This window comes from Bufo bufo, chromosome 1 (genome assembly GCF_905171765.1).
Source record: "Bufo bufo chromosome 1, aBufBuf1.1, whole genome shotgun sequence".
NCBI classification, from domain to species: domain Eukaryota; kingdom Metazoa; phylum Chordata; class Amphibia; order Anura; family Bufonidae; genus Bufo; species Bufo bufo.
Genome location: NC_053389.1, coordinates 504,039,444 through 504,327,801, shown reverse-complemented (window position 1 = coordinate 504,327,801; position 288,358 = coordinate 504,039,444). Strand labels below are relative to the sequence as shown.

At 41.6% G+C, this 288,358-nt stretch overlaps 1 protein-coding gene across 1 annotated transcript; it reads left to right on the top strand.

The window, feature by feature from the left end:
• The first annotated feature begins 47,796 nt into the window (after positions 1 to 47,796).
• Positions 47,797 to 255,897, top strand: PDZRN4 (PDZ domain containing ring finger 4). Its single transcript, XM_040415734.1, has 8 exons — positions 47,797 to 47,865; positions 202,367 to 202,620; positions 203,449 to 203,551; positions 221,618 to 221,716; positions 224,160 to 224,222; positions 241,413 to 241,514; positions 248,480 to 248,596; positions 254,380 to 255,897. The coding sequence occupies exons 1-8, from the start codon at positions 47,797 to 47,799 to the stop codon at positions 255,895 to 255,897; spliced, it is 2,325 nt and encodes a 774-aa protein (XP_040271668.1).
• Positions 255,898 to 288,358: the final 32,461 nt, after the last annotated feature.

Below are 288,358 nucleotides of genomic sequence, written 5' to 3'. Positions count from 1 at the left end.
GAGCCACACAAGAAAGGCAGCAGAAATTAGGTAGGTTAACAAGTGGCTCAAGAACTGGTGCAGGAAGGAGGGGGTTTGGGTTCCTAGAGAACTAGGACGACTTCTCTGTTGGCTACAGGCTCTATCATAGGGATGGGCTACACCTCAATGGGGAAGGGGGCAGCTGTGTTGGGGGAGAAAATGGCTAGAAGGTTGGAGGAGTGTTTAAACTAGGGACTGTGGGGGAGGGTAATTACGTTATAGGATGGGAAGATAGTGCAGATAGAGACCGGGGGTAAGAGTAGTGGGACTGGGGGAAGAATGGAAAGAGGGACTAGAACAGGCTCAGGAAGGAGGAAAAGTGTGGGGTAAAAAATATACATAAACCTCTTAAATGTATGTATACAAATGCCAGAAGCCTGACTAATAAAACTGTGAACTGGAATTAGTGATGTGGTGAGGAGGACTATGACATAATGGGAATAACTGAGGACATGGATAGATGATAGCTATGACTGGGCGGTTTAATGTCCAGGTTATAATCTGTTTAGAAAGGATTGCCCAAAACCGAGAGGGGGAGGTGTCGGCCTTTGATGGAAAGTCCTGTCTAAAGCCCACAGTCCGAGGAAGATATAAGGTGGGCCATGAACATGTGTAGTCACTGTGGGTAGAAATTACATGGAGTTAAAAACAATAATAAATTACTAATCAGGAGTTTATTTATAAACCTACCTAATATACCAGAGTCCCATCAGAAAATCTACTACTAAACGAGATAGACGAGGCGCAAATCATAATGAGGTTCGTTATTATGGGGGGACTTTCAACTACCCAGATATAGACTGAGAAACTGAATCTTGTATACTCATAAAGGAAAATAGGTTCTTGGCAATAACCAAAGACAATTACTTTTTCCCAACTGGTTCAGGACCCGACTAAAGGTGATGCCATACTGGAACTTAGTATTAACAAATAGACCTGACAGAACAACAGATGTGCAGGTCAGGGACACCTGGGAAATAGTGACCATAAAATAATAACCATTCCAATTATCATTCAAAAGAGTGGAACAAAAATACCAAATTTCAAAAAAGTTACATTTTAGCAAATTAAGAGAGGCATAGGCCTAACTTACTGGGACAAAGGTTTGTCCCTAACTTACTGGGATGTAAATGGGATAGTTTTAAAAGCATCCTAAAATCTCATTGTGAGAGGTACATACCTTATGGGAATAAATGGTATAAGGAACAAGAAAAAAAACAATGTGGATAAATAGAACTGCAAATAAAACAATAAATGACAAAAAGAAAGCATTTAAATCACTAAAACAGGAGGGTAGCGAGGAAGCACTGAAAAACTATAAGGAAATTAAATAGAATATGTAAAAAAACTAATAAAAGCATCCAAACTAGAGACTGAGAGATTACCGTATTTTTCGCCCTATAAGACGCACTGGCCCATAAGACGCACCTAGGTTTTTGAGGAGGAAAATAAGAAAAAAATTATATTTTTAACCAAAAAGGTGTGCTTTTGGTGGTTTTGAACTAATGGTGGTCTGTGCATGACACTACTATGGGGGATCTGTTGGATGGCACTGTTATGGGGGGATCTGTGGATGGCACTGTTATGGGGGGGATCTGTGGGTGGCACTGTTATGGGGGATTCTGTGTATGGCACTGTTATGGGGGATCTGAAGGGGGGCACTGTTATGGGGGATCTGTGGATGGCACTGTTATGGGTGATTCTGTGGGTGGCCACTGTTATGGGGGATCTGTGGATGGCATGTTATGGGGGGGATCTGTGGGTGGCACTGTTATGGGGGATCTGTGTATGCACTGTTATGGGGGATCTGAGGGGGGCACTGTTATGGGGGGATCTGTGGACTGCACTGTTATGGGGGGGTGATCTGTGGATGCACTGTTATGGTGGGGTGATCTGTGGATGCACTTTTATGGGGGGATATCTGTGGATGGGCACTGTTATGGGGGAGATCTGTGGATGGCACGGTTATGGGGGGTGATCTGTGGATGGCACTGTTATGGGGGGGGTGAGTTATGATGGATAGCAAATGTTATGGGGGGGGTGTTCTGTGGATGGCACTGTTATGGAGGGGGATCTGTGGATGGCACTGTTAGGGGGGGGTGATCTGTGGATGGCACTGTTATGGGGGGTGATCTGTGGATGGCACTGTTATGGAGGGGGATCTGCGGATGCACTGTTATGGGGGGTGGATCTGTGGATGGCAACTGCTATATATGTGTCACGCACAGATCCCCCACCCCATAACAGTGCCATCCACATATCCCCCACCCCATAATAGTGGCATCCACAGATGCCCTAATATACCGGAGCTTAACCTGTGGGAGGGGCCGTTGGCATGCAAATGCGGCGGGGCCGGTGCGGTCACTGTACTCCGGCCCCGCCGCTCACTCACTTCCTTAATGCCTAAACCTTTTATACTAATAACTTTAATTGAAGTTCCGATCCCCAGCCCCATCTGTTATACTTACTAAATGTCCTGTAGCAGGCAGAGCAGGGCGGGCGGCCGGCCGTAACTCACTGACGTCACGTGCCTGCGCCGCCTACTTTATGAATGAAGTAGGCGGTGCAGGCATGTGACATCAGTGAGTTACGGCCGGCCGCCCGCCCTGCCTGCTACAAGACATTTAGTAAGTAGCACAGATGGGGCTGGGGATCGGAACTTTAATTAAAGTTATTATTATAAAAGGCTTAGGCAATAAGGAAGTGAGTACAGTGACCACACCGGCCCCGCCGCATTTGCATGACACCGGCCCCTCCTCCCTCCCACCTCCCCCCTCCAGCTGATACATCGCAGACTGCGATGTAAAATGGCAGCATTCGCCCCATAAGAAGCAGGGACATTTCCCCCCTACTTTTGGGGGGGAAAAGTGCGTCTTATGGGGCAAAAAATACGGTAATTGCCAAAGAGAGCAAAACTAACTCTAAAATGTTCTGCAATTATGTTAATGGTAAAAAGTATAAATCTGAAGGTGTCGGCCCTCTACAGAGTAATAAGGGGGGAGTTGCAGAGAGCGATTAGGAGAAAGCAAAGCTATTTAAAAAAAAAATCTCCACTGTATTCACTGAAGAAAATAAACTGTCAGATAAAATGCAGAATGTAAAAGTTAATTCACCATTAAAAGTGCCCTGTCTGACCCAGGAAGAAGTACATCTTAGAAAGATTAAAATAAACTAATCGCCAGGACCGAATGGCATACACCCCCGTATCCTAAGAGAATTAATGTCATAGCCAGACCCTTATTTCAGATATTTGAGGACTCTATACTGACAGGGAGTATTCCACAGATTGGCGCATAGCAAATGTAGTGCCAATATTCAAAAAGGGTCCAAAAACAGAGCCCGGAAACTATAGGCCGGTAAGTTAAACATCTGTCGTGGGTAAACTGTTGGAAGGTTTTCTAAGATATGCTATCTTAGAATACCTCAATAAAAATATGCAAATAACACCATATCAGAATGCCTTCATGAGGGATCGGTCATGTCAAACTAATTTAATCAGTTTCAATGAGGAGGTAAGTTCTAGACTTGACAGTGGCGAATCAATGGATGTCGTATCTGGACTTCTCCAAAGCATTTGACACTGTACCACATAAAAGGTTAGTATATAAAATGAGAATGCTTGGACTGGGAGAAAATGTCTGTATGTGGGTAAGTAACTGGCTAAGTGATAGAAAACAGAGGGTGGTTATTAACGGTACACACTCAGATTGGGTCACTGTCACTAGTGGGGCACCTCAGGGGTCAGTATTGGGCCCTATTCTCTTCAATATATTTATTAATGATCTTGTAGAAGGCTTGCACAGTAAAATATACATTTTTGTAGTTGACACCAAACTGTGTAGAGTAGTTAACACTGAAGAGAACAGAATACTGCTACAGATGGATCTGGATAGATTAGAGGCTTGGGCAAAGAAGTGGCAGATGAGGTTTAACACTGACAAATGTAAAGTTATGCACATGGGAAGGAATAATGCAAGTCACCCGTACATACTAAATGGTAAAACACTCGGTAACACTGACATGGAAAAGGATCTAGGAATTTTAATAAACAGCAAACTAAGCAGTAAAAACCAGTGTCAGGCAGCTGCTGCCAAGGCCAATAAGATAATGGGTTGCATCAAAAGGGGCATAGATGCCCATGATGAGAACATAGTGCTACCACTTTACAAATCACTAGTCAGACCACACATGGAGTAGTTCTGGGCTCCTGTGAACAAGGCAGACATAGCAGAGGCTGGAGAGGGTGCACAGGAGGAGGGCAACGTAAAGTAATAACTGGATAGTGGGCCTACAGTACCCTGAAAGATAGTCATCATTAGGCTTATTCACTTTAGAAAAAAAACTACTGAGGGGAGATCTAATAACTATGTATAAATATATCAGGGGTCAGTACAGAGATCTCTCCCATCATCTATTTTATCCCCAGGACTGTGACTGTGACAAGGGACATCCTCTGCGTCTGGAGGAAAGAAGGTTGTACACAAACATTAGAAGCGGATTCTTTACGGTAAAAAGCAGTGAGACTATGGAACTCTCTGCCTGAGGAGGTGGTGATGGTGAGTTCACTAAAAGAGTTCAAGAGGGGCCTGGATGTATTTCTGGAGTTTTAATAATATTACAGGCTATAGCTACTAGAGATGGGTCGTTGGTCCAGGGAGTTATTCTGATTGCCCTGATTGGAGTCGAGAAGGATTTTTTCTCCCCTTAAGTGGGGAAAATTGGCTTCTACCTCACAGTGTTTTTTTTTGCCTTCCTCTGGATCAACTTGCAGGATAACAGGCCAAACTGGATGGACAAATGTCATTTTTTTGGTCTTATTATACTATGTTACTATATAACTGCACCGCACAAGGGGCAAATAAGACGTAGCAATATTTCCTTGTAATAAACCCTGTTAATGGCTGTGTCAAACAGCACTTGCACACCAATAACAAGAACGGTTGCTGGAATTACAGAGCCGTATAATGGCAATTTGGATCCCCAGTCAGTGCAGCAAGGTGTCAATAGGATTGTTCCTTTTACCCAGGCTGTAACCTCCCCTACTGAACCCTGTTCTGCTTCAATACTGTGGAATGATTCCTCTCTATCCTTTCCTGAACTTCTATACAGCAAAATAAAAGTTTTAAAGTCTTTTCTTCCATTGTCCCTAGCGCCTGCTGACGTCTCTCCCTGCACTAAGTACACTGGAAAATGGCTGAATCCAAGATGGCTGATGCTATATATAGGGCTGTGACATCACAGGGCTGGCTGGCTGCTTATTGTATGCATGCATGGCATTATGGGTGATACCTCGTTCCCAGACTTCCTTGCTCATGTCCAAAAATGTGCAGCAGCCCATTTTAGAAAAAATCGTGATTCGTCTACCACGAAGCATGAGGAAATTCAGATTCGGTGCGAGCCCCAAATTTTTCCTGAATTCAAATTGAATACAAATTTGTCAACTTTGATTCTCTAATATAAATGTGATCAATCCCACAGTGGGATTAAAAATACATGTTAAATGTAGTTTTATTGAAAAGAATTGTCCATGGATGGATATATATATATATATATATATATATATATATATACTGTATATATATATATGTTACAAACTGACAAGCATTCTATAGTTTCATTCTCTAGTTTTCTTTTCTGTTTTTGAATAATATATTAAAATATCTTGTCCATAGAATTCTGTAATTCTTTTAACTACCTGTTACAATCCAGTAACATCTGGTGTAGGCTCCAGACCAGTACGTTTAGTGCAGCATGTTGAGGCTTGGGCTCTGCCCAGACAATGAGCTGGGTCAGCATCGTTGCAGACCTAAGCACCTCTTTGACAGCTGGCATGGTAACAAAATACCAGCCAATCTGAGTAGTAAAGACACATTTAATAACATTAATTTCCTTCTGTAGCAGACGGTGAGGTAACAACGAGCCCGGTTGATTGGACAGCGTGAGACGTTAAGCTAATGATGCCTTGGCAATGCACCGAATATTCCTCAAAATGGAAGTGATATTTAAAGTAAACCACTGCTGCTATGGGATTGTTTTAGGATGGGCACATTAGATTTACATTATTAGAGAACATTTTGCAGACAAGGATTTCAAGTACATTGCAGTATTATAAATTTCAGATTATAGTTTATATTGCCCATTATATGCAAATATCATACTCTGATGCTGATGGTTTCTTAGCTATACAGCTTTAAATACAAGCTTATGAAAGATCCTTAATAGTCACTTATTGTAACACTTCAATAAAAGTCAATGTACACATTTTACAGTACAACATGTGACAATGTAAATTGTATGGTATCGTTATTAAAAAAGTATTTTTTTTTTTACTTTAAAATCCAATCTTCAACTAAAATCAATTCATGAGATCTGTGTTCTGTAGTCAGAATACAAATGGATTATCAGGTGATGTAGCGTTGCTTGTTGAACCATTTTAATGTAATTTTGTTAACCATTTCTAGAATATAGTGTTTTACATAGCATCTATATTATTCATTCCTAGGTAATAACTAATTCCCAAAACTAAGGCACAAATAACAGTTTTACAGTGTGAAATGTGGAAAATAGAACACACAAAAACAAATGAAGAACTGATTAACAGTGTTGAGCGAACCCGAACTGTAAAGTTCGGGTCCGTGCCGAACTTTTACGATTTGTGGTACCTGGATCCGAACTCGAACTATGCCTTAAAAGTCCGGGTTCGAGTTCAGTGTTTCGGGCATTTAATAAAGCTTGTTGAAAGACTGCAGGGGCAGCCAATCAACAAGTTTTTAAGATGTGTGCCCTTAGAAGCAATCACAGCCAGGCCTAGTAATGGCATGGCTGTGATTGGCCAGTGAATCATGTGACTCAGCCTCTATATAAGCTGGATCACGTGTAGCACTGCCCATCAGCTCTCAGTAGTGAAGGGACAGAAAGCTGGCAGCTGAAGTGACGGACAGTGTTAGTGCGATTTTTTTGTGGGTGCAATACACCATCTTTGCACCCCTGACACAGAAAGCTAATCATAAATCTGGCTGTTAATTCTGTGGGTGACCTACAGCGATTTTGTCCGTGGATGCAATGCAACATTGTACTTTGCACCCCTGACACACAAATATAATAGTTAATCCGTCTGTTAGTTAGGTGCACATCATATACTCATTTATTGCGTGAAGTACACCTGCACTGCATATGCGACAGGGAAATTGATATAGTTAATCCGTCTATTAGTTCGGTGGGTGACATATACCCTCTTTTGGTATGAGATACACCTGCACTGCATATGCGACAGGGAAATTGATATAGTTAATCCGTCTGTTAAATAGGTGCACATCATATACACATTGTGGGGTTTCGCTCTGGTAGATAGGGTAAGCGGGCGCCGTACAGATGCAAAATACAAGATCTTAACTCAAAACGTCAGTGTTTATTCACATTTGAGGCAATTGCACAAAACAGCACGTAACTTTGCAGTCTTGGTGTTAATTCACACACAATGGAAAGTTCATATAACATAAGTCACCTTGCTGGCAGTTCTGCCTCCAATAGTCTATAGCAGGCTTTAAGGGGCCTTTTTCCCCAGCATGTGGATCTCAGATCTCCAGCACAGCACAAAGCTTCAGATCCCCAAAAACTGAGACATCTCTGCTGAGCCCAGCTGCCAATTTAAGGACAGCCATGTGCTGCCAAAACCCGGACAGGCACTTAAACTCCGGTCCGGTATTTGACCTCACCTGGCTGAAAACTAGCCTAGCCGCACATGCTGGGAGGAAAATACCTTCCTTGCCATACACAACCCCTCACTGTGTCACAACCATTATTGTGTGAAGTACACCCTGCATTGCATACCTGACAGGGAAATTGATATAGTCAATCCGTCTGTTTAGTTAGGGTGCACGTCATATACCCATTTATTGCGTGAAGTACACCTGCACTGCATACGTGACAGGGAAAAAACATAGTTATCTGTCTGTTCAAAGAAAGAGGAGAGCATCAAATAAGGGACATGGCCCCTGGTTGTGGGCTGCTGGGGTTGGTGGAGCTCCTGTTGCAGGGAGAGGACATGGTCGATCTGTGCCAGCTACCCGCCCAAATGAAACACCTTCCTCAGGTGCACGTAGGCGGACAGAACATTCAGCGTTATTTTGTAGAACCCGAAAACCGACGTGAACGAATGGTGAGGCCCAGAAACAAGTAGAGGTGGTAGTAGATTGGGGGGCTTACAGTGCCTCCAGTTCCTTCACATTGTCTCCCCACTAGTCCCCTGCTGAAAGCGCAGATTGGCACCTGCAGCCCATGGGCATCTGACTTTCATCTCAACCCCTTGCAAATCAGCCAAGGAGTCCTGAGCCCCAAGTCATGCAGCAGTCTCATGCTTTTTGATGACTCTTCTGGCAGGGTTTCCAAGGGCCGTCCACATAGCCCTGCTCCAGAAGTGGAAGAGGATTGAGTGCACTGATGCCCAACCACTTATGTTTCAGGATGTGGACATGCGGAGGACCACCACAGCACATCTCTGATGACGAAAAACAGGTGCCAACTGCTGCGGCTTTTCTGACAGTATGCAGACCGGCAAGGAGGGCAGGGATGAAGAGTGGGTGGAAGATAATGTGGAGGATGATGAGGGTCCTATACCCCACATGGAATCAAGTTCATGCGAATAACGTGTGCAGTCGGAGGAAGAGGCGGTGGTCACACAGCACCAGCCGCACAGCAAAAGAGGGAGCATTGTGCAAAAGTACGCCTGCTACTGCCCACCGTACCCAGGGACTGAGTACACCAAAGCCAGCTCCAAGGAGTTCCCTGGCGTGGCAGTTCTTCAGACAATGTGCTGACAACAAAACGCGAGTGGTTTGCACACCTGTGCAATCAGAGCCTGAAATGAGGCATAAATGTTCTAACCTGAGCATCACCTGCATCAGTAGTGATGAGAGCAGGGGCAATATTCAAATTCGCGATATTTTGCAAATATTTGTAAGAATATTTATCATATATTTGTGAATTCGCGAATTCGAGATTATTTTCTTGATCCGCGAAAAATCGGCAATGTAATATTCACAGTAATACGTGCGAAATACAGGCGTGGGTCACTATAGCTAAATTTTCCAAGCTGCTAGAAGTTTCCTGAGACTGGATGAAATGGTTTGCACGGCAGAACATTACAATAGCTTTCTATGCAGATAGAGTCCTTCAATATATTCACGATTGCCAAATAGGCACTAATGATGCAAATATTTTGGCGCAATACGTGCAACTTCACATTTTAACAGGTCTGACTACTTATTAGTGATTGGTGCACTAAGTATTGTTGTGTACTTGTGACATCACAGCACTATGTATGTATGTATTGTAGGACAGTGCAAGGGGCCGTCATTGATGGAAGATATGTGTCACCGAGGTTCCTGGCCTCGGTGAGGTAAGAGCTGGTAATTTTAATTTTCAGCGGCAGCTAGTGCTGACGGACACTATTGGTTATTTAGTGTGGCTGTAAAGCCAATCCGGGCTGGCTCTTACTGGGAGCAGCCAAAGTGGGCCCACGCTCCAGGCCAGGTTTTGGTTAGGGATAAAAAAAAACAGCCAGCAGTCTCAGCTGGGTGTGGATTATCCTCCATTTCACAGTGAACCTGTGGAGTCTCTGTGGTTTGAGATCTGCACGATGTTTGTCGTACTAAAGGGCTGAGAGCTGCATTGCTGGGAAGCTGGCCCTAAAGCCTGTTGGGGACTGCTACTGCCAAAACCGTTGATGAGGTGAATGCTTTTTATTCTGTGGACTTGCCATGGTGTGAATGAACACCAGGACGACAAACTTTTATTTTTGTTTATGTGTGAATAAACACTGCACTGTTTAAGTCAAAGACTTTGTTTTTGCCTCTGTACTGCGTCCGCTAATCTGCCTACCAGAGCGAATCCCCACAGTATGTATGTATGTATGTAGCATGTATGTATGGACAGCAGAACCTATCAGCTACACTATATCACTATCTAACCTACAATGACTATCTCCCACTAACTATCTGTATTATATATTTAAGCTAACTAACTAACTAACTAACTAACTAACTATCTAGTGTATTGACACAGCAAAGCACAGAGCACAGCAATAATACTGCTATCTCTCTCAGATCTGCAAATTACTACATACAAGGGCTGCTGGGGAGGTTCTTATATAGTAAGGGGTAGGCAACTTTCCTATTGGTTGCTAGGGATGTTGCTAAGCTCAGACAAAGACATTGCAGCCTTCTCATTGGCCCACAAGCAAGAAGGAAGGTTACTGATGAAAACAAAATCTAGAATATTCGAAATTACGACTATATATCACTATATACAAAATATTTGCAAATTCTCGAAGTGCCGATATTCGCGATTAATATTCGCTATTTGAATATTCACGCCCAACACTAATGACCAGGCATCTGAATGCAAAGCACGAGCTGCAGTGGAGTAAACACCTCACAAACCACAAAAGATCTCAGGCTCCTCCTGGTTCCTCTTCTGCTTTAGTCTCGGCCTCTTCCTCCCCCTCTGGAGTGACGGTGGCACCTGCCACCCCGCAAACAGAGGATGTGGCAGCAACGCCACCACGTCCGTCACCATCACCAAGCATCTCCACATTGTCCCATGGAAGCGTTCAGCTGTCCATCTCCCAGACACTGGAGAGAAAGAGGAAGTACCCCCCTACCCACCCGCGTTTCCTGGCCCTGAATGCCAGCATTTCAAAATTCCTGGCCTTTGAAATGCTCTAATTTCGTCTGGTGGAGACAGAGACTTATGGCGGTGGCTGTCCCACAGTACATGGTTCTCAGCCAGGCACTTCTTTTCCAGGCGAGCCATCCCCGCCCTGCACAACCAAGTGGCGGGCAAAATTAGGTGTGCACTGTGCAACGCCATCTGTGGCAAGGTCCACATAACTACCGATTTGTGGACTAGTAAGCACGGGCAGGGACATTATATCTCCCTATCTGCACACTGGATAAATGCAGTGGCAGCTGGGCCTGAGACGGATAGCAGTTTGGCGCATGTCCTTCCACCACTGAGGATTGCAGGACGTTTCTCTTTGCCTCCTGTTGCCTCCTCCTCCTACTCTGCTTCCTCCTTTACTGCCTCCTCATCTGGTCAGCGTAACACCTTTTACCACCAACTTCAGCACAGCCAGGCGGAAACGACAGCAAGCTGTTTTGAAACTCATCTGTTTGGGAGGAAAACACCACACCGTGCAGGAGCTGTGGACGGGAATGGAACAACAGACAGATGAGTGTTTGGTGCCACTGAGCCTCAAACCTGGCCTGGCGGTGTGCGATAATGGGCGAAATCTCGTAGCAGCTCTGGGCCTAGCTGGTTTGACGCACATCTCTTGCCTGGAGCATGTGCTGAATTGGGTGGTGCAGAGGTTCCTGAAAAATTACCCCGAAGCGCGAGTACAAGCACACTCTGGTAGACATGTTGCTGATGGCATTCCCACCTGACACCGGGGGCTCAGTGGAAGCACAAGGCAAAGGCAGAGGAGGAGGAAGAAGCCGCCAACGCAGCTGGGGCACCGCCAGCACCTCAGAAAGGAGGGTTAGCATGGCCGAAATGTGGAAAAGCTTTGTCAGCACGCCACAACAACCAGCACCACCAGCTGATATGGAACGTCTTAGCAGGAGGCAGCATTTCAGCAACATGGTGGAGCAGTATGTGTGCACACTCCTACACGTACTGAATGATGGGTCTGCCCCCTCAACTTCTGGGTCTCCAAATTGAGCACATGGCCTGAGCTTGCCCTTTACGCCTTGGAGGTGCTGGCCTGCCCTGCGGCCAGTGTATTATCCGAACTTGTGTTCAGCACGGCAGGGGGTGGTGATCACAGACAAGCGCAGCCGCCTGTCCACAGCCAATGTGGACAAGCTCATGTTCATTAAAATGAACCAGGCATGGATCCCACAGGACTTGTCTGTACCTTGTGCAGAATAGACAAGTATACCGGCCGCACCCAGCCATTGTTATAGTCTAGCGCACTTTCTCTTTGTTTTCTTTTTTATATTTCCCAATGTTTTGGGGTCTTCCCAAATTTATAAAAAAATAAAATACTAAAATAGTGTTGGCTACCTCCTCCACCACCACTTCCACATACACCACCACGTCCATTGCCTCCTAAACCTTCTATTCCACTTTGACCTCCGCATCCTAGTTCAAGATCATAATTTTTTACTTATTATTAAATTCTATGTTATTTTAATTCATTGCCCTATCCACACTTGTTTGTAGGGCAATTGTCCTGCTCTTGCCCCTATTTTGCTTCCTTTTGCAGCCCTCTAGACCTTTCTATGACTTTTTTTAGAGCCATTTTAGCCATTTTAGTGCCCCAAAGTTTGGGTCCCCTTTGACTTGAATTTTGCGGCGAAGTTCAGTCGAACCCGGCAAACCCGAACTTCCAGGTGTTCGCTCAAACCTACTGATCAACCATAAAAGCCATCAAGCTTACAAATTTGAGATATGCAATGAACATTTCATTTTTATAATATGATAGTGTGAGCAAACACTTTTACTTTTCTCTTGATGACACTGTATGAAAGATGTCTGCCAAATAAGGATACACCACAGAATACTGGTTTCATACATTTTTGGATGATTCACCAATGCCCTATACCCCAAACCAGAAATGGACAAAATGTATTTGTATGGGATTTACGTTTGTGGAGCTTGAGTCTAACAATCTACTATAGACCACAAATATGAATATGCTGCTGAAAGTAATTTTCATGCCCCTTAGGCCTCATGCACACGACCGTTTTTTTTTGCGTTCCGCAAAAACGGGTTCCGTAGTTCCGTGATCCGTGTCCGTTTTTTCTTCCGTGGGTCTTCCTTGATTTTTGGAGGATCCACGGACATGAAGGAAAGTCATTTTGGTGTCCGCCTGGCCGTGCAGAGCCAAACGGATCCGTCCTGACTTACAATGCAAGTCAATGAGGACGGACCCGTTTGACGTTGACACAATATGGTGCAATTGCAAACGGATCCGTCCCCCATTGACTTTCAATGTAAAATCAGGGGTCCCTATTATACCATCGGATCGGAGTTTTCTCCAATCCGATGGTATATTTTAACTTGAAGCGTCCCCATCACCATGGGAACGCCTCTATGTTAGAATATACCATCGGATTTGAGTTAGATCGTGAAACTCAGATCCGACAGTATATTCTAACACAGAGGCGTTCCCATAGTGATGGGGATGCTTCAAGTTAGAATATACTGAGAACTGTGTAATAACTGCCCCCTGCTGCCTGGCAGCACCCGATCTCTTACAGGGGGCTGTGATCCGCACAATTAACCCCTCAGGTGCCTCACCTGAGGGGTTAATTGTGCGTATCATAGCCCCCTGTAAGAGATCAGGTGCTGCCAGGCACGAGGGGGCAGACCCCCTCCCTCAACAGTTTTAAATTCATTGGTGGCCAGTGCGGCCCCCCCTCCCTCCCCTGTATTTAACTCATTGGTGGCCAGTGCGGCCCCCTCCCTCCCCTGTATTTAACTCATTGGTGGCCAGTGCCACCCCCTCCCTCCCCTGTATTTAACTCATTGGTGGCCCCCCTCCCTCCCCAGTATTATATTCATTGGTGGCCAGTGCGGCCTCCTCTCTCCCCCACTAATTAAAATCACCTTCCCCCATCATTGGTGGCCAGTGGGCCTCCCCTCTCCCCCCCTAATTAAAATCACCTTCCCCCATCATTGGTGGCCAGTGCGGCCTCCCCTCCCCCCCCCCCTAATTAAAATCACTTTCCCCCATCATTGGTGGCCAGTGCGGCCTCCCCTCGCACCCCCTAATTAAAATCACCTTCCCCCATCATTGGTGGCCAGTGCGGCCTCCCCTCTCCCCCCCCCCCTAATTAAAATCACCTTCCCCCATCATTGGTGGCAGCGGAGAGTTCCGATCGGAGTCCCAGTTTATTCGCTGGGGCTCCGATCGGTTACCATGGCAGCCAAGACGCTACTGCAGTCCTGGCTACCATGGTTACTTAGCAATAGAAGCATTATACTTACCTTCGCTGTCTGTGGCCAGCCAGGCGCTCCTCCTACTGGTAAGTGACAGGTCTGTGCGGCGCATTGCTTATAGCACAGACCTGTCACTTACCAGTAGGAGGAGCGCCTGGCCGGTCACAGACATCGCAGGTAAGTATAATGCTTATAAAATTGCTAAGTAACCATGGCAGCCAGGACTGCAGTAGCATCTTGGCTGCCATGGTAACCGATCGGAGCCCCAGTGATTAAGCTGGGACTCCGATCGGAACTCTCCGCTGCCACCAATGATGGGAGATGGTGATTTTAATTAGGGGGGGGAGAGGGGAGGCCGCACTGGCCACCAATGATGGGGGAAGGTGATTTTAATTAGGGCGGGAGAGGGGAGGCCGCACTGGCCACCAATGATGGGGGAAGGTGATTTTAATTAGGGGGGGAAGAGGGGAGGCCGCACTGGCCACCAATGATGGGGGAAGGTGATTTTAATTAGGGGGGGAGGGGAGGCCGCACTGGCCACCAATGAATATAATACTGGGGAGGAAGGGAGGGGGGCCGCACTGGCCGCCAATGAGTTAAATACAGGGGAGGGAGGGGGGCCACACTGGCCACCAATGAGTTCAATACATGGGAGGGAGGGGGTCTGCCCCCTCCTGCCTGGCAGCACCTGATCTCTTACAGGGGGCTATGATACGCACAATTAACCCCTCAGGTGCCGCACCTGAGGGCTTAATTGTGCGGATCACAGCCCCCTGTAAGAGATCGGGTGCTGCCAGGCAGCAGGGGGCAGTCATGTACACAGTTCGTAGTATATTCTAACTTGAAGCGTCCCCATCACTATGAGAACGCCTCTGTGTTAGAATATACTGTCGGATCTGAGTTTTCACGAAGTGAAAACTCAGATCTAAAAAGCTTTTATGCAGACGGATCAGCGGATCCCTCTGTGTGAAAGTAGCCTACGGACGCGGATGACATTCTTGTGTGCATCCGTGTTTTTTCACGGACCCATTGACTTGAATGGGTCCGTGAACCGTTGTCCGTCAAAAAAATAGGACAGGTCATATTTTTTTGACGGACAGGAAACACGGATCATGGACCTGGATGTACAACGGTGCATTTTCCGAGTTTTCAATGGACCCATTGAAAGTCAATGGGTCCGCAGAAAATCACGGAAAACGGAACAACGGACACGGAAGCACACAACAGTCGTGTGCATGAGGCCTTATTCAGATGCCTCAAAATTGAAAGCTATTATGGCGTTCCATGAATGTGATTGTTTTTGCAGCAAGCACATGAGTTTTTGCAGGACCCACGTTATCATGGAGTGTATGAAACCTGCATCTGCTTATAGCACTTGTCAAAGGTCTCAAGTCCCTATGTAGTTCAACATTAAACATTTCACAAGAAAAGTCTGGCGACAGGCCCACGTACAAACTGCAACAGAAAAGTTTTCCCACTTCTGTGTAGGACCTAGCAGGGAACAGCCTATTCACCTAATATTGACAAGTTCTTGACCCCAGCTGTGATAACATATAGATATCAGTGCCAATTGCTGCAAGCTCCGGAGGAGCAGAGTAGAGGATGGAACTGGTAGTGACTGTGGCTGTAACAGTCAATCACAGTGACAATCTTCACACTGATGCTCTCTAAGGCCAGGGTAGTATTAGGAGTATGCACGCTTTCTTCCCTCAGGGCACACCCTGATGTCAGGGCTTCTGTCTAGTGGTATTTGTGGTGCTTTTGATACTGTAAGTTTGGTGTAGGTGCAAGGCATGAGGTGCAGGGTGTAATGGCCAGTGTGTGATGTAGGAGTCAGTAACCAAACCAGTTGTAGGAAAATAAACATACTTAAGTGCAGAATGGAAGTTGCAGTACATACAATGGTATCAAAACACAATTCTAAATAATTCATAGTAGAAATCCTCCCAGATAGCAATGTATGGATTTGAGTAAGAAATCTATGTTCTCAGAGTCTCTCTTTGCAGAATATATGGCTGGCTATATTACTCTGCAATGGTGGCTGTAATTTCCAACTGAGGGAGGCAGAGTTTAAGATATGACTGGCCTGGTCATGTCCAAGTGTGAAGGGTGTATTAGCAATGTCCCTCTCACTGCAGTAAAGTGTCTCAGCATTAAACAGAGAATATCTTACTGACTGCCTCCAATGCTCAGCCAAGAAGACTTTAAACCTTCTTTGCTCTTAGTTTTTTTCTCTCTTTTTCATAAGTACTATAGAAATGGTGAGGTCTTTCTCTCAGTAGATAATCCTAAAATATGGTGATTCCTCTGTAACCTTGGTCTATTTCTGTGAGGAGTGGAGCATATGTAGCAGCTTCCTCTCTCTTCTTTGCTAGCTAACTACTCTATTAGACTGAGCTAGAGGCAGATCCAGGATCCACACCTAACTTCCTGCAGGGGCGGGGTGGTTAACTCTGTCTCATCCATACAAAAGCTATGCTTGGTACATTACAAGATATAAACATATTAAATAACATTAAATAGCATTACAGAACAAAACAATTTACAAGTACTCAGTTCTCGGGTACTAAACATTAACATACAAAAACTTATAGAATATGGTCAGCCATGTATTGGTGTCAGTTATAGAAAAATATAGAAATTTTCTTAACTTTTATTTCAGTAGATTAGTTACTATACATTCATATCTCTATAGGTGTATTTCAGAAGTTATTGAAGTATTTCATAGAAAATCCTTTCAATGGATAAAAATGACCTAAAATACCTTCTAGATGATCATGGCAGGTGTACATAACTATGGCATTTTCTGTGTTGCTTGGTAATTGGCTTTCAGTAGCTTATCTCTGTGTCCTGTGACACAGATTTTTAGTGCATACTACAAAAAAAGACTATTTTATGAATACATTTTAAGACAGTTCAGACATTTTGACATCCCATGCTGTTCTATTCCTTGATCTGATTTCATACTTCAAAATTAGCACATCTGACAATTTTCTCACAGTCTCTCGCGGCACAAGTCCTTCAAAGGCAAATGCTTTTTGCATTTTTCTGTATGCATTTAATCTAGGTGAAAATGAGTTCATTTTGAATCATTCTGTTCTAAAAACAGAAGTGGCATTTGTGCCATCCACGAACATGTAATAAATGATTGCTCTAAGGAACAAATACATCTCATAGAACTACAATGACAGTTTCCAGGAAGTTCTGACCCAGCTCCTGAAAAATGCTTGACGCCTTAAGTCTATCTTACACCAGATTTACTGAAGGCCTTTGATCGCTAGTTGTTAATGGTGATGATGGCTTCAACTAAGCATCTTGTTGGCTATGATCCATCCTCGTTACTACACAATTAATACTGTACACTTTGATTATTTGTTTCATTTTAAAACTATTACACCGCGCAACAATGAGTTTGCTACTGAGAGAAAAACATGTGATTTATACTAAAATGAGCGCGCTGATTCCAAATATGAACTCGGAATTTGCCTGACACATCTATATTTTAACCCCTTAAGGACTCTGGGATTTTCTATTTTTGCGTTTTTGTTTTTATATTCCTGCCTTCCCATAGTCCTAACTTTTTTATTTTTCCATTCACAGAGCCTTATGAGGGCTTATTTTTTGTGGAAAAGTTGTTTGTGGGACTATCTGTTCTTTTCAGTGATACCAATTTGAAGTGTGTGCGACTTTTTGATCGCTTTTTATAAAAAAAAATTTGTGTAGTTGTAGTGAAAAAATGCCAAATTGGCAGTTTTTTGTTTTTTTTTTACCATTACGCCATTTGCCATATGCCATTAATATTGGAAATTAATGAAAGGGGGGTGATTTGAACTTTTTTTTTTTTTACTCTTTTTTAAGTCACCTTGGGTGACAATAAATGGCAATCATTAGATTGCCTATTGTGTTCATTGATGTCTATATAAACACCATTGAACACTTCATTTGCACTATACCAATACAATGCTGCCACCTAGTGGCCTGTATTGGTATAGTCATCTAATAGGCACCGAAGCCTGCTTGAGGCTTCAGCCTATTAGATCAATGTAATAGATTCCCCAATCTCAGCTGGGGAACGCTGTGACCGGAGCAGAAGTGCGTGACTTCTGCTTTCGGACTGCGCAGATGCCGTGGTCATATTTGACCATGGCATCTGAAAGGAAAAATGTATGCGATCAGCCATACATGTGCCGCGAGTCTCTGCTATTTGAAATTTAAGATGGATAAACGTAAATGTGTTAACGATCCAGACAATTTCTGCTACATATGTGGCAAATATACTACTTATGATCAGCGGAAGAATCTGACAAAACGAGTGCGTCTTGCAGCTTGGGATGTATTTGTGCTAGTAGTACAGAACTTCCTTGGGAACAGACGAGCTGCAAACTGTGCTGAATTAGTAGACAACATGCTTACAGCATATGAACAACTTGGCTGCCGAATGTCATTGAAAGTGCATTTCTTATATTCCCATCTTGACTTTTTCCCACCCAATTTGGGACACGTAAGTGACGAACATGGAGAGTGGTTCCATTTCTACAATGGAGAACAGGTATCAAGGCCTGTGGAATCCCAACATGATGGGGGACTATTGCTGGTTTTTGCAATGGGAAAATATGACCGTTCACAAACGCAAAAGCAGATGCCTGAACCACTTTTAACAGTACTGGGCCTTGCTCAAGTAAGAATTTTAAACGAGACGAGAAAAACTAGACTTTTTCATACACTGTTTACTATGCAAACTTTGTATGTACACTAGAGCAGGTAATTGTTGGAGTAAAACTCGTTCTGTTCAAAATTATTCAATGGTTTCCAAGTGCTTAATTAATTTAGGCATACTTATGCATAACAAAATTTTGTGACATGTTACAACAATTCTGACTTCGGATTTGTAATCCGCACACTTGATTTAGTATAGGACAAATGTTTTTTGCCCAGTAGCAGACGAAAAGTTTTTTTTGTTGCGTGGTGTTATAGGCAGTAGATGATTACTGATCTTTGAGAAACCAGGTCTTGATGTTGTTGAGATGCTCTTAGAAGTAGCAATTTGTTAACAATTATCACTCATTAAATTAATTTGTGCTGCACACATTAGAGAGAAGCAAGGCATCCACTGTGAATTTACATTCTGGAAGCCAGTTGTAATTTGTTCTCTAACTGTGGAAAGGCATTGATCAGATGTGCATTGTATCTTTTAAAGGGACATTTCCATCAGAAAGTGTGATTTTGTTTAAAACTAAATATTCACAGAAAACTGCTTTTCTTTAACCCCTTGCTGATGGAGCGATCTTGGAGCCATAGCTTTTTTATGTTTCCCTGCACATAGCTATATGAGGAATTGTTTTTTACAGGAAGTGTTGTACTTTCCAATCATGCCATTTAATATTGCATAGGATGTAGTGGGAATCTGGAAAAAAAGTCCAAATGCAATTCTGCCACAGTTTTATGGGTTTTGTTTTTATGGTGTTTAGAAATGAGCGAATTGAAGCTGACAAAGTGGAATTCAATCTGAATTTCAGGAATTATTAGATTCACACCGAATCTGAATTTCCTCACGCTTCGTGGTAACGAATCACATTTTTTTCCTAAATTGGCTGCTGCACATGGAAGGACATATAGTAAAGAACTCTGCAATCCAATCAGCAGCCAGCCAGCCCTGTGATGTCACAGCCCTATAAATAGCCTAAGCCATCTTGGATTCAGCCATTTTCCAGTCTACTTAGTGAAGGGAGAGACGTCAGTATGCGCTAGGGACAGTGCTAGAAAAAACTTCATTGTGCTGAAAAAATGATTTACAAGTACAGTGAAAGATTATTCAAGGTGTAGGAAAAGCATAGGGAGGAATCATTCTGCAGCATTTATGTTGAACAGAGTTCAGTAGGGGAGGTTACAGCCTGGGTAATAGGAACAATCCTATTACACCTTGCTGCACTGACTGGGCACCCAAATTGCTATTATACCGCTCTGTAATTCCATCAAACCGTTCCTGTTATTGGGGAGCAAATGCTGTATGATACAGCCATTAACAGGGTTTATTACAAGGAAATATTTCTATGTCTTATTTGCCCTTGTTTGGTGCAGTTATATGTTCTAAAGCATTTTTTGGCTTGTATTAGTGGTAAAAGAAGAACTTATTAGCGATTGTGTCGTGAAGTGCGAAAATTACAGCCCCTTTTGTCGTGTATTAGTGGCAAAAGAAAAATATATTTGCCGTTCAGCTATATGTTATAAAGCCTTTTGTGGCGTGTGTACAGTGGCGTAGGGATCTCCATAGCAACCATAGTAGTGGCTATATGGCCCTACGCCACAGGGGGCCCGTCCGGACCGCATTCATATTTTTTTATTTTTTATTAACACACGCAAACACTACAAACAGGCAGCCAGGCAGTGGCGTAACTACCGGGGAAGCAGCTGTGTGTGACAGTTTATTTTCAAGTTAGTTAAATATCGATTCTTAATGTTCAGGGCCCCCTCGCTAATGTGATCTAATCTTACTGTCTCCTAAAGTCTTCTGATGTGTCTGGGATTCGAACCCACAACCTCCAATGTATCAGTGTATCAGAGGCAAAGCATTTACCCACACAGCCATAAAGGAGGCATTGCAACTGATTGAAAAAATATGAGACTTCTACTGTTATAGCTGGCTAAGTGTACATCTGACAGCTGCCCCAACACACCCAGCACTGCTATATCTCTATATGACAGCTGTCCCAGCACACTCAGCTCTGCTATATCTCTATATATCTATATATGAGCAGCTGTCATGTGTATAGATGTACACTTAGCCAGCTATAACAGTAGAAGTCTCATATTTTTTCAGTTAGCAGCAAGGCTGCTCTTATGGTCTTGTGGTTAAGTGCTTTGCATCTGATACAGAAAATCATGGGTTCAAATCCCAGCAGAAACTTTTCTGAAATACAAGCACTGACTCCATATATGGACATACAGGAAGAGGCTGCATCGCATCGCTGACATGGAGGTAAGTAGAAGTGTTTATAATTTTTTTTTAATACCCGACTGTTACTGACATGGGGGGAGCGGGGGGCACTTGATACTGGCACATGGGGGGAGGGGGGTTGGCACCTGATACTGGCCCCTGGGGGGGGGGTTGGCACCCAATACTGGCACATGGGGGGGAGAGGCACCTGATACTGGCACATGGGGGGGAGAGGGGTTGGCACCTGATACTGGCACCTGGGGGGGGTTGGCACCTGATACTGGCAAATGGGGGGGAGAGAGGCACCTGATACTGGCACATGGGGGGGAGGGAGAGAGGCACTTGATACTGGCACTTTTTTTTGTGGGGGAAGATGGCACTATGATACTGGGACAGGGGGGAGGAGAGAGGCACTTGATACTGACACCTGGGGGGGGGGGGAGGGGGGTTGGCACCTGATACTGGGACAGGGGGGAGGAGAGAGGCACTTGATACTGACACCTGGGGGGGGGGAGGGGGGTTGGCACCTGATACTGGCACATGGGGGGAGGAGAGAGGCACCTGATACTGGCACCTGGGGGGGGAGGGGGGGTGGCACCTGATACTGGCACCTTGGGGGGAGAGAGGCACCTGATACTGGCACCTGGGGGGGGGAGGGGGGTTGGCACCTGATACTGGCACATGGGGGGAGGAGAGAGGCACCTGATACTGGCACATGGGGGGAGAGGGGTTGGCACCTGATACTGGCACATGGGGGGGGAGAGAGGCACTTGATACTGGCACTTTTTTTGTGGGGGGGGAGATGGCACTATGATACTGGGACATGGGGGGGAGGAGAGAGGCACTTGATACTGGCATGTGGGGGGGGGTTGGCACTTGATACTGGCACATGGGTGGGTTTGGCACTATGATACTGGCACATGGGGGGAGAGAGGCACTTGATACTAGCACTTTTTTTGTGGGGGGGGGAGATGGCACTATGATACTGGGACATGGGGGGGAAGAGAGAGGCACTTGATACTGGCACATGGGGGGTTTGGCACTATGATACTGGCACATGGGGGTGGGAAGGAGAGAGGCACTTGATACTGGCACATTGGGGGGGGAGATGGCACTATGATACTAGGACATGTGGGGGGGAGGAGAGAGGCACTTGATACTGGCACATGATGGGGGCATCTATGGGGACACTTACTGGCACATTATTGGGGGGCATTATGGGGGACACTAGGTCGGCAGCCTATCAGAGGCCGGACACTGAGGGGCATCTACTGGGGCACTATATATGGGGCATTTTATACTGGTACATTATGGGGGGCACTAGCAGGAAGGGGGGAGAGGAGCACTATGGGGAAATTTACTGGGGGCACTATATAGGGGTATTTTATACTGGGACATTATGGGGGCACTATGGGGACATTAGCTCAACTGGGGGCATTACAAGGCGATATTTTTCCACTGTCACATTATAAAGAGAATTATTTCTACTGGGGGGGGATTATGGTGGGCTTTATTACTCCCCCATGGTATGACCCCCTAGTAGCAGCACCAGCCTCTCCCTGTTCTTCTATCCCTCTGCCCCTTCTCCAAATCCTTATTATGAAATCTTTCTCATTAGGATAAAGCACAACATCAGCTCCGCCGAGCCCCCGGCCAAGTGTTGAAGTGGCGTCCGAGATCCCCAAGGGTCAAGTAACTGTAAGTTTTCATATGAAATATGTTTATATTATACACATATAGCCTACACTGTGCCACACAATATACAGTATACCGCTACACTGTGCCCCACAATATACAGTATACCGCTACACTGTGCCAAAGGAGTGGGGTTTACACAGGAGGAGGGAGGTGCGAAGCGCGCTAGAGGGGCCCTTACAAATATTTGCTGTGGGGCCCAGTCACTCCTAGTTACGCCCCTGCGTGTGTAAGTGGAAAAAGAAAAATATATTTGCCGTTCAGCGGTGCAGTTATATGTTCTAAAGCCTTTTGTGGCGTGTGTAAGTGGAAAAAGAAAAATATATTTTCCGTTCAGCTGTGCAGTTATATGTTCTAAAGCCTTTTGTGGCCTGTATTAGGGGCAAAAGAAAAATATATTTGCCTTTCAGCGGTGCAGTTATATGTTATAAAGCATTTTGTGGCGTTTAAGTGGAAAAAGAAAAATATATTTGCTGTTCAGTGGCGAAGTTATATGTTCTAAAGCCCTTTTTTGTGTGTATTAGTGTGAAAAAAGGGCTTATTAGCCGTTGTGTAGTGAAGTGAGACAATTGCAGACTTTTTGGGGGTGTTTTAATTTCCTTTTTATTTATTTGATCTAACAGCATTTCAGACAGAGAAGTGCCAGGCCCTGCACAGGGGAGTGGCAGAGGCCTAAATATTTCTGGCGCAGGCAGAGGTCACAGCAGAGTAAGGAGCCGTGGCAGCAGGGGTCACTTCGAGAGGCCTGAGCTCCCAGTGTCAGCTAGCGGTCGTGTCTTGACCAGCAATCCAACTGTTCTTGAATGGTTGACTCGATCTTAGACTTCTTCTCAAGTGACATCAGACACCCCCAGCCAAGATACAGTAGGATCGTAAGACACAACCCTTAGTTGGCATGGCCTGGGAGCAGGCCCTGTGCCCTCACCTGTCCTCAACCTGCCTCTGTCCTTTTCTGTTCCCTCAGCCAGAGTATTGTATGCTGTGGTCTCAGCTCCACTATACAGTGAGGATAAGCTACTAGAAGAAAGTAAGCAGCTACTGGTAAGCCAAGATGTTGAGGATACATCCGCCACTTCCTCCACTAGGCAGGCAAGTCGTGATGAGGAGAGTGACGTGGGAGCTGGTGTTGCTAGCAGTCAGGCTCCTGACCCAGAGACGGTTGAGGAGGACATCAGTGATGTGCATAAAGTACTCAATGATGACGATGTAGCTGATCGCACTTGGGAGCCGTGCTTCATCATCATCGGGAGAAGAGGGTGGCAGCTTGCCCGTGAGACAGCGGCGAAGCCAGCAAGTTGCTAGTGTGGCAGGGAGTCAGCAGGGTGGCAGCAGTGGGAGGTTGGGAGCAAAACATGCCCGGGGTAGACCACCCGCTTCGCAGGAGCCTACCTGCTCAAGAAATAGCAGTGCACGGGTTCATGGAGGCAGCGGAGTTACCAGTCAGTCAGTGCGTAGTGTTGAGGGTAAAATCACCTACTTGATGGTCTGGCAGTTTTTTGTTAAGCCGCCGGAGAAGGGGAACATGGCCATATGTAGAATCTGTGGGCAGAAGGGGAAGCATGACCAGGGTGCCAATGTTGGCACCACGGCCCTGCGTCAACATATGCAGCGTAACTATAAAGTGGCCTGGGAAAACTGTGGCTCTGATGTGGTGGTCCAGCCTGCCGCAGCAACTGTTGCGTCACCCAGTGGTACGCAGCCTATTTCAGGCAATCAAAACTCCACCACCTCCACTAACTCCTGATGTTCCTGCTCTTCGCCCTGCTACTCCTCGTCATTCTGTCAGCAATCGATCACCGAAGCGATTGCCAAGAGACAACAGTATGCGTACACTCATCCAATGGTGCAGAAGCTGAATGTGCTCCTGTCCAAGTTGCTGGTCCTGCAGTCCCTCCCTTTCCAAGTGGTGGACTCTGCACCTTTCAGAGAACTGATAGCTTGTGCCAAGCTGAGGTGGAGAGTCCCAAGCCGTCATTTCTTTGCCAAAAGGGCAGTATCAGCCCTGCACACACATATAGAACAGAAAGTGGGCCAGTCCTTGAGCCTGTCGGTGTCTGCCAAAGTACACGGCAGCACCGACGTGTGGAGCTGTAACTATGATCCAGAACAATACATGTCCTTTTCGGCCCACTGAGTGAATGTGGTTCCTGCACAGTCACATCAGGAACTTGACCAGGTGATGCCGCTTCCGCTTTCACGTTCTCACGCCGTTGGTCCAGCGCTGCGTCAAGAAGAGCTGAGCCACGCGCCCTGCATGGCACACTTGTTCAATCTGGTTGTCAAGCGGTTCCTGAACTCTTCCACCCATCTGAAAGACATCCTAAAAATGGCCAGGAAACTTTGCATGCACTTCAGCCTCTCGTACTCCGCAAAGCACACCCACACCCAGAACGGCATCCCCTAACATAGGCTGATATGCAATGTTTCCACCTGTTGGAATTCCACCCTGTATATGTTGGATCGACTATACAAACAGAGAAAGACATAAACGATTTCTTGACGATCCAAGCGGACAGGAGTACTCCCCTGTGTAACTTCAATGTCAGCCAGTGGCAGCTCATGCGTGACACCTGCCATTTGCTCAGGCCCTTTGAGGAGGCCACGTTGTTTGTCAGTCGCCAGGACTATGGGATGAACGATGTCATTCCACCTCTTCATGTCCTGGAACAGATGCTGGTAAATCTGGCTGGTCAGGGGACTGGAGACGTGGCGCCTAGATCTCATGGCAACATGAGCCCTGTGGGGGCTGAACTGGAAGAGGAGGACATTAAAGCACAAGCAATGTGTAGTGAAATAGGTGGTTTTTCCACAGGTGACAGGAGAGGAGGAGCAGGAGCAGCCAGAGGAGCTACAGAGCGATGAGAAATAGGAGGCAGAGGACCCAGAAACACCTTAGCAGTATGCAGTAGAGATGGAGGCAGGGAGTCCCTCCAAGTCACTTGCACAAAAGGCCCGATGCATGCTCACTTGCTTGCATAGTGACAGCCGAATTGTCACCATTCGGCAGAGGGATGAATTCTGGTTCTCCACCTTGTTGGGTCCAAAATGGGGGCCTTTTTTACACCCGCTGAGAGGGAGGACAAACTGAACTACTATAGAGACATCCTATATAGTCAGTTGGCCGCTGCCTATCTGCGCCATCGCCCATCCTCTCGCAGGTCTGCGCTCATGTTCCACTGCCATGGCTGCTGGGAAGGGGTGGGGTGCAGTAGCAGTACCAGCTCCATCAGCAACAGCCTGAGTCTAGAGTCGCTCATGTGCAGCTTTCTTCACCCGCATATTGAAGAAACTACTCACCAGCAGCTAGACATAGAGCAGAACTTGAACCAGCAGTTGATGGCATACTTGTAGTGTACCCAGCCAGCTGTCATTGAAGATCCGCTGGACTACTGGGCAGCCAAACTGGATTTGTGGCCGCAACTGGCCGAGTTTGCCCTGGAAAAGCTGTCCTCCCCGGCCAGTGGTGTGGCATTATAGCGGGTGTTTAGTGCAGCGGGGGCCATAGTTATCCCAAGAAGAACTTGCCTGTCAACCCAAGATGTGGAGAGACAGATTTTTGTCAAGATGAATCAGGCGTGGATCAGCCAGGATTTCCACCCACCAATGCCTGATGCATCAGACTAGATCATCCATGGTGCCACACAAACACTTTGACAAAAGAGACCGGTTTCTTCTGGCTACCTGCCTCAGCTACTATTCTGATGCTGCCACCCGCCTGATGCCACACATCTGATGCCAAGTGCTTCTTCTTTCACCCACCATCTTCAGCTGGTACTGGTATTGCCACCCACCTCATACACACTATGTAAGCTTGCCACTCTGTGGCCTCTTGATGCTGCTGCCACCTCCACACTATGTCACCTTGCTATTTTGTGGCCTCCTGATGCTGCTGCCACCTCCACACTATGTCACCTTGCCACTCTGTAGCCTCCTGATGCTGCTGCCACCTCAACACTATGTCACCTTGCCACTCTGTGGTGTCCTATTGCTGCTGCTACCTTAAAACTATGTCACCTTACCACTCCTGTGGTCTCCTGATACTGCTGCCACCTCCACACTGTGTCACCTTGCCACTCTGTGGCCTCCTGATGCTTCTGCCACCTCCACACTATAGCAAAAAATGGCCACAGGGAGAGAAAGGCGCTCATAGGTTGAGTATGTCAAATAAACAGTGTCCTCCAGAGAAAGGCAGGTTTAATTAAACTCACCTGTTTAGGTTGCACCAATATTAGGCGCAACCACAATGAAGGCCAACTGGGAAAAGTAGCTAGTTGGTACTGCCGATTGAGTCCGAAATCTCCTTAGGCGGGGGCCAGACCGCCAGCCGGGTGAACAATTGTACTGAAGCTCCACTGGACCATGAAAGATCTTTTATGTAATTACTAGTGAATACTTATATTATTATTATTTTTTTTTTCTATTAGCATGTTACTCTAATTTATACCTTCTTTTAGACTTGAAAAAGGGGTCCGCTGAACCCCGAAACGCGTTGTCTTCTAATAAATTTCTTGACATTCAACACCTGGTTGTGATCCTGCGCCTCATGTCCTCACGTCCATAAGCCCACCTGACTTTCATGGTCCAGTGGAGCTTCAGTACTATTGTTAACCTCCACACTACCTTGCCACTCTGTGGTCTCATAATGCTGCTTCCACCTTCACACAATGTCACCTTGCCACTCTGTGGTCTCCTGATGCTGCCACCACCTCCACACTGTCATTGTGCCACTCTGTGGCCTCCTCCTGATACTGCTGATGCTTCCACACTGTGTCACCTTGCCACTCTGTGATCTCCTTATGCTGCTGCCACCTCCATACTATGTCACCTTGCCATTATTTGGCCTCCTGATGCTGCTGCCACCTCCACACTATGTCACCTTGCCACTCTGTGGTCTCCTGATGCTGCTGCCATCTCCACACTATGTCACCTTGCCACTCTGTGGCCTCCTGATGAAGCCGCTACCTCCACACTGTCATTGTGCCAATCTGTGGCCTCCTGATGCTGCTTCCACCTCACCACTATGCAATAAGGCCACTCTGTTGATGTCTCAAACTGTTCCCACTCTCCCCACTTCATGAGTGGAGCGCTATTTTGTCTTTCAGACTGGCTGACGTCATCATTTATTTGACCCTTTTTCTGATCTGTCAGAAAGAAGGAAAAAATAGACGCACAACGGATCCTGTCTGTGTAGCAGCTGTAAGGCTTGTATGACCCCATCATAGTAACATGGTAACATAGTTTATAAGGCCGAAAAAAGACATCTGTCCATCCAGTTTGGCCTGTTATCCTGCAAGTTGATCCAGAGGAAGGCACAATTGGCTTGTGATTTAGTAGCCAAAAGCAGGAGTGGGTACAAAACACAGAAGACATGCAAATATTCCATTTATGCGTCATCTCTGTTGTGGATCCACTCCTGTTTTTTTGGGCATTAGCAATACTAATGGGTTATTGATCAAATGCTGACCGAGTGAAGGCGGATGCTCAACAGACAGAATCCATTTTTTGAGGGCTATTGTTCTGACGGATCAGAGGAAGGACAAAATAATCAGTGACATCAACACAAACTTACTGCTGACACCCTCTTGACTCTGTCGGGGGGCTCTACTTGTATAAGCGTTTAATAGACCAGGTTCTGTAGACATCTATGTGGAATCAGCTTACGACGGTGTAAAAGAAGTGCGCTTCTTCTTGGCGCTAACATCAACCTGTAAGGCTGAGTTCATACTTGAGTTATTTGGTCAGTTTTGGCCCAGTTACTTCCCAAATAAGTGAAGTGTGCTGTGATTCTAAGAGCGACGCCTGTCATCTGCATGTCATACTGACTCACAGTATTATTTTGCTACCACAGCAGACTCCCTATGAGTGTTACTGCATGGCACAGTGTTCTACACCACTATAAAGACTCTCTGCAGCCAAGAAATAGCAATTTTTTAACGTGATTCGCAGTGAATAAATTCAGATCGAACCACATTTTTTTCAGCAAATTTGGCAAACTGGCCGAATCGAATTTTTAAAAAATTTGCTAATCTCTAGTAGTGATGATAACATTTCTTCAAATTTTATTTGGCTTCAATTCAGCCAAATTGGTCAGGTAATTTGATTCTGGTCCAAATAAATTTGACTAGTATCAAAAGTGCCTCAATTGCCCTAAAAAGTTGTAGCTGACACATTCAGATCTCCTAGGTCTGTATGCAACTCATTTTAAGCTCTTTAACATCAAGCCAGCATTATTAATCTTAAAGAGACAGCTATATACAACATATGGCTATAGGTAAAAGCATGGCTGATGGTGGTAACAAACTGTCTCCTTAACCCCTTCAGGACACTTTTCACCTTCAGGACGCAGCCTAATTTTGCAAATCTGACAATCTTTATGTGGTAATAACTTTAAAACGTTTTATTATCCAGGCCATTCTGAGATTGTTTTCTCATCACATATTGTACTTCATGACAGTGGCAAAATTGAGTCAAAATATTTCATTTTTATTTATAAAACAAAATACCACATTTACCAAAAATGTTGAAAAATTTGCAACTTTCCAAATCTCTATTTCTCTACTTTTATAATAGCTAGTAATACCTCCTAAAATAGTTATTACTTGACATTTCCCATATGTCTACTTCATGTTTGTATTATTTTAAAAATGACATTTAATTTTTTTATTTTTTTATTTCCAAAACCCAATTTTTTCAGGACCAGTTCAGTAATGAAGTCACTTTCTGGGTTTTACATAATACAAAACAACCCATAAATCACCCCAGTTTAGAAACAACACCCCTCAAGGTATTCAAAACTGATTTTACCCTTTAGGTGTTCCACAAGAATTAAAGGACAATGTAGATGAATAAATTACAGAATTTCACTTTTTTTGCAGATTTTCCATGAATTTTTTTTTCCAGTAACAAAGCAAGGGTTAACAGCCAAACAAAACTAAATATTTATTGCTTTGATGCTGTAGTTTACGAGTCTTACGACCACATATGGGGTGTTTCTGTAAACTGTTGTACGGGGACACGGCAGGGCGCAGAAGGAAAGGAACGCCATATGGTTTTTGGAAAGCAGATTTCACTTGGATAATTTTAAGTTGCCATGTCACATTTAAAGACCCCCTGATGCACCCCTAAAGTAGAAACTCCTAAAAAATACTCCATTTTGTAAACTACGCTATAAGGTGGCAGTTTTGTTGGTACTATTTTAGGGTAAATATGATTTTTGGTTGCTCTATAACCAAAAAAAGCTGTTTTGACACCGTTTTTATGTTTTGTTATTTACAACATTCATCTGACAGGTTAGATCATGTGGTATTTTTATAGAGCAGGTTGTTACGGACGCGACAATACCAAATATGACTACTTTTTTGGGTTGTTTGTTTCCGTCTTACATAATAAAGCATTTTAAAAAATATATATATTTAGTGTCTCCACATTCTGAAAGCCGTCGTTTTTATTTTTTTGGCGACTGTCTTATGTAGGGGCTCTTTTTTTTTCGGTATGAGATGACAGTTTGATTGGTACTATTTTAGGGTGCATATTACTTTTTTATCGCTTTTTATTGCACTATTTGTGATTTAAGGTGACAAAAAAATTGCTTTTTTGACACACTTTTTATTTTATTTGTGACATTTTTATACAGCATGTTATTTTAGACGTCGCAATACCTAATATATATACTTTTTTTATTTATTTAAGTTTTACACAAAAATAAAATTTGTGAAACAAAAAAGAAATAATGTTTTAGTGTCTCCATAGTCTGAAACCCATAGTTTTTTTTTACTTTATAGGCGATTGTGCTAGGTAGGGGCTTATTTTTTTGCAGGATGAAGTGACGGCTATATTGGTACTGGTCTGGGGGTCATACGCCTTTTTGATCGCTTGGTGTTGCACTTTTAGTGATGTAAGGTGACAAAAAATGGCTTATTTTAGCACAGTTTTTATTTCTATTTTTTTTTACAGTGTTCACCTGAGGGGTTAGGTCATGTGCTATTTTTATAGAGTCGGTCCTTACTGACGTGGCAATACCTATTATGTATATATTTTTTATTTATTTTAGTTTTACACAATAACAGCATTTTTGAAACAAAAAAATATATGTTTTAGTGTCTCCATATTCTGAGAGCCATAGTTTTTTTTTTTTTTGGGCGATTGTCCTAGGTAGGGTCTCATTTTTTGCGGGATGAGATGACTGTTTTGATTGGTATGATTTTGGGGTGCGTATGACTTTTTGATCACTTGGTATTACACTTTTTGTGATGTACGGTGACAAAAAAAGGCTTTTCAGACAACGTTTTTATTTTATTGATGTTCACCTGAGGGGTTATGTCATGTGGTATTTTTATAGAGCAGGTTGTTGCAAATTCCGCAATACCTAATATGTCAACTTTAAATTTTTTTTTTATATTTAACACAATAGTAGAATTTTTTAAACAAAAAATATCATGTTTTAGTGTCTCCAAAGTCTGAGAGCCATAGTTTTTTTATTTTATGGGCGATTGTCTTAGGTCAGGGCTCATTTTTTGTGGGGTGAGGTGACGGTTAGATTGGTACTATTCTGGGGGGCAAACGCCTTTTTGATTGCTTGGTGTTGCAATTTTAGTGATGCAAGGTGCCAAAAAAAGTTTTTCTTAGCACAGTTTTTATTTAATTTTTTGGACGGTGTTTACCTGAGGGGTTAGGTTTAGAGATGTCGCGAACATAAAATTTTCCATTCGCGACCGGCGAACGCGAATTTACGCAAATATTTGCGAACGGGCGAACCGGGCGAACCACCATAGACTTCAATAGGCAGGCAAATTTTAAAACCCACAGGGACTCTTTCTGGCCACAATAGTGATGGAAAAGTTGTTTCAAGGAGGCTAACACCTGGACTGTGGCATGCCAGAGGGGGATCCATGGCAAAACTCCCATGGAAAATTACGTAGTTGACGCAGAGTCAGGTTTTAATCCATAAAGGGCATAAATCACCTAACATTCCTAAATTGTTTGGAATAATGTGCTTTAAAACATCCAGTGTGTGTATACGATCAGGTATGATGTTGTATCGATCAGGTAGTGTAAGGGTTACGCCCGCTTCACAGTGACAGACCAAACTCTGACAGACCAAACTTCCCGTTTAACGCACCGCAAACAACCGCAAAGAGTTGTCAATAGTTGACACACTCATGACATAAATTTTATTCCTCTATGCTTCAATCTTGGTGTAGTGATAACTGTGCTCATGCGCACGTTCGGGAGATTGCAGGCGATGGCGGTTTTTCAAAGCCTATGGTTGTGCTGAGGTAGTCCAGTGACAGTTAAGTGACCCAGAAAACAATGATTCTGCAGTGTGGGCCCATTGTTGGCCTAGTAGGCTTTAATGATCACCTTAGATGATCACAAAGAAAATTTATGTTTTTTCTATGCAAAATTATCCAGCCGATCGCTTTTGGTCTGTTCACAATGAAGCAACGACCTTATCATCTGGGGTGTGCCAACATTGCCAACACACTCATAGAGGTGATCGCTTCATTGTGATACGCAAGCCCCTTCACCACAACAAGGTAACGATCACGAAGGGGAATTGACACATGTATGTGCCTTTTTTTTGTTTTGTTTTTGCAGCCACAGTGCAGCACCAGAGGCCATAAAAATTAGGCATGTACACATGCCTGAAAAATTTGGTATTGTTGCAGCCGTAAAATTGATGTTTTCCAGGCAGAAAGTGTACTAAAACATTGCGGCTTGAACCCTAGTTGGTGGCGGAGAAGTCACGCAAGTCATCCGGCATGCAGAGATTAAATACAGCAGCGTGGGGACCAATTTTAGCCCAAGGCATCTCATCAGGCCTTTTTTAGTCAAATGCATCCCCCACTGTCAGTCCCTTCGGGATCCATGCCTCATTCATCTTAATAAAGGTGAGGTAATCTAGACTTTTTTGACCTAGGCGACTTCTCTTCTCAGTGACAATACCTCCTGCTGCGCTGAAGGTTCTTTCTGACAGGACACTTGAAGCGGGGCAGGCCAGAAGTTCTATCGCAAATTGGGATAGCTCAGGCCACAGGTCAAGCTTGCACACCCATTAGTCAAGGGGTTCATCGCTCCTCAGAGTGTCGATATCTGCAGTTAAGGCGAGGTAGTCTGCTACCTGTCGGTCGAGTCGTTCTCTGAGGGTGAACCCCGAAGGGCTGTGGCGATGCGTAGGACTTAAAAAGCTCTGCATGTCCTCCATCAACAACACGTCTGTAAAGCGTCCTGTCCTTGCCGGCGTGGTCGTGGTAGGAGGAGGATTACTTTCACCTCTTCCCCTGTTAGATTCCCGTTGTGCTGTGACATTACCCTTATACGCTGTGTAAAGCATACCTTTTAACTTGTTTTGGAACTGCTGCATCCTTTCCGACTTCCGGTAATTCTGTAACATTTCAGCCACTTTCTGCTTATACCAGGGGTCTAGTAGCGTGGCCACCCAGTACAGGTCGCTCTCCTTCAGCCTTTTTATACGAGGGTCCCTCAACAGGCATGACAGAATGAAAGACCCCATTTGCACAAGGTTGGATGCCGAGCTACTCATGTCCCGTTCCTCGTCCTCACTGATCTCATTGAAGGTCTATTCCTCCCCCCCCAGCCACGTACAACACCACGGGTACCAGATAGGTGACAACGAGCACCCTGGGATGCCTGCTGTGGTTGGCCTTCCTCCTCCTCAAAGCCACATTCCTCCTCTGACTCCTCTTCTTCAGACTCTTCTTCCAGCATTGCCGCAGGTCCAGCAAGCGATGATGATAAGGCTGTTTCTTGTGTTGATGGTAACCACAACTCTTCCTCTTCACGCTCATCTATGGCCTGATCCAGCACTCTTCGCAGGGCACGCTCCAGGAAGAAAACAAATGGGATGAGGTCGCTAATGGTGCCTTCGGTGCGACTGACACTGGTTTGTCACCTCCTCAAAAGGACGCATGAGCATTGCGCATGAGCGTCCAGTAATGTGGCAAAAAAATACCCAGCTCCGCAGAGGCTATCCTAGCACCCTGGTCATACAAATACTTTTTGGCGGCTTTTTCTTGTTGGAGCAGGCGGTCGGACTTTAGGAGTGTTGAATTCCAACGTGTCGGGCTGTCGCAAATCAAGCGCCTCACTGGCATGTTGTTTCGCCGCTGAATATCGGAAAAGTGCGCCATGGCCGTGTAGGAACTCCTGAAATGGCCACACACCTTCCTGGCCTGCTTGAGGACGTCATGTAAGCCTGGGTACTTATACACAAAGCGTTGTACGATCAGATTTAACACATGTGCCATGCATGGCACATGTGTCAACTTGCCCAAATTCAATGCCGCCAACAGATTGCTGCCGTTGTCACACACCACTTTGCCGATCTCCAGTTGGTGCGGGGTCAGCCACTAATCCACCTGTGCATTCAGGGCGGACAGGAGTGCTGGTCCGGTGTGACTCTCTGCTTTCAGGCAAGTCAACCCCAAGACGGCGTGACACTGTCGTATCCGGGATGTGGAATAGCCCCATGGGAGCTGGGGGGGTGCAGTTGATGTGGAGCAAGACGCAGCAGCAGAAGAGGAATCAGCCGAGGAGGTTATTAAAGAGGATGGAGTAGGAGGAGTAGAGGAGGTTGCAGCAGGCCTGCCTGCAAGTCGTGGCGGTGTCACCAACTCCGCTGCAGAGCCACGCATTCCATGCTTGGCAGCCGTCAGCAGGTTTACCCAATGCACAGTGTAGGTGATATACCTGCCCTGACCGTGCTTTTCAGACCAGGTATCAGTGGTCAGATGGACCCTTGCCCTAACACTGTGTGCCAGACATGCCATGACTTCCTTTTCCACAATAGAGTACAGGTTGGGGATTGCCTTTTGTGAAAAAAAAATTCGGCCGGGTACCTTCCACTGCGGTGTCCCAATAGCTACAAATTTTTTGAAGGCCTCAGACTCCACCAGCTTGTATGGTAAAAGCTGGCGGGCTAAGAGTTCCGACAAGCCAGTCTGTCCGCCTGACACACACTGGCAGGCAACTGCAATTATATTACAGAGAAAAAAAATCAATGACTTTTTTATCTGCAAGGTACTGTGCCACCCTATATGAGTGGTGGGCAGTGGGCACAGTACAGTCTGTGGGCCTGACACTCAAAAGCAGGCAACTGCAATTATATTACAGAGCCACCCTAAATGAGTGGTGCGCACACAGTACAGTCTGTGGGTCTGTGGCCTCTCACACACGGGCAGGCAACTGCAATATATATATATATATATATATATATATATATATATATATAAAAATAAATAAAAGCAGACTGATGTACCAGCCCTAAAAAGGGCTTTTTGGGGTGCTGTCAGGACGCTGTCCTTACAGCAGATGAGTCTTTGAGGACTGGAGTGGACACAGAACACTGGCCTAGCTAACGATTTCCCTATTAATTCAGCAGCAGCAGCACTCTCCCTGCTCTAACTAACACTGCAGCTTCAGAATGAATCTAAGAGGGCTGCCGTCCTTGCTTCTTTATAGGAGGTGGGAGGGTCTGGGAGGGAAGGTATGCTGATTGGCTGGATTGTGTCTGCTGACTGTGAGATACAGGGTCAAAGTTTGCTCAATGATGACGTATAGGGGGCGGACCGAACATCGCATATGTTCGCCCGCCGCGGCGAACGCGAACAAGCAAAATTCGCCGGGAACTGTTCGCCAGCGAATAGTTCGGGACATCTCTAGTTAGGTTATGTGATATTTTTATATAGCCGGTCGATACGGACGCGGTGATACCTAATATGTCTACTTTTCTTATTTTCCCTATTTTTTTCAAACATTTTTTACTTTATTTGGGGAAAAGGACGCTTTTTTTTTTTTACTTGAAACTTTTATTTGTTTATTATAAACACTTTTTTTCATGACTGGTGTTTATATAAATACTGTCTGAACTGAAAAATGGCTGATGCCATTTTGAGAAATTCACCCAAATGGAATTGCCAAAAATGTTGGATATGATCAGAATTTTTGGAAAAAATTTAATTCAGTTCAGTTTGGTTTAGAATTTTCATTTAGAAACTTAAATTAATTATGAATGGATTTGTTCATCTCTAATGGTAGATACAAATATCAACATAAATAATTTTGTAACCCCGTATACTGCAAGTGGTGCCAGGAAGCATTATAAGTATAGTAGAAAATATATTAAACATAATAATGATGGAAATAATTATAAATATTATGGTATTATACATTTTATGAAATTCTAATGAAAAATAAAGATGACCAATAAAATTGTTCTATAAAAGAGGGTTACGCTTTCCCTTACCTAGTAGTGTTGCTGCAATGAAAAGTAATTTATTGTGAATTCAGTTTAGGTCAGCTAGGGGGCCACACACACTATTAAATGCAGATGAAAGCTGTAAGAAAATGCACGAGTGATAATATATCCTATTAAAATAATTTTTGAGTTCCATGATTAAAAAGGACTTCAATACTTATATTTATTGCATTAACCTCCTTCAGTTGTGAAACATTAATGCAGCCTAGAAACTGTTAATGACCAATAAGTAAAATCATGATTAGTTGGTCACCTCGAGGTAAATGGTAAGTGATCATAACACAGCAATGAACATAAGCTATGTTTGTGGTGGATGCACACTGGAATTATTAGAGAGGAGAATGTATAATGAAGCAATTTGCACCCATTCCCAATAGCTTTCCAATATTTTTCACTATTGAGCTGCTGGTAGGTAAAGGGGATATGTATTCTACAAGGAAATTCATTCTTACTATTGTAGATACTGCTCATGCTTATTGTACAGTAGGGACGTCGCCAGGCCAAGACATTTGGGGATTGAGCCCCGGATGTTATGGCTTCTGGCCCGGGCCACCATCAGGGCAGAACTGGTGGTACTGTCATCAGGGGCCTGTTGAGAATGCTTAGGGGGGCCTGGCACTCAATATAATGACTGGCTCAGCTGTAGTCTATGTTTACTCACTGGCAATGGGGCCTGGAACTATAATTGTACATCATGCTGGGTCCCCGTCAGAGCGCTCATCAGAGCAGTGTCACATCCGGTATTTTCTTATTTATGAGGCCCTGGCACTGCCCTACTAGTATTCTCTAATTACTAATCAAGTGGGCGGAGTCTGACTAACATCAGGCTACATCTGCCCAATTCATTAGTGAATACTAATGAGGGATATTTCTGGGGCCTGATAGATAAGAAGATCGCAGACCAAGCAGATGTGATGCTGCTGTGATAAGTGCTCTGAACGGGGCCTGGCATGAAGTACAATTACAGTTCGGGGCCCTATTACAAGTGAGTGCAGATGGGGGACATTATTGGGGGCAGTAGGGGGAATTACTGTAGCAACTATAGGGACATACTGGGAGGTATTACTGGGGGGGCACTGTGGGAGCATCATTATTCCCAGAGACACAATAGGGTGCATTAATATTACTGGAGGCAAAATAGGAAATATGATTACTGGAGGCACTGTGAGACATCATTTTTACTGGAGGCACAAAAGGGGGTGTTAATAACACTATGGACACTGTAGGAGCATTATTATTACTGGGGCACCATATGAGTTATTTTTATTATCTGGGTTACTAATGGTGCATTTTAAATACTGGGGCACTATGGGGTGATTAATATTGCTGGGGGCACTATATGGGCATTAATATTACTAGGGAATATAGAGGGCACTATAGGGCCTTATTATTATTGGGGGAAATATGGGGGTATTACTATTTCTGGAGGCACTGTCAAGTGCATTATTATTACTGGTAGCACAGCTGGGGCATTGGTATTGCTGGGGGCACGATAGGGGACATTTTACCTATTGGGGCTACTATAAGGGGACATTTAAACTACTAGAACACTGTAGGGGGCATTACAGGGGGACAAACTATAGAGGCACTATAGGAGGACATTAGACAGTAAGCACTGGGAGTCCTATAGGGGACATTGTAACTACTGGGGACACTATAAAGATCAATAAATATTACTGGGGCACTATAAGGGGGCATTAGACAGTAACTAATGGGGGAACTACAGGGTGACATTATTTATAGTATAGGGAGTCTTATTACTGCTGGGTGCACTATGGTTGGCATTATTATTTGGCACAATATGCAGGGCACTATCATTAACAGGGGCACTCTTGGGGAGCAGTATCATTTAAGGGGGAATTGTAGGGGGTCACTATTACTAATGAGGGCACTCTGGGAGAGAATTATGGCTATTCATATGACTTTTATATTACTATAGGGGGACTAATCTGTATGGCAGTATAATTTCTGTGGTATATTTTTTGGGGCATTGGGGAGCACAGCGGGCACAGTATTGAGGTCAGCAGCAGGATAATTTTGTTGTGGCACCAGGGTTGGGAGCATAATGATAATAGAAAATTAAGAAACGTAAGATGTGCGTGTGTCAAATTCTGTTGTCATATTGTCATGGGCCGAATGGAGAAGATGAAGAAAGAAAACATCTACATCAGAGGAGACTTTTATATCATACTTAATATGCAAATTAGGTCACATTTTGTGCGATGAAGGCATCACCGTTGCTCTAGTTGCACCCAAGCTCAACTCCTTTCTGTGGACAACCCATCCCTGGCTGCTTTGATTGACAGGGCAAGGCAGTGGAAAAGCTGTAAACCAGGCCTCCTGCCACTTCTAACTACATCCATGTCTACAGGAAGCAGATACAGTTTAAAACTATAGTGGAGCAGGAAGCCATTTGCTCTTTGCTTTTCCATTCTCTGTGATAAGCAGCTTAATGCTCTGAAAACATCATGCCACCTGCGTTGTACCACTGAGAGCACAAGATATCCCCTACCAGCACAGCTGGTTGACATCACTGCATTGTGCCACCTCTGTTTGTGAAGGATGTAGAAGGCAGGAGGTATAGCTGGCATACTGCATGCACATGCACAGCTCTCTGATTGGGAATGGGTAATTTGTGTAAGCATCACTTTTTAAAATTTTTATTAGGGGAAGAGGGAGCATAAAAGGGATATTTATTCTCGGGGTTTAAATGAGTTTTACTGTTGTGTGGGGTCTAAAGAAAGGAGCACTATTTGTAGATCCTAAAGGAGGCTCTATTACTGTGTAGAATTTACCGGGGCATTATTAATTTGTGAGAACTAAAATCACAATTATTATATGAGACTTAATGGATTCATGATTACTGTGTGGGACCTAAAGGGGCAATCTTACTGTGTGAGATCTAAAGGGGAAACTTTTACTGTGTGGAACCTAAAAGGGGTGCTATGTTTTGCCTTGACTACTGTGAACTTACGCCATGGCTTTGCCTTTTCTCGCCAAGTAGGTACAACAATAAATTTTTACACGACTGCAAAGTTTGAATATAACCATTATGTGTTTATTGAATGCATAGATATTGTAAGACAATTAACATTGCTAGTGAGGAGGTCCCACTCATCAGTCCTTTGCACTGGGCCCTAGATGTGTGTCATTTAGTCGGTGTACCCATTGGTATTGACTTGTATAAGCCAACACAGCCCTCAATCAGCAACAGCTATCAAGAGATATGTAGAGTTTAAACATGCCACCAGTGCAAATAGCTACTAACCATCAGCTCTATATGATCCTGCCTAATTATCCTTGTGCAACATGTAAGAGACTACATGGGGCACCTGCCTGAACATCATACATTTTTCAGTTATTTAAAGGGGTTTTCTGGGAGTATAATATTAATGGCCTGTGGGAGGTTCAACTCTTGGCATCCCACCAGTCAACTACTAGAGCCCCAAAGTGCACTGGCCTCATTATTGTTTACTTTGCTCTACAGGGTGGGCCATTTATATGGATACACCTTAATAAAATGGGAATGGTTGGTGATTTTAACTTCCTGTTTGTGGCACATTAGTATATGTGAGGGGGGAAACTTTTCAAGATGGGTGGTGACCATGGCGGCCATTTTGAAGTCGGCCATTTTTCAATCCAACTTTTGTTTTTTCAATAGGAAGAGGGTCATGTGACACATCAAACTTATTGGGAATTTCACAAGAAAAACAATGGTGTGCTTGGTTTTAACGTAACTTTATTTTTTCATGAGTTATTTACAAGACCACTTATAAAATGTGTTCAATGTGCTGCCCATTATGTTGGATTGTCAATGCAACCCTCTTCTCCCACTCTTCACACACTGATAGCAACACTGCAAAAGAAATGCTAGCACAGGCTTACAGTATCCGTAGTTTCAGGTGCTGCACATCTCGTATCATCTGAAGGCAATCGTCTATGCTGTGAAGATACGAGATGTGCAGCACCTGAAACTACGGATACTGGAAGCCTGTGCTAGCATTTCTCCTGTGATGTTGCTATCAGTGTGCAAAACTTGTAAATAACTCAAATTTTTCAGAAAGTTTCAAAAACCCAATTTTTAGGGACCAGTTTAGGTCTGAAGTCACTTTGCGAGGCTTACATAATAGAAACCACCCAAAAATAACCCCATTCTATAAACTACACCCCTCAAGGTATTTAAAACTGATTTTACAAACAAGGTATTTTACAAGGTATTCCACAAGAGTTAATTGAAAATAGAGATATAATTTCAAAATTTCACTTTTTTGGCAGATTTTCCATTTTAATAATTTTTTTTCAGTTACAAAGCAAGGGTTAACAGCCAAACCAGACTCAATATTTATGGCCCTGATTCTGTAGTTTACAGAAACACCCCATATGTGGTGGTAAACCGCTGTACGGGCACACGGCAGGGCGCAGAAGGCAAGCAATGCCATACGGTTTCTGGAAGGCAGGTTTTGCTGGACTGTTTTTTTTTACACCATGTCCCATTTGAAGCCCCCCTGATGCACCCCTAGAGTAGAAACTCCATAAAAGTGACACCTTCTAAGAAACACACCCCTCAAGGTATTCAAAACTGATTTTACAAACATCGTTAACCCTTAAGGTGTTCCACAAGAATTAATGGAAAATTGAGATACAATTTCAGAATTTCACTTTTTTGGCAGATTTTCCATTTTAATATTTTTTTTACTTTTACAAAGCAAGGGTTAACAGCCAAACCAGACTCAATATTTATGGCCCTGATTCTGTAGTTTACAGAAACACCTCATATGTGGTCGTAAACTGCTGTACGGGCACACGGCAAGGCGCAGAAGGAAAGGAATGCCATACGGTTTTTGGAAGGCAGATTTTGCTGGACTGTTTTTTTTTTTCACCATGTCCCATTTTTTGTGATGTAAGATGACAAAAAATGGTTTATTTAGCACAGTTTTTATTTTTTATTTTTTACGGTGTTCATCTGAGGGGTTAGGTCATGTGATATTTTTATAGAGTCGGTCGATAAGGACGCGGCGATACCTAATATGTATACTTTTTTTTTATTTATGTAAGTTTTACACAATAAAAGCTTTTTTAAAACAAAAAAAATGATGTTTTAGTGTCTCCATATTCTGAGCCATAGTTTTTTTATTTTTTGGGCGATTGTCTCAGGTACGGGCTCATTTTTTGCGGGATGAGGTGACGGTTAGATTGGTACTATTTTGGTGGGCAAACGCCTTTTTGATCGCTTGCTGTTGTACTTTTTGTGATGTAAGGTGACAAAAAAATGGTTTCTTTAGTGTTCATCTGAGGGGTTAGGTCATGTGATATGTTTATAGAGCCGGTCGATACAAACGCGGCGATACCTAATATGTATACTTCCCCCCCCCCCCCTATTTTTTTACCAATTTCTTTTTTACTTTATTTGGGGAAAATTACGTTTTTGTTTATTTTTACTTTAACCTCCTCAGGACCGCCGTACGCAGGATTGCGTCTTTGCGGCGGTCCTGTTGTTCTGGGTGGACGCGCCGGTGCGTCCTCTCGCGAGACGCGAGATTTCCTGTGGACGCGCGCACACAGGCGCGCGCGTTCACAGGATCGGAAGGTAAGCGAGTGGATCTCCAGCCTGCCAGCGGCGATCGTTCGCTGGCAGGCTGGAGATGTGATTTTTTTAACCCCTAACAGGTATATTAGACGCTGTTTTGATAACAGCGTCTAATATACCTGCTACCTGGTCCTCTGGTGGTCCCCTTTGTTTGGATCGACCACCAGAGGACACAGGCAGCTCAGTAATATGTTGCACCCAGCACCACTACACTACACCCCCCCCCCGTCACTTATTAACCCCTTATTAGCCCTTGATCACCCCTGATCACCCCATATAGACTCCCTGATCACCCCCCTGTCATTGATTACCCCCCTGTCATTGATCACCCCCCTGTAAAGCTCCATTCAGATGTCCGCATGATTTTTACGGATCCACTGATAGACTGATCGGATCCGTAAAAATCATACGGACGTCTGAATGCAGCCTTACAGGGGAGTGATCAATGACTGTGGTGATCACCCCATATAGACTCCCTGATCACCCCCCTGTCATTGATTACCCCTCTGTCATTGATCACCCCCCTGTAAAGCTCCATTCAGATGTCCGCATGATTTTTACGGATCCACTGATAGACTGATCGGAACCGTAAAAATCATACGGACGTCTGAATGCAGCCTTACAGGGGCGTGATCAATGGCTGTGGTGATCACCCCATATAGACTCCCTGATCACCCCCCTGTCATTGATTACCCCTCTGTCATTGATCACCCCCCTGTAAAGCTCCATTCAGATGTCCGCATGATTTTTACGGATCCACTGATAGACTGATCGGATCCGTAAAAATCATACGGACGTCTGAATGCAGCCTTACAGGGGAGTGATCAATGACTGTGGTGATCACCCCATATAGACTCCCTGATCACCCCCCTGTCATTGATTACCCCTCTGTCATTGATCACCCCCCTGTAAAGCTCCATTCAGATGTCCGCATGATTTTTACGGATCCACTGATAGACTGATCGGATCCGTAAAAATCATACGGACGTCTGAATGCAGCCTTACAGGGGAGTGATCAATGACTGTGGTGATCACCCCATATAGACTCCCTGATCACCCCCCTGTCATTGATTACCCCTCTGTCATTGATCACCCCCCTGTAAAGCTCCATTCAGATGTCCGCATGATTTTTACGGATCCACTGATAGACTGATCGGATCCGTAAAAATCATACGGACGTCTGAATGCAGCCTTACAGGGGAGTGATCAATGACGGAGGTGATCACCCCATATAGACTCCCTGATCGCCCCCCTGTCATTGATTACCCCTCTGTCATTGATCACCCCCCTGTAAAGCTCCATTCAGATGTCCGCATGATTTTTACGGATCCACTGATAGACTGATCGGATCCGTAAAAATCAGACGGACGTCTGAATGCAGCCTTACAGGGGGGTGATCAATGACAGTTGGGTGATCACCCCATATAGACTGCCTGATCACCCCCCTGTCATTGATCACCCCCCTGTCATTGATCCCCCCCCCCCCCTGTAAGGCTGCATTCAGTCTTTTTTTTGGCCCAAGTTAGCGGAATTTTTTTTTTTTTCTTACAAAGTCTCATATTCCACTAACTTGTGACAAAAAATAAAATCTCACATGAACTCACCATACCCCTCACGGAATCCAAATGCGTAAAATTTTTTAGACATTTATATTCCAGACTTCTTCTCACGCTTTAGGGCCCCTAGAATGCCAGGGCAGTATAAATACCCCACATGTGACCCCATTTCGGAAAGAAGACACCCCCAGGTATTCCGTGAGGGGCATATTGAGTCCATGAAAGATTGAAATTTTTGTCCCAAGTTAGCGGAACGGGAGACTTTGTGAGAAAAAAATAAAAAATATCAATTTCCGCTAACTTGTGCCAAAAAAAAATAATTTCTATGAACTCGCCATGCCCCTCATTGAATACCTTGGGGTGTCTTCTTTCCAAAATGGGGTCACATGTGGGGTATTTATACTGCCCTGGCATTCTAGGGGCCCCAAAGCGTGAGAAGAAGTCTGGTATCCAAATGTCTAAAAATGCCCTCCTAAAAGGAATTTGGGCCCCTTTGCGCATCTAGGCTGCAAAAAAGTGTCACACATCTGGTATCGCCGTACTCAGGAGAAGTTGGGCAATGTGTTTTGGGGTGTCATTTTACATATACCCATGCTGGGTGAGATAAATATCTTGGTCAAATGCCAACTTTGTATAAAAAAATGGAAAAAGTTGTCTTTTGCCAAGATATTTCTCTCACCCAGCATGGGTATATGTAAAAAGACACCCCAAAACACATTCCCCAACGTCTCCTGAATACGGCGATACCAGATGTGTGACACTTTTTTGCAGCCTAGGTGGGCAAAGGGGCCCACATTCCAAAGAGCACCTTTCGGATTTCACTGGTCATTTACCTACTTACCACACATTAGGGCCCCTGGAAAATGCCAGGGCAGTATAACTACCCCACAAGTGACCCCATTTTGGAAAGAAGACACCCCAAGGTATTCCGTGAGGGGCATGGCGAGTTCCTAGAATTTTTTATTTTTTGTCACAAGTTAGTGGAAAATGATGATTTTTTTTTTTTTTTTTTTTTTATACAAAGTCTCATATTCCACTAACTTGTGACAAAAAATAAAAACTTCCATGAACTCACTATGCCCATCAGCGAATACCTTGGGGTCTCTTCTTTCCAAAATGGGGTCACTTGTGGGGTAGTTATACTGCCCTGGCATTCTAGGGGCCCAAATGTGTGGTAAGGAGTTTGAAATCAAATTCTGTAAAAAATGACGAGTGAAATCCGAAAGGTGCTCTTTGGAATATGGGCCCCTTTGCCCACCTAGGCTGCAAAAAAGTGTCACACATCTGGTATCTCCGTACTCAGGAGAAGGTGGGGAATGTGTTTTGGGGTGTCTTTTTACATATACCCATGCTGGGTGAGATAAATATCTTGGTCAAATGCCAACTTTGTATAAAAAAATGGGAAAAGTTGTATTTTGCCAAGATATTTCTCTCACCCAGCATGGGTATATGTAAAATGACACCCCAAAACACATTCCCCACCTTCTCCTGAGTACAGAGATACCAGATGTGTGACACTTTTTTGCAGCCTAGGTGGGCAAAGGGGCCCATATTCCAAAGAGCACCTTTCGGATTTCACTCGTCATTTTTTACAGAATTTGATTTCAAACTCCTTACCACACATTTGGGCCCCTAGAATGCCAGGGCAGTATAACTACCCCACAAGTGACCCCATTTTGGAAAGAAGAGACCCCAAGGTATTTCGTGATGGGCATAGTGAGTTCATGGAAGTTTTTATTTTTTGTCACAAGTTAGTGGAATATGAGACTTTGTAAGAAAAAAAAAAAAAATGAAAAAAATCATCATTTTCCGCTAACTTGTGACAAAAAATAAAAAGTTCTATGAACTCACTATGCCCATCAGCGAATACCTTAGGGTGTGTACTTTCCGAAATGGGGTCATTTGTGGGGTGTTTGTACTGTCTGGCCATTGTAGAACCTCAGGAAACATGACAGGTGCTCAGAAAGTCAGAGCTGCTTCAAAAAGCGGAAATTCACATTTTTGTACCATAGTTTGTAAACGCTATAACTTTTACCCAAACCATTTTTTTTTTACCCAAACATTTTTTTTTTATCAAAGACATGTAGAACAATAAATTTAGAGCAAAATTTATATATGGATGTCGTTTTTTTTGCAAAATTTTACAACTGAAAGTGAAAAATGTCATTTTTTTGCAAAAAAATCGTTAAATTTCGATTAATAACAAAAAAAGTAAAAATGTCAGCAGCAATGAAATACCACCAAATGAAAGCTCTATTAGTGAGAAGAAAAGGAGGTAAAATTCATTTGGGTGGTAAGTTGCATGACCGAGCAATAAACGGTGAAAGTAGTGTAGGTCAGAAGTGTAAAAAGTGGCCTGGTCTTTCAGGGTGTTTAAGCACTGGGGGCTGAGGTGGTTAAACTTTTAATTTTTTGGGGGGCAAACTTTTTTTTTCAACTTTTTTTTTCCACTTAATTTCTCGTCCCACTTTGGGCTTGAACTTTTGGGGGTCTAATCCTTTACAATGTATTCCAATACTTCTGTATTGCAATGCATTGGCTGTATGAGTAATACTGGATCTCACAGGCTCGTTACCGGAAGGCAGCGCAGATGCCTCAGGAAGGCATCTCGCTGCCTTCCATGCCATCGGGTCCCCCCCACAGCCGCATGGGGACCCGATGGCACCGCCACACGCCAACACCGCAATAGATAAAAGCCGCAAACCACAGGTCTAAATTGACCTGCGGTTTGCAGCGATCGCCGACATGGGGGGGTCACGGGACCCCCCCCGGGCATTTAGCCGAAGTGCCTGCTCAATGATTTGAGCAGGCACCGGCTTCCGATCACCGACCGCTGAGCGGCGATGATCGGAAATACACAGGGCGTACAGGTACCTGTGTCCTTAAGTACCACTACATAAGGGCATACCTGTACGCCCTATGTCCTGAAGAGGTTAAAAAAAAAATATATATTTTTTTATTTGTATTTTTATAGTTTTTTTTACTTATATTTTAATTTATTTTTGGCACATAAAATGTCCCCCAAGAGGTCATTAAAAGACCTCTGCAGGACACTGACTTTTTTTTTTTTACTTGCACTGTAACTAGGCCAGCCATAGGAGCCCCAGTTATAGGGTAAAACAGCCCCCTGTGGGAGCATAACACACAGGCAGAGCTGATCAGGGTCTCCTTAGACCCCTCAGCTCTGCTCCTGTCCCAAGACACCCGGAGGTCACGTGACTGCCGGGACTAATAGAAGAAGGGGCTCGGACGCTTCCTGCTCTACCTCCCTGTGCTTGTGCAGCGCTCTCCTGCCAGCACTGGAGAAGGCAGTAGGTGGTAATAAACTGCTCCTGTCTTCTCCTCCGGGTCTCCACTGTGTCTTACAGCCAGGACCCGACCTGCTCCTGCTAGATTGCAGGAGCTTTAATCCCAGAGCTCTAAAGTGCTAGGAATAAAGAGCTGCCTGTCCGTTTACATATGTGCTATCTGCACGGGGTATGTGCAGATAGGAAGCATATAGGCTGTGGGCAGTCGGGAAGGAGTTAAGGTATGATCCCACAGTACAGGTTTTCCTCAATGGAATTTTGACAATGCATTTTGATGTATGCAAAGCAAAGGGTACATGAGGATGGAATTTCATAAAATCCAATCGACATTGGGGATAATAAAATGCTGCGGATTTGTCACACTCAACTCCACAGTGGCGAATATGCTGCATTTATGCCCTGTACGCATTGAGCATAGCCTTAGTGAGGAGAACTGCATTAGCTAGATGATTCTTTTCCCTGTCAAACCTTTGTGGTAAGGAAATACATTTAATATTTTCACTCATTAATTTCTGTCTTCATCCTGTTTGACAGTTGCTGAATTGCAGACAGTTGATCTCTTTAGTCATGACTCAGGATAGGATACATTTCAGACACAGGTATAAAAGTGGATCCACATGACTGATCTACGTGTAACAGACAACTCTTTAATGTCAGCCTCCCTGCCACTTTAATTGCATAGCCCATCCAAAATATGAATAATACACACCTCCATGTCATTTCCTACATAGCAATATGCTGCAAATGCATCTCGTGTTATTTACGTGAAATGCAATACTGTCTCTTTATACAATATACCAAATAGGAATGCTCCTATTACAAAAATCCATTTTGGAATTCTGCAACGCCATGAGCAAACCTATAGGCAGTCATTTTGAAAAATAGCTTCTTGAGACTCTTACATTTCTGAGCATTCAAAACCTTGCACTCTTGGGTAGAATATTAACATATAGAATATAGGGTATATATTTGCCAAGTAATTGATAAAATGGATGGCCAAATGTATTATCATCTTCTACATCAGCCCTGTGATACTGTATATATATATTGACGCAAGTGTATTCTGTTTAACCACACTACATTTGCTTGTTAATTAGGGAATATTCATCTGTCATCAGCCACGGCGATGACACTCCTCCGTATTAACATGGGCTGTCATAAATAATCCATGAGCCTGTATTAATATTCATGAGCTGAAATCTGTGTAGTCATGTGCGGTGATGCAGGGACTGGGGGGAGTGTTGCCATGAGTGGTAACAGTGTGAATGTCAGATACTTAGAGGAAGGCAGGAGCAGCATGGTACACTCACTACCTTGGTCTATGCTCGCAGCTAACAGTGGTGTGTCTGTGTTTTTATGCCAGAGTGACTGATGAACAACAGTAGTCAAGCCGGGAGGGTGATTCCCTGTCAAAGCTTTTCTTATTCACATAAAGGGGAATTTGAAACCACTTGCAGTTCTTGCGAATTACAATGGGCTGCAATCTGTGCACTTTCCAGAAGAGAGAGGAGCACTACAAACTGCTATATGAAGTTTCACAGGTGAGTGCTTACACCATCCATGGCTCTAAGGTTATGGGCTCTCGTGAGCATGTAATGTCTTACTTTTGTGACTTTTTTTTGTTTTACTGTTCTTAATTGATCTTGTATTATACTAATGGTCAGAGTAGGGGGGGGGGGGGGAGAGCATCGTTAAAATATCTCTTCTTCATTCATAGTTGGCATGTGCTACAATTCTTGAACTTGGCAAACCAGATTGCACGTTTTATATAATGAAATTGTTAAAAAAAAAAAAATGTTATTCTCCTTCCTGGTGAAATTGGTGATTTGCTATGAATTTATGTGATTCTTATACAGACAAGTCATATATGATAAGTATTTCAGTATTGAAACTGGTTCAATTCACTGCTTCGACAAATCTTATTTGCCATTTCTTACTGTAATCTTTTGTGGCACCGGTATATGATGTATATGAGCTGGTTTGGATTTTTAGAGTTTGTGATGGCTAACGCATGGTGTTCCATTTCAATGGAAAGCAATATTAAATGAAGCTGACAAGGAAAATGAAGTTCTGGGCAATAAGAAGCCAGCTATCTGTCCTATTGTGTTACTTATGTAAATTGTACATACTGGGGAGAAAAAAAAAAATCAAGATTGGAAACAGCAATTGTGTCTTTCTTAGCTTGGGTTCCTCTTGTATTAGATTGTTCTGTACATGACAAATTGTTGCTGACAGCAGCGGAGCAGGTTAAGCAGTATTGGTGATGACACGCGGCACAGAGAGGTGTTGGTGGTCTTACTGGCACGGTGCAGTGCACTGAGCTAACTGGTTTCCTTCAATTTCTCCCTGACGCGATTCATTTCACAGCCAGCTAATTAGAGAGTGGACTGTGTGCATGGATCTGCCTCCTCTGTTGCAGTCTTAATGTACGTTTTCATGCTAATGTGATCAGAGTCTCATTATCCCATTTCCAAAATGAACTTGGGCATTAATTAAATATAAACATTGCCCTCTTTATCATTGTCAAAAGGAAAAGGCAGATTAACATTGTTAATTACTGCTGAGGCAATACTTCTGGTTCCAGTCTTAAAGTTGACCTTAAAATCCCAGCTAGCTTAGAAAGCATGGGTACTGTCAAGTGCTAAAGTCGTCAGCAGGTGGAATACTTTCCTTGAGTTTCATGCCAGCTCTGTCATGTTTAATAATATGGTCCACATATGAATATAGTGGCACTTGTGCTTAGGTAGATCATTAATCAGTCCACATAAAACATCATTTTACTATGGTATGCTTGCAAAAAATATTCTAGGCAAAGCAAATACAGTGACTAAACATTACATATGATATATTCCTCTTGAACTGTAACCTCCATAACATTTAGGATCTGGTTTCCTGATGCAGTTTTGGAAGCCAGAATCAGGAGTGAAAAATGTAAGCTATTTTCTACTGTAATATGCAGTCAGCCTCCAGACCTGCAGAGCGTATTGTTGGCTTTTTGTCACTGATAAGAGATCAAAGAATGGGGGCAGTAATGTGCATGTGATGCCTACTCTTCTCCTGAATGTGCGCAGATATACCGTACGAGGGCTTCCTTAGCCTAAGATGTTCCTCACAATGTCTCATGTTTCAACAGCAGTCAGTTGTAATGTTTGAACCACTGACCCCAAAGTGCAAAGCCTATAACGATGTATATTAAAAGAGCTGCTAATATGTTTCATAAATGTTTCTGGGGATATGTGAGATGAAGTAATGATCTGTGTGCCTTTTACTTGGCTGACAGAAGCCAAAAACAACAGTTAGTAACCAAATCTGAGCTGGAAATGAATTAGTCTGCTCAAACACAACCTCTTGACTGGATCAAATCCCTTTAATTTTACGCTCTTGTAATTCTGAGTTCACAACCTTGTTTGATCCATTACAGTCTTCCTTCTTTTAAAGGGCAGAGGATCATCTTAGAACAAATCTGCTAACAGCCAGTGCTTGCATTTTTCATAGTTCACTACACATGAGATAATTGATATTTTATCTAGGCTTCATCATCATATGTCCTTACAACCCGTCAATGAAGGAGGAAAATTAGAAACTCATTTTGTGAAGGCAAAGGAGGAGACTGATAGAGAATGACAGGGAAAAGGTACAATAAGTACAGCAGATTCTATTTTATAGTCCAGGCCAAATCCCTTGCCTGAAACTGGCAGGTGTTCATTTATGACTTTTTATGTTCCTTTGTGCCCAGCTGTTGGTAAGGTATATAAGAAGTAAACTACTGGTTGTGAGCCAATTTTCCCAGTTAATTGTTTGTCTTTATTGAAGAAATACTGGAAGATATGCAAATAAAAGGCAACATGTTTGACTTAATTACACACCAGGAATTCATTCATCATTGTGTATATGAAATGAAGGTAGTTAGGCTCATTGGAGAACAGATTTGTGCTATCTTTATGCACAGGTGCACTTTTACCTTACATCCATCATATCTGGTATACCTGGGGTCAAATGTGCATCATTCCAAGCCTCTTTTGAATCCATGTGAGGCTCCAGGTAATGCTAAGGCTGGTAGTGACCCATGTTTTGTTCCTCCAGGACAGCCTTTCAAATCAGTCTGTTGCTTTATTTAGAAGCGCAGCTGGATCTGCCCGGACAGCCCTGAATAAAACAGGAAGATTTCTGAAGTCATGAAAAGATACGTTCTGAACCGGATAATGCTCAGTGATAGACTCATTTTCTACAGTGTGTTAAAGTAATTACGCACACAAAATGAATCCACAAAAGGCTTGTTCTGACGTAATGTTCTGCTCAACAATACATCTCTGTGCTACTACTAGACCCTGCACAATGTGAACTATCTGCATGGTGTGCACATACAGTATAGCAATAGAAGGCTGTGTGTCACGTGCCTCTACTAAACATAAGAGGGAGCTGACGTCTATGGCACAGAGATTAGGTTTTTGTTCTTGTTATTTAGTAGAGAACTGGTCTTTAAAACTTCCCTCCTCCATTTATCTTGTACCAGCAAAATAAAACAAATCCAGTACTTGTTAATCTGACCACATACATTTATACAGAAGATATGTAAATATTTCAAATATATTTGCCATAATCAGCAAACAGATTATCTATCTATCTATCTATCTATCTATCTTTATTTCCTGGTGTACACTAATACTGAAGTAGCATACCCACTATTGTTCAGTTTGCATTGGCAGTTAAAGAGTTGCTTCTATTGGCATGAAAAAGGGGCTGGCACAGACAGCAATGGGCTATGAATGAAGCAAATGTCACCCAGCCAGGGCTCAGCTAGACTACCGATGCCAAAATCCAAACTTGAATGCCAGACTGGGTTTATCATCCAAACAGTATAGGCTGTACTTCCTCTGTCTAAGTAGTATATGAAAAAGTAGCATTGTCTGTAATCTACAGGAGAAGCGAAGGGGGTCATGGATGCGTGATGCCCTTAATTGGACACATTAATTAGCAAATGATTACTGATGAGTAGAAAATATCTTGGCGGGTAATGTTTTGATTAGGAGAGTTCACCTTGGACATTTAGCAAGGTAATTGCAGAGAGTAATCACCAGTTGGGTGTGATTTTCTTTTTAAATATATATTTTTTATCTTCTTTGGAGAATGATCCTGAATAATAAACACACATGCTTAAAAAAAACGCTGGTGTTTCCAGTTCTGCTTTTGAGATGCAAGATCTTTATGGTCTACAAGAAAATCCATGAAGCAGAATATGGCTTCATAAGAGAGTCATGTCTCATCTTGCCATATAGCTTAAAAGGTTATAACATATAGAAGAAGAAGAAAACTACTGTTAGGAGTTTGTTACATATCTTCAAATATAATAGAAGCATCAGAAAATCTACTAATAGGGCAAATAGAAGAGGCAACAAATCATAACAAAGTCATTTTCATAGAGGACTTCAAATATACTGATATATTTGTGAAGCAGAATTCTGCAGGTCCAACAAAGGAAACATGTTTTTGGACATTATAGCAGAAAATTAACTTTTACAACTACTGTGGACTCAACATGAAGTGAGACACTTCTAAACCTAAACTTACCAATTATATCATACGTACAGACTGGGGGTCCTCTAGTTAACAGTGACCCACCAGACTTCCAGTAGGCTAATTTTCTACGATTTAGGGATTACCTTAATGGCATAAAAATAATGGATCTTAAATGGTTGCTGTGAAGGATACAGGAAAAACCAATATGGTGAATAAAGCTGTAAATGGAGCAACATACTGTAGTATAAAAAGAACAATTAAATTACTAAACAAGAAAGTTCTAATGCATTAAAGATCTAGAGAGAGAGAAAAAAATTATATGAAAGAGAGACGGGCTGCCAATGAAAATAATAATAATGCAAAAATATACTCTAATTACATAAAAAATAGGAAAATTGAAATGCAGAGTGTTGGTCCCATTAGAAATAATTTGGGTGTAATGGTAGACGAGGATGAGGAAAAGGTGAATCTCATAAATTCCTTATCTACTGTATTTACACAGAAGAACCCAATGACAGAGGACAAGATTGGGCATAATGTAAATTCTCCACTAAATGCCGTCTGCTTAAACCAGGTTTCACCATTATTATAGATGTTTTTTTTTTTTTACTGTAAGTGCAGTGAGATTATGGAACTTTCTGATATTTGAATTAAGAAAGATTTTATTTTCTCTTAATATGGAACAACTGGAATCCCGCTTCTTCTGGATCAACATGTTGGGATTATAGTTTGGATGTTATTAACTTGTTTCTTTATCAACTATGAAACTAGTTAATTAGAACATTAAAGCAGCCTTCAGGTTCTTGGTGAATATTTTACCATACAGTACAGGAAGTATGCATAGTTAAAGGGGTTGTCCAATGAAAAATATTCAGCAGTTTTCAAAGCAGCAAAATTTGCATAGCCACTAAGTTATTCAATAAAATGTATCTGTATAGTGCCACCTATAGTTAGCTTTTTTCTTAATTCTTTAACCTGGTCACTGAGAAGGCCGCACATGCTCAGTTTCATCCTTCAACTGCCTCCTAAGCTGTGATAGGTAGAGCTGAGACAAGCATCCTGAGCTTGAGCAGAAAAGACACTCCACTTGAGCTTTCAGCTTAATATAAATCTGGCAGAGCAATGAATGGGAAGATCTCTGGATCCATGTGAGGTACAGGGCTGGTTCTGGCTTTGCAAAAAAGAGGTTGTCATGTACTATATGATGTCTGATTTTCATTTTTTTACATCAATCATCGGATAACCCCTTTAACATACCTGTAACAGCGGGTGCTGTGCTCCGCTGTTCCCCTGCTTACCCCCGTGTTCAGTGGTGATCTGCTGCCAGTGCTTTCCCATTCACCACTGTAGTCCTGGGCTCTGTCCATGTAGGTACTGTTGTTCTGGGATCCGCTCCACAGTTTCCTTTCAGCCCTGGCCACAGTATGCTGCTTGTTCTTGCAGCACATCCTTAAGGGCCGTCACTTCCTGTGATTTATGGGTTAGATCATCCGACCTCACTGACCAATCCTAGCCCTCCTGCACATATATATAGTGGCTCAGCTCCCTTCTCAGATGCCTCAGCGTCAAGGTCCTTGTGTCCTGCTAGGTTGCTGTTATCTCTGCTTGTGTTCCTGTGAACCCGACTCGTTCCTGTGAACCTGACTCGTGCTTGTGTTTCTGTTTGATCCCTGCCTGCTTGCCTTGACTCTTGTGTTTCCGACCCAGATTGCCTGACCTATACCTGTGCCACCTGCTCTGACCTATTGCTTGTTTGACTTTGCCTCTGCCTCATCCTTTGGTCCTGCACTGTTGCTACTGGTTACAGCTCGGCCTGCTGACTACGTCTGTTCCTCTGGTACCTTGCTGAGGTACCTTCTGGTATGACTAGACCAGCTGCATTGTGTGCCAATCCTCCCCAAGAGGTAGCGACCTGGTGTTCCCCTCGGGAAAGTCTATCCCCACCATCAGGGGTACTGTGAAGTTCAAGGGGAAAATACCCTTAGAGGAGGTGGGACACGTGGCATGGTGGGTTCACACCTGCTGGTTCGTGACAATACCTAGTACCTTCCTTTTTAATGTGGCTGCTGTGGTTCCTCCCATCCCCAGACCCCTCTTAATGAATGTAAAATGGCCACCAGATTATCAGACTACACCATGAACAGTGTGTCTTGGAGGTCTGAGACACCCCTTCCTACTGTCAATGAATAGACTACCAAAGCACACAGCACACATGGTAGTTTCTGAATCTGATTGCCATTGTACATTAAGGAAAGGTGTACTGGGATTAGGATAATATGTGGCAGAAATATTGAAAAAGAGGGCACCAGGTATGCTAACTATTGACTGTGCACATACAGTATAGGGATTTTTTTTTTGAGAAATGATGGGTCACTCAAAGCACTATGATGTACATTTTTAATTAGTAACTAGATCGCAAAAAGTGCATCAAAGAACACCAAATATACAGAATACGAAAAAAAAAACATTAACATTCCTATTAACACAGTTCTTCTCTTATAATCCAAATCTACTTTGAATCTATTTTATGCCATCTAATATATAAAGCTGAGTGTATGTAAGTGTGTATGTCCGCTAAAGGAATCCGCACAGTCACATTTACAATCAGGAAATTTGGCACACAGGTACATCAGGTGTCCGGGAAGATTTTTAGACCGGGTCTCAGTTCTCTAGGACGCACCGTTTCTGAGATATTCCAAAAATTGCAAATATGGCACATCACATGACCGACATTAGCCAATAGAAGCCTGCAGGTCTTTCTTCTCATATTCCAACTGCCACACACAGTCACATGTCCTTTATCAGCCAATAGAAACTCGCAGGCCCTTAGTCTCCACATACACACAGTTTTACACCAGGTTTCCATAACAACCCAGCCATTCTTCTTCACTGCTGTAGGTCAGCTTTAAAGGGGCAGGGCGCTGTGGATGACACTGTTATGGGAGCGGAGTGACGTGGAGGTTACAGTTAAGGGGGCAGGTAGGGTGGCCATTCAGGCCACCTTAAAAGACGAACTTAACAACCCTGCCCCCAGGTCCTGCTAAGCCACGCTCTGACCTGGTTAGGCCACGCCTCCTCCGCTGCCCACGGGGATTCAAAAAATGAAGGTAAAAATCAACTTCTGTCAGCTGCAGGCGTGGGAGGGAGGGTGACTTTCTTCCTGCAGCTCACGCTCAGACAGCACAGTGCTGCTGTCTGAGAGTGAACTGCTCAAAAGGACATCCCTGTGTCCATCCGGGCCCTGTGCTGTACGGAGGACAGGGAGTCTGAAAGCAGAACTGTCCAGCCTAAAACTAGACCTCTGGCCACCCTAGGGGCAGGCTGCTGTGGAGGTCACAGTTAAGCGAATCGTCCAGTAAGGAGGTCAGTGTTAAGGGGCAGATTTCTATAGAGGCCACTGTTAAGGAGCAAGGTGTTGTGGAAATCACTGCTAAGGAGATGGGGTACTGTGGAGGTCACTTATAAAGGGGCAGCTGCTGTGGACGTCACTGTTAAAGGGGTGAGACGCTGTGGAGGTCACTATTAAGGGGGCAGGATGCTGTGGAGGTCACTGTTAAAGGGGCGGGCACTGTGGAGGTCTCTGTTAAGGGGCAGGGAATGGTGGAGGTCACAGTTGAGGGGCAGGTCCTCTATTGAGGTCAGTGTTAAGGGGCGGGGTGCTGTAGAGGTCACTTTTAAAGGGGCGGGGATGTTGTGGAGGTCACATTTTAAGGGAACAGAGCTCAGTGGAGGTCACTGTTAAGGGGGCAGGTTATGGTGGAAATCACTGTTAAGGAGACGGGGTACTGTGGAGGTCACTAATAAAGGGGCAGCTGATGTGGAGGTCACTATTAAAGTGGAGGGCGCTGTGGATGTTACTGTTAAGGGGGCAGGCCGCTTTGGGGTTCATTGTTAAATGCCCGGGCACTGTGGAGGTCACTGTTAAAGGAGGATGGTACTGTGGAGGCCACTATTAAAGGGTCAGTGGGGTACTGTGAGGTAACTGTTAAGGGAGCGGGGTACTGTGGGAGTCACTGTTAAAGAGGCAATTGCTGCGGAGGTCTCTTTTAAGGGGGCCAGGAATGGCGGAGGTCAGTTAAGAGGTATGTAACCTATGGTCAGTGTTAAGGGGCGGGTGCTATAGAGGTCACTGTTAAGGGGGTGGGCCCCTGTGGAGGTCACTGTCAAAGGGGGTGGGGTGCTGTGGAGGTCCCATTTTAAGGAGACAGGGCACTGTGGGGGGGGGGTCAGTGTTAAGGGGTGGGGGCTGTGGAGGTCACTGTTAATGGGATAGGGTGCTGTAAAGGTCACTGTTATAGTTGATGCTGTTGATATCTTTTAGCGACTCACACAAACATTACATGAAATAGATTAAATATACCCGTGCAAATCAGGGTTCTTCTGCTAGTATCATATAAAACTGAGAGAAATATACATCTTCTACATGTCTTTCAAGAGATCAGTTGTTTTGCCCCTCCTCATTCCACAGGCTTCAGAAGGAGCCTCCTCCCCACTCTGTCCCCTCTGTACACCAGGAACTGAAAGGCCAGTTTGTTTGGTCAAACTCCACCTCTTTAGGCTTTGTTTTCACTTGCTCTATTTATTTCTGTTGTTCTCCTCTGTTGTGGAAGTCAAACAGATCCTATTGAGCAATAATATGATTAGTTCAGTTTCCCTTTTGCAGTCTACTTTTTTAGTGGTGAAAAAAGTCCTGCATGCAGAACTTTTCACTCCATTGTTTTTGACAGAATCTGTGATGGGGCACTGAATGGAGCTTTTCATACAGATATGGTTAAGCCCTTAGCTGCATCTTAGTAAAAAATGAACAGTATTATGGATAAATTATAATGTTTTTTTCGTAGAGATTGATTCAGGAGCAATGAATGAATATAAATATATATTCAGTTAGTCGATTACCAAGCAGAAACAATATTTCATAACAATTGATGCTGCACAAATTATATGTTAGCTAATATTGAATTGCCCTATTTAGGACACTATATAGTTATTGTTCCTGCATAAACTACAGATATTCTACAAGACAATGTAGGTCATACTAAGTGATAATGTCCAAAAGTGGTCATTTTAGTGAATGATCACACATTTTATTTCATTGTAATTCTTTTCATTCTATAGAGAACTTTCAGCATCATAACTTCTGTTAATATTGACTAAAACTTGCTTGCAGTGCTTTACAAGGCCAATTGACTTTCACAGTCAGCAATTAGGTCACTTATGTGATTCTATTAAAATGGGTGCTCTGTCATTGTAAAGGATTAATAACAGATAAATGACAGAAGGATCTGATGACTAGACGATAATAGGGTAACTACCATATGAACTGTATTATTAAACAGTCTGCATGGGCCAATTTTGCAAAAACGAACATTGCCTATGCTGCTCATCACTAGTAATAAGTGTGAGATTGTTGGAGGCTCCTCCACTTGAACCCAAACTTACCATTAATGCTGTGGACATAAGCTCCCCAATCCTCCTCAACAGCTTATGTTAAAGAGTGTCCAAGAATAGATGCTGTCCTTTCTTATAACTTTATGGGTAATATGTGAACCAATGAGAGCCCTCACAATACTATATCTACAGTATATTTCACACACAGTTGTTCTGTAGACAGGAGATAAATGTTGTTTGGGAAAACCTCCCATAGCTTTTCTAGCAAAGGGTGTGCTATTTAGTATATGCTTCAACCATTGTATACTAACATGCTTGCTTGTTTGATGAAGGGTCCTCACTTTGAAATGGTCGCAGTAAATCTAAAATCTTTGTGGATATGATTGCATAATAAATATGGTGCTTACAATTTTAACTCAACTGCATTGGAATGCATTGGCTATTCATCTTCTTGTTAAGTGTACCAAATACAATAGACAAGTTGGGCTGTGAGCAGACTGTTTTTAATGAATGGGAGCACTATTTTTTCTAACTTGGATTAATACTGTCCCTATCTACTGGTTCCAGAATTTACGAATACACTTTTAATAGCTGTTGGCTGAACAAGCTATCTCCCCAACTCCCCATACGCATACACACCAGAAAGAGAGGAGAAAGCTCCTGTCAGTCACCTTTGGTAGTGGCTTATCTCCCAGAAGAATAAAAGGATAAGGATTTGAAATTCAACGCATCCCATCCTTCTCTCCTTTGACATCATCTGTTGGGGAGAGCTGGGAGATCCACACAAACATTAGATTATTATCCGGTCCTACCATGACTGTAAGTTCAGCTGACAATACACTAATGTGCATAAGGACTTTTATACCTTTAACTCTTTAAGGTGATAAAATATAAGCAATATAAGAAGCAGGTGCAGTGTTAACAAGCAGAACCACTCATTATGACCTAAAACAGATTTACATCTTAAAAAAACTTAGAGGCCCAATTATGTACTGATATATTCCACTTTTCTGGCATATATAAACGACAGATTTTGCTTCAAGCCACTTTGCAACAAAATCTGTGACCTTTCCCCGCTCATGCCACTTTCCCAAAAGGTCTAAAAGAGAAGGTGTGTTATGGCTGAGGAAGAGGGCGGATCAGCAGGCCCATCTCATTCATCATCTTATACGCCAGTTTTTGTCATACAAAATGACTTAAATCTATGCCAGCAAGAGAGCTGGTGTAGGTTCTACTGGAGGAGGCAACAAAGTTATGCAGAGGCCTGAGCCTCCTCATAACTTTGACACTTCCTCTAGCAGTGCAGACACAATTAAGACATGTATCTAAATCACTGGTTTTAACAAATGTGCCTCTTAGTTTTTCTCATTTCCTAGAGTAAAGGGGGTATGATGATCCATAAACATTTGACGGATAATTGATATAAGGCATTTGGACTCATATGACACTCTTTATAGATTGTTCAGACTAGTGTTTTGACTGTTTAAAAATCAAGTCTTTTAATATGGCTTTCTTAAATCCCATTTCAATGGTTAGCTTAAAAATATCAGGAAAGCCAAACGATTCATGCAATCCGCAAAACAGAACTTTAGGTGTGAGGTTACTGTTTAACAATGAATATTAAGTAAAGCAGTGACTACCATGTCGTCTATTCTCTGTATAAGATGTTCAGTTTTTGGTATGTTTGTAATACTGTGCGATGGTGACAAACAGAACTTTACTGGCTTTAACTGACCTTTACTGAAGTCTTAACTTTAGATCAAACAAGAAAAGAAAACAGTTGTAATGAATAGCTTTTCAGTCAGTGATGCTGCATAAGACCTACCAGGCAGTGATGGTCTTTCTTCAGTGGCATGCCTGAAAGGCCAAGAGACTCCCTCTCCATCCACGCAAGTTCTAAGACCTCACCTGTCGGCTGTCTCTCTATCACAGTCCTTTGTACTGGGGCACTAAGTGATTCTTTTGTACTCCTTACTCTGGAGTTCTCAAAGACTCTGTTCTGTGTGAGGAGCATCCCACCACAACACACTCTTCTCTTGCCCTGCCTCCCCTCCTCCTTCCTCTCAGCACTACCTGCTTCCACAACCCAGACTTCCTGCTTCTATGGCCCTTCTCTTGTATTATGACACCATCTGCTGAACAAGAGGTCACACTTAAATCCCTTCCACTTTCTCCACAGGACTTAAGGGTTGCCGTCCTGGCAGTCTTAGTTTTTATGATGTAATCCTGAAATCGGGCAGGCCTTTGGCCAAAGTTGGTGCGTTGGGAGTGCCAAAGTGGAATACTTTAGATCCCTCTGCTGTAGATTCACTGCTTTCTTCTGTCCCTGTGACAGGCATACTTGTCCTGGGTTCCAATGGCGGTGGGTCAGCTGCTGGGGGAATCCACCGCTCTTCATCAACAATATGGTATAGTTGGCATGGAGAAAACACTCTCACTTATGAAAAGAAGTCTCTCAGGAAACATCTGTAGTAACCCACTAGTCCCAAACAGGACTGTAGTTCAGTGATGGTACAGAGGATGGGCCATTGCTGCACTGCCCAATCCTTGGCGTTCACAGGCTGTAACCCATCTTTGGAAATTATATGACCAAGGTATTCAATGTTCTCCTGGAACAATGGCATTTGTGAGACTTCAACTTCAAACCATGGGCCTCCAGCTATGTTAGTACCCGATCAAGGTGTTCTGTGAATGAGAGTGAGAATATAATTATATCATCAAGGTAGATGAGCAAACACTCATAGTTAAGGTCCCCCAGACAGCTCCATCAAACTCATGAATGTGGCAGGTGCATTGTTTAGTCCAAACAACATACGCAGGAACTCAGACAGCCCCGAGAGGAACATGACGGCCATTTTCTCCTGGTCTTTTTCTGCAATTGGCACCTGCCAGTCCCCTCTGGCCAAGTCTAGAGTAGAGAAGTATCAGGCACGCCCTAGTGCTGCCAACAAATCTTCAATGTGAGGGAGAAAGTAGGCATCTCTCACCATGAAAACATTGAGATGTATATATTTCACACATTCCAAATCGTAGGGTGTTTTCCTTTTTCTTCACTAGTACAATTGGGGAGGCTCAGGGGCTCTTACTTGGTCGGATCACCTACTGCTCCTGCATCTGCATGTGCTTGTGCCAATGTATCAAACAATGCATGTTGTTTGCTAAAGGGAATGTGTCATCAGAACATGACCTATTGTTTAAATAAGGTTTTTAGGTTTAGCATATTTTTAAATAATTTTGGTGTTTATTTTTAATTTTCCATGTCACTATCTATATTTAACCGCTTTACATCCGCCCATAGGATATAAACGTCCTATGGGTGGACGTCTATTTCTGAAAGCACGTTTTAAAACGTCCTTTCAGAAATAGCAGCTGCACGCTAATTGTGCAGCTGCTGATCGGGTTGCCTGCTGTCAGTGACAGCAGGGCAACCCTAAGACAAGTCAGGGACAGTGCCCAGGTGTCCCTGCCTTCCAGATCGCTGCAGACACAGCGCTCACCGAGCGCTGTGTATGCAGAGAGGGAAGCGCTGTGCGCTTCCTGTTCCGGCCCGGCAGTCATGTGACCGCCCTGACCGGAGAGTGCAGGGGCTGTGTGAGGTCCCTCGATCAGCCCTGCTCTGAGGCTGTACAGCGCTGGATTGCTGCTGTACAGCCTCTCTAGGGGTGCATTTGTCCTGTAACTGGGGCTACTATGTCAGCCCCAGTTACAGGAGAAATCAACAGTGAAAAAAAAAAAAAAAGTGAAGTATATGTCCCCCAGAGGTCTTGTATGACCTTATGGGGGACGAAAAGTGTAAAAAATAAAAATAAAAGGTTGAAAATAAAAAAATAAAAAAAAGTTTCACATGTAAAAAAAAAAAGTCCCCAAGTAAGAAATGAAAAAAAAAAGTTAAAAATAGAAAAAATAAAAAAAAGTATACATATTAGGTATTGCCGCGTCCGTAAAAACCAGCTCTATAAAAATATCACATGACCTAACCCCTCGGGTGAACACCGTAAAAACAAAACAAAAAAAACTGTGTCAAAACAAGCAATTTTTGTCACCTTGCATCACAAAAGGTGCAACACCAAGTGATCAAAAATGCGTATGTCCCACAAAATAGTACCAATAAAACCGTCACCTCATCCCGCAAAAAATGAGCCCCATCATAAGAAAATCTCTCAAAAAATAAATAAACTATAGCTCTTAGAACATGGAGACACTAAAACATCATTTTTTTGGTTTCAAAAATGCTATTATTGTGTAAAACTTTAATAAATGAGAAAAAGTATACATATTAGGTATCGCCACGTCCGTAACAATCTGCTCTATAAAAATGTCACTTGACTGAACCCCTTAGGTGAACACTGTAAAAATAAATAAATAGAAACTGTGCTAAAACAACCCATTTTTTGGTCACCTTGCCCCATAAAGTGTTATAATGAATGATCAAAAAATCATATGTACCCAAAAATAGTACTAATAAAACTGGCACCTTATCCCCTAGTTTCCAAAATGGGGTCACTTCTTGGGAGTTTCTACTGTAAGGGTGCATCAGGGGGCTTCAAATGGGACATGGCATCTAAAAAAAAGTGAAATTTAAAAATTTGATCTCCATTTTCCTTTAATTCTTGTGGAACGCCTAAAGGGTTAACAAAGTTTGTAAAATCGGTTTTGAATACCTTGAGGGGTGTAGTTTCTACAATGGGGTCATTTATGGGGGTATCCACTATGTAGGCCCCACAAAGTGATTTCAGACCTGAACTGGTCCTTAAAAAGTGGGTTTTGGCAATTTTCTTAAAAATTTGAAGAATTGCTTCTAAACTTCTAAGCCTTCTAACGTCCTAAAAAAATAAAATTACATTTCCAAAATGATGCCAACATAAAGTAGACATATGGGGAATGTTAAATAATAAATATTTTATGAGGTATCACTTTCTGTTTTAAAAGCAGAGAAATTGAAATTTAGAAAATTGCGAATTTTTCAAATTTTTGGGTAAATTTGGGATTTTTTCATAAATAAAGGTGAAATATTTTGACATAAATTTATGACTATCATGAAGTACAATGTGTCACGAGAAAACAATCTCTGAATGACTTGGATAAAATAAAGGCGTTCCAAAGTTATTACCACATAAAGTGAGATATGTCAGTTTTGCAAAATTTGGCCTGGTCAGGAAGGGGGCAAATGGCCCAGATGGCAGGTGGTTAAACAAAAAACATAAAATTCTGCAGTTTTCGCACTGGCCTCTAAGCCTAATAATAGGCTCTAATTCTTGCTTTGTACAGATCACTTTACTGCAGTTAATTATAGTACAGTAACATTCTAAACCTGCCAGTAATGAAAAGGAGATATCACCTCTGTGTATAGATAAGACAAGATCCACCATTCACAAAAGGTGATAGTCAAAGCTTATCTATTCTTTCCTTGTACAATGACCTCTGTACAGGTCAAAGAGCATGCCTAGAAAACTCTCTCATAGAAGTAAATGAGTTCCCTTCAGTCCGTTGTGTCTATGGGCTGCCGTAAAGCAATTTTCTTGATTTTCTTTGCTTTCTAAAAGCTGTTAAGAACAGCTCATGCAAGATGGCCGCCCCCATAATCATGTTCAAGAAATAGAATTAAAAAAATTATCAGAAAATAAAAACAGATTAGAAAAAAGGAGATATATTACTATCTGGTTTTAACTGGCAACTTTAAATTTGTTGTATCTTCAATCATAGCACTCTTGTCTAGAAATGCTTCTCCAGTTTTTTACATCACCAACGGAAGTGGCAAATCTGGAGTTAAACTAATTCACAGAGCTACACAAGCCTACTGTAAAACCCACTTTTCAACATGTGTGAGTAGTGTAAAAATGCAAAAAGTTTTAATTTTGCAACTTTTTGAAGCCAGAGTTCTGGAGTACAGTGCTTGATGAATTCACCCCTTATCTTTCTACAGAACTACTGTACATCTTAGTTACCTACCTACCTAACATACATTTAAAAGCAGCAACAATATGTGGTAAGAAATATTGCCACCTTAAATTAATTTAAAGACACATAATAGTATTCTAGTGAAAGATCAATATTTAAAGAGAGTATTAAACTTCCCGTTATTGCTAAAGGTCAAAGATTGCCTAATATATTTTCACTGACTTAAAAATACTGCAGCTATTACATACTTGTGCAAAGCAACAGAAACTTTAAACCATGGACACGATTTTATGAACAAAAAGTTCAAATATTAGAAGACTAGTATGAAAGTCATCTAAAGATGCTTTAAAGTCCTTGCTGAATGTACGCTATAGGCTTTAATGAAACACCAATATTAGTGCTGAATAATGGATATCTCAGTGGGGAAAAACATAAATACGTTACAATTAAATAGAAGATACTTAAAAAAAAAAGAATTGATAAAACAATATAAAGCTCTATACAGGATACAATGCTGGCAGTTATGGAAATTAAATCCAGCTCTTGGCTAGCCATAAGGTTACAGCATATTGAACAAACAATAGAAAGTAGTGCTGGTGAATGTCAAAGCTTTCTGGAATATGTCACATAAGTGTTTTCACTTCACTTGATGGCTACATGCTCCAGCTACTAAAAAAATTTCTTTAAAGGGGTTGTTCCACAAAACATATTATACAGTTTTCAAACCAGCACCTGGATTTGAATACTTTTGTAATTGCATGTAATAAAAAATTTAGCATAACAACTGAGTTATTCAATAAAATATATCTGCTTTCTGTTTTTTTTTTTTCTTTCTTTCAACTGCTCACTGAGAAGGACGCAACTGCCTCCTGAGCTGTGATAGAGAGTGCAGGGTGCAGGGTGGTCTGTGACCATGGAAATGGGCAGTGTATAATATGATGGAAAAATGAATCCAGCCAGCAAAGGAAGCAATATGGATAATAACAATACATTAGTAAGTGGCTTGTATTAACTTTTTCTACATGATAAAGGTCACTTACTGAAGTGAGACACCCCCTTTAAGCTGCCAGCTTGGTAGAAATCTCTGGCTCCCCCGAATTCAGTTTAACCCCTTAAGGACACAGCCTTATTTCACCTTAAGGACCAGGCCATTTTTTGCAAATCTGACCAGTGTCACTTTATGTGGTGATGAATTTTAAACGCTTTGACTTATCCAAGCCATTCTGAGATAGTTTTTTCGTCACATATTGTACTTCATGACACTGGTAAAATAGAGTAAAAAAAAATTCATTTTTATTTATAAAAAAATACCAAATTTACCCAAATTTTGGGAAAATTTGCAAATTTTCAAGTTTCAATTTCTCTACTTCTATAATACATAGTAATACCTCCAAAAATAGTTATTAGTTTACAAAAGTCCCGGCATATATGAGTGTTGGGCTCAGTTCATTGAACCTTGGGGCTTAGTGGCATATGTCACCTGGATTTCTATCACTATATTTTTTATTCCAGTTACTATTCTTAGTACTGTATATGCCAGATCAAAATCTGCAAATTTCCAAGTTTCAATTTCTCTACTTCTATAATACATAGTAATACCTCCAAAAATAGTTATTAGTTTACATTCCCCATATGTCTACTTCATGTTTGGATCATTTTGGGAATGCCATTTTATTTTTTGGGGACATTAGAAGGCTTAGAAGTTTAGATGCAAATCTTTAAATTTGTCAGAAATTTTCAAAAACCCACTTTTTAGGGACCAGTTCAGGTCTGAAGTCACTTTGTGAGGCTTACATAATAGAAACCACCCAAATGTGACCCCATTATAGAAACTACACCCCTCAAGGATTTCAGAACTGATTTTACAAACATTATTAACCCTTTAGATGTTCCCCAAGAGCTGATGGCAAATGGCGATGACATTTCAGAATTAAAATTTTTAGCCAAATTTTCAATTTTAATCATTTTTTTCCACTAACAAAGCAAGGGTTAACAGCCAAACAAAACTCTATATTTATTGCCCTGACTCTGCGGTTTACAGAAACACCCGATATGTGGTCGTACACCACTGTACGGCCCCACGTCAGGGTGTAGAGGGAAAGGAGCGCCGTGTGGTTTTTGGAAGGCAGATTTCACTGGACTGGTTTATTTACACCATGTCCCATTTGAAGCCCCCCTGATGCACCCCTAGAGTAGAAACTCCAAAAAAGTGACCCCATTTTGGAAACTACGGGATAAGGTGGCAGTTTTTTTGGTACTATTTTAGGGTACATATGATTTTTACTCTAGGGGTGAATCAGGGGGGTGCTTCAAATGGGACATGGTGTCAAAAAACAAGTCCAGCAAAATCTGCCTTCCAAAATCCATACGGTATTCCTTTCTTTCTGCGCCCTGCCGTGTGGCCATATAGCAGTTTACAACCACATATGGGGTGTTTCTGTAAACTACAGAATCAGGGCAATAAATATTGAGTTTTGTTTGGCTGTTAACCCTTGCTTTGTTACGGGAGAAAATGGATTAAAATGGAAAATTTGCCAAAAAATACCAGTTTTGGCACCGTTTTTATTTTTTTAGATTTACAACGTTCATCTGACAGATTAGATCATGTGCTATTTTTATAGAGCAGGTTGCTACGGACGCAGGGATACCTAATAAGTTAACTTTTTTAAATTTATTTAAGTTTTACACAATATCATTTTTGAAACAAATAAAATCATTTTAGTGTCTCTATAGTCTGAGAGCCATAGTTTTTTTTATTTTTTGGGCGATTGTCTTAGTTAGAGTCTCATTTTTTTGCAGGATGAGATGACTGTTATAATGGTATGATTTTGGGGTGCGTATACCTTTTTGATCGCTTGCTATTACACTTTTAGTGATGTAAGGTGACAAAATTATGTATTTTTTGACACCATTTTTATTTTTAATTTTTACGTTGTTCACCTGAGGGGTTAGATCATGTGATATTTTTATAGAGAAGGTTCTTACGGACACGGAAATACTTAATATGTATACCTTTTTTTATTTATTAAGGTTTTACACAATAATATCATTTTTGAAACCAAAAAAACTTGTTTTAGTGTCTCCATAGTCTGAGAGCCATAGTTTTTTTTATTTTTTGGGCCATTGTCTCATGTAGGGGCTCATTTTCAGCGGGATGAGGTGACTGTTTGAATGGTGCTATTTTAGCGTACATACGACTTTTTTTTATCACTTTTATTACCTTTTTTGGGAAGTAAGGTGGGCAAAATTTCTATTTCATCATTTATTTTTAATTTTTTATGGCGTTCACCGTGCGGGGAATGTAACATGACGATTTTATAGATCAGGTCATTACGGACGCGGTGATATATAACATGTATAGGGAATATTTTTTTAAAAAATTTTTAATCAGGGATAAATGTGTTTATTTATATTTTTACATTTTTTTCACTTTTTTTAAATTTCTTTTTTTTACCCAGACCCACTTGGTTCTTGAAGATCCAGTGGGTCTGATGTCTGTATAATACAGTACAGTACACTATATAGTGTACTGTACTGTATTTCACTTACACTTTGTCTGAACATATCTCTGCCTTTAGCACAGATCTGCTCAGCACCATGGACAGCAGGATGCCTGAGAAGGCGTCCTGTTGCCATGGGAACCTTCCCCGTCGGCCACAACTGAGCAGACGGGGAAGGGGAGGGAGGGGGGCTCCCTCCCTCTGTAACCCCATCCTGTCCGGGGGCTGCAAAGGCACAGCTCCCTCCCTGTTAACCTCTTCCATACAGCGGTCCCTACGGACTGCGGCATGGAAGGGGTTAAAATGGCTGACATCTGCACAGATGTCAGCCGTTTGAATCAGAGTGTCAGCAATGAGCTGACACTCTGATTCAACCGCTCGGTCATCCTGAGAATAAACGGGGGGTGGGCGGAAGATTGCGCGCCCGCCCCCCACACTGCCGCCTGTCTCCCGCACCGCCCGCAATCCTCCCCTCCGCTGCGCCCGCAGTCACAAAAACACAGAGGGCTGCAGGGGGGGTTAACTTTGAAATACAGGCACTTTGAGGTTTCTGATCCCTTCGGTCATGGACCGCAGGGATCAGAGACTTGCATAAGCGCTACAAAACGGAAGGTCTGAATTGCGATCGGCAATGCGGAGGGGGGGTCACAGGACCTCCCTAGGCATTGTCATTGGGTGCCTGCTGAATGATTTCAACAGGCACCCCGTTCTGATCACTGCCGGCCGTGCGGCAGTGATCGGAAATACACAGGACGTACCGGTACGCCCTGTGTCCTTAAGTACCGGGACATCAGGGCGTACCTGTACGACTTAACCAATATTTGGGGCTGCTGGAGAAGCCTGAGGGCCAGCCTCCTTCCTTCATAGAAACATAGAAACATAGAATGTGTCGGCATATAAGAACCATTTGGCCCATCTAGTCTGCCCAATATATCTGAATCCTATGAATAGTCCCTGGCCCTATCTTATATGAAGGATAGCCTTATGCCTATCCCATGCATGCTTAAACCCCTTCACTGTATTTGCAGCTACCACTTCTGCAGGAAGGCTATTCCATGCATCCACTACTCTCTCAGTAAAGTAATACTTCCTTATATTACTTTTAAACCTTTGCCCCTCTAATTTAAAACTGTGTCCTCTTGTGGTAGTTTTTCTTCTTTTAAATATGCTCTCCTCCTTTACCGAGTTGATTCCCTTTATGTATTTAAAAGTTTCTATCATATCCCCTCTGTCTCTTCTTTCTTCCAAGCTATACATATTAAGGTCCTTTAACCTTTCCTGGTAAGTTTTATCCTGCAATCCATGTACTAGTTTAGTAGCTCTTCTCTGAACTCTCTCTAGAGTATCTATATCCTTCTGGAGATATGGCCTCCAGTACTGCGCACAATACTCCAAGTGAGGTCTCACCAGTGTTCTGTACAGCGGCATAAGCACTTCACTCTTTCTACTGCTTATACCTCTCCCTATACATCCAAGCATTCTGCTGGCATTTCGTGCTGCTCTATTACATTGTCTTCCCACCTTTAAGTCTTCTGAAATAATTACTCCTAAATCCCTTTCCTCAGATACTGAGGTCAGGACTGTGTCAAATATTCTATATTCTGCCCTTGGGTTTTTACGCCCCAGGTGCATTATCTTGCACTTATCCACATTAAATTTCAGTTGCCAGAGTTCTGACCATTCTTCTAGTTTTCCTAAATCCTTTTCCATTTGGCGTTTCCCTCCAGGAACATCAACCCTGTTACATATCTTTGTGTCATCAGCAAAAAGACAAACCTTACCATCGAGGCCTTTTGCAATATCACTTATGAAGATATTAAACAAAATTGGTCCCAGTACAGATCCCTGTGGAACCCCACTGGTAACATGACCTTGTTTTGAATGTTCTCCATTGACTACAACCCTCTGTTGTCTGTCACTCAGCCACTGCCTAATCCACTCAACAATATGGGAGTCCATGTTCAATGACTGCAGTTTATTGATAAGTCTTCTATGTGGGACAGTGTCAAAAGCCTTACTAAAATCTAGATATGCGATGTCTACTGCACCTCCACCGTCTATTATTTTAGTCACCCAGTCAAAAAAATCTATAAGATTTGTTTGACATGATCTCCCTGAAGTAAACCCATGTTTTTCATCTTGCAATCCATGGGATTTTAGATGTTCCACAATCCTATCCTTTAATAGGGTTTCCATTAATTTGCCTACTATTGATGTCAGACTCACTGGTCTATAGTTGCTCGATTCCTCCCTACTACCTTTCTTGTGAATGGGCACGACATTTGCCAATTTCCAATCTTCCGGGACGACTCCTGTTACTAATAATTGGTTAAATAAATCTGTTAACGGTTTTGCCAGCTCACCACTAAGCTCTTTTAATAATTTTGGGTGTATCTCATCAGGCCCCTGTGACTTATTTGTCTTCACCTTAGACAGCAAACTTAGAACATCTTCCTCTGTAAAGATACATGCATCAAACGATTTATTAGTCATCCTTTTTCTTTTGTAAAAACTGAACAGAAGTATTCATTAAGGCAGTCGGCTAGCCCTTTATTCTCTTCTACATACCTTCCGTCCTTTGTTTTTAATTTAGTTATTCCTTGTTTTAATTTCCTTTTTTCATTTATATATCTGAAGAATGTCTTATCCCCTTTTTTCATAGACTGAGCTAGTTTTTCTTCTGCCTGCGCTTTAGAAGTTCTTATAACTTGCTTGGCCTCTCTCTGCCTAATCTTGTAGATTTCCTTATCTTCATTGCTCTGGGTTTTTTTATAATTACAAAATGCTAGCTTTTTATTTTTAATGATTTGGGCCACTTCTGCTGAGTACCACAGTGGTCTCCTCCTTTTTTTGCTTTTACTGACAAGTCTAATGCAATTTTCTGTTGCCTTCAATAATGCACCTTTTAAGTAGTCCCATTTCTCCTGGACTCCATGTAATCCGTTCCAGTCTGATAAGGACTCATTTATGACTAATTTCATTTTTGAAAAGTCTGTTTTTCTAAAATCTAAAACTTTTGTTTTTGTGTGGTGGGACTCTTTCACAGTTCTTATATTAAACCACACTGACTGGTGATCACTAGATCCCAAGGTTTCGCCTACAATGACATCATATACCGAATCCCCATTTGTAAATACCAAATCCAAAATGGCCTCCCTCCGGGTTGGCTCCTCAACCACTTGTTGTAGAGATAACCCCAGTAGGGAATTTAGAATATCTGTACTCCTGGTAGAACTTGCTATTTTGGTTTTCCAGTTTATATCTGGAAGATTGAAATCTCCCATAATGATAACTTCTCCTTTCATTGTCATTTTAGCTATTTCTTCAACTAGTAGATCATCTAGTTCTTTAACTTGACCAGGTGGTCTATATATCACACCTACACGAGTTACTGCATGGTTAGCAAACTGCAACGTAACCCAAACTGACTCTATGTTGGCCTCACCAACTTGCATTAGGTTAGATTTAATGCTATCTTTCACATACAGGGCCACTCCTCCTCCTTTCTTGCCTTCTCTGTCTCTTCTGTATAAAGAGTACCCTGGTATGGTTATGTCCCAGTCATTTCTTTCATTTAACCATGTCTCCGTAACAGCCACTAAGTCTACATTCTCAGATGCCATTATTGACCCAAGTTCATTGATTTTTTTACCTAAACTGTGAGCATTTGTAGACAGGACTCTGAGCTTATCATTTCTTAACCTCTGACCTTCAGACTATGAACCGAGAACTATGGAGACCCCCTAAGACCTTTTGGGGTTACAAGGAACTATGAACCCTGATTTATGTGTGTAATTTATATGCCACATATTTCCTATTGTCCATTAAAAAGGCATGGTGTGGATTAAGCAACACAAAAAGGGTTAACTCTACACTGAGACTCCCACTGATTGTGTTAGTCATGGGATTAAGATAGTTGATTATAATAGCAGCCGACTCCTACATGAGTAGATCACCATATGATACACTCAGGAGATAATCCCATCATATGTGTCTCCTCCCTCCCTATTCATTCATTATGGAGGGGGTGAAGATGTCTGTTTGCATGTTGTGTTTGTTAATTGCGTCACAGACAATGCCATTGTGTTTGTTGAATAGGGTTAGTTTTGTGTTTAAACTGTAAAGGATTGGCTGCTATGTCATGTCCTCAGTTCCCAACCAGGTCCACGGGGGTGGTACCCTTGTTGGAAAATGTGTATATAAGTTAATGCTTGTGTGTTCAATAAAGAGTTCCTGTTTTACATTCAACATAGAGCCTCGTCTCATGTGTATGGAGATTGCTATACGCTGTATACTCCCCTGGCTATAACTCCTAGCTCTTGTAAGAGCTGTTCCTGCTCTCTGGATTTAGGAGAGGCTCACCCACTGGAGGCTGGAGCCTTTTCGTAGTTCCAGGGTGGGTAGGAGATGGTGAGATCTCAACCAAGCTTTGGCGGTTCGTGGGGTCTGCAGTGCTTACGGTGTCAAGTGGAGTGCTTGGAGTCCTCGGGAAGCACTAGGAGCATCCATCGACTGAGGTACCCGGTCAGGGTGTCAGGAGATCCGTTACAACCCTCAACTACTGTGTTCTCCCCTTCCCTTGTAGTTTGTAAGCTCTTGTGGACAGGGTCCTCTTTACCGGTCTGTTAATATTTATATATTTTTTTTATATTTGTGTAACCTCGTCTGGACGTACAGCGCAATGGAATTAATGGTGCTTTTAAATAAATAATAATAATAATGTACTACATGCTTACTCTAGATCTGTTGCGTTTGTCTATAGCTATGTTGATCTTTTCTTCCGTTTGCAGTCTTTTCTCCTATCTGGTGGTGTGAATTCTGGTCCAAACAACTCAATGCTTAAAGAAAAAGTTTCACCCTGACTTTTATCTATAATAATATGCATACTACTGCAGATAAGGATTCCGGATCATTCAAGTCCGCACTGATCTACACAGTCCAGACAGACTACTCTGCTAACATAATGGACGGGACTTGAATGCATGCATGGCAGTTCTGACAATGTATTTTAATTAGAGATGAGCAAATCGAAGCTGACGAAGTATAATTCGATCCAAATTTCAGGAAAAATTTGATTCGCAACAAATGCGAATTTCCTCGCACTTCGTGGTAACGAATCGCAATTTTCCTAAAATGGCGGCTACACGTGTGAGAACTGAGGACATGGTGCAAGGAACTCTAGGAAAGCAGGATCACCCAGATTGACACGCCTGCATGCATCCAATCAGAAGCCAGCCCTGTGATGTCACAGCCCTTTAAATATTGCAGTCATTTTAGATTCTGCCATTTTCCAGCGTTCAGAGTGCAGGGACAGACGTGTGAATGCTCTAGGGGACAGGAATTGGAAAAACCTCATTGTGGAAAAAAAAGACAGAAAAAAACGATTTATAAGTGCAGGGAAAGGATAGGGAGGAATAATTTCACAGCATCTTAGTGCAGGGAGAGACGTCAGAGGGCGCTAGGGACATTGATAGGAAAGCAATTTATATGTGCAGGGAAAGATTATTTGGGAAACCAAATAGCCATAGACAGCTCTGTCATTCCAGCTATTTGTTATTGGGCTGCAAGTGCTATGTTGAAAAGCCTTTAGTGGCTTATATCTTAGTATCTTTAGTATCTTATATCAGTACTACAAGAAAAATATATACGCATTTCACTTCTGCAGTTATTTCTGTTGAAAGCTTATAAGGGGGTATTACAGCAAAAAAATATATATATATATATATATGCACTGCACTGTTGCAGTTATTTCTGGTGAAAGCGTATAGGGTCGTATTCCAGTACAACAAGAAAAATATATTCTCAGTGCATTTCTGCAGTTAATTCTGGTGAAAGCGTATAGTGGTCTATTTCAGTCCAACAAGAAAAATATATTCGCAGTTCACTTCTGCAGTTATTTCTGTTGAAAGCGTATAGGGGCGTATTACAGTAAAAAAAGAAAAACATATACGCACTGCACTGTTGCAGTTATTTCTGGTGAAAGTGTATAGGGGCGGATTTCAGTACTACAAGAGAAATATATTCTCAGTGCATTTCTGCAGTTAATTCTGGTGAAAGAGTATAGTGGCCTATTTCAGTCTAATAAGAAAAGATATATTCTCTGCAGTTATTTCTGTTGAAAGCGTTTAGGGGCATATTACAGTAAAAAAAGAAAAATATATATGCACTTCACTAGTGCACTTATTTGTGGCAAAAGCGTTCAGTGGCCTATTTAGTTATAGAAAGAAAAAAATATACGCACTTCACTGGTGCAGTTATTTATGGCAAAAGGGTTTAGTGGCCTATTTCAGTACAGAAAAATATATATACGCACTTCACTGGTGCACTTATTTGTGGCAAAAGCGTTAAGTGGCCTATATCAGTAACAAAAGAAAAATATATATGCACTTCTCTGGTGTATTTATTTCTGCTGAAAGCGTTTACTGGACTATTTCAGTACAAAAAGAATAATATATTCTCAGTTGACGTCGGCGGTTATATGTGTTGAAGGCATGGATGGGAGTCAGCAGGGTGGCAGCAGTGGGAGGTCGGGAGCCAAACGTGCCCGGGCTAGAGCACCTGCTTCGCAGAAGCTTAACTACCGGGATGTAGTGGTGCAGGGGTTAACGGAAGTTGCGGCGGTAGCAATCAGTCAGTGCGGCGGTTATATGTCGTTAAATATCCATGATGTCTCCATGATAAATCTGCAGTGTGGGGGCCCCGTGTGGCTTCTACACACTTTCAAAATCATCCTTCGGCGGAGCGAATAGATGCCGGATGACCGGGATGCTCCCTGACCTTCCCACGAGCTGCTTTCAGGAGCAGCGGTTCATTTCTGAGACGTCCGTATAGTGCAGGGGCGTATAGTGCAGGGGGAATCCGAACACCCTCTCCATCTCCGTACATCGTCATATGCGGTAAAATCTTTTGTGACTTATTTCGGTGTAAAAACAATTTTTTTTCCAGCGTTCAGCGCTGCAGTTTTATGCGGTAAAATATTTTGTGACGTATTTCGATGGAAAAACAAATCTTATTCAGCGTTCAGCGCTGTAGTAATATGCGGTAAAATCTTTTGTGATGTATTTCGGTTGAAAAACAAATTTTAATCAGCGTTCAGCGCTGCAGTTCTATGTGATAAAATCTTTAGTGACGTATTTCGGTGGAAAAACAAATCTTATTCAGCGTTCAGCGCTGTAGTAATATGCGGTAAAATCTTTTGTGATGTATTTCGGTAATAAAAACTAATTTTAATCAGCGTTCAGTGCTGCAGCTCTATGCGGTAAAATCTTTACTGACATATTTCGGTGGAAAAACTAATTTTATTCAGCGTTCAGCACTGTAGTAATATGCGTTAAAATCTTTTGTGATGTATTTCGATAGAAAAACTAATTTTAATTAGCCTTCAGAGCTGCAGTTATATGTGGTAAAATATTTTGTGACTTATTTCGATGGAAAAAAAAAATTATTCAGCATTCAGCGCTGTAGTAATATGTGGTAAAATCTTTATTGACGCATGTCGGTCAAAAAACAAAATTAATTCAGTGGTCAGCATTGCGGTTATATGCGGTAAAATCTTTATTGAAGTATTTCGGTCGAAAAACTGAATTTATTCTGCGGTCAGCGCTGCGGTTATATGTGGTAAAATCTTTAGTGACGTATCTTGATGAACTTCGCGACTCTTCCGGGCTCAAAGCTTTGTCTTGTCATTGTCTGTAGCTATAGAGGCCTGTTCATGCTAGGCAGGTTCCCCCAGAAGTATCTTGGCCGATCGACACTCTGTCATTGTGCTATTCTGTGGCTTCCTCATGCTGCTGCCACCTCAGACTCTGTCGTTGTGCCACTCTGTGGCCTACTCATGCTGCTGCCACCTCCAGACTCGGTCATTGAGCCACTCTGTGGCCTCCTCCTGATGCTGCTGCCACCTCCAGACTCTGTCATTGTGCCACTCTGTGGCCTGCTCATGCGGCTGACACCTCCAGACTCGGTCATTGTGCCACTCTGTGGCCTACTCATGCTGTTGCCATCTCCAGACTCGATCATTGTGCCACTCGGTGACCTCCTCATACTGCTGCCAACTCCTGACTCCGTCACTGTGCCACTCATTGGCCTCCTCATACTGCTGCCAACTCCTGACTCCGTCACTGTGCCACTCATTGGCCTCCTCATACTGCTGCCAACTCCAGACTCGGTCATTGTGCCACTCGGTGGCCTCCTAATACTGCCGCCACCACCAGATTCTGTCATTCTGCCGCTCGTGGCCTTCTCCTAATGCTGCTGCTGCCGCCACCTACAAACTCTGTCATTGTGCCACTCGGTGGCCTCCTCATACTGCTTCCACCTCCAGACCCTGTCATTGGGAACTTCTGTGGTCTCCTCACGCTGCTTCCACCTCACCACTATGTCTTAGGTCCACTATGCGGACTTCTCATGCTGTTCCCACCCTTTCCTACTTCATGACTGGTCCACTATTTTGGTTTTCGGTCTGGCCGACATCATCATTTATTTGACACTTCTTCTGATCTGTCAGAAGGAAGGAAAACTGAGATGCATAACGGATGCTGTCTGTGTAGCAGCTTTTAGGCCTGTATGGTCCCAACAGAATTGGCTTATGAATTGGTAGCCAAAAGCAGAAGTGGCTAGAAAACACAGAAGATATGCAAATATTCGGTTCCCGTGTCATCTCTGTTTTAGATCCACTCCTGTTTTTTTTGGGCATTAACAATACTGATGGATTACTGACCAAATGCTGACCAAGTGAAGGCGAATGCTCAACAGACAGGATCCGTTTTTTTGAGGTGTTATTGTTGTGACAGATCAGAGGAAGGGCAAAAACTTACTGCTGACACCCTCTCCATTCTGTCCGGGGGGGGGGCTCCACTTTTCTAAGCGTTAAATAGAATAGGTTCTGTAGACATCTATGTGGAATCAGCTGATTAGGAGGTGTAAAAGGAGTGCACTTCTTCTTGACACTAACATATACCTGTAAGGCTGAGTTGATACTTGAATTATTTGGTCAGTTTTGGCCCCGTGACTGCCCAAATAAGTGAAGTATGCAGTGATTCTAAGAGCGACGCCTGTCATCTGCATGTCATATGGACTCACAGTATTATTTCACTACCACAGCAAACTCTCTATGCATGTTACCTCATGGCACAGTGTTCTATACCCCTATAAAGGCTCTCTGCAGCCCGTAAATAGCCGTTTTTAAAGCGCTTCACTGCAAATACATTCGGATCAAAGCAAATTTTTCAGAAAAATTCAGCGAACCGGCTGAATCGAATTTTCAAAAAATTTGCTCATCTCTAATTTTTATGTAGCTAACAGCAAGGGAATGGGGACACGATGAAAATAAAAAATTGTGATCTGGACTGTATTACTGTAGATAATGGTCCACAATCAGGGTGACAGATTTTCTTTAAGCTTAGAACACAAGTCAAAGTTCATGAATCAATATGTTATGTAATAGAAATGTTAATACTGTTATAAAATGTACATCCACTTTTGGTTGAAAAGATCACTGCTTGTTTTTTTCTTGCTGTATTACCGTATTTCTTAAAATTCATAAATAAAATTGGCTACAAACTAGAGGGTCGTTTATGAAATCAGTTTTGTGGTGTAAAAAGTCACAAGTCATGGCGACTGTGACATTTCCATGGCAACTGTGACATTTTTGCGACATTTCATAATCCTCTGCACTTTTCACAGTGGACCAAGTTTAAGAGTTGAAAGTGAGATTAGACCTGGATTATGGCTCATTTACTATGTTGGACTTTTGCAAAAGTTACAAACTATCTCAACCCACGCCAGGCAATCCCTTGGTCTACATTTACACCTGGCTGGATTTATTTTTCCATGACATTAGACACTGCTCATTTCCATGGTTATGACCACCCTGCAATCCATCAGTGGTCATGCTTGCACACTATAGGAAAAAGCACCTGCCTATTTGGTAGCCTGGAACATGGGAGCGCACATAGGTTGGTGCTTTTTCATATAGTGTGCAAGCACGACCACCACCACCATGGAAACGAGCAGTATATAATGTTATGGAAAAATGAATCCAAAGGAAGAAATATGGACAATCACAATACATTAGTATTGTACAGTATTAACTTTCTCTACATGATAAATGCCACTTGCTTAAGTGAGACAACCCCTTTAAATGTAAAATGACCCACTTTAATTTTGCTTTGAATTATGTTTCTCAGCATACTGTACTGAGAATACAAATGTTTGTCATGTTTTTGCAACGGGCGCCTCCCCCTAGGGCCCTCTATATAACGCGTCCCAAGTGTAGGAATGCCGAGTGGTGTAGTGCGGCCCAAAATGTCTCTTTATGTGTGTCACAGTGCTCCTTCCTGGATACGACTGGACCCCAGGCTTTGGCTCTGAAGCAATAAATAGGGGGAATAATTGAGGGATAAAAGAATAACGAGTCCAGACCAAGAGATGAAGTTCAAAGGCAGTTTTGCTTTGCATAAATGTTCTCAAACGTTTTTCAGGCTTTTTCTTGGTTCCAGCAGGCTTTAGCATGAAACTGGCAGGCAAACTCCACTCTGCTATATCTGTTTGTCTCTGACTCTGCTGTACTGACAGGCTGGCTGTATAACTCAGCTTCTTCTATATGCTGCACTTCACTTTGTAGTTTGACCCTAGGTTATGCCAGGGAACTTTCCTCCTGGCTCCTGAGGCTTCAAGCCTTGGCCTCCATGGCCAGCAGAGCTTAAGGTGCTCTGGTTGGAGTGGGCATGTCCAGCAGAGATGTGCCCCTGCACACTCTTCCTCGGGGTAAGACTGACTAGAACTTCTGCCCCACCCTTGCAGCAGGAAGTAAGACTCGCCCACCTCTCTCCAGATGGGGGTTAGAATGGAATAGAAAGTTCCATTCTATCTAAATATAGCTCTGCCATGGTTGCTGTCACCTGCTGTTGAACCAGGCATATTACATGAAGAGTTACATAACATTTGAAATGCACAGTGTGGAGGACCTGGAATAAATGCATAAGATGACCTGTGGTTATACCAATAAAGACAGTAGCAAGGCAGCAAGGTGCATAAGTGGTAACACCACTCTAGGGTATTACATTTTTCACTGAAAGGGTTTGATGTTTTCAAGGCTTTCTTTAACTACCTTCCATGTGTCTGCACAGTTAACTACAGGCTACAAGTCATGGCTGTTTTTGTAGCGACCATCATACGGACGTTTTTTAGAACTAATTGAAGTCAATATGACTATTCACATTGCTGTTTTTTAACAGACAGTGAATAGAAGCCTCAAAAAATATAGGACATGTCCTATTTTTGGCCGTGTTCACCGTAAGATGGACCCCATTGTAATTAATGGGACCGTTTTTAATGGCCTTTAGACTTTGGTGTATTAATTCACAATTCATTTCTGCATCTTTAAAGACATTTAAAATGAGGTATCCGAAGTCGGGTATAGTACTGAAGTACCAGCTGGTATCAAACCTGACTTCGGATTGCTAATTTTAAATGTTTTTTATGATGCAGAAATTAATACCTAATTAATTCACCGAAGTCTTGCGCTACTTTGGGTGAATTGAAGTGGGGCTCCAGTATGGAGACAGCATTAAAGTCGAAGTGCTTGACCGAATCGACTTTGAAACGATGATCTGAAGCTCGCTTTGCTCAACACTAATCAGAAGGAAAATATTCCCCAATAATATATTTTGGATCATGTTACCTGGTACTAATATGAAACCACCAGATAACACTACCTACAAATCAGAGACAGTCACAGTGTTCAAAAAGGAACTCAAAATACCGTACATCCTGTGTCTTAATAATCATTTGAAAGCACTGAGTGTTCAATGTCTAGCACCATAGAAATGCATTTCATTTCCATATCCCATGTACATATGCCTTTCCCGTGCAGAATGTGGATGTTGTCTTTTACCCTATTTTTAATGCTTTCACAGGTGCTGAGTTGAGTCATTGCCTGCTCTTGCATCTTCTGTATCTGTAATTACATTGAATCCTCTATGCACGGTGACTGGCACAGAAAATAAAATATATGAATTCACGCCAATGAATTTCCGCATACCATGTAACACAGATAGACTTCTGTTTGTAAATATTATTTGAGTTGTGCCGGTGAGCCCTCCAGTGCTGATATTCACCTCATCAGGATGTTTTCTGTCCCGTGACTGGTACTTTCAAATGTACTCATCCATCTTCTTGTCCCATTACATTTTGTTTGAATGATGCTCTATACCCATTAAAATTGACGGAAAAGAACAAAGAGAAGAAAAATGTGTCCTTCAATTGATTGTGTCTTTCAGGGAGCAAATGAGGCTACTGAGATTTCAAGAAAAAAAGGGAGATTATTTTGGTTCACTTAATGTCATTCTTTACTCATTGGGTACAGATAATGTATTATATAAATAATATATATTATTAAAATAAGCATTTCAGGTATATTATATGTATATATCCATTCAAACTTGACTTTTGTATATCTATTTAAGATGTTGCATTTTTACTGCATATATTTAATATTATACATTAGTCCTCATTATAGATAAAAACAGAATAGATAGATAGATAGATAGATAGATAGATAGATAGATAGATAGATAGATAGATAATGAATAAAATATTAGGCAGCACTGCAGATAAAATGGAAAGACGGAGTCCCAGCGGCCACGGAAGCGATCCAACATCCAGATCAAATATAAAAATATAAAAATTCCACGGCACTTCCGAAAAACAGTTGATGTGTTTATTACACCAGGTGCAACGTTTCGGTCCTCTCAATGGAACCTTTTTCAAGCAATAACGATAGATAGATAGATAGATATTTGAGGATACGCATTTAGTCAGATTTTTTAAATATTTTTACAGGTTTAGGGCTCATGCACATGAATGTGTGTCTGACTGGCCCACGCTATTAGCGGTCCGCAATACACAGGCTCCGGCTGCGTTCCCACCGTCTGTGGACACGACCCATTCACTTGAATGGGGTTCGCGTTTCGCATCTGGCAGTCTGCACCTCAAAAAAGTAGTGAGCTACTTGTGTTGAGGCATGGACAGTAATGCTTCCATGGGATTCAGTGCCTCCGTTCTGCACCGCACCTTCCGGATTACGGACCTATTCAAGTGAATGCTGTCAAGCTGTTTGTGGGCCACAATATGGGCATCGGCCAACAACGTTTGTGTGCATTAGCCCTTAAGATGCTTTTATACTGCGGGATATCAATCAAAACTAGTGTAAAGGAAAACCGCCTTAGTTGTCCAAAGCTACCAATCAGATTCGACCTTTCCTTTTCCAAAGGAGATCTGAAAAATTTAAGGTGAAATTTGATTGGTTGCTGTGAGCAACTAAGTCAGTTTTCCATTGCACCAGTTTTGATAAATCTCCCCCACTGTCTTTTAAAGCTGAATATACTCTTTGCATCACTTATTCTTTACATGCTTACATGCTCCACTGACTGAAGTGTATGGAAAATGATGTCTCACATATGTCTTTCTTAGAAACATGAACACAAAATATCAGTTCAATCTACTCTACAAATATTTCTAGAAGGTGCTAGCATTAAAATGCTCATAATCTGTATGCTTTTCAATAGTTTTGTTTGAGATAGGCGGTATTACCTTTCCTTGTATAATATTTTGTCTGTTGACTAAATATGTACTGTATCTGTAACTCCACACTCTGTATTGGCTGCAATATACTGTTCATGTGCACTTTTCAGTGTTTTCCCCTTTTTATGATTCAAAAGAAGTTTATTGGTTTTAAAGTAAAAAATTAAATCATACAACTAATTCACCACATCTTTTCCAACAGGAGGGAGTATAAAGATACTGTATTGGAATGTATATATAAAATCTATCTCTATGTTAGATGTGGTGATGTGAACCATAAAATGCATGGGAAAGTTCCGGAAGGGGGGTATATCTCTCCCAGATTCCTCAACTGGCTGAGGTGGGTGAAATCCAGGATAATGCTGGCTTCAGCAAACATAGTTGCTGGAGCTATTTTCTGCATTTCTTCATTTATACAGGGCTGGATTTTACTTGGATTGGGTTGGTAGCTTTTGGCAGTGGGACCTCCCAATACACCCCCCCCCCCCCGTCCGGGGCATGTTTTTCCCTAGCAGGCAGGGATTCCCAGGTGAGGCCTGCTGTAATCAGGCTGGGATAAAGCACCTCCCAGGGTGCCAGTCTGGGGGAAGGAGAGTGTTTGTGAAGCAGAGACCTGCAGAGGCTCTGTGTGTGGTCTCAGTCAGGAGGACTGAGGGGCCACGAGGCTGTGTAGCCGAATTCCTTCCCTGTGTGGAACTGTGCATGGTGTAGTGACAGCCTGGAGGCTGCTGGACGTTTGACTGAGAAAGCTGTGTTATAACTGTGTTATACAAGGTGAGACAGGGATACGTTATTTGTGTAATAGGTAGTGCCTAGACGGGCAGGTGTTTGTTTATTTTGCTTTGCTTATGCTGGTGTATGAAGATTGCTAAATAAATGCACCGTTTGGACCTTAACCTTGGTGTCTGGTGAAGTAATCTATGATGGCGACCCCCTAAGAGTAAAACAATCCCTTACATAGAGATGAGCGAACCTTTTGAGATTTGGTTTGTCTCAGGTTTGCTGACTTTTTCAATAAGTTCAGTTCAGACCCAGAATTGATTCTACCCAACCAAAGTTGCTGCAGTTGCTCTGAAAATTGGTATATGGCAGCCTCTAGTTTCCTAGGACTCAGAACTTGAAGTTGAAATTATTTTTTCTCTACGCCCCTCTCAGCCATAGCAAATAATATCATAGTAACACCGACATACATATACTGTAGGTAAATGCCTGTTTGACGACATTAACAATGTGTTTAAAAACACACTACATGTGTTATGCTTTTTCATATCACAAGGCTTCCAAAAATTGTCCCTTATCCCTTAAACACACACCATGCTATGGCTAAATAAACAGTGGCATGTTGGGGAACAAGCATCCAAGAACTATGTCTTAATGGGGTCAGAAAGCCTGCCCGTATGACACACACCCAACAAGAGTCCCACCACAATGCCTGGGTCAGAGCCCAAAAAAATTTAATTTAGGGGAACATGTGGAAGTGTGCCACATTTGCAGACTGATGAGTCAAATTTTACATATAGCTGCGGTACTCTTGGTTGCCTGGCCAAGATTCAGTCCCAGTATACTGCCTAGACTATACCCCAGAAAAAATGTATTTAGACGAAGGCACTGATGTGTGCCACATTTGTGGACTAACAAGTAAAATTTTCCATATAGGAATGGTAAATCTTGACTGTGTAGCGAAGAGTCCCATCACACTGCCCGGGTCAGAAAAGTTAAATTTAGGCAAAGGCACAGTTATGTTGTCCCATAGTATCTGGTGATGCTGCCTTATGTGCTGCAATAGTGCCCTGGTACATACTGTATGTTTGTGTTTGACTGTTCACAGCTTATTTTAAACCTGCAAATTTTGCATACAGCTGTGGTTTTATGTGCTGACTTTGTGGAGTTGCTCACACAGAGCTAGAGGCAGCTGTTCTTGGTCTAGGTCTCGCATGTTTTCAGCCTACACCCACAGTTTTATCAGTTCTCAAGCTGCCAGTTCTTTTGGAGTTTTTGGCTGTACATTGCCTCTGCTCTTTATTGCCACCATAGCCATCACCCTTCTCCTCCGATGTCTCAGCACCATGATTTAGCTCCCAGGTTCTGTCCAAAACACAAACATTGTCATAGTCCTCACTCTCCCAGCCACTTTTATCAGACTGATAAATTATCCCAATTCCCTGCACTATATTTGCCCAGAGTGCTACTGTCACTACCACTGCCCCTACTGCCACCACTGTGGCTGCAAGTGCCGTCACCACTACCATCAATACAACTATGCATGGGATCCCCAGCCTCCCCTGCAATTTCTTCATCATGGCAGTCCAACTGCTGTCTGCTCTCACACAAGTCATCAACAGGAAGACTTTCTTGACTATCTGCTGGAGTGTGTGTGGGACATTCTTGCCTCTTCTTTGGAAAAAAGAAAGTGCCCCACTAGGTAGTAGCAGTGAACATAGGACACAACTGAAAGTCTTCTTTGGGGCCGTAAGGAGGTGGAGTAGAATTAATGCTGTGACCCCTGTCTGCAAGGTATGGTGTCAGACTGAGATGTGACCTCCACCATCATTCTGCCCTGGTTGAGAATAGGAGTGAGCCATCCAATCCACAATTTCATACTTTTTCTCCTCAATGAAAATGTTGTGCATTCCAAAGCCTGGGAGAACTGTGGCCTACTACTACTACTTCTGACCGGATAGCTGGTGCTGATACTACCCACATTATGGCTATGGAAGGACAAGGCCTGGGTCCTTTGTTTCAAGCCCTTCTGTATTTCAGACATTTTATTATGAGATCTAATGTGAGCTCATAGCTTTTTTAAATGAAAAGTCACAGGTTTGGTACACAGTCACAAAAATTAGGGAACAGTTATAGCAAAATTGCAAGCATGTTTTCTGTAACTTAAAGACAGGAGCACAATTAAATGTGATTTACCTTCTACAAACACAGTGAATACTGCTATTGACAATTTACTTTAGGAATAGTACAGTGTTGGCACTGGTAGGAATTCTGCCTTCTGTGTATTTTGTGTTTAAAAAAGCAGTTTTAAAAAATACCTCTCTCTACACACTCCAAACTTGTAATGTGATTGTTCTCCCATCTCCCACAACACCAACGCATGAAAGGCTGGTGTAAGATTTGACTACTGTGTTATTTGCATTCAAAAACAGAGTTTCAGAAAAGACCTTCCTCTACTGTAAAACACTCGCTGCAAACTTGTAATGAGATTACTCCCACCCTCCCAAAAATGCATTAGCTCCTCCTTAATATATATATCCATGAAGAAAATCTGGCAGCACTCCCTTCAGTAGTACCACAGGGTGCAAGCGGTAGTCCCTCAATTCAGGACGGAAGATAAAGAAGAAGATCCGCAGCACTCCTTGAAAGATAAAATGTGCTCTTTATTCACACATATCAAATATTGACAACGTTTCGGTTCTCTCACAGAACCTTTCTCATATGTATATAACAAAAAAGGGCAGCACTCCAAAAAAATTTTAAGAAAACTATTTATTCACCCAGTGGTACAGCGACGTTTCAGCTCTACAATAGAGCCTATCTCACGCATTTCTGGCTTGAGAAAGGCTCTATCGTTGAGCTGAAACATCGCTGTACCACTGGGTGCATAAATAGTTTTCATTTAATTTTTTGGAGTGCTGCCCTTTTTCTTTTTTATGCGTGGGTAATTGCTTATTCCCATTGGGCCTTGCACCCGTGTGCCATTAACGTTTATGTCTGTGCTGCCATTTTTTCTTGTGTGTATATATATATATATATATATATATATATAGTAGAAATTATCTGACACTTTTTTCCCCTTTTCACATGCATATTAACTTTAAGTTAACTTTAAGTTTTGAATTCTGCAGTTCCTTGGCATCCCACAAAGTCAGCAGCTGGACTATTATAGCTTGGCAAAGTAGATTTCTATATGTATTATACAGTACTTAAACAGAAATGTGATCATATAACCCCTAATGAGTACAAACCAAGATCTTCCAGTGTGTTTACTTGTATAGCTTTATCGCTACTACTGTGAGTTTGATTAGAGCACACTGTGCACATAAGAGACCCACGCTTGTTGAATATATTAAAAATGACTGGAATCTCTCTTATAATTTCCCTTGTGTATCAAACTCCTATGTAGAGTATCAGCCTTCGACCTTTAGGTCATGATCTGTCTTGAGGCCATAGTAAGGCTGGCAAACCTTTATATTTATTTTCCCATGAGACAAGACCAATAGACAAAGAAGAAACGGCAAGAAAAGAAATGCACTGTATATCCCCTTTATTTATTTCAGTGGAGAACTACGGTAGTGGTTCATCTTCTGAGTAGCTATGGTTTGATGAGCAGGGTTTATTACTAAGAACACTGTGAACTCTTGACCCAGGGATTTTTTTAGCTACTAGTATACAAATGTATACTGTATTTGTAAGGATTCAACCAAATGTATGGATTTTCTGCATCAGAATCTACATCAATGATTTTGCCACATCGCTCTGTAATATCCATGATGAATCTGTCGCAAAATATGCGACTGTTACATGCAGATTTGTCATGAATTTTGCAGCTGCAAATTTCACACTATACATTGCAGAGGATGAAATTCATGGTGGTCAATTTCCAAAGTAGATTTTTCCGCAGGGTGTCTGCCACATGTCAACATACTCTTAGGGTCCATTCACACGTCCGTTGTTTCTTTCCTGATCTGTTCCGTTTTTTGCGGAACAGATCTGGACCAGATCTGGACCCATTCATTTTCAATGGGTCCTGAAAAAAAACGGACAGCTCAATGTCTGATTTTTTTTTTCAGGACCCATTGAAAATGAATGGGTCCAGATCTGGTCCAGATCTGTTCCGCAAAAAACGGAACAGATCAGGAAAGAAACAACGGACGTGTGAATAGACCCTTACAGTGATTTTACCTAGGACTGCAGCTAAACCTACTTCTTTATCTTATTAGCATTATCCCAACCTGATAAATCCTTTCCATATACCAAATCCGTTCCCATATGGAAGTTCTGTAATCTTGCAGCGCTGGGGTCCTGAGTTTGAATATGACCAAGCACAACATCTGCATGGAGTTTGTACTTTCTGCCTGTTATTGTGTGTTTTTCCTCCTGGTACTCCTCTTTTATCCACTTTCCTAAAACACAGATAGGTTCATTTAGAATTTAGATTGTGAGTCCCATTTGGGACAGGGACTGATGTGAGCCACAACATTCTTTGTACAGCATTGCAGAATATGTAGGCACTATATAAATGAATAAAATAGATGAATAATCAATGCCATAGTTTGGGCTCCTGCACAGGGCCTTCATCTATAAGACAGGGCAAGGGTTGCTCCCTCTCTAGCAGACTCCACAGCTCCTTCTCTAGCAGAATCAATAGTTTCCACTCTAGCAGACTCTACAGTCGTGGCCAAAAGTTTTGAGAATGACTCAAATATTAGTTTTCACAAAGTTTGCTGCTAAACTGCTTTTAGATCTTTGTTTCAGTTGTTTCTGTGATGTAGTGAAATATAATTACACGCACTTCATACGTTTCAAAGGCTTTTATCGACAATTACATGACATTTATGCAAAGAGTCAGTATTTGCAGTGTTGGCCCTTCTTTTTCAGGACCTCTGCAATTTGACTGGGCATGCTCTCAATCAACTTCTGGGCCAATTCCTGACTGATAACCCATTCTTTCATAATCACTTCTTGGAGTTTGTCAGAATTAGTGGGTTTTTGTTTGTCCACCCGCCTCTTGAGGATTGACCACAAGTTCTCAATGGGATTAAGATCTGGGGAGTTTCCAGGCCATGGACTCAAAATGTCAACGTTTTGGTCCTGAGCCACTTAGTTATCACTTTTGCCTTATGGCACGGTGCTCCATCGTGCTGGAAAATGCATTGTTCTTCACCAAACTGTTGTTGGATTGTTGGAAGAAGTTGCTGTTGGAGGGTGTTTTGATACCATTCTTTATTCATGGCTGTTTTTGGGCAAAATTGTGAGTGAGCCCACTCCCTTGGATGAGAAGCAACCCCACACATGAATGGTCTCAGGATGCTTTACTGTTGGCATGACATAGGACTGATGGTAGCGCTCACCTTTTCTTCTCCGGACAAGCCTTTTTCCAGATGCCCCAAACAATCGGAAAGAGGCTTCATCGGAGAATATGACTTTCCCCCAGTCCTCAGCAGTCCATTCACCATACTTTCTGCAGAAGATCAATCTGTCCCTGATGTTTTTTTTGGAGAGAAGTGGCTTCTTTGCTGCCCTTCTTGACACCAGGCCATCTTCTGCGCTCACACCTGCCTGCTGCCATTCCTGAGCAAGCTCTGCACTGGTGGCACTCCGATCCCGCAGCTGAATCCTCTTTAAGAGATGAGCCTGGCACTTGCTGGACTTTCTTGGACGCCCTGAAGCCTTCTTAACAAGAATTGAACCTCTTTCCTTGAAGTTCTTGATGATCCTATAAATTGTTGATTGAGGTGCAATCTTAGTAGCCACAATATCCTTGCCTGTGAAGCCATTTTTATGCAACGCAATGATGGCTGCACGCGTTTCTTTGCAGGTCACCATGGTTAACAATGGAAGAACAATGATTTCAAGCATCACCCTCCTTATAACATGTCAAGTCTGCCATTTTAACCCAATCAGCCTGACCTAATCATCTCCAGCCTTGTGCTCGTCAACATTCTCACCTGAGTTAACAAGACGATTACTGAAATGATCTCAGCAGGTGCTTTAATGACAGCAATGAAATGCAGTGGAAAGTTTTTTTTGGGATTAAGTTAATTTTCATGGCAAAGAAGGACTATGCAATTCATATGATCCCTCTTCATAACATTCTGGAGTATATGCAAATTGCTATCATAAAAATTAAGCAGCAACTTTTCCAATTTCCAATATTTATCTAATTCTCAAAACTTTTGGCCACGACTGTACATGGCCATGTATAACATGGTTGCCCATTGATTTGAATGCAACTACATGAATCTTTCTTTGGCTGTTGCAGCAATTACTTGATTGGACAGTTTTATTCTATGGGTATGGCCACACGGTCAGTTTTCTTGATGCAGTGTTGTAAGCCAAAATCAGGAGTGGATCATTAAAATAAAGAAAGTATAAAGGAAAGATACAACTTCTACTTTTTCTAAAATTCACTCTTGATTTTGGCTTTCAAAACTGCATGTAGAAACCTGATTGTGTGGCCGTACCTTAGAAAGGGATGTTCATCAATTTTTTTACTTAGAAAGTTATGTACCAACAATGCAGCGCCATATATAAAATGAAGTTAAAGGGGTTGTCTCACTTCAGCAAGTGGCATTTGTCATGTAGAGAAAGGTAATACAAGGCATTTACTAATGTATTGTGATTGTCCATATTGCATCCTTTGCTGGCTGGACTAATTTTTCCATCACATTATACACTACTTTTTTCTATGGTTACGACCACCCTGAAATTCAGCATTGGTGGCCGTGCTTGCACCCTATAGAAAAAAGCACTGACCTCACTGATGGCCAGGGCCATAGGCCAGTGCTTTTTCCTATAGTGTGCGAGCACGGCCACCGATGCTGAATTGAAGGGTGGTCGTAAACCATGGAAATGAGAGCCGAATAATGTGATAGAAAAATTATTCTAGCCAGCAAAGGAAGCAATATGGATAATAACAATATATTAGTAAGTGCCTTGTATTAACTTTCTCTACATGATAAATGCCATTTGTTGAAGTGACAAAACCCCTTTAATGCTAGTTTCACACTAGCCCTTTGAGATCTAGCAATGTCAGATCCAGACACCTTTGGCAGGCTGCTCCCTGCCTGAACAGCCTGCCGGACATGGTAAACTAAAATGTGAAACAGGCCTAAGCGAAATACATCTACGCATATATGCGCTACTCTAATTGTGTTCGATAATCCTGTCTTTCAAAGTACCTAGTTTTTGCACAATCTGCCTATTGCTTACTTTACCCTCATAAATGTATTGACACATATAAAAACATTTTGCCAGCTTTGAATACATCTTTGCTATTAACCGCCGATAAAACAAGCATATTATCACAACTTCCATCTTTACAGCATCTTTAAAACCATTTTATAATTTAACAAGTGCATTTATGAATTCAATCTGCCACAATTCCCTTAGTGTGTGAAACGGATTAATTCCCAAGACTAAAAGATGAGTGCCCTCCATCCCCTATGTTCTAAATGTGGATGCAATTCACATTAAATGAACATTAATTTTCGAAAAATTTTTACTTACAGTACAATTACAGCTTGCTGCTTGTGCAGAGGCTAAACCCCCCACTTTCCATAATTACCTCTGTTCCTCATTATGCGATTGAAACAAGACTGCTCAGTGTCTGACATCGAGAAACTGTAAATGACTTCCACTTGAGTGATGGTATGCGTGTGATTTTAGTTCTGCTTCATTACCTGTTTATGAATGAGTGGTAATCTGTTCCTCTTTATACCCCCTTTTCACGAGATCATACACACAGGCCAAGCTGATCATGTTCTCAGGAATCAGTTTCTCGCACATTTGTTGTGCTTTGATGAATAGTTTATGCGCTTTTCTGTAAAATATTTTTCACATCTATGAATTTGCATTAGCCCTGGTTAATTATGCATTTAGTGTTGTGTTCTTTCTAAAGATGCTGAAAGATCTAAGTTTCATTCCCTACAGTGTGCGTGGGATGTGTACTTATCCTGGGAGAGAACATTTCCAAATTTGTGATTTTTGTTCGTAATAAATGAAATGAGACAGAAAAGACCTCAGTATCATATGTTTTTGTGCTGGAAGTGAGCAATGGTGTTAGGGTTTGTAATGTGTCCATACCAACATTAAAATGTCCATTCAAGCGATATTTGTACCACAAATTCTGCATATTCACAGAAGCAGAAAACTATTAGAGTGAATATTGATAATATTTTCTTGTATTGCTACTAAGTTGCTGTCTAAATGATTCATATGGTCTGAACCGTTTGGTCAGAGGTCACTAGGCTCACCAAATGGTTCATTGCGTGTATATCACATCAATACTAAATATATTTTTGGAAAGCTCTATATACCATAGTTAACAACCAAAAAGATTGATTTACCTGTGCACAGCAGCCCACATATTTTTTATCAGCATTGTATAAATGATATAGTAGAAAACGAGTCATGATTGTAAAGCAGATATTTTATCGGTTCTGGCATTTCATTACATGGGTCTGACTTGTAACAGTCACTCATATGAAATTTGCAAATTTGGGAGATTTAGACCCCATCAACAACAAACTAAATTTACTCGCAACTGGTGTGTTTACGTTACCCTTTCCAGTTTCCAAAAAGTCTACATTGCGAAGGAGACCCTGACATGTGTATCGTCATTTAGACCACAAACTGGCCTAAATGATGACTGACATCCACAACAACTGTAGTAGGTTTCAGTCAGACAAAAAATCCACAAGGTCCACTCATTGGTGTCCTTTACTTTTCTTGCTACACCTATGGTCTTGGTCAGTGCATCAATTAATATGTTTTTTTCATATTGATGGTATGCTGAGGACATAAACATTTATCTGAAATCAGAGACATACCTATATGGGGAACTAAATGTGCAAATAGAGCTATTTAGCTAGAAAAAAATAAGATGAAGTCCACCTAGCTTTCAGCTGTTCATTGCTGGTTAATGGCATTCAATTATCAAGGTTTCTAAAGACTTTTCTGCTGCAGTGTCCCATTCTAATCAAAGGACTGGGTCCATAAGAGGGGAAGACAATCGTTATTAGCTCCAGCTAATGGAGGTTTGTCCGAAGCTGAAGGTGATATCCATATAGCGTAACAGTGCATATGGATAGTGGATGGCTTAGTGAAGCCCCTTTAAAATTAATTGAATGAAAAATTAATTAAAACCAAATAATATGCCTGCTACATGTAATTATATACGCTTATCCACAAAAGCTCATTTCCTCACCTTTAATGTGTACAATTGATTAAAAGAAGTGACTATATCTTCCCAAACATTTACACTGAGGTGGAGTTCAGAACGACTGTTTGATTTAATTAAACAGTTACATTTCTTTTGCTATCCTTAGTTTATTAAATGCATCCAGACTTGAATGATATCTCTGTTACCCTTTGTACAGTAAAATGAATCGGATATTGCAGTCAGCACAACAGCCTGTCTCTGGTGGCCAGTGAAAGTGCGAGAATGAGGAATCCCTTGTGTCTCTCTAAATTGCTGGCTCTGTTTCTTCTTTTCTACCTCTGTCAATATATTTTACCTTCCTCTGTGAGCTTTTCTAGAATACTGATATACACACATTATTGAGAGCATAAAAAAAAACAAAAATAGCTTCCTAGGGAGTTTGACAAACTTGTTTCATATGAGTGAATTCTTGGCGACAAGGAAAGAAGAGTTGCAACCTTCCTGGGAGCATCTCAGTACTGAGATTACTCTAGTAGATGTAGGAGCCTGCAGAAGCCCAGTGGAAGGAGACAGATCATATAATGAGGACAAAGAATCAGGCTTCCCACAAAAGGATTGTGAAGTTGAGAGAGGATGGTTGCGCCTTGGCAGGTCATTCCCATTGCACCCTGCTAGGACTGATAAGAGTGGGCTTGACAGTGTCTGATACTGATGTTAGCACACCTCTCTGCTCGCTGCAAAGGCATGAGGCTTTGGGAACGGATTGATAAGAAACACAATGAATAAATAAATAACAGAGCCCACTCAGTGAATCCAGTCATTTGCATTGCATTACTAAATAACTATGCTCCCACTGGCATTCAACTGATTGGGAACAGTACGTTTAAGGGGCCAGAATGATTTATTGTCTAAACCTTATCTTTGTGCTGTGAACTAAAAGAGCTAAACAGTTTAATGTAATATTCTAATATTTTAAAACAAGCATGCAGAGACAGGTTTACTTAACTCATTGTCAAAGTTCAGGACTACAATTTTTTTTATTTAGAGCTATGAATTATAAATGTAGAAGTACAAGACAGTTTAAAACATGGGTCTCAGAGCCTGGAGAAATGTAAATTGTGTGGGTATCAGAACCTGGAGAAATTTAATGGTGGGGTCTCAGAGCCTGGTGGAATGGAAATGGTGGGGTATCAGAATCTGAAGAAATGTAATGGTGATGGTCTCAGAGCCTGGAAAAATGTAAATGCAGGGGGTCTTAGAGTCTCGAGAAATGTAAATGCAGGGGGTCTCAGAGCCTGGAGAAATGTAAATAGTGTGGGTATCAGAACCTGGAGAAATTTAATGGTGGGGTCTCAGAGCCTGGTGGAATGGAAATGGTGGGGTATCAGAATCTGAAGAAATGTAATGGTGATGGTCTCAGAGCCTGGAAAAATGTAAATGCAGGGGGTCTTAGAGCCTGGAGAAATGTAAATGCAGGGGGTCTCAGAGCCTGGAGAAATGTAAATGGTGTGGAAGACAGATTCTGGAGAATTGTAAATGGATGGGGGGGGGGGTGTCATAGTCTACAGAAATATAAATGATGGAGGTCTCAGAGCCTGGGGAAATATAAATTGTGGGGGGGCTTAGAGCCTGGAGAAATGTAAATGCAGGGGGTCTCAGTGCCTGGAGAAATGTAAATGGTAGGGTCTTAGAGCACTTCGAGAGAAATTTGAGGATTGCTGTCAGTCAATGTATTTGTGAGGGCAGATCTTCTCACATTTAATTGCCATCCTCTGCCCTTCATAAAGCAGGCTTACTGCAGAGTACTCTGAGGCCTTTGTCCAAATGATAGTCACCTTGTAGGAACCACAACTGGATCCTCTTTGAAAGACAGTCAGGGAGAAGGGTCAAACTGAATGGTAGGTTTACCTGATTATTTGATTTATGCCACAGTTTGTGTTCTATCACTTTCCTGAGCACTTCAGCTTTAACTTTTTTTAATTAGTACACCGTACAAAAAAGGTTGTTGACCACTGCATTAAAAGGTTTCTGTAGAACATGGAACTGAGAACAATGTGCACATGCCTTTTTCTATTTTTTAAGACCAGTATTTGAGATGCTGGTCTTAATAACCCCTGCGCTGGCAGTGGATCTGCAGAAGTTATGTAGAGGCACTGGCCTCTACATAACTTCAGCGTATTAACCGCCGGTCTAAATGTAAGTCAGCTTCCTTGATGGCTCAAATTTAGACAATTTTCTACGCCTAAAACAGGTGTCAAAAATAATAAATGAAATAGGCCTGCCGACCGCCTCCTTCCTCGTCCACACCAGGGCCCCCTATGTGTCTGAAGGCAAAGTATATGTGTGAATGTATGATGTAAAAGGTAAGAAAAGGCAAGACTCTTATTTTGTTTCTCTTTAAGTGGTTGTCCAGGCCAGGGCTGAACTCGGATATAAGCTCCCCTTCACTCCTTTAGCATTTTCTTGCTCCGATGCTCCTCTTGTCTTGAGCTGTATCACGCAGGACAAGGTCTGTTTGTGCCTTACTGTAAGTACTCTTAGTACGTTAACTTTATGTACTCTATCTTGGAGAATTTACATAAGTGGCACCAAAGTAGAGAATCCAGATTTCAGAAGTTAATATTTACTGTAAGAAATGAAATTGTAAAATCAATGCATGGAATCTTGGACGAAATTTGAAACAAATGAACAAATAAAAGATGGGATGCCAAAGCTTTGTGAAAAGCTCTACAGCATTAGGCTGCCTTCACTGTGACCTACAGCTCTTGCAGACCCTCTGTCTGGTCTACAGAGCCGAGTCCTATAGAGTCCCACTATGTACCAAAACTCAGAAAAGACCCTAGTCACAAGTAGAAGCTTTGACAGATATGCTATACTTTAATCACAGTTTTCACACTTTGACATACATACATGTGTCAGGAACATATGCACTAAGTGTCACCTGTAACATACCTGACACACTGCTGCAATGGTTGGGATCAGAACTAATTCCAAATCTGGCTATTTAACCCCTTAGATGCTACGTTCAATAGCAAACATGGCATCCAAGGAGTTTAACATAGGTAGGGGACAGTGGGATTGCGGAGTGCAGATGGGTTGTCAAGACCTTTGGGAGAGGGGATAAAATGTAAGTGGATTGGCAGGTCGAGCATATGTACTACAACTCAATTCATTCTCTATGAGACTGGTGGAGATAGCATGACCTGATGCTGTATTCATTTTGAGGGTACAGGGCCCCTATTCATATAAGAGATCTAATAGCAAACCCCTATCCTGAGGTTAGGGGATAACTTCATTTACCCCTGTACGATAATATACTCACTGTCATTTGCACAATTGGGGAACATATGACATTTACCACTTACACATAGGTTTCATAAATATGATGTTCAACCTGAAACTACTTTGTTAATTTTTTTTTAAATAATGAAAATTTAAACAATTCTATTCTCTTTTAGTTCTCAAAAAAAATCCAAAAAGTGTTATTATGCATGGTCAGGTTAGGTACTTTTGACATCCACAGCAACATAAATTGTACTCTCTACAGAAATTGTCTATTCTAGTGTTTCTCAACGTTTTCAAGCCTATTAACCTCTTGTGACAATAGGTTCCAACCATGTACCCACAAGGAAGCAATCAGTTATAACTGTTAACAAAATAAAGCTCTGTTCACACCTCCTTCAGAAGCTTCATTCAAAGCTGCTGTTGACAGTTTCATCAGATTTGATAGGAAGAATATTTCAACATGCAGCACTATTCTTCTGTCAAAGTGACGAACACCACGATGAGACCCTGACATACCCTATTGTAAGTCATTGTAAGGGGCTCTGTGGTGAAGTGATGGATTCGGCAATGCGCTCCTGTCAAGAGTGGGGAACAAAAAACTGACATACATAGCATGACAAACAAATGTATTTTTGCAAGCCCTGCCCTTTTTATAAAAGACATGCCACCAAAGTGCACAAATGGTGACCCCCTTTAGGGGAACACAAAATGAATACAGACTACCCAGGATTCCCAGGGATATGTGACTTGTATGAAACATCTACTTAGTCTCAGAATTAAGTTTATTTCAATAAGATACACATTTGTCAAATTAAAAGTTGTGTATCTCTCATTGAAATTAGGGGGAACACAACTAGTTGCATCCATTGAAGTTGCACAAAACGAATTTAATCTCAAACCACATAACCGTCACATCACTGTGTGACACCAGGCACAGTCATCTCACACCATATGAGATTGCATGTACATATACACCGCTGTACAGAATGCTCCAGTGAGTGGAGAACTGGGTCTTTAGGACATAGGGTGAACTGTAAACATATCACTCTTATGAGACATAGACTGACTTAGGTTCACCTCAGCACTATCAGCTCCCTGTACTTGATGGGCCCCTTGCCAGGGATACAGTGCTTCTCCTGATATGGCTGATCTGCTTTGAGCAGCCACAATTCCTTCCACAGTCACTGACACAACTCCTAACTCCAAGGGTGCTGGAATTTGGATTCAAACTTCGCCATCTCTGTACATAAATGGAAAATCCTCCTTACAGCTGGCTGCAAGTAAGGAGCTTTCTAACTTGCTCCGAGACACAGTTGCTAGATGTACATTCCCTATTCAGTCCAAGCATTACTTAAAGGGGTTGTCTCATCATGGACAATGGGGGCATATCACTAGGATATGCCCCTATTGTCTTATAGGTGCGGGACCCACCACTAGGACCCACATCTATATCGAGAACGGAGCCCAGCAAGGTGGTGGCTGGAGGACTCTGGTCCGGTCTCCACCAAGCTGGCTCCCCATAGAAGTGAATGGGAGCATACGGCGCATGCCCTGCCCCCACTACCATTCATTTCTATGGGGCCGGCGGAATTAGCCGAGCATGCGCAGTGCGCCCTCCTTCACCTGCGGGGCTCTGTTCTCGATATAGGTGCGGGTCCCAGGGGTGAGACCAGCACCTATAAGACAATGGGGGCATATCCTAGCGATATGCCCCCATTGTCCATGATGAGACAACACCTTTAAACCTTTGTTAGGCTGGTGGCCCATATCCACCACTGTTTGCTGTTCCGAGCAGGTGCAGGCATTGGTCCACTCTCCCTGTTTGTATTTGGACTAGTGTTCAGTGAACTTACTTACAGCACTGATGGAGTTAATCCTTCCCTTTTTCTCTCTGTCCAGCTGCTGATTAAGGTGCTTATCAGCTTCCCAATGTAGTTTTACTCCTACCTTGCCTGTCTATCGTTTTTGCCGATTGCCACCTGCTCTGATCTTGGAACTGCTTCCTGGACTACGCACGTATCGCCTGCCCTGAACATGGAATTGCTATTTGTAATATGCACATACTCAGCTGCCATATCTTGGACTGTCTTCAGACTACCGTATGTCTTTCTTTGCACCGGAGTCTATGATCCAGTGGGTAGCAGCCAACTACACCAGGATTACTCCTGAAGGTAGCAACCTGATTGGTTCCCAGCTGCAAACACCAGATTACTGTATAGGGGTTAAAGGGAGAATACCAGAGAACTGCCAGGAAAACATCCCTAGGTTTAGACCAAAGTAGTTACTTGGCACAGTGGGTCCACACCCGCTGTCTGTTAAAACCTTTATGTCTTGGATTGTCTATCTCAGCCATAGACTGCACCTACTAAGGTTGAGGGCCATACCCCAAGGGGTTTGTGTACTGGAGGTTGAGAACAGCTGGTCTACACTGCTTACCCAAAATATTCAGATGTACAGCCCTTTTTAAACTGTGTATCAAAGTTGGCAATGTGTATGCATGCGGTAGATGTTAGAGAAAGTAATTGTAGACCAGGAACATTGTAGATATGGTCTACGACAGGCATGCCCAACCTGCGGCCCTCCAGATGTTGCAAAACTACAACTCCCAGCATGCATGGACAGCCTATAGCTATTAGGGCATGCTGGGAGTTGTAGTTTTGCAACAGCTGGAGGGCCGCAGGTTGAGAATGCCTGTTGTAGACCATATCTACAATAGTAAAGAGTCAACATTATGTTTACAATTATACTATGAGATTAAAGTGAAGCTCCACTTTTGTCTAATGCCTCATTCACACAGTCGGTGTTCAGTCAGTGATTTCCGTCATTGATTGTGAGCCAAAACCAGGAGTGGAGCCTCCACAGACATAAGTTATAAGGGAAAGATCTGCATCTGTTTTGTGTTTAGAGCCGCACCTGGTTTTGGCTCACAATCACTGATAGAAATCACTGACCAAATACTGACAGGTGAATGGCATAAGGCTACATTCACACAGACGTGGTGTTTTGCGGATCCACAAAACACAGACACCGGCCCATGTGCATTCCGCAATTTGCGGACCGCACATGCCACGGCTGTCATAGAAAATGCCTATTCTTGTCCGCAATTGCGGACAAGAATAGGACATATTTTTTTAGTTTTTTTTGCGGGGCAGCGGCACGGAGCAATGGATGCGGACAGCACACAGTGTGCAGTCCGCATCCTTTGAGGCCCCATAGAAATGAATGGGTCCGGTCCGCACCCGTTCTGCAAAATTGTGGAACGGATGCGGATTCCTTCATATGGTCGTGTGAATTTAGCCTAAGGGCTCATGCACATGAACATATTTTCCGCTTTTTTTTGCGGACTGTATATGGAACCATTCATTTCAATGGGTCCGCAAAAAAAAAAACGAAGTTAGGCCTCATGCACACGGCCGTTGTTTTGGTCCGCATCCGAGCCGCAGTTTTGGCGGCTCGGATGTGGACCCATTCACTTTAATAGGGCCGCAAAATATGCGGACAGCACTCCGTGTGCTGTCCGCATCCGTTGCTCCATTCCGTGGTCCACAAAAAAATAAAACATGTCCTATTCTTGTCCGCGCTTTGCTGACAAAAATAGGCAGTTATATTAAAGGCTGTCCGTGCCGTTCCGCAAATTGCTGAACGCACATGGACGCCATCCGTGTTTTGTGGATCTGCGGTTTGCGGACCGCAAAACACACAATGGTCGTGTGCATGAGGCCTTATATGCATTCCGTATATCCGTATTTCTGTTCTGCAAAAAAAATAGAACATGTCCTATTATTGTCCGCATTACGGACAAAGATAGTACTGTTTTATTAGGGGCCAGCTGTTCCGTTCCGCAAAAAACTGAATGCACACGGACGTCATCCGTATTTTTTGCGGATCCGTTTTTTGCAAAAAGTAAAATACATATGGTCGTGTGCATGAGGCTTAACACTGTGAAATGTAAATGCTGCTTTCTCTTACGTTCCATTCTGCTTTTTACTCTTTGCACTGTTCAAAAAGAACATTTCCTTGAGAATGACAAATATGCAAATAAAAACTGCTAAAAATGCTAAAGTAGTAAAGACAATCTTTCTACATATTTCCTTAGCTGACTGTCTGGCCAATGAGCTTGACTTGTAATGTATTTACTTGTATAATACAGATTTTAATATCACACAGTTTGTGTCTCATGGACCGAACATGCTCTTCTGAAATGAGTCTAAGGCTACTTTCACACTGGCGTTTTGGCTTTCCATTTGTGAGATCCGTCATGGGCTCTCACAAGCGGTCCAAAACGGATCAGTTTGCATTCTAATGCATTCTGAATGGAAAAGGATCTGCTCAGAATCCATCAGTTTGCATCAGTTCAGTCTCCATTCCGCTTTGGAGACGGACACCAAAACACAGCTTGCAGTGTCTGTCTGATGAAACTGAGCCAAACTAATCCGTTCTGACACACAATGTAAGTCAATGGGGACGGATCTGTTTTCACTGACACAATCTGGCACAATAGAAAACGGATTCGTCCTCCATTGACTTTCAATGGTGTTCAAGACGGATCCGTCTTGGCTATGTTAAAGATAATACAAACTGATCCGTTCTGAACGGATGCAGACGGTTGTATTATCTGAACGGATCCGTCCATGACAGAACCATGACGGATCCGCACCAAACGCGAGTGTGAAAGTAGCCTAAAGCTGGATTCACAACTATTGATTTTCTTGTGGTGTTTTTATTGTTTTCAGATAAAAATGTGTAGTCAGATGTGAGTTTAACATACAGTGATTTATAGAAAACACTACATTAAAAGCAGTTTGGTTTGTGACATCTTTGTGGCATTTTTAGCTCAGCTGTGTTTTTTTACAGAACGCAGAATCCTCTCAATATGGTGTCTTTATGGTGACTTTTCTTTAGGACTTCAAAAATATCATTAAAATATGCATTTTTTAGATGTTAATGAAATAAAAAGCATTCTTCATAATTTCTGAATTTTTATCAGGATGCAATATGTGAATGTCACATTGTTGATTAGAATAGCACCAGGAATTTATCGGTCATTCTTTCATTTTGTAGGTATAATACAGTATGTTCATCAGCACAGTGATTTTTTTTTTCCTACATTTTGCTTAAAAGTGGAGTGTTTCACAGCTTCTCTATGATTTGGGAACCATAGCAAACAGACACTCTCTGATCACACACTGCTGAGACTATTGCTGCCCTCAGTACAGATATTATGTTCTCTTCCAAGTGCATTGTTCGGAATTTAAAGCACCAAAAGTAGCTATGTTTGAGTAGCACATCTTCTATCATGGATTAGATATGTTCTAACATCTGCTGTGCTGTTATGGTAAGCTGTCACAGTGTTATGATCGTGCTGTACAAAAAGAAATTGACAAATACACCCTATTTAATGGCTTCAAACTACCTGTTAATGATCGTGGCAGAAGAACCTGCCTTGCAGTCTGAGCCTTCAATTAAGCATCTGTCTGAGCTGGAAACAGACCCTCTAATTGGAGAGAAGCAATCTCTCAGCAGGTTCCAGAAGATTGATTCACTTACACCTTAATGTTACTTATTTGTTCTATTTTTGTTGTAGAGATGTTTACTGTATCATTGCTATTTCTATCAGTTTTCTATTTCCAGCTACCAAAGTGTTTTAAACACGCATTGCCGCTGTATCCAATGATCATAGACAGTCCTGGTTTGCCAGCAAATAAAAGAGTTCAGCACGTTCCTGCCGGCTTTGTTATGGGTATTTTGATCATTCTACGTGCCCTCAGTTTTGTGTGTTATTCCAACATTGTGTTGCATGTGCTGCTGAAAAAGGCACATTGGTCTCTGCATATTTTAAACTCTCCTATACAATCCTGAAACAGAGAAAAAGGGTTAATGAGCCATTAAAATTAATCTACATTCTGCTTCATTATATGAGTAATTACCAAAAGATGGTTCTAAGGACACCTCCTTTGACATCTGCACTTGCCATCCCAGCGACAATGAGTCGGCAACATATGGTAGCAAATTTCTTTCCATCTGGCTATTATAATATTTTGAGCAGGAGCTGACATTAAAAAAAGATTCATAGACTTTCAGTTCTTCATATACAGTACAGACCAAAAGTTTGGACACACCTTCTCATTCAAAGAGTTTTCTTTATTTTCATGACTATGAAAATTGTAGATTCACACTGAAGGCATCAAAACTATGAATTAACACATGTGGAATTATATACATAACAAACAAGTGTGAAACAACAGAAAATATGTCATATTCTAGGTTCTTCAAAGTAGCCACCTTTTGCTTTGATTACTGCTTTGCACACTCTTGGCATTCTCTTGATGAGCTTCAAGAGGTAGTCCCCTTAAATGGTTTTCACTTCACAGGTGTGCCCTGTCAGGTTTAATAAGTGGGATTTCTTGCCTTATAAATGGGGTTGGGACCATCAGTTGCGTTGAGGAGAAGTCAGGTGGATACACAGCTGATAGTCCTACTGAATAGACTGTTAGAATTTGTATTATGGCAAGAAAAAAGCAGCTAAGTAAAGAAAAACTAGTGGCCATCATTACTTTAAGAAATGAAGGTCAGTCAGTCAGCCGAAAAATTGGGAAAACTTTGAAAGTAAGGGCTATTTGACCATGAAGGAGAGTGATGGGGTGCTGCGCCAGATGACCTGGCCTCCACAGTCACTGGACCTGAACCCAATCGAGATGATTTGGGGTGAGCTGGACCGCAGAGTGAAGGCAAAAGGGCCAACAAGTGCTAAGCATCTCTGGGAACTCCTTCAAGACTGTTGGAAGACCATTTCAGGGGACTACCTCTTGAAGCGCATCAAGAGAATGCCAAGAGTGTGCAAAGCAGTAATCAAAGCAAAAGGTGGCTACTTTAAAGGACCTAGAATATGACATATTTTCAGTTGTTTCACACTTGTTTGTTATGTATATAATTCCACATGTGTTAATTCATAGTTTTGATGCCTTCATAGTCATGAAAATAAAGAAAACTCTTTGAATGAGAAGGTGTGTCCAAACTTTTGGTCTGTACTGTACCTTATAGGAAACTGCAGCATTTAAGAGTGACTTGCACTTAGTACAAAGTTCTTAAAATTTTTTTATCAGGAGATGCAATTAGACATTTATGGGGAGATTTAACAACACTTTTACGCCAAAAAAGTGGCATAAAAAAGTTGCATGGTGTACACACCATATTTGCACCATAATTTGCAACTTAAAATTTTTGTAAAGTGTCAAGAAAAGGGGCAAAGCTTGGCGGGAGGGAGTGGTTCCTCCAGCAACCAACCAGATTGAGTATAACTAGCATAAATTATAGCTCAAGTGTACCCCAGCCACTAGCTGCCGTAGATTGATTTTCTGGTGCACAGTGTCATCTTCTCCTTAACAAATTAGGTGCATCTCACTCCAGCACACAAAAGACCAAGACTGGAACATGTGAATGCTAGTCTTGATAATCTTCCCCCCAAGTTCACTTTTTGTAAGTTTAGTGTATGCTGTGGAAATTTGTGCGGCTGTATTTACCTTTTTTGACTACAATGCTAAAAAGCACAAGCCCAATGCTCCGTTCACACTTCTGTCTCTCCCTAATGGCTTCTAGTCTATGTAGTGCTCATTATTTTAGGGGATAAGAATACAGAGCAATGGTCTTGATGAACACTCTCTGGCTATATTATACTACAGTCTTACCTGTTCTAATAAGGACAATCCCAGACACACACATGAACCTATCCCTATCCCTAACCTATCTAATCTGCCCTAAATGCTCTACTAGAGCTCTTCCTATTGGTTTCTCTAATATTGCACTGGATCATGAGGGGGCTATTCAGAGCAGCATTGATTCAAGCTGAATCTTGTATTGGCAATGACCTGAGTTGCCTTGAAGTTTCATGGTATTAACTATGGGGCATGTTTGTAATGATAGTTACCATTACCATCTGTGGTCTATCAAGTCCTTGCTAAGCCCTATATAGTGTGCCAGTATCGACACATCTCTTTCTATGTGATTTTGCTGCATAAATGTGTTTTGTCACAGTCTTGTGCAGTGGTTGTCCTGCTGTACAGAATTTCTTGGTGAAGTAAATCCAAGGGCCAGACATAGAACAGGCTGCTGTTTACATGAAAAGCTGTGTCATGTCTTACAGCTGTACTGCTTTATGGTATGTTGTGCAGTGTAAACTCAAGGGTGTGGCACATAGCCTTCTTTCTAATCTGTTTTTATTGTACGGTTGTAGTTTTTTATTTTTTTATTCTATTTCTTGAACATGATTGTGGGGGGCTGCCATCTTGCCCGAGCTGTTGTCAACTTATGTTACAGCAGCTACAAAGGCCATAGACACAATAGTCTGGAGGGGACTGATTGACTTCTATGAGAGAGTTTTCTATACATGTTCTGTGACCTGTGCAGAATAGCATCGTACTAAACATTAGTAGATAAGCTTTGAAAATCACCTATTGTGAATGGTGGATCCTGTGCTATCTATATATTGGCAATTGTGGCCCAAATGATATCATGCTTCTGTGATCTTCTCACTACAAAGTGTTAAAAATAAGTAAAGATGTGGTTGTTTTGAGATGTACTGTTGGATGTTACCCCCTTCAACTGGTTGAGGCAGGTGCAGGACATGACCAGAACATGAATAGAAGGAGCTTTATTGAAGGGTAATTTTCAAAAACAGACAAAGCGTTTTGGGGTTCTAGGACTCCTTTATCAAGTCTATTTGAGTGCATATGGTGGGTGCTAGTATAGCACTAAGCAATATTTGTACTGTTCCTTATTACGAGGTGACCGGTGGTAAGTGTTTCTGTGCATGCTGCACAGCATAGTGGGAGGTGTACTGTGGTCTGCTGACTTCAGATGCGACACAATTATTAAGAGGCATGTGCCTTTTAATAACTGTGGTGCATCTCAAGCTGTCGCAACTGAAATCTAAGTCAGCTAGGGCCTGTTGTAGATTTCTGGTATAATTTACCTCAGCTTTCTGGCAGAAATTATGATAAATGTGTAGGTTTGCTCATTCCTATTCTCCCCCTGGCCACTTCTTACAAAGTGCATGACGTAAAAGGGCAAAAAAGTGAAATTTTTCAAGAAACAGGCAACAACATTTTGACTTTTTGGCACCACTATTTTGGCGCAAGGATCTTCATAAATTTCCCCCCATTGTTTCCCTTCTTGTTATAATTGTACAATAATGTATGATATATCGTTTACCTTGTTATTTGATGAAGAATTGCCATGGTAATGTCACCTGAATGTGCATTCACATAGCCATAATCAGTATATTTAGATCCAAAAACTGGGATAGATACTATCATAAAAAATCAGCAAAGCCTTTCTGATTGCACATGATGTTATTAGATTTAGCTTAGAATAATCAGTTTCTGTAGAGTTAGGGCTTGTCAGTGAATCAAGAACGTGTTAGGCCTCATGCACTTGACCTCATGCACATGACCGCAAAAAATGGAAGCCGCCCGTGTTCCTTCTGAATGGAATGGGCGGCCCATTGTAGAAATGCCTATTCTTGTCTGCAAAACAGACAAGAATAGGACATGCTATATTTTTTTTGCAGGGCCACAGAACTGAGAAACGGATGCGGACAGCACACAGAGTGCTGTCCACATCTTTTGCGGACCCATTAAAGTGAATGGGTCCGCACCCCGAGCCGCAAAAAATGTGGTCTTGGTGTGTCAATCCATATATCCTTGTTTTCCACTTACCATGAGTCAGTGGAAAAGCAAAGGTGACATACACTACTATGGTCCATTTTGCAAATTAAATGTGCCTATAGTCTATCGGTCTATGACAAGCACAGACAGAAGATGGATATCATCCCTGTTCGGTCTGTATGTGACAGACCATTGCAGGGAGATACCAAAAAAATCCCTTTATCAACATAGCATTGCACATGGATAACTGATGACACACAGAGGGCAAACAGACATATAGACCAAAAACACACCCTTATAGAATGTGTCGGCAGATAAGAACCATTTGGCCCATCTAGTCTGCCCAATATCCTGAATACTATGGATAGCCCCCGGCCCTATCTTATATTAAGGATGGCCTTATGCCTATCCCATGCATGCTTAAACCCCTTCACTGTATTTGCAGCTACCACTTCTGCAGGAAGGCTATTCCATGCATCCACTACTCTCTCAGTAAAGTAATACTTCCTTATATTACTTTTAAACCTTTGCCCCTCTAATTTAAAACTGTGTCCTCTTGTGGTAGTTTTTCTTCTTTTAAATATGCTCTCTTCCTTTACCGAGTTGATTCCCTTTATGTATTTAAAAGTTTCTATCATATCCCCTCTGTCTCTTCTTTCTTCCAAGCTATACATATTAAGGTCCTTTAACCTTTCCTGGTAAGTTTTATCCTGCAATCCATGTACTAGTTGGACATCTCCAGGGATAAAACACTAACGTTTTTTTCACTGACTTTGAACAGACTTGGACATATTAATAAGGCCTTTTTGTTTTGGATGCACACAAGCTGTGCTATTTTATCAACTGTCTGCTCCAAATTTCAAGTTGTTAGTTAGTTGTGCACAACGGAGAAAATCCCACTGACACCTATCCAGGATCAAAGCAGAATTCTCTCATTTATTAGAGGAGGTTAAGCAGTATATATGTACATCAGATCGGGCGTCCCCCCTGAGGATCGTGGCATTGCTCCATTGGTCATTATACAAAAATAAATTTTCACTTGTGCAATTAGCATAGCTAAGGAATGTAAACTATAGATAAGTGGGGAGTGATCCTGGATGCCAGCGCCATCTTGTAATGGCTTCAGATCTTTCAGTCTCATATCCACAACATTATAGTGCATTTCTGTTGTGTAAATGCAACTTTACGCCGCATTCACAGGTCAGTGTTCCGATCAATGATTGTCTTCAGTGATTGTTCATGAAAAAGAAGTGCAGTTCAAAAGCACAGAATATGTTCAGATCTTTCTGTCATACCTTATCTCTTTGTAGGTTGGTTTTATCTCAACATCACTGATGGAAACCACTGACCAAATACTGACTTGTGTACTCGACCTAAGTGTGCATGGACATTCTGTAAACTTCAACTCATAATATACATTCATATTAGAGAACAGTTAGTTCATATCAGAAGATACACACCAGACAAAGGGCCCATATAGATCTTCAATATATTGTCCATAAACTGCCCATGGGCGCCAGCTTACCTCTGCTATGCCTCCAATACACAATCATATACAAAAAAATTGCATATTCTCCCCTAGGAGCATTGTCGAATAAATACATACATGTTGCTGTATCGAAGCACCACAAGTCATTGTTATTTGTCCTTAGTTCAGAACCATAGGGACCACCACCATACAAGACAAAGGCTTTAGCACAAATACATTTTAGCAGCATTTAGGAAAACAAGTGAAGGAGAAAAATATGGAGCTACATTATATGTGAAGTTCTCATGATTCATATTAAAATAAATACCCAAATTCCTAAAGTACTACTGTTGCATGAAATCTTCTCAGACTTACAGTGTAATCTACAGTTTATATTTGATGTTCATAGGGAGGGTGCATAAGCAAGTGTCTAAGGTCCTCCACTGCTTCTTCCAATACAGATGTTAAAATCACAACTGTGTTAGGAGAATCATTTGTCCAAAGAGCACAAAGCAGCCTTCAACACCCTGCTCCACAATTCTAAAGTTAGTTCTTCCTTATAGTGTACCAAGTGTCCTCTTTCCATGCAGACAGGCCATCAAGGTATGGTAGTTTCTATATTACTGCATATCTGTGGCTTTTTCAAATGCAGTCTAAGTATAATATAGAACATTTTAAGAACATTAGAAATATTCACTAATATCTAGGTTACAAATGCCTGAATCTCTATTCATTCATATGAAGCATTTCCAAAATGCTAATACCACAATTAGCAATTTTTTCAGATTTGAAAGAGTTATTTCTATCTCAGACATTGATGTTATACAGATGGGATACTTCCACCACATTCAGGTGGTGCCAAAATTGTGTTGGTGCCGAAGTTGGGTGGATATGCCATAAAAATCTGTGATGGAAATACTCCTTTAACTAACTTGTTGGTACCCCTCCATTAAATAAAATAAAAAACACATGGGTCACTGAAATAACTTGAAACTGGCAAAAGTAATAAGAATTAAAAATTTACTGAAAATCAGCTAATGAAAATCAGAAATTGCCTTTTGAATTTGTGGTTCAACAGAATAATTAAAAAAAACTAACTAATGCAACTGGCCTGGACAAAAATTATGGTACCCTTACAGAAGATTAAGAATAATTTGACCATAGGGACATGTTAAACTAAGGTGTGTCCTGCAATTACTTCAATCATCAACTATTGCTCCACCTGTAGTATACCAAGACCTGATTCAGAACCTCACTTGGGCTCCACAATTATAACCACATAATCTACTCAGTTGTATTAGTCTTGTTTAAAAGGTTATTTGTGAGGTATAAATAATGCTCAATCTTTTAAAGCTTTGCATGTATTTTTTCAGTCATTTTATTTTTCATATAGATAAATCACTATAATGCATAGTAATCCTGAGAGCGCTGAACTGATTGCTACCCCATACTTCACAACGTTTCGAGGATCACGCATGATTAAGGGGGTGTGACCCCCGAGAAGTGTCCTGTAATCAGCCTCACAGGTTCCTTCAAACTTGTAATCAGTAAGTCTACCAATTTGAAGGGTGAAAAGTAGTCACTGTGCTGTTTGGTATCATTGTGTGTACCTTCCTGAATATGGACCAAATAAAGCTAAGGAGGGAGTTGTCTCAGGAGATTAGAAAGAAAATTATAAACATGTTAAAGGTAAAGGCTATAAGACCATCTCCAAACATATTATTCAGAAGTTTGAAGTGTATGGGACTGTAGCCAACCTCCTTGGACGTGGCCGCAAAAGGGAAATTGATGACAAATTGAGGAGACAGAACAACTTCCAAGAAGATTATAGATGAACTCCAAGGTCATCATCAGTGTCAGATTTCACCATCCGTTGCTATCTTAGCCAAAGTGGTCTAAAAAGAAGAAAACCGAGGAGAAAACCAATGTTGAAAGCAAGTCATAAAATCGGAACTGGAATTTGGCAAAAGCTTCTGGGAGAATGTCCTTTTGAAAGACACATTAGCTGTAGCATACAAAGAAAAGTACATGGGGGGGGGGGTGATTTATCAAACTGGTATAAAGTATAACTGGCTTAGTTTCCCATAGAAACCAGATTCCACCTTTCATTTTTTATAGCTCCATTGGAAAATGAAAAGTGGAATCTGATTGGTTGCCATGGGCAACTCAGCCAGTTCTACTTTACACCAGTTTGATAAATCTCCCCCATTGTACTTATTGTGAGACATGGAGGAGACTTAGTTATGTTTTGATGCTGCTTTACTGCATCTGGCACAAATGGTGTCGTAAATCTGTGCTTGGTACAATGAAATCTTTAGACTATCAAGGCATTCTGGAGCGAAATGTGCTGCCCAGTGTCAGAAAGCTTGGTCTCAGTCGCAGGTCATGGGTCCTCCAACAGGATAATGATCCAAAACATACAGTTGAAAACATCCAAGAATGACTATGAGAAAAGCATTGGACTCTTCTGAAGTAGCCTTCTGTGAGCACTTATCTAAATCTTATGGGCCATCTATTGAAGGAGCTGAAACATGCAGTCTGGAGAAGGTACCCTTCAAACCCGAGACAGCTGGAGTAGCTTGCTCATGAGGAGTGGGCCAAAATTCCTGTGGACAGGTGCAGAAATCTCATTAAAAGTTACATAAATTGCTTGATTGCAGTCATTACCTCAAAAGGTTGTGCAAGAAAATATTAAGTGTAAGGGTGCCATCATTTTTGTCCAGGCCACTTTCATTAGTTTACTTTATAAATTATTCTATTGAACCAAAATTCAAAAGCAATGTCTGTTTTTCATTAGTTGATTTTCAGTAAATGTTTATTTATGATTACTTTTATCAGTTTCAAAATATTTCATTGACCATTGTTTTTTTCTTTCTTTCTTTAACGGAAGGGTACCAAAAATGCTATCCATGTGTGTACAGTATATACAAATACAGTTAGTAAAATGTATTAGATGATACCATAGGCCTTACCTTAGGTGTTATTTTAGATTAGATCTTTTAAAACATATGCAGTGGTTTCAGAATATAAGAGGAACAGGATTTAGGAATAAGAAGATCTCTTTGCAGCAAAAGAGTAAACCTTTTTTCTAAACAACAGTTCATTAATCTGTTGTCCAGTGATGAATTGAGCCTTAATTACCCCAACCTCTTCCCACGCCTCTCTCAGTACATTGTTTAGTGCTTTTTGAGTAGGTGTTTGTAGCTATCTTTTACATGGAAGTGATTGTTTAATTGCAGATTAAAGATTAATGCAAATCTAATGATTCCATAAGGGCACTTCACACAATAGCATCTTGCATCAGGCTGCACGCCTTCATTTTTCAATCCGGCCATAAATTTTGAGAATTAAATAGTAAGTAGCTGTGATTGCAGCACTGGTCTCTGAAGGCACTCTCTGCAATGAAAATAAATGAACAGCCTCTCACACAAAGAATGCTTCATCATGGTCATTAGTGACTAGATGTGCACTAGGTGAAATTGAGTATTGGAAACCTTGACTATGCCGAGTGAGTGAATTACAGTAAATGGAAAAGCTTGGAAATGCTTCCTCATATATATATATATATATATATATATATACAGGTGAAACTTGAAAAATTTGAATATCCTGCAAAGTTCATTTATTTCAATAATGCAACTTAAAAGGTGAAACTAACATATGAGATAGACTTATTACATGCAAAGCGAGATATTTCAAGCCTTTATTTGTTATAATTTGGATGATTATAGCTTACAGCTTATGAAACCCCAAAGTCACAATTTTGAGGTACCCTTTGCTCAGAGGATATGGATTAATAAGCTGACTAAGTGTGAATCTTTGAGCCTAGTATATTGAACCTTTTCACAAAATTCTAATTTTAAGTTGCATTAATGCAATTCCTTTTAATTTGAATTGCTGAAATAAATGGACTTTTGCACGATATTCAAATTTTTCAAGTTTCACGTGTGTGTGTGTGTGTGTGTATATATATATATATATATATATATATATATATATATACTGTTTCAAAAGGAATGGTGAAAATTAATGGCATCAGTATTTACAACAGAGAACATAAAATTATTAATATGAATATATCTTTGCACTACAAATGTTGGATGTGAGCTCCACTGGTGGCACAACAGAGGCAGATGGGCAGATGTCTAGGTGGTAGTCCAGTTCTTTCCAGATACCTGCCAGCATATCCTCGAATAAAGACTCTTTTTTACACTTTTTAGTGATAGTTCATCTCAGTTCATTCAGATCCCATGGCTAGAGGGGACGGGGGGTAGTTAGATACAATGAGTTCTTAATGTAGATCCCGCAGAGTGTAAGATTTGGTAAACCATTGGTGAATCAACATTGGGGAATCATTTATTCCCAAGCTGCCAATCCAACAGTAAATAACATAAACAGTAGAGTTTCATTAAGGTATTGGAGAACATCCAACTGAAAATAAGTAGGAGCACCATCCTGCCGGCAGACCACATTTGGCAGATCTTCCTCTATCTGTCACAAAAGTCATTCCTTTAGCATTTTCAGATAGGAGTAGCAAGTGACAATATCATTGATAAAAAGAAGAAGGGACTGTAGACTTTGCTGCTCACTGCCCAGAGCACATTGACTTTTGGTGCAACCCTCATGTGCTTGATAAATGCATGTGGGTATCTAAAGCCCACATTTTAACATTGTGATAAATGACCTTCTTATTATTGAGAAAGGCAGCCTTCAGGGTTCAGTTTTTTTTTTTTTTTTGACGGGTGCAATAAATCTTCTTCCACTAAATACTGATTGAGGGGTACTAATGCTATATACCTTCTTCCACCAAATACTGATTAAGGGCTGCAATACACCTGCTTCCACAAAATACTGATTGAGGGGTGCCATATACCTTTTTCCGCCAAAAACTGATTGAGGGGTTCTATATACCTTCTTCCACAAAATTCTGATTGAGGAGTGCTATATACCTGTTTCCACCAAATACTGATTAAGGAGTGCTATATACCAGTTTCCACCAAATACTTATTGAGGGGTGCTATATACTTGTTTTTGCCAAATACTGATTGAGGGGTGCCATATACCTTCTTCCAAAAAATACTGATTGAGTGGTCCTATTGCTAAATACCTTCTTCCACAAAATACTGATTGAGGGCTGCCATACACCTGCTTCCACAAAATACTGATTGAGGGGTGTCATATGCCTGTTTCTGCCAAATACTGATTGGGAGGTTCTATATACCTGTTTCCGCCAAATACTGATTGAGGGGTGCTATATACCTTCTTCCACAAAATACTGATTAAGGGATGCTATTGCTATATAACTTCTTCCACCAAATACTGATTTAGGGCTGAGATACATCTGCTTCCATTAAATACTGAATGAGGGGTACCATATACCTGTTTTCGCCAAATACTGATTGAGGGGTGCTAAATACCTGTTTCGCCATATACTGATTGAGGGGTGAAATAGATATATTTTCCAATAAATACTGATTGAGGGGTGTTATTGATAAATACCTTCTTCCACCAAATAATGACTGAAGGCTGCAATACACCTGCTTCCACAAAATACTGATTGAGGGGGATATACACTCACCTAAAGAATTAGGAACACCATACTAATATGGTGTTGGACCCCCTTTTGCCTTCAGAACTGCCTTAATTCTACGTGGCATTGATTCAACAAGGTACTGATAGCATTCTTTAGAAATGCTGGCCCATATTGATAGGATAGCATCTTGCAGTTGATGGAGATTTGAGGGATGCACATCCAGGGCACGAAGCTCCCGTTCCACCACATCCCAAAGATGCTCTATTGGGTTGAGATCTGGTGACTGTGGGGGCAATTTTAGTACAGTGAACTCATTCTCATGTTCAAGAAACCAATTTGAAATTATTCGAGCTTTGTGACATGGTGCATTATCCTGCTGAAAGTAGTCATCAGAGGATGGATACATGTTCTCATTCTGTTTACGCCAAATTCGGACTCTACCATTTGAATGTCTCAACAGAAATCGAGACTCATCAGACCAGGCAACATTTTACCAGTCTTCAACAGTCCAATTTTGGTGAGCTCGTGCAAATTGTAGCCTCTTTTTCCTATTTGTAGTGGAGATGAGTGGTACCCGGTGGGGTCTTCTGCTGTTGTAGCCCATCCGCCTCAAGGTTGTGCGTGTTGTGGCTTCACAAATGCTTTGCTGCATACCTTGGTTGTAACGAGTGGTTATTTCAGTCAACGTTGCTCTCCTATCAGCTTGAATCAGTCGGCCCATTCACCTCTGACCTCTAGCATCCACAAGGCATTTTTGCCCACAGGACTACCGCATACTGGATGTTTTTCCCTTTTCACACCATTCTTTGTAAACCCTAGAAATGGTTGTGCGTGAAAATCCCAGTAACTGAGCAGATTGTGAAATACTCAGACCGGCCCGTCTGGCACCAACAACCATGCCACGCTCAAAATTGCTTAAATCACCTTTCTTTCCCATTCTGACATTCAGTTTGGAGTTCAGGAGATTGTCTTGACCAGGACCACACCCCTAAATGCATTGAAGCAACTGCCATGTGATTGGTTGACTAGCTAATTGCATTATTGAGAAATAGAACAGGTGTTCCTAATAATTCTTTAGGTGAGTGTATACCTGTTTCCACCAAATACTGATTGGGGGTTCTATATGCCTGTTTCCGCCAAATACTGATTGGGGGGTTCTATATACCTGTTTCCGCCAAATACTGATTGAGGGGTTCTTTATACCTTCTTCAACAAAATCCTGATTGAGGAGTGCTATATACCTATTTCGGCCAAAAACTGATTGAGAAGTGCTATATACCTGTTTCCGCTAAATACTTATTGAGCGGTGCTATATACCTGTTTCTGCCAAGTACTGATTGAGGGGTGCCATATACCTTCTTCCACAAAATACTGATTAAGGGGTGCTATTGCTATATACCTTCTTCCACCAAATACTGATTGAGGGCTGCGATACACCTACTTCCACAAAATAGTGATTGAGAGGTGCCATATACCTTCTTCCACAAAATACTGATTGAGGGGTGCTATTGCTATATACCTTCTTCCACCAAATACTGATTGAGGGCTGCGATACACCTGCTTCCACAAAATACTGATTGAGGGGTGCCATATACCTGTTTCCTCCAAATACTAATTGCGGGGTTCTATATACCTGTTTCTGCTAAATACTGATTGAGGGGTGCCATATACCTTTTTCCACAAAATACTGATTAAGGGGTGCTATTGCTATATACCTTCTTCCACCAAATACTGAATGAGGGCTGCAATACACCTGCTTCCACAAAATACTGATTAAGGGGTGCCATATACCTGTTTACGCCAAATACTGATTGAGGGGTGCCATATACCTTCTTCTAAAAAATCCTGATTGAGGGGTGCTATATACCTGTTTCCACCAAATACTGATTGAGGGGTGCTAAATAGCAGTTTCCGCCAAATACTGATTAAGGGGTGATATTTACCTTTTTCCACAAAATACTGATTGAAGGGTTGTATTGTTATATACCTTCTTACACCAAATACAGATGGAGGGCTGCGATACAACTGCTTCCACAAAATACTGATTGAGGGGCGCTATATACCTGTTTCCGCCAAATACTAATTGAGGGGAGCCATATACCTTCTTCCACAAAATATTGATTGAGGGGTGCTATTGCTATATACCTTCTTCCACCAAATACTGATTGAGGGCTACGATACACCTGCTTCCACAAAATACTGATTGAGGGGTGCCATATACCTGTTTCCGCCAAACACTGATTGGGGGGTTCTGTCTACCTCTTTCCTCCAAATACTGATTGAGGGGTGCAATATATCTTCTTCCACTAAATACTGATTGAGGGGTGTTATTGCTATATACCTTCTTCCTACAAATACTGATTAAGGGCTGAAATACATCTACTTTTACAAAATAATGATTAAGGGGTGCCATATACCTGTTTCCGCCAAATACTTATTGAGGAGTGCTATATACCTTCTTCCACAAAATCCTGATTGAGGGGTGCTATATACCTGCTTCCACCAAATACTGATTGAGTGGTGCTATTGCTATATACCTTCTTTCACCAAATGCTGATTGAGGACTGCGATAGAGCTGCTTCCACAAAATACTGATTGAGGGGTGCTATATACCTGTTTCCGCCAAATACTGAATGAGGGGTGCTATATACCTGTTTCCGCCAAATACTGATTGAGGGGTGCCATATACCTTCTTTCAGTAAATACTGATTGAGGGGTGCTATTGCTATATACCTTCTTCCACCAAACACCGATTGAGCGCTGCAACACACTTGCTTCCACAAAATAATGATTGAGGGGTACTAATGCTATATACCTTCTGCCACCAAATACTGAATGAGGGCTGTGATACACCTGCTGCCACAAAATACTGATTGAGGGGTGTCATATACCTGTTTCCGCCAAATACAGATTGAGGGGTGCTATATATCTGTTTCCACCAAATACTGATTAAGGAGTGCCATATCCATTCTTCCGCAAAATACTGATTGAGGTATGCTATATACCTTCTTCCACCAAATACTGATTGAGGGCTGCAATACACCAGCTTTCACAAAATATTGATTGAGGTGTGCCATATACCTGTTTCCGCCAAATACTGATTGAGGGGTGCTATATACCTGTTTCCGCCAAATACTGATTTAGGGGCTGCTATATACCTGTTTCCACCAAATACTGATTAAGGAGTGCCATATCCCTTCTTCCGCAAAATACTGATTGAGGTATGCTATATACCTTCTTCCACCAAATACTGATTGAGGGCTGTGATACACCTGCTTCCACAAAATACTGATTGAGGGGTGCCATATACCTGTTTCCACCAAATACTGATTGGGGGGTTCTATATACCTGTTTCTGCTAAATACTGATTGAGGGGTGCAATATACCTTCTTCCACAAAATACTAATTGATGGGTGTTATTGCTATATACCTTCTTCCACCAAATACTGATTGAGGGCTGCAATACACCAGCTTTCACAAAATATTGATTGAGGGGTGCCATATACCTGTTTCCGCCAAATACTGATTGAGGGGTGCTATATACCTGTTTCCGCCAAATACTGATTTAGGGGTGCTATATACCTGTTTCCACCAAATACTGATTGAGGGGTGCCATATACCTTCTTCCACCAAATACTGATTGAGGGCTGTGATACACCTGCTTCCACAAAATACTGATTGAGGGGTGCCATATAGCTGTTTCCACCAAATACTGATTGGGGGGTTCTATATACCTGTTTCTGCTAAATACTGATTGAGGGGTGAAATATACCTTCTTCCACAAAATACTGATTAAGGGGTGCTATTTCTATATACCCTATTCCACCAATTACTGATTGAGGGCTGCGATACACATGCTTCCACAAAATACTGAATGAGGAGTGCCATATACCTATTTCCGCCATATACTGATTGAGAGTTGCTATATACCTTCTTCTACGAAATACTGATTGAGGGGTGCAATATATATATTTCCACTAAATATTGATTGAGAGGTGTTATTGCTATATATCTTCTTCCACCAAATACTGATTGAGGGCTGCAATACACCTGCTTCCACAAAATACTGATTGAGGGGTGCCATATACCTCTTTCCGCCAGATGGTGATTCAGGGGTGCTATATACCGTCTTCTACAAAATCCTGATTGAGGGGTGCTATATACCTGTTTCCACCAAATACAGACTGAGGGGTGCTATATACCAGTGTTCGCCAAATACTGATTGAGGGGTGATATATACCTGATATACCTGTTTCCGCCAAATACTGATTGAGGGGTGCCATATCCCTTTTTCCACAAAATGATGATTGAGGGGTGCTATATACCTTCTTCCATACAATACTGATTGAGGGGTGCTATTGCTATATACCTCTCTTCCACCAAATACTTATTGAGGGCTTTGATACACCTGCTTCCACAAAATACTGATTGAGGGGTGCCATATACCTTTTTCCACCAAATACTGATTGAGGGGTGCTATTGCTTTATACCTTCTTCTACCACACACTGATTGAGCGCTGCAATACACCTGCTTCCACAAAATACTGATTGAGGGTTGCCATATACCTGTTTCTGCCAAATACTGATTGAGGGGTGCCATATACCTGTTTCTGCCAAATACTGATTGAGGGGATCTATATACCTGTTTCTGCCAAATACTGATTGAGGAGAGCTTTATACCTTCTTCCACAAAATACTGATTGAGTGGTGCTATTGTTATATACCTTTTTCCACCAAAAACTGATTGAGGACTGCGATAGAGCTGCTTCCACAAAATACTGATTGATGGGTGCCATATACCTGTTTCCGTCAAATTCTGATTGAGGGATGCTATATACCTTCTTCCATACAATACTGATTGAGAGGTGCTATTGCTATTAGAGATGTCCCGAACTATTCGGTGGCGAACAGTTCCCGGCGAACATCGCTTGTTCGCGTTCGCCGCGGCGACGAACATATGCGATGTTCGGTCCGCCCCCTATACGTCATCATTGAGCAAACTTTGACCCTGTACCTCACAGTCAGCAGACACATTCCAGCCAATCAGCATACCCTCCCTCCCAGACCCTTTCACCTCCTATCAATAAGCAAGGACAGCATCCATCTTAGATTCATTCTGAAGCTGCAGTGTTAGTGAGAGCAGGGAGAGTGCTGCTGCTGCTGAATTAATAGGGAAATCGTTAGCTAGGCCAGCGTTCTGTGTCCACTCCAGTCCACAAAGACTCATCTGATCTGCTGTAAGGACAGTGTCCTGACAGCACCCCGAAAAGCCCTTTTTAGGGCTAGTACATCAGTCTGCTTTATTTATTTTTTCTTTTCTTTTCTATATATATATTGCAGTCGCCTGCCAGTGTATGTCAGGGCCACAGAGTGTACTGTGCCCACTGCCAGTGCCCACCACTCATATCTGGTGGCACAGTAGCTTGCAGATAAAAAAGTAATACAATTTTTTCTCTGTAATATAATTGCAGTTGCCTGCCAGTGTGTGTCAGGCCCACAGAGTGTACTGTGCACACTGCCAATGCCCACCACTCATATCTGGTGGCACAGTAGCTTGCAGATAAAAAAGTAATACCATTTTTTCTCCGTAATATAATTGCAGTTGCCTGCCAGTGTGTGTCAGGCCCACAGTGTGTACTGTGCCCACTGCCAGTGCCCACCACTTATATCTGGTGGCACAGTAGCTTGCAGATAAAAAAGTAATACCATTTTTTCTCTGTAATATAATTGCAGTTGCCTGCCAGTGAGTGTCAGGCCCACAGAGTGTACTGTGCCCACTGCCAGTGCCCACCACTGATATCTGGTGGCACAGTAGCTTGCAGATAAAAAAGTAATACAATTTTTTCTCTGTAATATAATTGCAGTTGCCTGCCAGTGTGTGTCAGGCCCACAGACTGTACTGTGCCCACTGCCCACCACTCATATCGGGTGGCACAGTACCTTGCACGCATAGTACCACTAATCTAAAAAAAAATTACAGGCAGAGGCAGGTCACCCCGCAGGGGCCATCGTGGTCGTGGTGCTGTGATTTCCTTTGGCCCTAGAATAATGCCCAGTGTTCAGAGGCCACGTACCCTGAACTCGAAAAGTTCTGAGGACATAGTTGACCAGCTAACACAGGACACCTAATCTTCTACAGCTTCCACTCGGAACCTTGACGCACCATCCTCCTCCAGCTCAGCTTCGGGAACCTCTCAAGTTACCACTCGCCCGCCTGCCGCCACCACCAACACTAGCACCACAGCCGCTTCACTTGATCTGTCAGAGGAGTTATTTACACATCAGTTGGAAGAAATGAGTGATGCGCAACCATTAATGCCAGAGGATGTACATAACAGGAATATGTCTCAGTCAGGCAGCATTAGACACATGGACGTACGGTGTGATGATGATGATGTTGTACTCCCTGCTGCTTCCTTTGCTAAGTTGTCATATACAAGTGAAGCGGTTGATGATGACGATGTGTCCGTGGATGTCACGTGGGTGCCCGCTCGAAGAGAAGAAGAACGGGAGGAAAGTTCAGATGGGGAGACAGAGAGGAGGAGGAGACGAGTTGGAAGCAGGGGGAGGTCGTCACAAGGAGCTAGTGGCACAGTCAGAAAGCATGTATCGGCACCCGGGGTCAGCCAGACAGCACGCCAATCAACGCATGCTGTTGCCACCACCAGAATGCCGTCATTGCAAAGCTCAACAGTGTGACTTTTTTGTGTGTGTCTGCCTCTGATAACAGCGATGCCATTTGCAACCTGTGCCAAATGAAACTGAGTCGTAGGAAGTCCAACACCCACCTAGGTACAACTGCTTTGCGAAGGCACATGATCTCACATCACAAACGCCTATGGGATTAACACATGATGAGTACAAGCAGCACACAAACTCAAAGCCACCATCCTCCTCCTGGTCCAGCATCTTCAGCCACGTCAACCACTGCTGTCCTCCTTGCCCCCTCTCAACCACCCGCCACTCCGCCTCTCACCTTCAGCAGTTACTGCTCATCTGCCCACAGTCAGGTGTCTGTCAAGGAAATGTTTGAGCGTAAGAAGCCAATGTCACAGAGTCACCCCCTTGCCCGGCGTCTGACAGCTGGCTTGTCGGAACTCTTAGCCCGCCAGCTTTTACCATACAAGCTGGTGGAGTCTGAGGCCTTCAAAAAATTTGTAGCTATTGGGACACTGCAGTGGAAGGTACCCGGCCGAAATTTTTTTTTTCACAAAAAAACAATCCCCAACCTGTACTCTATTGTGGAAAAGGAAGTCATGGCATGTCTTGCACACAGTGTTGGGGCAAGGGTCCATCTGACCACTGATACCTGGTCTGCAAAGCACGGTCAGGGCAGGTATATCATGTACACTGCGCATTGGGTAAACCTTCTGACGGCTGCCAAGCATGGAATGCGTGGCTCTGCAGAGGAGTTGGTGACACCGCCACGACTTGCAGGCAGGCCTGCTGCCACCTCCTCTACTCCTCCTACTCCATCCTCTTCGCTAACCTCCTCGGCTAAGTCCTCTTCTGCTGCTGCTTCTTGCTCCACATCAACTGCACCCACCCAGCTCCCCAGGGGCTATTCCACATCCCGGATACGACAGTGTCACACCATCTTGGGGTTAACTTGCCTGAAAGCAGAGAGTCACACCGGACCAGCACTCCTGTCCGCCCTGAACGCACAGATGGATCAGTGGCTGACTCTGCACCAACTGGAGATCGGCAAAGTGGTGTGTGACAACGGAAGCAATTTGTTGGCGGCATTGAATTTGGGCAAGTTGACACATGTGCCGTGCATGGCACATGTGTTGAATCTGATCGTATAACGCTTTGTGCATAAGTACCCAGGCTTACAGGACGTCCTCAAGCAGGCCAGGAAGGTGTGTGGCCTTTTCAGGCATTCCTACACGGCCATGGCGCACTTTTTTGATATTCAGCGGCGAAACAACATGCCAGTGAGGCGCTTGATTTGCGACAGCCCGACACGTTGGAATTCAACACTCCTAATGTTCGACCACCTGCTCCAACAAGAAAAAGCCGTCAACAAGTATTTGTATGACCAGGGTGCTAGGACAGCCTCTGCAGAGCTGGGTATTTTTTTGCCACGTTACTGGACGCTCATGCACAATGCCTGTAGGCTCATGCGTCCTTTTGAGGAGGTGACAAACCTAGTCAGTCGCACCGAAGGCACCATCAGAGACCTCATACCATTTGTTTTCTTCCTGGAGTGTGCCCTGCGAAGAGTGCTGGATCAGGCTGTAGATGAGCGTGAAGAGGAAGAGAAAGAGTTGTGGTCACCATCACCACCAGAAACAGCCTTATCAGCATCGCTTGCTGGACCTGCGGCAACGCTGGAAGAGGAGTCTGAGGAAGAGGAGTCAGAGGAGGAATGTGGCTTTGAGGAGGAGGAAGACCAACCACAGCAGGCATCCCAGGGTGCTCGTTGTCACCTATCTGGGACCCGTGGTGTTGTACGTGGCTGGGGGGAAGAACAGACCTTCAATGAGATCAGTGAGGACGAGGAACGGGACATGAGTAGCTCGGCATCCAACCTTGTGCAAATGGGGTCTTTCATGCTGTCGTGCCTGTTAAGGGACCCTCGTATAAAAAGGCTGAAGGAGAACGGCCTGTACTGGGTGGCCACGCTACTAGACCCCCGGTATAAGCAGAAAGTGGCTGAAATGTTACCGAATTACCGGAAGTCGGAAAGGATGCAGCAGTTACAAAACAAGTTAAAAAGTATGCTTTACACAGAGTATAAGGGTGATGTCACAGCACAACAGGAATCTAACAGGGTAAGATGTGAAAGTAATCCTCCTCCTACCACGACCACGACGGCAAGGACAGGACGCTTTACAGACGTGTTGTTGATGGAGGACATGCAGAGCTTTTTAAGTCCTACGCATCGCCACAGCCCTTCGGGGTCCCCCCTTTAGAGAACGACTCGACCGACAGGTAGCAGACTACCTCGCTTTAACTGCAGATATCGACACTCTGAGGAGTGATGAACCCCTTGACTACTGGGTGTGCAGGCTTGACCTGTGGCCTGAGCTATCCCAATTTGCGATAGAACTTCTGGCCTGCTCCGCTTCAAGTGTCCTGTAAGAAAGGTCCTTCAGCGCAGCAGGAGGTATTGTCACTTAGAAGAGAAGTCGTCTAGGTCAAAAAAGTCTAGATTACCTCAGCTTTATTAAGATGAATGAGGCAGGAATCCCGAAGGGACTGACAGTGGGGGATGCATTTGACTAAAAAAAACCTGATGAGATGCCTTGGGCTAAAAATGGTCCACATGCTGCTGTATTTAATCTCTGCATTCCGGATGACTTGCGTGACTTCTCCGCCACCAACTAGGGTTCAAGCCAGCGGCTGCAACAATACCTAATTTTTCAGGCATGTGTACATGCCTAATTTTTTGTGGCCTCTGGTGCTGCACTGTGGTTGCAAAAACAAAACAAATAAAAGGGAACATACATGTGTCAATTCCCCTTCGTGATCGTTACCTTGTTGTGGTGAAGGGGCTTGCGTATCACAATGAAGCGATCACCTCCATGAGTGTGTTGGCAATGGCAATGTTGGCACACCCCAGATGATAAGGTTGTTGCTTCATTGTGAACAGACCAAAAGCGATCGGCTGGATAATTTTGCATAGAAAAAACAATAATTTTCTTTGTGATCATCTAAGGTGATCATTAAAGCCTACTAGGCCAACAAGGGGCCCACACTGCAGAATCATTGTTTTCTGGGTCACTTAACTGTCACTAAACTACCTCAGTACGACCATAGGGTTTGAAAAACCGCCATCGCCTGCAATCTCCCAAACGTGCGCACGAGCACAGTCATCACTATACCAAGATTGACGCATTGAGGAATAAACGTTATGTCATGAGTGTGTCAACTATTGACAACTCTTTGCGGTTGTCTAAAATCTATTCGATACACGTCCCCTGATAGGGGACGTAACAGGGATTAAACTGATAAGAACCACACCACTCATTTAGGGTGGCACAGTATATTGCACGGCGCACGCGCAGTGCCCTAAATTGGAAGTAAGAGGACCGACCAAGCATCTTTTTCCATCTCCCGGTTCCTAAAATCTATTCCATACACCGGCCCCTGATAGGGGACGTAACAGGGATTAAACTGATAGGAATAGTACTACTTAACATACCACTCATATAGGGTAGCACAGTACATTGCACGGCGCACGTGCAGTGCCCCAAATTGGAAGTAAGAGGACCGACCAAGCATCTTTTTCCATCTCCCGGTTCCTAAAATCTATTCCATACACCGGCCCCTGATAGGGGACAAAACAGAGATTAAACTGGTAAGAACAGATTTTTTTAATAAAAAAAAAGAGGACAGCCTCTGCGGAGCTGGGTATTTTTTGGCTGCGTTACTGAACGCTCATGCACAATGGCTGTAGGCTCATGCGTCTTTTTGCGGAGGTGACAAACCTGGTCAGTCAAACCCAAGGAAACATCATTGACCTCATCCCATAAGCGTTTTTTTTTCTGGAGCGTGCCCTGCGAAGAGTGCTGGATCAGGCCGTAGATGAGCATGAAGAGGAAGAGTTGTGGTTACCATCACCACCAGAAGCAGCCTTGTTGTCGTCGATTGCTGGACCTGCGGCAATGCAGAGAGAGGAGTCGGAAGAAGAGGAGTCAGAGGAGGAAGGTGGCTTTGAGGAGGTGGAAGACCAACCACAGCAGGGGTCCCAGGGGGCTTGTTGTCACCTTTTGGGGACCCTTGGTGTTGTACGTGGCTGGGTGGAGGAAGAGACCTTCAATGATGTCAGTGAGGACAAGGAACGGGACATGACTAGCTTGGTATCCAACCTTGTGCAAATGGGGAGTTTGCGGTTGTGCAAATAGACTGTTTGCGGTGCGTTAAACGGGGAGTTTGGTCTGTCAGAGTTTGGTCTGTAACTGTGAAGCGGGCGTAACCCTTACACTACCTGATCGATACAACATCATACCTGATGTTTTAAAGCACGTTATTCCAAACAATTTAGGAATGTTAGGTGATTTATGCCCTTTATGGATTAAAACCCGACTGCGTCAACTACGTAATTTTCCATGGGAGTTTTGCCATGGATCCCCCTCCGGCATGCCGCAGTCCAGGTGTTAGTCCCCTTGAAACAACTTTTCCATCACTATTGTGGGCAGAAAGAGTCCCTGTGGGTTTTAAAATTCGCCTGCCTGTTGAAGTCTATGGCGGTTCGCCCGTTCGCGAACATTTGTGGAAATTCGCGTTCGCCGTCCGCGAACGGAAAATTTTATGTTCGCGACATCCCTAATTGCTATATACCTTCTTCCACCAAATACTGATTGAGGGCTGCAATACACCAGCTCTCACAAAATTCTGATTGAGTGGTGCCATATACCTGTTTCCGCCAAATACTGATTGAGGGGTGCTATATACCTGTTTCCGCCAAATACTGATTAAGATGTGCCATATACCTTCTTCCACTAAATACTGATTGAGAAGTGCTATTGCTATATACCTTCTTCTACCAAATTCTTATTGAGGGCTTATATACACCTGCTTCCAAAAAATACTGATTGAGGGGTGCCATATACCTTTTTCCACCAAATACTGATTGAGGGGTGCTATATACCTGTTTCTGCCAAATTCAGATTGAGGGGTGCCATATAACTTTTTCCACTAAATACTGATTGAGGGCTGCCATATACCTGTTTCCGCCAAATACTGATTGAAGGGTGCCATATACCTGTTTCTGCCAAACACTGATTGAGGGGTGCTATATACCTGTTTCCGCCAAATACTGATTGAGGGGTGTCATATACCTTCTTCCACTAAATACTGATTGAGGGGTGCTATTGCTTAATACCTTCTTACACCAAATACTGATTGAGGGTTGCGATACACCTGCTTCCAAAAAATACAGATTGAGTGGTGCCATATACCTGTTTCTGCCAAATACTGATTGAGGGGTGCTATATACCTGTTTCTGCCAAATATTGATTTTAGGGTGTCATATACCTTGTTCCACATTCCATGTTAGGGGTCGGGCAGGTGCACTAGGCCGGAGCCTAAGTGGGAAGTTTGAGAAGTCGCGTGCGATAACTTCAAAGGGCACACCAAAGTTGGTTGAGTGGCTCACAGCCTTCTGCTTCTGCACCATCCTCATCCTCTGTATCTGCACCCTCTTCACTCTCTGCTGTGTGCACCACCAAAGACACCACCACCAGCACCATAGCCCCCTCCACTTGAGTCAGAGGAATTATTTTCCCATCCATTCCAAGACCTTAACGATGCGCAGCCATTCTTTGCATTGGATGAGGAAGAGGAGGTAGCAACAGCCTTCACCCAGTGGTCTGATGTCAGTGGTGCTGAAGGTGACGATGATGACGTTTTGATGGACGTCACGTGGGTGCCCACAAGAGAGGAAGAGGAGGGCAGTTCAGAGGGAGAGACGAAGCAGCAAATAGGGAGGAGAAGGTGGAGAATCAGGCAGAACTCGCAGTGCACAGGAGGCAAAAAGCAGACTGCAAATGTATCTGGAGCCATCCACCATGCACAGTCACATCTTGCGCTCTCAGGACGCCGGCACATGGTGTAGGCTTTTTTTAATGTGTCAGCTGCTGATAATAGTGTTGCCATCTGCAGCCTTTGCTGTCAATGCATAAGTCCCGTGCAGGGATGACTACCTTAAGAAGGCACCTGGGCCTCCCATCACCGAGCCCAGTGGGAGCAACGCCATCAGAACCCACAAAGACACACTCCCGGAGCTCCACGTCTTGCCTCTTCTCTTTCTCCTTCTCCTCCCTCCTCCCATTTCTCCTCCACTCCACCTTCCACCGTGCTGTCGTCGCATTCATCTGGCAAAAGGTAGGCTTAATAGAATTGCTTATCTATTAAACAAGGTGTACATCCAAATACAGTTGAACAAGACAGCTTATTCACCCTAATTTGAGAATGAAGGCCTAATAGAATTGCTAATTTATTAAACACGGTGGACACCCCAATAACAGTAGAACTTGACAGCTTATTCACCCCAATTTTAGAATTAAGGCCTAATTGAATCTGCTATCTATTAAACAAGGTGGACACCCCAATAACAGTAAAAGCAGGGGTGCACCTAGCCTTTTTGCAGCCTGAGGCGAAAACTGAAACGTTGCCCTCCCCCCAATGTCAATTTCTTAATCTAACCCCTTCCCTTCAGCTAATGGCCCTTCGGCTGCCTTCCCCGTTACCCCTACATGTTGCTGCCTGAAGTGATCGTCTCACTAGTGGTGCACTCCTGGTGCACTAGTGAAGTGATCGCCTCATTAGTGGTGCACTCCTGAGCAAAAGTAGAAAGCTTATTCCCCCCAATTTGAGAATCAGGGTGTAATAGAATTGCTTATCTATTAAACATGGAGGACATTGTTCAATTAGGTAGCTTTGCGCTCCTCACAGGGATTGAGGCAAACTGCGCTGTCTCCTATGCATCCCTTCAGTTTCAGATTAAAGTCCCTGAACTGTCCCTCTAGTATCTCTATGCTCTCTCTACAGTGTGTATGATCTCTCTACACTGTCTCTGCACTCTCGCTATCCTATTCAGCTTGTCACGTCTTTCCCTATGCTGAGCTCACAGTCAAACGATGGAGACAGTGTGGGATGAGGCTTTTATATGCCAATCTTGATCTCCCTGACGTGGTGTGAGATTCGCATAATTTAGGTAGCTGCCTCTTAACAAATTGGGTGCATCTCTGCTCTACCATGCACAAGAAACTGAAGTCTACTCCAGCTACAGGCTGACATAGACTTCAGCTATAACTTTTGCGACTTTCTGGCGAAAGTTATAGTAAATGCCAATTTGGAAAAGTGTTGAGAACCCTAAAAAGTCACAAATTATGGTGCACATATTGCATGTTACTCCATGTTATAGTGACATAAAGGGCTTAATAAATGTCTCTCAGTGGATTTTTTCCATGGTATTTTTTGTACCAATGCATTACTCTTCTACAGATAAAGCGGAGCATACTTTCCTATTTAAAAAAAAAGGTATACAAAAAATTCCATTAAAAAAAGCACACTATACATACAAAAATTTATAAAAGAAGCTACAAAAATGATGAGCAAGTCAGGTTTCTATTTATTTTTTATGGCCCACATCTGTGTGGCAGCACCCTAGAACAGAACAGAGAACAGATTTTTTTAATAAAAAAAAAGAGGACAGCCTCTGCGGAGCTGGGTATTTTTTGGCTGCGTTACTGAACGCTCATGCACAATGGCTGTAGGCTCATGCGTCTTTTTGCGGAGGTGACAAACCTGGTCAGTCAAACCCAAGGAAACATCATTGACCTCATCCCATAAGCGTTTTTTTTTCTGGAGCGTGCCCTGCGAAGAGTGCTGGATCAGGCCGTAGATGAGCATGAAGAGGAAGAGTTGTGGTTACCATCACCACCAGAAGCAGCCTTGTTGTCGTCGATTGCTGGACCTGCGGCAATGCAGAGAGAGGAGTCGGAAGAAGAGGAGTCAGAGGAGGAAGGTGGCTTTGAGGAGGTGGAAGACCAACCACAGCAGGGGTCCCAGGGGGCTTGTTGTCACCTTTTGGGGACCCTTGGTGTTGTACGTGGCTGGGTGGAGGAAGAGACCTTCAATGATGTCAGTGAGGACAAGGAACGGGACATGACTAGCTTGGTATCCAACCTTGTGCAAATGGGGAGTTTGCGGTTGTGCAAATAGACTGTTTGCGGTGCGTTAAACGGGGAGTTTGGTCTGTCAGAGTTTGGTCTGTAACTGTGAAGCGGGCGTAACCCTTACACTACCTGATCGATACAACATCATACCTGATGTTTTAAAGCACGTTATTCCAAACAATTTAGGAATGTTAGGTGATTTATGCCCTTTATGGATTAAAACCCGACTGCGTCAACTACGTAATTTTCCATGGGAGTTTTGCCATGGATCCCCCTCCGGCATGCCGCAGTCCAGGTGTTAGTCCCCTTGAAACAACTTTTCCATCACTATTGTGGGCAGAAAGAGTCCCTGTGGGTTTTAAAATTCGCCTGCCTGTTGAAGTCTATGGCGGTTCGCCCGTTCGCGAACATTTGTGGAAATTCGCGTTCGCCGTCCGCGAACGGAAAATTTTATGTTCGCGACATCCCTAATTGCTATATACCTTCTTCCACCAAATACTGATTGAGGGCTGCAATACACCAGCTCTCACAAAATTCTGATTGAGTGGTGCCATATACCTGTTTCCGCCAAATACTGATTGAGGGGTGCTATATACCTGTTTCCGCCAAATACTGATTAAGATGTGCCATATACCTTCTTCCACTAAATACTGATTGAGAAGTGCTATTGCTATATACCTTCTTCTACCAAATTCTTATTGAGGGCTTATATACACCTGCTTCCAAAAAATACTGATTGAGGGGTGCCATATACCTTTTTCCACCAAATACTGATTGAGGGGTGCTATATACCTGTTTCTGCCAAATTCAGATTGAGGGGTGCCATATAACTTTTTCCACTAAATACTGATTGAGGGCTGCCATATACCTGTTTCCGCCAAATACTGATTGAAGGGTGCCATATACCTGTTTCTGCCAAATACTGATTGAGGGGTGCTATATACCTGTTTCCGCCAAATACTGATTGAGGGGTGTCATATACCTTCTTCCACTAAATACTGATTGAGGGGTGCTATTGCTTAATACCTTCTTACACCAAATACTGATTGAGGGTTGCGATACACCTGCTTCCAAAAAATACAGATTGAGTGGTGCCATATACCTGTTTCTGCCAAATACTGATTGAGGGGTGCTATATACCTGTTTCTGCCAAATATTGATTTTAGGGTGTCATATACCTTGTTCCACATTCCATGTTAGGGGTCGGGCAGGTGCACTAGGCCGGAGCCTAAGTGGGAAGTTTGAGAAGTCGCGTGCGATAACTTCAAAGGGCACACCAAAGTTGGTTGAGTGGCTCACAGCCTTCTGCTTCTGCACCATCCTCATCCTCTGTATCTGCACCCTCTTCACTCTCTGCTGTGTGCACCACCAAAGACACCACCACCAGCACCATAGCCCCCTCCACTTGAGTCAGAGGAATTATTTTCCCATCCATTCCAAGACCTTAACGATACGCAGCCATTCTTTGCATTGGATGAGGAAGAGGAGGTAGCAACAGCCTTCACCCAGTGGTCTGATGTCAGTGGTGCTGAAGGTGACGATGATGACGTTTTGATGGACGTCACGTGGGTGCCCACAAGAGAGGAAGAGGAGGGCAGTTCAGAGGGAGAGACGAAGCAGCAAATAGGGAGGAGAAGGTGGAGAATCAGGCAGAACTCGCAGTGCACAGGAGGCAAAAAGCAGACTGCAAATGTATCTGGAGCCATCCACCATGCACAGTCACATCTTGCGCTCTCAGGACGCCGGCACATGGTGTAGGCTTTTTTTAATGTGTCAGCTGCTGATAATAGTGTTGCCATCTGCAGCCTTTGCTGTCAATGCATAAGTCCCGTGCAGGGATGACTACCTTAAGAAGGCACCTGGGCCTCCCATCACCGAGCCCAGTGGGAGCAACGCCATCAGAACCCACAAAGACACACTCCCGGAGCTCCACGTCTTGCCTCTTCTCTTTCTCCTTCTCCTCCCTCCTCCCATTTCTCCTCCACTCCACCTTCCACCGTGCTGTCGTCGCATTCATCTGGCAAAAGGTAGGCTTAATAGAATTGCTTATCTATTAAACAAGGTGTACATCCAAATACAGTTGAACAAGACAGCTTATTCACCCTAATTTGAGAATGAAGGCCTAATAGAATTGCTAATTTATTAAACACGGTGGACACCCCAATAACAGTAGAACTTGACAGCTTATTCACCCCAATTTTAGAATTAAGGCCTAATTGAATCTGCTATCTATTAAACAAGGTGGACACCCCAATAACAGTAAAAGCAGGGGTGCACCTAGCCTTTTTGCAGCCTGAGGCGAAAACTGAAACGTTGCCCTCCCCCCAATGTCAATTTCTTAATCTAACCCCTTCCCTTCAGCTAATGGCCCTTCGGCTGCCTTCCCCGTTACCCCTACATGTTGCTGCCTGAAGTGATCGTCTCACTAGTGGTGCACTCCTGGTGCACTAGTGAAGTGATCGCCTCATTAGTGGTGCACTCCTGAGCAAAAGTAGAAAGCTTATTCCCCCCAATTTGAGAATCAGGGTGTAATAGAATTGCTTATCTATTAAACATGGAGGACATTGTTCAATTAGGTAGCTTTGCGCTCCTCACAGGGATTGAGGCAAACTGCGCTGTCTCCTATGCATCCCTTCAGTTTCAGATTAAAGTCCCTGAACTGTCCCTCTAGTATCTCTATGCTCTCTCTACAGTGTGTATGATCTCTCTACACTGTCTCTGCACTCTCGCTATCCTATTCAGCTTGTCACGTCTTTCCCTATGCTGAGCTCACAGTCAAACGATGGAGACAGTGTGGGATGAGGCTTTTATATGCCAATCTTGATCTCCCTGACGTGGTGTGAGATTCGCATAATTTAGGTAGCTGCCTCTTAACAAATTGGGTGCATCTCTGCTCTACCATGCACAAGAAACTGAAGTCTACTCCAGCTACAGGCTGACATAGACTTCAGCTATAACTTTTGCGACTTTCTGGCGAAAGTTATAGTAAATGCCAATTTGGAAAAGTGTTGAGAACCCTAAAAAGTCACAAATTATGGTGCACATATTGCATGTTACTCCATGTTATAGTGACATAAAGGGCTTAATAAATGTCTCTCAGTGGATTTTTTCCATGGTATTTTTTGTACCAATGCATTACTCTTCTACAGATAAAGCGGAGCATACTTTCCTATTTAAAAAAAAAGGTATACAAAAAATTCCATTAAAAAAAGCACACTATACATACAAAAATTTATAAAAGAAGCTACAAAAATGATGAGCAAGTCAGGTTTCTATTTATTTTTTATGGCCCACATCTGTGTGGCAGCACCCTAGAACACTTTAATATTTATGTGTCGTTTAAGTGACCCTTGGCATTTTTATTTTTCCTTTGACTGAGCTATGTAGGGGGCTTGAGAAGTTGCAACTTTCATTGGTGCCATTTTAGAATACATGCAACTTATTGGATCACTTTATTGGGAGTCCTTTTAAGCAAACAAAAAACTATTTATTTTTATGTGTTCATTTTGTCGATACCAATTATGCATAGGTTGGGTTTTATATTTTCTTTTTATAGATGAGCCAATAAAATGTCTTTAAATTAGTTTCAGCTACGATTTTAATAAATCGGTCTGTAAATTTGATTCGGGTCCAAACTGACTCTACCTGAATTGAAGGTGCTCCAATTTTCGAAAGTTTTCTCCTTCTCCCTCTCTGTCACTCTCTTTTCAAGCTTTTTAAGACAAAGACAGCAATAGTAAATAATGTCAGAGTGACACTAACATACACTCACCTAAAGAATTATTAGGAACACGATACTAATACGGTGTTGGACCCCCTTTTGCCTTCAGAACTGCCTTAATTCTACGTGGCATTGATTCAACAAGGTGCTGATAGCATTCTTTAGAAATGTTGGCCCCTATTGATAGGATAGCATCTTGCAGTTGATGGAGATTTGAGGGATGTACATCCAGGGCACGAAGCTCCCGTTCCACCACATCCCAAAGATGCTCTATTGGGTTGAGATCTGGTGACTGTGGGGGCCATTTTAGTACAGTGAACTCATTCTCATGTTCAAGAAACCAATTTGAAATGATTCGAGCTTTGTGACATGGTGCATTATCCTGCTGGAAGTAGCCATCAGAGGATGGATACATGTTCTCATTCTGTTTACGCCAAATTCGGACTCTACCATTTGAATGTCTCAACAGAAATCGAGACTCATCAGACCAGGCAACATTTTTCCAGTCTTCAACAGTCCAATTTTGGTGAGCTCGTGCAAATTGTAGCCTCTTTTTCCTATTTGTAGTGGAGATGAGTGGTACCCAGTGGGGTCTTCTGCTGTTGTACCCCATCCGCCTCAAGGTTGTGCATGTTGTGGCTTCACAAATGCTTTGCTGCATACCTCGGTTGTAACAAGTGGTTATTTCAGTCAACGTTGCTCTTCTATCAGCTTGAATCAGTCGGCCCATTCTCCTCTGACCTCTAGCATCAACAAGGCATTTTTGCCCACAGGACTGCCGCATACTGGATGTTTTTCCCTTTTCACACCATTCTTTGTAAACCCTAGAAATGGTTGTGCATGAAAATCGCAGTAACTGAGCAGATTGTGAAATACTCAGACTGGCCCGTCTGGCACCAACAACCATGTCACGCTCAAAATTGCTTAAATCACCTTTCTTTCCCATTCTGACATTCAGTTTGGAGTTCAGGAGATTGTCTTGACCAGAACCACACCCCTAAATGCATTGAAGCAACTGCCATGTGATTGGTTGACTAGATAATTGCATTAATGAGAAATAGAACAGGTGTTCCAAATAATTCTTTAGGTGAGTGTATATAGCTAAGGATAAGTGCATAATTAACCAACAGCCTGTTTAACTCAAATTTCCCCCCAACCTGCGCCATACATAAACAGCCCACTAATTGGGCAGTAAAGGAGGCTATGCTTGCTAGACAGGCCATTGTTGTATCTCCTGGCATCAGTGGAAACTTCGATTCTGCCTGACCAACTCCTTAGAGGCCTTGGACTGCCGTCAGAACAGCCATTTCTTGGTCACCCCAAAAATTATAATATCGGGCAATCAAAAAGTTGTATGTGCCTTAAAATGGTGCCAATGAAAACTTAACCTTATCCTGCAACAAACAAGCCCTCACGCTGGACCAGTGCCAGAAAAAACAAAACCCAAAAAGCAATGGCAGTATTGCTGCCTTTTACTAATCCTCCCCAAAAAGTAAAATAAAAAGCAATTAAAAAGTCATATTTTCCCTAAAATAATACCAATGATAATGGTTACTTATTCCCCAAAAAATAAGCCCTCACACAGCTCCAAGAGAATAAAAAAACACACTGGTACCCCAGAGGCTGTTTGAAAGTAACAAGGAGCTTGTAAACCAATCTATCAAAATATGCGAGGCGAAAGCCTGCCGGAGTTCTCTGGATTTGGCATAGCTGTATAGTGCAACATGTCTGCCAGACCGCTTTGGCTATAATGGAATGCATTGGGGATCAGACCACTCCCCAACATATCAGCCAGGATTTAGCAGGACAAAAATTGCTGCACACAACGTTTCTTGTCCGGCCAAATCCTGGCATATATTTACAAATTTTTATATTTACAAAATAATGCCAACATTAAGTAGTGTTGGTGAGTGTTGATTAATAACTATTTCGTAAGGTATCACTATCTGTCTTAAAAGCAGAAACATTCAATTTTAGAAAACTTCCTGTAAATATTGGATTTTGTTTTTATAAATAAAGATAAAACATGTTGACCCAAATTTATCAATATCATAAAGTATGATTTGTCATGAAAAAACATAATTGCTTGGATAAGTAAAAAGCATTTCAAAGTTATCACCACTTAACCCCTTTAAGACCAGGCTACATTTTGGAAATTTGACATATGTCACTGTATGTGGTAATAAATTTGGAACACTTTTACTTATGCAAGTCACTCTGAGACTGTTTTCTACTCACACACTGTACTTCATAACAGTGGTAAATTTGAGAAGATATATTTCACCTATATTTAGAAAAAAAATCCAAAACTTACCAAAAACGTGGAAAAATATGCAATTTTTAAAATTTTGTTTTTCTTCTTTTAAGACAGATAGTGATACCTCATAAAATAGTTATTACTTTATATTTCCCATATGGCTACTTTATGTTGGAATCATTTTGTAAATGTTATTTATTTATTTATTTATTTATGTTAGATGGAGTAGAATTTTAGATTTTAGAAAATTTCCAAAAACCACTTTTTAAAGGACCATTTCAGTTATGATTTCACTTTGTGGGGCTTACATAATAGAAACCATCCATAAATTATCCCATTTTAGAAACTACGCCCCTCAAGTTATTCAAATATGATTTTACAAACTTTGCTAACCCTTTAGTTGTTCCACAAGAATTAACGGGTAATAGGGGAGAAATTTCTAAATTTCATAAAATTTTCCAATTTTATTAATTTTTTCCTGTAAGGCAGCAAAGATTAACAGCAAAAATAAACTCAATATTTATTACCCTGATTCTGCAGTTTACATATGTGGTTGTAACGTGCTGTATGGACACACGGCAGGGCGCAGAAAGGAAGGAGCAACATACTGGTTTTGCAGGGCAGATTTTGCCATGTCACATTTGAAGACCCCCTGATGCACCCCTACAGTAGGAACTCCCAAAAAGTTACCCCATTTGGAAAACTACTGGATAAGGTGACAGCTTTATTGCTACTATTTTGGGGTACATATGATTTTTGATCGCTCGATATTACATGTTTTGTGAGATAACGTAACAAAAAAATAGCTGTTTTTTGTTATTTATGGTGTTCACCTGACAGGACAGATCATGTGTTATTTTTAAAAAGCAGGTTGTTATAGAGGCAACAATACCAAATATGTCTATTTTTTTTTAAATCATGTTTTTGTGCCTCCATTTTCTGAAACCCATATATTTTTTTTTTTACTTTTCAGCTGATCATCTTGTGTAGGGGCTTATTTTTTGCGGGAAGGGTTGACATTGTTATTGGTGCTATTTTTGGATACATAAGATTGCTCAATTAAGCACTTTTTTGACTGTTTTGGCACAGTTTTTATCTTATTTTTTCTTATGGAATTCACCTGAAGGGGTAGGTATTTTTATAGAGACGCTCGTTACGGATGCAGCAATATTTAATATGTCTATTTTTTATTTTATTTATTTCAGTTTTGCACAATAAAAAGCATTTCTGAAAGACATTTATTTTTATTTTTCTGCCAATTATCTTGTGTAAGGGCTTGTGGGAAGAGTTGTCATTTTAAGTGGTACCATTTTTGAGTACATACGAATTTATTGATTGTTTAATGTTATACTTTTGTGGCAAGGTGACCAAAAAATGACTTTTCTGGCACAGATTTTACTTTATTTATATTACCGTATTTTTTGCCCTATAAGACGCACCGGCCCATAAGACGCACCTAGGTTTTTGAGGAGGAAAATAAATAAATAATTTCAACCAAAAGGTGTGCTTTTGGTGGGTTTTGAACTAATGGTGGTCTGTGGATGATACTATTATAGGGGATCTGTTGAGGACACTGTTATGGGGGGTCTGTGGGTGACACTGTTATGGGGATCTGTGGGTGACACTGTTATGGGGGATCTGTGGCTGACACTGTTATGGGGGATCTGTGGCTGACACTGTTATGGGGGATCTGTGGGTGACACTGTTATGGGGGATCTGTGGGTGACACTGTTATGGGGGATCTCTGGATGGCTCTTATTAGGGTCTCTGGATGGCACTGTTATGGGGGATCTGTGGATGACACTGTTATGGGGGGGATCTGTGGATGACACATATATAGAATCTTATGCTATGTGTCATCCACAGATCCCCCCATAATAGTGTCCCTGCGGTGGGAATGACCCCCAATACAGGGGATGGGGGTCGCATCTGGTTTTATAATGACAGCGGGGCCCGTGCAGTGACTGTATTCTACTACACGGGCCCCGCTCACTGTATATAATCTTATCTATAATTGTAGGCATTGTTAATATATAAAAGTTCAGGGTAATCAGCGCCTGTATACTGTACTTACAAGCGCTCGAAGCAGAGAGGAGGGAGGAGGCAGGCCGAGAGGACGGACGCTGGCAGCGTGAGTCACTACGTCATGCGCCCACCCTGCCTGCTTCATTCATAAAGTGGGCGGCACAGGCGCATGACGTAGTGACTCACACTGCCAGCGCCTGTCCTCCCGGCCTGCCTCCTCCCTCCTCTCTGCTACGAGCGCTTGTAAGTATACAGGCGCTGATTACCCTGAACTTTTATATATTAACAATGCCTACAATTATAGATAAGATTATATACAGTGAGCGGGGCCCGTGTAGTAGAATACAGTCACTGCACGGGCCCTGCTGTCATTATAAAACCAGATGCCGGCCCCCAGCTCCTCCTCCCTCTCAGCTGATACACCCGCCGCGCGGCATCACGGCGTATCATTGAAAATTTGGGAAAATGCAGCATTCACCGCATAAGACGCACTGCTATTTTCCCCTTTGGGGGGGAGAAAGTGCATCTTATAGGGCGAAAAATACGGTAACTTTTTAAGGTGTTCATCTGAGGGGGTAGCTCATATGATATATTTATAGAGACGCTTATTATGGATGTCTATTTTAATTATATTTTTGCATCTTTTTAAAATTGAAATTGCTAAACATGTGTCACTTTAACTCCTTAACCCTTTCGCTACCAGCTCTGTACATGTTTTCAAATGTTTGCAAAATTAGGCTTGGTCAGGATGGTGAAAACTGGCTGTGTCTGCTAAGGGTTAAAACATAATGCACCCTGTGCCATTGTTCCGCGTATTGGGGGTAGATGCCTATTGGTGTTTAAAAACACATGGTAGAATTGTAAAAAAGAAAAAGTGTCCTGTTCCAAAGAAGTTGTCCAAAAATGATACCTTAACTGGGGCAGATACCTGCCTGGGTTTATACACACATACATGATAGTATTGGAAGAGGCAGTGGCTTGTGATGCTTACTTATAAACAAAAGTTTTTTTTGGGAAAAAACAGGCCCAATTGGACATGCTCTGAGTCCGACCAAACTATCCACAGTTAGTGGAGCATTAAAGTATGATTGTTTGTGCAATTATAAATGGTAGTGATGAGCGGCAGTGGTCATATTCGAATTTGCGGTATTTCGCAAATATTTAATAGAATATTCGTCGAATATTCACAAATTCGAATATTCGTTATATTAAAAAAAAATGTACAAAAAAAATTGGCAATGTAATGATCGCGTAATATACGAATATTACGCGATCAATACAGGCATGGGTCAAAATTTTATATATAGCACTATATTCAATATAGTGCTATATATTCATTTTTTAGAATAGTCGTAATTTTTTTTTTCCATCTGAAGTTATGGTTCCTCCCTGCTTAAGTTGCTTGTCAAGCAACTTAAACAGGGTGGAATCGTGACTTCAGATGGAAGAAAATGACGAATATTCTAAAAAATTTATATATAGCACTATATCGAATATAGTGCTATATATTTGTTTTTTAGACTATTTGTCATTGACGAATACTCAAAAAAAAACGAATATATAGAACTATATCGAATATATTAGTTTTTTAGAATATTCGTCTTTTTTTTTTTTTATTCTGTACAGTTGTTCCACTTTGGCATACTCCTGCCCGACAAGCATCCCCGTCACCATGGAAACGCCTGGGGGTTAGAATATATCATCGGATCTGAGTTTTCACGATCTCACTGAGATCGTGAAAACTCAGATCCGATGGTATATTCTAACCCCCAGGCATTCCCATGGTGATGGGGATGCTTGTCGGGGAGGAGTATGCAGAAGTGGAATAACTGTACAGATTGAAATAAATAAAAAAAGATAAATATATTCTAAAAAATGAATATATTTGATATACAACGTTGCAATCCGTGACTTGTGTGATCTGCACTTCAATACATTGTGTGGTTGTCAGGCCCAGATATAGGGAAAAAATTATAATACAGAAAACACTATTTTTTCACCTCATAATTAGGGATGAGCGAACCCGAACTGTATAGTTCGGGTTCGTACCAAATTTTGGGGTGTCCGTGACACGGACCCGAACCCGAACATTTTCGTAAAAGTCCGTGTTCGGGTTCGGTGTTCGGCGCTTTCTTGGCGCTTTTTGAAAGGCTGCAAAGCAGCCAATCAACAAGCGTCATACTACTTGCCCCAAGAGGCCATCACAGCCTTGCCTACTATTGGCATGGCTGTGATTGGCCAGTGCAGCATGTGACCCAGCCTCTATATAAGCTTGGGTCACGTTGCGCTGCACGTCACTCTGCTGATTGAAGCATAGGGAGAGGTTGCAGATGCAACGTTAGGGCGAGATTAGGCAGTGATTAACTCCTCCAAAAGACTTCATTCTGTGATCGATCTGCAGCTGTGGATCATTGAAGTGCTAATATTGACTTGCTCACTTTTTTGAGGCTGCCCAGAGCATTTTTAGATCACTTTTTTTCTGGGGTGATCGGCGGCCATTTTGTGACTTGTGGTGCGCCAGCACAAGCTATCACCAAGTGTATTTAACCATCAATAGTGTGGTTATTTTGTGCTATATCCTACATCAGCTGCAGGCTGAGCCTGTGTCACCGAAGTGCATTTAACCATCAACAGTCTGGTTATTTTTTGGCCATATACTACATCAGCTGCAGGCTGAGCCTGTGTCACCGAAGTGCATTTAACCATCAACAGTCTGATTATTTTTTGGCCATATACTACATCTGGTGCAGGCTGAGCCTGTGTCACCCAAGTGCATTTAACCATCAACAGTGTGGTTATTTCTATTCAACCAAATCTGTACTGTTTTAGCTGGTCAAGTTCTGGGTTGAAAAACTATTCCCAAATTTGCCATTCTCAAAATAACTAGTTTCTGGTATATGAGGCCTACTTGAAATCTATCCCAAAAAGGATATCTTACATTGAAGGTACTGATAGTGTCATTCAGAAAAACCTAAGACACACGCTACCGTGCAGATAGAAGTCTGATTCTGAGATTAAACCTTAACCTGTCACACAGTGCAAAAAAAAACAGGTCTCACATTTCTATTCAAGCAAATCTGTACTGTTTTAGCTGGTCAAGTTATTTGTAATGACCGTAAAAGCACATTTTTTTTTCTGGGTTGAAAAACTATTCCCAAATTTGCCATTCTCAAAATAACTAGTTTCTGGTATTTGAGGCCTACTTGAAATCTATCCCAAAAAGGATATCTTACATTGAAGGTACTGATAGTGTCATTCAGAAAAACCTAAGACACACGCTACCGTGCAGATAGAAGTCTGATTCTGAGATTAAACCTTAACCTGTCACACAGTGCAAAAAAAAACAGGTCTCACATTTCTATTCAAGCAAATCTGTACTGTTTTAGCTGGTCAAGTTATTTGTAGTGACCGTAAAAGCACTTTTTTTTTTCTGGGTTGAAAAACTATTCCCAAATTTGCCATTCTCAAAATAACTAGTTTCTGGTATTTGAGGCCTACTTAAAATCTATCCCAAAAAGGATATCTTACATTGAAGGTACTGATAGTGTCATTCAGAAAAACCTAAGACACACGCTACCGTGCAGATAGAAGTCTGATTCTGAGATTAAACCTTAACCTGTCACACAGTGCAAAAAAAAACAGGTCTCACATTTCTATTCAAGCAAATCTGTACTGTTTTAGCTGGTCAAGTTATTTGTAGTGACCGTAAAAGCACTTTTTTTTTTCTGGGTTGAAAAACTATTCCCAAATTTGCCATTCTCAAAATAACTAGTTTCTGGTATTTGAGGCCTACTTGAAATCTATCCCAAAAAGGATATCTTACATTGAAGGTACTGATAATGTCATTCAGAAAAACCTAAGACACACGCTACCGTGCAGATAGAAGTCTGATTCTGAGATTAAACCTTAACCTGTCACACAGTGCAAAAAAAAACAGGTCTCACATTTCTATTCAAGCAAATCTGTACTGTTTTAGCTGGTCAAGTTATTTGTAGTGACCGTAAAAGCACTTTTTTTTTCTGGGTTGAAAAACTATACCCAAATTGCCATTCTCAAAATAACTAGTTTCTGGTATTTGAGGCCTACTTGAAATCTATCCCAAAAAGGATATCTTACATTGAAGGTACTGATAGTGTCATTCAGAAAAACCTAAGACACACGCTACCGTGCAGATAGAAGTCTGATTCTGAGATTAAACCTTAACCTGTCACACAGTGCAAAAAAAAAACAGGTCTCACATTTCTATTCAAGCAAATCTGTACTGTTTTAGCTGGTCAAGTTATTTGTAGTGACCGTAAAAGCACATTTTTTTTTCTGGGTTGAAAAACTATTCCCAAATTTGCCATTCTCAAAATAACTAGTTTCTGGTATTTGAGGCCTACTTGAAATCTATCCCAAAAAGGATATCTTACATTGAAGGTACTGATAGTGTCATTCAGAAAAACCTAAGACACACGCTACCGTGCAGATAGAAGTCTGATTCTGAGATTAAACCTTAACCTGTCACACAGTGCAAAAAAAAAACAGGTCTCACATTTCTATTCAAGCAAATCTGTACTGTTTTAGCTGGTCAAGTTATTTGAAGTGACCGTAAAAGCACTTTTTTTTTTTGGGTTGAAAAACTATACCCAAATTGCCATTCTCAAAATAACTAGTTTCTGGTATTTGAGGCCTACTTGAAATCTATCCCAAAAAGGATATCTTACATTGAAGGTACTGATAGTGTCATTCAGAAAAACCTAAGACACACGCTACCGTGCAGATAGAAGTCTGATTCTGAGATTAAACCTTAACCTGTCACACAGTGCAAAAAAAAACAGGTCTCACATTACTATTCAAGCAAATCTGTACTGTTTTAGCTGGTCAAGTTATTTGTAGCGACCGTAAAAGCACTTTTTTTTTTCTGGGTTGAAAAACTATTCCCAAATTTGCCATTCTCAAAATAACTAGTTTCTGGTATTTGAGGCCTACTTGAAATCTATCCCAAAAAGGATATCTTACATTGAAGGTACTGATAGTGTCATTCAGAAAAACCTAAGACACACGCTACCGTGCAGATAGAAGTCTGATTCTGTGATTAAACCTTAACCTGTCACACAGTGCAAAAAAAAACAGGTCTCACATTTCTATTCAAGCAAGTCTGTACTGTTTTAGCTGGTCAAGTTATTTGTAGCGACCGTAAAAGCACTTTTTTTTTCTGGGTTGAAAAACTATACCCAAATTGCCATTCTCAAAATAACTAGTTTCTGGTATTTGAGGCCTACTTGAAATCTATCCCAAAAAGGATATCTTACATTGAAGGTACTGATAGTGTCATTCAGAAAAACCTAAGACACACGCTACCGTGCAGATAGAAGTCTGATTCTGAGATTAAACCTTAACCTGTCACACAGTGCAAAAAAAAACAGGTCTCACATTTCTATTCAAGCAAATCTGTACTGTTTTAGCTGGTCAAGTTATTTGTAGCGACCGTAAAAGCACTTTTTTTTTTCTGGGTTGAAAAACTATTCCCAAATTTGCCATTCTCAAAATAACTAGTTTCTGGTATTTGAGGCCTACTTGAAATCTATCCCAAAAAGGATATCTTACATTGAAGGTACTGATAGTGTCGTTCAGAAAAACCTAAGACACACGCTACCGTGCAGATAGAAGTCTGATTCTGTGATTAAACCTTAACCTGTCACACAGTGCAAAAAAAAACAGGTCTCACATTTCTATTCAAGCAAATCTGTACTGTTTTAGCTGGTCAAGTTATTTGTAGCGACCGTAAAAGCACTTTTTTTTTTCTGGGTTGAAAAACTATTCCCAAATTTGCCATTCTCAAAATAACTAGTTTCTGGTATTTGAGGCCTACTTGAAATCTATCCCAAAAAGGATATCTTACATTGAAGGTACTGAAAGTGTCATTCAGAAAAACCTAAGACACACGCTACCGTGCAGATAGAAGTCTGATTCTGTGATTAAACCTTAACCTGTCACACAGTGCAAAAAAAAAAACAGGTCTCACATTTCTATTCAAGCAAATCTGTACTGTTTTAGCTGGTCAAGTTATTTGTAGCGACCTTAAAAGCACATTTTTTTTTCTGGGTTGAAAAACTATTCCCAAATTTGCCATTCTCAAAATAACTAGTTTCTGGTATTTGAGGACTACTTGAAATCTATCCCAAAAAGGATATCTTACATTGAAGGTACTGATAGTGTCATTCAGAAAAACCTAAGACACACGCTACCGTGCAGATAGAAGTCTGATTCTGTGATTAAACCTTAACCTGTCACACAGTGCAAAAAAAAACAGGTCTCACATTTCTATTCAAGCAAATCTGTACTGTTTTAGCTGGTCAAGTTATTTGAAGTGACCGTAAAAGCACTTTTTTTTTTTGGGTTGAAAAACTATACCCAAATTGCCATTCTCAAAATAACTAGTTTCTGGTATTTGAGGCCTACTTGAAATCTATCCCAAAAAGGATATCTTACATTGAAGGTACTGATAGTGTCATTCAGAAAAACCTAAGACACACGCTACCGTGCAGATAGAAGTCTGATTCTGAGATTAAACCTAAACCTGTCACACAGTGCAAAAAAAAACAGGTCTCACATTACTATTCAAGCAAATCTGTACTGTTTTAGCTGGTCAAGTTATTTGTAGCGACCGTAAAAGCACATTTTTTTTTCTGGGTTGAAAAACTATTCCCAAATTTGCCATTCTCAAAATAACTAGTTTCTGGTATTTGAGGCCTACTTGAAATCTATCCCAAAAAGGATATCTTACATTGAAGGTACTGAAAGTGTCATTCAGAAAAACCTAAGACACACGCTACCGTGCAGATAGAAGTCTGATTCTGTGATTAAACCTTAACCTGTCACACAGTGCAAAAAAAAAACAGGTCTCACATTTCTATTCAAGCAAATCTGTACTGTTTTAGCTGGTCAAGTTATTTGTAGCGACCTTAAAAGCACATTTTTTTTTCTGGGTTGAAAAACTATTCCCAAATTTGCCATTCTCAAAATAACCAGTTTCTGGTATTTGAGGACTACTTGAAATCTATCCCAAAAAGGATATCTTACATTGAAGGTACTGATAGTGTCATTCAGAAAAACCTAAGACACACGCTACCGTGCAGATAGAAGTCTGATTCTGTGATTAAACCTTAACCTGTCACACAGTGCAAAAAAAAAACAGGTCTCACATTTCTATTCAAGCAAATCTGTACTGTTTTAGCTGGTCAAGTTATTTGTAGTGATTGTAAAAGCACATTTTTTTTTCTGGGTTGAAAAACTATTCCCAAATTTGCCATTCTCAAAATTGTGGTGAACGGGAACAATGAGGAAAACATCTAATAAGGGACGCGGACGTGGACATGGTCGTGGTGGTGTTAGTGGACCCTCTGGTGCTGGGAGAGGACGTGGCCGTTCTGCCACAGCCGCACGTCCTAGTGTACCAACTACCTCAGGTCCCAGTAGCCGCCAGAATTTACAGGGATATTTGGTGGGGCCCAATGCCGTTCTAAGGATGGTAAGGCCTGAGCAGGTACAGGCATTAGTCAATTGGGTGGCCGACAGTGCATCCAGCACGTTCACATTATCTCCCACCCAGTCTTCTGCAGAAAGCGCACAGATGGCGCATGAAAACCAAGCCCATCAGTCTGTCACATCACCCCCATGCATATCAGGGAAACTGTCTGAGCCTCAAGTTATGCAGCAGTCTCTTATGCTGTTTGAAGACTCTGCAGCCAGGGTTTCCTAAGGGCATCCACCTAGCTCTTCACCAGGGGTGGAAGAGATAGAATGCACTAACGCACAACCACTTATGTTTCCTGATGATGAGGACATGGGAATACCACGTCAGCACGTCTCTGATGATGACGAAACACAGGTGCCAACTGCTGCATCTTTCTGCAGTGTGCAGACTGAACAGGAGGTCAGGGATCAAGACTGGGTGGCAGACGATGCAGGGGACGATGAGGTCCTAGACCCCACATGGAATGAAGGTCGTGCCACTGACTTTCACAGTTCGGAGGAAGAGGCAGTGGTGAGACCGAGCCAACAGCGTAGCAAAAGAGGGAGCAGTGGGCAAAATCAGAACACCCGCCGCCAAGAGACTCCGCCTGCTACTGACCGCCGCCATCTGGGACCGAGCACCCCAAAGGCAGCTTCAAGGAGTTCCCTGGCATGGCACTTCTTCAAACAATGTGCTGACGACAAGACCCGAGTGGTTTGCACGCTGTGCCATCAGAGCCTGAAGCGAGGCATTAACGTTCTGAACCTTAGCACAACCTGCATGACCAGGCACCTGCATGCAAAGCATGACCTGCAGTGGAGTAAACACCTTAAAAACAAGGAAGTCACTCAGGCTCCCCCTGCTGCCGCTTCTGCTGCTGCCGCCTCGGCCTCTTCTGCTGCTGCCGCCGCCTCGGCCTCTTCTGCTGCTGCTGCCGCCGCCTCGGCCTCTTCCTCTGCCTCTGGAGGAACGTTGGCACCTGCCGCCCAGCAAACATGGGATGTACCACCAACACCACCACCTGCGTCACCAAGCATCTCAACCATGTCACACGGCAGCGTTCAGCTCTCCATCTCACAAACATTTGAGAGAAAGCGTAAATTCCCACCTAGCCACCCTCGATCCCTGGCCCTGAATGCCAGCATTTCTAAACTACTGGTCTATGAAATGCTGTCATTTAGGCTGGTGGACACACACAGCTTTAAACAGCTCATGTCGCTTGCTGTCCCACAGTATGTTGTTCCCAGCCGCCACTACTTCTCCAAGAGAGCCGTGCCTTCCCTGCACAAACAAGTGTCCGATAAAATCAAGTGTGCACTGCGCAACGCCATCTGTGGCAAGGTCCACCTAACCACAGATACGTGGCCCAGTAAGCACGGCCAGTGACGATATATCTCCCTAACTGCACACTGGGTAAATGTAGTGGCGGCTGGGCCCCAGGCGGAGAGCTGTTTGGCGCACGTCCTTCCGCCGCCAAGGATCGCAGGGCAACATTCTTTGCCTCCTGTCTCCTCCTCCTCCTACTCAGCTTCCTCCTCCTCTACTTCCACCTGCTCATCCAGTCAGCCACACACCTTCACCACCAACTTCAGCACAGCCCGGGGTAAACGTCAGCAGGCCATTATGAAACTCATATGTTTGGGGGAAAGGCCCCACACCGCACAGGAGTTGTGGCGGGGTATAGAACAACAGACCGACGAGTGGTTGCTGCCGGTGAGCCTCAAGCCCGGCCTGGTGGTGTGCGATAATGGGCGAAATCTCGTTGCAGCTCTGGGACTAGCCGGTTTGACGCACATCCCTTGCCTGGCGCATGTGCTGAATTTGGTGGTGCAGAAGTTCATTCGCAACTACCCCGACATGTCAGAGCTGCTGCATAAAGTGCGGGCCGTCTGTTCGCGCTTCCGGCGTTCACACCCTGCCGCTGCTCGCCTGTCTGCGCTACAGCGTAACTTCGGCCTTCCCGCTCACCGCCTCATATGCGACGTACCCACCAGGTGGAACTCCACCTTGCATATGCTGGAGAGACTGTGCGAGCAGCAGCAGGCCATAGTGGAGTTTCAGCTGCAGCACGCACGGGTCAGTCGCACTGTGGATCAGACACACTTCACCACCAATGACTGGGCCTCCATGCGAGACCTGTGTGCCCTGTTGCGCTGTTTCGAGTACTCCACCAACATGGCCAGTGGCGATGACGCCGTTATCAGCGTTACAATACCACTTCTATGTCTCCTTGAGAAAACACTTAGGGCGATGATGGAAGAGGAGGTGGCCCAGGAGGAAGAGGAGGAAGAGGGGTCATTTTTAGCACTTTCAGGCCAGTCTCTTCGAAGTGACTCAGAGGGAGGTTTTTTGCAACACCAGAGGCCAGGTACAAATGTTGCCAGACAGGGCCCACTACTGGAGGACGAGGAGGACGAGGATGAGGAGGAGGTGGAGGAGGAGGAGGAGGAGGATGAAGCATGTTCACAGCGGGGTGGCACCCAAAGCAGCTCGGGCCCATCACTGGTGCGTGGCTGGGGGGAAACACAGGACGATGACGATACGCCTCCCACAGAGGACAGCTTGTCCTTACCTCTGGGCAGCCTGGCACACATGAGCGACTACATGCTGCAGTGCCTGCGCAACGACAGCAGAGTTGCCCACATTTTAACGTGTGCGGACTACTGGGTTGCCACCCTGCTGGATCCCCGGTACAAAGACAATGTGCCCACCTTACTTCCTACACTGGAGCGTGATAGGAAGATGCGCGAGTACAAGTGCACGTTGGTAGACGCGCTACTGAGAGCATTCCCAAATGTCACAGGGGAACCAGTGGAAGCCCAAGGCGAAGGCAGAGGAGGAGCAAGAGGTCGCCAACACAGCTGTGTCACGGCCAGCTCCTCTGAGGGCAGGGTTAGCATGGCAGAGATGTGGAAAAGTTTTGTCACCACGCCACAGCTAACTGCACCACCACCTGATACGGAACGTGTTAGCAGGAGGCAACATTTCACTAACATGGTGGAACAGTACCTGTGCACACCCCTCCACGTACTGACTGATGGTTCGGCCCCATTCAACTTCTGGGTCTCCAAATTGTCCACGTGGCCAGAGCTAGCCTTTTATGCCTTGGAGGTGCTGGCCTGCCCGGCGCCCAGCGTTTTGTCTTAACGTGTATTCAGCACGGCAGGGGGCGTCATTACAGACAAACGCAGCCGCCTGTCTACAGCCAATGTGGACAAGCTGACGTTCATAAAAATGAACCAGGCATGGATCCCACAGGACCTGTCCATCCCTTGTGCAGATTAATATTAACTACCTCCCCTTAACAATATATTATTCTACTCCAGGGCACTTCCTCATTCAATATTATTTTTAATTTCATTTTACCATTATATTGCGGGGCAACCCAAAGTTGAATGAACCTCTCCTCTGTCTGGGTGCCGGGGCCTAAATGTGTGACAGTGGCCTGTTCCAGTGGTGGGTGACGTGAAGTCTGATTCTCTGCTATGACATGAAGACTTATTCTGTGCTGACATGAAGCCAGATTCTCTGTTACGCGACCTCTCTCCTCTGCCTGGGTCTAAATATGTGACAGTGGCCTGTTCCAGTGGTGGGTGACGTGAAGCCTGATTCTCTGATATGACATGAAGACAGATTCTGCGCTGACATAAGGCCAGATTCTCTGTTACGGGACCGCTCTCCTCTGTCTGGGTGCCGGGGCCTAAATGTGTGACAGTGGCCTGTTCCAGTGGTGGGTGACGTGAAGCCTGATTCTCTGCTATGACATGAAGACAGATTCTGTGCTGACATAAGGCCAGATTCTCTGTTACGCGACCTCTCTCCTCTGCCTGGGTGCCTGGGCCTAAATGTGTGACAGTGGCCTGTTCCAGTGGTGGGTGACGTGAAGCCTGATTCTCTGCTATGACATGAAGACAGATTCTGTGCTGATATAAGGCAAGATTCTCTGTTACGCGACCTCTCTCCTCTGCCTGGGTGCCTGGGCCTAAATATGTGACAGTGGCCTGTTCAAGTGTTGGGTGACGTGAAGCCTGATTCTCTGCTATGACATGAAGACTGTTTCTGCGCTGACATAAGGCCAGATTCTCTGTTACGGGACCTCTCTCCTCTGCCTGGGTGCCTGGGCCTAAATGTGTGACAGTGGCCTGTTCCAGTGGTGGGTGACGTGAAGCCTGATTCTCTGCTATGACATGAAGACAGATTATGCGCTGACATAAGGCCAGATTCTCTGTTACGGGACCTCTCTCCTCTGCCTGGGTGCCTGGGCCTAAATGTGTGACAGTGGCCTGTTCCAGTGGTGGGTGACGTGAAGCTTGATTCTCTGCTATGACATGAAGACAGATTCTGTGCTGACATGAAGCCAGATTCTCTGCTATGGCATGAAGAGACTGATTCTGTGCTGACATGAAGCCAGATTCTTTGCTATGGCATGAAGAGACTGATTCTCTGCTGACGTGAAGCCAGATTCTCTGCTATGGGACCTCTGTCCAATTGATATTGGGTCATTTTTATTTTTTTAATTTTTATTTTAATTCATTTCCCTGTCCACATTTGTTTGCAGGGGATTTACCTACATGTTGCTGCCTTTTGCAGCCCTTTAGCTCTTTCCTGGGCTGTTTTACAGCCTTTTTAGTGCCCAAAAGTTCGGGTCCCCATTGACTTCAATGGGGTTCGGGTTCGGGACGAAGTTCGGTTCGGGTTCGGATCCCGAACCCGAACATTTCCGGGAAGTTCGGCTGAACTTCTTGAACCCGAACATCCAGGTGTTCGCTCAACTCTACCCATAATCTATCCACATTTTTGCTGTCAACGATGTAATCCGTGAATTGTGTGATCTGCCCTTCAATACATTGTGTGGTTGTCAGGTCAAGATATAGTGAAAAATATAAATATAAATACACTGCTCAAAAAAATAAAGGGAACACAAAAATAACACATCCTAGATCTGAGATAATTAAATATTCTTCTGAAATACTTTGTTCTTTACATAGTTGAATGTGCTGACAACAAAATCACACAAAAATTAAAAAATGGAAATCTAATTTTTTTTTAACTCATGGAGATCTGGATTTGGAGTCACATTCAAAATTAAAGTGGAAAAACACACTACAGGCTGATCCAACTTTGATGTAATGTCCTTAAAACAAGTCAAAATGAGGCTCAGTAGTGTGTGTGGCCTCCACGTGCCTGTATGACCTCCCTACAACGCCTGTGCATACTCCTGATGAGGTGGCGGATGGTCTCCTGAGGGATCTCCTCCCAGACCTGGACTAAATCATTTGCCAACTCCTGGACAGTCTGTGGTGCAACGTGACGTTGGTGGATAGAGCGAGACATGATGTCCCAGATGTGCTCAATTGGATTCAGGTCCGGGGAACCGGCGGGCCAGTCCATAGCATCAATGCCTTCGTCTTGCAGGAACTGCTGACACACTCCAGCCACATGAGGTCTAGCATTGTCTTGCATTAGAAGGAACCCAGGGCCAACCGCACCAGCATATGGTCTCACAAGGGGTCTGAGGATCTCATCTCAGTACCTAATGGCAGTCAGGCTACCTCTGGCGAGCACATGGAGGGCTGTGCGGCCCTCCAAAGAGATGCCACCCCACACCATTACTGACCCAGTGTCAAACCGGTCATGCTGGAGGATGTTGCAGGCAGCAGAACGTTCTCCGCGGCGTCTCCAGACTCTGTCACGTCTGTCACATGTGCTCAGTGTAAACCTGCTTTCATCTGTGAAGAGCACAGGGCGCCAATGGCGAATTTGCCAATCTTGGTGTTCTCTGGCAAATGCCAAACGTCCTGCACCGTGTTGGGCTGTAAGCACAACCCCCACCTGTGGTCGTCGGGCCCTCATATCACCCTCATGGAGTCTGTTTCTGACCGTTTGAGCAGACACATGCACATTTTTGGCCTGCTGGAGGTCATTTTGCAGGGCTCTGGCAGTGCTCCTCCTGTTCCTCCTTGCACAAAGGCGGAGGTAGCAGTCCTGCTGCTGGGTTGTTGCCCTCCTACGGCCTCCTCCACGTCTCCTGATGTACTGTCCTGTCTCCTGGTAGCGCCTCCATGCTCTGGACACTACGCTGACAAACACAGCAAACCTTCTTGCCACAGCTCGCATTGAGGTTCCATCCTGGATAAGCTGCACTACCTGAGCCACTTGTGTGGGTTGTAGACTCTGTCTCATGCTACCACTAGAGTGACAGCACCGCCAGCATTCAAAAGTGACCAAAACATCAGCCAGGAAGCATAGGAACTGAGAAGTGGTCTGTAGTCACCACCTGCAGAACCACTCCTTTATTGGGGGTGTCTTGCTAATTGCCTATAATTTCCACCTGTTGTCTATCCCATTTGCACAACAGCATGTGAAATTGATTGTCACTCTGTGTTGCTTCCTAAGTGGACAGTTTGATTTCACAGAAGTGTGATTGACTTGGAGTTACATTGTGTTGTTTAAGTGTTCCCTTTATTTTTTTGAGCAGTGTATAAACTACATAAGAAAACAGTGTCTGTAGCGCAGATTCCAATAATCTGGGCCTAATCTAGTGTCCATATTCTGTGTGTTTCTGTGACATATACTGTCCTGCATCCGAAAACTGAGTTTGTATTGCAAATTCCAAAAATCAGGGCCTAATCTTGTGTCCATATTCTGTGTGTTTCTGTGAAATATACTGTCCTGAATCCAAAAACTGTTTCTTTAGGTCAAATTCCAATAATATGGGCCTAATCTAGTGTCCATATTCTGTGTGTTTCTGTGACATATTCTGTCCTGCATCCAAAAACAGTTTCTTTAGGGCAAATTCCAATAATCTGGGCCTAATCTAGTGTTCATATTCTGTGTGTTTCTGTGACATATATTGTCCTGCATCAGAAAATTGAGTTTGTTTTGCAAATTCCAAAAATATGGGCCTAATCTAGTGTCCATATTCTGTGTGTTTCTGTGACATATACTGTCCTGCATCCAAAAACTGTCCTGCATCCAAAAACTGTTTCTTATGGGCAAATTCCAACAATCTGGGCCCTATTTTGTGTCCATATTCTGTGTGTTTCTGTGACATATACTGTCCTGCATCCGAAAACTGAGTTTGTTTTGCAAATTCCAGAAATCTGGGCCTAATCTAGTGTCCATATTTTGTGTGTTTCTGTGACATATACTGTCCTGCATCAGAAAACTGTGTCTTTAGCGGACTGTAAAACAATCTGCGCCACATCTAGTGACAAAACTATTAATTTGAAGAAGGCAAGCACTAAAGGACGGGAAACTGGGCATGATGCTGATGGTGCACTCAGAGGCCGTGGCCCTGGGCGCAATGAAACTGTGCCTGCTGTCAGTGCACCAGAAAAAAAAAACATCAACCGTACCCATCTTCATGTCCAACTTAGCTGGGCGGCGCAGGAAAACCCTGTCAAAGTCAGACCAGTGCGAACAGTTGGTCGGTTGGATTGCTGAAGATAATGCTTCCAGTCAATTAAGCACCATCCTCTCTTCCAATAAGTCCAGTCTCTGTAGCCAAGAGTCTGGTCAACCGAATCCTCTCTCTGATCATCCTTCCTCTCAACATGGAGAGGCTTGCCAAACGAGTGATCCCACACTCGGATATTCTGAGGAACTCTATCCAGCGCCACTATTACATTTGGCCCTCGCATCCAGCACGCTTGAAGAGGGACCTAACATATTGTGCCCTGATTCCCAACCTCTTGAACCTTCACAGTCTCAAGAAGATGACGTGGTGAACGGCAATCATTCGTTCATGAGGTGGATGATGATGAGCCACAGTTACCAATCACTGAGGTTGTGGTTAGGTCAAGTCAAGAGGATGATCAGAGTGAGGAAGTGGAAGAGGAGGTGGTTGAAGATGAGGTCACTGACCCAACCTGGGAAGGTGAAAAGCCGAGCAGCGTACAAATGTCCATAACACAGTCATTTGAACGCAAGCACAAATACCCACCCACTTACCCACAGGCCATAGCACTAAATGCGCAACTTTTTAAATTACTGGCCCTTGAAATGTTGCCATTTAGGCTTGTAGACACTGTGGCCTTCCGCAGCCTGATGTCGGCGGCCGTCCCTGGGTATGCAGTCCCAAGCTGCCACTATTTTTCATGGTGTGCCGTGCCCGCCTTACTGCAGCATGTGTCCCAGAACATCACACGTGCCCTGACCAACGCAGTTCCTGGGAAGGTCCACTTAACAACAGACACATGGACAAGTGCTGGTGGCCAGGGATGCTACATTTCCCTGACCGCACACTGGGTGAATATTGTGGAGGCCGGGAGTGAGTCGTACCCTGGGATGGCACAGGTGCTACCCATGCCCAGGATTGCGGGCCCTACATTCATTGGGCTCCGCCAGCAGCTATATTATTGGCTCCAACCCCCACTTCTCCTCCGCCGCCTCCTCCTCTACTTCCACCTCCAGCAGCAGTCAGCCATCAGTCGCTAGCTGGAAGCAGTGTAGCACTGCTGTGGGTAAGCGTCAACAGGCCGTGCTGAAGTTGATCTGTTTAGGGGATAAACAGCACACCGCCGCAGATCTGTGGCAGGCTATAAGGGACCAAACCAAGCTGTGGCTCTAGCCACTCAACCTATAACCAGGCATGGTTGTGTCTGATAATAGCCGTAACTTGGTGGTGGCTTTGGAGCTCGGCAACCTGACACACATCCCATGCCTAGCCCACGTCTTAAACTTAGTGGTTCAGAGGTTTATCAAAACTTACCCCAATTTGTCAGAGCTACTAGTGAAGGCGCGCTGCGTGTGTCCCCATTTCTGCAAGTCGTCCACAGCTTCAGCCGGTCTGTCAACGCTGCAGCAGCGTTTGCGGCTTCCAGCTAACCGACTGTTGTCCGACGTGAGCACGTGCTGGAACTCTACGTTCCACATGTTGGCCAGGCTTTGTGAGCAGCAGTTATGGAATACCAGCTTTAGCATGGTCGTCGCCTTTCGAGTCAACTGCAACTATTCACAAGCGAGGAGTGGGCATTGATGTCATACCTCTGTGAGGTTTTAAAAAACTTTGATGAATCCACACATATGGTTAGTGGAGATAACGTTATTATCAGCGTAACTATCCCACTGCTGTGTCTACTCAAACGATCGCTGCTCACAATTAAGGACGACGCTCTGAATGTTGCAGACGAGGATATGGGGGAGGACATTACACAGGGTGATAGCCAGCCCACTCTCAGTTCGTCTTCTCAATGCGAATTGGACCATGAAGAGGAGAAGGAGGAGCTGGAGACAGTTGCCTCTGCTACAGAGGGTAGTACCCATGGAACTTTAATTCCATCTGTTCAGCGTGGATGGGCAGAAGAGGAGGAGGAGGAGGTGGATGAGGAGATGGAGAGTCATCCTGATGTCGACATCGACATTTTGCCTGTTGGTACTCTGGCACACATGGCTGACTTCATGTTAGGCTGCCTTTCCAGCGACCCTCGCATTATACGCATTTTAGATAACATGGATTACTGGGTGATCACCTTTCTCCACCCCCGCTACAAAGAGAACTTCTCATCTCGCCCTCCATTCTCCTGTATACATGCGGTATCCACCTCAGGGGCCCCCTCTGATCGATTCCATCCAAATGACAGAGGTCTGCATCTGTGAATACAGCATAACTAAGTATACTTAGGAGCTAAGTATTATCCTTTTTTTTTTTGCATATTTCTATTTTTCTTTATTCCCTACGTTCATTATTACTTAATATTACCTCCTGATGAGCTGCTGTATGCAGCTGAAACGCGTTGTGCTGTTTTTTGTTTATACAATATTATATCTGATTGTGATTCCTTTTTTTTTTCTGGACTTATTGATTTCCGATCCAGCTTTTCAAGTAGGGCGTCACTAGGGCCACAGGTAGGCTTAGGTACGGGGGCAGGGTGTCTCCACCATCAGGGGACATCCCTGTGCTATAGGATACTAGATCCATAGGGTTATCTAGGGAAAGTATTTTTCCCAAGGATTTACCTACCTACCCTTTACTTCCTAGTGAATTATAAATTTATTACCCATCCTATCTATAATAGGAGGTTTTCTTGTCGTATCCAGGACATCACTTGAGCAAAACTGTGTTTTTTGTTCTTACCCATATAATAATAAAGGTATTGTTTTTATTCAAGCACATTAATTTTGCTTTTTCTTCCTTATTCAATTTTGTACGTGTAGCCTATCTTCTATTACTTTTCTAAGGTTTTTTCAACTTAAACTTCTCATCTTTCATTCCTCTGGTGGAGAGGACAAGCAAAATGGTGCAATACCAGAAGATCCTTGTTGGAACATTGCTCCAAAATTTTCCATCTGACAAAGCTGGCGGCAGAGTCCATACTTCCTTAGACAACCGAGGAAGGGAGACAAGGGGAACACATAGCAGTTCCAACAAAGGCAGGGCAACACTCTTCAAGGCATGGTACACTTTCATGACACCCCGCTAGCAACCTCACCCTGAAGTGCGGCCTAGTGGTACAAGGAGGGAAAAGTTTTGGAAGATGGTAAAGGAATACATAGCAGACCATGTCAGCGTCCAAAATGATCCCTCAGTGCCTTACAACTACTGGGTGTCCAAGCTGGACACGTGGCACGAACTTGCGCTCTATGCTTGGAGGTCTGGCCTGCCCTGCCACCAGCGTTTTGTCTGAGCGTGTATTTAGTGCTGCTGGTGGCATTATAACAGATAAGCGTATCCGCTTGTCCACTGGCAATGCTGACAGCTTGAACAAGGCCTGGATTGCCCCTGACTTCTCAACTCCACCAGAGGACAGCTGAGCTGATGATGAACATGATGGCAATTTCAATCTATCATTTATAATGTACTCAATCTACTGTAGTGTTTTCCCATGCACCTTTTCCACCACAAAAAAGAGTATATGGTTGAATCTTGTTTTCTCTTCCTCCTCCTCCTCCAGATTGTATATATTCCCTTCACTCAAATTTTTTTAATAGTGTCAGCTCAACTGCAGGCCCTTGCCCTTAATGTTTTAGAGGGTCAGCTCAGCAGCAGGCCCTCGCCCCTAATGTTTTAGAGGGTCAATTCAGCAGCACGCCCTCGCCCCATATGTTTTAGAGGGTCAGTTCAGCAGCAGAACAATCTAATAACAAGGACAGGTGCACTTTGCGATCTTACTAAGCCCTCAAACTGGTGTTAAAATTGAGAGATTAGCCAACATGTCCTACTATGAGGACATGTCTGAGCCCGAGCACAGCGCCAAGTAGCTCGGGTCCTAACACTCACCTACCTGAGCCGTATGGGCAATACCAGGGGCCGGTGGGCGAATTACAGGAGTGTGAGGACTGACTCACAGACCACTCACCATTTAACTCCAGCATCTACCATGCCAGCAATGGGAGAAGGGAGGAGTCTGCAAGTCCCACTCAAGACTGGCTGGTATGGCCCAGGCTTCACAGGTGCACCTAAATGTAGCCTGTAGATGGAAAACAGGCACATTTAAATTAGAGTTTATACACCTCCATATACAAGCAAACTAACAGAAATAGCGTGGTGTTCAACAGGCAGGAAATACTGAAACCCATATGCACTTATGCACATTTATACAGGGGAGCAAATCCTGCACTTGTGGCCCGTTGCTAATGGCAATCCCCAGGAAAATTGCATACAGTGGAGGATGCCTGCAGCGGACCACAAGTACCACAAGAGACATCCTACACAAGATAGCAATTGTGTGGATGTGATAAACAGGCCCCCGCCCCTAATGTTTTAGGGGATCAGCTTAGCAGCAGGTCCTTGCCACCTAATGTTTTTGAGGTTCAGCTCAGCAGCAGGCCCTCGCATATAATGTTTTAGAGCGTCAGCTCACCAGCAGGCCCTCACCCCTAATGCTTTAGACGGTCAGCTTAGCAGCAGGCCCTCGCCCCTAATGTTTTACAGGGTCAGCTCAGCAGCAGGCCATCGCATATAATGTTTTACAGGGTCAGCTCACCAGCAGGCCCTCGCCCCTAATGTTTTAGATGGTCAGCTTAGCAGCAGGCCCTTGAATATAATCTTTTACCGGATCAGCTCACCTGCAGGCCCGCAACTCAATGCGAATATAGGTTGTATCGGAATGCCTCTTCATTGTAATTTTTGGCAGGAATAGCACTTTATATACAATTAAATATACAGGAAAGAATGTTTTTAATAAATTTTTCCTATTAAATCGTTTAAAAAAAAAATCTAATTAGATTGTGGGCCTGGTGATCACTTAAGCCCTTTTATGCTCCATCAGCAGCAGCATGGTGATAAAAATGAGTGGCAAGGTGACATGGTGTGTAGATGGCAGCATGAGGAGACCACATAGTGGAACATTGACTGAGTCTGGATAAAAGACTGGGCCACAGATTGTTTAGAAAGATGCAGATGAAAACAATCTGTGGAGCTGTATCACGGTCACCTGCAGATTAATGCAGACCAGGGCTGTAGCTATAGGGAAATCAGGGGAAGCTGCAGCTTTGGGGCCCTGACCCAGAAGGGGCCCATCCAGGAGGAGGAGGACTAAAGGATTGGTCAGGGCCCCCTCAACAGTATTACACAATGAAATTAGATACAGTGACAGTATAGACAGTGTATAAAACTGATGGAACGGCTGCCAGCCCTGGCCTGAGAGAGCGATCTTTACTAGCCACAGGAATGGGGGCGGCATGAAAGGAAGGGGTCACTAAAAAATTACTGTGGGATGGAGCCCCATTCAAAAATTTGCTGTGGGGCCCAGTCAATTGTAGCTACGCCACTGATGCAGTCCACAAAAGCAAGTGGGGTTTATCGATTACAAAACCTTAATTAAATTGTGGGCCTGGTGATCAGTTTAAGGCCTTTTAAGCAGCATCATCAGCAACAGTATGGTGATAAAAAAGAGTGGCAAGGTGACAAGGTGTGGAGATGGCAGCATGAGGAGGCCACATAGTGGCACAATGACTGAGTCTGGATAAAAGACTATGGCCACAGATTGTTTAGAAAGATGCACATGGAAACATTCTGTAGAGCTGTATCACCGTCACCTGCAGATTAATGCAGCCATCAAATTCAAGTTGGGTTTGTCGGTTCCACCTCAGCTCACCAGCAGGCCCGCACCTAAAATATTTTACTGGGTCAGCTCACCTGCAGGCCCGCAACTCAAATCTTTTACTGGGTCAGCTCTCATACAGGCGCTCAACTCATGCTGCCTTGCTTTGAAGTAGTAGCTGTAGCCTTTCAGGCTCCCTCTCTGAAATCAAACAATGATTCCCCATTACCGGTGGTCACCATGTTAGGCGCATAAAAGAACATCGAAAGTTGGGAAGATATCCAAATGGATTGTGGACATCATGGGGACGTGCGATCAGGCAGAAGTTATCTAGAGTAAACAAAGCGGCAGCAGGGCCTCTCCTGTATAACGTTTCCTCATCCAAAATACCGCAGTGATATTCCCTGTAATTTTTATTACTCATTCCAATAACAGGGCATCTTAAGAGTCCTGTATTGTTATTTATCATCACTACCTCCCCGAGTCGGGAGTGGGTAATTGCCGCGTGCCTGCTGCCTTCCTTGGATGTTTCTTCTTTAATAACTTGACCCACTCTCTCCACCCAATCAGATTTCAGCCATTGACGTCCCTTGGATGTGGTATACCTTTCTCAAGCTCCCTCTCCGGCAATGAAACCTGATTCCCCGTTACCCGTGATCACCATGGTAGGCGCAGAAAAGAACATCGAAAGCTGATAGGGAAGTCGTCCAAATAGATCATCGCCATCACGGTGACGTGCAATCACCCAGAGATTATTTAGAGTCACCAATGCGGCAGCAGGCCCTCGCCCCTAAGGTTTTAGATGGTCAGATCAGCAGGCGCTTGCTCCAAATGTTTTTGAGGGTCACCAGCAGGCCATCAATAATAATTTTTCAAGGGTGTGTATGATGCCCTCCTTTATTTGTAACAAAGGGTGTTTTGGAGTGCCGGTTCCTTGTTATTTTTGGCAGCCCTTTCACTTAGTGCATAATCTTTATGAGTGTAGGAGTCCCACTACCTAAACAATTGTACCACAATGTGAATGAGGCCCTCCTTTATGTGATATACAGGCTAGTTTCGGAGTGCCTCTTGCTTGTAATTTTTTTGCAGCACTTGCACTTAATATACAATTGAATATACAGGAAAGAATGTTTCCTAACAATTGTTCCTGTAAAATTGATTTTTTTGGGGGGGTTTTGTGCTTATTTTTGTCATTCTGTAAAAGTGGCGTACATGGTTCCCAGCAGCGACCTGGGAGTCCACGATGCATCCAGACATCGTCCCCATGGTGTTCCCGATCCATTTTGGTGGTGTTTTTGTCATTTTCTGACCTTTTCCAATGGACCATGCACCCTCCCCTCTTCAGAGCAGGGGGTGCCTGGTTGTCTCCCATTGACTTCCATTATACTCGGGTGCTCAAATATAGCAATGTGTTCGGCCCGAACACCCGAATACTTTGGTGCTCGATCATCACTACTAATCTTCCATCTTCATCCTCCCTATTCTATTTACTATGTACACTTTACTTTTCACTTTTTTCTACTTAGCTGGGGACTTGAACTTACAATCCTCTGATAACCCATATAATACAACATGATGTTTCTGTATTGCAGGGTATTTTGTTGCCGTAAAGCATACCAAAGCATTTACTGTAAAGCATTTACTGTAAAGCATACCTATGAAGTATGAAGCCATACAAAAGGGCAAGCCTAGGGGCCATTTTTAGGCCCTGAACTGCCATGGCACCCACTCAGCACCCAGCATTCATTTAGAGGGGATGTGATGGTGTGAGAAATGGAGTCCAATCACTCTAACCACTTGATGACATAGTCAGCATTGACATGGCATATCAGGCTTTAAACTTGCACAATTAGCATTCACTCCAATCCCAGCAGCGAAAGCGGGATGCAAGTGGTACACTTCAGCTGGCAGTGGCACCAGCAAGTGATAGCACCAACTCAGCTCCTGAGCGTTCCCTTTTACTGCATTGTAATAGCACGGAGGTGCAAAGGAAGTATGTACTTCCTGCAATGTACTATTATGGCATAGAGCAGGAAGGAGTTAAGAAGAATCCTTTAATTTTCATTTTGTGCCCATCATTATCCATTAATGGGCCCTATTTGTAATGTATGATGTGCTGAGTCCTTTGCAGTGAGAAATGCTCACGTAATCTAATCCTCACTCAAATAGATGATCAATCTCCTATTAGCTTCTTGGTTACTTAGTAGAGTGTTGTAAACCAAACAATCATTTTAAAGTTTTCCATAGATAAAAATATTTGATCAGAATTCTAGAATATGCCCTGATGTTAAAAAATATATATATATTTGAATGGTCAGAAATTCAGAGAAACCATAATTATTAGTAACTGTCACTTGCAGTGGGATCATTAATGCTTGATGTAACATCTATGACCTAGTCTGTCATCCATAGAGAAATTCTGAATGATTACTCAACATATCCTCTTACAATAGCATCTGGTAATATCTCTGCTGATGCAAGCAGAACAACATGTAAACTTCAAGGCTGTCATTAACATTATACAGTAACATATAAAGGAAGAGCCTGTTCAGCACTCTACATTTTATTGGAAACTACATTAAAATGAAATATTTCTGGTGTAAATGACAAAAAAAACACCCTAGTGTTTAATAGAGATGGTAGAATCAAATCAGAAGGTATAATATCTGTAGAGAGTGTTATTTTAGAGAATACATGAAAAAGAGCATCTCCAGTGGCTAACATGATAGTTTGAACATTAAGTTTAATAGTTTCATTAGTTAGTAGCAAATTCTAATCTGTTATTTCTAAAAACTGGCAATGAAAATTATGAGTTGGCGATTAGTGTTGAACGAGCATGTTCGGCCAAACAACAGTTAGGCTTGAGCATCGCTGGTTTCGGCTGAATACCTCGTTTGCTCGAGTCAGTGTATTTAAATCCAATTTAGCCTCTATTTCTGAAAAGTTACTGCTGGGAATTGAAATTACAACCTTCTACATTAGAGGTAAGGACTTTAACCATTCAGCTATAAAGCTGAATGATAAACTGTGTCAGAAAAACCTCATAGTTTGTCATGTAGTAAGTATTCCTATACAGCAGAAGTATCATTTCATATTTCACTACAGGTTGACATGTAACTGTGTAGTGTAGTGGTTAAGGTTCTTATCTCTAATGTAGAAGGTTGTGAGTTCGAATCCTGGCAGAATTTTTTTTTTAAATAGAGGCTAAATTTAATTTAAACATATACTGTATATATAATGCAATGAATGGCAGCCCCAACCTTTAGATTTGAAGATTGGGTGCAAGCTCCAATAGGAAAAGCGTCCCAGGATAATAATAAAAAAAAAATAGAGCAGCACTCCGGTATAGTGAAAAAAGAAAACTGTTTATTCACCCAGTGGTGACTCAACGTTTCGGCTCCAACATGAAGCCTTTCTCAAGCTTTTTTCCACTATACCGGAGTGCTGCTCTCTCTCTCTCTCTCTCTCTCTATATATATATATATATATATATATATATATACACATATATAAAAAAAAGAAAAAAGAAAAAACAGTGGCAGCACCGTCCCTGATGCAAGATGGTGGGTGCAACAGCCCAATACGGATTAAAGCCAATCAAAAAATACAAAGTAGAAAAGATGGGCAGCACTCCAAAAAGTAAAAAATATAAAAGTCTTTATTTACCCCAGTGGGACATGCAACGTTTTGGCTCTAGACAGGAGCCTTCCTCCTCCTGTCTAGAGCCGAAACGCATGTCCCACTGGGGTAAATAAAGACTTTTGTATTTTTTACTTTTTGGAGTGCTGCCCATCTTTTCTACTTTATATATATACGTTTTTAGCCATAATATATTTACATATATTATTATACATTTAGAATATATAATATATGTAAATATATGTAAATATATTATGGCTAAAAACATCAGTAGTGCACATATTATGCATTCATATACTTTAGAAGTATGATTATATATATATATATATATATATATATATATATATTAGTAATTACACATTTTTTACAATTACAAAAAAATATATATAAATTTAATTTAGCCTCTATTTCTGAATTTGACCTTACAACCTTCTACATTAGAGCCAAAACCGTTGACCACTACACTATATAGCTACATGTTAAACTAAACTGGAATATGAAGTGATACTTATGCTGTATAGGAATACTTACTACATGACAAACTACTATGAGGTTTTTCTGACAGAGGTTATCATTCAGCTTTATAGCTGAGTGGTTAAAATCCTTGCCTTTAATGTAGTAGGTTGTGAGTTCAAATCTCAGCTAAAACTTTTCAGAAATAGAGGCTTAATTAGATTTAATGTATTTGCAAAAATTGGTGGCTCACTCCCTGTTCCACTAATAAATAGGTGCACTGCCCCACAGCACTCCCTGTTGCTGATAGAGTGAGAGGAAAATTTTGATTGGATTGGGCGTCACTCAATATCAAGCAACCATAGACAAGTCGGATTGTATCAGATGAATTTCTATATCACTCGCAAATCATTTACAACATGTTGCATTAAACTTATACATTTAAAACATAGACTAAAACTCTATAGCAGTCCAATTGTGGATATGCGATTTAAAGGTGTTTCTTCTTAAAGACAGTGAGGGATCATTAAGAAGAAACACCTTTAAATCGCATATCCACAATTGGACTGCAAGCATCTACGGATCATTATCATAACTATTCATTTGAAAACCCCGCCTGGAACTACAAGTCACCTGACCACCCAGCAAACCACGTGGGACGCCACACAGGTCCTGGAAGGTCAGAGCGGTGAAAGCAAACGGCACCGCTACCCAGGAGCGTGGGGAACCTCATATATAGACTTTGCCGACAGGTCCTTGAAGCTCACAACAAGAGCACTGCACCTGACAACTTGGTGCACAAACGGACTGAATACAGGAGCGGTAAAGTACTCTGTACAAAGTACAGCATTTAATCACTGCTATAATTTGTGGTTGTTAATGACTTTCCCATAAACGGTGCAATTCACAGCTATAAGTGCTTTTGGACTATAGTAATTTGGGGCTACTTACTGACTTACTGACAAATTCGGCTAAATAGCCCCCCAAGGATTCTCAGTGCTAAAGAGTTTTAGTCTATGTTTTAATATAATGTTTTTAATGTATAAGTTTTATGCAACATGTTGTAAATGATTTGCGAGTGATATATATATTCATCTGATACAATCCAACTTGTCTATGGTTGCTTGATATTGAGTGACGCCCAATCCAATCTTAATTAGATTTAAATACACTGGGTGTCCCCAAGCACTGACTCCATATATGGACATAGCTATATATGGAGTCAGAGCGGGGACTGCTAAGCCACGGACTCACACTGTGGGATTCCCTCACTGTACAGCGATTTTATGCATAGACCTCAGCAGGACCCGGCGCACTCCCCTCTTCAGAGCAGGGGGTGCCTGGTTTAATGCTCGGTGACTTCCATTGTGCTCGGGTGTTCTGTAGAGTACCCGAGCACTTTGGTGCTCGATCAACACTATTGGCTATGCAATATGGATAATTTGATACGTGGAATAAATGATGCTGTATATAAAAATTTAGTTTCTCTGAAACCATAGAATCTAGTTTTCTGTGAAACGTTTGTGGCGACTAAATGGTGGTGGCATTTCTTCTTAATCATTAGCTTGGATAAAAAAAAAAAATACTTCAGAGAGGGGTAGCCTTTCAAAAAGCAAGAGTTCTCCTGTAAACATTTCTACCACTGAATAATTTGAAAATGGTGACAAGGAAGAACCTACTTTAGTTGATAGTATACCCAAAGGGCATTCGGCTATCATTGCTTCATATTTAATTGCAATCTTTGAAAAATTCAAAAAGGCCACAAATCAAGAAAATTATGCTGTCACATCTATCCAAGAAATACTCCAATACATTAGTGATGCTAAGACTAAACAGTACATCTGTTTGCTCTCAAATATTACAGATAAATAAGAAATATAGCTTTTATTATCTTGTGGACAGCGTAATATAAAATCATTGTTGAGAACTTGAGCCTAAAAAGGCACCAAATGTTCTTGACATGTAGACATGAATTATTGCAATATGTAATTTATCATTGGTCTCTTAAGATACGCTTTCTTCATTTATGTCTGACTGCCTTTCTAGAAATCAGTCATATCAATAATAGAAAATATCATGATGGCAAGAAGAATCCATGTATGTTGGCCAAATATTGTTGATAATTCTCAACATAAGATACGGTAAAAGGAATATGTAAATGTACTGTAAGATCTAAATATTAAATATAAAGGATTTTATACGCATTATAATATAGTTTCGTTGGCAAAAGAAAATCTACACTCCTAAACATTGAAATTGCAACACCAAGAAGGGCAAGTAATAAGGCTATTCAAATCAAGGTATAAGCCGCTTTCACTAAGATCTCCAAATGATCAAATTTTCCCACAAGTCACGTGAGATTGTGCAATGTCTCCTGTTCATTGACATGCAAATTATTGTCCCTTTTTACAAACTGAGAGGACAAACTGCTACACGCCAGGCTGATATTTCAACACTGTCAAAGTTGTGTATCCTGGTGGTTGGGAGAATGATAAACTCGAATGACAGCAAGAGGAGTAAAAGAGTAGAACAAATGCACAGACGGATCATCTGATTTGAAGAAAGATGCATAGCAATCCATTCTGTACTACAATAGACATCACATCCCAAGTCTAGGATGGCAAATAGTGTCTACACAAACCATCAGAAGGCATTTGCACACAACATTAGGCTACGAGCCATACGTCCAGCTACAGTTGTTCAATTAACCTCATGGCACTGCTCTCAAAGGCTCTCATGATTGACAGCAAGATGGCAATGGCAGCTGAAATGGAGGTCTATCCTCTTCACCTATAGTCCTGAAGAGGTCTTCACAGGGCAATGTCACACCAGTCCTACTTCCGGGATTATGGTGTGGGTGTCATTATGCATGGTAGCCCACTCTAGTCTTAATTTCAGATACGCTAACATCTCAGCATTAAATTAATTTGTTTGTGGAACCAATGGTATGGCAATTTCTCCGAATTATCCCAGGAGCCTTTTGTCAACAGAACAACACCAGGCCGCATGTTGCTTGTGCTACTGTGAGCAGCCAGAGTGACTTAAACATGCTACCATGGCCAGAAGCATCTCCGGACTTATCCCCCATCAAGCACATCTGGGATGGGTTTGGTCATTAATTGCTAATGGAGCTGCCAGCACCGATTCTTGATGATATGCGTGCCCTAGTACATTCAGTGTGGCAGTGTGTGGCAGAACATTCCTCAGACAAACATTAATAACTTCATTGTTAGCATGCCAAGGAGTATAAGTGAAAGTATTTCTGCACGTGGTGCTCATCCAGTACTTAATAATGAATAAATCAAGATGTTTTAAATATTTTGTTTCCATTTTTTATCATTTGCATATCATTAACATGTATATTGCTCCTGTGACTTTCATAATTCAATGACATTTCCTTCTTGGTGTTGCCATTTGAACATTGAGGAGTGTATTTTTCACAAACATAATTAACTCCTTCCCAACATCAACTGTATTTTAAGATGGTACCCACTCTGAAGCGTATTGGGCATCATAGATGCCAGGTGCTTGTTGTTTTACCCAGCAGACACTCAGGGCTAATATCTGTGGTCAGTGATAATGTTGATCGTAAACATTTAACCTCTCATTTGCCGTGGTCAATTTTGCTCACAGCATCTAAGGTGGCTGTCTTTAGGGGGCATTGCACTCTCAGGCCCTAACAGCTTCCCCTGTTTAGTGATCGGGGAAGCTGTTTTACCCTGGGTCTCTCTGTTATTATAGCTGCATGTTCAAAACCCCTTGGGGAGAGAGGGAAATAGAAAAGTTAAAGAAAATGTAAAAAATAAAAAGCAACAGTTTAGAAATAAGTAGCATTGCTGCTTTGTAATAATAATTGATCATTATATTTCTAGGACTCAAGATGTTTGACTTCTTGAAAAACAGGGGTGGCATGTAATATATTGGAGGTCCACATATATCTTCTAATCAGTAGATAGAAGTAAAAAAAAAAGTGATCCATTGTTTTCAAATATTTTATTTGCAAATATGCATTGCTTCTTCTCACACTTTGGGCGCCCTTTGCTTTATGGTACCTATTGACCTGAATATGGCATCTATTGCAAGTTGGAGACTGAGGAAGAGGAACAGGATTTGTGTAGCAAAACATCATCCTGTACCTAGGGTTTGCATTTGCAACCATCCAGTTCATATAACTTCTTTAATAAACAATGATTACATTATTTCCTAAGAGAAATTTTGAACCTATGAAACATAGTAAAATGCTGTTACCTTATATTTTATTGTATTGTGATAAACACAACGTCTTACTGATCAGTTTTCATAGACTTATATGTGTCCCCGAGGTTGTACTGATTGTATAATATTCATTTGAAATATTGTCTGTCTTTTAGCAAGATATCACGAAACAGTAATAAAATGAACACACTTGTGGAAGCAATTAATTATTTAATGCACATTTCATAATTTAGCATACAATTAACATATTTCCAAATATAATCCAAAAGCTATTCATAAAATAGCAAAGAAGCATATTCAAAGTCACACATAACTTTACTAAGATTTGTTAAATGATTGTGTTTTGAAGTTTATATCACAATTTCGCACACTTTATAAAATATTAAATGTTATGGACTCATGTACAAGTCATTGCTTACATTAAGATCAAAGAAAATAACTTATTTTTCTCCAACTACTCCGGTCACTGAATGATTTTGCAGATGTAACCATTTTTTAACATGTTTTACCAGTAAAAACCATGTTATCAATAACCACATTGCAAAACCACAGCAATTTCTGACAAATAAAATGCAATTTTGTTTAGCAGTTTTTGTCTCAGTGGTACACTACTGCAGCATATAAACACAGCCTAAGGGCTCGTTCACACGAACGTGTGAAGCCCGTGCTGTGGACCGCAAATTGCGGTCCACAATGCACGGGCACCGTTCGTGGGGTAGACGCATGGGGATCGCAGACCAATTCACTTGAATGGGTCCATGATCCTTCTGTTCCGCAAAAAAATAGAGCAAATTCTATCTTTTTGCAGTGCGGAAGCATGTAACGGAACCCCAGAAAGCACTCCGTAGTGTTCCGTTCCGTTTTTCCGTTCCGCACCATTGCGCATCTCCGGATTTGCGGACCCATTGAAATGAATGGGTCCGCATCCGTGATACGGAATGGCCACAGAATGGTGCCCGTGTATTGCGGATCCGCAAATGCAGCACACAATACGGCAATGGGCATCACATGTTCGTGTGAACGAGCCCTAAGGATAAGGATATGGGTCCAAATACAATCTGCATTTTTTGCAGCTCGCACACAGACCCATTCATTTCTATAGATCTGCTAAAAATATGACCTAGAAGCAGCCCAGCCCCATTCAACGAATGGGGCTGAGTGCAATATCAAGCATAGCTGTTATACAATGTACGGCGCTGTGCTTGGTGAGCTGTGAGACGGCAGCGGCGCTCACAGAAGTGTCACTGCTTTCTCAAAACAGCTGATCAGCGGGGGTCCTGGATGCCAGATCCCCACCAATCAGAAACTGTTGAACTATCCTGAGGATAGGTCAGCAGTTAAAAAATTTTTGAAAACTGTTTAAAGCATTTTTTTGGTCAGAATTTGGGTGATTTTTGTTTTCATTTTTCATGACACTAATACTTAATATAACTAAAAAATATAAAATCCTGCAATTCTCACAGAGGCCACTATACCTAATAATATGTTGAGATTTCCTATTCTGTACAGATAAGTTTTCAGTAGACATTGCCAATTTTCTGGGACATTTTGTGCCATAAAACTTTAGTGTATGCTTTGCATCACATCAACCAACTGTTTTATACACTTTTGTAAGTATGTTGGGCGACCATGCTTGGCCGAACACTAATTTTCTCCTCCCTGCACGTCTGTTGGCTGCTACGCAGCCAATAAACGTACAGGTGAGTACTGCCATTCACTGTAATTCCATAGCCATGTTGGCTACTGGCATTACAGTTATTGACTGGCCGGAACGCGTCACCCGATGACACGTGTTCGGCTCAGTCTTAGTTAGTAAGAGCTGTGCTGAAGAAGGGACAGATAGTGTAGGGAGTGAAATACTAATATTTTTATTGAAAAAACTTGTTAGAGACCTAAAAGTCCTTTTAAGGACAATTGTTGTATCTGGCAGCAATAAAATTATTAGCTCAACCTGCGCTAAATTGAGTGGAATTGTTAGAGAGACCCAAAAGTCCTTTTAAGGACTATTGTTGTATCTGGCAGCAATATAATTAATAGCGCAACCAGCTCTAAATTGTGTGGAATTGTTAGAGACCCAAAATTCATTTTAAGGACTATGGTTGTATCTGGCAGCAATATATAACCTACGCTAAATAGCTTGCAATTGTTTGGCCGCTGCAGACAGCGACATTATCTGCGCTATATCTCCTGTCTAACGTGTGTGCAGCCTAAAAATATCTGTGACATCCAGTGTACTTTCTACGTGGACATTGTCCGCTGCGGACAGTTACATTATCTGTGCTACATCTCCTGTATAACGTTTGCCCATCCTAAATATCAGTGACATTAATTCATTGTAATTTTTTATTAGCCGCTGGTGACAGTGACATTACTTGCGCTATACCTCCTGTATAACGTTTGCGCATCCTAAATATCAGTGACATTCAGTGTACTTTTTTCCTAGATGCTGCGAACAGTGACATTATCTGTGCTACATCTCCTGTTTAAAGTGTGCGCATACTAAAAATATCTGTGACATTCTGTGTACTTTATTTGCGCATACACTTACAAAACCTGCGCTACTGTATGTGTGACATACTTGCAAGCATATATACTAATAAGGGACTGGGAAGTGCCCGTGCTGCTGATGGTGCACGCAAAGGCTGTGGCCCTGGGCTTGGTAAAACTGTGCCTGCTGCCAGAACACAAGAAAAACACCTAGCTTCATGTCCCAGTTTGCAGGGTGGTGTAGGAAAACGCTCTTGAAGTCAGACCAGTGCAACCAGGTGGTCGGTTGAATTGCAGTAGATAATGCTTCCAGTCATTTAAGCACCACCCTGTCCTCCATTAAGTCCAGTCTCAGTAGCCAAGAGTCTGGTCAACACAATCCTCACCCTGATCCTCCTTCCTCCCACCATGGACAGTCTTGCCAAACAAGTGATCCCACACTTAGATATTCAGAGGAGCTATTTTCAGTGCCATTCCTTCATTTGGGCCTCTCGACAAGCCCGCTTAAAGAGGGACATGAGATCTTGTGCCATGATTCCCAAACTCTTGAGCATCCACAGTCACAAGAAGATGATGGTGGGGAACGGCAATTAGCGTTTCACAAGGTGGATGCTGATGATGAGACACAGTTGCCAATTAGTCAACGGAAATTAGTGTCTCTAGAGGTTGATGATGAGGATGAGACACAGTTGTCAATAACTGAGGTTGTTGTTAGGTCAACAAGTCAGGAAGTGGAGGTGGTGGACGATGAAGTCATTGACCTAACCTGGGAAGGTGGCAAGCTGAGCGAGGACAGCAGTACAGGGGGGAGGGATCCGCAGCATGCAACAGGCTGGAAGAGGCAGTGGGGTGGCAAAAGGGAGAAGGCTGGCCACACCAAACAGGACGGAACTGTTCTACCTTTTTTGAGGAAAGTGCGGACGATAAAATAATTGTCATTTGCAACCTGTCCCGTACCAAAATGAGCAGGGGCATGAACACTAGCAACCTCACCACTACCAGCATAATCCGCCACATAGCATCAAAACACCCTAATAGGTGGGACGAACGCCTGGGTCAAAAATCAGTGTCTGCGGGTCACACCACTGCCTCCTCTTCCCCTGTGTTACGTGCTGGCCAATCTCCTGTCCAAGACACAGTCCCAGATGCCTCAAGCCATGCAACTGGACCTAAGCAAGCACCATCAGCTAGCACATCCACTTCTGTGTCCAAGCGCAGTGTACAGATGTCTATACCCCAGGCCTTTGAACGATAGCGCAAATACCCAGCCATCCACCCACAGGCCATAGCACTAAATGCGCACCTTTCCAAATTGATGGCATTGGAAATATTGCCATTTAGGCTTGTGAACACTGAGGCTTTCTGCAGCCTGATGGCGGTCGCCGTCCCGCGTTACTCTGTCCCCAGCTGCCAATATTTTTCCTGGTGTGCATTCCCAGCCTTACACCAGCACGTGTCCCCTAACATCACCCGTGCCCTGATCAACGCAGTTATTGGAAAGGTCCACTTAACGACTGACACATGGACAAGTGCTTTTGGCCAGGGATGCTACATTTCCCTGACGGCACACTGGGTGAACGTTGTGGAGGCCGGGAGCGAGTCCTTCCCTGGGATGGCACAGGTGCTACCGACGCTAAGGATTGCGGGCTCTACTTTCATCAGGGTTTCTGCCACCACCTACGTTAGTGGCTGCAACCCCCCCTTCTCCTCCTCCACCGCCTACTCCACTTCCACCTCTGAATTATCATCTTGCAGCACCAGTCAGACATCAGCCAGTAACTGGAAGCAGTGTAGCACTGTAGTGGGGAAGCGGCAACAGGCCATGCTTAAAATGACCTGCTTAGGTGACAAACGGTACACCTCGCAGGGCTATGGCAGGGGATAATTGACCAGACTGAGCTGTGGCTCTCAACACTCAACCTGCAACCAGGCATGGTTGTGTCTGATAATGGCGGTAACTTGGTGGTGGCTTTGGAGCTCGGCAAACTCACACACATACCATGCCTAGCCAACGTGTTCAACCTAGTGGTTCAGCGGTTTTTCAAATCCTACCCCAATTTGCCTGAGCTACTTGTGAAGGTCCGCCACATGTGTGCCTATTCTATGGGGGCACATTTTACTGGCACATGATTGGGGGAACATTTTACTGGCACATTATTGTGGGCACTTATTACTGGCACATTATTGGGGGCACTTATTACTGGAACATTATTGGGGGCACTTATTACTAGCACATTATTGGGGGCACCTATTACTGGCACATTATTGGGGGCACTTATTACTGGCACATTATTGGGGGCACTATAGGGGCATCTACTGAGGCCACAATGAAGGGGTATTTTATATGGGGGCTTTGTACAGTAGCATTTTATACTGGGACACATTATGGTGGGTACTATGGGGAAGGGGGAGAGAAGTACTATGGGGTCATCTTTGGGGGCACTACGAAGGGGTATTTTATACTTGCAAATTATGGGGGACACTGAGGGCATCTACTGGGGCACTATATATGGGGCATTTTATACTGGTACATTATGGGGGACACTAGGAGGAAGTGGGGAGATGAGCACTATGGAGGCATTTACTGGGGGTACATTATGGGGGCACTATGGGGACATTAGCTCAACTGGGGGCATTACAAGGGGGTATTTTTTGCACTGTCACATTATAAGGAGAATTATTTCTATTGGGGGGGCATTTTGGTGGGCTTTATTAATCCCCCATGGTATGAGCCCCCTAGTAGCAGCACCAGCCTCTCCCTGCTCTGCGACCCCACTGCCCCTTCTCCAAATTCTTATTATGAAATCTTTCTCATTAGTAGTGATGAGCGGGAGGTGCCATATTCGATTTCGACGAAATTTGTGAATATTCGCTTGAATATTCGTCTCATATTCGACTAAATCGAATATTCGGCATTATTCTAGTTATCGCGATTAATATGCAATTTAAATAATCGCGTATTGCGATTTTAACTTAAGGTAACTTTCCTATTGGTTTGATATCTAGAATTAGCGAAGATGACGAATATGACGAATGTATTCGTCATATTCCTCAAAACGAAGATAACAAAGTATTCTCCATCTTCGTTTTAGCTCCATATTTGTCAACTTCGCTAATTCTAGCAATCAAATAGGAAAGTTGACTAGAGACAGCTAAGTTTTTAATTCGCTATGCGATAATATTACTTTGCTTTTTTTTAAATAAATAAAATAATTATAATACTTGATAATTATTATAATTATTCTATTTATTTTTAAAAAAAAGGAAAGTAATATAATCGCATACCGAACTAAACACAGCTGTCTCTATAGTCAACTTTCCTATTTGATTGCTAGAATTAGCGAAGTTGACGAATATGGAGCTAAAACGAAGATGGAGAATACTTCATTATCTTCGTTTTGAGGAATATGACGAATACATTCGTCATATTCGTCATCTTCGCTAATTCTACCAAGCCAACCATAGTAAACCAGGTCTAAGTTGAAATCGCAATGCGATTATGTCAAGTTATAATAATCGAATTGCGATTTCAACTTAGAGCTGTGTTTCTAATGGGTCTGCTTGCTAGAATTAACGAAGTTAACAAATATGGAATATAGCAGTGCTAAGTTGAAATTGCAATTCGATTAATTCAAGTTATAATAATCGAATTGCGATTTCAACTTAGAGCTGTGTTTCTAATGGGTCTGCTTGCTAGAATTAACAAAGTTAACGAATATGGAATATAGCAGTGCTAAGTTGAAATCGCAATTCGATTAATTCAAGTTATAATAATCGAATTGCGATTTCAACTTAGAGCTGTGTTTCTAATGGGTCTGCTTGCTAGAATTAACGAAATTAACGAATATGGAATATAGAAGTGCTAAGTTGAAATCGCAATTCGATTAATTCAAATTATAATAATCGAATTGCGATTTCAACTTAATTCTCACATCCGACAGTACATTCTAGTATGGAGGTGTTCCCATGGTGATGGGGACGCTCCATGAGCACGGAAGTCGCCAGAAGCGGCAACGGGCACTGACTGGAGCAGCCAGGAAGCCAGGAATCCTCAGGACAGGTAAGAACTACTTTTGGGAAGTGGGAAAGAAAAAAATATAACAATAAAAAAAAAAAAAAGAATATTCAAAATAGAGAATTTATAGTGCTATATTAGGAATATTCACGAATTAGCGAAGTGCCGATATTCGCAAAGAAAAATCGATATTAGAATATTCGCGCTCAACACTACTCATTAGAATAAAACGCAACATCAGCTCCACCGAGCCCCCCAGCCAAAGTGTTAAAGTGGTGTCTAAGATCCCCAAGGGCCAAGCCAAGTAATTGTAAGTTTTCATGTGAAATATGTTTATGTTATACACATATAGCATACACTGTGCCACACAATACACTGCGTGCAGAATTATTAGGCAAATGAGTATTTTGACCACATCATCCTCTTTATGCATGTTGTCTTACTCCAAGCTGTATAGGCTTGAAAGCCTACTACCAATTAAGCATATTAGGTGATGTGCATCTCTGTAATGAGAAGGGGTGTGGTCTAATGACATCAACACCCTATATCAGGTGTGCATAATTATTAGGCAACTTCCTTTCCTGTGGCAAAATGGGTCAAAAGAAGGACTTGACAGGCTCAGAAAAGTCAAAAATAGTGAGATATCTTGCAGAGGGATGCAGCACTCTTAAAATTGCAAAGCTTCTGAAGCGTGATCATCGAACAATCAAGCGTTTCATTCAAAATAGTCAACAGGGTCGCAAGAAGCGTGTGGAAAAACCAAGGCGCAAAATAACTGCCCATGAACTGAGAAAAGTCAAGCGTGCAGCTGCCAAGATGCCACTTGCCACCAGTTTGGCCATATTTCAGAGCTGCAACATCACTGGAGTGCCCAAAAGCACAAGGTGTGCAATACTCAGAGACATGGCCAAGGTAAGAAAGGCTGAAAGACGACCACCACTGAACAAGACACACAAGCTGAAACGTCAAGACTGGGCCAAGAAATATCTCAAGACTGATTTCTCTAAGGTTTTATGGACTGATGAAATGAGAGTGAGTCTTGATGGGCCAGATGGATGGGCCCGTGGCTGGATTGGTAAAGGGCAGAGAGCTCCAGTCCGACTCAGACGCCAGCAAGGTGGAGGTGGAGTACTGGTTTGGGCTGGTATCATCAAAGATGAGCTTGTGGGGCCTTTTCGGGTTGAGGATGGAGTCAAGCTCAACTCCCAGTCCTACTGCCAGTTTCTGGAAGACACCTTCTTCAAGCAGTGGTACAGGAAGAAGTCTGCATCCTTCAAGAAAAACATGATTTTCATGCAGGACAATGCTCCATCACACGCGTCCAAGTACTCCACAGCGTGGCTGGCAAGAAAGGGTATAAAAGAAGAAAATCTAATGACATGGCCTCCTTGTTCACCTGATCTGAACCCCATTGAGAACCTGTGGTCCATCATCAAATGTGAGATTTACAAGGAGGGAAAACAGTACACCTCTCTGAACAGTGTCTGGGAGGCTGTGGTTGCTGCTGCACGCAATGTTGATGGTGAACAGATCAAAACACTGACAGAATCCATGGATGGCAGGCTTTTGAGTGTCCTTGCAAAGAAAGGTGGCTATATTGGTCACTGATTTGTTTTTGTTTTGTTTTTGAATGTCAGAAATGTATATTTGTGAATGTTGAGATGTTATATTGGTTTCACTGGTAAGAATAAATAATTGAAATGGGTATATATTTGTTTTTTGTTAAGTTGCCTAATAATTATGCACAGTAATAGTCACCTGCACACACAGATATCCCCCTAAAATAGCTAAAACTAAAAACAAACTAAAAACTACTTCCAAAAATATTCAGCTTTGATATTAATGAGTTTTTTGGGTTCATTGAGAACATGGTTGTTGTTCAATAATAAAATTAATCCTCAAAAATACAACTTGCCTAATAATTCTGCACTCCCTGTATACAGTATACCTTTACACTGTGTAGTCTGTTCTATAAGCACCATTGTTTTGTGGCTGCAGACAGAAAATAATCTGGAAGTGCCCCTCCCAAGACCAGGCTCTGGATCCGCCACTGTCTTCACCTTGGAGGTGCTGGCCTGCCCCCGCCGGCAGCGTTTTGTCAGAACGTGTATTTAGTTCTGCTGGTGGCATAATAACTGATAAGCGCATCCGACTGTCAAATGAAAATGCCGACTGGTTCACTCTTATAAAAATGAACAAGGCCTGGATTGCCGCTGACTTCTCTACTTCACCAGAGGAAAGCGTCTGAACTTAAAGGCACTCTAAATATGGCTTTTATGGTGTATTGAATACACTGTATTCCCATGCACCCCTTCCACAACTAGAAAGAGTATATGGTTCAATCTCCCTTTTCTCATCCTCCTCCTCCATAATATCAACATGCTTATTAGGCTGCCCACACTCCTAATGTTTTATAGGGTCAGCTCTGCAGCAGGCCCTCACCCATAATGTTTTAGAGCATCACCAGCAGGCCCTCAACCATAATGTTTTTGAGGGTCACCAGCAGGCCCTCACCCCTAATGTTTTTGAGGGTCAACAGCAGGCCCTCGCCCCTAATGTTTTTGAGGGTCACCAGCAGGCCCTCACCCATAATGTTTTTAAGGGCTGTTTCACATGAGCGAGTCCATTGCGGGAATCACGCTCCGTGTGTGAGTGTGATCCTCTGCTCTGGACTTGCAGGAGCGCACGGCATTATCATGATTTATAATGGTATGTGCCTCTGCTTGAACTTATTTCTACAGAATCATACTGACAGCTTTATGTCACTATGATTCTGTGGAAAAAAGGCCATGCAGAGACACATAGCATTATAAATCATAATAATGCTGTGCGCTCCTGCAAGTCCAGAGCGGAGGATCATACTCACACATGGAGCGTGATTCCTGCAATGGACTCGCTCGGTGAGACAGCCCTAAGGGTCACCAGCAGGCCCTCACCCATAATGTTTTAGAGGGTCACCAGTAGGCCCTTCGCCCATAATGTTTTTGAGGGTCACCAGCAGGCCCTCGCCCCTAATGTTTTAGATGGTCAGATCAGCAGCAGGCCCTCGTCCCTAATGTTTTAGAGGGTCAGCTCAGCAGCAGACCCTCACCCCTAATGTTTTAGATGGTCAGATCAGCAGCAGGCCCTCGCTCCTAATGCTTTAGATGATCATATACAGTCATGTGAAAAAATTAGGACACCCTTTCAAAACATGTGGTTTTTTGTAACATTTTTAATAAATGGTTATTTCATCTCCGTTTCAACAATACAGAGAGATTAAAGTAATCCGACCAAACAAAGAAAACTGAAGAAAAGTCTTTTCAAGATCTTCTGTAAATGTCATTCTACAAAAATGCCTATTCTAACTGAGGAAAAAGATAGGACACCCTTGCCCCTAATAGCGAGTGTTACCTCCTTTGGCTGAAATAACTGCAGTGAGACGGTTCTTGTAGCCATCTACCAGTCTTCGACATCGGTCTGAGGAAATTTTACCCCACTCCTCAATGCAGAACTTTTTCAGCTGTGAGATGTTTGAGGGGTTTCTTGCACGTACAGCCCTTTTCAAGTCACCCCACAGCATCTCAATGGGATTCAAATCTGGACTTTGACTTGGCTATTCCAGGACTCTCCATTTCTTCTTTTTCAGCCAATCTTTGGTTGATTTACTAGTATGTTTTGGGTCATTGTCATGTTGCATGGTCCAGTTCCGCTTCAGCTTTAATTTTCTAACTGATGGTCTCACATGTTCTTCAAGCACCTTCTGATACACAGTAGAATTCATCGTGGATTCTATGATAGTGAGCTGACCAGGTCCTGCTGCAGCAAAGCAGCCCCAAACCATGACACTTCCACCTCCATGCTTCACAGTTGGTATGAGGTTCTTTTCTTGGAATGCTGTGTTTGGTTTACGCCAAACATGTCCTCTGCTGTTGTGTCCAAATAATTCAATTTTGGACTCATCTGTCCAAAGAACATTATTCCAGAAGTCCTGGTCTTTGTCAACTTTATCGCTGGCAAATGTCAGTCTGGCCTCGATGTTTCTCTTGGAAAGCAAAGGTTTCCTCCTTGCACACCTCCCATGCAAGTTAAACTTGTACAGTCTCTTTCTGATTGTAGAGGCATGTACTTCTACATCAACAGTAGCCAGAGCCTGCTGTAGTTCTCGAGATGACACTTTAGGGTTTTTGGATACCTCTTTTAGCATCTTGCGGTCTGCTCTTGGGGTGAACTTGCTGGGGCGACCAGTCCTGGGCATGTTGGCAGTTGTTTTGAAAGCCCTCCACTTGTAGACTATCTTCCGGACAGTGGAATGGCTGATTTCAAAATCTTTTGAGATCTTTTTAAATCCCTTCCCAGACTCATAGGCTGCTACAATCTTTTTTCTGAAGTCCTCTGACAGCTCTTTTGCTCTCACCATGGTGCTCACTCTCACTTCAACAGTCAGGAGCACACCAAACTAAATGTCTGAGGTTTAAATAGGGCAAGCCTCATTCAACATGCAGAGTAACGATCTACTAATTATGTGCACCTGGTGTGATATACCTGTGTGAGATCTGAGCCAATTTAAGAGGGAATACATGTGAGGGTGTCCTATCTTTTTCCTCAGTTAGAATAGGCATTTTTGTAGAATGACATTTACAGAAGATCTTGAAAAGACTTTTCTTCAGTTTTCTTTGTTTAGTCGGATTACTTTAATCTCTCTGTATTGTTGAAACGGAGATGAAATAACCATTTATTAAAAATGTTACAAAAAACCACATGCTTTCAAAGGGTGTCCTAATTTTTTCACATGACTGTAAGCAGCAGGCACTCGCTCATAATGTTTTAGAGGGTCAGCTTAGCAGCAGGCCCTCACCCCTAATGTTTTAGATGGTAAGATCAGCAGCAGGCACTCGCCCCTAATGTTTCAGATGGTCAGATCAGCAGGCCCTTGCTCCAATAGTTTTTGAGGATCACCAGCAGGCCATCAATCATAATTTTTCAAGGGTGTGTATGATGCCCTCCTTTATGTGTAATAAAGGATGTATTGGAGTGCCGGTTCCTTGTAATTTTTGGCAGCCCTTTCACTTAGTGCATAGGCTTTATGAGTATAAGAGTCCCACTGCCTGAACAATTGTACCACAATGTGAATGAGGCCCTCCTTTATGTGATATACAGCACTTTATATACAAGTAAATATACAGGAAAGAATGTTTCCTAACAATTTTTCCCCTAAAATCAATTTTATCTTTGGTTTTGTGCGTATTATTGTCAGTCTGTCATAGTGGCGTACTATTCGGACAACGACGTTCCCAGCAGCGACCTGGGAGTCCAAGATGCATCCAGACATCCTCCCCATGCTGTTCCCGAACCATTTCCATGGTGTTTCCATCAATTTCTGACCTTTTCATGTGAACCAGACACCCTCCACTCTTCAGAGCAGGGGGTGCCTGGTTTAATGCTTGGGTTCTCCCATTGACTTTCATTGTGCTCGGGTGCTTGGTAGAGCACCCGAGCATCCCGAGGTGTTCTACTCGAGCACCCGAGCACTTTGGTGCTTGACCAACACTAACAATAGATCATTTTCTGATGACACATTCACTTTAACAACTGCTGATTTCAAATAATTGAAGTAGAACATCCTTGGTCACCCATCATGTAACACTTCTGAGAACAAGTTGTTTGCCTGTGTCTTGCAATAAAGACACTGGTAGCTGCTGAATGTTATAGTGCTTTACTTATTGTACCAACCGTATAATTGATCTGATCTTAGCAACATCTAAGGTCCAACTGGTGACAATAAACTGTTCACTAAGTGTAGAATAGTCCTATCTCAGTGTGTAACCAAGGCAGCTTATGGTATACATATCTGTATGTTGATCTCAAAATTAGTGTTGAGCAAAGTGAGCTTCAAATGCTTCATCCGAAGTCACTTTGTTTAAAACTTCGGAATAATAATGTTCATGAAGTCGCGCGTGACTTCGTTGAATAACTTCGGTAGTTGATTTTTAAAGTGGAAAACTACTTTAAAACTTGAAACCAAACTCGGGTTTGGTTCTGACTAGTTCTGACTAGTACCTCAGAACCAAATCCGAGTTTGGTTTCAAGTTTTTAAGTGGTTTTCCACTTTAAAAATCAACTACTGAACTTATTCAACAAAGTCAAGTACGACTTTGTGAATAACTAACTCCGGCTTATCAGAGCCCATACATTCTAGTACTGTACGGAGACAAATCTCCATACAGTATTATACCAAAGTTTTGAACTAAACGACTTCGGATGAAACATCTGAAGCTCCTTTTGCTTGACACTACTCAAAATGTTTGAAATATGTGAATGTTTCTATATTAACAACAGTCATCACTATTAAAGGGAACCTGTCATCGGGATTTTGTGTATAGAGCTGAGGACATGGGTTGCTAGATGGCCGCTAGCACATCCGCAATACCCAGTCCCCATAGCTCTGCGTGCTTTTATTGTGTAAAAAAAACGATTTGATACATATGCAAATTAACCTGAGATGAGTCCTGTCCATCACTCATCTCAAAGACAGGACTCATCTCAGGTTAATTTGCATATGGATCAAATCGTTTTTTCTACACAATAAAAGCACACAGAGCTATGGGGACTGGGTATTGCGGATGTGCTAGCGGCCATCTAGCAACCCATGTCCTCAGCTCTATACACAAAATCCCGGTGACAGGTTCCCTTTAACAATTTATTTATGCAACATTGCAAAATGTGACATTTTAGTTCTAACCGTTTCTTAAGGTTTAAGAAAAGCTCAAGTGAAAGGTGAAATGCCACACTGCTATCTTGGATAAGTACATTTTACTAATAGCAGCATCTTTTTCATAGATACTTAATTTGGCCATTTGGTAGACACCTGGGTTAGTGGAGGAGGGATTTGTATTCTTTAGGCCCCTAGGAAGAGATAAAAAATTTGATAAATATTTATGTACTGTTTTAGACTTATAGAAAACATTATTTTTAAATCCTATGAAATAGGGTCTATTCATGCTGCAAACTCTTATACCTAGGTGCCCCTTATTTAGATACATTTAATCTGGCATCTGCTAGCAGTAAAGCTGGCCATATACATTAGAGGTATATTGGTGGGATCGTCAACCATTTAAAGTGCATAAGAGCCTCTGGACTCTGCCTGATGGCAGATATCTGGGGAAAGAAGAGCAGGGCTTGGATTTCAACTTTACATGATCTTTTTGTTCTGCAGAGGGGATAAGCCACCACCAGAGGTGTCTGACAGCAGCTTTCTCCCCTTTTCCAAGTACATCCTTTGCATGTATATGGGAGGATCGGGAGAGAAAGCAGTCAACTGAACAAGTGTTTGGCCAACAGTTATCTCATGTAAGAACAACTTAACTCTTGAGAGCGCTGAAAAACCTTGTTGTTTCTCTTTATACTGTCTTTCAATTTTTTGGTATTACACTAAGAAATAGTTGTTAGAAGAAAGAAACCAGAGTTGATGAGGTTTATTTTCTAACCACAGGCTGGAAGGGCTGGAAGGAGAACTTCACTGCTTTAAATAGATTCAGAAATTAAATCAAAGGAAGAATCATTTTAAATTTGTACCACTTTTATACTTCCATGCTACATATTTGACATGCAGTTCTTGTAAACGCACTCAGAATATTAAAATACTCACATTATCATTCTTTTGCCCCAAGCTTGATTAAATGAATGTATAATAACATATCTTGTAAGAGCATGGGAGTAAATTGACTAAATGACTTACTATCGCAGCTATCTATCAGCAATCAATAGCATTTTGCTATTGCTTTACTAATGTATCAAATCTATCTTGGTGATATTTTCATATAAAAATATAATATATCCAATGAATTCATGATCAAAGTCACATACAGGCGTATCTAATCAGTTCACCAAGACCAACAAAGTTGGATTGTCATTGGTGCATTTAAATCTCCCATGCTCTTGTGAGCTATTCTAGGTATGCAAAAAAGTGCCATTGCATCAATGATAATGTGGATGGGAGTTTGACTTGATTGGGGCCTTGTTGGTCAGGAGCATGCTTTGCAGGGAATAAACCAAGAAGATATTTATTCTTTTAATTGGCAGGGATCTCAGAGGTTGTTTCCCTTCCAATCATAATGTTCTGATGTAAACCTTTAGATTGTTAGATGCCAACCAATAACCTTTTAATGTATAATCAGTCATTTCAACTAAATCCTTCCCCATTTAATACTCATTGATGGTGGTCACAGCATACATATGGACTATTTTGGAAAAAGATATGTAACATTACAATTTGTGATGTGATCTGAAAGCAGCTGTCTACAGTTCCTTTGCAGCTAAAGCCCAGTAATAAGTGCTACCACAGGGCAAATAAACCTTAAAGCGGTTGTCCTGGTTCATAGTTGACATGAACATCAGAGCATTTTTTTAGAGATCCGGTGACATCCGCCTAGCAGTGAGCCTGGTGGGTGGCGTCACCGTCACTAATGGGCGGGCTTTAGCGCTGCCCTAACCTAGTGGCGAGGGCAGCGCTGAAGCCTGCGCATTAGTGCCAGTGACATCACTGGGAAAATTGCTAGGTGGAAGGGAAAAGCAGGGCAAGGGAGAGTATCGGAGCATTTCAGGATGTCAGAGGGACTGAGTGGGGGAACAAGGCTAGGTTTACATCTCCGTCTTGTAACTCTGGTATAGCCAGACACTGCCGGGCACCGCTGGATCCCTATTCACTATAACGGAATCCAGCAGGTTTCCAACATAAATGCTGACTTTCTGCCAGATAAATACTACTATGCTGGATATGGTAACTCTGGCAGTCTTTTCTTCTGCTGGAACAGACTACCATAGTTACAAAACAGAGATGTTAACGAAGCCTTATGCCCACTGAAATCATGTGCTAGGTTCACTAGATAGACAAAGACTCATTGTAGACACTCTCGATGCTAATTCATGGAGGTCCCAAACAAAGGAATGCCTTACTAGGGAAATTCAAAATGGCTTTTTGAAACCAGAGAACACCTTTTATGAGATTGTGCAATAATTCATTCAAGTAAGTTTCCAGTGATCCGTATAATGTTATATGATTTTGCCTTTAACCCTTACAGTCTAGTGTAGGGGTAGGCAACCTCTGGCACTCCAGCTGTTGTGAAACTACAACTCCCAGCATGCATACTTGCTCTTTTCTCATAGAAATTAATAGAGCATGCTGGAAATTGTAGTTTCACAGCAGCTAGCGTGCCAAAGGTTGCTGACCCCTGGTCTAGTAGGAAGTTAATTACATTAAACACGCTAAACAACTCTTAGCAGAAAAACTAAGGCATTTCTTTAATAATAATAATAATAATAATAATCTTTATTTATATAGCGCCAACATATTCCGCAGGGCCTTACAATTCAGGGGTTCATGTACAAACAGTCATAAATAACATAGCAACAGACAAGTTGATTACTACAACAAGAGGAATGAGGGCCCTGCTCGCAAGAGCTTACAAAAGGTAGAAGTGCTTGTACGATAGTCCAGCCCTCTTGGGAGAATAGGGAAGCAGATATAAAGCCACATGAGCCAGTCAGCAGCCAATATACAAAGTACTTCTGGGTGCATTGGAGGCTCAGCTTTAGGGAATGATAAATGGGCTATGGTGAGGTTAGATAAAGGGAGGTGATAGGCCACCCTGAAAAGATGTGTTTTTAGCAAATGCTTAAAACTGTGCATGTTGTGATTAAGCCTAATTTCTTGGGGTAGGGCATTCCAGAGAACTGGTGCAGCTCGGGAGAAATCTTGGAGTCGGGAGAGAGAGGATGGGATTTTTGTGGAAGTCAGTCGTAAGTCATTGGCTGAACGGAGCACACGGGTAGGGTGGTAGACAGAGATGAGAGAAGAAATATAGAATCTTTCACTTTGTTTCTCTGCTAATGGTCAAAACCAGATCAAAAGGGTTGATTTAACCTACTGGCTGCTATTGATCTGAAACTTAAATAAGAAAATGTCTTTAAAACTCAAAATTCTGAAAGTATTTTATCTGTTCTCAATCAATTTCTTCATTCTTCATTCACTTTTGAAATGGAGCATTATTTTACATACAATCTGTACTTCCTGAGCTAAATAGACCATTAATTACAACCACAACTTCTTTGATTAAACATATACTTAATTAGCAATGCTAAGCTCTTCTGAGAGCTTCTTATATTTACAGTTGAATAATTCCTTTAGTACTTTTTAATTAAATGTTTTTTGTAAGTTTCATAGGTTGGTCATGAGCACACTTTGCATAAAAGTTGTACTTTTAGAACCTCACAGGCTCCAAGTGCCATATAATTAATCCTTACTGATTAAATGTTCATAAAATCATCTGGAATGTGAAGCAATCTTTGCTGCCATGAAATATTGCAGAATGTAGAGCAATTTTCTGTGATTGTTTTATCTGCTGAAAGTAATTTATAAAGGCCAGAAGTGTTAATTGTTTTGATGAAGCAAGCTGATCACAACATATTCACAAAATAGTCCAGAGTTGTTTGCACCATATAGCAAGCATATACCTGTGAATTAATTTGTTGGACTGGTCATAATCTGTGTGGTTTGCATGAGTACAACAAGTTTTATTAATACAAATTCAATATTTGCTGTGTTACTCAGACTTTTTAGGTTTTTCTGTTTTTTACTCCCAACATTTCCAGAGCCATAGCTTTGTATTTTTCCACTCTCTTAGCCATTTGAGGGCTTGTTTTTTGCAGTACAAGTTATACTTTCTAATGGCACCATTTACTGTTGCATATAATGTAGTGGAAAGCTGGACATTTTTTTTAAATGGCTTGGTATTATAAAAAACAAATTCGGCCACAGTTTTATGGGTTTTGTTTTCTGTGGGGCTTTATTTTTTTTCTTTAATTTCCTGTTCTTCATTTGATTTTCACATTATCATTATGTTATTTATAAAATTGATTTTTTCAGAGCACTTTGGGTCTCCTTGTATTGCCCTACTTATGGCTTGTACTGTTCATGGTGGGGGATTGGTATCTACTTGTTTTTTCTTTGCAACCTTAACCCTTGCACCGTACTAGTACAGCACTGGGCGGGTCTTTAAAGCAAACACTCACAAGAGCCTATGAGAATAGCAATGTAATAATTGCTTGTTATAGTTATAAAAAACTATAAAAATTCAAATCACCCGCCTTTCCCCAAAATAAAAAAATAAAAATACACATCATGGCGTATTGCAACACTCATACAATAAAAATATAGAAATATTTTCCCAAATTAGCAAATGGCTAAATGGAAAAAAGAAACCGTCAAAAAGACTGATTCGCCGTTTTTTGTCACTTTATTTCCCTCAAAAAAATAAATAAAAAATGATCAAAAAGTCATACAGACCCTAGAATTGTATCACTGAAAAGTACAGATCGCTTCACAAAAAAATGAATGCTCAAACAGTCACATACATATAACTACAAAAAAGTTATAGGTGTCAGAATATGGTGACAAAATAATAAAAATGATTTTTCACAAGGTTTTCCTTATTTTATCAGCATTAAAACGGAAGAAAAACTGCACATATGAAGTATTGCCAGATTCGTACTGACCTGTACAGTGAAGCTTCCCACTGCATAATATGCAATAAATGTTGGCTTTAGAAAGTACAACTTGTGCCCCAAAAAACAAGCCCTCATATGGCTATGTGAACGGAAAAATAAAAAAGTTATGGCTCTGGGAATGCAGGAAGTGCAAAACGAAAATGCAAAAACAAAAAACCTCCAGGGCCGAAAGGGTTAATAAACTATTGTGATTGTGTATATATTTTTCCATAAAATCAGGAGGAAACTTATTAGGAATGAATTCTCACAACAACGTAAAGAAGTATAAATAGGGGAATTACCATATTTTAAAGATAGGGTCTAAAGTACATGCAAATAAAAAAAATCTTAAATCTTAAACTAGAGGTCTCTATAATTTCTTGTTCAATGTTAATCCAGAATTTATCCGGTATAGGTGAACAATACATTTTAATCTGATCTAATATTGAGGCTTTGTAGTTAACCTAATACACCTTGTTTTCTTTGTAGCGTCATCACATCACCTTAAAAGATTTCCTAGGTCGTTTGTTAAACCAAGCTATTTTAGAGAGTTGAGAGTTTAGGTATATAAATACTGTTTGTATTATTGGATGGCTTCTAAATATCAGATTCCTCTTTCTCTTAACTTTAAAATAGATCTTGTTGCTAATGAATCCCTTGTCATTACTGTAAAAATGAAGAGAAAGATACAAGATAGAGAAAGGCTCTGTTAATCCCATGCTACCCATTATCTTTGTTTCCTTGATGTCTACCTAATGTTCTATCTATTTCCTCTTCCTTTTGATGTTCTATGTTTAGAACTGCATTGTATCTGAGAAAGTTTTAGACATTTTACCTCATGGATACTGTTTTGCCTCTGAATCACTGTTCTTATAAATCAAATTATATATTTAAATAGATGCTTGTATGACTTAGTATAACTACTGTTTTATGTAAATGATATTTGCAAAAAGTGAAAAGCGGAAACATGCAAATAAATAAATCTCTTATAATTATTATCTTTAAAATATTTTAAGTGGACCTCTCAGATCCTGGGAAGGCATTTCTATTATTGTAAAATAATGCATTATAACTAGATCAAGTACTCTTGTGATGTGGAAATCAGTGCTCTGCAAGTCCCGAGTCAAGCTCATTCATGAGCTCGACATCCTCTCCTGCCCACAACTGAATCATTGCCATATAAGCTTGGATATGGAAAGCATTGCCAATCACTCACTGATTGGTGAGGGAAGGTCCCGACTCATCAATGAGACAGAGTAGCTACTCACAGAATATTTATTTGCATATCACAAGAGTATTTTAATTGCGTTGTTATGATGCATTGTTTTAAAAAAAAAAACGACATGCTCCTGCCCAGCAATCCCTCCCCTATCATATGCTGCACTAAATAGAGCTTAAAATATCGACTCAAATTCAAATACATTTAAAGTTTACTTTGTGTTAACCCTATTTTTACATAAAATGTAATGGCAGATTTCCACAGCTCAATTTTGGGGTCATTATTGAAAATGAATGCTACCATGAACGCTCATTCCCATTGTAAATGTGCCGCAGATCACCCGATGAACTGACAAAACTCTTGTTCATCAGTTGAAATTAGCTTTCATGCGGGCACATCAAATCGTAGTTTCTGGGCATCAGATTGAGCTGTGTGAACAGCTATCTGCTGCCCAGAAACAAAACTTTGTAGTAGCCATTGATTGTCCCCACACAGTCGAGGTGATGGCAGCATGTAAATGCAGCTCTTACCTTCAGTGACAGGCAGGCAATTATTGTGAAGGAACCGACTCAATAATATATCCTGGTAGGTTGTCACTTATATTTGGAGACATACTGACTGCAGTGCATCCCACAGCTGCTAGAGCGTGCATGGGGGAGAATCCATAGAGGGAACATAGGTGAGGATCCATGGAGTGAACACAATAATCAAGGTGGTCCCAGAGATGCTTAATTTAATACGGTTCAGGAGAACTAGGAGGCCAGGGTAGTACTTGGAAGTCTTGGTTATGCTCTTCTGACCAATGTCGGACATGTAAACCTGTGTGACATGTCTCATTGTCCTGCTGGAAGATCTCTTCCAGCCCAGGGAAGACCAGCATGTATGGGCTATGTTATCAGCAAGGATGGATCCATACAAAAATCAGTTGGGAGTGTCTTCCATATGGATGAGTGAGCTCAGAGAATGCCACGAATGTCACCACCACCTCTGGTTCTTCCAGCAGGGTGTTTGTTCTCTAATGTTTCTCACCTGACACACCAATGTCCATCCGTTATATGAAGCAGGAAAACCTCTTGCCAATTTTGTTGTTCCAATTCTGATACTGCCACAAAAATTTAAGCCTTATCTGCCTGTGCAACTTAGCAGAGGTGCAGTGACCATCAGTCTACTTCAGACCCCCTTATGCAGTAGGGTTCACTGAACTGTGATTTTAGAAACACCAGTTGATCAGCACTCACACACCTTCATAACTGACATTCACTTCTCACATCAATGCCACATGGTGCTCAGCAGTTTCACATCCACTCACAATACAATTTCACCACAGTAGCATGCGAACACTTCGCAAAATGCGCAGTTTGAGAAATACAGTCACTCTGTTAATAATCATCCCTTTTTGCAACTCTGACAAATCACCTCTTTCACCCATGACAGCAACAAGGGATGTGTATGCAGACAGCCTATTGCACACCTTATATACCCACCAAGCCAGCTCACAACATGTGACCACCTTCCTGAGCTACATGCTGCTGACATCGAAATTAGGAAGTGGTCATAATAATTTGACTTGACTGTTTATTAATACAGAAGTGCTTGCTCAAGGTGTGGAATATCAAGGTTGGGTAAGCAGAGTTGAAATGCATAGATTACACTGATTAATCAAATGAAAAGCAAACACCACTTATTGGGAATAAAAGTTCATACTAATCCTCATTTCTGATAATTGGACTGTGTAAGGGCTTGTTCACACGACCGTATGGCTATTTCAGTGTTATGCGGGCCGTTTTTAACAGATCAGTTTTTTTCCGTTTTTTGTTTCAGTAGTGTTTCCGGTTCCATTCCGTTTTTCCATTCCGTTTTTCCGTATGGCATATACAGTATACAGTAATTACATAGAAAAAATTGGGCTGGGCATAAAATTTTCAATAGATGGTTCCACAAAAACGGAATGGATACGGAAGACATACGTAGTACATTCCGTATGTGTTCCTTTTCTTTTTGCGGACTCGTTGACTTGAATTGAGCCAAGGAACGTGATTTGCGGGCAATAATAGGAAATTTCCTATCTTTGAAAGGAACGGAATGCATACGGAGTACATTCTATTTTTTTTGCTGAACCATTGAAATGAATGGTTCCGTATACGGACCATATACGGAACTAAAAAAACGGCCCATATAAGTAACGCAACAAATGTTCGTGTGAACGAGCCCAAAATGTGTAATCCATCACCCAATTGCAACAGCAGTGTCTTTGATGCAGTTCACTCTTAGTGATGAGCGGCATAATATTAGACATAAATTTGCGAATTCTAGAATTCGCGATCTCCAGTCATTATTTTCTTGATTGCAAAAATCAGAAATGTAATTTGTGCGTATAGCGCACGCAATACAGGAATGGCTCACTTTTGCTACATTTGTCAAGCTGTTTGAAGTTTCCTGAGACTAGAGAAAATGGTTGGCAGCAACTTTCATGACTGTGAGAATGAACTCCTGATAGAGTGCTCTAATATATTTGCGATTGCACAAATCGGCACTAGTGTTCGGCGTAAATATTAGAATCGCGAATTTTAATCGCGAATATCGCCACTTCGAGAATTCGCGAACATTTGGAATATGGTGCTATATATTTGTATTCTCGAATATTTATATTTATAACAGTAACCTCCCTTCTTGCTTGTGGGCCAATGAGAAGGCTGCAATTTCTTTGTCTGAGCTTAGCAACATCCCTAGCAACCAATAGGAAAGTTGCCTACTCCTTACTATATAAGAACATCCCCAGCAGCCATTTTCTGTAGTTTTATGGCGTTCTGAGAGAGACAACAGTGTCATTGCTGTTCTACCTGCTTTGCTGTGTCATTACATTAGATAGTTAGTTAGTTAGATTATATATATATATATATATATATATATATATATATATACACTCACCTAAAGAATTATTAGGAACACCTGTTCTATTTCTCATTAATGCAATTATCTAGTCAACCAATCACATGGCAGTTGCTTCAATGCATTTAGGGGGGTGGTCCTGGTCAAGACAATCTTCTGAACTCCAAACTGAATGTCAGAATGGGAAAGAAAGGTGATTTAAGCAATTTTGAGCGTGGCATGGTTGTTGGTGTCAGACGGGCCGGTCTGAGTATTTCCCAATCTGCTCAGTTACTGGGATTTTCACGCACAACCATTTCTAGGGTTTACAAAGAATGGTGTGAAAAGGGAAAAACATCTAGTATGCGGCAGTCCTGTGGGCAAAAATGCCTTGTGGATGCTAGAGGTCAGAGGAGAATGGGCCGACTGATTCAAGCTAATAGAAGAGCAACGTTGACTGAAATAACCACTCGTTACAACCGAGGTATGCAGCAAAACATTTGTGAAGCCATAACACGCACAACCTTGAGGCGGATGGGCTACAACAGCAGAAGACCCCACCGGGTACCACTCATCTCCACTACAAATAGGAAAAAGAGGCTACAATTTGCACGAGCTCACCAAAATTGGACTGTTGAAGACTGGAAAAATGTTGCCTGGTCTGATGAGTCTCAATTTCTGTTGAGACATTCAAATGGTGGAGTAGAAATTTGGCGTAAACAGAATGAGAACATGTATCCATCCTCTGATGGCTACTTCCAGCAGGATAATGCACCATGTCACAAAGCTCGAATAATTTCATATTGGTTTCTTGAACATGACAATGAGTTTACTGTACTGAATTGGCCCCCACAGTCACCAGATCTCAACCCAATAGAGCATCTTTGGGATGTGGTGGAACGGGAGCTTCTTGCCCTGGATGTGCATCCCTCAAATCTCCATCAACTGCAAGATGCTATCCTATCAATATGGGTCAACATTTCTAAAGAATGCTATCAGCACCTTGTTGAATCAATGCCACGTAGAATTAAGGCAGTTCTGAAGGCAAAAGGGGGTCCAACACCGTATTAGTATGGTGTTCCTAATAATTCTTTAGTTGAGTGTATATATATACAGTACAGACCAAAAGTTTGGACACACCTTCTCATTCAAAGAGTTTTCTTTATTTTCATGACTATGAAGGCATCAAAACTACGAATTAACACATGTGGAATTATATACATAACAAACAAGTGTGAAACAACTGAAAATATGTCATATTCTAGGTTCTTCAAAGTAGCCACCTTTTGCTTGGATTACTGCTTTGCACACTCTTGGCATTATCTTGATGAGCTTCAAGAGGTAGTCCCCTGAAATGGTCTTCCAACAGTCTTGAAGGAGTTCCCAGAGATGCTTAGCACTTGTTGGCCCTTTTGCCTTCACTCTGCGGTCCAGCTCACCCCAAACCATCTCGATTGGGTTCAGGTCCGGTGACTGTGGAGGCCAGGTCATCTGGCGCAGCACCCCATCACTCTCCTTCATGGTCAAATAGCCCTTACTTTCAAAGTTTTCCCAATTTTTCGGCTGACTGACTGACCTTCATTTATTAAAGTAATGATGGCCACTCGTTTTTCTTTAGTTAGCTGCTTTTTTCTTGCCATAATACAAATTCTAACAGTCTATTCAGTAGGACTATCAGCTGTGTATCCACCTGACTTCTCCTCAACGCCACTGATGGTCCCAACCCCATTTATAAGGCAAGAAATCCCACTTATTAAACCTGACAGGTTACACATGTGAAGTGAAAACCATTTCAGGGGACTACCTCTTGGAGCTCATCAAGAGAATGCCAAGAGTGTGCAAAGCAGTAATCAAAGCAAAAGGTGGCTACTTTGAAGAACCTAGAATATGACATATTTTCAGTTGTTTCACACTTGTTTGTTATGTATATAATTCCACATGTGTTAATTCATAGTTTTGATGCCTTCAGTGTGAATCTACAATTTTCAAAGTCATGAAAATAAAGAAAACTCTTTGAATGAGAAGGTGTGTCCAAACTTTTTTTCTGTACTGTGTATATATATATATATATATAATACAGATAGGTAGTGGAAGATAGTCAGTGTAGGCTAGATCGTGATATAATGTAGCTGATAGGTAGCTGATAGGCAGACCATGCTGTTGTAAACAGTTTCCAATAGTCTGACGTGACACTTGAGTTCCTCTCATCTCCCTTAAATGTTCCTGGAGTTGTGTGACAGTCATCATCCGGTTCTGCAGGGCATTCTTCACAATGAAGCAGTCCTCAATGTGAGATGTGGCCAAAGGACGTCCACTTCTATGTCTTTCTGTGACTCTTCCAGTCTCTCTGTATATCTGTTGCAGCATGCTGATGACATTCTTTGACACTCTAAACTCAGTGGCCACTTCCGTCTAAGAACATCATGCTTGAAGCCTCGCAAAGGTGAGGTACTGTTCATAAATTAATCAAATATTCAAAGATGGTGGCTCACTCAGGACGAAATTATAGAGTTGGTGCTGCTAACCCGCAAGAGGGACACCCACCCTCTGGTCAAAAAACAGTATCTACAGAATAAAATTAGGGTGAGCACTCAGCAATTGGCGTTTTGGAAATTAAAAGTTTAATTAAACACTAAAATAATGTTAAAATAATGTTAAAATACTAAAACACGAAATGAAGGATAAATATGTATATACAATTTCATACATTAACAATTCGCATACATTAACAATTCGCATAGATATGCATTTGTCCCATTAGGTATACGCAGTCTCTTTGTAGGACAATGTGTTGTTGTATATGGTTGTTGAATATAGTAAATGTCCTGTATAGGTTATCCTACTAAAGCTTCTCTTTCAACAATCATATGCTGGTTGATAATAAATGGTACGTCTTCGGTAATGTCACCCAATATCATATATATTTGTTTGTTCAGCTTTGCGCTCGCTGATTCAACTTATGTGGTGCCGGTCATGCCGGTGTTAGGGCAGATTACGGAGGTAACTGTGTCTTACCTTCCTCGTGTCTGTCCCAAGTTTTCCTCTAATCCAGCGAGGGCAACGCAGGACACAGTTGACGTGGCTCTGCGCGCTCCTTTGTAGACTCGCCGACTTCTCGCGGGAGTTGAAGCTCTCTTCCGGCTTAGTCCGTTCACGTGACTTGTATCCAGCGCAACAAGCACAACAGAGAGTCTATCTTTTCCAGGTTGTTAAATTTCTCGCATGGCCATGCAAGTTACTGCGGAGATATTTTCTTCTTTATTAAAGCGATCCAGCTCAGACGCGTTTCGGGAACTCTCCTTCCCTTCATCAGTGTTGAAAGAGACGCTTTAGTAGGATAACCTATACAGGACATTTACTATATTCAACAACCATATACAACAACACACTGTTCATAAATTGTTAGGTGTCTTCTTGGTCTCATGATTAGAGAGAGATGTCCCGAACTATTCACCGGCGAACATAGCTTGTTCGCGTTCGCCGCGGCAGGCGAACATATGCGATGTTCGGTCCGCCCCCTATACATCATCATTGAGCAAACTTTGACCCTGTACCTCACATTCAGCAGACAGATTCCAGCCAATCAGCATACCCTCCCTCCCAGACCCTCCCACCTCCTATCAAAAAGCAAGGACAGCATCCATCTTAGATTCATACAGGTTATATTAATCGCATTGCGAATTCAACTTAGAGCTGGGTTCCAAATGGTTGTATTGCTAGAATATAACGAAGATTGAGAATATAGTGCTATATTCGTTATATTCGTCAATTCTAGCAATACAACCATTAGGAACTTAGCTCTAAGTTGAATTCGCAATGCGATTAATGCAGGTTATATTAATCAAATTGCGAATTCAACTTACCACACTCTGCGTCAACTACGTAATTTTCCATGAGAGTTTTGCCATGGATCCCCCTCCGGCCTGCCACAGTCCAGGTGTTAGTCCCCTTGAAACAACTTTTCCATCATTATTGTGGCCAGAAAGAGTCCCTGTGGGTTTTAAAATTCGCCTGTCTATTGAAGTCTATGGCGGTTCGCCCATTCGCGAACATACGCGGAAGTTCGCGTTCGCCGTTCGCGAACGGAAAATTTTATGTTCGCGACATCTCTACTCATGATGTCAAAATGTGAAAACCGTGATGAGGAGGACTGTTTAAATACCAATTCTAAATAAACCAGGACATTTATTGGGCGATTCATGGATCAAACACCTGCTGTGAATTTTGCCATTAAGCTCCTTATTAGAGAACTGCAAGTTGTTCAGAAAGTACTGAAACACTGAACAATTGGGCATGTGCATTCTAACATTTAGAAAGGGTCACATTAAGTTCACCTTTTAGAGGTTATAGTGCATTTTAGGCTCATTCTGAAATTTCACCCACAAGCTAAATATCCGTAACTTTTTGTGATTAGAGTGTGTAACCTCCCTGTCATTCTGACGCACAGTAACTGTTTCATCACCATAAAGGACTAGCTATGAATGTTGCTGCACTGCACAGTGATGTGCGCCAAGATACATTCTCCCTGAAGTTTACCTACAACCCGGGACAGACCTTATTTAACACGCTTTGTGATAAATTTGTGAAGCGACCAAATCAAATTTTTGAAAACTTCTCTCATCTCTAATAACAATATAAAACTATACAGGTGAAATTCGAAAAATTAGAATATCGTGCAAAATTCATTTATTTCAGTAATGCAACTTAAAAGGTGAAACTAATATATGAGATGGACTCATTACATGCAAAGCGAAATTTAAGCCTTTATTTGTTATAATTTGGACGATTATGGCTTACAGCTTATGAAAACCCCAAAGTCACAATCTCAGTTACCCTTTGCTCAGGGGTATGGATTAATTAGCTGACTAGAGTGTGACACTTTGAGCCTAGAATATTGAACATTTTCACAATATTCAAATTTTAAGTTGCATTGCTGAAATCAATGAACTTTTGCACGATATTTAAATTTTTCGAGTTTCACCTGTATACAGTAATTGTAGAAGCCCTCTGGGTTACCGCATGTTCATCTCTCTGTTCATCAGATCTGCAGCCCAGAAACAATGAAACGGAATGAGTGATTGCAGCAGTAATTGCTCATCCCCATACACCGGAGGTGATTAAGGCATGTAAATGCAACTCTAACCACTGCTTACAATCATGCAATTATGGGAAATATGCAATTTGTTCCTGATAATTGCCTGCTTTGTTGGCCTATGTAAAAGATTTTTCTGAGAAGGTTTTTGGTTGAAGGGGAAAGGGAGAGTAGGTAATGTTTGGTTATTTCACATGATCCTTCAGTTAAGCCAAACCCGATTTCAAAACCGGTTTCAGCAGGACTGGTTAATGGTCCAATTTGTCTGGGTACCTTCCAAATGTCTCCAAAGACACATTTTGGCAAATATAAGGAGCAGTCTGTTGAATTTTTACTGACTGATCTATTTATTCTTCAAGAAATAAGCTACTGCCAGAGGAGTCTGGCAACATCTTCTTTCTTCTCTACCTACTGAGAACACAGGCTTGCTTAGCTGAACCGATCAGCATGTGTGTGAGAGGATCAAGTTTTCGATCAACAGTTATTTTATATGTAAGGCTGACTTTAGCCTCTGAATAAGTTTGCTGTTCCCCAGATCTTCTTAAAAAATCCTGAAATATCAGATGGAATACATTGGATTTCTTTCTTGTCTAATGAGAGGAATTGCTCCATTCTGGAAATCTGATGAAGTATTTAGGTTTTTAAAGAGGCAACTTGGTTGGTAATTTAATGCAAGTCACTAGAAACATTCAACTTCACCATCAGTATGAATGATTTTTCAGAAGAACAGACAATACCACTTTACATAATTTAATTGGTTCCCAGCTGATCTATAGTGTTTTGCTGGGCAATAAAATCAAGTGGAAACATAAAGTCTCTTCATGTTCATTAGATCATATGCCATAAAATATTTGGGATAGTATAGTTTCTCTGTCCTCTTCAAGGATGCCAAACATATTTCATTCCTGCATATGAAAGCTGCCATTCGTTATAATAGCTCCTGAAAATATGACAACAGCTACTCTTTCTAATATGGCGTACCCTAGGCAGAAACAATTTAAGGAAGCCTTGACCTGTCTACTCCAGAGCCTATGGTTTGTTTTCTTGAAATGGATTGAAAATAGTAAATCACTCATGGAGTAGACAATTTATTGATGCATGTCCCTTGATTCTTGAAGAGGGTCAGGAGTACCAGGTCACTCGCTTTCTCTTTCAATATCAGTAGATGGACTCATTGAATTTAGGATGAGCTAATTTGCATATAATTGCTTTCTAGAGAATTGTTTGTGAACTATTTTGGTCTTCTTGTTGGCTTGTTTGAATAAACTATAATCTAGAAAGGAATTGTCTGACATTGTGGATGATGGATGCACATGACCATATTTACCAACTTACCAAGCTAAACATGATATCTAAAAGTCATGCTCGTTGGGTAGTGATGGGAAGAAAATAAAAATGTAATTACTATCACAGGCTGTCTTCCTTCTGTATTAACATAATGTATTGAATTCAATCAAAACAGTGTCCTTCTACTGTAAGCATCATTTACTCATTGTTATATTATGGTAGACTTTTTAAATTGCCTTACATGTATTATATATACTGTTTAAATAAAATTGCATTAAGGCTTTTCACTGGCCAACTTACTTTGATGTTTATTACAATGTGACTGAGATTCAAATTCATGTCTTCTCATTCCGAAAACATGTATGAGCTAGGGAATCAAATTGTGAAATTACAGTATATAGAGTAGAAATCTTATATACATAGATAAAGCTGCATTCACATTGCATATTAGCCCCGTGCTGGGCTTTCCGTCAGGAGCACCTGAAAATGGCATTCAGATGTATACCACAATGGGTACGTTGACTTAAATAAGGTTAAATAGAGTTCAAAGGATTCATCTTTGGACTTCAATTAACCTGTTTTCCATTCCGTTCTGGCATTTTTGCTATGGTAGACTGTGTAGACTGTGCTATTCTTTCTGCCAAAAATGCCAGGAATGAAAAACAGGTCACAACTCAAAGATTAATCTTTGAACTTCCTTTAAACCATTAAATACAATTTTCGAAAGTATACGTTTGATGGAAAGTAATCTTAATCTTTGAACTTCCTTAAACCATTAAATACAATTTTGGAAAGCGCTGTGGAGGGCTAAATCACTATATGATTGCAGTTTAAGGTGGACAAGTTGTTCTATGAGTTTTGATGCAAACAAGAGTAAAGAGATGGGCCAACAGCTGTATAAAGAAGACAAGTCAAGGGACGGCTTCTTGATAATGTATGTGATGGTGGCACCAGTGGTTTGTCATAGGTTTAAAAGATAAGTTGAGGCTTCAATAAGTATAGTGGTAAGGTACATGTGGTGAAATTTGATTTGTAGAGTAGGATAGAAAGCAGTGAGAAGGGTTGCAAGTAGAGATTAGTAAATTCATTTTATAGAATAAAAATTCATCCTGTATACTTGCAAAAATTCACATTGAGTATAATCAGAATCTTAGGTGATTCAATTCAGGAGACATTAGCTCATCTCTGGTAACAAGGACTATTGGTTGAAGCTTTCTCTTATAGCAGCTTTTATTATAATTAGATATGGCCATGTGCATGAGGACAAAGGTGAAAAATTCTTATTACATATAACAGCAGGATTTTCCAAATGCCATGTTTCGGTAGTGTTCATACAGTAACTACCTGTGGCAAGTTACTGCCATAAAGCAAAGATTTGTTTCTTTATTATGATTCCCTGTGGCCCTGGCCTTTTAAAGCAGCTGTAACGTCAGTTGCAAATCCAGGCAAATACACTAGTAAATTCTATTAAAATCATTGATTTTTAAGAATGATTTATACACCTATCTCTTTTCTTGTCTTGTCTGTCAGAGAAACTGAAAGGTGTGTTGGTTTTTCTACTTTGATTCATTTTGATTGACAGATTATTTTCCGAACTTCCAAATTCCTTGAAAACCCTAATTTAGTATAGTTATTCACATAGTGATCCGTAAAATAAACCTGTTTGATGACAATTGATATCCAATCATGAGTACATTAGATGAATGTCGTCTGAAACTGTTGAGCATCTAATTTGTATGGTGTTCCAATTCACTCTAACCTTAACCACTTCCCATCTGGGCCATTTGCCCCCTTCCTGACCAGGCCTAATTTTGCAAAACTGACATATCTCACTTTATGTGGTAATAACTTTGGAACGCCTTTACTTATCCAAGTCATTCAGAGATTGTTTTCTCGTGACACATTGTACTTCATGATAGTCATAAATTTGAGTCAATATATTTCACCTTTATTTATGAAAAAATCATAAATTTACCAAAAATTTAGAAAAATTCGCAATTTTCTAAATTTCAATTTCTCTGCTTTTAAAACAGAAAGTGATACCTCAGAAAATATTTATTGCTTAACATTCCCCATATGTCTACTTTATGTTGGCATCATTTTGGAAATGTCATTTTATTTTTTAAGGACGTTAGAAGGCTTAGAAGTTTAGAAGCAATTCTTCAAATTTTTAAGAAAATTGCCAAAACCCACTTTTTAAGGACCAGTTCAGGTCTGAAGTCACTTTGTGGGGCCTACATAGTGGATAACCCCATAAATGACCACATTGTAGAAACTACACCCCTCAAGTTACTTAAAACCAATTTTACAAACTTTGTTAACCCTTTAGGCGTTCCACAATAATTAAAGGAAAATGGAGATCAAATTTTTAAATTTCACTTTTTTGGCAGATTTTCCATTTTAATCCAATTTTTTCTTTAACACACTGATGGTTAACAGCCAAACAAAACTCAATATTTATTACCCAGATTCTGCGGTTTACAGAAACACCCCACATGTGCTCATAAACTGCTGTATGGGCACACGGCAGGGCGCAGAAGAAAAGGAACTCCACATGGTTTTTAGATGCCATGTCCCATTTGAAGCCCCCCTGATGCACCCTTATAAGTAGAAACTCCCAAGAAGTGATCCTATTTTGGAAACTAGCGGATAAGGTGCCATTTTATTGCTACTATTTTTGGGTACATATGATTTTTTGATCATTTATTATAACACTTTATGGGACAAGGTGACCAAAAAATTGGTTGTTTTAGCACAGTTTTTATTTATTTATTTTTACAGCGTTCACCTGAGGGGTTCAGTCAAGTGACATTTTTATAGAGCAGATTGTTACGGTCATGGCGATACCCAATATGTATACTTTTTCTTATTTATTAAAGTTTACACAATAATGGCATGTTTTTTACGGTGTTTACCCAAGGGGTTAGGTCATGTGATATTTTTATAGAGCTGGTTTTTACGGACGGGGAAATACCTAATATGTATACTTTTTTTTTATTTATTTCACTTTAACACAATAATAGCATTTTTTAACCCAAAAAAATTATGTTTTAGTGTCTCCATGTTCTAAGAGCTATATTTTTTTTATTTTTTGAGAGAATTTCTCATTTAGGGGCTCATTTTTTGCGGGATGAGGTGACGGTTTTATTGGTACCATTTTGTGGGACATACGCCTTTTTCATCACTTGGTGTTGCACTTTTTGTGATGTAAGGTGACAAAAATTGCTTGTTTTGGACACAGTTTTTTATTTTTTATTTTTACGGTTTTCACCCGAGGGGTTAGGTCATGTGATATTTTTATAGAGCTGTTTTTTTTCGGACGTGGCAATACCTAATATGTATACTTTTTTTATTTATTTCACTTTAACACAATAATAGCATTTTTGAAACCAAAAAAATGATGTTTTAGTGTCTCCATGTTCTAAGAGCTATAGTTTTTTTATTTTTTGAGAGAATTTCTTATGTAGGGGCTCATTTTTTGAGGGATGAGGTGACGGTCTTATTGGTACCATTTTGTGAGACATACACCTTTTTGATCACTTGGTGTTGTACTTTTTGTTATGTAAGGTGACAAAAATTGCTTGTTTTGACACAGTTTTTTTTTTTTTTTTTTTACGGTGTTCACCCGAGGGGTTAGGTCATGTGATATTTTTATAGAGATGGTTTTTACGGACGCGGAAATACCTAATATGTATACTTTTTTTTATTTATTTCACTTTAACACAATAATAGCATTTTTGAAACCAAAAAAATTATGTTTTAGTGTTTCCATGTTCTAAGAGCTATAGTTTTTTTTTAATTTTTTGAGAGATTTTGTTATGTAGGGGCTCATTTTTTGCGGGATGAGGTGACGGTTTTATTCGTACCATTTTGTGAGACATACGCCTTTTTGATCACTCGGTGTTGCACTTTTTGTGATGTAAGGTGACAAAAATGGCTTTTTTTGACAGTTATTTAATTATTTTTTATGGTTTTTATTGGACTGGGTCGATTATGTGATATATTTATAGAGCCGACCGTCACGGACGCGGCAATACCAAATATGTCTATTTTATTTTATTTTTTCTATTTTTAACATTTTTTTTATTCCTTAGGCCTCTTTCACACTTGCGTTGTCACACTTGCGTCATGTACTCCATTTGCCGGAAGTGCCCGCCGGATCCGTAACACCGCAAGTAAACTGAAAGCATTTGAAGACGGATCCGTCTTCAAAATGCGTTCAGTGTTACTATGGCACCCAGGACGCTATTAAAGTCCTGGTTGCCATAGTAGTAGTGGGGAGTGGGGGAGCAGTATACTTACCGTCCGTGCGGCTCCCGGGGCGCTCCAGAATAACGTCAGAGAGCCCCATGCGCATGGATGACGTGATCAATGCGATCACGTTATCCATGCGCGTGGGGCGCCCTGACGTCATTCTGAAGCGCCCCGGGAGCCGCACGGACGGTAAGTATACTGCTCCCCACTACACTTTACCATGGCAAACAGGACTTTAGTGTCCTGGCAGCCATGGTAACCATTCATAAAAAGCAAAATGTCGGATCCGGTAATGCGCTGAAATGACGTTTAGCTTAAGGCCAGATCCGGATTAATGCCTTTCAATGGGCATTAATTCCGGATCCGGCCTTGCGGCAAGTGTTCAGGATTTTTGACCGGAGCAAAAAGCGCAGCATGCTGCAGTATTTTCTCCGGCCAAAAAACGCTCCGTTCCGGAACTGAAGACATCCTGATGCATCCTGATGCATCCTGAACGGATTTCTCTCCATTCAGAATGCATGGGGATAATCCTGATCAGGATTCTTCCGGTATAGAGCCCCAACGACGGAACTCTATGCCGGAACACAACAACGCAAGTGTGAAAGAGCCCTTACTTGGGGAATTTTTTTTTTTACATGTAAAACCTTTTTTTTCTTTTATTTTTTTAACACTTTATTTTTTTATTTTTTATTTTACACTTTTCGTCCCCCATACAAGACCTCTGGAAACATTTACTTCCCTTTTTTTTTTTTTTTACTGTTGATTTCTCATGTAACTGGGGCTGACATAGTAGCCCCAGTTACAGGAGAAATGCACCCCCCAGAGAAGCTGTACAGCGCAATACAGCACTGTACAGCCTCAGTGCAGGGCTGATCGAGGTCTCTGAAAGACCTTACACAGCTCCTGCACTCTCCGGTCCCGGCGATCACATGACCTCCGGGCCAGAACTCGGTGAGCGCTGTGTATGCAGCGATCCAGAAGGCAGGGACACCTGGGCACTGTCCCTGCCTTCTCTCTGGGTTGCCCTGCTGTCACTGACAGCGGGCAACCCGATCAGCAGCTGCACAATTAGCGTGCAGCTGCAGTTTCTGAACGGACGTTCTGGAACCATTCAGAAATAGAAAACCACCTCCCGGACGTTTATAGTCTATGGGCGGACGGGAGGTGGTTAAGATGCCTAGGGAATGAAGAGTTGGGCATGTAAACAGACCTAGTATTTTGCTTTCGATAAAGTGTACGGGGTGGTCGAGAGGAATAGTTCTTGGCCGAATCCAATAACTGACAGGTTTCTAAAATGGCCAGATTTAGTCTGATTAATGTCGTTCAAACGAGAAGAATATGATGATTTATCCTCAGGAAAGGTCACCAGATTGGTGGAGGTCCGACTCCTGGTTCCCCTGTAAAGCAGCTATTTGAAGAGGCTGTGGTTTCTTCCTAGGCCAATGACGTCATGCTCATCAGTCACATGGCCTATGTGCAGCTCAGTCATAAAGTGAATAGACCTGGGCTGCAATACAGCCACTATACTAACTCTTCAAACAGTTGACCAGTGGTAGGTAAGGTGTTGAACACCCACCAATCAGATATTAATTGCCAATCCTGAGGATATGTCATCAATATTCTACTTCCAGAAAATAAAGATTTCAAATAATAATGCTTGACGTACAAGAAGACTGCAGCGAGGCTAGATATACATTGTGTTATGCCTTTTCAAATTTATGAATTTTATCTACACTGGGGCACATTTATTAAGACCAGCATTTTTGACAGTCTTAATAAGGCCCTTCACTGGCGGTGGATCCGCCGGAGTTATGTAGAGGTGCCAGCCTCTGCATAACTTTGGCGTATCCACTGCCGATTCTAAATATAAGACTAGCTGTCTTACATTTTGATCATTTTCTACGCATAAACAAGGCATAGAAAATTATAAATGATACTGGCCTGCTGGTCTGTCCCCTTCCCCAGCCACTTTTTTAGACCTGGCATGAGCGGGGAAAAGTCACATATTACGGCGTAAAGGACCTTTGCGCTGCAATCTGTTCCAGCAATAAGCCTAATATAGGCATACTTCTGTTTAATAAATTACCCCCTAAGTTGTTTGTGTCCCTAATTTCTATCTGAACTATTCATTTGCAAGGAACTTACATTGTGCAAGCAGTAACAAGTGCACCATTCTAATTAGCCTAGTGCTGAAAGGTGCTTCAAAACATGTTCATTTTAAGAGCTTTTTTGAAAGCCCTTTTCATATTTTAAGCAGAGTTCCATTTATTGTAAATTAACAAAGCTTTACAAATCCTTTTCTCAAAAAGTGCACAACTGCACATCTATTTCCAGAATGCTTTCTAACTAAAGTCAAAACATTTCTGTTTCTCTCCTACAGCATATTGGGAAAATATCTTCCATTTATGAATACACTGTGTACCATGTAGTTAAAGGAATAGCTCCTGCCCACATTAGGCATGCTTGCATTTAGCAGTCCATTGTAGTTTGTATTATGTGCAGTCCTTTCTCGTCCAGAGCAGCATTCAAAGTTATTACAATCTTTATTATAATCATTGTAATCGAGAGTAGATATGAGCTAAATTCCAAAAAAGGTGCTGCTTTCAAGTAAATGAGAATTAACTGCAATACCAGACCAAGCCACATGAGTGGCACTGTGTAAAAAAAAAAAAAACGAAATCTTTCTTCTAATCGTTTAAAGCCTTGTCATTTCTGCTTGTCCTTGAGCTGAATTATCAAAGTCTTCCCTTTTTATTTGCTTACTGAGTTCCTTTACCGAGCTGGCAACCCTGGGAACGGTAGTCTCAGTATCAGGCACTGTACAGTCATTTAATATAGAGAAACCTAACTCATCTTGAATGCAATGTAACACTTGGCTTGGCTAAACTGTTTTCAAGACAATTGTCAGTATTCTGATTTCTGAATACAGTTTTGGATATTCAGAATCCAATGAAGATTTAAAAAAAAAAAAATATTTGCGAACAAAACCACAGATGTCATCCAGTGGGGCTAATCCATGGCTTTTCCACCGAAATCCACACAAATAATGAACGTGCTTTTAAAATCTGTCAAGTTCATTATTCGTTTTCTTCCACTGTATGTAGAGAGAGTATAAAATATTCCATTTGCATTAGCTGCAAAAAGTTCTGTATTTTGTCAGGATTCAGATGTGAAGTTCACATACGTAAAGGGGCTGTCTGGTTTCCGATACTAATGACCTATCCTCAAGATATGTCATTAATATTAGATCGGAGAGGTTTCAACTCCTGGCACCCCTGCCGATCAGCTGTTTGAAGAGAATGCAGTGCTTGAACGGCTTGGAGTGTGACTACAATTGCTTTTTCCCATTCAAGTGAATGGGTTGGAAGATCTGTAATTGTACATGCTAGCTGCTTCAATGTCCTTGGATAGCAGGAGCACTGCATTCTCTTCAAACAGCTGATCGCAAGGGGTGCTGGGAGACGGACCCTGCCAATCTGAAATTGATGACCTATCCTGGGGATTGGTCATCAATATCAGAAACTGGACATCCCCTTTAATAACTGGCAGAATTCTGAACATGCATGTATGGTCATATGCTGTATAGATTGTAAAAGCCCTTTTATACTTTTGCACAAATGCTCCTTCCCAATAATTGTCTTGTGTACACATGCGTATATTTCTTGAAATTTGTTTTGGGTCCAATTGACACAAATCCATCATCAGATTTGATTTGGGTCTGAATGAGTTTGACAGGAATTGAAAGTTTCCAATTGCCCTAAATAAATTGTTTATGGTAATCTGAGGTCTCCTAGGACTATATCCAACCCTTTTAAACTCTTTAACGCCAGGAAAGCATTAGTAATATCAAAGTGACTAGGATATACATGTCTATGGGTAAACGGATGGTAGAAGTTGAAATCAAACAGCCTGTTTAAAAACTCGGCACTGTTGGATTAGTTTAGCAGCTCCTAGTTTAGTATAAATGAGGATCTGCTGCCCAGAAAGATTGATTCTCTATGGTGACCAGTGATTGCTGCAGTGATAACTTATAGCCATACAGAGGAGATGATTGCTGCATGTATATGCAGTTCTCACCTCTTGTGATGAGCAGGCGATTAACAAAAATGTATGGTTTGCTCCCGTGTAAAGGGGCCTTAAGTCTGGTTTAGTGATGAGAGAATTTCTTGAAATTCGATTTATAGAGAAATTGCAATCCTCTGATTCTGATTAGTGTTGAGCCAATGATAGCTCATCAATACTTTCATCCTCGAAAACCCCTTTAACTGCTGCTTACATTCTCTCCTCTAAGGCTTTTTAGTACCTCTTCTCTACTCTGAAATTCACTGTAACAAAACCTAGTTTTTTGGGGGTACTAGCTGTCCTTGAGGAGAGCGCCTTAATCAGTGTAAGGAGGCTTATTGGCCATACTTGCTCCTCTGGAATTCTGGGAAGAAAGGAATGCAAACGAGCTCTCAGCAAGCTCTGCATAATTTCAAATGTAGAGAACATTATGTATGAATGAGCTGAAAATCATTGTTTTGTAGTAGAACATGGTTGTCATAGAAAGAGGTATATAATTAGCTGTCACCAGTATAGAGGTACTAAAAAAAAGATATGCTGATAGGTTGTCCAATAGTGGCTGCATATAGAGGAAATAAGAGGAGAGAACAAAGGACTAAGCCAATAGACAACCAAATGGTAGGGGAAGAGAAGAAGAAATAGACCTACAGAATGACAGACTGAATAAGCAGTCAGGTACTGTATGTATGAAACCATGAACAGCAGTGTCCCTAAGGCCAGGACATGTAGTAAGAAGTTTTATTCCTCTGGAAAAGTGCAAAAGTGCAATTAATGCTATTTCAGTGGTGGGAAGTGGGATTTATGTACTGCTGACCTTTACTACTAACTAGCAATGTTTTTTTAGCATCTCCTAGTGTCATAACTGCTTGTATCATACTTGTATCATACAAAATGTTCAAGACTGACCTGTTTAAAGGGCAAAATGGTAAATGCATTACTAGTAAAATGAGGAGATTTATATGGACAGCAGTTTGAGAGAGTTCATATAGCGTTCATAATTGTATTAATGGCTTACATTTTTTTTTACATTTGTCATAGCCTACATAAGGTCTGTCCAGATATAATGTTTAATGACATCTTTGACTTATTGATCTAGGTGGCAATGAAATACTTGTAGAGTTACAATACCATATTTGTGGTGTAGCAATCTAAATGGTATAAATGCATGATAGTTTTACCAATATATTGGACAGACAGTTCACTAACTCTGATTATTTTAGAAAGTGTTTAATGGTTTCAATTTTTATGGTTGATTTGAGACTGCTTAGACAAAGGTTACAGTCTTGGTTGGGTGGTCTCGTAAAATTTGTGAATGTGATAAATGTATAATATACATACTGGAAACTTTTTTTGATTTCTGAAAATCTAGTGCTATTAACAGATGTACCACAATATTTATTCATTTATTAGTTTCATGTAGGACTCACAATCTTATACTCATGGCTAAAGGTACCATTAGACGAGGCAATGATTGGTACTATTGAGTGACAAACGAGTCATTTCTTGGTGTAGTGAATGTTTCGAGAACGATCCCTTTAGATGCGCCGATTATCGTTCACAAAAATCATAATTTCAATTGCATATTCCATCATTTGTAAAGACAGTTGCATTTGCACAAAGTGAAATTTGAGTGGCGTGCAGTGAATGATTCCCATTTACACATATGAAATCATTAACATCCAACAATGATTTTCTGCCAACACTAACGATCGAACCAATGAGAAATCTACCAACTGTTGGTTGTTGCTCTATCGTTCATTGCTTTTACACTGCTCAACGATCTTGCAGTTTTGCGTGATTTAACGATAATTTGCACAATAATTGGCTCAGGTAAAGGTACCTTAAGCTGATTCCCTTTTCAACTAAACCAATTGAGCTATCAGGAAGTTGTGTGCACTGAGAAAAGAAAAAACACAACTGTCTGGGCCATCTTACTGCCCTAATTTTTCCAGTAACTTTGGATGAACTAAGTTAAAGAGGACCTTTTACCACTCCTGACAGGCCTGTTTTAATAGCTTCATGCATTCCCCATGTAAAAACTATTCTGGAACATCTATTCATATAGTGCCATTCCTTTATTATTTCTACTAGCATTTATGAATGAATTGCTATCAGTTTGCAGTAAGGGTACAGGGGTGTGTTAACCAGTTTGGGGGGGGGGGGTGTCCCTGCACAGTCTGACTCTATCCAATCAGTGCTGCCATTTTCAAACTATGCAGGTACACACCCCCAACTTGTTGCCACCCCTCTGTACCCTTACTGCAGACTGCTAGCAATTTATCCATAACTTCTAGTAGAAATAGTAAATGAATGGCATAACATAGAGCCATAAGAATAGATGTTCCAATTGCTATTACAGGGTGAATGTATGAAGCTACTAAAACAGGCATGTCAAGAGTGGTGAAAGGTCCTCATTAAATAAGTAAATCAGTAACTTACTTTATTGCTTACTATAGGTAGAATATAAATGATACTTTGCCCATCAGCACAATATTTTCCTTTTTATTATAGCTCTTAGCTTCAAATAAAAGATTGTTCTGGCCCATCATTAAGAAAACATACCCTATAAGGGTGTCTGAGAATATGTTGTTTACTTGTGCACAATGGATAAAAGTCTATTATGAACTATAATGATAGGCTAATTGTCTAGAAAGTGTAGCACATTCTTGTAACTACTGAATTTGCCATTAGGACACATTTCTTTATTGAGTTGGCTGGTTGGCCAGTTTAGATGTTAAAAAAATGTTACTCATCTAGTCTTCGTTAACTAGTGTTTTTGTTGATTAATACAGCATTTCTATGAACATGAAGTAGACAAAAATGGTTTGTAATCCAGCTATGTCACTACTTTTGTTTGAATAGCAAAAATGTTTGCTTTTGATCCAGGACAATTGGCATGGACAGGGTCCAGACTGGGACCAAAAAGCAGCACTGGCACACAAACTATACCATCCCACATACAATATTTGCTGGTTTTGATACTGGAGTGTTTCATTGTGTGCCATCCATGTGTTAACGTTAACTATTCTTCCCCCCCCCAAAAAATAAAAATAAAATTATAAATCTGTATATGTACACTAAACAGGGGAAAATAAATTTTACTTGAGCAGGTACAAAAGCTGCCTTCTCCTATGCCTCATTCATTGTTCAATAAATTCAAAGTCCCCCTTTGTGCAGCTTGGTGGAGAGTGCTGTAGCCATAGTCCATCCTTCTCCTTTACTTTTAATAAGATGTCTATTGTGGATACATCATTCACATAAGTAGAAAATGTGAAACGGTGCAGCAATGTATCAAAACCCAGATCAGAACCAAAAACTAATACAAATTTAAGACCAGGCCTAAATAAATCAGACCCTAAAGCCCCTAAATAATCACAAACCATGTGTCATAAGAACAAATATTCCAAAACGGCAGATTATCAGTCTGCCCTCTGCACAGATATCATTATATACTTTAATGACTATAAATTTTCCGTGGACTTTCAATTTATTTTACTGTAAGAAATGTGTTCAGTTCTGCTAATTTCTTGGATCACTAAGGAATGCACTTTAAGAGTGCACCTATAAGGGTGGGGGGTTACAACTGTTCTAAAAATATTTTAGGTTGAGGAAGTAGATGTCATTTTTGCAGCCTATATAGCCCCAGGTTTTAAGAGTAAGATCTACCACAATGTTTCCTGTACTTCAATATGGAAAGCTTATAAGAATGTTTATATCTTTAATTTCTCTTTAACCCTCTTGATCTGAAAAGCAATTCTTCTCTGTTAGAGTCTAATTTTCTAAAATAAAATGTTGTCTATATATAGAAATCCATGTTTCACTTTTGATGTCCATGTTATCCACAAATGTTTGCAGCTCCAGTCAAGATAAAAAAAAGTAGCAAATTTACAGAGCATTTTCTCTATTTTACTTGTCAATAAGATTGGTGGATCACAGATTCATTGAAATGTAGCCATGTTGTTATTTAAGTGAAAGTCAATAAAGGAATGACTGGGCTCTGCATAATAAATTATATTGTTGTACAGATTAAGATCAGCATTTTTGAACTATACAGTACTTTAATGTTATGCTTTGTGCCCTTAAATAGGTTAATGGGAAAGATCTTTTAAAAGCTACTCATGAAGAAGCAGTTGAAGCCTTTCGTAATGCTAAAGACCCAATTGTAGTTCAAGTATTAAGACGAACGCCGGTTAACAGAGCTCATGGAAGTTCCCAGGAGGTACAGCTTGTGAATGTGAGCACTCAAACAGACATAACATTCGAGCATATCATGGCCCTCGCTAAACTTAGACCATCTACTCCACCAGTTCCAGATATTTGCCCTTTTCTTCTATCTGACAGGTATGGGAATTTCATTAATTGTTATGTGTCATGAAGACATATTTCATGCAAAATATTATAAAGTACGGTAATAATAAAAATGTGTGACTTTTAAATGGCATCTGAAAATTCTGTACTCAATGTCTAACGTCAGACTAAGCCATACAATACAGCCAACATCTTGGCTCCAGCTGCTCTTAAGAATAATACTTTACTTCATGCAGCTTTTTCCCATTAAAAGAACCATATTGGAAAGCATATCGCACATCTAATATTTCTAAAATGTATCTAAAAAATGAAAATAGTACTTTTTTCCTAATCAATCTTTGCTCTTGGACATCACGTTGAGATTAGACAGATAATACCAACTTGTAAGCGAATTAAGAAACCATGCCGCACATCAAACCATTCACTACCACTTATTGTTAGAAAAGTATTTTAAATTTATTGCAAAGTGTACTTCTGTATTTATTGAAGTTATTGTGTCCACATTTTCCAGAATATAAAATGTGGACATGGCTTCATTAGAAGACAGGCTGAGTTTCAAAAAGACAGATTGGAATCCTGCAGCTGTGGAACATTGCCAGACCTTTGTTATGAATGTACTGCTGTATTTCTTTTGATTTGGTGCACAGATCATTGCCTGGAATCCAATTTAAGCTATGAAAATGACTACTCTAAGTGTGCAGTAAATGAAAAGAAACATATCTTTTTGTTCAATGTTTCTTTAGATTAGCAACCCATTCTAACCTCTTGAAAAGAAAAGGCTGCAGATAAGTTTGTCATATTTTAATTAAAAAGAAGAACGTTGTCTCATCTGGCCTTCTTGCACCAAATTTTTCCATATAGCTGCCATTCTCTTCATCCAGTGGAGCATGAATTTTACGACGGTAATGAGTATCTTTCCAGCCTTCCTGCTGATGGAGACAGAACGGAAGACTTTGAGTATGAGGTCAGATTATTTTTCATATCTTCTGAGAGCTTGCAGTTCCTTCACAGCATAGGAGAATGCATTAATAATTTGACTTATAAGTATTATTTACTATGAATAATCATAAAGTGCATAGTGTACTGTTATGTTGTGTCAGAACAAGCAAAGGTCATTTGTTCATGTTTTTACTAATAATACCAAACGCAAATTTGGTACTCAAATTTGCTACTGCTGAATAGTTATCAACACTGAAAGTATATAAGTCAGCGCTTTGTAATTTTTCCAAGTCCAAACAAGAAAGCACTCATGCAGCACTCCCAAAATCTTCAAGTGAAAAAGTGTTTTTTTTTTCACCTAATGCAGGCAGCATTTTACTTTCTCAGTGGAACCATTTTCAGGCTCAAAAATGGTTCAATGGAGAGGATAAAAAGTTGTTGTCTACATTGGGTGAATAAATTCACTGTTTCTTGTTTGAACATTGGCAAATGGAGGTTCGGTGTCCAAACTTCTTGAAAGAGTGCACCCTTCTTTTTATAGTGCTGCTCCATTGGTTTGTTTTGTAGTTTTTAGTTGTCATGCTGCTCTCTATGGTCTGTTTTTTTTTTTATTTCTTATCTTATCATTCAATTTTCTGCCATAAGAGCTTAAAGTTTTATGGTAGGCTCTTGACCTAAATTTTTTTTTTCCAAAAATATTATTAGTATGAGAATAAGATTTAGAGTAAGTGAAGTCTGAGTACCACCAAGCCTTTTTGCCACTTTTTCTGCCAAGAGTTCAGTGCCATGTTTTTGTTTTGAGCCAAAGACATACAGTACATACCGGTAATATTAGACAGGATGCTGCCCACAGAGGTGAGGGGAAAAAAACAACTTGAAAGTTGTCGAGATTGGCATTACTCCCTATCTGTGTTGTTAACTTTATTTTTCCAAAATTAAAGTAGGTGGAAAATATCATAATTCAAGTTAAAGCTGGCTACACACTAGATATTTTATGCATCAATTTTAGCATGCCTTGTTGTGTATATCTCTGAAATATTCAACACTGCCAGGCAGTGAATTTTTATGCCTTTTAACAGTACTTGTAACCACAAAATGATGTGCAATGTTATAAAGCAGGAGATGAGTAGATTGATACATAGTTTTGTAGGAAAAGATTGAACAGAACCTGTAATTTATATATTTGAATCAGTTTTTTTTTTTAACTTACGTTTTACACATGAGCTGTCTTATCAGTGACTGATTTCCCAGTGTAAGTGTGTGTATACACAGATAGCTATTAGCCACTAGTAGTTGTACATAAAGAGTAATTATCAGCAATTGACAGCATTTACTCTGTAAGTTTGTATATATAGATAACTGACAGTCACTGACAGTTGACTTGGCTTGGCCACACAGGGAGGTGTTATTAGTGATTGATAGCATTCTCTGTACAAGTGTGTATACATAGCTGTCACTGATAGTTGTATGTGGGTGAGATGTTATCACTGATTGATAGGATTCTCTATGTAAGCATGTACACATAGATTACTATGAGTCACTGATAGTTGTACATGGGGAGGTGTTATCAGTGATTGATAGCATTCTCTGTGTAAGTGTGTATACATAGATAGCTATCAGTCACAGATAATTTTACACAAGGGGGGTGTTATCAGTGATTGATTCCATTCTCTGTGTGAGTGTGTATATATAGATAACTGTCAGTCACTGAGAGTTGTACATGGAGGAGGTGTTATCAGTGATGGATAGCATTCTCTGTGTAAGTGTGTATACAAACATATCTGTCAGTCGCTGATAGTTGTGCGTGGGAGTGGTCTTAATGGGGTTGGCTCATATGAGGCATTGGTGGCATATCTCTAGAATTTGCCACCGATGTCAGATAAGTATGAGTCCTACTCCTGGGTTCATATCTATCCAGAACAGGACCTCTGAAGTGAGTGAAGAGCATGCACGGCCTCCCTCTATTGATTTCTATTGGAGTTCCAAAGATAACCAAGAACTGGCTCAGCTATTTCTGGCAGTCTCATAGAATTCAATGGAGATGAGGCCATACTTGCGTGGTGCGCTTTTGGTTCATTTTTACGGAACTTCCAAAAATAGCCAAGCTCTCTTGCTTAGCTTTCTTTTGAACTCCCATAGAAATTAATGGAGAGCATTCTGCACATGCATCATGCACTCTTGTTTGCTTTTGGTGGCCCATTTTGGAGATAGGTGTTGGTCCCAGAGGTGTGTTCTGCAGTTACATGACTCTGATGGCATATCCAACTATATGCCATCAAAGTCTCAGATGACACAACCCCTTTAAGGTCAGAAAAAGCAGAGATTTATATGTATAAATTGCAATTTTTATTGAATCTTTTCAAACAAAATTATATATCAATCTGCTCAGCTCCTTCTGCTCTATAACATGCTGCCTGCAGAGTGCACAGCATTTTATGGTGACATGTCTTCTTGTGTGTCGAAATTGTGCTTTCTATTGATTTTGGATTGTGAGCTCTGCTGGGAACAGTGAATCATGGTAATGTCTGTGAAGCACCTGCCGAATATGTTGGCGCTATATAAATAACTTTAAAAAAATGTGGAAAAAGAAAATATTAATACAGTGTCACAAGCTATTTAGGAAGTAACTGATAATTTCAAGATAGCGCATCAGAAGTAGTGTACATTACTTTGTAGTTCCTTCAGTATAGACCTAGTAAAACATTATACATGACATACAGTAATAAAAAAAACATTATCAGTATAGTATTGTATCTTTCTATTGCCTGAAGCTAAACATACAGCATTTGTAAAACAATAGAACTATATGTGCGCCTATGCTCCTTTTGGCTTTGCTGTAGCTGCCTTGCACTGGCTGTAACAGTTCATATTGTAGATCACTGACAACCTCAAATCATTTCCCTTGTTAGTTTTAACCAGTGTTCTCTCAATTTGTATGTTATGGTGATGTGTTTTGCCTCCCCAAGTATGTTATATTTATTATAAGATCTGTAAATATGTCTGAGGTTATAAGATATATGTCACAAACTATTGAGCAAATGTAGCAAAATTTTGGTTGCTTTTTAACATGTGCAACTTCCGTCAAAATGAGACCTAAGCTAGTAAGTGTATCCCAAAGCAGCTTATTTCTAACATCTGCAATACTTTCAAAGTCTGTTGCAATATTTTTTTCCAAATATGAACAGAATTTGTATTGGGACCATGATTTTCATCTAACTTGTGTGTGACTTTTGGTAATCATGCGCGGTACCACTACTCTTACGCACAACAAAGTAAAAAAGTATAAACTGTGGCCACTGATGCACAGGAGCCGGTCTGAAATCAAATGCAGTCACCGGGAGCAGGCAGTTCTGAGGGGGCCTTTATCGGGCTGTTCTCGGAACTTCCTGCTCCCGGTGACTGCATTTGATTTCAGACCAGCTCCCGGCACAGGTAAGGGCTTACCTGTGCATCGCCGGACAGGTGAGTTTACCTTACTAAAGATGGCAGCCCGCATGTGTTCGCGAACACTGCAAACTGACCATCACTGTCACCAATATGTGGCCATCAGTGCCAACCATCTAGATGTTGTGTTTTCTTTTAACTACTTACGCACAACCTTTATTCATGCTTTAAATAGTTACATTTTTTTACAATAAATAATACAAATTCTTTGCTGATAGTTACATAGTTAATACGGTTAAAAAAAAGACATAAGTCCATCAAGTTCAACCAAGGGATAGGTGGGGGCACGAATCCCAGAAGGAAGTGAGACTCAGATTTCTACACATTTTCATAAGCATTAATGTCATTTACTTTTAAGAATTCATCTAAACTATTTTTAAAACTATCTACTGTCCCTGTTGTAACTATGTCCTGAGGTAGTCTATTCCACAGATTCACAGTTCTTACAGTAATATATTTTGTCCACATACATTTCTGATTCCACTGCTAACCTGCAGTTATTGATATGTTAAATGCAAGAAATTTAGAGGCTCGTGGCCACCAATATGTGATGTTTGCTGGTGCAAAAAAATCTCAATATACGGTAATCAGTGGTATTCAATCTCCAGTGAAATTCCTCAATCAGTATCTTTCAGGGTATTTATCCAGGAAATATATCCATCTAGCTTGTCAGAATGTGAATTAGAGCTAAAAGCTAAAAGCCAAACAACTTGTCCTAAAAGAAAAATATAGCTATAGTTAAACCTTAAATGACATTTAAATATGTATAGTATTTTACTGTGTGGATAACAGAAAAATTTGCATTGAGCTTGGGAAGTCACTGAAGTACAATAGAACATTAAGTGGGTTTTACAATTGTGCTACAGAAAAACCCAATTTAGGTATGTAAAAAATAAACACTTTTCCCCATACAAGTAAGCAAAAATCCTCTGATATTCCAATATTGGAGAACATTGAAAAATAATACTTATTCCGGTCCTCTGGCCAGAGCATTATCTTCATCGAGCACATGGAATTGATAAACACAAATGTCTTTTTACTGCACCGCCACCCATATCTATTTAGTTGAATCTGACATCAATTCTGATTTGTCCCCTCTCTCTACTTTTCAAAAAGTCATGCCATTCTCAGCCTGTCATCGCTGATAAGTGAGAAGACATGAGGGAATCCAATTTCAACTGTGATTGCAATGCTTTCGACAGATTGAATGTGTTTGCAGCCTCGTAATTCTGTTTGGGCCATGTTTATTTCTTTTGCACTTAATACATAAACTCTATATTTGTTTTCATTGTTAAGAGTCGTCTGGGGGATAGGAAGGAAATGCCATAATAGATTAAAGTGTATCTGCCGTAGGAATACACAGAAACAAGACTTGAACAATTTTTTATTTTTTTCTACTAATTTTAACTAATTAATAATGTTCAATAAATGAAATGCTAGCATAGGATCATGCCACAGCATCTCAATCTGGTTGAGGTCAGGACTCTAACTGGGCCACTCCAGTAGGGGTATTTTCTTCTGTATAAGCCATTCTGTTGTTGATTTACTTCTATGCTTTGGGTCGTTGTCCTGTTGCAACACCCATTTTCTGTTAAGCTTCAGCTGGTGGACAGATGGCCTTAAGTTCTATTGCAAAATGTCTTGATAAACTTGGGAATTCATTTTTCCTTCGATGACAGCAATTCGTCCAGACCCTGACGCAGCAAAGCAGCCCCAAACCATGATGCCCCCACCACCATACTGTAACGGTCACGTCCACACACACACAGGGGGAAGGATAGTGACCACTGCGCTCCACCCTCACCCCTGGCCCTGCCTACTTGCCTCACGAGTCCTGATGACAGGGAACAACTGGACGACAGTCCCTAACTTAGGATACGTGCAGGGAAGACAGACAAGACAAAATACGGAACATGAACGGACCGGGTCAGAACCAAGAGAGCTACGCAGTACAAAGGGTTAAGCAAAGAATGGTCAGGAGAAGCCGGGGTCAAATACCAGGAGAGTAGAGAAGTACAAGAGGAGTCCTAAGAGAGTAGTCAGGTGGGAGCCGAGGTCACAATACCAGGACGGATGCGCAGTACAGGAGGAGCAGGCAAAAGGATCGTCAGGGAACGGAATCAGGTGAGTATTCAGTAGTCCAACAAATAGCCAGGAACCTAGAAATTAACAGGCAACCTGTGGCTAGCAGGCTGCCTGTATTTATAGTGGCCAGCGTCACATGACCGACAGACCAACCAGTTGAGCACCGAGTGATCAGCTTGGCGCTCAAGGCAGACTTAGGAGCAGGGAGCCACCCAGCAGTGAAGCCGCCCTGGGAATGAGGTCAAACACAGATCCTCATTCCCAAAGCTAAGCAACAGTTCTGCGGGCAATGGGGGACCGAGTGCACCTTCGGAACCCCGTTACACATACTTCACAGTTGGGATGAGGTTTTGATGTTGTTGTGCTGTGCCGCTTTTTCTCTACACATAGTGTTGTGTGTTTCTTCCAAACAACTCAACTTTGGTTTCATCTGTCAACAGAATATTTTGCCAGTACTGCTGTGGAACATCCAGGTGCTCTTGTGCAAACTGTAAACGTGCAGCAATGTTTTTTTTGGACAGCAGTGGCTTCCTCTGTAGTATCCTCCCATGAAATCCATTCTGGTTTAGTGTTTTACGTATCGTAGATTCGCTAACAGGGATGTTAGCATATGCCAGAGACTTTTGAAAGTCTTTAGCGGACACTCTGGGATTCTTCTTCACCTCATTGAGCAGTCTGCGCTGTGCTCTTGCAATCATCTTTACAGGATGGCCACTCCTAGAGAGAGAAGCAGCAGTGCTGAACTTTCTCCATTTATAGACAATTTGTCTTACCGTGGACTGATCAACAGCAAGGCTTTTGGAGATACTTTTATAACCCTTTCCAGCTTTATGCAAGTCAACAATTCTTAATCGTAGGTCTTCTGAGAGCTCTTTTGTGCGAGGCATCATTCACATCAGGCAATGCTTCTTGTGAAAAGCAAACCCAGAACTGGTGTGTGTTTTTTATAGGGCAGGGCAGCTGTAACCAACACCTCCAATTGATTGGACTCCAGTTGGCTGACACCTCACTCCAATTAGCTCTTGGAGATGTCATTAGTCTAGGGGTTCACATACTTTTTCCACCTGCACTGTGAATGTTTACATGGTGTGTTTAATAAAAACATGGTAACATTTAATTCTTTGTGTGTTATTAGTTTAGGCAGACTGTGATTGTCTATTTTTGTGACTTAGATGAATATCAAATCACATTTTATGACCAATTTGTGCAGAAATCCATATCATTCTAAAGGGTTCACATACTTTTTCTTGCAACTGTAAGTGATGCTGAGTCCATTTATGTAATTTGAATCTTCATACTCACTTGTATTCCAATGCTGTGCTTCCACACAGTAAAATGTATCCTCCCCGAGTCCTCTCCATTATGTGCGTGAGCATAGGAGTCCACTCAATGCATTTTACTGCTAGTTTGTCAGAACACAGATTCAGAATGCAAGTGAGAAGGAAAATTACTTCATTGGACTCAGCACCACTTACACTTTACACCACTTACTCTAGTTTGGGGATGTTTTAGAGCTAACAGATTCTATTTAGGGCCCACCTACAGATTTGTGTATTGTCGACCGAGCCTGCTGAGAATGGTAGGTTTGGGCAACAGTCTGATATGTGTGGAGAGTTTTTGACTCTCTGACAGATAGTTTTGGGAGAGAGAAGGTTCAGGTGAACTGAAATTTTTCTTCTGATCCTTTTTTTCTATTGGAAGTTAAGCTACCGCCAGAAGTATCTGTCAGAAGCTTTCTCCCCTCTCCCCATTGAATAAACATACATGTTCCAAACATCTAGGTGTATGGAAAGCTGGGAGGAGTAAGGAGAGATAGCTGTTGGCCAAATAATTACTATTGAATTTATATGGTTGCCCTTAGGAATTAGACACTGGAATTAGGGTTGAGCGAACCCGAACTGTAAAGTTTGGGTTCGTACCGAACTTTAAGGTTTTTTGTACCCGGACCCGAAATTTTTTGTAAAAGTTCGGGTTCGAGTTTGGTGTTCAGCAATTTAATGGCGCTTGTTGAAAGGCTGCATATATATAGTGATATATATTCGTAATTTTAAATATTCTAGACTTTTTTTTATTGCAAATTTTCGTAATGCGAATTTTCGTAATGCAAATTTTAATCGCAAATTTTTCAATTGCCGAGTAAAAACATGATTCCTCCCTGCTTCTTGCTTGTGGGCCAATGACTCATTGGCCCACAAGCAAGAAGCAGGGAGGAATCATGACTTTAAATGGGAAAAATTAAGAATATTCGAAAAAACTAATATATAGCACTATATCGAATATATATTAGTTTTTTCGAATATTCGTAATATTCTAAAACAAGAATATATAGCAATATATAGCGAATATTCGAAAAAAAACGGATATAGAGCAATTTAGCTAATATAGTGCTATAATCTTCTTTGTCTAATAGTTTTAATTTTTTTCTTATCTGAAGTTCAGATAGGAAAAAAATGACAACTATAAAAAAAAAGATTATAGCACTATATTAGCTAAATTGCTTTACATTAGTTTTTTCGAATTTTGGCTGTATTGCTATATATTCTTGTTTTCGAATATTACAAATATTCAAAAAAAAACTAATATATTTGATATAGTGCTATGACTCATTGGCCCACAAGCAAGGAGCAGGGAGAAATCATGTTTTTGCTCGGCATTACGAAAATTCGCATATTAAGCGCTCATTACCTTGTCGATTTTTCGAGTAAAAAAATCGTAGAATATAACGAATATTCGAATTTGCGAATATTCGCCGAATATTCTACTAAATATTCGCGAAATATCGCGAATTCGAATATGACTACTACCGCTCATCACTACTGTGAGGGAGAGATTTGGAAAGACTCTAATATCTACACTTGGTGTGAAGTTAGCGATCTACAGCGTTCTTTGTTTTGGGGGTGCAATGCAACATTTTTGTACCCTGCCCTGAGCCCAGTAAGACTGAACAAAAATTTTTAATCCGTCTGTTAGTTAGGTGGGCGTCGGCGGCCATTTTGTGCAACAGCAGTGCACCTGTACTGCATATGTGCCAGGGACAATCATTTAATCCTTTTCTTGTAGTTCAGCGGCCAACATATACTCATTTTTAAAGTGCACCTGCACTGCATATGTGCCAGGGGAAGGGAAAATAATACCGTCTGTGAGTTCAGGGACCCAGGGGGTGACATATCCCCATTTTTTTCTGTAATGTACCCCTGTGCTGCATTTCTGAGAGTGAAATATAATCAGTTAAACCCATCTGTTCCATTGTGGGGTGACATATTTAAATTTTTTGTTGTAAAGTACCTCTGAGGCCTGCACTGCATATGTGACCGGCAGGCACATAAATTCAGCAAATCCATTTGTTCCATTGTAGGGGTGACATATTCACTAATTTTTGAGTAAAAAACCCATGTGCTTCATCTGTGAGAGTGAAATATAATCTCAGTTAAATCCATCTGTTTCATTTAGGGTTAAAAAAAACTTTTTTTGGGCAATAAAGTACCGTTTTGTCTTGTGCTGCATTTCTGACAGTCCAATAAAACCGCCAAATACTGCAGTTACATTTTTTGGTGAAAAATTTGAAATTTTGTTGCTATAAAGTACATTTGCGGCCCACGCTGCGTTCCTGTCAGCCAAATAAAACCATTAAATACCGCTGTTACATTTTTGGGCTTCAAATTCCCATTTTTGGGTGTAAAGTACCTCTGAGGCTTGCACATGTGACAGGCAGGCACATAAATTCAGCAAATTCATCTGTTCCATTGTAGGGGTGACATATCCACCATTTGTTATGTAAAAAAAAACCTGTGCTTCATCTGTGAGAGTGAAATATAATCTCAGTTAAATCCATCGGTTTCATTTAGGTTTAAAAAAAATCTTTTTTTTGGGGGGGGGGGGGGGGGGGGATAAAGTGCCTTTTTGCCCTGTGCTGCATTTCTGGTAGTTAAAGAAATACAGTTAAATCTATCTGTTTCATTGTGTGTGAGAATTATTTTTTGGGGGGCAATAAAGTACCTTAGCACTGCATAGCAGACAGGGCAATAAGTTAAAAAAAACTCGTCTGTTCCATTGTTGGGTGACATTAACCCATTTTTCCTATCCGAAAACCCCTGCTCTGCCTAGGTTACATTTCTAAAATTCATCTCTTCCATTTTTGGGTGACATTAACCCATTTTGGCCATCGAAAAAACCCTGCTATGCATTGTTCACAAGGAGTAGAGCGTCAAAAAAGGGACGTGGCCCTGGTCGTGGTGCTGCTGGTGTTGGTGGAGCTCCTGTTGCAGGTAGAGGACATGGTCGATCTGTGCAAGCTACGCGCCCCAAGTGAAACGCCTTCCTCAGGTGCGAGTAGGCGACAGAACCTTCAGCATTATTTGGTATTCTCGAATGCGGCTTTACGAATGGTGAGGCCAGAACAAGTACAGGCGATAGTAGATTGGGTGGCTAACAGTGCCTACAGTTCCTTCACATTTTCTCCCACCCAGTCCCCTGCTGAAAGCTCAGAGTTGGCAGCTACAGCCCATGGCCATCTGTCTTTCAACTCACCCCCTTGCAAATCAGGCAAGCAGTCTGAGCCCCAAGTCATGCAGCAGTCTCTTATGCTTTATAAAGACTCTGCTGGCAGGGTTTCTGTGGGCCATCCACCTAACCCTGCCCCAGAAGTTGAAGAGATTGTGTGCACTGATGCCCAACCACTTATGTTTCAGGATGAGGACATGGGAAGACCCCCGCAGCACGTCTCTGATGATGACGAAACACAGGTGCCTACTGCTGCGGCTTTCTGCAGTCTGCAGGGCAGGGGTAAAGAGTGGGTGGAAGATGATGTGGAGGATGATGAGTAATAGACCGCACATGGACTCAAGGTCATGCGAGTGATGTGTGCAGTTTGGAGGAAGAGGCGGTGGTCGCACAGAGGCACCAGCACAGCAAAAGAGGGAGCAAGGGGCAAAAGCGTCTGATACATTCTTGGGTGACATTTTACAATTTTTGGCGTGAATAAACCCCTGCTCTGCATAAGTGACAGGGACCAAAATTTCTAAAAATCGTCTGTTACATTCTCGGTTGACATTTTACCATTTTTGCTGTATACAAACCCCTGCTCTGCATATGTGACAGGGACCTAAATTTCTAAAATTCGTCTGTTACATTGATGGTTGACATTAACCTATTTTTGCCGGTGAAAAAGCCCTGCTCTGCATTGCTGACAGGGAACAAAATTTAGTAAAAACTTCTGTTACTGATCGGAAGATGCGCGACTACAAGCACACACTGGTAGACACGCTGCTAATGGCATTTCCACCTGGCTCAGTGGAAGCACAAGGCGACGGCAGAGGAGGAGAAAAGGGGTCGACAACGCAGCTGGGGCACCACCAGTACCTCAGAAGGCAGGGTTAGCATGGCTGAAATGTGGAAAAGTTTTGTCAGCACGCCAAAACAACCAGCACCACCAGCTGATATGGAACGTCTTAGCAGGATGCAGCATTTCAGCAACATGGTGGAGCAGTATGTGTGCACACGCCTACACGTACTGACTGATGGGTCTGCCCCCTTCAACTTCTGGGTCTCCAAATTGGGCACATGGCCTGAGCTTGCCCTTTTTTACGCCTTGGAGGTGCTGGCCTGCCCTGCAGTTAGTGTATTTTCTGAACGTTTGTTTAGCACGGCAGGAGGGGGTTATCACAGACAAGCGCAGCCGCCTGTCCACAGCCAATGTGGACAAGCTCATGTTCATTAAAATGAACCAGGCAGGGATCAAACAGGACTTGTTCGTACCTTGTGCAGAATAGACATGTATACCGGCCTCACCCAGCCATTGTTGTACTTCAGCGCACTTTCTCTTTGTTTTATTTTTTATATTTCCCAATGTTTTCGGGTCTACCCCAAATTTAAACAAAAAAATTAATAAAAATAAGATAAAATAAAAAACAAAAACCAGTATTGGCTACCTCCTCCTCCTCAACCGCCGCTTCCACCAACACCACCACATCCACCACCTCCTCAAGATCAAGATTATAATTTTTTATTTTTCCTTTTTTCAGTTATTTTAAGTCATTTCCCTATCCACATTTGTTTGCAGAGCACTTGCCATGCTCTTAGCCACATTTTGCTGCCTTTTGCTGCCCTCTAGCCCTTTCCATGACTTTTATAGAGCCATTTTAGTGCTCAATAGTTCCGGTCCCCATTGACTTCAATGGGGTTCGAGTTCGGGGTCAAGTTCGGGTCAAGTTCGGGTCCCAAACTCAAACTTTTTTGCGAAGTTCGGCTGAACCCGTCGAACCCGAACTTCCAGGTGTTTGCTCAACTCTAATTGGAATCTATTAAAGGGTTTCTGCCATCAGAAAAATCGTTATGTATCTGGCTGACATTAGCGATGTGCTAATGTCAGCAGAACATAACTGTATGAATTTTAACTCCCTGTCTGCCGCCGTTCCCTCAAAATTAAGACTTTTATAATATGTTAATGAGCCTCTAGGTGCTACTGGCGTTTTGCTGCAGCACCTAGAGGCTCCGTCCTCTCACCCTTTGGCACGCCCATGTCCAGTTGATTGACGTCCTAGTTCTCCTCTCTGCCCGTAAAATCCCGCGCCTGCGCCGTCCCGTTTAATATTCGGCGCAAGTGCAATGAGTGAAGCTGGCAGCAGGAGAGCATCCTTCACTCACTGCGGCTGCGTCGAATACTAAATGGGACGGCGCATGCGCAGGATTTTGGTGGCACTGAGGAGAACTAGAACGTCAATAAACTGGACATGGGCGTGCAAAAGGGTGAGAAGACGGAGCCTCTAGGTGCCTCAGCAATGCCCCAGTAGCACCTAGAGGCTCATTAGCATATTATAAAAGTATTTTGAGAGAACGGCAGCAGGCAGGGAGTTAAAAATCATACAGTTTTTTTCTGCTGAAATCATTTAGCAGGCACTCTGTGATAGTTCTGTGATATCCCCCTTCCCCCCGTATCAGTGATCGCAGCTAACCACAGGGCGTTTCTGGGTTATTCGGGTCTCTGGTGACCCAATAACCCAGAATAGGATGGCAATCGGTGGTGTGATAATACACCACCAATCACCATCCTTAGATCCTGTGAGGTGATGGTGACATCACCTCACAGAATCGCTTCCTATTGGCTGCACGGGCGGGCGGGGGTTAACTCCCCCCAGCTCTCCTCTCCTCCTCCATTCTGCATCCGGGAGCGAGGAGAGAGAGCAGCCTGCGTTGGATCTCCTGACCCAGCACCCCCATCTGTGCCCAGCACCCCCCTTCTGACCCTCCACAGTGCCATCTGGCACTAAAAGGTACTTTAGGGACAGGCTAGGGAAAGGTTAGGTTAGGCAGGGATATTTAGGGAAAGTTTAGGGGGGAAAAAAAAGTTTGAGTGTTGCATCACCCTGATCGGGTGTCTGGGGTCCACAGCACAGCTGTGTGACCCTAGACCCCGCAGGGTTGCGGCACTCTTAGCGTCCGGCCACTGTTAGCGCATTGCCCACTGCACCGATGATCAGATTTGGACGGCTGATCAGCGAGTTTGAATTTTTTTATATATTTTTTCTGTTAGGTTTAGGGCAAAGTCTGCGAACACCCGTGCCCCCCCCCATGCACACACACACACACACTCCCTTATGGCCCGCCGGATGTTCTCGGCCGAGGAGGCATATGCCCAGCTTGCCTCCGACTCCGAGAGCCCCAGTGAGGACGAGGATGACCCGACTTTCCTCTTGTCATCTGCTTCCTCCTCATCATCTAGTGATGATGATGAGCTCCCAACGTGGTGGAGACGCCGCCAGGCGGAGCAAGGGGGCCGCCATGCCAGGGACCCTGTGGCCCACACTAGTACGAGCAGCTCTGGGGCCCCCTACCGGTGAACTTGCATCGTGTACCCCAGAGGATTTTGAGCCTGTGATTCCTGATTTTGTTGGCCAACCAGGAATCCAGATTCCCACAGCAGGCTTCAGTCTGTAAGAATCTGCTCTATAAAAATACCCCATGACCTAACCTCTCAGATGAACACGGTCAAAAACATAAAATAAAAACGGTGCAAAATTTTATATTTTTTTGTCACCTTACATCAAAAAATTAGCTCCTAACTAAGACAATCGTCTAAAAACTTAAAAAAAACCTGACTCAGACTGTGAAGATATTCTAAAATGTTTTTTTTTGTTTAAAAAAGGATAATATAGTGTAAAACCTAAATACATTTTAAAAAAGTAGACATATAAGGTATCACCGAGTCCTTACGAATCTGCTCTATAAAAATACCCCATGACCTAACCCCTCAGATGAACACGGTCCAAAAAATTAACAAAAATCGGTGCAAAAAAAGGTATTTTTTTGTCACCTTACATCACAAAAAATGTAATAACAAGCGATCAAAAAGTCATATGCCCCCCAAAATAGTGCCAATGAAACCGTCCTCTTATCCCACAAAAAATGATCCTACCTAAGACATACGGCTAAAAACTAAAAGAAAACTGACTCTTAGACTATGGAGATACTAAAATGTTATTTTTTTTGGTTTGTTTAAAAAAGGATAATATAGTGTAAAACTTAAATAAATTTTAAAAAAGTAGACATATTAGGTATCGCCGCGTCCGTAAGAATCTACTCTATAAAAATACCCCATGACCTAACCCCTCAGATGAAAACGGTCAAAAATATTAAATAAAAACGGTGCCAAAACAGCAATTTTTTGGCAAATTTTCAATTTTTATCTATTTTTTCCAGTAACAAAGCAAGGGTTAACAGCCAAATAAAACTTTATATTTATTACCCTGTTTCTTCAGTTTACAGAAACACCCCATATGTGGTCGTAAACTGCTGTATGACTAAACGGCAGGGCGCAGAAGGTAAGGAACGTCATATTGTTTCTGGAAGGCAGATTTTGATGCCCTTTTTTTGGCACCATGTCTCATTTGAAGAACCCCTGATGCCGTACAGTAGTTTACGGCCACATATGGGGTGTTTCTGCAAACTACAGAATCAGGGCAATAAATATTGAGCTTTTTTTGGCTATTAACCCTTGCTTTGTTTTTGGAAAAAATAGATTAAAATGGAAAATTTGCTAAAAAAAATAGAAATTCAGGAATTTTATCTCCATTTGCAATTAACTCTTGTGGAACATCTAAAGGGTTAACAACATTTGTAAAATCAGTTTTGAATACCTTGAGGGGTGTAGTTTCTATAATGGGGTGGTTTCTATTATGTAAGCCTCACAAAGACCTGAACTGGTCCTTAAAAAGTGGGTTTTTGAAAATTTCAGAAAAATTTCAAGATTTGCTTCTAAACTTCTAAGCCTTCTAACATCCCCAAAAATAAAATGGCATTCCCAAAATGATCCAAACATGAAGTAGACATATCCGGAATGTAAAGTAATAACTATTTTTGGAGGTATTACTGTGTATTATAGAAGTAGAGAAATTGAAACTTGGAAATTTGCTAATTTTTCAAAATTTTTGGTAAAATTGGTATTTTCTTATAAATAAAAATAAATTCTTTTGACTCCATTTTACCAGTGTCATGAAGTACAATAAGTGACGAAAAAACTATCTCAGAATGGCCTGAATAAGTAAAAGCGTTTTAAAGTTATTCACACATAAAGTGACAGTGGTCAGATTTGCAAAAAATTGCCTGGTCCTTAAAGGGTTTCTACCACCAGAAATACTGTTATGTAGCTGACTGACATTAGCGATGCGCTAATGTCAGCACTACATAACAGTTTGTTTTTTACCTTTCTCCCTGCAGCCGTTTTGGTAAAAAAAGAGCTATTATAATATGCTAATGAGCCTCTAGGTGCTATGTGTGCGTAAAATCAGCACCTAGAGGCTCCGTCCACTCACCCTTTATCCCGCCCAGGTCCTCTGTTCTGCCCGTCCCGCTCCTCTTGATTGATGGCACGGTCCGCCGCATCGCTCCCGAAATCCCGCGCCTGCGCCATTCACTTCTTTATTCGGCGCAGGCGCAGTGAGTGAATGATGCGCTCCTGGTGCCGTATTCCTCACTGCGCCTGCGCCGACTACGTCACAGTGAGGAAGCCGGCATCAGGAGAGAGGCCTTCACTCACTGTGCCTGTGCCGAATACAGAAGTAAATGGCGCAGGCGTGGGATTTCGGCAACGATGCGGTGGACCGTGGCATCAATCAAGAGGAGCGGGGCGGGCACAACAGAGGACCTGGGCGGGATAAAGGGTGAGTAGACGGGGCCTCTAGGTGCTGATTTTATGCCCACATAGCACCTAGAGGCTCATTAGCATATTATAAAAGTGCTTTTTTTTTTACCAAAACGGCTGCAGGGAGAAAGGTAAAAAACATACTGTTATGTAGTGCTGACATTAGCACATCGCTAATGTCAGTCAGCTACATAACAGTATTTCTTGTGGTGGAAACCCTTTAAGGTGAAATATGGCCGTGTCCTTAAGGGGTTAAATATTTTTTGTTTCATTTTACTGCAATACTCTTTTTAATAAGTATTTTTGAAACAGCATGCTTTCAGCACTTTTATAAATCATAGCCACAAGTTCAGTAAGCAATGAAAAAAAGAGAATGCAAAGCCAGTTATGTACTCTGTATCATCTTGGATTAATACATGTTCATTTAAGTAATTCATTAAATCTAAGTCATTAAAATATAATACCATAATTGCTAAAAAAAAACTAATCTTAATACTTTACAGATTATAGTTAAACCTTTATTCCTAGGGCTATGAAGACCTTCCTGAAAAATAAGAGCTGTACTATAAATGCAAAATTACAAGGTTATGTCTCATATAGAAAATGTTCAGTTTCATATAATGAGCTACTTGACCCAATGTTCTCTCTTGTGTATGAAGACCGACCTAGCAATCTGTATTTTTATATAAAGTTGTTTGTGATAGTAGTGGGTTTTCTTCACTTTTATACAATATAATATTTGGTTTTGGCTTTCTTAAACATAAGTCCCCTTGCAACACTTACAGTTATTGTAATTTATATGATTTTTATTTTTCTCTGGCAGAACATCAGTGGCAGTGATTTAGCTGTAATGTTTCAGAACCTGACTGTGAAATTTTTTTTTGGCCGATTTCTCTCGGTTTCTGTAGATAGTCTGGTGATGACTATATTTCACAACTATTGTTAAAAGATAACACCCTGAAAGAGCAATTTATGACTGAAGTATGAATAGAGCCACAAACAGTCTCAAATATCATCATAGCAAAGTCTGAATCTGGACTGCAGGTTGTACATTACGTTTAGACAATCTATTGTTATACTTTTCTTGTTCCCTTAAAGTGGTATTTGTCACCTTGATATAGACATGTTTTTTAACAAATTATATATAAGAATGCGACAATAACATGCAGTCAACGTTATACTAGAGGAACAATCATTGAGCTATAGAAAGTGTAAAGTTCTGTTTATATCTGTATTAGTTATTCCTGCTATTCTGCTCCATCATAGCAGCAGAACAGTAAACCTAACAAAAGCGCCGGATCCCTGGCATGATAGACACCAATGGAACCCAGAGGGCCCAATTGATTATAAAGTGGTCCAGTAGGTTTCCATCATGGTGTCTGACATGTTTTAATGGTCCTTTCTTCTAAGAGAATTAAAGCTCTATCTTCTTGTAATGGGTGCTTTGGACGGCGATGGGCCCCTCTCCCATGCTGGGCCCCTGTGCAGCTGAACTGGCTGCACAGACAGTACAGATTCAGCCGAGTTAAACTTGATGATAACGCGTTAAGTAAAGACTGGCAAGAAAAAGATAACCAACTTTTCAACGGCTTTAGTCCCAAATTAACCAAGATATTTCTGTGCCATGTGTTATTAGAGTCAATTTTACTCAGCTACATCTGCCCCTGCCTATCAGTATGCCTTTAGAGCTTGTGAGGAAACCCACGCAAACATGGGTGAACATACAAACTCGATGCAGATGTTGTCCTTAGTCAGACTCAAACCTAGGACCTCAGAGCTGCAAGGCAGCTAACCACTGAGCCACTGTTTGATCTATGCCTCATAGTTACTTAAAGGCAATTTACTCTGTACCAATAACAGATGATTAGAATTAAGTTTAGAACAAATGATTATAATTAAGAGTTTACTAAAAACTGTCTTGAAAAGTGTAATCAATGATTTTAATAGATTCTCCATATAAAAGGCTTCTCGAGGCTAGTGAATTATAGTTCAGATTTCACTGAAAAGTGATTGTACGTCAAAAGATATCAGTATTTCAACAAGTGCTGATTATTTACGGGTGCTCTCATTTTATCGTTTACTGGTCATGGTAGGCATGCATTTGATTCTTAACCAATAAGATATAGTTTTATGTAGAACTTATATTCCAGGTGGACATGATCTTCATTTGATCCAGTTTTATTTTATTATATTAAAATCCAAATTGGCATTTGCATCTGTGGCTTTTTAAGGCTATTTGCAAACTTTAGAAATGTAGGGGAACATTTAGCAAATCAGCTACGCCAGTTTCGCACCTTCTTTATAAATTTGGAACGTGTGCACAACGCTACTCCAGTCTAAAAAATAGCCTCAAACGCACCTACAATGATAAATCCCCCCATTGTTCTTAATATGTTTTAATGTACCATTTATGTTTGTTCATTACAGGAAATTGAACTATGTCGCCTAAATAATCAGGAGAGACTGGGTCTAACAGTCTGCTACAGGACAGATGATGAAGAGGATACGGGAATATATGTTAGTGAGGTAAAAATCAAAAGAGCGAATTGAAACTAAGAAAAGATGAAATACAGATTCAAAGATGTGAAGGAAATACTGTACTTGATTGAGATGCCATATCATATCCTCTCTATGTGAACATGCTGCATGCAGATGAGGACTCTTCAGGTTGAGATGGCTGATGGCAGTCACATCCACATGTAGGCTGAATGGAGAGCAGACACTTCTTGATTCACTTGGATGCAGTTGCCTCTTTAAGTTTAATGGTGGCCAATGTTCTCCTAATATGTTGGGGTCTCAGAGGTGTTAAACTGTGGATATGCCATAGATGTCTAAAATGAGAAAACCTCTGAAATTCTGGTTAAGTCATATTCATTTTGACAGAATACAAAAAGAAGAGCAACATGAGCTACATAGAGTAGTAACTTAGGGAGGGTTATAAAATGTTGATAGATGTACCCTCATCTTGTGTTTTTGTAAAAAAAAAATAATCAGTGATGGGATTAGCTGTAGGCGTCTAGATCCCATCACAGTGTCCCTGGTTGTCAGTCACAAGTGTAGGTAGAAGCTTGCAGGATAGACAGCATGGAAAAAAACAGGACAAGAGTGCTAACCGACTTGAATCCAAAGTTCATTTAATTGTATAAAATACACATATAAGACACAATGGGACGCAGCCTCTTCTTCAGATGAATATTTACGTGTTACGTGTTATGCGGATTGTAATGAGTAAGCATACTTTGTATTTGAGGTCGCTTGTTTTTTCCATGCTAGCTACACTTCAATCTTTTATCTACAATGGTCATACTCATGAAAGAGTCTATGGATGCTACAAAATTGAATGTTCTTTTTATATAAAATCTTCCTTAAAATCTGTAGATAATATCTAGACAGTGGCAAATTGTATCCAAACAGGCATATACTATAAAAGATATACAACAGAGTCTGGTTTAGATTCAATCAAATAATTAAGCACATGATCATACATTAACCTGCTGTTATATTATTCTGATGAATGTCCTCAAACAATCTTATACACTGCATTTTTTCTGAACCATAAAATCATTATTTCATTTTAATCAGCCTGGGGTATTTCCAAAGGGCAAGCTATTGCGGGTTTTTACAATCTTATATAATTACATTGTCTTCTGCCATTAAATAGCAGACTCTGGTTTATTATTTTGGTGACAGGCTATTATTAAAAAAGAGCCCAGTGAACATTTTACCGTATATGAAATGTAACCTAAAACCAAATGCTACACTTGAGGTGTTTTGTTTGAAAAATAGCGAGTTGGATGACAGGGCCAAATAAATGACTTAGGATAACCATCAACTGAAGGTGATAGATAGTGTTCCCATTCTGGACACTGGATCATTATTCATTACAGAAATATTAAACATCTGGACAGCTCAAGAGCCCCACATAACCGTCAAGATTTATCTCAATATATCATATGTACCAATTGTAGGATATTTAATGGTGCTTATTTATAGCAAGACCAAAGCAGATATGCACCTGATGGGCAGAGTGCGTCCATAATTTACAGATTCATAACTTTATACCTTAAAGAATAAGCAGTGGCACAAGAAAACTAAATGCAGACAATATCACTAATAATTAGAATAGCAAAATTCCATATTTTGCATGCTTAGTATATAAATAATTTATGAATGTTTGACACTTCCAAGGAAATTCTATTTTTTGTTTGCTGTATGATCACTCCATTGTAATTGCTTGCAGAATAAGTAGCCACATCTATCCAAATTATAGATAGGTAGATTATATAGATAGCAGTCCTGCTGTTGCATGGGGGACAAGTAGACAAGGTGGCCCTTGTCACCTTAAAAATGATTCAATCTGTGCATTACAGTTCATGTAAAGCATTACCCTAATAAATGTCATGGATCACGAACACTGGTGAATTGTTAGGAGGCGCATTCAAGAACCAGGGAACATAAAGTATATAGTTCTTGCCCTCTGCTTTTGTGTACATAGGCATATAGATGATAGATAGATAGATAGATAGATAGATAGACTTTCAAAGCAGTGGTAATTTGAATGTAATACCTAGTTTTAAATAGATATGTAAAATTGATGTGATATTAAATATACATACATGAGTTGGATCTTGAATAAGTAACTTATTTTTATTGTTGTCTTTCAATATTTTTATTGGTTTTCAAAAAAATATTAAAGAACTTTATGAACAGAGAACATTAGAGTGAGTTTTAAGCAAGAGCCTTGAATTTACAGGATCAACATTAAACCATTACAGTGGTCAATCACGTTTTTGTTTGAACATGAACCAACGTATTAGCTTAATTCTTGATATAACATCTGCATTTTCTCCTGAGCAGTTTTTACAAAGACTAGTCATATCCACATATCCACATATCATCTTCAACAATAGCTAAGAATTGGAGATCTTCTGATAATCCCCTCATTTTTTCACATTCTGTTTTGCTGTAGGTTGATCCAGATAGCATTGCAGCCAGGGATGGACGCATTAGAGAAGGAGACAGGATCTTGCAGGTCAGTCTAAATATGTTCTCTTCCTTTTTTAAATTATCATGTTTCCTAAACTCACTCTTCCCCATTTACCCTTCCCCCCACCAGTGATGAGCGGCAGGGAGAATATTCAAATTTGCGATATTTCGCGAATATTTGGATGACTATTCGTCATGTATTCGTGAATTTGAGAATTCGTGATCTCCAGTCATTATATTCTTGATTGCGAAAATCGGCAATCGGAAAATTTGCAATAAAAAAAGCAATAAAAAATTTGCAATCAACACTACTCCTAAAGTCAAATATACTGCAGCCTTCTCAATGGCCCACAATCAAGAAGCAGTGAGGGATCATGGGTACTGCTGAAAAAAAATCTAGAAGATTTGCGATTACGAAGATATAGCACTATATTCTAGATATTCGCAAATTCTCGAAGTGACAATATTCGCGATAAAAATTAGCGATTAGAATATTCATAATCAACACTACCCCCCCACCACCCCACATTTTTCATGCAGCTCTATTTAGCTCAAAGATGGTTGGACCACTTTTGAAAACAATACATTTTTTGTATCACCCTCATTTCCTCATATCATAGATTGTAAACTATTGCAAGCAGGGCCCTCATTCCTACAGTTTAAGTTGTATATTAACCTGTAATTTGATTTGTAAAGCACTGTGAAATAAGGTGGCACTATATCAATTTTTTTATTATTATTATTACTGCTACAAGAAGGTTGTCAAGCATATTGATATATTTTTTTCTAAGTATAAAAGGTAAACTCATTTAAAAAAAATATGTTAGGCGTAGTACCCTAGAGCAAGGGTACTTTGGAGTCTGAATGTTTGCCCCTATTGCTGCTATGCAAAGCCATCAACTCCCTACTTTATTGTACTTTGAAAGATTAACTTTCACTATAATTTATGCTAATGTTTACACTTATACTGTTATATTGTTGAACTGCATTTTATATGTTTATTGTAATACAAACTATTTGCAATGTATTTGCACTGCACTGTGAAAAGGGCTAATGCACAGCCAGCTAATAATGAAAGCTACCATAAGGGTCTATGCAGCCCTAAGTTTTGGAGGGAAAAAACAGACACAGTGAACTTTTGACCATCTGATCTAGTTCTGTCAATGGTCATTACCATTGATTTGTATTGAGGCAACATTATTTCTATGGCTATGCTTCTCCAGCTTCAACCCCCCCCCCCACACTAGAAGGTTCTAGATAATTTAGGACCTGTATTAAAGTAGGGCAGTCAAAATCCCTACTTATCTGCAGATAAGGACCAGTGTTTAATAGGAGAGACTGCCATACTGCACGAATGACCAGAAGAAAATGCCGAGATGGGATATCCTGCCCAACAACTGGCTCTTTGGCCATGGTATGAGACTTTCGAGAAAGATAGAACATCAGCCATCTCAAGATTTTCCTTAGCATTGAATCTTCTGCCAAGGAGAAGACTGGAGAAGCCTGCTCAGTGCATTGCCTATATTGTTTTGCATTTGAGTTCCTCAAGTAAAGAAGCACACTGGTTTACTGCAAACCCAAACTCTAGACTTATTTCCCATTGGTCTGCACCATACCTTACAATCCTCTTCAGAGAGCAGCAACACATTGTGACACCTTAACTGTGTTTGGGGGATCCAGCTTAGTGTTGTGGCCACCTCAAACTCAGTCACTGCACAGGTTGTAGACCTCCACCATGTTTGAATAGGTTAGGACACCAAAGATCACACTTTTATAATGTTATTGATATGTTGATCTGACATGTCATTAAGACTTATGGGGCAAAGTCCCTTAGAAACATCCCACATAAATATGAAGTGTCAGAGAGGAGTAGTTTTATATAAAATAAATACAATTATTTTAATGGAACTGCAACACAAAATGCATTGACAGGCAGATTGCTCACAGACACAGTGGAAGAATTGTAAGCACACAACATTAAAGGGGTATCCAGTTTGTATTAACATCCTTTGAAATAATCATTTATAAAGGTAGCTATAATTTTGTAATATACTTATTTTATCTTTATTGCTTTTATCTTTTGTTCTAGGCTGTGGTGACTATGTCCATTCAGCTCTTTCTTATTTCCTGTGATGCTATATCCATGGGTGGGTGTCAGGGAAGTGTCTATGTAACTTGCTAGGTGGGAAGAGCTATAAACTAGCTGGGTGTTTGTTAGGTGCTGTCCTGAAGATGTCACAGTACAGAGAAAGGAGAAGTGGATCTTGGGTTTGGTTGGATACAGCAACAGAAAATGCTACATACTGGATATAAACCGGAAGAGTGATGAGTTTACATAGTGAAAATGGATCAGGAGAGTCCAGGTTGAAAAAAAAGAATGGAGAATATGTGCATAAGATCAGAATATACATATTTCACACACTTGGTTAGTAATCACATCTAGTTAACGCGTTATGACTGTGATTCTTAACTCTGCTACATTCGTACATTTCTGTTAAAAAAATAGCAATCCCAGAAAACCCATTTAAAGGGAACTCATCATGTTGAACATGGTGTCTCAGCTAAAGACATGTGATAGAGCAGGAGAAGCTCAACAGATTGATACATAGTTTTATGGGGAAAGATTCAGTAAACATTATTTATTATTTAATATTATTTACTCATTTATATCCTTGCTCGTTCTGGGCTTTGAAGTCAAGGAGACAGTCTTATCAGTGCCTTCCTTCTATGACTATGAATACCTAGATAGGTTTCAATTGCAAACATTTTTTACTTTTTTTCACTATAATTTTTATTCCCCTTAGGGCAGGTGTGTCAAACTCAAATTCATCGGGGGCCGCATCAGCAGTTTGGTCACCCTCAAAGGGCCGGAAAACTTACAGTTACTTGGCTTGGCCCTTGGGGATCTCGGACGCCACTTCCACACTTTGGCCGGGGGCTCGGTGGAGCTGATGAGGTGTTTTATCCTAATGAGAAAGATTTCATAATAAGTATTTGGAGAAGGTGCAGAGGGATAGCAGAGCAGGGAGAGGCTGGTGCTGCTACTAGGGGGTCATACCATGGGGGAGTAATAAAGCCCACCATAATGCCCCCCCCCAGTAGTAATAATTCTCCTTATAATGTGACAGTGCAAAAAATACCCCCTTGTAATGCCCCCATTTGAGCTAATGTCCTCATAGTGCCCCCATAATGTGCCAGTATAAAATACCCCTTCTTAGTGTCCCCCGTAGATGACCCCATAGTACTCCTCTCCCCCCTTCCCCATAGTACCCACCATGTGTCCCAGTATAAAATTGTACTGTACAGAGAGCCCATATAAAATACCCCTTCTTTGTGGCCTCAGTAGATGCCCCTATAGTGCCCCCAATCATGTGCCAGTATTAACAGCCCCCCTGTGCCAGTAATAATAGCCCCCTATGCCAGTAATAGCAGCCCCCACTGTGCCAGTAATAGCAGCCCCCAGTAATAACAGCCCCCTGTAATAAGAGCCCCTCTGTGCCAGTAATAACAGCCCCCAGTACTAAGAGCCCCTCTGTGCCAGTAATAACAGCCCCCAGTAATAATAGCCCCTCTGTGTCAGTAATAACAGCCCCCAGTAATAAGAGCCCCTCTGTGCCAGTAATAACAGCCCCCAGTAATAAGAGCCCCTCTGTGCCAGTAATAACAGCCCCCAGTAATAAGAGCCCCTCTGTGCCAGTAATAACAGCCCCCAGTAATAAGAGCCCCTCTGTGCCAGTAATAACAGCCCCCAGTAATAAGAGCCCCTCTGTGTCAGTAATAACAGCCCCCAGTAATAACAGCCCCTCTGTGCCAGTAATAACAGCCCCCAGTAATAAGAGCCCTTCTGTGTCAGTAATAACAGCCCCCAGTAATAACAGCCCCTCTGTGCCAGTAATAACAGCCCCCAGTAATAAGAGCCCCTCTGTGCCAGTAATAACAGCCCCCAGTAATAAGAGCCCCTCTGTGCCAGTAATAACAGCCCCCAGTAATAAGAGCCCCTCTGTGCCAGTAATAACAGCCCCCAGTAATAAGAGCCCCTCTGTGCCAGTAATAACAGCCCCCAGTAATAAGAGCCCCTCTGTGCCAGTAATAACAGCCCCCAGTAATAAGAGCCCCTCTGTGCCAGTAATAACAGCCCCCAGTAATAAGAGCCCCTCTGTGTCAGTAATAACAGCCCCCAGTAATAACAGCCCCTCTGTGCCAGTAATAACAGCCCCCAGTAATAAGAGTCCCTCTGTGTCAGTGATAACAGCCCCTATGTGCCAGTAATAACAGCCCCCTTTGCCAGTAATAACAGCCCCCCCTTTGCCAGTAATAACAGCCCCCCCCTTTGCCAGTAATAACAGCCCCCCCCTTTGCCAGTAATAACAGCCCCCGTCAGTAATAACAGCCCCCGCCAGTAATAACAGCCCCCGCCAGTAAAAGTATTGTACATAATAAAAATAATTAAAAAAAACACATACTTACCTCCATGTCAGTGATGCGATGCAGGCCTCTTCTGGCCTGTGTCCCACGCTGTATGGCTCAGGCAGCGCGATGACGTCATCGCGTCGCCTGCGTCGGCCTCTGATAGGCTGCAGGCAGCCTATCAGAGGAAGGGAAAGGGACACGCCTCTCCCTCCCCTACCGCAGCACAGGCAGGCATCTGTATCGCTGTCCTGAGGACGGCGACACAGATGACTGGAGATGAGCGCTTCCACAATGGAAGCGCTCATCTCCCTGTGCCCAGCAGCCGCCGCCAGCTCGCTCGCTGCGCGGGCCACATGACGAGGTCTGGCGGGCCGTATTAGGCCCGCGGGCCTTGTGTTTGACACCCGTGCCTTAGGGGACTTAGACATACAATCTTCTGATCACTTGTCCTATACACCACAATAGAATAGTACTGTGGTGTATGGGATTTTCATTGCCTGCCTGTGAAGTCATGCTCAGCTTTTCAGGCAGTTAACCATGACAGCCCTGGGAACTTTCCTAAGGCCCTAGGCTTTCATGGCAACTGGCTGGAGCCCTGCAATTTTGCCACAAGGGCTCCAATTGTAAGTCAGAAGGACCCGTCTCCCTCTGCCTAACCTCAGAGGTGCCATGATTGCTATTGAACATAAATGTCCTATATCATAACCCCCTATATCATAACCTTATATCAATGTTACTCTGACCTCTTTCCAGAAATGGGGCATGGTGCCTTGGCAGATTTTATGGCTTTAATATTTACTGAAATCTCCGCCAGCTAAGAGCTGGAGTATATTTAAAGAGGACTTTTCATCAGTTTGTACTTTCTAAAATCAATACCTCACATTGTTGGCCAAGATTAGCAAAGGACCGCATCACAGCCAGGGAGAAGCTGAGCAGTTTTTCTCAATGGCTATGATGTGGTCTGCTGCAATTGGACAGCTCACAGGCAGGGAGAAATGGAAATACCCCATGAGAAACACAGCTGTCTCCTCCTCCCTGGACCGATGGTATGGATTAGCATACAGGTTAGGAAACCAGAATGGGGGACACAGTGGGGGAATGGAGCAGCGTATCAGTAAAAAAAAAAAATAGCGCAATGACATCACCTAATCTTGGCCTACAAAGTGAGATATTGATTTTAGAAAGTACAAACTAATGAAAGGTCCTCTTTAATGCTAGGTGCACAAACTGCCAGAGAAAGCGCTTAATTTATGACGTAGGGGATATCAAGATCAGCATAGACAATACTGACCTTGCTAAATGTCCAACAATATGTTAAGTTATTTGTATATCTTTTCTGAAAGTCTCTAGATCACGAGCTATTTCAATTGAAATATAAATGATACCAATACTTCGCATTTATGCTGGTACTTCCTATGACAGCCAGTAACCTTTAAAGCCATGGGTGTAACTATAGCCATAAATGGGGTGGGGGGTGGGGGGGTATTATGAGGTGCAATAACATTGTATCTGTTTGTGGGGAATAACAATGTGGTGGCTTTTTGCTATAATATGTTTTAAAAAAAATATATGGTGCTATTATACATATCTTTAGTTATTGCTACTTATGCTGCTGTTTTAACTTTCTTATAGTATACAGTAGGGGCCTCATCTTATTTTGCTTTGGGGCTCTAGGAATTATAGTTACATCCCTGGAGGGCATTAGGGCCTATGAGAGAACTGTCTGTTCTAGGGCTAATCTTAAACTATACACATTAAATTTTAGTGTCAGATATAGTTATCCATTTGCCTGTGTGGCCTGGAAAGTGTAAATCTAGTCTGCAAAGGAAGGATAGTATCTCCTGAAACATGTATGCTTACAGACAGGACTGTGATGGGGTGATAGGAGCAGGGGTACTATCATTACTCATTTCGGCAGGAGCAAACAGCACAAAGATCACATATCACATTCATTTACCGTATGTTAAAAAAAAGCTTGCTTTTTCGTTTAGCTTTTTCTGTTTCCTCTATTTTTTTACCTAGAAGACATTCATTTTTACTTCTGAGTCTTTCTCTTACAGCACATTTCGAGATTAAGTAATACGTGTCTTAAACCCATTAAATCATAGATTCATGGATAGTCAAACTAGATCTTTTTTTGTTCTAGATATTTCTGGTGGCAGCCCCTCTCCCAGAAAAACCAAACGATCAGGTGAAAAATTAATTTCACCCAATCATTCTCAGGGGAGAGTCGGGAGCTTCCTGTATACATTAGACTGTTGGCCAAGCTTGTCATTCTAATGTGTATGGTAGTGTTGAGCGCGAATATTCGAATATCGAATTTTTTTCGCGAATATCGGCACTTCGCTAATTCGCGAATATTTCGAATATAGTGATATAAATTCGATATTTCGAATATTCGTTTTTTTTTTGTTTTTTTTTTATTATATTTTTTTCTTTCCCACTTCCCTAAAGTTGTTCTTACCTGTCCTTTGGATTCCTGGCTTCCTGGCTGCTCCAGTCAGTGCCAATTGCCGCTTCTGCCGACTTCCGTGCTCATGGAGCGTCCCCATCACCATGGGAACGTCTCCATATACTAGAATGTACTGTCGGATTTGAGAATTACGTGAAAAATCGCAATTCGATTATTTCAAGTTATAATAATCGAATTTCGATTTTAACTTAGCACTGCTATATTTAATTCTAGCCTAATATGGAATATAGCAGTGCTAAGTTAAAATCGAAATTCGATTATTATAACTTGAACTAATCGAATTGCGATTTCAACTTGGACCTGGTTTACTATGGTTGGCTTGGTAGAATTAGCGAATATGACGAATGTATTCGTCATATTCCACAAAACAAATATAACGAATGTATTCGTCATATTCCACAAAACGAAGATAACGAAGTATTCTGCATCTTCGTTTTAACTACCTATTCGTCAACTTCGCTAATTCTAGCAATCATATAGGAAAGTTTACTATAGAGACAGCTAAGTTTAATTCGCTATGCGATTATATGACTGCTTTTTTTTTTTTTATAAATAGAATAATTATAATACCTGATAATTATTATAATTATTCTATTTATAAAAAAAGCTAAGTAATATAATCGCATAGCGAATTAAACTTAGCTGTCTCTATAGTAAACTTTCCTATATGATTGCTAGAATTAGCGAAGTTGATGAATAGGTAGCTAAAACGAAGATGCAGAATACATTCATTATATTCGTTTTGTGGATTATGATGAATACATTCTTCATATTCGCTAATTCTACCAAGCCAACCATAGTAAACCAGGTCCAAGTTGAAATCGCAATTCGATTCATTCAAGTTATAATAATCGAATTTCGATTTTAACTTAGCACTGCTATATTCCATATTAGGCTAAAATTAAATATAGCAGTGCTAAGTTAAAATCGAAATTCGATTATTTATTATAACTTGAAATAATCGAATTGCGACATTCTAGTATATGGAGACATTCCCATGGTGATGGGGACGCTCCATGAGCACGGAAGTCGGCAGAAGCGGCAACGGGCACTGACTGGAGCAGCCAGGAAGCCAGGACTCCAAAGGACAGGTAAGAACAACTTTAGGGAAGTGGGAAAGAAAAAAATATAACAATAAAAAAAAAAAAATTTAAGTTATAATAATCGAATTTCGATTTTAACTTAGCACTGCTATATTCCATATTAAGCTAGAATTAACGAATATGGAATATAGTAGTGCTAAGTTAAAATCGAAATTCGATTATTATAACTTGAATTAATCGCATTGCTATTTCAATAGGAGAGTAGCCTTTAAGTTAAAATCGCAATACGCGATTATTTCAATCGCATATTAATCGCGATAAAAAGAATAATGACGAATATTCGACGAATATAAAACAAATATTCTATCGAATATTCGTGAATTTCGTCGAAATCGAATATGGCACCTGCCGCTCATCACTAGTGTATGGGGAAATTAAGACACAGAGAGTTTTGTAATGTATGTGCATTGTCTTTCTACACCTTCTTTTCCCTACTTTGTTATTTTTCTATTTTCTCAATAAAATCTCCAAATACAAAAACTTAAAAAAAGTGCAAACATTTAAATCCCAGCAAATGATTTAGAAACTGAGAACCCCTTGACTGGAAATACATTTTTTCTTCACATATAGTAGCAGATTTACTTATATCAAACCTAATGCAAAATTAGGCTAAACAAATTTATTACAGGGGCTTATGTTGGATGATTAACCTAGTGCACCTTTAAACTGTCTAGTCAAAACTTGTACCACCTATTAAGTGGCTTACTTACACCTGAATTTTGGTGCAATTATAATAGACATCTAAAGCCATGCCCCCTTTTGTGGTAAGAAATAGCCATGCGTTTAGTTATTTTTGCCTTTTTAGGGTTATTTATTATAAAATTTTGGGCTACCTTCAAACAAAGGAGAGACTACATTATGATGAAGCTTTCTGAATCTTTGAGATTGTGTTGTGAAAAATGTGTCAAATTCTCAAAAGTTTTGGAAAACCTTGGGGTATTTTTTAAGAGGGTCTGTCATAAAAAAATGCAATGAAACCTATAGGCAGCATGACATAGTACAGGAGAAGCTGAGCAGATCAATATATAGTTTTTTGGGGGAAAAAAATCTGTAAACCTTGTATTTTATGTCTCACTCTTTCTGACTTCACTGTTCATGTGGTGAACAATGCTGGAATAAATAAGCAAAACTAATGTGCATACCCAATGACTCTCACTGTCACATCCACTTTTCAAAAGAGTTGATGGTGGTGTAAAACAGTAAAAATCAAAAATTTTGGCTCAAAATAGCTATTGTGTCAAAGTCTATAATTTTTCTCATACACAAGCTTGATATATATATTTTTTTTTTAGGGGCATTTTGTTGGAATAAAAATGCCCTACATTTTTAATGTTTTTCTGCATTCTTTCCCAATTTTGTAGCCTTTTATTTTAGCATTTTGTGTGTAGGTGTTTAAAGCATTTTTCTACTCCCATAGCGATGCTTAAAGGAATCAATTTCAAACAGATACCAGTAGCTAGCTTCCCTCACTGAAAGAACCATACCTGCTCCTGATCCTCCATTCTAGCTCTCTTATTTCCATCTTATGATCCGGGGCTAGGTTTCTTCCTCCCTGGCATTAGCATGGTCACCTGATTCTCGGCTTTAACAATAACATATCTGACTGAAGAGGATCCGGTGCTTGCTAGGGAGGAAGAAAACAACCCTGAACCAGAAGGTGGAGCTGTGGGTGCCAGAGGGGAGGACAGAGCACAGTGAAGCAGGTATGTATGATCTTTTCAGTAAGGGAGGCAGACTGCTGGCACCTGTTAGAAATTAGATATTACTGGACAACCGCTTGAAGGGAGAAATGTATTAAAATACACCATATGCAAAGCATGTGGTGTTTGTACACCTAATCTTAACTATACTAACAATATTCTGTTACATTCATTGCTTAATGGCAGGATTTTCTTTTCACCAGAACTGCAATGAAAGTAAATGGCATTTAAATCTGCAGAAGAACACATTGACAGCAGAGTTTCTTAAAGGAAATCTGTCACCAGGATAATCGCCACTAAAGTAAAGCCATAGCCTAATAGCTAGTGTTGATCGAGCATGCTTGGCTGAACACAAGTTTGGCTCGAGCATCGCTATGCTTAGCTGAACATGATGCTCAGTGTATTTAAATGTAATTTAGCATCTATTTCTGAAAAGTTTCTGTCGGGATTTAAACTCCCAATCCCTTCTACATTAGAGGCAAGGACCTTATCCACTCAGCTATAAAGCTGAATGCTAAACTATGTCAGAAAAAATGAATTTATATATATATATATATATATATATATATATATATATATATGTAAGTTTCTAGCCATTATATATTTACATATATTATTATATATTTAGAATATATAATATATTATAATATATGTAAATATATTATGGCTAAAAACATCAGTAGTAGTTTCCCACATATTATGCAATCATATATATTAGAAGTATGATTTTATCTATATATACACTGACCAAAAATATAAACACAACACTTTTGATTTTGCTCCCATTTTGCATGAGCTGAGCTCAAAGATCTGAAGCATTTTCTACATACACAAAAGACCCATTACTCTCAAATATTGTTCACAAATCTGTCTAAATCTGTGTTAGTGAGCACTTCTCCTTTGCCAAGATAATCCATCCCACCTCACAGGTGTGGCATATCAAGGTACTTATTAGACAGCATGAATATTGCACAAGTGTGCCTTAGACTTCCCACGATAAAATGCCTCTCTGAAATGTGCATAGTTTTGCCTTATTGGGGGGAAATGGGGGTCAGAAAACCAGTAAGCATCTGGTGTGGCCACCATTTACCTCACGCAGTCCAACACATCTCCGTCGCATAGGGTTGATCAGGTTGTTGATTGTGGCCTGTGGAATGTTGGTCCACTCCTATTGGCAGGAATTGGAACACGCTGTCGTATACGCCGATCCAAAACATCCCAAACATGCTCAATAGGTGACATGTCCGGTGAGTATGCTGGCCATGCAAGAACTAGGATGTTTTCAGCTTCCAGGAATTGTGTACAGATCCTTGCAATATGGGGCCGTGCATGATCATGCTGCAACATGAGGTGATGGTCGTGGATGAATGGCACAACAATGGGCCTCAGGATCTCGTCACAGTATCTCTGTGCATTCGAAATGCTATAAATAAAATGCGCCTGTGTTTGTTGTCCATAACAGATGCCTGCCCATACCATAACCCCACCGCCACCATGGGCCACTCGATCCACAATGTAGATATCAGCAAACCGCTCACTCACTTGACGCCACACACGCTGTCTGCCATCTGCCCTGAACAGTAAAAACCGGGACTCATCCATCAACATAACGCCTCTCCAACGTGCCAGATGCCATCGAATGTGACCATTTGCCCACTCAAGTCGGTTACAACGGCGAACTGCAGTCAGGTCCAGACCCCGATGAGGATGACGAGCATGCAGATGAGCTTCCCTGAGACGGTTTCTGACAGTTTGTGCAGAAATTTGTTGGTTATGCAAATGGATTGTTGCTACAGCTGTCCGGGTGGCTTGTCTCAGACGGTCATGGAGGTGAACATGCTGGATGTGGAGGTCCTGGGCTGGTGTGGTTACACGTGGTCTGCGGTTGTGAGGCCGGTTGGATGTACTGCCAAATTCTCTGAAACACCTTTGGAGACAGCTTATGGTAGAGAAATGAACATTCATTGCATGCCAATTGCACGCTCCCTCAAACGTTGGAGCCTTTTATTGTAGGAAGTCTAAGGCACACCTGTGCAATATTCATGCTGTCTAATAAGCACCTTGATATGCAATACCTGTGAGGTGGGATGGATTATCTCAGCAAAGGAGAAGTGCTCACTAACACAGATTTAGACAGATTTGTGAACAATATTTGAGAGTAATGTTTTTTTGTGTATGTGGAAAAATTTTTAGATCTATTTTTTTGTAATTACACATTTATTTTGTGCCATACATTTGTAATGACCGACGACACGCACAGGGAGGAAAACAGGGAAAGCCCTGCCCAAGGGAGAGGGAAAGATGGTGACCCCTAACTCACCTTGCGGCTGGCACCTGACTGCCCTGACGTCCCTAGACGAGTTCCTCACCCGTGCGACGATCACGTGCCTAAACCCTGGCTTTCCCTAATATGAGCCCTAGATAGTGAACAGGCTGGTGGGATCGCTAGTCCGCACCACTATCACTAAGAGGGAAACACCAGGGAGAGGACAGACAAAACAGACAAACATATACACCCAGGTGGGCGACCACAATAGACCAAAAAGGTCCAACAGGGATCCGGAGGGTAGCGTTCTGGACCAACTACCAGCGAACGCAGCAACACAGCTCCAGAAAGTCAGAATAGATGTCCAGGCAGGAAGCTCTATCTCTGGCAACCAGAGAAGTGTGAGAGGGGAATATAAGGAGGTCTGGGAGTGCTGGACAAGGAACAGCTGAGGAGAAGGAGCTACGGATCCCTGAGTGAGCCAAAAGGGTTTGCAAAGCAAACCCAGAAAGCTACCATAAGGAAAACAGCCCTATCTTAAATAGAGCGTGCAGCCAACCGCTGCGACTTCCTGACCCCGGGTATAATGGAGTCAGGCGTGGTTCTCGATACCCTCGTGACAAATATACAAAAAGTATTCTCACTACATCAGAAACTTCTATGAGGTTTTTCTGACATAGTTTAGCAGTCAGCTTTATAGCTGAGTGGATAAGGACCTTGCCTCTAATGTACAAGTGGTTGGGAGTTCAAATCTCAGCAGAAACCTTTCAGAAATTAGATTTAAATACACTGGGGTGTCTTCAAGCACTGACTCCATATATGGATATAGCTATATATGGAGTCAGAGCAGGGACTCCTAAGCCGAATTAGAGTCCCGACACCCTCCCCTCTTCAGAGCAGGGGGTGCCTGGGGTTCTACCATTGACTTTCATTGTGCTTGGGTGCTCAGTAGATTACCCGAGCATTGCAAAGTGTTCCACACGAGCACTTTGGTGCTCAATCAACACTACTAATAGCACTTAGTACCTTATTTCCAGATGTGCCTTTGATTTAGCAATAAATGTTTTCTATCTTCTGAAAATCCTGTTTGTTTGGTTTGCAAATGAGCCAGTAAGGTGCCCAGAGGGGCGTCACTCTTGCAGGAAGGAGCCCAGGCACGCCTCCTACAGGGAAAAGGGGGGGGGGGGCAGAGTTAAAGCTTGAATGTGATGTAGGAGGGGTCGACACATTATGGCAGAACATTGAGACAGTAAAACATCATTTTTTGTTTCAAAAATGCTATTATTGTGTTAAAGTGAAATAAATAAAAAAGTAGACATATTAGGTATCGCCGCATCCGTAACAACCAGCTCTATAAAAATATCACATGATCCAACCCCTCAGGTTAACGCCGTAAAAAAAAAATAGAAACAGTGCCACACAAAAGCTATTTTTTGTCACCTTACATCACAAAAAGTGTAATAGCAAGCGATCAAAAAGTCATATGCACCCCAAAATAGTGCCAATCAAACCGTCATCTCATTCTGCAAAAAATCATACCCTACCTAAGACAATCGCCCAAAAAAAAATATATGACTCTCAGACTATGGAGACACTAAAACATGATTATTATTTTTTGGTTTCAAAAATGATATTATTATGTAAAACTTAAATAAAAAATAATAAAAACATATTAGGTATTGCCACGTCCGTAACGACCGGCTCTATAAAAGTGAACACTGTCAATAAAATTAAATAAAAACTGTGCTAAAAAAACAACTTTTTTTGTCACTTTACATCACAAAAAGTGCAACACCAAGTGATCAAAAAGTCAAATGTCCCACTAAATGGTGCCAATAAAACAGTCACCTCATTCCGCAAAAAAATTAGCCCGTACATAAGAAAATGGCTCAAAAAAATAAATAAAAATATAGCTCTTAGAACAGTGTTTCCCAACCAGTGTGCCTCCAGCTGTTGCAAAACTACAACTCTCAGCATGCCCGCACAGCCAAAGGCTGTCCGGGCATGCTGGGAGTTGTAGTTTTGCAACAGCTGGAGGCGCACTGGTTGGGAAACACTGTCTTAGAACATGGAGACAGTAAAACATCATTTTTTGTTTCAAAAATGCTATTATTGTGTTAAAGTGAAATAAATAAAAAAAGTTGACATATTAGGTATCGCCCTCGTCCATAACAACCAGCTCTATAAAAATATCACATGACCCAACCCCTCAGGTGAACGCCGTTAAAAAAAAATATTGAAAGCCATTTTTTGTCACCTCACATAACATAAAGTGTTATAGCAAGCGATCAAAAAGTCATATGCACCCCAAAATAGTGCCAATCAAACTGTCATCTCATCCCACAAAAAATTATACCCTACCTAAGACAATCGCCCAAAAAATAAAATAAAAACATGACTCACAGACTATGGAGACACTAAAACATGATTTTTTTTTGTTTCAAAAATGATATTATTATGTAAAACTTAAATAAATACAAAATAAAAAAAACATATTAGACATTGCCTCTATAAAAATATCACATAACCTAACCTCTCGGGTGAACACCGTCAAAAGAATAAAATAAAAACTGTGCTAAAAAAACAAACATTTTCTTTGTCACCTTACACCACTAAAAGTGCAACACCAAGTGATCAAATAGGCGTATGCACCCCAAAATAGTACCAATCTAATAGTCACCTCATGCTGCAAAAAATGAGCCCCTACCTAAGACAATCGCCTAAAAAATAAAAAATAATATGGCTCTCAGAATATGGAGACACTAAAATATATATTTTTTCGTTTAAAAAATGCTGTTATTGTGTAAAACTTAAGTAAATGAAAAAGTATACATATTAGGTAGAGAACATTCTCTATAAAAATATCACATGACCTAACCTCTCAGTTGAACACCGTAAAAAAAAAAAAAAAAAACGGTATCAAAAAAGCTATTTTTGTCACCTTACATAACAAAAAGTGTAATAGCTAGCGATCAAAAAGTCATATGCACCCCAAAATAGTACCAATCAAACCGTCATCTCAACCCGCAAGAATGATACCCTACCTAAGACAATCGCCCAGAAAAAAAAAAAAAAATATGGCTCTCAGACTATGGAGACTCTAAAATGATTTTTTTTTTGTTTCAAAAATGATATTATTATGTAAAACAAATAAATAAATAAATAAAAAAGTATAGATATTAGTTATTGTCGCATCCGTAAGAACCTGCTGTATAAAAATATCACATTACCTAACCCCCAGGTGAATCAAACTGTCATCTCATACCGAAAAAAATAAGCCCCTACATAAGACAGTTGCCCAAAAAGAATGAAAATAAATAAATATGGTTTTCAGAATGTGGAGACACAAAAAAATTGTTTTTTTTACAAAAATGCTTTGTTATGTAAAACAAACAACCAAAAAAGTTATATTTGGTATTGTCGCATCCATAACAACCTGCTCTATAAAAATAACGCATAATCTAACCTGCCAGATGGATATTGTAAATAACAAAAAATAAAAACGGTGCAAAAACTGCTTTTTTTGTTACCTTGCCTCACAAAAAGTGTAATATAATGCAACCAAAAATCATATGTACCCTAAAATAGTACCAACAAAACTGCCACCTTATCCCGTAGTTTCCAAAATGGGTCACTTTTTTGGAGTTTCTACACTAGGGGTGCATCAGGGGGGCTTCAAATGGGACATGGTATCAAAAAACCAGTCCAGCAAAATCTGCCTTCCAAAAACCATATGGTGTTCCTTTCCTTCTGCGGCCTGCCGTGTGGCCATACAGCAATTTAGGACCACATATGGGGTGTTTCTGTAAACTACAGAATCAGGACAATAAATTTTGAGTTTTGTTTGGCTGTTAACCCTTGCTTTGTTACTGGAAAAAATGGAATAAAATAGAAAATTATCCAAAAAATAGAAATTCTGAAATTTCATCTCCATATTCCATTAACTCTTTTGGAAAACATAAAGTGTTACCAAAGTTTGTAAAATCTGCTTTGAATACGTTGAGGGGTGTATTTTCCAAAATGGGTAACTTTATCGGAGCTTCTACTCTAGGGGTGCATCGGGGGGGGGGGGGGGGGGCTTTAAATGGGACATTGTGTCAAAAAACCAGTCCAGCAAAATCTGCCTTCTAAAAACCATATGGCATTCCTTTCGAGAAAACAATCGCAGAATGGCATTGATAAGTAAAAGCATTTTAAAGTTATTACCACACATGTCAGATTTGCAAAAAATGGCTTTGTCAGGAAGGGGGAAATGGCCCGGATGTGAAGTGGTTAAATTAATAGTCCTTGTATGAAATTGGATGCAATTATGAAAAACTATGTAAGTAGGGGATTTTTTTCCCTACAGATATATATTTTTTCCCAGCTAAACCCTTGAGACCTTCATTATTATAATTGGGGATCTTTTTCAGTTAAATAGATCTCTGATGTTTCATCATGTATTGCATGTTTCATTTACTGAGCTTTTTCATCATAAATTATGGTGCTGATGCTCTCTTAAAACAAAGGCCTCTTGCTATAGTTACAGAGATGTAAATTTTTTCTTTCGTGCTCATTCATAAAATAAGAAATATCATTAAAATAATTAACTACTTTAATAAGTGAGACATGTATTTTTATATGCTAATAAATTTTACCCAAGGTATAGATGATGTGGCAGTCAACTAATTAATTTTGTTTAATTTCAGGACCTACCTAGCCATAAGTCCTTGCATGTCAAAAAAGATACATTTGGGAAATAAATTACTGTTTACAAGTTTTGCTTTGTTCTGTATTGAAAATGTTCTACAGGATCTTAGAATGATAAAGCTGAATTGCAATCAACACTGGCTGTTAAGCATTGCCTCATGAGAGATAATAGTGTAGCTCTCTAATTGGCTCTGTGCAAGTCTCTAGTATGACTGATTTTAGCTGTTGTGCTGCCATTCTTCCTTCTACCGGCACTATTATCTCAGAGTGACACTTCCATTACTCTGAGCGGAGAAAGATGAACGTCACCTGTCAGAGGCTGGTTAATTGTGTTGCTAGATGTATGTTACCGGAGCACAGCTTGGACATTTATGAACATAACTACTTCCTCTGATATTCACCATTCTTCACCGATCAATACTGTTCTTATAGTAAGTGCATAATTGAGTGAAGGCATTTACTACCAAGAGCTGACAATGACCCCGCTGCATGAGTTTTCCTGTCCATACTGTCACAAATGAAGGGATATTTGCTTTTATTCCATGCTGCCTTTGAAATTGAAATTAATTTTTAAGTTTCATTTCCCCCCCCCTAGATAAATGGCCAAGATATCCAGAACAGAGAGGAGGCAGTGGCTTTGCTTTCCAATGATGAATGCCAGAAAATTGTTCTTCTGGTTGCAAGGCCAGATTTACCGGTTAGTAAAGATATATGATTATATACTATAAGGCAACATTGATTGTGCTCTGAATAATTACTTACTGTGTGTTGACCTTTTTTATATCTGAGTGTTGTTCAAATAATGTTTTTGTTTAATTTGGAAATCCATCGTACAGCAAAAATAGTAAGGGAAAAACGAAGATATGACTACAGGGAAGCCTAACTCTTGTCTTCCTAGCAGTGTTTGCAGGTTATAAATAAACCAATTTAGTAAAAATGACTAATGATTATAGAAAAGGCCAGATGCAAAAAGGATAAACCATTTTTAGATTTTCATACCCAAAGAAGACCTTAGTGTGTTCTCAACATTGTGCCATAATTTAAGCTTAATTTGAAAATCCATCATACAGCGAAACCAACAGTGTCGGTCCAAACAATATATAATTCCAATGTTTATAATTAGTATTGAGTGAAGCAATTGAAGTGGAATTCTGTACGAAGTTTAGGAAAACTTTAATTTTGCAATGAATCTGAATTTCCTCGTGCTTCGTGGTAATGAATCAGGTTTTCTTAAAATGGCGGCTGCACATGGTAAAAAGCAAATCTAAGTGTAAATGAGACAAGCATGGGAACGCAAGATCACCCATAATGCTGTGCAGCCAACCAATCCGCAAATTAGCCATCCCCTGTAATGTCACAGCCCTATAAAATGCTCATTCAGCGCGGTCTCCACCATTGTCCTGTGTAGTGATGGGAAATCTTATTCATTTTAGTTCATTCTGATCTAGTTCACCTTAAAGATTAGTTCCTTTAGCTCATTATGTCTCTGGCTCTGTGATTCTACTGACAAGTGATAAGAAGCACAGATCTGGTCTATTACACATACGATTTATAGCTGTCACGGATGATGTTGCAGAAAGCTGGAACTTATAAATAAACATCCGACTGGCTTGATCCCAAACTAAGGAGCATATGGGTGAGCCCTATAAAACCCCTAGAGCTCTCCCTGACTGCTATGACCATGCAAGGGTCTCTATGGTAGACGATTGCATGCCCACGTACCTAATACTGTGTGACACCTGAAAACCCTATAATAGTGAGGGGACATGACCACTGGCTCCCTGCACTTAATACGGACGAAGTCAGGGTCACCTAGAATCAAGCCAGCAAGGAAACACAAATAAAGGAAAAAGACTCATATGAGGAAACAGCAGCAGCAGCCTCCAGCAGTGAACACCTCATCCAGGAAGTAGTATAAACCGCAAAGTGAGGCAGTATGGGAGGGAATGTAAAGGGAGACAATTAGTCTAAATAGGTGACACCTGGGAGAAGGAAAGGAGATGACAAAGTGAAACCAAAACAAAGAACGTCATGCAAGAGGTAGAGAAGAACGTCTGCCAGACGTTCTCACAGAACTGGCGGTGACAACAGCTCCTTGGATGAGTTATATTTTTGTTAAAAGAATCAGATATATTTATTATTATCCAGCAGTCTGAATAAAAACAGGCTGATGATACTTTTTGCAGTGAATAGAACTTCAGTATAGCCTACTGCCTGCCCTGCAGACTATGTCCTGAGGAGGCTGATTAGGATCCTGTGACTTGTGAACTAAGTGAACTAGAAGATTTACTGAGCTAACATGCTCCTAGAAGGAATCCTGACAATCTACCTCTAGTTCAATGAGATACAAAAAACTGAGGGCATCAGAGCCATCTATAGTAGTTCAGATCTACTGACTCACGTGGAAAGTATAAGAGCTGAAAAGCAGGGTAGTAGCACTTATAGTATATTCAGCACAGAGTGGGGGAGGGACAGGAGCCAGCAGAAAGACTGGACCTCTGTACTATCAAGTTAGGGATTTTATCACAAAAATAGGCAAGTTTTATAAGCCTAAGCACTCACTATCTCTTACTCCCACACACTGGCTGAATATAAGCAGTGTAATTTCAGAGATATTTTGTTTTATTTCATTTGTATTTGCTGGTCTATACTGCGTTTTCCTACTTTTCTAGCAGTGGGAAACATAAAGCAAGTAGTAGTGACAGTGATCCTGCTGGAGCTGCTGAATCATCCCTGTCTAGTGTCCAACTCCTCCCATTTGCTTTAGTTCCTGGTGAACTAATCTTTGTCGGCAAGGTGAACTAAATGATTTAGTTCACTTAAAAGATCGGTTAATTTTTAACTGATTGTTCACGAACTACCCATCACTAGTCCTAAGAGCTGAGCATAGGGAGAGACGTGGCAAGCACTTATGCACTAGGGTCAGTGTTGCTGAAAGCAATTAATAGAAACAATTTTGATAGGGAGAGTGCAGGGAGAGAGCAGGGAGTGTGCAGGGAAAGTGCAGGGAGACTTATTCTGCGTCAGTTTTATTTATTTATTGCTACATTTACTTATTCCTACATTGGCCATAAACTAATATATGTAATTCAATTTCAATAAGATGGAAGCCTTTATTATTCCACTGCCAGCATGCCAACCAATACCATCCAGTCTTCACCCCTTAGGGGGGGGGGGGCAGGTCTTAATGTTGACCATCCTCATCTTTTGCTGGCTTTACTTCTTCCAGGCAGGCCAAAACTAGGCCAGCAAAGATTTGCATATTGTGCCCCCACCCGACCAACCAAACCACATACCAGCAACAGCTCCTGTTTAAAAGTGTATTAAAGGTGCCATGTGGCCATTAACAATGAAGACTGACTATATAGTGTGGATTTCATTATTAAATCAAAGGCAGCTGTGGGCTAATTAGGCACACGGTTCTTCACCGAAGCAAGACAGCAACCTACCCAGGGTACAACCACTCCATATGGCTGTGCCCTAAGCCACAGTGCAGGGACGTAGCTAAAGGCACATGGGCCCTGGTGCAAGAGTTCAGCTTGGGCCCCCCTTCCCTGAGTGCTTTGTGGCCAGAGGCAGGGAAGCACATAGCCTTCGTGCTGCCTTAGGCAAAAATTGAAAAGACACCCCCCATGCCAAATTCTTGGCCTAACCCCTTCCCTCCAGCCAGAGTTGCCAAACTGAATTTTTCAAACCTTCGCTCAACTCTATTTATAATACAGCAAAATGAAAAACATAGTATAGTAAAGTGAAAATGTCATATCACAAATACTGAAAGGTAAAAACTCAGCTGTCATAGCTGGGTCTTGGAAGCCTAACTCTTGTGTTCCTTAAAGTATTATCAGATTATTAATAAATAAATTATAAAAAATGGCTAAAAATGCTAAAAAAAAGCCCAAATCAAAAAGGACAAAACATTTTTAGATTTAGATACCCATAGAAGACCTTAGTTCATACACAACAATGTGCCATCATTTATGGGTTAAGGTGTGAGATGTAATCACTGCCTGGCAAAGACGGTTAAAAAAAACAACTTTATTTCAATTGACTTTTAAAAGTAGGGTGTTACAGCCCCCTGTGGCTGTGTCAGATAATTGGCCAGGTATATAGTAATGTTAGGTCAGTTTTCACTGAGAGTGTTAACTGTTATCAAATCATGTGTCCTGTTTCACCATGAACACACACTCATCAGACACTGATGGTGCAATGCTTCTAGGTACAAATAAAATTAAATGCACCCCACTCGTCTTCCCTCACACCCCAATCACACCATACAAACGAATCAGGGGGATTATGCCCCGAGCAATCTCGTGCACATTGACAAGCAATCCCTTTCTGGTTAGACATAGTTTGAGGGAGCATCTGGGATTTGTGCTCTATTGGAAATTCCATACATATGCCCACACAGGTCCCTCACTCAGCTATCTCATTCCCTTATTCCCTTCAGACATACTGTGCAACTCTAGCTCTGCCTATATAATTCTCAAAGTATAGTATTTTCTACTCTGGCTAGCTGCAGGTGAAGATGCTTGACACGTCTTCACACTATAATTTTCAGTATTTCATCAGGAGCTTCCCTACATTATAACACCCTAGCATTAAGCAGATCACTGGCTGCAATGATGGTTTGCAGCACAGCCTCTGACGCTTATTTGGCCCTATATCAGGAACCCATGCAGACAGACTCAGGAATCCATTCATACTTTGTAAGATCAAGGCATACTGGCGAGCAGACACAGAATGCACAAGAGTTAGAAATACAGACCTTGAGAATTTGGATGGATGGAGAACAGGAACAGACTTCTCGAACCCAGACGTACATAAAGGATACTGGGTGGCAGTAGTCAAGACATCATGGTGAGGGGGAAGCAAAAGACGCTCACAGTGTTGCTACAGGACATAGTACATACACAATGGTACAGGAAAACAGACTGAAGCTGGCACACACATACAGACAGATAAGCTCCATACTGAATGTAGCAGAGCACATACAATCCAAGCAGAACACATAGACAGAAAGACATGATTACACAATGAGGGCAGGTCATAGCACTCAAGAAAACATCCACCAAAAAGATACAGAACACTGGACTATATAGCATAATTAACAAATTCATTAGTCAATCAGATACAGGCACACACACAGCAAGGGAATGATTAATGATCACAATATAGAATTGAGGAGAGATACAAGCACAAAGGCACAATTCCCACCACAAAGTATCCAGGACCAGGATACATTTAGCCAATAGCCATACAGGGAAATGGCCCTAAATTGCCCCCACAAGCTATGGATACTGGCACGGACACTACAATGGTACAAGTGAAAGGCATTATAACACTTTATAACAAGTCTACTTCTATAATATATAGGTAAGTCTACTTTTATAATATATAGGCAACATTTCATGATCATGCCAAAGTATGCATGATCTTAATTGGACAAATAGCAAATTTAAATTGCTATTATTAAACACTTAAATGGGTTGTTTCATCAAGACAGCACCTTTTTATATGCTGTGAGGCGGTGACAGGAGTCATTTATGAGGGGAGATATGTGTCACCCAGAATGTTGCAGGAAGTATTCTAAAGCGGCTTGCTTATACCAGGAATGTGTCACCAAGGTGTCCCACCTTGGTGGAGTAAAAGCCCTAGTCCAGGTGTCCACTAAAGTAGTTGGGGGACACCATATAGATAGTGTAGCTGGTTCAGCTAGTTCAGGGCGGGCTTTTACTGGGAACAGGCAATGTGTTGGGTAGGTGCACGTTCCCCGGGTTCCAGTCCGGGACTTGAGGCATGCTCATGTCCAGGGATCCTACTTAATCCTGCTACTGGATCTTAGGTGTATCTCAGTCTGGAGGAAAGGCAGACAGTGTGAGGTAACACTGTCAGAGTGTGCTACGACTGCTGGACCCGGCTGCGATCCGGATGTACTGCCTGTACTTATATGAAAAGCCTAAATAAAGAGGACTTTTTATGAACGATTTGGTGTCCCTGCCTTTAAACACTGGTCTTGTGAGTACGGTTCCCCACAATGCTCAATTAGTGCATATGGCCATCAGATAAGGAGATGATATTTCAGGATCCCATTTATTTACCATAGTAGAGAACCACCAAAAAGAAGTAGCTCCCATGCCAGAATAGTAAATAGTTCTCATAATAGAGCCTTTTGTCTCTTTGTCAATTACAGTGGGACCCCTTTATCTCTTTGAACCTTGTGAAGTTGAACAGGTTGCACATATTTTATGCACACACCTGATAATATGGTAATTCTGTTGTCTGACTTCGGATCATTCTTATTTGTCGGATTAACCCTATATATGCTGTGATCAACGCTGACCGTGGCATAAATCAGGATCGCAGAGGTAGGGGGCTCCTTCTGCCACTTCACCCACCCCCCACCCCAGGCCATGCAAATGCTTTGGGGTCTGCCATGCATGGGAGCCTGTGAGAACCAGCCCCAGACTTGGTCTCACAGGCATACTGTCAGTGTGAAATGGACAGTTTCAATGTAGTACAATATAGCATGCATTGTACTACATTGAAATAGGAATTAGACCTTGAAAAGTTGATGCACCTGTATTGGGGCAAAAATAAAACTTCACCATAAAAAAAAGGTCCCCTTTCCTTTATCAAGTGATTTTTAATAAAAATGTAATAAAAATACACATATTAAAAATCACCATGTTTATAATGGCTGTATAAAAATATCACATAACCGACCCCCTCAGGTGAACGCTGTAAAAGAAATTAATGAAAAGCTGTGCCAAAACAGCCATTTTTTGGTCACCTTGCCCCAAAAAAGTGTAATATTGAATGATTGAAAAATCTTATGTACCCAAAAATGGTACCAATAAAAATGTCAACTATTCCCGCAAAAAATCGAGCCCCTACACAAGGCAATCAACAGAAAAAAATAAAAAATATATATATATGGCTTTCAGAATGTGGAGACACAAAAATGATTTTTATTGTGTAAAACTTAAATTAATAAAAAAAAAAATAGACACGATAGTTATTGTAGCATCCGTATCGAGTGGCTCTATAAAAATATCACATGACCTACCCCCTCAGGTGAACGCCATAAAAAACAAAATAAAAACTGTGCTGAAACAGCCATTGTTTGTCACCTTGCCCCAAAAAGTGTAATATTGAACTGTCAAAAAATCTTATGTATACCGAAAACGGTACCAATAAAAATGTCAACTCTTCTTGCAAAAAACAGGTACATAAGTACATAGCTTAAAGATTTGTACATCAGTATGAAATTATCCATTGATTCTAAAACAAACTTATTTCTGGCAGTGGATTTGAAATAATTTTCTAACACATTTAGCTTTGAAGTGAAACTTTTGTATAATGCTGTAAATGAGTTTCATCCATGTGACATGCAGCTGACACTTGAAAAGAGTGCATAACACATACACATTTATAACTGTTTATAACTGATTATCAACAAATTAGTCCTATTGTTTATTTGCAGGATAAAAGGCAATGGAAATGAATGTGTTATCAGTATTATTTTGGTGTGAAGCAAAGTATAAAAAGCTTCATTTCAAAGAGTCGTTATGATGAAAGGAAGTGGCCAGGCGTTGCTATTAGGGCTCGCACCACATTACCATGTGTTAGTAATAATGTCATATACTAATGTATTCTTTACAGCTGGATGAAGGCTGGCTCGATGATGAAAGGAATGAATTCTTGGAAGAGTTAAACATGCAAATACTGGAAGAACAACGTCATGAGGCAATGCAATACCCAGCTGATGAAGTGAAACAGGTAGAAATTACTAAACATCATTTTCTAACCCTAATTTACACTATGAATGGAGAGAAATATCAAAATCTGACCATTTCTCACAATAAAAACAGATGCTACAATATTCTCTTATATTAGATTGAGAGGCCACACTGCCCAGAACATTCTTCATTTAGAAAGTCTGCTTCCTGTGTGTACAGGATTTATCTTTCTTCCAATGTAATTTGTGCCAGACATAAAAATAATCTGCTTTGAAGCGCTTAGGTACAGTTAACTAATGTAGAGATGCTTGAAAAAACTGTATTTCTAGGTGGTAATGCAATTCGGATATTGTTCAATTGAATCTGACAGAGAAACTGAACAAGAACGTCAGTCTTTTGAATTTGGAACATGCAATATTGTTAAAGTATCATCAACATTGTTACTAGTGTTGAGCGCGAATATTCGAATATCAAATTTTTTTAGCGAATATTGCCACTTCGCTAATTCGCGAATATTTCGAATATAGTGCTATAAATTCGATATTTCGAATATTCGTTTTTTTTTTTTGTTTTTTTATTGTTATATTTTTTTCTTTCCCACTTCCCAAAAGTAGTTCTTACCTGTCCTTAGGATTCCTGGCTTCCTGGCTGCTCCAGTCAGTGCCCGTTGCTGCTTCTGACGACTTCCGAGCTCATGGAGCGTCCCCATCAACATGGGAACGCCTCCATACTAGAATGTACTGTCGGATTTGAGAATTACGTTGAAATCGTAATTCGATTAATTCAAGTTATAATAATCAAATTGCGATTTCAACTTAGCACTGATATATTCCATATTAGGCTAGAATTAACGAATATGGAATATAGCAGTGCTAAGTTGAAATCGCAATTCGATTATTATAACTTGAATTAATCGCATTGCTATTTCAACTTGGACCTGGTTTACTATGGTTGGCTTGGTAGAATTAGCGAATACGACGAATGTATTCGTCATATTCCTCAAAACGAAGATAACGAAGTATTCTCCGTCTTCGTTTTAGCTCCATATTCGTCAACTTCGCTAATTCTAGCAATCAAATAGGAAAGTTGACTATAGAGACAGCTAAGTTTAATTCGCTATGCGATTATATTACTTTGATAAAAAAATAATAATTTATAGTTATAAATAATTCTTGATTATTATAATGATGCTATTTATAAAAAAAAAAAAAGCAAAGTAATATAATCGCATAGTGAATTAGACACAGCTGTCTCTATAGTCAACCTTCCTATTTGATTGCTAGAATTAGCGAAGTTGACGAATAGGTAGCTAAAACGAAGATGGAGAATACTTCGTTATCTTCGTTTTGAGGAATATGATGAATACATTCGTCATCTTCGCTAATTCTACCAAGCCAACCATAGTAAACCAGGTCCAAGTTGAAATAGCAATGCGATTAATTCAAGTTATAATAATCGAATTGCGATTTCAACTTAGCACTGCTATATTCCATATTCGTTAATTCTAGCCTAATATGGAATATAGCAGTGCTAAGTTGAAATCGCAATTCAATTATTATAACTTGAATTAATCGCATTGCTATTTCAACTTAGACCTGGTTTACTATGGTTGGCTTGGTAGAATTAGCGAATATGACGAATGTATTCGTCATATTCCTCAAAACGAAGATAACAAAGTATTCTCCATCTTCGTTTTAGCTACCTATTCGTCAACTTCGCTAATTCTAGCAATCAAATAGGAAGGTTGACTATAGAGACAGCTGTGTTTAATTCGCTATGCGATTATATTACTTTGCTTTTTTTTATAAATAGAATCATTCTAATAATCAAGTATTTAACTATTCAATAAAAAAAAAAAAAAAAGCAAAGTAATATAATCGCATAGCGAATTAAACTTAGCTGTCTCTATAGTCAACTTTCCTATTTGATTGCTAGAATTAGCGAAGTTGACTAATAGGTAGCTAAAACGAAGATGGAGAATATTTTGTTATCTTCGTTTTGAGGAATATGACGAATACATTCGTCATATTCGTCATCTTCGCTAATTCTAGATATCAAACCAATAGGAAAGTAGCCTTAAGTTAAAATCGCAATACGCGATTATTTAAATCGCATATTAATCGCGATAACTAGAATAATGACGAATATTCGATTTCGACGAATATGAAACGAATATTCTATCGAATATTCCTGAATTTCGTCGAAATCGAATATGGCACCTGCCGCTCATCACTAATTGTTACTACAAAATTTTTTGGGAGAATTTTAATACTATATTGCTATTGCACAAATCTGTTAAATACCTACATATCAGTTTGTGTTGAGCGAATCCGAAGTGGAATTTGATCCGAATTTCGGAAAATTTTCTTGCGTTTCATGGTAACAAATGAATTTTTCCTGAAATGGCTGAATAAAAAACACATACTCACCTCATCCATTTTCTCACAAAGAGGCCGCCACGGACATTTTGAAGATTGAAGAGATTTCGCACAGTGAAGTATGATGTCACCATGCCACCCGGCTTGGTGACATCATCACGTCACTGCACAAGATTTTGCGTGGTGTTTTCAATCAAGATGGACGTGGCAGCCTCTAAGCGATCAAGTGGATAAGGTAAGTACTTTTTTGTACTAGATTAACCCCTGAAAGCCCTCAATGTTAGGCCTAGTTCACACGAACGTATGGCTTTTTCAGTGTTTTGCAGTCCGTTTTTCACGGATCCGTTAGTCCGTTTTTTGTTTTCGTTGTGTTTCCGTTTCTGTTCCGTTTTTCCGTTCCGTTTTTCCGTATGGTATATACAGTATACAGTAATTACATAGAAAAAATTGGGCTAGGCATAACATTTTCAATAGATGGTTCAGCAAAAACGGAACGGATACGGAAGACATACAGATGCATTTCCGTTTGTGTTCCGTTTTTTTTGCGGACCCATTGACTTGAATAGAGCCACGGAACGTGATTTGCGGGCAATAATAGGACATGTTCTATCTTTCAACGGAACGGAAAAACGAAAATACGGAAACGGAATGCATACGGAGTACATTCCTTTTTTTTGCGGAACCATTGCAATGAATGGTTCCGTATACGGACCGTATACGGAACACGAAAAAACGGCCCGTACACTCGCAAAAAAAACATTCGTGTGAACTAGGCCTTAATCTCAGATGCTGAGATCAGGGTTTAATGCGGCATCTGAGGGGTCCAATGACCCCATCATTGCACTCGCTATATACAAAGAAATGTGCTTTGTGATGAAGTAATTTGTCACAAAGCACATTTCTTTGTGAAATTCGGTGAAGCAGCCAAATCAGATTTTTCAGAACTTTGTTCATCTCTAATTTCAGTATATAAGGCTAACTGTAGGTAGAGTAAACTGAGGACTGACTTTTTATAGACTTAGGGCTCATGCACACGAACGTATTTTCTTTCCATATTTGTTCAGTTTTGTTTGGGGACCGTATGCGGAACCATTCGTTTCAATGGGCTAGCAAAAGAAATGGAAGTACTCTGTGTGAATTCCGTTTCTGTATGTCCGGTCCGTAAAAAAATAGAACATGTCCTATTATTGTCCGCATTACAGACACGGAAAGGACTGCCCTATTAGGGGCCAGCTGTTCTGTTCCACAAAATAGAGAATGCACACGGGCATCATCTGTATTTTTTACGGATCAGTTTTTTGCGGACCGCAAAATACATACGGTCGCGTGCATGAGCCCTTATTCCGAAGGATAGGATCAGTAGTAAAGTAGGTCATTAGTAGTAAACTCTTGGAAAACCCTTTTAAGTCTATAAAAATGTCTGTCCTCAGTTTACTCTACCTAGTGGTAGCCTCATATCACACTTATACCACTCTTATCAGTGGGGGTCTGACCACCACCAATCAGCTGTTTGAGAAGGCACCAGCACTCACAGTAGCACTGCGGCCTTCTCTATGCTCATCAAGCACAACGTCGTCCATTTGATGGCGGCCGTGCTTGGTATCACAGCTCAAGCCCCTTCACTTCAATGGGGCTGAGCTGCATCTAGGACATATGACCAATAAATGTGACATCACATGGCAAGGCTGGGTTGCTACTACGAACACAAGTGCCTTCTCAAACAGCTGATAAGCGGGGGTCCAGGGTGTCAGATCCCCACTCATCAGATACTGATGACTGATCCAGAGGATAGGTTATCAGTAGTAAACTATCAGAAAACCCTCTTTAAAGAGAACCTGTCACTGCAAAATGCATTGCAATCTGTTTGATCCATCTATTTGCAGCATTTTGCTGCAGAATGTTGCTTATCTGACAAATGTTTTGTCCACATTGTAATATTTTTTTTCAGACCCCTGTTAAAATACAGGAGTGTATTAACCAGTTTCATGACATTTTTGTGTGCTTTGTTTTCTTTCCTTAAAGGGAACCTGTCACCGGGATTTTGTGTATAGAGCTGAGGACATGGGTTGCTAGATGGCCGCTAGCACATCTGCAATACCCAGTCCCCATAGCTCTGTGTGCTTTTATTGTGTAAAAAAAACGATTTGATACGTATGCAAATTAACCTGAGATGAGTCCTGTACGTGAGATGAGTCCTGTACGTGAGATGAGTCAGGGACAGGACTCATCTCAGGTTAATTTGCATATCTATCAAATCGTTTTTTGGCAATTTTGCAGGCCACAGGATATCATGCTCTTCCTGTTAAGCCCGTGTTTCCATCTCATTCTCTTAATTGTATCTTTCACGACAAAACAATAAATATGGATGTGCTCACATTAGCCATTGATCCTACCCTCACGATTTCCATAGTTTATGATGGCAAGAATAGTGCAGCATGCATATCTAGTCTATCCATCAAAAATAAGAAAACTTTGAAGGAATCATGACATATACCATATGTCAAAAGGGTCTGTTGGTGTCATTCCTTTGTATTACAGATCGAGCACAGCATTATAGCTTTTGTTATAAACAGAAGCCATAGCACTGATGTGAGACTTAATGGAAAATGCATTGTCTTACCTTTTGTCACATTTATCAAATGTCACATGTTGTTTAATAAATTTGTCTTATCCTTAAACCTAACACTTTTGTCTATAAAAGCTACTCCAGTTTCCCTACTCCACCCTCCTAATGGAGTGAGATTGCTAATTTTGGGACTTTTTAGCAAAGTCTCAATGATAAATCTGGAATAAAACTCATTAACATAGCTGACCACAACCACTTTTCCACCCACATTCCAAAACTGGAGTGAGTGGTGTAAAACTTCAAAAAGTCGCAAAATTTTGTATAAGCGAGTGCAAAGTCTCTATTTTTGCAACTTTTTGATGCCAGAATTCTGTAGTGAAGGTATGATAAGTCAGGGCCTATGTTCGGATACAAATGCATCATCATCAAAATTGCTGAAGAAAATTCATCCTAATGTTTCATACATTTGAATGGATCTTGCAGAAATTCATGCACATGGTGCTAAGACAACTCCAATCACATTTGTGGATCCGATTTTCAGCTGCAGAAATTTCTGGAGCAATTATTTTAGTGCAGAACATTGACTTAGCCTTGCTAGCCAGGTTCTTTGGAATAAAGAAGTTTCAGCCTTTAAAAAAATATCTTTTAATGTTATGTTTTCGTATCCTTTTTTCATCATACACAGACCATTTTCATTCAAATATACATTCCTTATTGTTTACAATGCATAGATGAGAAACTTTGCTCATGTAAGCATTTTTACCAACTATAAAATTGTAAATCCAGTAGTTCTTTTAAGGCACAATTCCATGCTCTATTTAATATTGCCTATGTTGCAATTTACTAAAATGAGTTTATAAAATATTTTCTTTCCTTCAGCAAAAAAAGCCAGAAGAGGAAGATGGTACGACTGACACAGCAACTTCATCATCCAATAATCATGAAAAAGACAGTGGTGTGGGCCGCACTGATGAAAGCCTGCACCATGATGAGAGCTCGGAGATGGAAAATATAGTCAAGAATCACATTACTCACCTACAGAAAAATGCAGACTTAAGACAGAGCCAGGATACGTTAGGTAGCAGTGAAATACATTGCAATGAAAGTTTGATTTCTGGGGAATACATCGATTCTGATCTCACTGTCAATCAAGAAGAAGATTGTGACAGGTTCCGGCAATTGCTAGAGCTTAAGTGCCAAATCCGAAATCGAGGTGAATATGACCTGTACTACTCCAGCAGCACAATTGAATGTAGCAGATCAGAGCATGGAGTAGAGCATGAGTTACAACTTTTAAATGAGGAGCTTAGAAGTATTGAACTTGAATGCCAGAGTATTATGCAGGCACACCGGCGAAAAAATGTTAATAATCAGAGTGGAGACATTTGGGAAATTCATGATGATGAATTTTACAATTATAATACCAGCATTGAAGTACAGAGAAGTAAAGTAGGTATGAGAGAACATGCAGAGAGATCTGATAAGGACAGTTCTAGTGCTTATAATACAGCAGAAAGCTGTAGAAGCACACCTCTGACAGTAGACAGATCCCCGGACAGTTCTCTTCAAAGAATAATCAGTATTACAAACCGTAAAAATCTCAGAAGCACGATTGTTACAAACCATTTATCATCTGGACTAAGCAGCATTGAGAATACCCCTTCAAAATCTAAAACCAATGAAAGAATTCTTAGCACAGAGTACCAAGGAAATACATTAGACTGCAGTGCATTCTTAGATCACAGAAAGAATAGCACTGAGGAAATTCCCTATCTTTCCCCATATCACAGTTCAGCATATAGACATGGAAATATACCTGTCCATGCAAGACATTATCAAAGTTACATGCAACTCATCCAACAGAAATCAGCCGTGGAATATGCACAAAGTCAAATAAATCTAGTAACAATGTGTAAAGAGTCACAAAGGTCAATGGAACCAAGGATGGAATGGAAAGTAAAAATAAGGAGTGATGGTACAAGATACATTACAAAAAGACCAGTAAGAGACAAACTTCTTAAAGAGCGTGCCTTAAAAATCAAGGAGGAAAGAAGTGGAATGACCACAGATGATGATACAATGAGTGAGATGAAGATGGGACGTTATTGGAGTAAGGAGGAAAGAAAGCAGCACCTTATGAGAGCAAAGGAGCAAAGGCGAAGGAGGGAATTCATGATGCGCAGCAGATTGGAATGTCTTAAAGAAAGTCCACAGAGTGGCAGTGAGAGCAGAAAGGAAGTTAGCATCATTGAACTGAGTCATAAAAAAATGATGAAGAAACGTAACAAAAAGATACTGGATAACTGGATGACAATCCAAGAACTCATGACACATGGAGAAAAGTCCCCTGATGGAGCTCGAGTACATAATGCCTTTTTATCAGTCACTACTGTTTGAGTAGGACTGTCAAGGAGTAGGCTACCTTTATAGGTAGAGTGTGATTGCCTCGTTCAATGTGGCATTTTATATATTTGTGACTGTTTATAGTTTCTCTTTTGTAATCCTATTTAACAATTTTACATTTACCTTTTTCATATATTACTACTTTCTTTATCAATATGGAATTATTTGTGAAGATATTAAATGGTTCATTTTTTTATGATGGAAACTTGAAAGAAGCCATTTGTTTTATTAATATATCTATTGTAAGTGGAAATTTATTTGTCTAGCTTTTTTCTTTTTATACTTTCATTATTACATAAAGTGCATACCAAAATAAACCGTTTTATATACCTGGTTATTGGAATACTCACAAAGTTTGCAATGTATCACATCTCTTCTTATACTTCAGACATGTGTTTGATTGAGACAGTGTACATTTAATATGTATATTACAGCTGTATTTGTCCAATTAAAGTGTCAGTTGGCAACTTTGCCAATATTTGTGTTGGCATAAGTCATGTAGCTAGATATAACTGTGGAGATGGATTAAAATAAATTATTATTCATCACTGCTTATATAGACTGTATTAGTTTGAATTTACTCTACTCTGAATATATGAATTTATTAGATGCACTCAGAGTATTTGTAATAGATTTACTTATCACTGTAAAATTTATGTAGCTGGGCATCCAATGTTCTAAAATACTTTTGGTAAGCTTCAATCCAAAATATTTAAATGGTCACTGTCATTTCAACAAATTTGGCATAAATCAATAGCACAGGAAACTCTGTAATATATGTTATCCTCCTACCTTCCCTCTCATAAAATATATATGAGTAGCATGTAATGAGTTCCTTCATTGAGCTGACAGTCTTCTCTTAAGAAGGACTTTTGAAAGGACTTTTTAAAGACAATGTTAAATTATATGCAAAATATATTATAACTCACCCAACCACATACCTCAAACTCAAGTCTAGCTGTCACTAATATAGTCGACCACTGGATTAAAGACTCCTGGCTTTGGAGAGTAGAAACATGAAAAAGGAATAAGGACGAATTCCAGTGTCATAAGATCCTTAGGAAGCTTTATTTGTAGAAAACTTTCAGCAATAAAACCCAAAACATCACCTGCACAAATTAACACAGCCACAGAAAAATCGCTAGTATGGCACGTGAGAGAGAGAAATTTTTCTCTGAAAAGATATGTTTTACTACAAAGTTTATTATAGTCACCTATACTATTGATCTATGCAAAGTACATTGAAAGCATGGAGACCATATAATTTGCATCTGGAATCTGAAGCCTTCAGTCGTTGGCAGGAAATATCAATTTAATGACTAATGGAGATTTTCCAGGGAGGTCAACAGAAGAGAATATATTTAATAGTTTAGCTGTACAGGGACCCAATGAAAGAGGAGTGCCAACATGATCAGTGGTCAAAGGCAGTGATAATTATCTCTCCTCTCTTTTGTCCAATAGGTGGCAGCATCACATAATGATGCTGTCTCCTGCTGGTATTCAATCAACAGACGAAGGGTCTGGTCATGGGGGACAGCATTAGGGTATAAATGGAGGAAGAAAGAGAATAGAAAGGGTATCTGTCTCTGCAATCAGGAGAAGTTATGTCAGTAAAGTTATGCTTTGTGGTGCTTCATAACTTCCGAGGCCAGTGTGCTCATTCAACTGTTTATTTTCATCTGGTGGACTTGTGTGTGAAAGAAGGAATGGGGGCTTACCATAGTTGTTCTGCTCAGGATGCATAGTGAGGATAGAGACTTGTGTTAGGTGCATTCTTTAAAAGGTTGTCCAGGTGCATAAAATGGCCGTAGAATAAGTTTTAACCCACCTGTTTTTTATTTTTATTGAGAAAGAAAAAAAAACATACAAAGTTATTTTCTATACAATTTAGTCTTCAACATAATTACATTTCAAATTTTAACCCCAATACTTCCCTCCCTCCCCATTTCTTGCGATGCGTCTCCCATCCCGTCCGTCAACAAAGGCGGAAAAAAGGATAGCGGTGGGATGGAGGCAGGAAAAAACCAAAAATTTCCAAATCCCTATATCCTATTCCAGTTCTCCTCTGTGTTTCTTTGTTTAAATAAAATTCTCTCATATTTCTTAATCTTATTGACCAGATTTAACCACGTGTGCACATTAGGAGCATTTGGTGAGAACCAGCCTCACATGATTAAAAGTCTTGCCCAAAAAAGTTTTTTAACCAAAAGGTGTCTTTTGTACTTATTACAGATAATTTGGGAAAAATCCCCCAAGATCCAGCATTTCACTGTGTTTAGAATCACTATTTTCAGTTTTTGGGTAATAATTTTAGCTATTGCCTCCCAATATTCTGTTATTTCTGTACATAACCAAAGCATATGTAAAAAATCAGCCCCAGGTGAATCACACTGTGGGCAGTTAGCCGTACTTCTCAATCCACATTTGTTAAGCCATACTGGTGTGACATCTGTAGTGATGAGCGGCAGGGGCAATATTCGAATTCGCGATATTTCACAAATATTTAGGTGAATATTCACCAAAAATGAGTGATTTTGTGATATTCTTTTCGATTGCGCTATTATGCGCGCGCGCATGTACGCAAGCACTATTAGCTACATAAGTGATGAAAATGTTTGGCAGCAACTTTCTAGATAGTGAGGAAGAACTCCTGAACACGGTAAGTAATTGTACATTACATCACTGTTTTAGATTAAAATTCCATGCATGTCATAGCAATAGCTTTATATGCAGATAGAGATTTTCAAAGTATTCGAGATCATGCAATTTGCCACTATTGATTCAAATATTTTAGTGCAATACATACAACTTCACCTTTAATCAGGTTTGACAACATAATACTGATTGTTGAACTTAGTATTGTTGTGATATCACAGCCCTATGTATGGACAGCAGAGAAATCTCTCTCAAATGCACATTGCACATTTCTTTTCCTGCCACACACTATAACCTTCACTATCTAACACTAACTATCTGGATTATATATTTCAGCTAACTATCTCTATAACCTACACTACACTCTGCACTGGACCCTATCAGCTATTCAGCTACACAATTCCCTATTACTATCTAACATTAACTATCTGGAATATTTATATGCGATTTGGAATGTAATTTGAAAAAGCACAGCACAGTATTCAAGCTCCTCTCTCTCACATGAAACGCCACAAAATGCCTGCTGGGGAGTGTCTTAATTTATATAGTGAATGGGTAGGCAACTTTTCTATTGGTTGCTAGGGATGTTGCTAAGCAGTGACAAAGCCTTCTCATTGGCCCACAAGCTAGAAGAAGGGAGGGATGATCACCTGATGTGTACTGTGTAAAAAAAAAAAAAAAAAAAAAAAAAAAAAAAATGTAATTATTATTTCCCCCCAGTCATCTGGCCTAATCCGTAAAACAGATTCCCATACCTTTTGTCCAGGGGAATATAAACTATTAAATCTTGTACCAAGAAGCACTTTATTGAAGTGAGAAATTTCAAATGTCTGCCCCATCTTTCATATTAAATCATTCAAAGGTGTAACCATATCTATTTGTAACAAAAAACTCCCCTTTACACTAAAAAGTGCCGAACATAACTGTAAATACATAAAATAAGATAAATTAAATAATGTCCCACATAGTGTATGATTTTTTTTAACCGACCCTAGCTTTAATAATGCCCCCAATGTAGTCCTCCATCTTAAATAATGTCCCCCATAGTATAGGAATAATTTTTTTTAATGTCCCCAGCTTTAATAATGCCCCCAATGCAGGGCCCCATCTTCAAAATTTTCCCCCATGGTTTAAATAATGCTACCATAATGGCCCACCACAGTTTTTTTTGTTTTTTTTATCTTACAAAAAAAAAAAACTCACCTTACCCACTTGCTCGCCCTGCAGCATTCTCTTCTCTCTTCACTGAACGGGACATGCCGAAGGTGCGTGAGGACGTCACTGCACGCTCTCACGTGGTTACATCACCATGCATATCGCAGGTCCTTCGGCAGGTCCTGCTCAATGAAGAGAGACTGCCGCACCGCGAACAAGTGGATGAGGTGAGTTTTTTTTTTAGCCCCTCCTGGGTAAAGTGTACCCATTTTTAACGGCCGTTAGATGGATGCATTACTTTCAATCGGCCGTTAAAAACGGTCCCATTGATTTCTATTTTTGGACGGATGCTATTCACTGGTGGTTAAAAGAACGGCCATGTGAATAGCCCCATAGACTTTCATTGGTGCTAAAAAATGGCCGTGTGACAGCCGTTACTTAGACGGCCGTCACACGGCCATTATTCACTGTCATAATCCAACAATTACCTGATCTACATCAAAGTTTATGTAGTAAACAGTGTATGAAAATGTAATGGAATAACAACATTTCAAAAAGTCTAATTTTCAGTTTAAAAGTCTTACTTGAGCAAGGCCCAGTACTGTTAAAAGTGCTTCAGGCATCTGCTTTTGCGTTTGTGAACGGTCATATTTTCCCATTGCAAAAAACAGCAGTAGTCCCTCATCATATTGGGATTCCAGCGGTCTTAATACCTGTTCTCCATTGTAGACATATCTTTATGGAACCCTCTCCATGTTTGTCACTTACATGTCCCAAATTGAGTGGGAAAAAGTCAAGATGGAAATGTAAGAAATGCACTTTCAATGACATTTGGCAGCCTAGTTGTTCATATGCTGTAAGCATATTGTCTAATAATTCAACATAGTTTGCAGCTCATCTGTTCCCAAGGAAGTTCTTCACTACTATCACAAATGCATCCCAAGTTGCAAGACGCACTCGCTTTGTCAGATTCTTGCGCTGATCATAAGTAGTATATTTGCCACATATGGAGCAGAAATTGTCTGGATCGATAACACATTTGCATTTATCCATCTTTAGTTTCAAAACTGATAGTATTATAACAGATCTCTTTATCAAAATCTGTCCAGCTTGCCTTATATACTTACTGCTGACATCAGCCTGAGTGCATCCGAATTTCTAAGAATATAGAGGAGTTGGGGTAATATCACCATCTTTACTAGGGATATACTGTCAGCTCTAGATAAAGGAAGTCAAAGCCATATAGTTACTTTTACTTACTTATCAGTGGAATCAAATTTAGATTTAAAAAATCTTCAACTTTAGGGGGATATAATAATTCCGAAATATTAAAATGAATCGGAAATCCTAAGTAAGCTTAGGGGCCCCTCAATAGAATAGTCAGGTCTATCCACAGGCATAAATGTCTTCTTTGACCAGTTAATATCAAAGCCCGAAACTGCACCAAAGGCATTAACTATATAAATAAGTTCGGGAAGTGAGGTACTAGTGTGATTTATAAAAAACAGCACATCATCTACACTGCGTGCAGAATTATTAGGCAAATGAGTATTTTGACCACATCATCCTCTTTATGCATGTTGTCTTACTCCAAGCTGTATAGGCTCGAAAGCCTACTACCAATTAAGCATATTAGGTGATGTGCATCTCTGTAATGAGAAGGGGTGTGGTCTAATGACATCAACACCCTATATTAGGTGTGCATAATTATTTGGCAAAATGGGTCAAAAGAAGGACTTGACAGGCTCAGAAAAGTCAAAAATAGTGAGATATCTTGCAGAGGGATGCAGAACTCTTAAAATTGCAAAGCTTCTGAAGCGTGATCATCGAACAATCAAGCGTTTCATTCAAAATAGTCAACAGGGTCGCAAGAAGCGTGTGGAAAAACCAAGGCGCAAAATAACTGCCCATGAACTGAGAAAAGTCAAGCGTGCAGCTGCCAAGATGCCACTTGCCACCAGTTTGGCCATATTTCAGAGCTACAACATCACTGGAGTGCCCAAAAGCACAAGGTGTGCAATACTCAGAGACATGGCCAAGGTAAGAAAGGCTGAAAGACGACCACCACTGAACAAGACACACAAGCTGAAACGTCAAGACTGATTTTTCTAAGGTTTTATGGACTGATGAAATGAGAGTGAGTCTTGATGGGCCAGATGGATGGGCCCGTGGCTGGATTGGTAAAGGGCAGAGAGCTCCAGTCCGACTCAGACGCCAGCAAGGTGGAGGTGGAGTACTGGTTTGGGCTGGTATCATCAAAGATGAGCTTGTGGAGCCTTTTCGGGTTGAGGATGGAGTCAAGCTCAACTCCCAGTCCTACTGCCAGTTTCTGGAAGACACCTTCTTCAAGCAGTGGTACAGGAAGAAGTCTGCATCCTTCAAGAAAAACATGATTTTCATGCAGGACACTGCTCCATCACACGCGTCCAAGTACTCCACAGCATGGCTGGCAAGAAAGGGTATAAAAGAAGAAAATCTAATGACATGGCCTCCTTGTTCACCTGATCTGAACCCCATTGAGAACCTGTGGTCCATCATCAAATGTGAGATTTACAAGGAGGGAAAACAGTACACCTCTCTGAACAGTGTCTGGGAGGCTGTGGTTGCTGCTGCACGCAATGTTGATGGTGAACAGATCAAAACACTGACAGAATCCATGGATGGCAGGCTTTTGAGTGTCCTTGCAAAGAAAGGTGGCTATATTGGTCACTGATTTGTTTTTGTTTTGTTTTTGAATGTCAGAAATGTATATTTGTGAATGTTGAGATGTTATATTGGTTTCACTGGTAAAAATAAATAATTGAAATGGGTATATATTTGTTTTTTGTTAAGTTGCATAATAATTATGCACAGTAATAGTCACCTGCACACACAGATATCCCCCTAAAATAGCTAAAACTAAAAACAAACTAAAAACTACTTCCAAAAATATTCAGCTTTGATATTAATGAGTTTTTTGGGTTCATTGAGAACATGGTTGTTGTTCAATAATAAAATTAATCCTCAAAAATACAACTTGCCTAATAATTCTGCACTCCCTGTACATATAAAGAAATACGGTCCTCTCCTCCTAGTTTCCCAAACTCCTAAATCCCGGGGTCCTGTCTAACTCTGGCAGCAAGGGGTTCAATATAAATATCAAAAACCAATGGGGAAAGTGGACATCCCTGACAGGTGCCTCTACTCAAGGAGAAGCTCTCCGTCAAGCTCCCATTGACGTTCAGTCTCGCTGTAGGGCACTTATACAGGAGCTTAACCAGATTTATACATTTTGTGCCAAATCCCATTCTTCCCAAAACTTTCCAAAGGAATCCCCACTTCAACCTGTCAAACGCCTTAGAGACGTCTAAAGACAAAATGGAGCGAGAGACTGTCACAGGTAGTACGGAGAAGCAAAGACAACCAAAGGGAACCACAACAAAACAACAGGAGACTAGGCCCCAAACCTAGGGAACAAAAGGTCACCTCCTAGCAATCCCTGATACTCTCCCTAAGCTGCTAACAACATGTGCAAATCTCAAAGGTAGAAATGCACATGCACAGGAACCTGAGACTGCTGAAACACTGCACCAAACCCTCAGCTTATGGAACAAAGAAAGAGGCAACCGGCTCCTTCCAAACTGAAGGAGCTAGTGTCTCCCTGAGGCCTAGTCAGAACCGACACACCAAGAAAAAAGGTAAAATGACTTAGCTTGAGAAACAAGTGGAACAGGAGAACCATCACACAAGCAGAGCAGTCCACAGAAGAACTATCAGCCACAGGGAACCAAGAGAGAGGCGGAACATATAAACAGCCACCTGACTGATAATGAGCAGCATCTGCGAAGGGGTAAAAACCTGTCAGCAACAATGAAAACAAGAGAGATCTGTAAGATAGACTCCTGAGTCTTCCGTCTATCTGAACTTCTAAGATCTCTCCCAGGGCCGTCGGTGACAGAGATCCCCCCGGAGGATTGTATATTAGCAAAAAGAAGGTGTAAATAATAATGAGTACCCTTATTGGGAATAAATTGTTTTTATTTTTATTTTATTATTATTATTATTATTTTTTATTTATTTTTATTTTACAAAAAAAGAAAATACAAAATTACAAACGTATGGAGGAGCTCCAAAAAGACCAATGAATCCCAATGAGATGGGAATATATACACATTTGGACAAAATTATATAGTAGATCCCAAATCGCATCCTTAAGCTCATATCTACCCTCCTTTATCTCATTATTAATATACAAAATATATTTTCCATTTAAACTGTGCACAGAAATAATATCCCTGGAAGAAGGGGAAAGATAATTCCCCATCCCCCTGGGAAGGGTATAGATATTTCAGCTTAATTCGTACCCTTTTTCTGCCCCACAAAAGATCATTGATAAGTCCCTCCAGCCTATGGAAGAAGGCGTCATCAACCCAGGTGGGGCAGACTGTCAAAACATATAAAATGGAAGGAAGGAGGTTCATCTTAACAAGGGCGATCCAATCTACTTGCGACAGGGGTAGCCTCAACCAGGCCTTAACTTTGTCCCTTACTTTTTCCAATAGAGGCTTAACGTTCTAATCAAAATAATCGCCCAAATTAAGACAAATTTTTATCCCCAAATAATCAATTTGGTCTTCCTTAGTCAAAATCTTTATCTTAACTAAGGAATCACTAACATCAAGAGGGCCTAGCGGGAGCATTGTGGACTTGTCCCAGTTTATCTCAAGACCAGAGAGAGCTCCAAATTTGTCTATGATTTGGATTGCATATTGAACTTTGGCTCCATCATTTAAAAATCTAAGAATATCATCAACATACAGGCAAATTTTTCCAGGGTCCCCCAGCCCCCCCAATCCTGCAATAGCCTACTCCGATCTAATTTTTCTTGCCAAAGGCTCTAAAAAAATTGCAAACAGCAGGGGGGAGTGGGCAACCCTGCCTGGTACCTCGTTCTAAGAGAATGTCTGTCGACAAAACCCCATTAATTTTAACTCTAGTGACTGACTCTGCATAGAGTAGCTGCGTCAAACTTATAAAATTACTGACCAAATTCATCCGAAACATAGTCTGCCAGAGGAACGGCCACTCGACCCTGTCGAACGCCTTAGCAGTGTCAAGTGAAAGGATCGAGCCGCCCCTCCCCCTGGCTCCATCCTGAATATTGAGCAGTACTCTGTGAATATTAGTCTGTATATGTCTCCCGGGAATGAAGCCCTGTTTGATCTAGATATAGTAAGTTTTTAATTACCTTCTTAAGACGATTAGCTAATACTTTCGCCAGGATTTTATAATCTGTATTTAAGAGCGAAATTGGTCGATAAGACCCAATTTCGCTCTCATCTTTTCCTTTTTTTTAAATCAGGCTAATTGAGGCCTCTCTTAACGAGGGTGGCAGTTTACCCTCAAGTAAAGATTGATTTATTACTTGACCACAAAAGGGCAGCAAGGTATCACCATATACTCTATATAGTTCAAAAGGCAAGCCATCTAGTCCTGGGCTAGAGTTACCATTTATACCTTTTAACGCCTCCTGCAATTCAGTTATGGAGATGGGGTCATTAATAGTTTCGCTTTCTTGATCTGACAATCTTTCCAGATTAATCAGACTCAAATACGCCCTTAAATTCTAATCGCCCTGATTTAACCCTGAGCGATAGAGAGCTGAATAGTATTCCACAAATTCCTGCATAATTCTTTCCTGGTTATTTACTATGCCTCCGCCCGTTCTAATTTTCCTAATTACATTCCTGGATCTCTGGCTTGAGGCGATCAGTGAGAGTAGTTTCCCGGATTTCCCTGACTCCGCGAAACGTCTTTGAACCGCGAAGAACAGTTTCTGTTGGGCTTTATTGCTAAGGTAGACCCTATGTTCTTCCCTTGCCTGTTTCGGCAATTTTTTTGTTTCCTCATCTTGTTTAAGTAAATAAGGCGCCTCCGCATCGCTAATACCTTTCTAACTCCCTCTCTCTTTTCCTAAACTCCATCCGCTTTCTCTTGACCCCGGAGAAGTAAATTCTAATATAGGCCTTTAAAGAATCGCATACAAAGTGAATATGCGTTGATCCAATATTGGCTTGCCAGAATTCAGAGAGAGCGGATGCGAACCATTCTCGATCGCCTAATATGTTAATCCAATGAGTATTTAAGGAGAAAGGCCTCCTAATTCTTACCCCAATTCCTACACCAAATCTCAAAACCACAGGAGAGTTATCAGACACTCCCTGAGGTTCATACTTCATTTTAATAACTTGGTTTACCAAGGATTCATTAGCAAAAGATAAATCAATCCTGGACATCGTTCCAGCTCCAAAGCAGGAGAATGCCACCCTGTCGGCATATAAATGCCTCCAAATATCCACCAAGGACAACTCCCGACAAATACCTGTCAACGCGGAACGGGACCCAGGAGAACCAGCCGGGACTCTATCAAGCAGGGGATTAAGACATTATTGAAATCCCCCATTACCAACACATGACAAGGGTCCATATCGGCTATATAGGAGGCCAAGCGAGCTAGAACAGAGGACGAAAAGGGAGGCAGGATATATACAAATGTCAAGATAAGATATCTTTCATTCCATCATCCATATATAACTACATATCTTCCCTCTCTATCAATATGGTGATCAACCGATTCAAAACCTATTCCCTTATGGATATAGACACTGACCCCACGCGAGTGGGAAGACCAACTGGAATTATACTCATATTTAGCCCAGTTCTTCTTTAAATAATCATAGTCGCCAGGGGAAGAGTGAGTTTCAAGTAAAGCAACTATAGCCGGCAAATATTTACAGACCCGGTCAAATATCATGGATCTTTTCACTCTCTCACCCAGGTCACTGACATTCCATGTTAATATATTATAGACCATAAGACTAAAGACTAAGACTAAACAGGAGGGAGGCCCTGCATCTCCATCACATACGCTACAACCCAGAGATCCCATCGCGGACAGCCATACCCACCCCCCAACCCTCCCCCATAATCCCTTCCCCGCACCCCCCGAAACCCTCCTACCATCATAATGATTCATGTGGACACTAGATCCCATAAACCTCCTACCTAAATCGCCCCCCCCCAACCCACCGCCAAATCACCCGCCACCCTCGTCCAAAACCGCCCTTAAGTCAATTCCAAAACTTGTATTATATTGCGTTATAAATAAAGCTCATATACCCACAGAATCTAACCACTCCGTGGCCTCAGCTGGGGTGCGAAGAAAGTGTATCCTCTCTTTGTATACTATTCTAAGCGTAGCAAGATAGAGCATAGCATATTTGATGTTAGATGATCGCAACCTTTTTTTTTTTATCTCATTATATTCTCTCCTTTTATTCTGGGTATCCCTGGAGAAGTCAGGGAAGATTTGGATCAGATTATTATTTTACTCTATCTCTCGTAGTTCTCTTTTCCGTCTCAATACCCAATCTCTGTCCCTGGAACTAAGCATTCTGACCAGGAGAGCTCTGGGGGGACTACCTTCTGGTGTTTTTTTTTAGAGGGATTCTATGCGCACGTTCCACACTAAAGATAGTGGAATTGTGGTCCGACCCAAGGGCCTGATCGAACCATTTTTGAATAAATGCCTCTGGATCCTGTTGCTCTATTCCCTCCGGGAACCCAATAATTCTCAAATTCTGTCCAAGGGATCTATCCTCCAGATCTGTCAATTTGCTCCTAAGCCTAGTCTGCTCCTGCTCCATTTCTTTAACCTTTCTGGATAGCCCCGCCACCTCGCCCCTCACAGACCGGTCTTTAGTACTCATTTCCTGAAGTTTTTCTCGTGTCTTACTTAAATCATTTTTAATCAAAGCCAGGTCTGATTGTAGCTAGGAGACTGACGGACATGTTTGTACTCTGGATAGCCCCTAAAATATCCGCCATCTATGATCTCTAAGCGGTCTACCCTAGTACTGGCCCCCCTTTTTGACTTTCAATGCCTAAATGCTGGGAAGCCTATTCCTCGCCCCCCAAAGTCGACAGGTTCTTCTGACCCCCCCCCCCCTGTGTTTTTGAGATTGGAGATTTAAGGAATTTATCCAGCTTAGCTTGTGGGCTGGATGATGTCACGTTCTTTGGTGAACCCAGACCCCCCGATCTCCTATTATATTTGGGTGGCATTGCGAGTTCTAAGAGAGAAGAAAAAACAACTTCGGCAACAACAGTCAAACAGAACCACAATACAGGCCAGCTCTAGAGGGCCGCATGTGACAGTCTCTAGAGCGTAGTCAGACGCAGAACCAGGATCAGTTCACCAAATCTTATACAGCAAATTGTTCCACACACGGGTGGATGACCTCAGACAAATACGGGCAGAAAGCTAGTCCCTCCACTCTAGATCCAATTCTTCAAAGCCGTTCCTTGCAACAGTTCAATAGGAGAGAGAGAAAAAGCTAAAGGTCCAATATAGTAACCAGTTCACATCAATCGAGGTAACAAATGCTGGAAATGCTCAAAGAACTGCTATCTTTAAAAATAAAGGGGGATACAGTCAGATCTCACCCATCTTCAGCTTTTTAAGCCACTGAGCCAGTCCATATCGGCACGGCTGCATACACCTGCTTCAGCGTTGCACTCACAGACTCGTCCGGACTTCTGCCAATCAAAATATCGTAGCAGCATGATGTAACGAACGTGGGTGTGCCGCGCCCCCTGCCTGCCGCCGCCCATCACCTGCCTTTCCCCTGAAGCCGCTTGTGTGCGCTTGGCGTCCATGGCCGGGGGAAAGTTCTCTATCGCGGCCGTCTGTGTAGCACCGCCCAGAGTCTGGGATGGCTGCCTCCCGATGATTTAATGGAAGATACTGCAGATGAGAAGACCCTCCTTGCTCCCCTGTTGCCCTCATTCCTTGCCTCGCTGCCGCTGAGCTCCGTGGAGTCCATCTGCCTGCCAATCCATTTTGATCCATTGGATGTACAATTGATGTAATAACCTTGGATAGCCTTGTAACCAGAATTCTTGAGAATAGCTTCACATCTGTATTAAGCAGGGAGATAGGCCTATATGACCCCAGATCTAAGGGGTCCTTTCCCTTCTTCAAAATTAATATTATTACAGCCTCTGTCATTGATTCTAGAAGGCTACCCTCCTCAATTAACCCTAAAAAAAAACTTCAACAAACGAGGGAGAATGTTCCCCCCATATTTACGATAAAATTCATATGGGAGTCCATCCGAGAAGAATTTCCCGAACATGCCATCAGTGCAATCTCTAGCTGCTCTAAGGAGGGATCTAGATCCCTCTGTTTTTTAGTAAGAACTGGAAGAGAGATAGAATGCAAATATGAATTCATCTCTTCATTTGATATAACCTTATCTGAGTTATATATTTCAAAAAAATGCTTCAAAAACATTCCCTTTATACACTCTTGTTCCTCCAAAATTACTCCTTTAGATGGCCGAATATTAACTATCTCTCTCTTTTTTCTGTTCTTGATTAGAAATTACCCTTGCCAGTAGTGTCCCTCTGTCTCACCGCCTCAACAAAATATTTTTGTCCCCTAAAGAAATGTCTCGGCTGGACCATTTTCACGAGAAAGTCAGCATACACCTGGCTTGCCTTCTGCATAATTTCCCTGTTTCCTGGAGTCTTATTCCTGGATTACTCATTCATGGCAGCTGATATCGCTTCCTTTAACTCCCCCTCCTTCTTGCCATATCCCTTTTTTAAGTTAGAAATATTACTAATAAAAATTGGGGTCTAGCCGTGTTCTAATTACCATCCCAAAAGTACCCGATCTCCTGTCGACCTAATCATGCATATCTTTATCCATTATAGAAATCCAACGGGGGTTCAGCCTAAATAAGGGTCTTACTTTATATTCTTTATCCCCCATGGTTAATTCAAGATATATGAGTACATGATCTGATAAGGACCTGGTCTTGTATTTCATCATCTCAATGCATCTAAGATAGTTTTTATTTATCAAGGCCAGGTCTATCCTACACATGGAATTACCAGATTTATTTATACAGAAATAGACTCTTTTCCCTTTTCCAACCCATCCCCATGCATCCACATATCCTGCTTCCGAACAAAAACGAGCCAGAGGGGACCCTTGGGGTGGAGTATAAGAATCACCCCCCACAGAGAATCTATCAATTTCTGGATTCATAACACAGTTAAAATCCCCACTAACCAGCGAGGGACATTCAGGCCACTGATCCACAAAAGCTAACAAAGAGTTAAGTACCTATAAAGAAAAAGGGGGCGGGATATAAACAAAAGCCAAAATACACAGTCTTTCAGAAAGTTTCCCATAAAGAAAAACAAACCTCCCCTGTTTATTGATAGAGGATGCCTCACAGATTAAATCAATCCACCTGCGGATCAAAACTGTAACACCTCTAGAATAACTAGTAAAGGTATAATGATAAGTCTGCGCAGCCCATCCCCTACCGAGTTACCGACTCGGTAACATGCGTCTCAACCAGGCAGACAATTGCTGGATGTAGTGTGCGATCACATTTGCATTTTCCGTTTGCATATGTATTTCGCCATAGTGATGTGCACCTACATACGGGTTGTGCTGACTCAACCCCCCACATTTTTTCTTTGTAGATCTCCTTTGAGTCATGCACACCTGACCAGTCAATCTGTCCTGGAGGCTGGTTTTAAAGTCAGTATAAAACTGAGTCTGCTTATATAGAACCTACCAGTGGCCATTTGGCTCCAGGAGAAGTATATGGTGGGCTCAGCATGCATGTTGGTGCTTGCATCCCTGGATCCGATGAAAGCTGTAATGGCACCGGACGGGGTTAAAAGCAGAGTGTGCTTGGCTTGCATGCTGACCTGCATTCCCTGGACTTTATGTGGCTGTCATGGCCCATAAACAGGTAGGAACAAGTGTTAGGGACCACTCAAATGAGACGACCTTGACGCGGTGAGTGGCTTATTACGCTTTGGCCAAAATGTACACCAATGTCTCATCCAGCATGGAGGCAGGGCAGAGTGCTGGATGTAGTGTGCGATCACATTTGCATTTTCCAATTGCTGGTAAATGTCTATGAACCTGGTCAAAAACCTTCTGTCTTTTAATCTTATCCCCAAGGCCTCGCACATTCCAAGTAAAAATTCTAACTACCATCTAAGCCAGCCGACCGATTCCTTAGATATACATATTCCGAGTCCCTGCCCCACCATCTTAGGTGACACATTTCAACCCCTCCCACAATCCTCCCACACACTTCTTGATCTGCCACTTCTTTGCACAGATCTCTCACCTATGACCCCCACTCCCCCTCTCCGCTGCCCCGCCGACATCTGAAATAACACAAAAAACAGCAAAAAAGAAAAAAAGATCATAAAAAGGAAGTTGTTTAAATATTGTTCCAGTCCAGCCAGTCTATAACAGAGTCCACCATTAGTGATGAGCAGCATAGGCAATATTCGTTTTCGCGATATTTTGCACATTTTTCGCATAATATTCGCAATAAATTCGCAAATTCTAGAATTCGTGCTCTCCAGTCTTGCGATTGCTCAAATCGGCATTAATGATGCACATATTTTTTACGCAATACATGCAACTTCACATTTTATCATTTTTCACATTTTATATCACTATCTAACCTAGACTGACTATCTTCCACTAACTATCTGTATTATTTATATGAGCTAACTAACTATCTAATGTAATTGGATAAGGAATAGGATCCAGATGAAAGCACAGAGCACAGCAATGTCACTGCTCTCTATCTCAGAACTGCAAAAAACAGCAGAAAATGGCTGCTGGGGAGTTTCTTATATAGTAAGGGGTAGGCAACTTTCCTATTGGTTGCTAGGGATGTTGCTAAACTCTGACAAAGATATTGCAGCCTTCTCATTGGCCCACAAGTAAGAAGTGAGGTTACTGATGAATAAAAATCTAGAATATTCGCGATTACGAATATATAGCACTATATTCTACATCTTCGCAAATTCTCGAAGTGCAGATATTCGCAATAAAAATTAGCGATTAAAATATTCGCTATCAACACTATCCACATCATATCCATATAAAAAAAAAATGTTTCCCCATTAAATATTATTCGCAGTTTAGCTGGATAAACAAATGAATATCTAATGTCCTTTTCCTGTAAGCGCTTCTTTACCACCGTTAAGCTGCATCTCTATTCCCGGATCTCCTTTGAGAAATCCGGAAAAAAAGTAATTTTTTTCCATTGTATGCAGTAGGAGGACACTCCCTTGCTATTTTCAATACCATATCTCTATCCCGTGATGTCAATATCTTCACCAATAGCATCCTTGGCTGCCTCCCAGGAATAGGTTTTCCCCCAAAATTCTCAAATTACATTTTCTAGACCTATCCTCCAGATCCACCACCTTCTTTTTAAGAATATTGACTTCTGTTTTCAAAATATTAGTTTCAGATTTGAATGTTTTATCCTCATTCTCCAAAGCCCCCACAGTTTTTTCTATAGTTGTAACTCTGTTCCGGATCTTGGTAACATCGTCCCTTATCAGGGCCACATCTATCTGAATTGCCCCAAGCTGCATTAGGATGTTCTGTATTAGATCTCCATTTTTTTGCACCGCAATCATAATTTCTTTTAATATGTATATGTAATTTTTTCTTTTTTTTTAGGAAAAATAAAAAGTCACAAAATAATCTCAATATAGACCCTCCTTAATGATTTTCCATATATATTAAGAAAGTTCATCAGCAATTCACCCAAATCAGTACCAGTAGATCAATAAAACAATCCTGGAAAAAAATCCCCAACAAACACACCATAAACTCTTGTGCACATATACATGTATAGCAGGCTGGATTCCCAGCCTGCATTTGTGGGAGGGGCATAGGGTATTTAGCCGGCGCACGCCCTCCCTCTGGTGTCGGCATCGCGCAGTGCATCTCGTATTACGGCGACGTCATCCGAGTGCGACTTCCGGTTCCGGCTAGATTGACGAAGCAGAGGCCGCGGCGGTGCGCTTCTCCCGTGCGGCGGTCCTTCGTGGTAAGTTACTCCGTGCTGCTTCGCCGCCCCACTACATCTCCGGCCGCCCACCTCCGGCTCCGCTTCCCCCACCAACGCGTCTCCTCTGCTGCGCTTGTCCGCGCGCTCTGGCCGCGCCATCTGACTCCGTCCGGCCGCGGCCATTACGCCCGGTCTGGGGGAGCACGCATTCCTGGCGTGGCCAGCGGGGGAGTGGTGCAGCAGGAGACGGGACGTTTGGTGCGGTTTGTTCAGGCAGCACTGGGGCAAGATTTTCGCAGGTGCACACCGAAACTGGCTTGCATCACGTTCCCCGCGTCCAGTCTCCTCCGCAGCACGCCATTTCTACCAGCGTCGCATCGCGGGGGGTGCCGCACGTCTCCCCCTCCCCCCCCGGGCTGATTGCTTCTCCATTGTTCAGCCCTTGGGGGAGCGGCAGACGGGGACGCGGGGACACTACTCCACGACTTCCCCGATGCGTTCCACGGTGGAACGCATCGGCATGTACAATTCCGCCCACCTCCCGGAGCTCCACTACTTCCCCGATGCGTTCCACGGTGGAACGCATCGGCGTTCACAAATCGCTTTAATCATGAGGAAGCCTCCCATATCACCAACCTTCCCTGCGCTCCACCGTGGGGGCACACAGGGGGAACCCCATATATAATATACCCTGTGCTCCAATATGGAAGGCATACCACGCCCACTCCCAGTTCCTTGACTGCATTTATTCCTCACATGTATTCAATGTAGTGTTACATGAAAAGTCCAGAATAAGCTTTGGGCAGGCACGTTGCGGGGATGCCGTGGCCGGGCGGCGCGGTCTTGTTGTGCGGCCGGGCGTTCCGGGAGCAGCCGCGTGTGCCGGTTGCTAGGCACGCTGCGGTTCCGCCCCTGTTAAAAAAAAAAAAAAAAACTGTCCGCTCAGATATGTTCTGTTTTCATTTACCTGTTTTCTATTTACCTGGCCGCCATGTTTTCTCCTTCCAGGACGTCCAGGTGGTCTTCTTTTCCTGTCTTGCATTAATATGGTTCTCTCCGTGTCCTGTCGCCTGATACGTTCAGGTTCCCTTTCGGGGTCTATCGCCCGATACGTCCAGGCTCACTGCCTGCCCAATCACCTGATACGTTCAGGTCCGGTTGCCTGATACGTCCGGGGTTTTGTTTTCATTATGTCCTCCCACCTGATCCGTTCAAGTTCTTTTCCGATATGTCCAGGATTGGCTCCACGTCCTCCTGCCTGATACGTTCAGGATGTTCTTTGTGCCTTCGGCCTGATACGTTCAGGTTTCTATCTTCGTGTCTGTTTGCCTGATACGTCCAGGTTTCCGTCTTCATGTCTGTCTGCCTGGTACGTTCAGGTTTCCGTCTTCGTGACTGTCTGCCTGATACGTTCAGGTTTCCGTCTTCGTGTCTGTCTGCCTGATACGTTCGGGTTTTCAGCTTCTGGTTTTTCTGCCTGATACGTTCAGGTCCTCGTCATGTCCTCTTGCTGGTCAAGCCTTCATCATGTCCTCCCTCCTGTTACGTTTGGTTCATGTCCCGTCTGGTCAGTCCTGTTTGTGACTTTTCATCTTTTTCAGAATCATTCTTGGGGTCGCCATCTCCCTCCACGTCACATTCCTCTCTTACTGTCCTGTTGCATCTTTCTCCTTCCCCATAGGTGTACCTATCACGGTCAGTTCAGGCTTCTTTATCTGTCACGCTTGGGGCCTGTTGCTCGCCATTGCCATCACGCACGGGTCATGTCTCCTCACTGCCTGCCACACTGGTCAATTCCACGCTGGCAGCCAGTTGGGGCCTCGTTTCCAGACGCGTCTCGGCTCTCGGTCTTGTTCAGGGCCCGGCGTTTTTGTTCACTTGTTCACGCCAGGTCATGTTTCATCACTACCTGATACGCTCAGGCCGCTCGGTTTTCGTGTTTTCTTTCAGGTTGTCCTTCCATCGCCTGATATCGTTCAGGATTTCTTGCGTTTTCGGCCTGCCACCTCCAGGGTTCGTTTTCTTCCTGTTCATCATCACGTAAGTTTCATCTTGTCAGCATATGTTGGGGTACCTCTCCCCGCAGGTACCAGTTAAAATTTCTTCCTCACTTACCAATCCCAGATTCGCAGGGTGTGAAGTTCACTCTCTTCGCGGACATTCCCGAGTTTTTGTTCGATTCCTCCCAGGTTTTCCAAACAATTTTCCATCCTAAACTTTCTGAGGCTCCAGGGTCCGGTCTTCTTCGTGCAACATGTCTCACGTCTCGGACATTGAGGACTCAATGTCCATCCCTGAGTCAGCGGTCTCCGAGGCAGCCAGCCGCGCGTCTTACAGGCATTGGACCATCCCCAGGATGATCGCTGAACTGAAGAAGAAAGGGATCCGCCACTCGGCATCTGCACGAAAGGCAGAACTATATCATCTGCTCTTCCCTGAATCTCCCAGGACTCCCGAACCACCCGGAGCCTCCGAAGATCTGGTCTCCATGTCGACCATTCAGCTCTCCCTGACCCAACTCCATGCGACCATCAACAACCTAGCGTCTTCGATGTCACACATCGACTCCAGGCTCCAGGCCGTCGAGAGCAAGATTGCTACGCCTCCTCCTCCGCCAGAGCCCGAAGCTGTGCCTTCTACTTCCCAGGCCAACGTCCCAGGTACAAGTCTGGCCTCTCCCGACATCGCCCCCGCCTTCTTCGTATCAGAGAACATCAGGCGGGATATCCTGGCGGGAAAGGATATCAATTTGGCCGCCATCCTAATCTCTACCCATGATACGGTCGAAAACCGGACAATCGCCTGCGGTGATGTGTCGGTGGTGCCGAGGTCTAAAGACGTCCGCCTCAACAAGAAGCTGTCCATCCCCGAATTTATGCTGACCTTCAGCCTGTACCGGGACATAGTGTGCTCCATTCATCCCCACCGCAGGGTAGAATTGGACACATACATGTACAAGGTCACCGAGCTGGGTTACAGATATGGCGGTACCGCCTTTTATGAGTACCACCGGTCCTTCTCTGCCAAAGCTGCAGCGGCTTTCCTCCAGCACCAGCATGTTACCAACTGGGCAGTGTTGGACATGGAGATTTTTTGCAGGCACTTCGCCGGGCAAAAATCCCCAGCCTGTGCCGGTTGCCAATCAGTCCTCCATTCATCTGATTGGTGCCCCCATGTCACCAACCCATCTCCTGCCAGGCCAACGTTCAGCTCAGGGGCGCAGAAACCCAACCCCGCCACGGACAAACTCGGTCGTCCCATCACCTTCTTAGGAAAGAATCAGATCTGTAACAACTTCAACCTGGGTTTTTGCAGTTATGATAAATGCAAGGCTTTGCACATCTGCGCCATCTGTTTCAGGGCCCATCCTCAGTCCTCCTATTCTCAATGCACGGCAAAACGCTCCTGACTAGGCGGGGTCAACGTTGACCTGTTACTCTCCCTCCTCCAACAATATCATGACCCCAGTTTTGTCCAGTTTCTCACACAGGGTTTCTCGGAGGGTTTCCATACCGGGCTAGTCACCCTTCCGCAGGTCACTCATGAGTGCCCCAACCTCCTCTCTTCTCTGGCGGATCCCGGGGCGGTGGACGCTCTGTTGGAGGCGGAGTTGCAGAAGGGCTTCATGATCGGTCCTTTTGCGGAATCCCCTTTCCCTCTGTACCGGGTCAGCCCCATACGTCTGGTGTCCAAAAAATCTTCTAATAAAAAAAGATTAATTTATGACCTGTCTGCTCCTCATGCATCCAGCACCCCCAGCCTAAATTCCCTGGTCCCGTCGGACGAGTTCTCCATGCAGTACTCGTCCCTGTACGAGGCCGTGGAGCTCATTTTACAGGTCGGGGCAGGAGCTTGGTTGTCAAAAGCGGACATTGCTGATGCCTTCAAGTTGCTGCCTATCCTGCCTCACCTGTGGAAGTTCTACGGCATCAAATGGAGGGCAAAATATTACTTTGCCACCCGCTTGACGTTCGGGTCAAAGAGCAGTCCCTGGCTCTTTGATCAGTTCGACCAAGCGCTTCATTGGCTCTTGGTCAATCATGCCTACTGTCCGAGGGTCATCCATTATCTGGACGACTTCTTGCTCATCGAGCAGGCCGAACACGCCCCGGACAGGTTGGACAGCCTCCTCAGCCTGTTCAGCCGTCTGAACGTTCCGGTGGCTTCAGCTAAGGTCGAGGGCCCCTCCAGGGTAATCACCTTTCTGGGCATCACCCTGGACACAATCAGAATGGAGGCCAGCCTCCCCCTGGACAAATTAAACAGGTTAAAGGACTCTGTGGCCAGGCTCGTGGGCACCCGCACAGTGTCAAAGTTGGAACTCCAGTCTTTATTGGGGTCCTTCAACTTTGCTGCCAGGATCATGCCCCAGGGCAGGTCTTTCACCGCCGGCCTGCTCAGACTCCTCCCAGCAGCCTCAGATCAGCATGCCCTCATCCACCTCGGACGCGACGCGCTGGCGGATCTGGCCATGTGGTCATTGTTTTTGTCCAGCTGGAATGGCATCTCCCTCTTCGTTCCTCAGTGGAACAAGGCCTCTCCCTTGGTGTTCTCCGATGCTGCTGCTTCCCTCGGTTTCGGGGCCATCTGCGGGGATCAATGGTTTGCGGGTCCTTGGCCCGCGCAGGTCTCCTCAGACCAGGAGGCTGCCAGGTCCTCCCCCCTGCTCGAGGTCTACCCCATCGTCGCAGCCGCTCTTGTCTGGGGGCAGTCATGGAGTAACAGGCCAGTGTGCTTCATGACTGACAACCAGGCTGTTGTTGACATCCTCGCTAGGGGTAGGTCCAGCTCCCCCAAGGTCATGCGTCTGGTTCGCAGGCTCACCTGGCTGTCCCTTCAAAACAACTTCCGCATCATTTGCAGGCACATAGAGGGCAAGAAAAATACCGCAGCCAATGCTCTGTCCCGTTTAAACTTTAATTTGTTTTTCCAGGTCATGCCGGGAGCACGGAGAGTCGGGATCAACCCTCCGGGGTTCGAAGCCCTGATCATGGACTAGAGGAGTACATTTCCGCAGCCCACGGTCTCATCCGCAAGTCTCTCTCGGCTAATTCTGCCCGGAACTATTTAACGGGGTGGAAAACCTTCAGGCGGTTTGCCCTCCTTCACCCCAGGGGGGACAGGGACAGAGTCTCCTTCGTCCTGGCCTTCCTGGCGTACTGCCACAAGGAGCTCCGGTTGTCCCACAACACCATCAGACTTTATTTATTGGGCATCCAGCACCACCACATGATCAGTCATCTCAGTCATACCTCTTTCTTTTCCTCCCAGGCGGTCAAGGAGGTTTTGAGAGGCATTCAGAAGCTCTCTTCTCCTTCCATTCCCACCAGACAACCAGTCACAGGGGATTTATTCCCAAAAATTTCTGCCGCCCTAGATGGTAATCCCTTTGGCCCTTTCAGAAGTTTGATCCTCAAAGCCGCTCTCTACCTCAGCTTCCATGGGTTTCTCAGGCCAGGGGAATTCTGCTGCACCTCAGCCCGGAATCCAGGGCCAGCTATCAGTCAGCTCCTCCGTAGTTTAGACCACTTCACCTTCTCTCTACCTTCCTCCAAAACCTCCCAAGTCGGTCCACCGGTACAGATCGAATACTTTTATTGTTCAATCCTTGGTGCCCCGTGTCCATGTTCAATCAGCTGCTCTCCACTCTCCATGACAGAACTCCCGATAGCCCCCTACTGCCATTTCCAGTACTGTCACTGACATCCGCGCAGTTCATCAGGCACATTCGTTCCATAGTTTCGGGTCTGGGGTTCCACGCTGCTTCCATTTCCGGACACTCCTTTCGAATCGGGGCCGCATCGGCAGCCTCCAAACATGGCGTCCCCGCTCACGTCATACGGAAGATGGGACGATGGCAATCTTCATGTTTTTCCCGCTACATCCCTCATCCACGGGTCAAGATTGCCAAAGCTTTTTCCACTTTGGTTTTGTAATTTCCAAATAATAAACTGCCTAAAATTCATGTTTTGCCCCCTTTTTTGGCTACCCGCGTCACGTGGCTAAAGGCACACCACTAGCCAAGTTAGGTCCTACCGTGTCCAGTTCCACACCCTGTTCTCAACACTCTCCCCGGAGCCTTGACCACAAGTATAGCAGGCTGGATTCTCAGCCTGCATTAGTGGGAGGGGCATAGGGTATTTAGCCGGCGCACGCCCTCCCTCTGGTGTCGGCATCGCGCAGTGCCCCACCCGACCCTCCCTCTTTTCCAGCCTCACTGCAGCTCAGACTCCCTGGGTTAGCCCCCTTTTTTGGCTACCCGCGTCACGTGGCTAAAGGCACACCACTAGCCAAGTTAGGTCCTACCGTGTCCAGTTCCACACCCTCTTCTCAACACTCTCCCCGGAGCCTTGACCACAAATATAATAAACTTCAAGGGGTCCAGGAGACATATTCAACAGCTCATAGCAGAGTGACTTGTTCATATCAGCTAGAGGTAGCTTTTTCATATAGCCAGGCGGAGGAGATACATTGAAACAAGTGGGGGCTAAAAGGACAAATAATCAAACCTTCCTTTCCTCTCAAGAATAGCATGGAGGCTGGAGGTGGTCCGTTTCGTGGATCCAGGTGACAGGAGGCAACATCGCTCAGCCAGAGACAAATAAGGATGGTAGGAGCAGGAGCAAAACACAGAGTCTTTTAAACCTTTCAGTGGTGGAATAGAGGAGGTAGGAGAGAGCACAGAGCCGGCCATCAAGCCAGGGAGTGCACGCTCAGGGTGCGTCCAACCGCATCAGCATGGCAGGATCTCTGATATCCAAAACGGCTCTGCTACATGGCCAATAGTAGTCACAGCGCCGCAGGAGGAGAGGGGGGCGCAAAGCAGCTCCTCCCTATGACATCACGTTAACAAACCTGTTAACCCCCCTTCCACTCCAGTGTTAAAGCTTCTGTTTTTCCCCTACACTTTTATTTTAGATGGCATCTGCTATGACATCACTGAGTATAGCAGTGATATCAGTATGTAAGGCACTTATTTGCCTTCAGTCAAAGATTCAGTCAAAGGTTGGTGAAATCCTGGAACGGCATGTCATCACTGCTCCAGTGTAAACAAAAATCATCAGGATCATCAACCCTGGCATGGCATTGAATTTAATAGGTGTTTGTCTGTTTTGTTATTTTTACACATATTCTGCATCCGGACTTTTGTCCCATTAGCCCCTTAACGACCCAGGACGAGAATGCTCATCCTAAATCAGTTAACGCTAGAGGACGAGCGTTCTCTTCCTGCAGTCGTTCCTCCCCCCCCCCGCGTGTGGTGCCGCGATCAGCGGCAGAGATCCGGCTGATCCGGCTGATGCCGGTGGATTAACCCCTCATATGCCACGGTCAGTGCTGACCGCGGCATATGAGAGGTTTGCGCTCCCTCACCTCCCCCAAAGATCCTCGCGCTGCTGTGGCGGGGACTCGATGGTTACCATGGCAACCCCAAGCCAAGCATGTACGGAGGCCTAAGGCTGGGTCTCCTAGGCAACTGTTAACATCTTACAGTGTAATACACTAACAGTTCAATACAGCACAATACAGATGTATCGTGCTGCATTGAAACAGGGATAAGACCCTGTAATGTTGAAGTCCCAGACTGGGACAAATAATAAAGTGAAAAATAATAATAATAATAAAATTCAAGTTTTACAAAAAAAATGTAAAGTTTCAAGTAAAAAAAAAAAAAAAGCGTCCTTTTCCAAAAATAAAGTAAAAAAGAATTGTAAAAAATAGGGAAAAGACATATAGACATATTAGGTATCGTCGCGTCCGTATCGACCAGATCTATAAACATATCACATGACCTAACCCCTCAGATGAACACCGTAAAAAATAAAAAATAAAAACTGTGCTAAATAAACAATTTTTTGTCACCTTACATCACAAAAAGTACAACAGCAAGCGATCAAAAGGGTGTACGCCCACCAAAATAGTACAAATCGAACCATCACCTCATCCTGCAAAAAATTAGCCCCTACCTGAGACAATCGCCCAAAAACTGAAAAAACTATGGCTCTCAGAATATGGAGACACTAAAACATGATATTTTTTTGTTTCAAAAATGATATTATTGTGTAAAACTTACATAAATAAAAAAAAAGTATACATCTTAGGTATCGCCGCGTCCGTATCGACCGGCTCTATAAAAATATCACATGACCTAACCCTTTAGGTGAACACCGTAAAAAATAAAAAATAAAAATACCACATGATCTAACCTGTCAGATAAATGTTGTAAATAACAAAAAACAAAAAAATGGTGCCAAAACAGCTATTTCTTGTTACCTTGTCTCACAAAAAGTGTAATATAGAGCAACCTAAAATTATATGTACCCTAAACAAGTACCAACAAAACTTCCACCCTATCCCGTAGTTTCTAAAATGGGGTCACTTTTTTGGAGTTTCTACTCTAGGGGTGCATCAGGGGGGCTTCAAATGGGACATGGGGTAAAAAAAAACAGTCCAGCAAAATCTGCCTTCCAAAAACCGTATGGCATTCCTTTCCTTCTGCGCCCTGCCGTGTGCCAGTACAGCAGTTTACGACCACATATGGGGTGTTTCTGTAAACTACAAAATCAGGGCCATAAATATAGAGTTTTGTTTGGCTGTTAACCCTTGCTTTGTAACTGGAAAAAATATATTAAAATGGAAAATCTGCCAAAAAAGTGAAATTTTGAAATCGTATCTCTATTTTCCATTAATTTGGGCCGAACACCCGAATACTTTGGTGCTCGCTCATCACTACTATACAGTACTGCAATGAGGCCAGTTTTAGCCATAAAACAGCCACATTTTAATGTCTATATTATGGCTGTTTTATCCACATGGTGCTAGAAGTTCATTTCAGTAGAACCTTTGAAGGGTTCAAAATTTGAAACCTGTCTTGTCCACACATTTTTTAACCACTGAAGATAAAAACAAACAGCTTAGGCATATTCTTTTTTTTTGTTAGACAACCTGTGATGGTGCACTAAGAAATCAAAGCAAAATGTTGCAACTTTAAATTTAGTTGAATTTCTGCATGATGACCATGTTTATAGGGATTGTCCAGCTACTTTCACACTCGCGTTAAGCTTGTCTGGCAAGTTTTAGTCCGGGTCCCTCTTGGCATGTTTGCCGTACAGTGGCTGGATCTCCAGCCAGTCCCCATTATAGTGAATGGTGCCGGGGCGGACTTCCGGTAGCACACGTGTGCAAACGTTAGTATGGATCCGGCAAGCTATTCCCCTGCCGGAACAGCCTGCCGGACAAGCGTAACGCCATTGGGAAAGTAGCCTAAAAACAAAAGTAACAGCAAATCACTGACATCAGCGTTGATGCAAGTATTGTGACAGCTGAGGCACATCATTGCTCCGATGATATATACAAACACTGGTAGGGGGCCAATGGAGCACCGCTACATTAGCTACTTTATTACATTTCCTGTTGCTACTAGGGGACATCTATAAAGCGAAGTGGGGGTTACAGTGTTATGACTTGATTAGCGATAATTAATAACTACTGTAACAGTGCTCCTCTTGTTTTTAGTACCTATGCATAAAGGTGTCATCCAATTAAAAGAAAAATATCCTTAGTTTTGCTAAAATAGCTATAGAACGTATTAATATACTGTACAACAATTATTCAAGGTGCCCTGATCTGAAGATATTCCAGAGACTCCTTCACACAAAGGGAACACTGTGTTGTGTGTGGAGGGTCTGGAACTTGGGGCAGATGGAGTGGTCATCTTTAGATTGGGGAACCTTGAATAAATGAAGGAGGTCAGATTGCGGCACAATGGTTAGTTGCTCAGCAATCTGCGACTTTTCCAGGAGGCTGTCTTACATTTAGAAGTAGCGCTGGATGCGACAAAGTTATGGAGAGGCTGGTGTCTCTTCATAACTTCAGCGATCCACCACCAGTGCAGGGGCTTTATTAAGACTGGCATCTAAAACACCGGTCTTAAGTATATTTAAAAGTTCTATATTTTGCTTTTTTAGCACATTAAAGGATATTGTTTTCTAATTGAAAAACCCCTTCATACATTCTATTTAAATTAACGTGAACTAATAAAAGACATAGGGGCAAATTTATTAATAAAGGCTTGTGCTGGCGGTGGATCCGCGCATGCAGCACCTCTTCTAAATGTAGGCCAGATTCTGAGTTGTCTGCAGGCCCGTCCTTTTCCCCGCCCATGCCACGCCTACAATTTTAGACCTGGAAAAAAGTGGGGCAAAGTCGCAGATAACAGATAGTGTTGAGCGCGAATATTCGAATCGCAAATTTTAATTGCGAATATCGCCACTTTGAGAATTCGCGAATATTTTGAATATAGTGCTATATATTCTTTTTCACGAATATTCTAATTGCAAATTTATCGCAAATTTATTGCGGATTTATCTTGAATATTGGCACTTGACAACATCCCTAGCAACCAATAGGAAAGTTACCTATAGGAGTAGTGTTGATCGTGAATTTTCGTACTGCAAATTTTATCGCGATTTTGCCTATTGCCGATTTCGCAATCAAGAAAATTCTGCCGAGATCACAAATTCTCGAATATATGACGAATATTCACCCAAATATTAGCAAAATATTACGAATTTGAATATTGCCCCTGCCGCTCATAACTGATAGCAGAGCAACGGTGCATCTGCGCCTGAAAAACGCCTAAATTAGGCGTACTTCAGTATGGTAAATGGCCCCTATATTTTTTCCTAGTGCTGTCTTAAATGTTTAATGGTTTTGGTACGATGATTTAAACCTTTTCTATACCATATTGTGTTTTTTAATATGTCAGTTTGGTATGGACTGTCAAAAGATGCTCCACATTTATAATGAGGATGTACCTTGTAAATCTTCCACATCTCACTCCTATGTGCATCAGGTTTAGAATGGCTATAAGAAATGCTAGTCTAGGTAAATCTTCTCCCATTGTACCTTATGCCAATCAGATTGTTATGATTTGAAGCTACACATGTCCTTTTTTGGGAGGTTATGCTTTCTGACCTTTATGAACATTTTATATACCTTTATTTAAAGTGCCACTGCCTCATATTTTGTTCTACATGGAATATGTAATTATTATCATCTAGCAGCCCTGATTCCATATAAGACAATGCTAGAAAAGTGTTCTGCATGCTGTATAAAGGTATTTTATTTGACATCAAGACTTAAAATAGCACAGCATCTTAAAAGAGTAAATTAGTGCAAAAAAAAACTTTTTTACCTGTATCCTGGCTCCTATAATGCCCTGGTTTTCAATTACCAATCTGACAATGTATCCCCTGAATTCGATTTCATGTAGGTCCCCAATCACTGTGACATCAAGCAGTCACATACAGTTGTGTTCAAAATTATTTAACCCCCAATGCTGTAAAGGGTTTTAGGGAATTTAGTGTACATTTGTAATTGTGTTCAGAATGAAATCTTACAAGGACTTTTAAAAAAGATAAAAATGCAACTAAAATGACATCAATTGTTTTTGTAATACAGTATTAAATGTTTTTTTTGTGATTTCTTCATTGACACAATTATTCAACCCCTTAAAGACTACCACTCTTAAGAACAGAGGTTCATTCAAGTGTTTTCGATCAGGTATTAAAAACACCGGTGGATGTCAAGGAGCAGCAATCAAGCATAATAAGCACCAATTAGGCAGATTTAAAAGGACTGTGATACTCAGCTCCTTCTAGACATTTACTGGTGTGTTTACAAACATGGTGAAGTCAAGAGAATGGTCCAGGAAGACAAGAGAAGAGGTGATTTATCTTCACAGGAAGGGCAATGGCTATAAGAAGATTGCAAAGATGTTAAACATACCAAGAGACACCATAGTAAGCATCATTTGAAAATTCAAGGCAAAGGGTCCTGTTGAAACGCTACCTGGTCGTGGCAGAAAGAAGATGCTGACTTCGACTGCTGTGCGCTACCTGAAGCGCAAAGTGGAGAAAAGTCCCCGTGTGACTGCTGAGGAACTGAAAAAAGATTTGTCAGATGTGGGTACTGAAGTTTCAGCTCAGACAGTAAGGCGCACACTGCGTAATGAAGGCCTCCATGCCAGAACTCCCAGGCGCACTCCCTTGCTGTCTCCAAAGAATAAGAAGAGTCGACTGCAGTATGCCAAAAGTCATGTGGACAAACCACAAAAGTGTTCTGTGGACTGATGAAACAAAATTAGAACTGTTTGGGCCCATGGATCAACGCTATGTTTGGAGGAGGAAGAACAAGGCCTATGAAGAAAAGAACACATTGCCTACTGTGAAGCATGGTGGGGGGTCAATCATGCTTTGGGGCTGTTTTGCTTCTACAGGTACAGGGAAGCTTCAGCGTGTGCAAGGTACCATGAATTCTCTTCAGTACCAGGAGATATTGGATGAAAATGTGATGCAGTCCGTCACAAACCTGAGGCTTGGGAGACGTTGGACCTTTCAACAGGACAATGATCCCAAGCATACCTCCAAGTCCACTAGAGCATGGTTGCAGATTAAAGGCTGGAACATTTTGAAGTGGCCATAGCAGTCACCAGACTTAAATCCGATTGAGAACCTCTGGTGGGACTTAAAGAAAGCAGTTGCAGCGCGCAAGCCTAAGAATGTGACTGAACTGGAGGCTTTTGCCCATGAAGAATGGGCAAAGATACCCGTAGATCGCTGCAAGACACTTGTGTCAAGCTATGCTTCACGTTTAAAAGCTGTTATAACTGGAAAAGGATGTTGTACTAAGTACTAAGATTGAATGTCACTTGGGGGTTGAATAAAACTGATAATGATGTGAGCACAGAAAAGACATTTGTGGTTATTTCATTATAAATGTTATGTTATATTTGTCTGATTTACAAGTGCCTCTTTGATTTAATTGTAAACAAGATGACTGAAATGATCAAAATCAATGTCAAACTGGCCAAAACACTCAATTTCAGTGGGGGTTGAATAATTTTGAACACAACTGTATATAGACATATAAGGTAGTATGGTGATCCCCTCAAGTTGTTATGTTGGTAGCTAGTAGCTAAGAGCGATGATTCCCGCAGTTCACCACAGGACTGTCAGCAGAGACCAAGATTGCGTTGCATATTATTTGCTGTGTATTTGGTCATTTGTATGGGTTCTCATGGTTCTTTCATTGTGTGCTACTATTTCCGCCCATTCAAATATATTGGCAAGGAAGTATGATCTCATGCACCATTATGGCTGCGGAGGAAATGGAGTTTAGACTGCAGTAGCATGAGAGCCCATAGGAGAAGCAATACTGCATTTCTCACACTGGGCAGAGCAAATGAAAGGGGTTGTCTCACTTTAGCTCTCATGTAGACAAAGTTAATACAAGGCACTTACTAATGTACTTCATTAATTTTTTCATTTCATCATAAACTGCTCGTATCCAGGGGTTATTACTACCCTGCAATCCAGCAGCAGTGGTCGTGCTTGCACACTGTAGGAAAAAACTCTGGCCTATGTGTGCTCCTGTGGTCCCGGCCACCAGAGAAGCTGGTGCCTTTTTCCAATAGTGTGCACTGTGCGTGCACGGCCACTGCTGCTGGATGGCAGGATGGTCATAACCCCTGGATATAAGCAGCGTGTAATGCAATAAAAAATTCATCAAGAAGCACAAAAAGCAATATGGTTGATCACAATACATTAGCAAAGGTCTTGTATTAACTTTGTTTATATGATAAATACCATTTGCTGAAATGAGACAACCCCTTTAATCTTTATTCAGGTGGGCATGACTGCCCACCCGACCCCTCCTAGATGATCCTTATGAGAGAGTGAAAAATCTCCCTATAAAAATGAAGAATGTGACTACAGAGTCACATAGTAACATAGTATATAAGGCCGAAAAAAGACATTTGTCCATCCAGTTCAGCCTGTTACCCTGCGAGTTGCGACATGTGGACCCATGTGGAAATCAGTAAATTTTAACTGTTGTGCTGCACTGGAACTGTGGCTGTGACATTATTATGTGCCCTAAAGTGACCTTTACCTGATTACATCATTGCAGTGTAACAGAGCACATTGGCCAGAATTGCTGCCTTTTAGCACCAAGGCTTTACAGCAGAACGTTGTGTGTAGACTACTAACTCATTCATATGACAAGGTGTAAGAAACTCAAACATCAAACCTGCCATGCTATTAGAGTTCACATTGTCTGGTCTGTTGTAAAAAAAAATACACTCACTTACCTATAGAAACGAATCAAGTTTGTTTTCGAAAGTGCAAATTACAAAACAGAGGAAAAATGTATAAAGTGGATATACTGTATATACTCTAGGTGTGTGTTTGTGTGTGTGAGTTTGTATATTTAAACAGAGGTAGATCCCTTTGTTTAATCAAATGCCAGTAGCAAGTTATTCATTTCGGAATAAAAGAAGCATATATCAAAGGGAACCTTTCACTGTGAAAATGCAAAATAGTTTGAAAGTATCATGTTATAGAGCAGGGTGAGCTGAGCAGAAAGATATCTAATTTTGTGGAAAAAGATTTAATATAACTTGTGTTTTATTAATATGAAATTGTTGCTCATTCTGGGTTTTGACATAAAGGAGGTGGTCTTATTCAGTGACTGACAGCTATCTCTGTATACACAGTCATAGAGGGAAGGCTGTCATCATTGATAGGACCGTCTCCTTGTCTTCAGTCAGTGACTGACAGCTATCTCTGTATACACAGTCATAGAGGGAAGGCGGTCAGTCACTGATAGGACCGTCTCCTTGTCTTCAGTCAGTGACTGACAGCTATCTCTGTATACACAGTCATAGAGGGAAGGCGGTCAGTCACTGATAGGACCGTCTCCTTGTCTTCAGTCAGTGACTGACAGCTATCTCTGTATACACAGTCATAGAGGGAAGGCTGTCATCACTGATAGGACCGTCTCCTTGTCTTCAGTCAGTGACTGACAGCTATCTCTGTATACACAGTCATAGAGGGGAGGCTGTCAGTCACTGATAGGACTGTCTCCTTGTCTTCAGTCAGTGACTGACAGCTCTCTCTGTATACACAGTCATAGAGGGGAGGCTGTCAGTCACTGATAAGACCTCCTCCTTGTCTTCAGTCAGTGACTGACAGCTCTTTGTATACACAGTCATAGAGGGAAGGCTGTCATCACTGATAGGACCGTCTCCTTGTCTTCAGTCAGTGACTGACAGCTATCTCTGTATACACAGTTATAGAGGGAAGGCTGTCAGTCACTGATAGGACCGTCTCCTTGTCTTCAGTCAGTGACTGACAGCTATCTCTGTATACACAGTCATAGAGGGGAGGCAGTCATCACTGATAGGACCTCCTCCTTGTCTTCAGTCAGTGACTGACAGGTATCTCTGTATACACAGTCATAGAGGGAAGGCAGTCATCACTGATAGGACCTCCTCCTTGTCTTCAGTCAGTGACTGACAGCTATCTCTGTATACACAGTCATAGAGGGAAGGCTGTCAGTCACTGATAGGACCTCCTCCTTGTCTTCAGTCAGTGACTGACAGCTCTCTCTGTATAAACAGTCATAGAGGGAAGGCTGTCATCACTGATAGGACCGTCTCCTTGTCTTCAGTCAGTGACTGACAGCTATCTCTGTATACACAGTCATAGAGGGAAGGCTGTCATCACTGATAGGACCGTCTCCTTGTCTTCAGTCAGTGACTGACAGCTATCTCTGTATACACAGTCATAGAGGGAAGGCTGTCAGTCACTGATAGGACCGTCTCCTTGTCTTCAGTCAGTGACTGACAGATATCTCTGTATACACAGTCATAGAGGGAAGGATGTCAGTCACTGATAGGGCCTTCT

Bases quoted from the DNA above. Each gene is read 5' to 3' on its own strand.
- PDZRN4 (XM_040415734.1), top strand. From the start codon at position 47,797: ATGGGCTGCAATCTGTGCACTTTCCAGAAGAGAGAGGAGCACTACAAA. The intron at 47,866-202,366 runs GTGAGTGCTTAC...GCCCTTAAATAG, and splicing joins TGCTATATGAAGTTTCACAG to GTTAATGGGAAAGATCTTTT. The intron at 241,515-248,479 runs GTTAGTAAAGAT...TATTCTTTACAG, and splicing joins TTGCAAGGCCAGATTTACCG to CTGGATGAAGGCTGGCTCGA.